A 277,500-nucleotide genomic window follows, 5' to 3' on the forward strand; every position below is an offset into this window, starting at 1 on the left:
GCTCAGGGCCCTTCTGCACACAGTCACGCCGAAGTCATGAGGCAAGGCGATGGAAGCCTAAGGCCTCAGACGATAAGTGACCTTCCTGAGGTCACACAGCAACTGGGGCCAAGATCCAATCTGATAAAGCTCTGTGACTCTGAGGTGGGGAACATGGCAAACAAGGGTTTGATCCTTGTTGTCACGCATACTGGTTATGGGAGTGAAGCCCCTAAACTCTAAGAGGATCAGAAATTCAAGATCAGCCTCAGAAGCAGAAGAGTGAGCTTGAGTCTAGCCTGGGCCACATGACACTCTGTTATAGTCTGTCTACTCTGACCTTAGTTCTTCCTATATTGTCTAATGTGAAGCCACTGGTGGCGTATTCATGCTCCCAGGGCCACTCCCAGTCTCACTGTCAGGTTCCCTATCTGATTTCAGTATGAGCAAATGAGAACTTCTTTTCCCCTTAATTCATTGGTTCTAGTGTTTCGAGAAAACTATTAACTGTTCGCTGATAGATGTTATCCCCGAGGAGAGGATCAACTAAACCATAGTCCTCTGTGACAACTCTGCTTAAACTTCTAGCATGTCACAACCCCAAGGTAGGGGGGACACTAGGATTCAAAGTCCCCCCCCTCAAAAGTCTTTAAAAGTTTGGTCATGGAGATGACTTAGTGATTAAAGCCCACAAAACAAGTATGGGACAGTAACTTGAATCCTCAGAATCAACACAAATGCTGGACACTATACCCACCCATAGTGTGAGCCTCAGCAGACGCAGACAAGGGCTCCTGGAACAAGCTGGTTAGGAAGACCAGCCATATCTTGCAGATCTGGGTTTGATTGAGAGAGTCTGTCTTGATGAATAAGGTGAAAGAGTTATATGACTCCTGACCTCAATCCCTGGTCTCCACAAACCTACACACCCATGCACGGCACACTCATACATGCCCGAGTACATGCAAACATGCACACGTGCATGTACACCACACACATATAAAGGAAGAGAAAGAAAAAGAGAACACAGTCTATAAAAGTATTGGGCTTTCCTTTGTTCTGCAAGTTGCTGTTGGATATCCCATCCTCCTAGCTTCTCCCTGGGTGAGTGGCCTGCATCACTGAAGGAGGCCTTACTTGTTTTTTTTTTTTTTGTTTTGTTTTGTTTTTGTTTTTGTTTTTTGTTTTTTTTTTCTTTTTCTTTTTTTCGGAGCTGGGGACCGAACCCAGGGCCTTGCGTTTGCTAGGCAAGCGCTCTACCACTGAGCTAAATCCCCAACCCCTGAGGCCTTACTTGTAATCAGTCTCAGTTCTTCTCTCTATAGAAGCAGAGAAGGAAAATTTTTATTATTTAAAACAAGAACCATATTTTGGGTTTGGAGAAATGGCTCTGCAGTTAAGAGCACATGCCAAGGGGTTGGGGATTTAGCTCAGTGGTAGAGCGCTTGCCTAGGAAGCGCAAGGCCCTGGGTTCGGTCCCCAGCTCCGAAAAAAAGAACAAAAAATAAAAAAAAAAAAAAAAAGAGCACATGCCACTCCTACAGAGGACCCAGGTTGGATTCCCAGCACCCAGACGGCATCTCACAACTGCCTGTAACTCCAGTTCCAGAGACTCTGAGGTCCTCTTCAGAGATGCACTGCACACATAGGGAAAAAGAGAACTCCAAAGAATTTAAGATGCAAGCAAAAGTGAATGTTATTCATGGTTAAAGAGCCAAGCTTGGTGGCAAATGTCTGTCATCCCAGCACTTGACACGTAGAGGAGTGTTTCCAGGCTAATCTGCATGATTCATGATACCCTGCCTTTAAAAAAAAAAAAAAGCCTAACTAGATTACTAGATTAAAATCAGTCTAGGCTAAACTAAATAGACTAATCTTAAGTAGATTTGAGACACAAGCCTAATTCTTATTCCTTTGGAAAGGACTACATTATTTTATTTGTCTTAATGCTTGTGAGAGTCTTTGCTGCAGTTGAGGAAGGAAAGAGTATGGGGCCAAACGAACGGCTAGGTCATGTTTCTAATGTCACTGATGTGGGTTCTTGGAGTAGACTTAACCCACAGAACTAGGACCCCAAAAACTCAACACCCACCAAAGTCACACAGAGCCAAGTGGCTTCCAAGAATTTCCCTTCTTACACCCAAGAAAAATAAAGAAACTTGGAAAAGGAGTAAATAGAATCAACACAGATTAATTAAGAGAAACAGTGGGCTGGAGGCTCAATAGTTAAGACTTCTGGTTAGTCTTCCAGAGGACCCTGGTTCAGTTCTCAGCATCCCATGGTAGCTCACAACTGTCTCTATAACCAAAGGGTTCCCACACTCTCTCTGGCTTCCTCGGCATAACACTCATGGTGTACAAACATATACGTGGGGAATCTACCCATACATATAAAATAAAAATAACTAAGTCTTTTAAAAATATTTTTATTATATTTATTTATTTTATGTGTATTAGTGTTTTGTCTGAGTGTAATTATGTGTACCAGATGTATATTCTTGGTACCCAAGGAGGTCTGAAGAGGGGTGAAGGAGGGTCAAATACCCTAAAACCAAAATTGTAGATGGTTATTAGCCATCATGTGGGTATCAGGAACTGAACTCAGGTCCTACCCAAGAGCAACAAGTGCTCTTAACCACTGAGCCATCCTTCCAATACCCAATACAGTAATTCATATTCTCTCTCTCTCTCTCTCTCTCTCTCTCTCTCTCTCTCTCTCTAAGATAAAAACGTGAAAAACAACCCCCTCCAGGGTAGGAACTCCTCCAAGAGAGAACTACATACAACACCTGTCCTGCTGGGTTGGTTTCCATGAGGTGTAAGGCAGGAACTGGACAGAGAGGGAGTTGGCCTCTCTGTAGCTAATGGTGATTTTTTTTTTTTTTTGAGTAAATCATGGGCTGAGCCAGTAAGGAATCCATATACTTATACACGTTCCTTCAGCCCAACCAGAGAGTTATTCATGCATTCAGTGGAAGGATCGGTCACGTGTGCTCCATGACATGCTCAGGATCCACCGATTGGTCCCCACCCTTACTGCCTAAGGGAAACTGGCTCTCGTCTCCTAGAGGTATCTTGTCATCCTTGTTTTCTACACGACTTCCTGCAAGTTTAATTGCTCATTCTTGACTTTTAGTTAAATAATGAATACTTGCGACCCTACTCATCTGCCCAGGAGCAAATCCTTTGGAGTAGCATAGCTCCTGCAGGCTTCCCTCAGGTCATGATCATGAAGCTCGAAAGTAATTGCCATCCTGAAGTGTTTTTAAAACATGTATTAAATGTGAACCCTTAGACGTGTAATGCTTAGTTTTACATGACTTTAGAATTCACAAAAAGATTTTTTTCATAGCATGTCCTCGAGGGGCTGGGAGACATCTTGGCAGTTAAGAGCACTTGCTGCTTTTTTGGAGAGCCAGACTTGGTGTGATGGCTGCTCCCAGTGGTCAACTTGACCGTATCCGGAATGACCTACGATCCAGAGATGGAGGGCACACCTGCGATCCAGACCTTGAGGCTGGAAGACACAATCTTTTGATCTGGATCTTGAGGCTGGAAGACTCAAGCCTTTAATCCAGATCTTGAGACACACCTTTAATCTGGGCCATACCTTCTGCTGGAGACCTAATGTAGGAAGAAGGCAGGGTTGGTTCTTTTCCTGCTTGCACTTACTTGCCAGTACATCTATTGGAGCCTACTTCTACTTCTTTAGGATTCCAGCTTATACATTATACAGAAGACCAAATGAAACACCCAGCCTTGTGGGACTGAGCAATTACTAGATTCTTGAATTTCCTACTCACAGCTGGCCATTGTTGGGTTAGTTGGACTGCAGCCTGAAAGTCATCACAATAAATTCCGTATGTCTTTGGAGTAGCGTATTCACACAAGTGGTGCCCATGAAACACCACACTCGCCCCCTGGCAAAGAGACACCTTTTTGGTGGTAGTGTTCTTATATCAGTGAGGGACAGACCCGATAGAAGTCCTTTGTTCATCCTAACTTGAAGCCTGGCTTAGTGGCTATCTTAGATAGGGTCTCATTTGCTGAGAAGAGACATCATGACCAAGGCAACTCTTATACGGGAAAACATTTAATTGGGGCTGGCTTACAATTTCAGAGGTTCAGCCTACTATCATCATGGCAGGAAGCATGGGAGTGTGCAGAGTGTGCAGGCAGACATGGTACTGGAGGAACCGAGAGCTCTACATCTTGGTCTAAAGACGACCAGAAGGGGATTCAATTTTGCAGGCAGCCAGGGGAGGGTATCATTCCACACTGGGCAGAGCACAAACACAGGAGCCTCAAAACCCACCTTTCGAGTAACGAACTTCCTCCACCAAGGCGACACCTTGTCCGATAAAGCCATATCTCCTAATAGTAACCACTTCCCATGGACCTGACCAGGCATATTCAAATCACCATGCCTAGGACTTTTCTGCCTAGGACTCATAAAAATCAAATCAAGTCAAATCTAGGAAGTACAGCATGGGAGGGGGAAGACAGACAGAGACCTGTGGACCACCATATCACCCACAGACTGTGGCACATGCAGGCCAGCCTGCTGCTGGGCCACACAGTGTGGTTGGAGGATGTTACTCTGGAGTCCACCAGTCATGTGGTTGTGAGCCACCTGGCCTAGGTGCCGGAACAAAATTTAGGTCCTCTGGAAGTACACTAGAGTCCCTTAACCTCTAAGCCACCACTAGGCCTAGGTTACTTTGCTGTTTTGTTTTGTTTTTCAATTTTAGATTTATTTTATTTATGTCTATGAGTGTTTTACCCTCATAAATGTCTGTGAACTGCCCGTGTACCTGGCACCTGTGGAAGTCTGAAGAGGAGCTCATTCTCCTGAAACTGGTGTTACAGAGTGTGTGAGCTGTCAGGCCATGCGAGTGCTGGAAATTGAACTCCGATCCTCTGCAAAACCAGCAAGTGCTCTTAGCAGCTGAGGCGCCATCTCTCCAGCCCCGAGTTATTTTTCTTATCCACAGAATTCTGTTTCCAAAGAAGAGACTTTCTTGGTGTATTGTGCAAGTCTGCAACTGGAGAACGGAACAATGGCAGGGATAAGGCAGTCAAAGCAATCCTTTCCTTTTTCTTTTTCTTTTTTTCCTTTAGACAGGAAGCCCAGGCCGACTTTGAACTCCTGATCCTCCTGCCTCCACCTCCTGAGATTACAGGTATATATACCTTTTTTATACACAGGATGAACTTAGATCAGAGATCATCAGTCATTTTTGAAAATCTTGTTTGTGATGTTTCTCAACACAGGGAACATGCCTGGTTCATATACAGGTGGCTGGGTAACTACGCTGAAACCCCTGGATGTCAGCTGCTGAGTGACAGAAATCAATCAGGAGCATGAAGAGGGGTCCATTTCTCTTTTCTTGTCCCCTTTAGTTCCTAACTAGTTATCGTGTTTTAGTGCAGTGTCAATTTAAGACTTCAGCTTTCAGTATGCCAAGCTTTCTGTCTTTCGTGTTCTCTTCTGTGGCAGTCTCATGGAGCAGGCTAGATTCAACTTTGCTGTATAGCTGAGACTGACAGGATGGTCATGGTGGCTATTCTTGGTTATCAACTTGATTACATCAACTCAAAGTAACTAAAAATAAAAAACGGAGGGCACACGGCGCGGGGGGGGGGGGGGGGGCGGGGCGGTGGATTTTCTGCCTAACTTGAAGTAGGAAGATTCACTTCTAATCTGGATTTTTTTTAATTTTTCATTTTATTTATTTCATGTGTGCATTCATTTTGCCGATATGTATGTCTGTCGTGAGAGTGTCAGATTCCTCTGGAGTTGGAGTTATTTAGATAGTTGTGAGCCGTGGCTGCTGGGAATTGAAACTACAGAGTCACCTCTCCCGCTCCTTTAATCTGGAACTTGGGGTAGGAAGACACACCTTCAGTTTAGGCCACACCTTTAGTTTAGGCCACACCTTCAGTTTAGGCCACACCTTCTGCTGGAAACCTGTATAAATAGGCCATGGAAGAAGGATGCTTTTGCTTTTTCCTCTCGGCTTGCCAGCAAGTGCATCCCTTCTCTGGCAGTACAGCCTACTTCTTTGGGATTCTAGCTTTGACTGAAGACCAACTGAGACATCCAGCTTCACCAACTGAACAAATACTGGGTTCTTGAACTTTCCATTCATAGCCAGACATCACTGGATTAGCTGAAGCATATCCTGTAAGTCATTCTAATAAGTCCCGTATATGTAAATCCCATACATAGATCCAAATATATCTATATGTATATGTGTATAGATAGAAAGAGAGAGAGGAGAGAGAGAGAGAGAGAGAGAGAGAGAGAGAGAGAGAGAGATATTCATTCTATAAGTTGTTTCTCTACAGAACCCTAATATAATGCCCTTTACCTGGGAATTACTTGTATTTGATACCATGTCCAATTTATTAGTTGCTGAGTAGAACCACACCCAGGGTTTCTTGCATACTAGACAAGCAATCTACCAATGGAATTACACAGAATTACACACATTGAGTGGGGCTTTCTAAAAATAAAAAAAAATGAACATCATTTTTATCTGATATAAATTATAAAACATAGATACTAAGAAAATTCAAGTCTAGGGCCATTGAGATGGCTCTGCATGTACTGGCATTTGTTGACCCTGACAATCAGGGTTTGATACCCACCTATGGTAGAAATGAGAACAAAGACCTACACATTGTTTGACTTCCACATCAGTGCTGCCTTTAATCTGAGCAGAGACAGAGGCAGGCAGATCTCTGTGAGTTCTAGGCCAGCGTGCTCTACAAACTGAGTTCCAGTATAGCCAGGGCGCACAAAGAAACCCTGTCCCCAAAAACAAAACAAAAAGTTCAAGGTCATCAGTAGCTCCACAAAAACAAGTTGACGGATAACCCGGGCTCCACGAGACTCTGTCTCAAAAACAAAGTCTGAAAAACTTGTAACAAAAAGTTTTTTTTGTGTTTCCAAAGGCCATACATGTAAACAAGTACTCTACCATTGACCCATATCCCCAGCCCCGCATCCCCCACCCTTTTTGGACAATATTCCAGTGAAAAGGTTGGATACTGTGTGATTCTCACTGTGTAACATTTTAGAAAATATGGCCAACCTATGAAACCAGTTAAAAGATCAGTAACTGCAGGGGTTTGAGGTTGGTAGGAGAGACTAAATCAGTAAGATCAGGGCTGCGGATGTAGCTCAGCATAAGAGTGCCAACTCGGCATGAAGAAGGCCCTAAATACAAAACAAAATCCTTTAAACAAAACAAAAACAAAGCCCATTTAACACAGAGTGAGCTATGATGTAAATTATGGACTTCAGCTAATAACAATACAGTGATACTAGCTCCTTAATTGTAGCAAATTACCACACTAAAGCAAAACGGTTAAAAAACAAATGTCTATGAAAAGAGGACATTTCTGTGGTAGCTTAATGCTTTCTACTCAGTGTGCCTGTAAATCCAGGAAACGAAGTCCCTGAGGGAGAATAAGAGCTTCAGCATCTCCTATTGACTGTGTGTTTCCCAGAGACACAAATTCCTCCTCTGATTAGATTCTGACACCCTCAGGGTGTGTCTCATGGATCAGCTGTTGGATTTGGTAAAGCAATTAACTATGGTGTGTAGAGAGAGGATTGAATCTGCCATCTAGCTGAGTGAATATCCGTTTTTCTGTTTTTTGTTGTAATTCTTAATACAGTCATAGACAATTACACCCTTGGATCTTACCAAAGATGAACCAGTTCATCCCTCTGCAACTCTACTGTACTCTTTCATTCAAAGATTTTTTTTTTTTTTGAGATAGGGTCTCACTATATAGCTCTGGTTGGCCTAAAAGGTATTATTCCAGGCTGGTTTGGAATTCACTGAGATCTGCCAGCCTATGCCTCTTAAGTTCATGGGTACCACCATGCCTGACATTCATTCAAGTTTTTAAGAAACTCACTCTAAAGTGGACCATATAGCAAGAAATTTTGAATTACCAAGAGAGGGAGAAACTTATCAATTATAAAAATTAATCTATAGGTGACTTATTTAAGCTGTGCTTCTGTCCCTGGGGTTATTCCTTATAGTTACCTAACATTGCCACAGTGTTTCTATAGATAACATCAAAATGTATCTACAGTGTCCAGATACTCTTTCAAGACTTAGGAATGTAGCAAAAATCTGGGTAAATTCCATGTTCTTAGGTGAGAGAATGGGAAAGACTAACCAACCGACAAAAACCCGGCAATACAATCGGGAAACAGGCAAGATTGTGATTTCAAGGCCAGACTTGGGCTACATAGTGAGACCTCAGAACAAACAAGTAAAAATAATTAGTAATAAAAAAAAAAAGCCCTAAAGTACAAACAGGTATATTCCTTTGCAGCTAAGAAGGCCAAAAGCAACGACTATCTTAATAAGATGGCTTTAGGAAGGCTTCTCTGACAAGATTTAAACCAAGTTCTGTCAGAATCTGGGGCGTTGGCATTCAGGAAATTCCTGAAAACTCTGCCACTTCTTGGGTGTATGATTTTGTTCTCAGTTACTGAACTTCTCTGAGCCTAGCCTGTGAAATTCAAAGAGCCCGGACATCGGACACTGTAAATGACAGTAATTGCACGGTTTTAGAGTAATTTTTATTATTTAGGAATTTATAAAGGCAATATGTCCCTCATGCCACAAGAAAAAAGAATGTCAACCCTCCTAAGGGATTTTGTAATTTAAAAGGGAATGAGGACCCTGCAATCGGGCAAGCATTCCCTTCTTTGAAAATTCGAAAAATGCACCCCCGTCGGTTCTAGGTTTCTATTCTATAAGTTGAAGACTTTTTTTTTTCTGTTGTTCATTTGACATTTATTCAACCCCTGTATTGAGGCACAAATATGCCAGGCTTGGTCTTAAATATGGAAATATATTCATGGTTTAATCCACAGCGATCCAACAAATCCTTTATTCTCTGACAGCGTCTTTGGGAGACCGGAGTTACTTCCGACCCAGACTGGGCTCCAGAATTTGCAAACATCAGCGGGCAGCTCTGTGCCAAACACAAGGTAAGAGTAGGACACATCTCTTAAGATGCTGCTGGTGGTGATGATGGTCCATTCTCACCAGCAGCTTTGGAGGAGCTCAGGGTATGCAGTCTGTTGGGAGGGGAATTGGTAAGCGCTGGTACAGCAGCCATCACAGTGATGAGACTTGTGCGTGGGTGGAATTAGCTGTTCACCCACTTTGGGACCGTGGCCGCTTGAGCGCCCCTTTTAGACCGGACTGGTGGGACGGTCCGCCTCCCCCTCTATCCCGACGCCCATAGTTTCTCCGGTTCACCGCGTAGCCTCAGGTTCCACGCAGGGAGTCACAAAGCGCCGGGTCACGTGGGCGGGCCAGTGCGCTTTGTGACGCAGACGGTCCCGCCCCCGGCCCGCCTATCGGCGCACGCCCAAGCCCCGCCTCGCCTGCGCGGCCCTTGCAGTCCCTGCTTAAGAGACCCCGGAGTGGGGGCGCTCGCCCGAAGCCAGGCCGCGTCCGCCATAGTCCCTGGCGCGGAGGTGTCGTCGGCGCAGGGTGCGGGCCGGAGAGCAGCCGGGGGGGCAGAACAAAAAAATAATAAAGAGGGAATCCAGCGAAGCCCTCGCCGCCGCCCGACCGTTTCCGGGCTTCCCGACGCGGTCGTGGGCTCAGAGGCGACAGGAGTGGGAGCAGCGCGAGGAGCAGCAAGAGGAAGAGTCGGGCAGCCTCGGTGGTGTCCCCGGGGCCAGCGAAGCCGCCAACCGGGGCCCGGGGTGGTGAGGAAGGGCCTCGCGGCCTAGCTGGGCCCCGCACCGGCTTTGTGTCAGGCGGCGGCGGGGGGGAGGCGGAGCCGAACCGGGCGGCCGCTGGAAGGCCTCTCCTCCGCCGACCGCGCGATCTCGGCCTAGGCCGCGGGCCGCTCGTGGCCTCCGGGGAGCAGGCGCCAGGGTGTGTGTGCGGTGGGGGCCTGGGCCTGGGGACGCCGACGCCGGTCGTCCGGAAGCCGGGAGGAGGCGAGAGGCCGCTCGTGGACTCCGGGCCTAGGCCCTCTCCCCGCAATCTTCTCCCGGGGCCTGGGTCACCCCCATCCACGGAGAGAGACTAGCCGGGAGGTGCGGCCGCTATGGACCCCTGACCCCGCGGGGTCATTCGGACTCTAACGTGTGGACTGACCGCTACTGACTGCACCGCCTGCCCCGGTCTCTTGCCGGCCCTTAGCATGAGCGAGTGGGACCCAGCCGGGTGACATTGTGCCGGTTGGCGGATCCTCGATTGCCCCTTTTCCCGTCCTGCTCCTCCCTCATGAAGCGATTCTGAGTACGGGGGGGTTCCGGATTATTGTTCTCACGAACCCCCGCTTGTGGTTGGGGGGTATTTAATCTGAGGCCTTAGGGTCCTTCGTTGTCTTTTGAGTGTTTTGTGTGTGTACATATTTTGCTCTTAAGTTTATAAATATACATATATTGAGAGTGTCCACGTCTCCTCGCTGAACCTTAGGAATCCTTTGCCACAATGTCCTGTGTGCACTATAAATTTTCCTCTAAACTCAACTACGACACCGTCACCTTTGATGGGCTCCATATCTCCCTCTGCGACTTAAAGAAGCAGATTATGGGGAGAGAAAAGCTGAAAGCTGCCGATAGCGATCTGCAGATCACCAACGCGCAGACGAAAGAAGGTAAGAGGCACATGGGCCGAAGCTATTTATTGGGTCGAGATGGGTATTGTACGTTGCTTGTTACAGGCATAACTTCCATTCTTACCCGTTGTCATACACAGCGTTTCATTGATAGCCAAAGATTGAAGTACCCGATCTTGGAGTTTAACTGGCCTTCTGAATGATGGGGTCGATCTTTATTAGCAGGCTGATTCTTCTCAAAATGTCGCCCCCTCCTCCTCTTTAACTGTGGGGATGGATTGAAAAGAGAAAGGGATTGTTTTCATCTAAGTCTGTTGGGTGTTTGCTTTGTAACTTTCCCTAACTTGTTTTCATCGGGAGAGGAGAGCCTGTGTAAGGTTTCCCACTTGTTAAGGCAGCAGTAGTTACCTGTTTTGGAGCTGATGACAATTTGCATGCCCCCTTTTACTAATTTATATGGGGTTGCTTGTGGAAAAGCCATTTTTAGTGTTGGAATTCGTTTTGTATTATAAAATGTTCTGAGATAAACACTCTGAGGTGTAATTCCAGAATTCGAGATATTTACTCAAAAGTTGAATTCTGTAACCCAGATTGGCCTCCAACCCCAACAACTCCCTGTTTGAGCTCCCCAAGTGTGTGGGGGAATGCGGGTGTTAGACCACACTTTAACTCGAACAATTCAGCAAAGTTTCAAAGTGCAAGGCCTTGGGTTCTTTCCCCAGCACTCTGTGTGTGTGTGTGTGTGTGTGTGTCTGTGTCTGAAAAAGAGTGCTACTGTATGTGAATATAAGTAAGCCGCTGATTATAATATTTGAGTTCTTCATTTTAAAAGTAATAATGGGGTCTCTTTCTGAGATAGTTTTTCTGTGTAGCTCTGTCCTGGAACTCAGATCCACCTGCCTCTGCCTCCCTAGTGCTGGGATTAAAGGTGTTCACCACCTTGAACTCAGAGATCCTCTTGCCTCTGTGGCTGAGTGCTGAAGTCAAAGGGGTGCACCACCACCCCTTAAAACATATTGGTGCTGGGACTTGAATGGTGGTGATGTCACAGTCACCTTCTTACTCTGAGCTTGGTTTGGTTTCTTTTTCTCAGACGATGCTCGATGAATGCTTTCTAGTAGATTAGACTTGTGACATTCATTGATAGTATGGGAAGAAATGGAGTTCTATCTGGAGTTTTGTTTATGACATGGTCTTACTTAGTGGCATGGACTTCTCTATTTAGATCAGGCTAGCCTCTGACTCACAGATCAGCTTTCCTCTGCCTCTTGAGTGCTGGTATCACAGACTGCTCCACCAAGCTAAATTTGATAGGTGTGGAGTTGTTTGTTTGTTTGTTGTGGTGTTTTGGGGTGTGGCCTCATCTTAATCTCAATGACCTGTAGTTTGTTAGGTCAACCAAATCTTGTCAGGTAGAAGACCAGTTTTTCATTTGTAGTATAGATATAGGTAAATGCTAATCCTAAAAGAGCATTGCCTGTTTCCTTTAAAGTAAATACATTTTAGATCATTGTCTTTTTTGGTAATATCTCTCTACTTAGGAAGAAAGGTTGCTTATGGTATAAGTAGCTAAGAAATAACTCTTTAAAAAGTCCACAAAGCAGCACATTGATGTATATAAAACACATGGCTTCTTTAAGAGTTTTTGGCTACATTGCTATTTAAATGCATCTTTATGAAAGGAAAGATAGTATAAATGATGTCAGGATATTGGGCACTGAATTATCATCTACACAGGTTTCATTTTTATTACAACTGAATCATTTGAAGCTAGGATTTTTCCATCTTGCTGCCAACCAACATTTAAAGGCAACTTTTAGACTGGAATAAGTTGTGACTGAAAAATTCTTGTCCACAAATTGACATTATGTGACTTTGCATTATTTTCCTAGTTCTGGACATATCCGAAACCTAAAGTACAGGGAAGTTCTTTGCCTCACAGCAAGTTTTCTTCTCTGTGCTGCCCTTAATTGAAGAAGGTTTTATGTTAGGTTAGTTAAGAAAAGAGTTGTGAGAGCTTTCTTTGTTATATGCACTCAGATTAGGGGAGGGCATTGGGAGGGATACAGAAACTTAAGGAACTGGAAAGATGGCTCAGTTCTTAGAGTATTTTTCTTGCATAAGACCCCACTTGTGTTCCCAGCACCCACATGGGAACTCAAAACTTACTGTCTGTTCCTGGGGCCCTGATGATGACTTCTGGCTTCACAGACACTAGGCATGCTTGTAGGCACAGAGATAGGCCCACTTTAAAAGGCAGTTGGTTTAGAGTCGTCTAGTGAATTAAGGCTTGCAAAATAAATGCTTGGGATACTTAGAATTTTTTAGATTGCCTAGATTCTAGGCCCTAGAAGAAAACATTAAACTGGACGATTTTAGTGAGTTTAAATTACTGATATACCATGTTTCTGTAAAACATTCTTTTAGCTATAGAAATCTGTCAGGTATCAAGGACCATGAACAATTGGTAAAACTAAAATGTTTGTGTCAGAGTTCTGTTTTGGACTTAATTCTGCTTGTTTCTACACTATTTTACAATGAATCCCAAATGGTCTTTGAATAAAACTTTTGGAGGCTAGGCTTACCACCAAAAGTACACTGACCCCTCCCTTCTTCTTCTTCTTCTTCTTTTTTTTTTTTTTTTTGGTTCTTTTTTTCGGAGCTGGGGACCGAACCCAGGGCCTTGCGCTTCCTAGGTAATCGCTCTACCACTGAACTAAATCCCCAGCCCCCTGACCCTCCCTTCTATCCAGGAACTTTCACGCTGAACTTGGTTGAGTTGGGAGCTAAGTATGAAGGGTTTTGTTTTTTTTTTGTTTTTTTTTTTAGTCCTACTCTGGCTATCTATCTATTCCTCAAATTCATCTTGTTTTTCATTCTATCCACTTCTCAACAAACGTACAGTGGTAAGCCTTTTTGTTTTTTCCTTCCTGGTGCAAAGTCAAGTGCTTTATCACTAAACTAAATTTCCAGCCCCTGATCCTTTTGAATCTAAAGGAACTGCTTGTTCAGGATTTATATGTCAGATACTCTTGGGCTTAGGAAACCATGTAAATGCAAGTGCTATAATAAGCCAGCTGGAACCTTATATTTGAGGGGTGTTGGGGCACCTGACCTTATCACTATAGTTCAGCACTGTGCTGATCAAATTAGTCATTTGTTCTAACTAGATCTTGCTGTATGTAATCTAGGTTAGCCTTGAACTCAATGGCAATCCTCCTGCTTCAGCCTCCTGGGTATTGGAATTGCAAGCATGTTATCACTCCATCTGACTAATAAGTTGTCTTTGAAAAGTTTTGTGAATACACTTGAGGGGTTGTTACATGTAAAGAAGCAGCCAAATATTTGACACTCTTTAGTTTGAGTTTATTATTTAGACTTAAAATACCCCAATTTTTTGCTTCCAATTTTTCTTACTCATCTTGCTTGGGATTTGGAAACTGTCCAAGATAATGATAGTCTTACCTGCCTACATCTAGAAAATTGCATCATTCTTGATTGGATGCCTGTGAAATATAGTCAACAGCTGAAAGAACTCTTGCTTGGTCAATTTGCTGTAGAACAAGGAATAACTAAATGCTTGATGGCCAAAAGTAGTAAAATTGATAAACATTAAAAGCCTGAAATATGTAAAATAATTGAAGGCAGGAAAAATGAGCCATTTTGTTTTAGGTTGTAGGATTAAGGGAGATTTTTGAATCTCTTAAATTGTTTGCTTGATAATTTTACTCTTTCCTTCCTTAACAAATCTTTTTACTATACTTAAAGTCCACTTAATTTCATTCTTACAGAACTATTGTAATTATAGAATAGACAAATGTTACTCATTCCTCTTGATTTACTCAAAAAGTAATATCCACTTGCCAAAGCTGTGAACATAGAAATTTATGCATAGTTCTTCTTTCTCCATTGCAATGTTCATACCGGGAGCAGCCTCCACAGCATTGTTACTAATGCTGGCTGTCACTGGACCATAAAGCAGCCTTCTTAGTCACTCACCCAGTTTCTGTTCAGTTTGTTTCCTATGCAAATGTAAATTGTCATCACTTGTCGGAAAATCCACCAGTGATTTCCTTGTTTTACATGGAAATAGTATAAGTCAGTATACAGCTTATACTTGTTTTATATCATTGCTTGATTTCCTTTAACATTGCAGTCTTCTTTGTGTCTTGTTTTTCCTCACATTGCTCTCCTGAGTAACTACTGTTCATCTCCTTTGCTTATGTGTGTGTCTGGCTGGCTTGTCATTCTTTCCATTTACAAACTTAAGTCCTTCAGAGGGACTTTGTTTAGAACAACATTCTATCCAAAGTGTTAGCCTCTGTCCATTCTTTAATTTTAAAAACAATAGGTTATAATTTCATGTTTAACCTGCCTTTTCTAGTAGTAAGCTACATGAGAACAGGGGTCATAATATTTAGCTCATGTTTAAGGACTTGGGAGGTACACTCATTTCAAGTAACCCCGTATTTTGCATGTTAAGCATTACTTGGTTAAATGAGCTGGGAAGTAGCTTAGTCTTAGGAAATTGAGTTTCATAAAGTCCATTCTAGAGCCAAGGATCTGACTAACCATATTGTATTGGTTAAAGGAACTCACTTAGGACTGGGATATTTCTTTTAACAGTAGTTCCTAGTTGCAAGAAACATGGATTTTGGTGTTCTTGTATTGTAAGCTCACTTCATAAAATTGATGTTTGGTTGACGTTTTCCCATTTCATAAAACTTATATCCCTGAATAGAAATTTGATTCTCTGTTTACAGAATATACTGATGATAATGCACTCATTCCTAAAAATTCATCTGTAATTGTCAGAAGAATTCCTATTGGAGGTGTTAAGTCTACAAGCAAGACATATGTTATGTGAGTATAAAAGCTCATGTAGTTATAAAAATGTCCTATTTTAAAGGTTTTGAAACATTTTACTAATGTTAAAATTTTGTCATGTTAATCATGAAAACTGCAACGGGAGTTCGATTGCTTCTTTTTCTTCTATGTTTCCTCCTGGCTAAGTCGACATAGTTCATAGTTAAGGGAGCTATTACTAAGAAACATTTTTGCTTCATAGGGAGTGTTTTCACCACAAAAATGATTGAGTTATAGAGGTCTGTTTTACATATTTTGACAGCATTACTGGTATTAAGTAATGCCAACATAAGCTTTTTATCAATAAGAGGTTTTGGCTCGAAGGCCATAGAGTATATAAGTATATTCATGAGTCAGGTTCATATTTGACTTCATTTATTGCCTCAAACTAGTGGGACTTTGAATAAATTATTCTCATCTCAGGATTTCTCTATAGTAGGGTTATGAATGCAACTGGCAACACTGCTCAGAACCTTTGTCCACCTCCTGTTGGCATTAAGTACAAAGTAACAGAATCACAATTGCTTATATAGCACATTTTTCTTAAATAATAAGCAATCTGAAGATTTTTTTTTTTTTTTGGTTCTTTTTTTCGGAGCTGGGGACCGAACCCAGGGCCTTGCGCTTCCTAGGCAAGCGCTCTACCGCTGAGCTAAATCCCCAACCCCAAGATGTTTTAAGATACAGAATATTGCAGAGTTTATATGAAAGTTCATACTATTTTCTGTAAATGATTTGAGCATCCTTTTATCTATGGTGGATGAGAGTAAGAATTCTACATCCAATTTTATATTTATGGGGATAAATAGGTAGGGATAGCTGTCCCTCAGTCTTGTCTATGAGGAATTAAGTAGTGCTTGGCATAGGATGAATACTTATTACTAAAATAAAGTTAGAGCAGTCTCGAGTATTTTAGAACTTGTATTTATTAAAGAGACAAAACTATATCCTTAACAATTCCTCTTTATTATTAATTCAGTAGTGAGGATTAAACCTAGTCCCTTGCTCGTATTGAGCATTCTACTATTGAACCACATCCATAGATCTCTTTCTCCTTCAGTTTTTCAAGACAGACCCATCCTCTTGCTAAGTCACTCAGGCTGGTGGTGGTAGATTTGAATCTATAGCTCTTATGACCTTGAATTTGATGCCCTGCTGCCTTAGCCCCATGAGTAGCTAAAATTACAGTTTTTCACTAGGCATGGTCATCTCAAAGTTTTATATTGACAGCAGAACTATAATACATAAATAAGGTAGAATTATTTTCTATGTCTTAGCTTGAAATTACACTTGCCATGTGGTTTTTTTTTTTAAAACATATAACAAGCAGGGTGTGGTGGCATATGTCTTTAATCCTAGCACTCAGGAAACAGAAGCAAGTGGATCTACATAGCAAGCTTGGTCTACGTAGCAAGTATCAGGACATCCAGGGCCATATAGCTATATAGAACGACTTTGTCTTTTAAAAAATGAAATAACTAAATAACAAACATTTCATCTCTGAAATTCTTTTGGTACTTAAAAACTCTAGAGAAGTTCATGCCATGAAGGTGCTTCAAATAAAATTGCTTAATTTTTATGTAGAATTTTTATTGATAATGTTTGCCTCATAAAATGCTCAGTTTCAGCAAATGATAGAAAGTTCAAGTTATTTTTGTCAGCAGTTCAAAGTTATGTGTGAGCTTAGGTGCTGTCATTTTTTCTCTACAGTAATCTTTAGGATGACCTCACTTCTGACTCTTCTTCTAGTTTATTTAGGCTAAAGAAACTTTGGGTTTGTTTATCTGCTCTTCTAGCAACAATTTGTCCAATTATACTTAAGCATGAAATGGATTTTAAAATATTTTCAGACTATGTTGTATTTTCCAGACACCTTAAATTTTGTTAAATACTTGCTTATTGTTTTGAAATGTTTATCTAGTTTTGAGACGCAGTCTGTGTATATAGCCGTGGCTGTCCTGGAACTTACAAAGATCCACCTGCCTCTGCCTCCTGAGTGTTGAAATTTAAGGTGTATGCCACCACTACCATCTTTAAAATATATTTTAAATTAAAATAATCATTATCCTATGTGGATTTGAAAGCTAGTTTTGAGCACTGCAGTCTATTAGAGATCCCATTTATAAACATATCAGCAATGCTTTGCTTAAGAAATTGGGTATGTAGAAATTTATATCTAGGTTTACAAAAAAAAGGAAAGACTACTTTTTAAATTCATTATAAGTAAAACACAAAGTTTATAAATACAGTACCTTTCCGAAGTGATATGTTATAACTGATAAGACTCTTAAAATTCCTCAATATGAATTTTTTAGAAAGTATGAATGTATCTTAAACAATTTGGAAGTAGTAAATAGTGATTAAAGTTGCTTATTTAGTATATCAGAAATTATGTTAAAGCTTTTTTAATTAAAAGAAAATTATTCCTAAAGATGTAAGTTTAGAGCTATATATTAATATTTATTAGTCATACATGGCAATGTACACATTCCAGCACTTGTGAGGAAGAGGCAAGAGGATCTGGCCTTACTGTATAGTGAGTTCAAGGCTGGCCTAGGCTAAAGGAGACTGCAAACCCACACATATGCATACACATACATACATATGTATATGAAATTCATAAATAGCTAATGTTAGTTTTTGTTTCTGTTTTATTTTTTAGAAGTCGAACTGAACCAGTGATGGGAACTACAAAAGCAGTATGTAAAAACACAATCACCCTTTTTCTACACAATTGCTTTTACCTTTATAGCGTTTCAGTGAAGTAACTCACTTAGAACACCCACTGACCATAGCGCCCACTGTAAACAAATTGTATTTTGATGACAGTTCAGTTGAATATGGATATATATGTGGTATAATTTGCAGTTACTCTGTAGAAATGGGTAATTTGTACCCTTTACTGTTTCATATTAAATATGACAGCACTCTCCCTATATGACACTGTTGTACAGTAATGTATGATCCTTTTTAGATGATGTAGGTTTAACACTGAAGAACATGACAACATGTTCTGCATCTGTCTGTCTATAGTTAGCATTTTGTATGTATGTACAGGCTGTTTTGTGCTTTTTGTTTCTTGCAATAAAAAATTGTTTTGGAGTGTATATTTTGCCATTTCCACGTTGTTTCACTTAGTTTACTAGGTTTTTTTCCTTGCCTAATTGATGGCTTTCAGAAATGGATTAGCACCATGCAGAACTTACATTATTTGATCCTTTCTTCAAGTGCAAACACATAGAAGAGAGCTTTTGAGAGACCTCTGATGCAGCTTTAGACTCAGTCTTGCTTTATTTATTTGGAGCCTTTGAGCACCGGTCCTTTGTGTACCCGTGTACTATACAGAACAGACTGAAATTGCGTCTCCACCACTCAGACTGCATAAACATGCCAGTGATTCTCATGGTTTATACAGTTCATACACAAACTAGTCTGTTCAAAGTAGAAAGTTTCCCTTTCTCAGAAGTTACTAAACTGCTTCACTAGTTACAGATTATTGAAAGCTGTATCTTATCAAAAGCAACCCTGTTAACTGGGGTAACATCTTTTTATAACTACAGGTTAACCCAAAGTGTGACACTATTTTGACTTGGAGCTTTTAAGTAAAAGCACCACTTCTAAATTGTGGGACAGGTGTAGAACACAGGGCTGTTTTAATTGGGGTCTATAAATTTAATGGTTCTCTATAAACATTTTGCTGCTCAGGCTTAATTAATACTTGTACACAAAACACAGTATTTGAAAACTTCATTTAGAAGTCAGGGGTATTGCTAGCTATTTCATTTTACTCTTTTTAAAATAATACTGACGTTTGTGTATGAGGCATTTCACTAACCTTGAATCATTGGATCTTAAACATGATAAGTAGAATATCTTGTTCTCTACAGTATATGGGCTATAGTTCCTGTCTAACTAAATACAGTGATTCAAAGATTAAAAAGTCAGTGTTTCGGGAGTTTTCCCCACTTTTGGATAAATGAGTTTTTTGGGGGGAGGGGGTTGTTTTTTTTATTCTTTGGGTTTTTTGTTTTTTAAAGCATAATGCTGTAAAAACTGTCCAAGTTTCTGTTTTGCTGGTGATTGGTTTAAAACTGATTTTTATGTATCCAAATGCTAGCACAAATTAGAAAACTGTCCCGGTGACTGTAGTAGCTAATGTAACACATTTGTATAAACTTCTTATATAGTATTTAAATTAATTCAGATGAAATTTTATTTCTTGAAAATAATTATTTCCTTTTTGTTTATTAGCATGTGTATAAACACAAGTCACATGTTCATAAATAAAGTTAACATTCTTTTAGCCTTGTGTGTTCCCTGGCATGTCTGTATTACATTTATAAAAAGTTTATGGTAAGCTTATTCAGATTTCTCTTCCTTTGAGTGCCTTAAACAGTTTTAATTTTAGATAGAATTAAGTGAGATGGAGACATAACATAATCTGTTGTCTCTCTTTTTTTGCTTGGTTGCTGCTTTGTTGACATTCAGGATCACGGAAACGTTCACTGACTAGTACTCATAACTTAGGAATAAGGATGGTTTAGGTATACATATTAACAAGCAAAATAGAGATCCTGGACAACATTTTAAAATTGTGATTAGGAAGAGTATGTTCATTTACTTGGGATTTTTTTTTTTATTTTGAGATTGGATCTTGTAGCTCAGGCTAGCCTCTGTATAGGAGGCTACCCCCCTGAGCGCTTGAGTTTTGCCTCACCTCCCGTGTACTGGGATTGTAGGCTTTACCATTATGCCCAACTTTGTTTTTTTTGTTCTTTTGTTTGTTTTTTTTTTGAAGACACCAAGGTCTTGCCGTTTAGCAACTCTAGCTGGTCTGGTACTTGGTATGCAGCCTAGGCCAGCCTTGAACTCATGGCAGTCCTCCTGCCTCAGCCTTGCAAGGGCTGATATAACAAGTGTGGATCACCATGTATCATGTTCATTTTTGGTATTTTAAGCCAAGTCTGATAAAGATGACTATCTATTCCCTAAACCTTAGCCATCCTTCCTTCCATGTTGCTCTGATACTCCGAAGCTAGATGTTCTTGCTAACTAAACATTGTGATTACATTGTTTGGGTTCTTTTAGTTTCATTCAGATATAATTGGCCTAAACAGATTTCCCAGAAACAAGGCCCTAATACAGAAGAGAGTTAATTTCAGTGAGCTCTGTAGTAATCATTATTTTTTTAAAATCTTATAAATATGGAAGGTTTAACAGAATTTTACTGAGAAGTCACTTTCTATTTATGTTTTAGGAAATAAAAATTCCTAAATTTTTCAGCCAAACTTTGTGAACATTTTTTACTTGTGTCTTAATGCCCTGCTACATTTGCTCTCTTAGACTATAAGGTCATTAGATAGTATAGAGATCATTTGGTGGGAACACCAAATAAGCAGTTTGTGTGGGAAACCACTTTGAACTCAAGAAGTTCATAATAAAAGAAAAGGAAGAAAGTAACAGGGTCAGAATTACGTTAGATTTGATTGCTCCAGCAACTGTTTACTCAGACCCTTGTCTGAGTAATTCCTGGTGATTTAAAATGTAGCCCTGTACAAAGAAACTTGAGTAGCTTAGACTTTCTTATGGATAAGGATATTTATATTTTTTTCCTAATTTCTGCTTCTTCAGATTAGTCCTTAAAAAATTTTTAGAGGCAGCAAGAAAGCTTTTGCTTGTGCATTTATAGTTATACATTAGAAATGTAAGCTTGGTACACAGTGAACCCTACAGTCCGTAAGTGTGGAACAAAGAACATCTGTTTAAATAAACATCCCAGTAATAATACTCATCAGACTGAACCCAGACATCTGTAAGATTTATTTTGAGGCAGAGTCTTGCCACGTAGGTCATGCTGACCTCAAGCCCACTCTGTAGCCCAGCTCTGGAACTTATGGTTCTCTTGCTTCAGCTTCATAGGCAGGTACCACCATGGCTAGCTAAGATGCATCTTAAATTTAGCTAATACAATTCCTGCATTTATTGAATTTGTTCTAGAGTGGATATTGGCAAAGGACTTCATAATGAATCTTGTTGCATTTCAGTTTTTGTGTTATAGAAGGCTATTTGAAAACATTTTCTTTGAGACAGATATCCTATTGAGTCTGTCCATTCCAAAGAATTCTCACCAGTAACATGAGAAGCTTATAACATTGAATAAGACACTAAATAAGTAGATTTAGGGATATTTTATCCAGAAGTTAAAAATTACTAAAAATGCCTTTGCAGATAAGCACCTTAAAAAAATCATTTAATGAGATCAAGTGAAGGAGCTTTAAAAATATTAACATCTTAAAATACATTTTAAAAGCCCTCTTGTGTCCTTAATATATTCTTGCCCAATTGACTTCTCCGAATACTAAAATCTATCATTGTGTATGACAGCTCTTTGATGTTTTCCCAGGTTACCTTTTTGGTTTCTTTTCTGTTTTTCCTTTTTCTTTCTTTGGGGGTCTGTGTTTGGGGGTGGAGTTCGCTTAGCAGTCTTTTGCCTTGATAAAGAAACCTGTGGTTTCTTGACAAGAGGAGCTATTGTTACTCTTGGATAGGGAGACAGACAGACTGAGCAGTTAATGTTGAAAACGGAAAACAGTAGGGATTGCCTGGGAGATGTTACCTTCATAGCAATGACCTGGGTCCTAAAGAGCTGCTTGTTTTTACAATTACAGAAAAAAATAAGATTATTTAAAAAAAATTCTCTTGCACTGTACATTGTTGTGAGCATTATCAAATTTTAGAGATCATAGAAAGACATGGGGTTCGTATCGTCCCCCAAGTTTTCACTGTTTTAAGTCCTCCATACATCGTACACAGCCTTTTAAACTAGGTATGAAGTGTAAACAAAAGATAAAATAGCTTGAGCATATTTTCAGGTTTCAAACAAAATTTAACAGTCTTAAGAGAAGTAAGAAAATGCCCAGTATTTGACATTAAGTGACTTTAGGGGCTAAATAATCACTTTCAGTTGTTTTCAGTGTGGAACTTGAATGTGTGTTTAATTTTTTGTGAACAGATTGATGACTCTTCTGCGTCTATTTCTCTGGCCCAGCTTACAAAGGTATATATATATTCTTGAAAATATAAGTCTTTATAACATTTTAAACATGTGAAACTTTTTTTAAAAGATGGGTGGGGGAGGATTATTTTGTGAATGCATTGTACATATTGTTACGGCCGTGCTGGCCTGAGAAGATAGAGGGGATAACTTGGTCAGCCCCTGGATAAGGTTCATCTTCAAGACTGAAGAAACACAAGAAGCTACACTTAACCATTTTCCCCCCCTTACACCATTTTGTTTAATTAGACACTGGAAACTAACATAATTCTGGAGGAATTCCCTGGTTTTGGCTGTGAATTATGTGGACTTCTTTTAAAATAGCCAAAACAGAAGATTTCCTTTACATGGACGATCGTGCTTAATTCTTGAAATTTTTAATTGATCCCACCAAGGTCAATATTTTAAATGTGGTACAGTTGTTTCTTTATGCTTTAGACTTGTAGTCTGTCTGCATTAGAACAATTTAAACAACCTAATTTGTTTGAACACAGACTACGTGAATTGTGTATACTTATGAAGCTGTTTGCAGGAATATGAGTGTGTATGTTTGGCAGAGGGTCACTTTGTTACCTCCTTCAATCACTGTATACACCATGTTGTTTGACAAGGTTGCTTGCACTTATGCTCCATACTGTGTATCTTCTGTGTGCTGAAAGCACGAGTGGTGGATCCTTTTTTCTTTTTTTTAAGACTATATTTTAGATTGTAGAATGTGTCTTTAGAAGAACAGGACAGGTAGAATTGAGGGCTCAAAAGGATTCCTAAAAATCTTTTTTCCCCCTACTATCAAGAAATGTAAAGTCCAATTTAATAGCCAACTTCAGAAAAGAAAATGGGACGTTATCTTTTAGTGATATCCCTGTCTTATCCTTGACTTAGTCATGGGTTCTTTTTTCTAGGATGTATCCTTAAAAGATGTCCTGATAACAAATTGCTACTTAAGCTCTAGTCCTAAGAAAACTAAACACCAAAATTAATGATCTTAAATAGTGTGGATGAGCCATCTTACCATTTCCTAGTGTAAAGTGGTTTAGCACAGAGGTCACCTCTTTGGCAGCTTATAGTAGATGCTATTTTATGTGTTGTAAGGGTTGAGTGTCGTTCTTTTCTACTATTGTTAATTGGCTGGGAGGAGTCGGGAAGGTTTGGAAGTTTGGGTTCTTTTTTTTTTTTAATCTATTTGTAAAATAATGTTTAGGTTCAAACAAATTAGTTGAACATCTGTAATCAGTTTTCTGTAAATGTTAATGTTGTTCCAAGTTCTGTTACTATTAAGCATTCTGTGTATTTAAAATTACAATAAAATGTTAAAACTGGTTGCTTGTTTTGTGGATGAATGTAAAGATAAACCCGAGTGAGTGAGTGGCTGGTATGAGCAGTAGATGCTTGAATATCCAGGTTACTAGAAAATCACTCCCTTAGACCCTGTTTATATCCAGACTTATATTTATTAAAAATAAAAGTTCATAAGGCTTATCCATAGTTTAAATTTTTGAATGCTTAATGCATACCTTTGAACTTAATGTACAATCAGACACCACTAACCAAAAAGCCTTGTAGTGTGTAGTAATGTTATTTACCTCACCCCTACCTTCCAAGTTCTAAATGTAAATTATAATCTCAGTGCTGTGATACTTGAAATCTTTTAAATATTTGACATGTGTTTTCTCTTTTGCCTTAATCTCACCTGGCCTTTAATGTAAGGTACAGACAAGGTCTAAGGTTTGAGTCCCCCAAGAAGGACTTGTGCAGCCTCCCTTGCTCCCCTGGACAACATAGAGTGATGTCAGAATGCCCAGTGCCTACTATTGAGCACAGCCCACTTAGATAGATGCTGCTCTGTGTAGAATGCGTGTGTTGTCTTTGCTGTGTGGTCTTAATGTGTTTCTAATGTGTGTGTCAAATAATTACCTGTTAAACAGACTGCCAATCTGGCTGAAGCCAATGCTTCTGAGGAAGACAAAATTAAAGCAATGATGTCGCAATCTGGCCATGAATACGACCCAATCAAGTAAGTTTATAAATATTTTTATGTTAGTAGGAACTTTGGGGTGTTTCTGCCCCCACAATCAGAAGCATTATTTTCCTAAGCGTCTGTGTACATACGAATTATTTTTCCTTTTCAGTTACATGAAGAAAACTCTAGTAGGCCCGCCACCTCCGTCTTATACCTGTTTTCGTTGTGGTAAACCTGGTCATTATATTAAGAATTGCCCAACAAACGGGGTAAGTTCCATGTAGAGACCGATGTGTTGTTATTCTTAGAGTCCTCTCTTAACTGTACTTACCATGGTCAAGCTCCCCTTTAGTCTGGTAGATGAGCACAACTTCTGGAGTCCAGGCTGCCAGGTCCAAGGCTGTCTTGTTGAATAGAGCATGTTCCTTGTCCCTGAGTCTCATTTTCTCTGAAATAGAGGCGATTAGTACTTAGCTCACATGGCAATTCTGAGAACTGAGTTCCTGTGTATGAGGCATACAAGTCAAAGTCAGTGAGAAGCACTGTGTGAGGTGTGCACAGACATTCCTAAAGATTGTTCTGTCTTCCTTTCCTCTTGCTTCCTCCATATAGGATAAGAACTTTGAATCTGGTCCTAGGATCAAAAAGAGCACTGGAATTCCTAGAAGTTTTATGATGGAAGTGAAAGATCCTAACATGAAAGGCGCAATGCTTACGAACACTGGAAAATACGCAATACCGACTATAGACGCGTAAGTATGCAGCTAGCTGTGACCTGTGGGGACCAGGCAGTCCCAGGGTATAGTGTTTCACACTTGGGCTAATAACTTGGCTACTTGGTTTCCTGGGAAGTTTCCATTCCAGAATTGTTCATCTCCACATGTTACATGTCTGTGTTAATTCTGAGAGGCTGCAGTCTGCTCCATTTATGCAAATTTCAAATGAATTTGGGGATTTTTGTCATTAGTGAGTGCCACTTCCCTTGTAGTCTTCTGATTTTTTTTTCTTTCTGTCATTTCTTTCTTCCTCATTCTCATACATGCTCCTACATTATCTTAACATAAGCTGTTTCCATTTCCTAAGTGAATAAAACATGTAATCACTGTGAGAAACAAACGTTTAGGAGTGAAAGTGCAGTGAGATACCAAGGCAGTGTAAGTGCCAGGCAGGGCTGAAATGCCAAGACTCTGGCTAGGTTTAGCTATACCACGTCATCTTCAGTTACGCTCTGACTTAGTTCACAAACTACTGGGTCAGCCAGCTCTGTACAATGCCTTAGTGTTCTTTCTTTTTCTTTTCTTTTTCTTTTCTTTTTGAAACAAGTCTTTGGAGTACAAGATAGTCTCAAATTGTGTTCCTCGACCTTCCTTCTATTGTTGGTGTTAACGTATATGTACCACCAGACCAGTCTTAGAGCCTATTTCTAATATGCCTTCAGACTGTATTTTTAAGCCAGTTTTTTTTCCTTCTTAGTAGGGTTGTGTGTGTGTGGTGTGTGTGGTGTGTGTGTGTCTGTGTATGTGTGTGTATGTGTGTGAGAGAGAGAGAGACAGAGAGAGCGTGCGCCCCTTTGTGGAGTTGGTTCTCTTGTAACTTTACAGGAAGTCTGGCAAACAGTTTACCTGCTGAGCCATTTTGTTAGGCTCCTTGTAAGGCAGTATGTAACAAAGGAATAAACAGGAAAGTCTGGCAGTTTGATTCAGTTGGTTTTTAGTGTTCTAAAGGGCTGCTCTTAGGAATGAGGTTGGCTGCCGTCTTTACTACCCTCTCCATACAGCTTGAACACACAGGTAGATTTTAAGTGTTCCTCTACGTTGTGATTCTAGATTCTAGGCTATGAACCTCCAGTTTTTATTTAGAAATTGTGATAAGATCCTGATTCTGCGTTGTTCAGCTAGCCTTGCAGAGGATCACAAAGTTGAGATCTTAGGACATCCTTTGAGTAACCCCACTTCAGAGGCTGGGTATCCATGTTCTAAGTGAGAGGTCAGCTCCTGGGCTTTGCACACGACTGTTGAGGTGTAGTGTGGTGAGCAGGCGGGGTTGTATGAACACATGGAGCATTTAGGGATGTATGTGTACTCTAATATTCAGATGCTTTCAAATAAGAATGATTGTTCCTCCACTCCAGCCCCACTCACAGGCTCTGCTCACTCCTGCTTTCATCAGCCACCATCCTGAGTTTTCTGTGGTTCATCTTATAGCAGTCTGTTGTTATGCTCTACCTGTCTAATTCAGAGACATGTCATTAACGCTATGGAACAATTTTAAATTGCAATTGATTTTTGCAGTCAATTTAAGAGCAGACTGCTTCATCTATATTATGTAAAAGTTCTTAAAGAATAGAAGTTTGTGTTGGAAAAGTTAGCATCACCTGTGAACCCTAACTAATAATAATTCATTGCTTTTGAGTTCTGGGGGAGAAAAGCCCATTTGTGTTAGACACACGGCCTATACTGGGGAGAGATGGGAGCCCAAATATTTTAAATGAAACATTCACTCTTTCCACTGACACCACTGATAAGCAACTCAGACTCTTCTTCTGTTTCTTTTTCTATCCTCTGTTTTCTTCCCCTCCCTCCTTTTTGTTTTTCCCTTTTTTCTTTTCTCTTGGGCAGTGGGAGACTCCTCTTTCACAAATTGGGAACAATGGGGCATAAGCAAATTGATACTTATTTGTGGAATCGTGGTGATGTCTATGGAGCAGCTGCAACACAAATAACACACCTAAGGTACCCTCCTCCATCCAGCCGAGACTGTTCATTTCAGCCCTGAGATGAGCACAGCATGTTCCTAAATGAGACAAAGGTTCCTTTCTAAGAATTCCTATGCTTTACAACTTGGAGTATGGAGAAGTGGGGGGCGGGGTTGTAGAAGCAGCAGAGGCAAGTCTCAGAGTAACTCTGTGTGTGTTCTTAGATATATTTAATTCCCACCACCAGAAAAATCATTTCTACAAAAACACTGGACCCAGAATGTGTAATGATGTGTTCTTTCATATTTGTGTAATGCATTATGATGATTAAATCATGTTTAATTGACTTAAGTAGACTAATCTTTTAAAGTAGTTACAAGTATATCATATAGTCAGGTTGAGGGCCTGGTCATAGATAATACATGGGACATAGTTTGGTGTCTGCATGGCTGTTACAGAATGCTAGAATGTGGGCGAAGGTGTTTTTGGTCTTTTTGTTTCTTTGTTTGGTTTTTTTAAAGAAACACTTGGTAAAGGAAAACTTGATTTAGGGTATTCTCTTAGTTCAAATTCTGTCTATGTCTGGCACATAGAAATACTGGTAACCTAACATGTATCCCTGGCCTTTACTTCCTAGAGTTAAGAATTCTAAGATCCTTTTAGTTTCTTTTAAGTATTCTTTACTTTTAATTACTTGTGATTCTGTTCTGTGTCTATAGTATAGCTATAACTGCCCTCTAGCATCGAAAGACATGTTGGTCTACACAGTCATTGTACTGAAATCATGTGTTGCTGTTATGATACAGTGTACTGAGCATAGAGCACGACTCCTTTTCCTTCTGACAGTCTTAAATGCCGGAACTCTTTTCCAGAGAGGCCTATGCAATTGGGAAGAAAGAGAAACCACCCTTCTTACCAGAGGAGCCATCGTCATCTTCAGAAGAAGATGATCCTATCCCAGATGAGCTCTTGTGCCTCATCTGCAAAGACATTATGACTGATGCCGTTGTCATTCCCTGCTGTGGAAACAGTTACTGTGATGAGTGTAAGAGATTGCAAATCCTTGTAAAGATGTGTATTTCATGTTTGGGTGGATGGATGGTTGATTGATTTTAATAACTGGTCTTTTTTACCTTTGTTAACTTACTTATTTTTTAGCTTAAGCTAGCTTAAGCCACCCTTAGTTTAATATATGCCCTGACTTTTAACAAGATCCTTACGTGTGTGTGTGTGAGAGAGAGAGAGAGACAGACAGGCGCGCGCGCGCGCGCGCACACACACACACACACACACACACACACACACACACACACACACACACAGGAGAGGTTGTTTTGCCTGCATGTATTTCTCTGTACTGTGTGTGTGTGTGGTGACTTAGAAGCCACAGAGCAGGATATGGGCGAGCTGTCGTGTAGGTTCTAGAAACTGAATCCCAGTCCTCTGTAAGAGTAGTAAACTAAAAACTAAAGAATTTGTCACTCCTTTTTAGACCTAGTTCTATTTTCTTTATATAATATTTTGATTTATAATGATTTAAAATTTTATCTAAATAAAAATGAGTATTTGATATAATACATTTTATACCTGTTTAAACATTTGTTTGAGGTCCATATATGGTGGCATTTTTTTTTTTTTTTTATTTAACTTGGAGGTAGAGTCAGAAGGAAATCTGTGAGTTCAAGGCCAGCCTGGGTTACACCGTGAGACCTTGTCTCAAAACTGTTTGGGGGGTTGGGGATTTAGCTCAGTGGTAGAGCACTTGCCTAGAAAGCGCAAGGCCCTGGGTTCGGTCCCCAGCTCCGGAAAAAAGAAAAAAGAAAAAAAAAACTGTTTGGGACTGGAGAGATGGCTCATCTATTAAGTGCTGGCCGATGTTTCAGCAGACCCAAGTTCAGTTCCAAGTACCACATAGTAGCTCACAATCATGTCGATAAAGTTACTTTTTTTGTTTGTTTGTTTTTGAGACAGTCTCATGGTTTAGGCCTGGGAGGTATCATTAATTCATTATGTCAACACCAAGTTGCTACTGTGCCAGTTCATGTTTAACATCTTATCATACATAGGTATAAGGACAGCACTCCTGGAGTCAGATGAGCATACATGTCCAACATGTCATCAAAATGATGTTTCTCCTGATGCTTTAATTGCCAACAAGTTTTTACGACAGGTAGCTTTTATACTGTTTTTTTTTTTTTACACAAAAAAATATCTTTAACATTTTTACCGATTGAACTCATTGAAATGAGTGATACGTTATTTATTCTGCATTTTTGTGTTTGATGTCTATAATAGGCTGTTAATAACTTCAAAAATGAAACTGGCTATACAAAAAGACTACGAAAACAGTTACCTCCACCCCCACCTCCAATATCAGCGCCAAGACCACTCATTCAGCGGAACCTGCAACCTCTGATGAGATCTCCCATATCAAGACAGCAGGATCCTCTGATGATTCCAGTGACATCTTCCTCAGCTCACTCAACTCCCTCTATATCTTCATTAACTTCAAATCCATCCTCCTTGGCTCCTTCCGTGCCTGGCAACCCATCTTCTGCCCCAGCTCCAGTGCCTGATATAACTGCAACAGTATCTATATCAGTCCACTCAGAAAAATCCGATGGGCCTTTTCGGTAAGTCTACTATATGTCTTATTATTGAAAACAAAAGGATTTTCCTTTGATAATAGTTATTATTTTTGAGGTACAGTCTCACTATGTAGACCCAATCTGGCCTCTAAATTCAGAGATTTACCTCCGCCTGCCTCCTTCCTGGTTGCTAAGTTAAAAGTCGTTTTTTTTTCTAATTTTATTATTTTTATATGTATGGGTGTTTTGTCTGCATTTATGTCTGCAGTCGCAAAGGCGGGTGTTGGAACCCTTAATTAGAACTGAGTTACAGATGATTGTGAGCTGTTATATGAGTGCTGGGAATAAAGCCTGGGTCCTAGGACAGCAAGTGATGCTCTTAACCTCTGATCTATCTCTCCAGCCCCTAAAGTATCACCTTCTTTAATGGACCCCTGTGCTTACTAAAATACAAAATTTTAGCCTAGCAGTGGCAGCATATGTGTTCAATCCCACGACTCAGGAAGAAAAGGCGGGAGGATTTCTGACTTCCAGAACAGCCAGGGCTTCACAGAAAAATCATATCTAGAAAGACCATAGGGAAGGGGGATGGGAAGAAAGAAAGAATAAGTTGTGGTGACCTCCTGAAAGCAACAGTGGATTTTGTGGTCCACTAACACATGCATTCTCTTAACAACTAGCCAGCTTTGGGGACTGGAAAGATGGCTCGGTAGTTAAGAGTATTGTCTGTTCTTCCAGAGGTTCTGAGTTCAATTTTCAGGCAACCACATGGTAGCTCACAACCATGTAGCCTGGGATCTGATGCCCTCTTCTGGCGTGCAGGTGTGCATGCAGATAGAGCAGTCATTTACATAAAAATCTAACAAAACACAGGTGTCAGGTTTTGTTTCATAGATACTGAAAGAAAATTTTAAAGGTGAAACCTTTACATATATAAAAATACCCACTGTTCGAGTTTAGCCTTTATTTAATCAGTAAAGGAAATAATACAAAGACTGCTCTTAGAGCAGTGATTGGTTCTTAACTTGTGGGTTGAAACTGACCTGAAACTGAAGGGAAGTTGACTGACCCTTCACAGGTTGCCTAAGACCACTGGAAAACACAGTTATTTGCATTATGATTCATAACAGAAGCAAAATTATACTTAGGAAGGATTAACAAATAATTTTATGTTTGGAGGTCACAACATGAGAAACTATATTAAAGAGTAGCAGTATTTTGAAGTTTTATATTTCTGCACTTATTTTTCTATCATATTATCGTATGTAGTATTTTTTTCAGGCAATTCCATCTTTTTTTAGTGTATATGCAGGAGTGTGGCAACCCCAGCTATGTGGGTAGAGATAGAGGACAACTATAGGGACTTGATTCTCTAGTGCCATCTTGTAGGGTTTTGAGGGTCAAGTTTCTGTTGTTAGGTCTCATGGAATGCCTCCTCCTAAAGCATCTCGCTGGCCCACCGCTTATGTTATGCACAGAGAGCTCTTTACCGGCCCAGGCCTTTGACTTTCCTCATATACAATCATTATCACTAACTCATATGCTGGGTATAGATATAATAGATAAGCAGTATTACTGATAGTTGTCATTTTACTCATCATCATCCACTATGGTGACGTTTTCTTATGTTACACTGTTTTCTAGGGATTCTGATAATAAACTATTACCAGCTGCCGCCCTTGCATCAGAACACTCAAAGGGAGCGTCCTCAATTGCTATTACTGCTCTTATGGAAGAAAAGGTAGACTGTACTGCCTTTATAATGGAGGGTTGTTTTTTTTTAACAATATACATTTTTTTTTTCATTTTTGCTTTGACTTTTTAAAACTTTAACTATTCTTGTTTTGTGTGTATGTGCTTATTCCTAAAGGGTTACCAGGTGCCAGTCCTTGGGACTCCATCTTTGTTGGGACAGTCATTATTGCATGGACAGTTAATACCCACAACTGGTGAGTAAAATTAATTTTGATTTGGATCTTTTTCCCTTTAGGAAATAAATAGCATTGAATTTCTTATTCATCATTTTTGTTTTGTTTATAAGGTCCAGTAAGAATAAATGCTGCTCGTCCAGGTGGTGGTCGACCAGGTTGGGAACAGTAAGTATATTCAAAATAACCTCAGATACTTGCCTTTGAACTAAAATGTGGCAACTTCATATCAGACAGGCTCTTGCTGAATGCTTTTTATTGTAAACCTCTTTAAATATGCCAAATTAGTACAGGGTTGTTTTTGTTTTTGTCTTTTAAGATTTATTTATTTTTATTTATATGAGTACACTGCAGCTGACTTCAGACGCACACCAGAAGAGGGAGGGCATCAGATTCCATTACAGATGGTTGTGACCCCCACTATGTGGTTGTTGGGATTTGAACTCAGGACCTCTGGAAGAGCAGTTAGTGCTCTTAACCACTGAGCCATCTCTCCAGTCCTAGTAGATAGTTTTTAGAACACAAATTCAGATTTATATGTTGAATTATTTTCTGAAAATAATGCTGTTTGAAAAGCTTGGTTGGAGACAAATTTATACAAGAGAAAATGTACACATAAGTCTGTGTATGGATGTGTGTTTGTATATATGGATGTGTGTATGGTGTGTGTTACTAGGAATTGAGTGCAGGGCTTCAGCACAGGGAATACCTAAGTTAGGAACATATTCTGCTCTGGAGCTTTGCTACCGCCCATCATTTTTGACTCCCCAGTGTATTGACTGACCTTCCCCTAGTAACATAGTTGGTTCTATATGGTGAAAGTATCTGATAGCCAGTTGAGCAAAGGCAAGCTGCATATAGAGAGCAGCAGCAGTCTTAGGTGCGTGCTGTGTAGCCTTTCCCAACAGAAGCCACCTTCAGAGTCACAGTGGCACTGTGTGCATAATGATCAATCTTATCCAGTCTTGATCTGATGCTGCATCTTGACTTCTCTTGACCAGATGGTGCTGTGTATTGTCTATGGAGCTCAATAAATTTTAACTTTAGATGTTTTGTGGTTTCAAAAGAAACAATTAAATAGACTTTTAATCACACTTTATGTGTTCACAACACCATTTTCTTATTTCTTCCAGTACTTTTATGCGGTCTAAAAATATTTCAGATTGCTATCTGAAAAATCTCAAAAGTCCACAATAAATGGGCTCATGAACTTTAAACCCATTTCAGAGGTCACATTGCAATTCTTTTCCAAAACAATGAAATAACAAATTTTTAAGCTCTTTTCTGCATTTAGTACATTTGGATCTTGATTGGACCTCAAATTAGTAAATTGATCCCATATTTAAATTTTCTAGATTCTTCACTTTTTTTTTTTTTTTTTTTTCTTTTTTTCCGGAGCTGGGGACCGAACCCAGGGCCTTGCGCTCGCTAGGCAAGCGCTCTACCGCTGAGCTAAATCCCCAACCCGATTCTTCACTTTTTTAAACAGTTGAACTCTTTCTGTCTTAATTTGAATGATCAAAATTCAATTTAGTAAATAAAAACATTGTAAGATTAATGTCTACCACATTAATCTCATTTTTTTCTGACTTGTTAATAGTTATTAAAATCTATAGGATGTGACTTTGCTGATGCTTTATGGCATTAAAAATTATTAGATTTGGTCTGGAGAGATGACTAATTAATTAAGAGCATTTCATCTCCAAGAGGACCTGGATTTGGTTCCCAGCACCCACAACTGTCTTTATCTCAGCTCTAGGGTATCTAATGCCCTCTCCGAAACTCTGCAGCTACCATTTGCATGGACCTGGTACACAGACATACATGTAGGCAGAATGCTCATACACATAAATTCAAGTATTTTTTAAATTAATATTCTGATTTATTTCTATGAATTACATAGACATTTCTATGAAGCTTACATACTAAATTTTGTTTTCTTTTGTTTGAAAAGATAAACCAAATTTCTTGTAGAGAAAATAGACTGATGAGAGGCTAGTAGAACATATCATTAGAAAGCATATGCCCCTCAGAAGAAAAGGGAATTCTCTGAGGAGCCTGAGGCTGCTGCAAGCTGCACAAAGAGCCGCACAAAGAAAAAGAAAAAGTCGCAGAAGGCACAGGAGGAGGATTAGAACGGACCTGCTTGGTGGGAGGGGCATACTTTATGGTGGCAGTTCCTCCTGCCTATAATAAACCCCAATAAAAACACAAAACCAGAAAGAAAAAAAAAAAAAAAGAAAGCATGTGAAGTTTAGAGACAGGTGCACCTGTGTGTGGATGTAGGGACAGACACAGTGGAGTTGGCATCGTTACTGGGTACAGGACTGTGAGTGTATAGGTTCCTCTTCAACTTCTATTTTCTCATTGTTTGCACTCAAAAAGTATTCTACTTGAGCATGTGAGATACCTACATAGAGCCTTGCTAAACACTAAAATTATATAATTAAGTTTAAGATTAGGAAACTTCAAAGGAAGTTAAAATGCACTGACTGGTTATAATGTACTGTAATAATGATACGTTACACCTAAGAAAAATAAATACTCAGTTCTGTTTTGTTTTAAACCTTTCACAGTTCCAACAAACTTGGGTACCTGGTTTCCCCACCACAGCAAATTAGAAGAGGAGAAAGAAGCTGTTACAGGTAAGAATGCTAAAACTCTTAGAAAAGAACCCCATAGCACTGGGAAATATACAAAGAAAACTCTGGAGTGGTGAGGAAGGAGTGGTTATTTGCTCTCCTCCTTTCTCTTAATAAGTCTTTCCTAGTGATCCTTCAGAAATTTGGGAACTGGGAGTTACAGTTCAGTGGTTAGTTTCTTGCCTGGCCTGTATAAGGCCCTAGGTGTAATCCCTACCAGATGCAGAATAAAGTCTCATTTGAAGGTTTGTTTACAAAAACTCTTTATTGAGAAGTTTAGAGCACAACTATAATCCCAGGGTTTGGGAGGCTGAGGCAAGAAGATTGTTGAGTTAGAAGCTAGTTTGCATGACATAAAAAGACCAGGAAGGAGGGATGGAAATAGAAAAACATAGAAAAGTTACATCTTGGTATGTACGCTCCTGTGTATATGAGAATACATGCTTATAGAGGCCCAAGAAGGATGTCAGGTACCCTGCTCTGTGACTTCCTGCCTTACTCTTGGGAAAAAGTAGCTCACTAAAACTGGAGCTAGACTGGGAAACAGCAAGCCCTAGGATTTGGCCTGTCTCTGCCCCCACAACACAGGGGTTAAACATAGGAATACATGGCCACACCTGGCTTTTTATGTGGGTGCTGAGGGTTTGGGCTCTGCTCCCTGTACTTGTGCAAGCACCCTTACCTACTCACTGAGCCATCTCCTCAGAGTCCCTGAGACTCTGTTCTTTGAATTCCTTCCACTGATTTCTTGGTTTGTATTGGCACATGGCAGGATACAGCTTATGAAAGTTAGCTCAGTTTCCAGATGGGAAAAAACATTGTGTTTCTTTGTCTCAATTTTTCCTCACCTTCTCTTTTCCATAAGAAGAGACCAGGAGATTTGTTTAGGGCTCTTACTCTGACAATGTTAACTTAAGAATCCTAGGTTTTATATGGTGATAGTTATTTAAATCAGGATGCAGAAATTTCCAAGCTTGATAAAGGCTATGACTGATCTTCTAGTGGGCCACTCAGAATTGCCAATCTCATGGCAAATTGCATTGAGCAAAGGGATGTATACTGAATCATGGATATAGTTCTGAGCAGACAAGTCTGAACACCTGCCTTACATACCACCTGCTCAATTTGTTTAGCAAAAGCATTCAAATTCTTTGAGACAATTCAGACACTTTAGCACTATTAACCTTTTTTGTTTAACCTTTTTTGGGGGAAAATGTTGATATCTTCAGTTTTGATTACAAATACTAGAATTAGTATGATTCTGTTTTGTTTAGTTTCACCCACTTCTTCCAAAAGGAAGTTACAGTGGGGTTTTTGTTTTTTTGTTAATGTAAACTTTGAGTCTAGAAAAGTATCTGGGGGAGAACTAGGTCATAGGTATATTAACCTGTCACTTCCTTCCAAATACGTTTGCTGTCAGTTGATAAAGACCTTTAAAAATTAGTACCTTGGGAGCTGGAGAGGTAGTTCAGTGGTTAAGAGCACTTGCACTCTTGCAGAGGGTCCAGGATTTTGAAATAAGGTTGTTGAGAGGTTTTTATATTTAGCCAAGTTCTTGGTATGTTACCCAAGCTGGTCTCAAAAGGCTTGGGACTGTAGACCTTTATCACCATACCTGTCCTGTAGGGTTAATGTGTGCAAATAACACCTTCATTGCATTTGTACTGAAGTAGTTGATTCTATTCCATTTTTGCACTTTGGAAAATAATTATAAACAGAAAAAGAAAACCTCATTTGTCAAAGACGAATTTAATGTAAAGGTTTAATACCTTGGAATTTATCTCTCCAGAAGTATAAACCGCGGGCGACACCACAGCGAACGATCACAGAGGACTCAAGGCCCATCACTACCAGCAACTCCAGTCTTTGTGCCTGTCCCACCACCTCCTTTGTATCCACCTCCTCCCCATACACTTCCTCTTCCTCCAGGTGTACCTCCCCCACAGTTTTCTCCTCAGTTTCCTCCTGGCCAGCCTCCACCAGCAGGATATAGTGTCCCTCCTCCAGGGTTCCCGCCAGCTCCTGCCAATATATCAACACCTTGGGTATCATCAGGAGTGCAGACTGCCCATTCAAATACCATCCCTACAACACAAGCACCTCCTTTGTCCAGGGAAGAATTCTATAGAGAGCAGCGACGACTAAAGGAAGAGTGAGTATTTTAGTTTGAAATTACCATACACTTTTTTCATTTTCTGATATAACATTAAATAGGTATTTTTGGAAACATTTTCCAGTGTTTCCAGTTAGTAAAGAAAATTCACCTAAAATTTAAACCAAAGCCATACAAGCAACTTCCTCAGGGATACCTAGTTATTCATAGTTTTAAAGTAGAAAACTAATGGCAATTTCATTCATTTCATTCATGATCTAATTACATTTGTCTTGTTAGTTTTCTTAAATGGTTTTTGTTAACTTTCACTCTTTAACTTTATTTTACTAGGGAAAAGAAAAAGTCCAAGCTAGATGAGTTTACAAATGATTTTGCTAAGGAATTGATGGAATACAAAAAGATTCAAAAGGAGCGTAGGCGCTCATTTTCCAGGTTAGTGTTTTGCAAGCCTTCACAACAGAATTACAAATGGGACTTTGAATATCCAGGGATTACCTATGGATATAAATAACATTGCACTTAGGAGATTTTTCTGATTCGGTCTAGTTTTACAGAATGGAGGAGATGTAGCTTATTCCCCAATATGTCCATTAAAATAATCTCAGTGTAAATTCTATTGTGTAGAACTAGCATTTATGGGGACTAAGTTGTCCTTGTCCCTTGAAGGTATTCATAATATGAGATAAATGGGAAATGTTTATGGAAGGAAAGACATAGGGGACTAGCCCGAGAGTATTCTGAGGGCCTTTGCCATAGGCTGCAGCTTCTTGCTGTAACATTAACCTGTGCGATAAAAAGTAGTGGTAGAATACACCTTGCTGGATTGTTAGAAAAGAAAAACCAGTTATGGAAGTTCCCTGGAAGCTTGTTTAAAGACTTTGTTTTTTAGACTTAACACTTAAAATGTGGTTCCTTTTAAAGCTAGACTGTTGGCTAGTGTAAGATAAAAAATAGATTCCTACCTAAATAATCAGACAGGAAGTGAAATTTAAATTTAATTGGCATTTGTTTGATGTTAATAGCTCATAAAACTCACGGTACATTAATGCACTCCACTCTGATGTCAAGCCTTGGCTTTTGTTTTGTACTAAGTGACTTGTGTACTTTATTCCATTCCAGTAGAGGTCACTGCACCTCTTTAATCATCTAAGATGAAACTTGATGCAAAGAAAGAGAAAGCCGTGAGAAAAGAATACTAGACTGTCTATTTTTACTTTATGTATATTTCTCAACCATCAACTGTGCTTTTGTTTTTAGGTCTAAATCTCCCTATAGTGGGTCATCGTATTCAAGAAGTTCATACACTTACTCAAAGTCAAGGTCTGGCTCAACACGTTCACGCTCTTACTCTCGGTCCTTCAGCCGCTCACACTCTCGCTCCTATTCACGGTCACCCCCATACCCCAGGAGAGGCAGAGGCAAGAGCCGCAATTACCGTTCACGGTCCAGATCTCATGGATACCATCGATCTAGGTCAAGGTCACCTCCCTATAGACGATACCACTCACGGTCGAGATCTCCTCAAGCATTTAGGGGACAGTCTCCCACTAAACGCAATGTACCTCAAGGAGAAACAGAGCGTGAGTATTTTAATAGATACAGAGAAGTTCCACCCCCTTATGATATCAAAGCCTATTATGGGCGGAGTGTCGACTTTAGAGACCCATTTGAGAAAGAACGCTACCGGGAATGGGAGAGGAAATACCGAGAGTGGTATGAGAAGTACTACAAAGGGTACGCAGTGGGAGCCCAGCCTAGACCCTCAGCCAACAGAGAGGACTTTTCTCCAGAGAGACTCTTACCTCTTAATATCAGAAATTCACCCTTTACAAGAGGGCGCAGAGAAGACTATGTTGCTGGACAAAGTCATAGAAATAGAAATCTAGGTGGCAACTATCCAGAAAAGATTTCGACAAGAGATAGTCACAATCCAAAAGATAATCCAAAGTCGAAAGAGAAGGAGAGTGAAAATGTTCCAGGAGACGGCAAAGGAAACAAGCATAAGAAACACAGGAAACGAAGAAAGGGGGAAGAGAGTGAGAGCTTCCTGAACCCAGAGCTACTGGAAACTTCTAGAAAATCCAGGGAATCCTCAGGGATCGATGAAACAAAGACAGATGCACTGTTTGTTCTCCCAAGCAGAGACGATGCTACACCTGTTAGGGATGAACCAATGGATGCAGAATCTATCACCTTCAAATCAGTATCTGAAAAAGACAAGAGAGAAAAGGATAAACCAAAAGTAAAAAGTGACAAGACCAAACGGAAAAGTGATGGGTCTGCTACAGCCAAGAAAGAAAATGTTTTAAAACCTTCTAAAGGACCCCAAGACAAGGTAGATGGAGACCGTGAAAAATCTCCTCGGTCTGAACCTCCTCTCAAAAAAGCCAAAGAGGAGGCTACAAAGGTCGACTCTGTAAAACCTTCCTCATCTCAGAAGGATGAGAAGGTCACTGGAACCCCTAGAAAAGCCCACTCCAAATCTGCAAAAGAACACCAGGAGGCAAAGCCAGTCAAAGAGGAGAAGGCAAAAAAGGACTGTTCCAAAGACATCAAGTCAGAAAAGCCAGCCAGTAAGGACGAGAAGGCCAAGAAGCCTGAGAAAAATAAACTACTTGAAAGCAAGGGAGAGAAACGAAAGAGAAAAACCGAAGAGAAGAGTGTAGATTTTGAGTCCTCTTCAATGAAAATCTCTAAAGTGGAAGGAACAGAAATAGTGAAACCATCACCAAAGCGGAAAATGGAAGGTGATGTTGAAAAGCTGGAAAGGACCCCAGAAAAGGACAAGAGTGCATCATCAACTACCCCAGCCAAAAAAATTAAACTCAATAGAGAAACTGGAAAAAAAATTGGAAATGCAGAAAATCCATCTACTACAAAAGAACCCTCTGAAAAACTGGAGTCAACATCTAACAAAATCAAACAGGAAAAAGTCAAGGGAAAGGCCAGACGGAAAGTAGCTGGGACAGAAGGCCCCAGCTCCACGCTTGTGGACTACACCAGGTATGGAGGCCGGGTGGGGGGGGGTGGCAGCAGAGAGTGTCCTTTATAAGAAATGATATCATTTGATCTGATCCATTTATGTTCTTAAGAGTCTGCATCGTGGGGATTAGACAGATGAGTCTGGTTGCAGCATTGTTTCAAGTTGGGACAGGTGAACCACATTGGTTTTTTTTATAGTTTGATTATGTGTGTCTTTCTTAGGGCAGAATAATTGAACTTTTTAAAGCTAAAATGACATCCTATTTTAAGCTAACTTTTAAAAAAATTTACTTACCAATGTTTTATTAGGAATAAATTTTTTATTAATTAAAAGTTTCATTTGTTTTAGTACAAGCTCAACTGGAGGCAGTCCTGTGAGGAAATCTGAAGAAAAGACAGATACAAAGAGAACAGTCATTAAAACTATGGAGGAATATAATAATGATAATACAGCGCCTGCAGAAGATGTTATAATTATGATTCAGGTTCCTCAGTCCAAATGGGATAAAGATGACTTTGAATCTGAAGAAGAAGATGATGTTAGAACCACACAGCCTATACAGAGTGTAGGGAAACCATCCAGTATTATAAAAAATGTCACTACTAAGCCATCAGCTACAGTTAAGTGCACTGAGAAAGAAAATGAGCAGTCTGAGAAAATTCAGAAGCTTACCAAGGAGGTCAGCCATGAGGTGATACAGCATGAGCTCAGGAGCTCAAAGGGCTCTGTGTCCAGTGAGAAGGGGAGAGCCAAGGACCGGGATCACTCAGCGTCAGAGAAGGACAACCCTGACAAGAGGAAGACCAGTATCCAGCCAGACAAGGAGAGCACTGTGGACCGCCTGAGTGAGCAAGGACATTTTAAGAATCTCTCTCAGTCTTCCAAAGAGACCAGGACTTCAGAGAAGCATGAGTCTGTTCGTGGCTCCTCAAATAAAGACTTCACTCCTGGTAGAGACAAGAAAACGGACTACGACAGCAGAGATTATTCCAGTTCCAAACGAAGAGACGAAAGAAGTGAATTAACAAGAAGAAAAGACTCTCCTCCTCGGAGTAAAGATTCTTTATCTGGACAGAAAAGTAAGCTGAGGGAGGAGAAAGATTTACCTAAAAAGGGGACAGAGTTAAAAAAAAGTAATTCTAGTCCCCCAAGAGACAAAAAGCCTCATGATCATAAAGCCTCCTATGAAACCAAACGCTCATGTGAAGAGACAAAGTCTGTAGATAAAAATGCTGGGAAGGAACGGGAGAAGCATGCTGCTGAAGCTTCTCGAAACGGGAAAGAGTCCAGTGGCAGCAAGTTGCCATCTATACCCAACCCGCCTGACCCTCCCATGGAAAAGGAGCTGGCTGCCGGGCAGATTGAGAAGAGCACCATCAAGCCAAAACCCCAGTTGAGTCATTCCTCAAGGCTTTCCTCTGATCTCACTAGAGAGACTGATGAGGCTGCTTTTGAACCCGACTATAACGAGAGCGATAGTGAGAGTAATGTGTCTGTGAAGGAGGAAGAAGCTGTTGCCAGTGTCTCCAAGGACTTGAAAGAGAAAGCAACAGAGAAAGCAACAGAGAGCTTGAATGTAGCAACAGCCAGCCAGCCAGGTGCAGACAGGAGCCAGAGCCAAAGTAGCCCCAGTGTTAGTCCAAGTAGAAGTCATAGCCCTTCCGGCAGCCAGACCCGGAGCCACAGCAGCAGTGCCAGCTCGGCAGAAAGCCAAGACAGCAAAAAGAAGAAAAAGAAGAAAGACAAGAAAAAGCACAAGAAGCATAAAAAGCACAAGAAGCACAAGAAGCATGCAGGCGTGGACGGTGATGTGGAGAAGAGCCAGAAACATAAACACAAGAAGAAGAAGGCGAAGAAAAACAAAGACAAGGAGAAGGAGAAAGATGACCAAAAAGTGAAATCTGTCACTGTGTGAAGGACGGATGTTTTAATTGACTTAATTACTAAGTCATCTGTATTAAATTCTGTTATAATGTAAAGAGATTCCAGCCTTGTAAATAATGAATGGAAGACCCTGTGCTGCACTTAAAGTATTTGCTGCTTGATTATTTCATTTTTACATCAGAGCTTTATAACGAACTTTTGTACAGAATTGTGAGTTGTGACCATGGAACATGAGAGGTTTTGCTAGGGCCTATTATTTTTAACCACCATTAATTAGTTGGGGTGGAGTTTACTGTGAAATTTTCACATTTGAATTTTTTTAATTGCCTGGCAAATGCTGATATCAGTTCAAAAATATCAGCAGAATGATTTGCTGAACTCATTACAGCCCCGTTATGTCACTTTTTGATTACAATAAAAGTTTTCAGTAAACTTTTCACTTGTTGAAAATGTATATTATTTAAAGATAGTAGTGTCTCATTTCTTCTCTTTCCAAGATCCTTTGAGCCTGTAAGTCAAGCTGACTAGACAAAATTCTCAACGTTGAAAATGTACTTCAGAGGGGGCTGGTGGAAGATCGTTGTTCTTAATAATTAGAAGCTAGGTTTCTAAAAGGAGGGCAGGGTGCTTAACTCTCAGTGATGAGGAATTGGGCTGTTCTAGCTGTATGGTTTTCTTGGAATTCTGGGTTGGTATTAAATTCCTTAATGAAACAGAATCCGCTTAAAATGTGTGGCTGTGTCCACTGTCTGTCCTGCTGACAAGCATGTACTGTGAGGCTGGAGGGGGGTCTTCACTACTACGTCTGTCTGGAGCTCAGTGAAGGCACTCAAGGATTTGGACAGGTTATGTGGTTTTAGAGAACCTGGCAAAGATAGGGCTGGTCCTATGGTTAAACTGCTAGTCTGCTGTCCGGTGCAGTAGCCGAGGGTTTTGGTGGTGGAATCAAAACGCAGGCACATCTAGCAGCAAGGTGCGTGGAGTGTCGTGTACATGGTACTTACATAATTGCTGGTTCTCTGGTGCTTGGGTCAAGACACTTGAATGTCGAGTTTTACCATTTAAAATTCTAAGTGATAACCCCTCCCCCCTTTTTTCTGTTTTAAAGTGTGTGTGTCCATGGAGGGAGAGGAGAGCATTGGAGCCCTCTAACCAGCTGGAGTCACAGGTAGTTGTGAGCTGCCTGATGTGGATGTTGGGAACCAAATTCAGGTCCTATGCAAGAGCAACAAGCGCTTGCCACCACTGAGCCAAAGTAACACTAGTGCTACAGATGTGGAAGTCATCCAGAGATGCTGCCTTTGAGCCAGATCAGCTTTGCTGGGGCAGCTCAGCTCTGCCCTGATGTCAAGCGCACACACCTATGCCAGGGCTAAGCTGTCCTGACCATTTATGCCCACGTGCAGCATACTCCCTCTTTAATTGGAGGTAGTCCAGCAAGATTATATTCTTACTTCCTACTGATGAGATCTACTACTCGATCCTGTTTCCCACACTGACTAAAGATTTGGTACACAGAACTGTCAAATCTGAACTGGTTACTCACATTATTGAGCTCATTCTTGAAGCTCACCCAGCCTTCACTTTAATTGCAGCTCCACTCCTGTAACAGGTTCCTGGCTACCGATCACCTCAAAGTGTTGTTCCTTTTGCAACGAAGAGCAGTTTCCCAGCTTTGTTGGTGTTTGAACTTAGTTTCTTTCATATGCTGAATGTTGTTCAACAGAAACATGCAAAGGCTAGAGACATGGCTCAATCTGAGTTAAGTGCTTCCATAAGCCTGAGGACTTGAGTTCAAATCTCTAAAACACAAGTAAGTCTAGATGCTGTGCGTGCATCCGTAACTCCAGTGTTCTACAGTGAGATGCTACAATGAGATGGCAGGTAGAGACCTGTATGCCACAAACAAAAGACACTGACTCAAGGGGGAAGGGCCAACCCCAGGGTTGCCCTTTAATGACGGCGCTGTGGTACATGTGTATCCACTCCCAGAAACATACATGATACAGATTTTTTTTAAATGTATGAATGTAGCATTTGGAGGTAACTTGAAATACTACTCAATAAATGGTCTTGGTTTTAATTAATATTTGTTAGGCACTGCCAGGTGCTCTGTACTTTCTATAACCATTAAAAATGCCCATGGCCCTTGATGGTACATGTGATCTTTTTTTTCCAACCTCAGTTATTAATGCTAGTGTCTGATTGGTCTAAACTTGTACCTTGCTGTGTAGAGTCAAGACAACAGGAAGTCACCCTGTTTTACTAACCCCCCCCCCCCAGAAGGCCACACTACATCTTATTATAAACTTGCCTTGCCTTTTTAAAAATACTGTGCATTTGTGCCTGGAGTTATGTATCTGAGTATAGTGCCCATGTGCAGGCCAGAAAAGGGTGTCAAATCCCCTAGGACTGGACTTAATAAGTGATTTTGTTATCTTGCCCCAACTGGGTGTTGGGAACCAAATTCAGTATACTCTTAACTGTTGAGTCATTAGGCTGTCTCTCCTGCCCTGTGGGATTGTTTTTTTTTTTTTTTTTCCCAGTCTTCTCCTGTAACCCCAGACTAATCTTGAGCTCTTGTTCTATGGGTCTGTTTGTTTTGTTGTTTTGTACTAAGGATTGAGCCTAGAGACCTTGTACATGCTAAGCAAATGTTCTGCCGGCAATCTATAGCCCCAGACATCAGACTGCCCTGGCCCCATTTGTGTGTGTGGGTACTCAAAATCTAGCCTTATGGAATCTAGACGCATTGTTCACTGTGGTCGCTACTTTGTGTAACAGTGTACCACAACCTCTTGCTCCTGCCCGCCAAACAGTAACTTGATAGGCAACAGTTGCCCAGCCTCCTCGGCCTCACAGTGGCTGAGCACTATTGTACTGTGCTCTTACCTGTAAAATCAATGTTCTGTGCTATTTCTAGCTTTTTGGTTTGAGACAGCGTCTCATACTCTAACTCAAAATGGCCAGTTACTCTATATGTAGCCCAGGCTGGCCTCAAACTACTCCAGCAGCTTCCCAAGTACTGGACCTGTAGGTGTGAGCTGACAAATCAGATCAACCTTTATAGCCTTATGGGAAGGGGTGGTGGGTAGAACCCACGTGGAAGAAAAAAACCAAGCAAGTTCTCTGACCTCAACATGTGTACCCTTTGCTCATGCATGTCCATAGACATACACGTAGAGAGAAGGTATACCAGAACTTGTAAAGAATGTTTAAAGAGCACTCACAAATTACAAATGCCAGGGTTTCATTCTTTCTATGAGCAAAACATGATGTGAATAGTAAGTACTTCATCTTTCTTCCTTGAACATTTAGTGGATATTTAGGAATCCTTTTTTTTCTTCTTCTTTTCTGTTTTGGCTATTTGTGAATAGTGTTACAATGGAGAAGTTTTGTTTTACAAATTGGTTTAATTCCTTTGGATGTATGCACCAAACGTGTTTACTGATCTGTGTCAATACATCTGACTAATTAGTTTTGAGATGGAGTTGCCTGCCATGTTGCCTGGCCTGGCCCTGCACTCTTTGGCTCAAGATCTCTACCCGCCTTCACATCTCCGCTCTGAGTAATAGTGAATAATTATAGGTGCACAGCGCTGTACCAGCTACTCAATCTTTGAAACCTTCATGGTTCCCATAATGGGCTGTGCGACCTTACTTCCTGCCAGCAGTGTACAGAGATGATGTTGCTCACACCCTCACCAGCAGCCAACCCACTGGCTTTAGTAAAGTATGAGGGTCTGAGTTGAGACCCACAAAAGCCAAGACAAATCAGACAAAGGAGCACATACCTACAACTCAAGCATTCTATGATGAGGTGGGAGAGAGCATCCCCAGCAGCTCCCAGACTTGTCTCCTGACATGCAGAGAGCTGAACAGCAAAGGACCCTGGCCTACCCAAGGTGGAAGGGGAAGATGGACCGTCAAGGTTGCCATCTGAGCTCCACGAGTACAGACAGTAAATTCCCAGAGCTGTTGTGTGAATGACGACACAGCATGCTAAATGCAGGAGACAGATTCAAGATGTCAGTTGTGCACAGTATAAGCAACTTATCAAAGCATATCATCTTTTTATTCAGATGCTGCCTCAGGTATCCTAGGGTTGCCTCTGTGTAGCCTGTGAGTGACCTTGGACCTCTGATTTCCCTAGCATATCTTCCCAAGTCTTCAGTTATGGACGTGTGCCACCTGGACTGGTCTATGAAGTGCCAGGGAGCACACTTGGGCTTCATGCTAAGCAAGCCCTCTGGCCTCCAGCACATCTGCTTCCCCAGTCCCCTCTGACATTTTTAGCATTGTTAAGGATTTTCTAAAAGAAACCATTGCTAATTTCCTTCTACACTAACTATAAAAAGCAATGGAGCTATACAGGTGCTTTGTGCTTGTCATCACAGAGTGTTAGTAGCAGTGTAAGGGGAATACCATAAATTCAAGGCCAGCCAGGACTACCAGGGTGAGACCCTGAGTCAGGCCTCTGGGGAGGCAGAGAGAGGCAGGTGGATCTCTGAGTTCAAGGCCAGCTTGGTTTATAGAGTGAGGTCCAGAACAGCCAAGACTGTATAGAAAAACCCTGTCTTAAAAACCCAAAATAATATAATAAAACAAAAACACTAATGGAAGGTAAACAATGATCTTATTGAATCCAACATGAATCTTGCTTTTTGCTTGAAATATGACTGGGGCTACAGTGACTGATTGGGGTTACAGGGACTGTGGCTACTGAGATTACAAGAACTGACTAGGGTACAGGGACTGCCTAGAGCATAGGAACTGACTGGGGTGCAGGGACTGCTGGGGCACAGGAACTGCCTGGGGTTACAGGGACTGACTAGGGTACAGGGACTGCCTGGGGTACAAGGACTGATGGATACAGGGACTCACTGGGGTACAGGGACTCACTGGGGTACAGGAAAGAAATTGGTCCACACATTTTAAACCTTGGCTGAGAGGCAGCTTTCATAGCATTGTGGTCTTGTACCAGAAGTGGCAGGCAAGTTATCAGAACTGAATAGAAGGCCAAAAAGGGGGCTAAATGTGAAGTTATCAACTATGAACTATAAAGCTATATTGTGTTGTGCATCAGCATAAGCAGATTTTTCTTTCAATGTACTTTGAAAAAAACATCAGCCATATATGGTGCTTCACACCTTTAATCCCAGCACTTGGGAGGCAGAGGCAAGCAGATCTCTGAATTAGAGGCTAGCCTGATCTACTAAAAAGCATATTCCGGGGTTGGGGATTTAGCTCAGTGGTAGAGCGCTTGCCTAGGAAGCGCAAGGCCCTGGGTTTGGTCCCCAGCTCCGAAAAAAAAGAACCAAAAAAAAAAAAAAAAAAAAAAAAAAAAGCATATCCCAGGATTGCCAGGGCTACACATAGAAACAAGGTCTCTGGAAAAAATTCACATCTTCAAATTTTAAATATTTCATATCCAAAATTTTATTACATGGCCTTGGTGTTCGTCAGTGTTTCCATTCTAGGATCATCTCATCTTTACTAGTTTAAATATGTTTTTCAAACCTGCTAGTCAACTGGAAACCTAAGTTCTCTATAACTATCTAGAGATTTTTTTTTTTTTAACTTCATTTCCTCTTGCCTTTTTCTGTCTCATGTGTCCCAGGCTGGCCGCAAACACACTATGTAGTCCAGGATAACCACAATCTCCGGATCTTTCTAACCCCACCTATCAAACACTAGGCTTACAGAAACAGCACCCTGATTATCGTCCTGTGAGTGTAACCTGGGTCTTCATGCGTGCTAGGCAAGCAGGCTGCAGAGACAGCTCATCCCTAATGCCTTTGATGCTTGCAGTGCAAGATCCAGTTCCTGTTAGTTTACTCCTTTTTTTTTTTTTTTTTTATTTTGCTGGTATTTTCCCTATAGGGAGATCCCAATCTTCACAGATGTCCCGGTCGTTCTCCCTTCTCAGAGAACATCTGAGCTTTTTCACATGCACCCTCGCCATCCCTGTATACCATAGCTCTTCATCTTTTAAACTGAAATTAGTCATTAAGATACTTTCCTTAACTGAGAGACAAGTTCCCTGAGATATATATGCCCTTAGAGGGCAGAAACAGCTACAGACAATGCTTTCAAACAGCAACAGTTCCTCTGTCTATAGTTTGTCAAAATCACAGCCTAAGTTACACAGAAGTACAAATAACCAGCTGGCTTGTTAATGTTAAGCGTCACTGACAGCAAAACCAAAATGCCAATAAAAGTTGCGTTATTGCCAGGTGGTGGTGGTGCACACATTTAGTCCCAGTGCTTGGAAAGTGGAGGCAGGTGGATCTCTGTGACTCTGAGGCTCTGGTTACTTGGAAAAACCCCATCCTGAAAAAAAAATCTTCATAAATCAGATTTACAAAGGCACAAAGCAACACTTTGAAGCACCTCTTTCCAAGTAAAACTTTAACACTGGCTTAAATCAAAATGGGCTTTAGAAATGTTTATGTGTAAACTCCCTGAAGCTGAGAGCCAGGGAGACAGCTCAGCACCATGCAGCTCACCTTGAAAGACAAATGACCTGAATTCAATCCCTGGAACCCACAGAAAAGCAGAGGAGAGTACAAATTCCAGGACTGTCATTGGACCTTCCCACATGTGCCTTGGGCAGCCCTACCCCTCCTCGTGTTATAAACACTGCAATCATAAAGACAATATAAAAACGCCAAAACTTGGTTGTTTGGTATAGTAACTTTCCTCATAAAATCTTAACTTTTCTTGGAATTAATAAATTCTCTCATTTTAGAAAATGGTTTGCAATAGATCCCAGAACTATGGCTTCCTCTCAGTACATTCAAATGAACCAAGGGTTCCATCCATTTCACAGTTTTCTTTCCAGTGGGTTATTCAATAGCCTTTCCCTTCCCATTGAGGAAAAAACAGGCCGCTCATGCAGGCTGGTCACAGAGCTACCATCCTGCCAGCTCTTGGGAAGTCACTTCTCATCAAATCATCATTCCACCCAATATTTTATAGGTATTTTTCTTTTAATTGAAAATAGATTTTTCATATAATGCTGATTACTCTTTCCCCTCCTTAGCTTCTCCCAAATCCCCCCATTTCCCCACCCAAATCCACACTCCTTCCTCATTCACATTAGATTACAAACAGGCATCTAAAGTAATACCTAATAGTAATAATATAAAACAGATGAAAACAGGACAAAACAAATAGTGTCATCCCTTATCATTTGGGTGACACATGTTCTAATAAATCCATGAATAGAGTTCACAGAATAGGGTAAAAAAATGTTTCACCCTGTAATGTCAGAGATCACTCATACTTGGAGAGAATTCTCTACAACTTCTGATATCAATAAGGAGTTCAAAGCCATTTTGATTAATCTAATTCTATACAATAATCTCTGTGGCACATCCCTTCATTTTAAGGAACACATGCGCACACACGCGCGCACACACGCGCGCACACACACACACACACACACACACAAATACGCACGCATACATGCTTGGGGTGAGGATAGAGGGGGAAACCAGAGGACGACTCCCACCATGTGGGGCTCAGGGATCAAACTCACATCATTAAGCTCGGCGGCTTTGTCCTGCCAGCCCTACTTTTGCTTCTGAGTTGTATAAAACATCTGATGTCTTGATGCCTCTGTGGGGAATTTGATCATCATCATGATGTTAGAGCTGAGCCAGTGGGGCATCATCACTAACTGGTCCATTTTGATGATGCTCTTGGGGAGTATCCGCTCTTTCTACAAGGGATGGAGAGCAAGGCCTTTAAGAAGTGTGTACATCCTTCTGTCCTGTGTAATAAGTCTAGTAATGTCTTCACTCCTCATGACATTTAACTCCCCAAACACTAGCTAGTGGTCATGGTTTGGGGTTTGTCTGTCTATCATCTGTCTGTCTGTCTGTCTGTCTGTCTGTCTGTCTATCTATCTATCTATCTATCATTTATCTATGTATCTATCTATCTTCTTTTTCTTTCTTTCACTTTGTGACACAAATTCTCTCTATGTAGCCCTGGCTGTCCTGGAACTCACTGCATAGACCGGGCTGGCCTCACATTCACACAGTTCTGCCTGCCTCTGCCTCCTGAGTGCTGAGTTAAGACACAGCCACCACACACCACTGGTCTTGCTCTGTTTTTAGCCTTGGAGCTTTTCTTTTGAATTTTGCTGTGGTTGTCTTGACATTGTTGTTTGGGGGTTTGCTATGAGAAACACGTTCCTGGGCTTGTGTCCTTGGCGCGTCCTTGGCACCCCACCTTTGGTGATCACTGACATCTGAGTGGCTTTGTAAAGCTCAAGAGGTGCCTTGCTGGCTTGTGTGTGAGCCTTTTCCATCTGGAAAGCCATGTCTTTGGGCTCTAAAAACCATGATTTGTGGATAATAATTCTCATTTGCTTCTGCATACTTTTGTTTTTGGGGTTCATTATTTGGGTTTTTATTTCCTCTACTGAACGCCTAGTATTCTTACCCTTTATTCTTAATTTTAAAATCTTTTAAAAAATTGTATTTATTTGTGTGTGGGGGCGGGGCTGTCACAATCCATGTGTGGAGATCAGAGGACAATGTACAGGAGTCACTTCTCTCCTTTCACCATGTATAGCACGTAGGTCCTACGGATCAAACTCGGGTCATCAGGTTTGGTGGCAGGCATCTTTACTTATTGAGCCCCCTCACATGCTAAGAAGTTTCATTTTCCAACTCTTTCATCAGCAACTTTTCTGCTGATGTAGTAATATAATATCTTAGTGTTCTATTGCTTGCATATCTGACCTCCTTTTCATAATACCCTGTTCTCTTTCGTGGTCGTAATAGGACATGTGAAGATGTGGTGTGTGTGGTGGCTTGGCCCATGGGAAGTGGCATTATTTGGAGGTGTGGCCTTATCAAATGAGGCATAACCTTGTTAGAGGAACAAGGTGTAGGTGGGATTTCAGGGTGCCTATGCTCAAGCTCCAACCAGTGTGAAACGAGATCCTCTTTCTGGCTGCCTGCAGAAAACGGAATCCTCTCCTGGCTTTCTTTGGATCAAGATGTAGACCTCTCAGTTCCTCCAGCACCATGTCCGCCTGTATGCTGCCATGCTTCCTGCTGTGATGATAATGGACAGCAGGCCTTGTATATGGTGATGCTCCTCTTTGGCATACTTTAGCCTGTCTTCCAGGTCATCAGTTGTCGTGTCTAGTTTGTCTACAACTCTGTCAGTCGATTCCATACTGCCTCTTGGACATTATTTTTTTTCTTCCTCATATTTGTTGCCTGTTTAAAGGACTTATTTACCTTATTTTATATGTACGTGCATTTTAATTTATATTTATATATGTGCACCAGGCTTGAGATGCCTGAAAAGCCAACAGAGGGTATCATTGGATTCCCTGGAACTGGGTGATCGTAAGCTGCCTGTGGGTGCCTAGAAATGACTGGATTCTCTGCAAGAACAGCCAGCGGCCTTGATGGCTGAGCCAGGTCTCCAGTCCCTTTGTCTTCTTTTAAAGACTTTTTTTCCTTCAGTTCTTCAGCAGTTCAGACATTTCAGGATGTGGTCCATCAGTCTGATGTGATCTGTCAGACACTGGTATCTGCCAGCTCAGTTCATTTCTCTGGGCATTAAAATCTCCCCTAGTAACACCAGCTTACATGCCACTTCTTCATGGGACCTCTCTGCTTAACTTCTTTCTAGATTCCCCTCACCATTCAGAGCCTGGCTGTCAATCCCCTTCACTCCTGGCTGTCAATCACCATCACTCCTGGCTGTCAATCACCTTCCCTGCTGGCTGGCTGTCAGTCACCTTCACTGCTGGCTGTCAGTCACCTTCACTGCTGGCTGGCTGTCAATCACCATCACTCCTGGCTGTCAATCACCTTCACTCCTGGCTGTCAATCACCTTCACTGCTGGCTGTCAGTCACCTTCACTGTTGGCTGTCAATCACCTTCACTGCTGGCTGGCTGTCAGTCACCTTCACTGCTGGCTGTCAGTCACCTTCACTCCTGGCTGTCAATCACCTTCACTGCTGGCTGGCTGTCAGTCACCTTCACTTCTCTCACTCTCATCACACTTTGTTCTGCATCCTTTGGCATCTGCAGGCAGGCGTCCCTGTGCCTCAGCCACAGCCCTCCTAAAGGATAAAGTGGCATCTCCTGGTTTTGATTTGCGTTTTCCTAAGGAATGAAGACCAAGACTGTATTTCCCATGCTTATTGCCTATTGGCATATTTGAGGGCAATGTCTATTTTAATGTTCTGCCATTTTTGCTTGGTTCCTCCAGGGGCGGGTGCTTGCTTGATTGATATTTTTGTTTTTGTTTCTGAGACAGGATTTCTTCTTATAGTCCAGGCTGGCTTGAATTCAACACGGAGCCTAGATTAGCTTTCAGTTTATGGCAATCCTTCTGCCTCATCCATTATGCTTATTTTGGGATTCATTTGTTTTATTTTTCAGTGAGGTCTCACTAGGTTGCCTCGGTTGGGCTCAACCACTTGGGCTCAAAGTCTCCCCCTGCTTCAGCCTATGAGTAGCTGAAATCACAGGCCCTTGACATTGCGCCAGCCTTCTATTTGACATGGAGCCACACCATACCGTCACCATCCTGTGACTGGTCTTCCCGCATGTTATCTTTCCACACACAGAGGTTTTGAATTTGGATGATGCCCAACATATTTATTTTCTCTTTGATCGGTTATACTTAGGGGACAGACATGTAATCCCAGTGACTGAGTCAAAAACCATGGAAGTCTACTCTGCACTTTCTGACAAAACTCCCAACCCTGAACCTGCACATTCAAGTCTATGATGCATTTTGGATTGATTTTTTTTTCCATATATGATATGAAGTGGAGGGGTCAAATTTAAAAGATTGTTCTTGGGGCTGGGGATTTAGCTCAGTGGTAGAGCGCTTACCTAGGAAGCGCAAGGCCCTGGGTTCGGTCCCCAGCTCCGAAAAAAAGGAACCAAAAAAAAAAAAAAGATTGTTCTTAGATTTATTTATTTTATTCTCATGAGTATTTTACCTATGTGTATGTTTGGGTGCCAGCAGGGTCAGAAGAGGTATCTGATCCCCTGGGACTGGAGTTACACAGAGTTGTGAACTGCCGTGTGGGTGCTGGGAACTGAACAAATGCTCTTAATTGCTAAGCCATCTCTCTCGCCCTGTTTAAATATTTTTGCATAGGAATATTCCATGTCCCTGAACCACCTCCTGAAGAACTAGTATTTGCTCTGCTGAAGCTTGTCGCCGTTCCCAAAATTGCCTGATGACTGGAGTAAAAAATTGTGTCTGGATTCTCAAATTTTTAATTAATTTTACATCCCTCCTCTCCTCCTAGTTCATCTCATCCCAGCCCCACCCACTCTTCCTCCATTTCTTTTGAAAAGAGGAGGCGTCCTGTGGTTATCAACCAGCCCTGGCATATCAAACTACAGTAGAACTAGGTGCGTCCTCTCCTCTTGAGCCTGGATGAGGCAGCTCAATAGGGGAAAGGCTCCCAAAGGCAGGCAACAGAGTCAGAGACAGCCCCTGCTCCTACTGTTAGGAGTCCCACATGAAGACCAAGCTACACCATAAATGAACCCTTGGAAATTTTTTCTCACACCTCTCTTGTTCTCAGGTAATTGCAGGGCAGTTCTATACCTGCTCTAGCCCATTTTAGCTCCCAAGTGACTAACACAGAGACCTGGTATTTTTATGAATGAGCTTCTGGTACTGTGTTGTGCAAGTTCTGAGCTATTCTAGAACCCTCTATTCTGCCTACTACCTATCCCATATCCATTACTTGACATCTGGGCTTGCCCTGGTTCACTGTGGTCCATGTCTGTCCTCATGGTTACACTCTCATCGAGACCTCATGGCGAATCTTCCTGGTCTATCCACGTGGTTTTTTCACACCTCCGTCTCCTCCTCCTCCTCCCCTTCCTCCTCTTCTTCATCTCCCCCCCCCCGCCTCCTTCTCTCTCTCTTTCTCACTCTTTGGGACTCTGTCACTGGGCTAGGATGTCCTCTCCTGCCCAGCCATAGGCTGATCAGCTCTTTATTAACCAATCAGAGATGGTGGAAAAACAATTTTTGCATAACAATGAGATCAGAGACCCTTGGCCATGCCAACATCTAGACTGTAGATAATGTCTGGGCATGGGAATCAGCATCCGAGTACACAGAGCATGACGACAACCCCCAGCACTACACAGCTGTAACAAAAGTGCAGAGAGCCTCGGTCTGTCCCATGCAGGCTCCCTGGCTGGTGGTTCAGTCTCTGTGAGCTCCTATGGCCCCGGATTAGCTGATTCTGTGGGGATTTTGTGGTGTCCTTGACACCTCTGTTTTCTACAATCCTTCCTATCCCCCTTCTGCAGGATTTCCTGAGCTCTGCCCGATGTTTGGCTGTGGGCTTCAGCATCTGTTTCCATCAGTTGCTGGGCAAAGCCTCGCTGATGAAAATGATGCTGGGTATTTGCCTGCAAGTACGGCAGAATATCATTAGCACTGTCAGGGGTGGGCTCCGTCTCATGACATGGGTCTCAAGCTGGACCAGTCATTGGTTGGCCACTTCCTCAATTTCTGCTCCATCTTTTACCTCTGCACATCTTGTAGACAGGACAAGTTGTAGGCTGAAGGTTTTATAGCTGGGTTGATGTCCCAATCCTTCAGTTAGAAGTCTTGTTGGTTACAGGAGATGGCCGGTTCAGGCTCAATTGTCCCCATTGCTAGAATTCTTAGCTAGGGCCACCCTTCTAGATTCCTGAGAGTTTCCATGGTCCGACGTTTCTAGCTCCTCCCAGAGATGCTCTTCCCCATTCCAGTTGTCTCTCCCTCTGTTCCCCTCCACACACCCCATTCCTCCCGTTCCCACCCCTCCCACCCCATCCAGTCCCCTCCTCCCATTCCCCACAGTGCCTATTCTATTTCCCCTTCTCAGTGAGATTCACGTGTCCCCCGCTAGAGTCCTCCTCGTTACTTGGCCTCTCTGGGTCTGTGGATAACATGACGTCCTTTACTTTACAGCTAATATCCACTTATAAGTGAGTACACACTATGTGTATCTTTCTGGGTCTGGGTTACCTCAGTCAAGATTATCTTTTCTAGTTCCATCCATTCGCCTGCAAATTCTCAGTTTTATTCCATTCACTCATATAGACAGAGAGGTAATATATGTACATACGCTCACATATTTACCTATATGCTAGTACCTCTGTATCTTTATGAGACGCTTTGGCATTAGGAAGTGTGAGCTCTCCAACCCTGCTCTTAAAGTTTGTTTTGTTTAAAGATATATCTATTTAGAAAATCTTTTTATTTGTATGGGTGTCATGCATGCCTGCAGTGCCCAAAGAGGCCAGAAGAGGGCATCAGATCATCTGGAACAGGAGTTACCAGAGTTTGTGAGTCGCCAGGTAGTGTAAAGAATCCAGTCTAGATTCTGTGCAAGAGTGGAAAGTGTCCTTCCTGCTGAGTCACCCCTCCAGCCAGCAGTCTAAAAGGATTTTAACGATTGTTTTGGTTATTCTCAGTTCTTTATGTTTCCATAAAATTTTAGGCTTATCTTGTCTGTCTTTGAAAAAACGATGGCTGAGATTTTGGTCAAATTGCACTGTCTGTACAGTGCTTCCGGTAGCATCACAGTTTTAGCATTCTGCGTTCCAACCCACAAGCAAGGCGTGTCTATACAGTTAAATCATCTTTGCCTCAGAAAGTTTTATAGTTTTATAGCATACATGTCCTTCGTTAATCCTAATAGCACTTTGTTAAGCCAATCTATTACTTTGATGCTACTATAAACTGAGGGGCTTTTGAAGCTTTATTTTTAGTTTTTTAAAAAAAATTATATTCTGTGTGGAAGCGCACATGCACATGAGCGTGTGTGCCATGGCAAATCAAAGGATCGTTTTCAAGAGTGAGTTCTGTGTCTTACTGTGTGAGATCCGTTACAGTCAGTCAGTCAGCCCTGTCAATTCTCACTGCCGTCTCTCCGCCAATGAGATTGAACAGTGTTGAAGTTCTACTTACGTCAGGTCAGATACACTACTCTGTAGGGCTGGAGAGCTGTCTCAGCAGTTTCGAAAGCTCCCAACACACACACACACACACACGCACACACGCACACACGCACACACGCACACACGCACACACGCACACACGCACACAGAGGCTCACACCCCTCTGTAACTCCAATACCAGGGGCTATGACAGCCTTTTCTGGCCACTGCAGACACAAAGCACACACACGGGGCACAGAGAGATACACATGCAGACAAAGTGCTCATGCACATAAAAATAAAAATTTAGAAAAAAATACATCTTTTTACTCCCATTTATTACGTATTTGTGTTATGAAAAGCTGTTAGAGTTGATCAAATGCTTCTCCTGCAGTTGTTGGCATGGTTGCACAGGTTTTATCCTTATTTTGTTCACAGAGTATTGTAATCATTTGTTTTCTTATGTTAAGCTAACTGTACGTGTTTCTGGGCAAAATCCCACTTGGGTATAATTCTTTTCTATGTATAACTGAATTCAGTTTGCTGGTGTTTTACACACTTTTTCTCCCCATCTATAGAGACATGAGTGTCTGGCTGCCTGGGTGCTGTTATCTGGTTTTGGTATCAGGCTCTCATAAACCGAGCTTGGGGGCATCGGGATGGTTCCTCTTGAGTTAATGCGTCTGCATAGTGCGATGTCCTGCCCTGAGCTCTCCGTGGGCAGGTGTAAATTAGCTGTGCAGTTACCATTTGTTTTAAGGCCCTACTGTGTCCACTGCACTGCCCTTTGTGTTGTTGGCCGTTGGGTCTGCCTGCGAACTCTCTGGTGAAGAGAAGAAGAATGGAGGTATTCTTCGTCTGTCTTTGCATTCGCACTGTGCCATTTTGAATCCTCTACCCTCCAAAATTGGCCTTATTGAAAGTTTTACCCTTATTTCCCACATTCTTTACTTTTCTATACATTTTAGAATTGACGTCTCAATATTATGACTGCAGTTAATTTGTATAACATAAGATTTCTATATAAATCATTTTTTGATTGCCTGTCACTGTGGTTTTATGAACATTTGCACCAGAGGCTGGAGAGATGATGGCTCGGCGGTTAAGAGAGCTTGGTGCTCTTCCAGAGGACCCGAGTTCAGTTCCCACTAGCCAGGGGTGGCAGTTCACAACCATCTGTAACTCCAGTTCTAGGACTCCCTCTTCTGGCCTCTTCGGGAACTGCATACACATGCCTTTCCCCCGCCCCCACCCTGCCTGCTCCCCAACACATACACACACACACACACACACACACACACACACACACACACACACACACACAGAGAGAGAGAGAGAGAGAGAGAGAGAGAGAGAGAGAGAGAGAGAGAGAGAGAAAATCTTGACATGACATTCACACTGACATACAAGCATAGACAACATCCACTTCAGAACTTCCTCATTCCAGGAAATTCTCTTCCCATGAAGAAGTCTGTTTCCCCTCTTCCAAGATCCTGGAAATCACCATTTAGTTCCAACATATAAGTAGAAGCTCTTAAAGTGTTTGTCTCCTTATATCTAACTTATTTCATTTGCAATAAAATCTTCAAGTTTCTTATATGTACATGCTCAGAATTACCTTTCTTTTGAAGATTACATAATATGTAATATATTAATTAATTGCTAATATACAAACTATTAATAAATATTTAATATTAATGATATTTAATCCCTTGTATGTTTATATACATTAGTTTACCCATTTATCTCTTCATTGACGTTGGGTTATTCCCACTTTTATTTATGTACTCAATTTTTTAATTGAAAAGAGGAAAAGAAGCTAGTTATGAAATCTGCCTGTAATCTCAGAACTAAGGGGGGCAGAGACTGGCAGATCTCTGTTTGATAGTGAGTTACGGACCAGCCAGGGATACACACACTGTCTCAAAAGGCAAAACAAAACAAAAAGAAGAGGAGGATGAATAGGGGGAGCAGGAGGAGGAGGAGCAGGGGGAGCAGGAGGAGCAGGAGGAGCAGGAGGAGCAGGAGGAGCAGGAGGAACAGGAACAGGAGGAGGAGGAGGAAAGGGTGGAGGAGCAGGAGGAGCAGGAGGAGCAGGAGGAACAGGAGGAGCAGGAACAGGAGGAGGAGGAAAGGGTGGAGGAGCAGGAGGAGCAGGAGGAGCAGGAACAGGAGGAGGAGGAGGAACAGGAGGAGGAGGAGGAAAGGGTGGAGGAGCAGGAGGAGCAGGAGGAGCAGGAGGAGGAGGCCAACAGCAGCAGCTGGGACTGTAACTGGCATTTCAGAGTTAATAGAGTGACGTAGGTGGGAATATGTATCTTAATAAACTATGCTTTCCATTCATGCTAATACCCTTGAATCTCAGCAGTGTTTACTCAGTTTCAGCATAAAAGGAACTGACAATTTTTTGTAGACTTATCCTCAAGTTTTCCAAGTAACAGTCTTAGTTACTGCCCTATTGCTGTGAAGTGACACATCATGACCAAGGCAGCTTGTAAAGCAATTAACTGAGGGCTTCCTTGCAGTTTTAGAGGGTGAGTAGACGACCATCATGGCAGCCAGCAGACCGGCACAGTGCTGGAGCAGTAGCTAAGTGCTCATATCTAATCTGCAGGGAGGAGGCAGAGGGAGAAGACTGACCTTGGAATGCTCTTTTGAAACCACAAAGTCCACCTTCACTGACACATCTCCTCCCACAAGGCCACACCTCCTAATCCTTCCTAAACAATCCACGAACTAGGAAACAAATAAGCAAATATATGAACTCTATGGAAGCCATTTTCACTCTAACCACCACATACAGTATTTCTTTTTTCTTTTTTTAATATCTGATTGCCTCTAGCGTGAGGAAATACAGGTCTTGGATCCTAAAATAGCACTAAACTCACCTTTCAACTCCAGTTTCTTTCACTTGGGACTGCCCATGTATTTCTAGAGGAAAGATAGAGATATAGAGAGAGTTAGAGTTAGAGATACATGCCTACACATATACAATATGGAGAGACAGATGATAGATAAGTTAGAAAGTAGGTAGGTAGATAGATAGATAGATAGATAGATAGATGATAGATAGATAGAATATAGATAGATGATAGATATAAGATAGATAGATAGAATATAGATAGATAGATGATAGATATAAGATAGATAGATAAATATAAGATAGATAGAATATAGAGAGATAGAATATAGATAGATAGGGGTTGGAGATTTAGCTCAGTGGTAGAGCACTTGCCTAGGAAGCGCAAGGCCCTGGGTTCGGTCCCCAGCTCTGAAAAAAAGAACCAAAAAAAAAAAAAGAATATAGATAGATAGATATGAAAGAATAAAGATTTTAAACTATCCCCCACTGACCCTGCTGTGGGGACAAGTGCACCTCACAGCAAAGAATAACATAACATATTTTGGGGATGTAGCCTGGCTATAGCCACCACAAACCATCTGGCCTCGATAAGGCCTGACTCAACAGTCCTGAGAAAAATGAGAATTAGGGTCAGCTTGCCCCAGAAGGAGAGTGGCTTAGAGTTGAACTGAGCCCAAGTTACAAACCAATGAAATTGCTTTGTGTGACTGTTGCCAACTACCTATGTAATTTTCCCTATAAATCCCTTCCCCTAATTGGGCTCGGGGTCAACTCCTTTGTCTCCTGTGTGAGATACGTGTCGTCCCCAGAGCTCTGGTTCCTCAAATACACCTCTTGTTTATTACATCAAGATCGGTTTCTCGTGAGTTCTTGGGGGTTGCATCGTCTCGAGATTTGAGTGGGGGTCTTCCCCACCACGGTGGTCTTTCAGATAGAATATAGATAGATAGATGATAGATATAAGATAGATATAAGATAGATAGGTAAATAGTATATAGATAGATAGATAGATAGTAGATAGATGATAGAAAGATAGATAGTAGATAGATGATAGAAAGATAAAGATAGATAGGTAAATAGTTTATAGATGATAGATAGATAGATAGATAAATAGATAGATAGATAGATAGATAGAATGATAGATAGATAGATGATAGATAGATAGATAGATAGATAGATAGATAGATAGATAGATAGTATGTTATTTATGATGGTTTTACTCCTCTTAGAAGCTGGATGCCCTTTGTCTTTGGTTTTCCTGCGCTTATGTGTCCGTTAGTCTGGTACTGAGTGTCCATGGTGAGACCGAGCCTCCTTGGTATGTTCTGATCTAGGACCAAAGCTTTCAGCCTTTTGCCATCGCATACAATTTAGCTATAGACTTGTTTGTTTTCTTTGTTTCTTTGTTTTTTGAGACAGGGTTTGTCTGTGTAGTCCTGGCTTTCCTGAAACTTGCTCTTTTAGACTAGGCTGGCCTTGATTTCAGCGATCCGCCTCCTTCTGTCTTCTGAGTGCTGGATTAAAGGCGTGCACCACCACTACCAGGCTAGCTGTAGACTTTTTTTTTTTTTTTGGTTCTTTTTTTCGGAGCTGGGGACCGAACCCAGGGCCTTGCGCTTCCTAGGTAAGTGCTCTACCACTGAGCTAAATCCCCAGCCCTGTAGACTTTTTAATAGATGCCCGTTATCAGGTGAGGAAGTCCCCTCGTTGCCCTACAGAGGTTGAGAGTTCAGTTCCCAGCACCCACAGGACAGCTCACAACCATCTGTAAGTCCAGCTCCAGGTATCCAATACTTCCTTTGGCCTCTTTGAGCACCACCACATGCATTCACAGTCACACCCATGGGGTAAACACACACACACACACACACACACACACACACACACACACACATTTAAAATAAATAAATCTTAAAGAAGTGAATGTTGGCTCTTGTCAAATCACCTCCACGCCGTGTACTGAGCTACCCACAGGGTTTTTCTTTCTTTCTGCATATTGTATGATAGTCTGAATGCAAAGACAGCCCTCTTTGCTGGCACAAATCCCACGTGGCCATTCAGTTTGCTAAATTTTTATTGGTTTTTTTCTCCCCACTAAGCTCATCAGTGACTTTGGTCTGTGTTTTGTTTCTGCATCATCTCTGCTGGTTTTCTAGTGGCAATGGTGTCTTCGTGCAGTGATCTGGGGAATCTTCCTCCAGCTCTCTGCAAGAGCCTCTTTAGAAGGAGAATTAGTTTTCCCTTAGGCATTTGCCAGAGTTCCTCAGTGAAGGCCTCTAGCTCTTGGGTTTTCTTGGTTGAAAAGCCTTTCACTGCAGTGTAAATTTCTGTACTACATATAAAGTATGTAGGCTGTCCATTCTTTTCCTTACATCTATTTTCCTGTACACTGTGGGTGTGAGTGTGAGTGTGTGCACCCTGGTGCACATGCAGCGGTCAGAGGATAACGTGTGGAAGTCACTTCTCTCATGCTATTATGTGAGGCCCGGGAATTGAACTCAGGTCCTTACACTTGACCACAAGCACCCTTACCTGTTAAGCTATCTCGCCAGCCCCCAGGTTAACTATCTTTGAGAGAGAAATACTGTTTGTCTTTAGAAGCTTGTCTACACATCTAAATGATATTAGTGTACAGGCATCCATGATACCGTGTTCTCTGATGATCAGTTCTATGCCATAATCTGGAGTCACGCATCTGCCCTTCCTGAAATCGCCCCCATCTCCCTCCTCACCCGGTTTAAAGGCTTACACTTTTGATTTGAGTATAGCAGCTTGTGTTTTCACTGATACTTCATCGAGCTTTCTATTCTATCTATCTCTGTATATCATTCCCAGACGAAAGCCTTTCCTTCTAGACTTCCTCTTGATCTCCCCACCCCTGCCCCCCTATTCCATATCCCCGGCCCCGCACAGCTCCTGAGATGCAGCCTGTTCCCATAAAGATATTTATACAACATAATTTTAGCGACTTAGTATAGCTTTCTTTAGTGTTCCTCCATGCTGACACTCGCATCATTGTTTAATCTTTCTACAGTTGTACACATATTTCACATTCTGCTGATCCGGTCATTAGATGTCAGACATTTGAAGTGTCCTGCCTTTCCCTCCTGGGACAAAGCTGCTGCGAGTACTCCTGGATACATTTGGCATAAACAGATTTGTCCATTGCATTTAGGTAAATACTTGTCTTCAGAATTACTGTGTGCTTAACTTTCTCTAATCCTTACAACCAACGCTTGGTATTGTCTAGGTTTTGTTTGGTTTTTGTTTTGTTTAGAGACAGGGTCTCATAGCCGTGGCTGGCCTAGACACAGGAACTCACAGAGATCTGCCTGCATTACCTCCCAGGTTGTAGGATTAAAGGTGTGTGTCACCATGGCCACCTTGCTTTTTTTTTTTTTATTATGACTGCTCTGTGAAAATGACCCATAAAGCCCCACCCCCACCCCTTGGTGACAAAGTCTAACAGCTCAGGATCCTCTGGGATACTCTTATGTAGCCCAGGCTGGTCTAGCTCACATTCCTCCTGCCTTTCCTTCCCAAATGCTGGGGTGACAGACCTGCAGCACCGTACCCGGCTGCTTTGGGTGCTGTTTGTCACAGTTTGTTGTTTTGTTTCTGGTACTGCTGTCTGTTTAGCCTTTTAAACCCTGTGTCTATGGTTTTCACGTGAAATCTGGAAGCTTTTCAGGCATAATTCATTACCATATTTTCTCCATCTCCTTCCTGCTTGGAGTGTCTCCAGTTGCAGCTGTACTGGGCTGGAGCCTCCGCGGAGCTCACAAATACTTTGCTCACTTCCCAGTCTTCCCTTCTCTGTGCGTCTTCTGTGGGGTGATTTCCTTTGCTCTTTTAGACTTCTTTTTACCGTTGCTTTACTTCTTTGTTGTTGGGGGTTTCTTTTTTCTTATTTTGTTTGTTTACTTTTTTCAAGACAGGGTCTAATTCTTGATCCAGGGTGGCCCAGCATTCTCTATGGAACCCAGGCCAAGAGCCTGGGGAGCACAGCAACTCCTCTGCCTAAGCCGTCAGCACACCGGGGCTACACCGGGGCTACTCCGGGGCTACACCGGGGCTACACCGGGGCTACACCAGGGCTACTCCGGGGCTACACTAGGGCTACACCAGGGCTACTCCGGAGCTACACCGGGGCTACTCCGGGGCTACTCCGAAGCTACACCTGGGCTACTCCGGGGCTACACCGGGGTTACTCTTTCTACTTCCTTGCCTGTATTTGAGATCGGATGGTGAGCGTCTTCAATTTTGTTTGGATGAATCCTTGGGTTTTGTTTGCTTGTTTGTTTGTTATTGTGAGGCAAAGTCTCATGCAGGCCAGGATGGCCTCAAACTCACTGGATATCAGAGGATAACCTTAAACGTCTAATACCCGCGCCTCCAATCCCAAACTGAGATCATAGATATGTGCCACTTCCACTAGTTTGTGCAATGCTGAAGGTGGAACCCAGGGCTTTGTATAATATAGGTAAACAGTGTATCAGCTGAGCCTCAGTCCTCCTCTCCTCTCCTCCTCCTCCCCTCTCCCTCCTCCCCCTCCTCCTCCCACTCCTCCTCCCACTCTTCCTTCAGATTTACTTATTTTGTACAATGGATACACGTGTTCTGCCTGCATATATGTGTTGACTATGTGTGTGCCGGGTGCCCTTGGAGTTCAGAGGAGAGCATCAGATCCTGGAACTGTGGATGGTTGTGAGCCACGACATGGGTGCTGGGAATCAAACCCAGCTCTTCTGCAGAAGCAGCCAGTGTCTTGTTTTGTTTTTTAAATAGATTTCCTCTCCCTTAACTCCTCCCAGATCCCTTGTACCTCCCAAATCCCACTCACCCAAATCCATACGCTTCGTTGTTCTCGCTCATTAAAAAACAAACAGGCAGCAAAAAAATTGATAAAGTAATTAGATCGTTTATAGCTGAGATGCCATTTACCTCCGCCCTCTGGTAGTGTTCAGAGCGTCTTCCGGTAGCATGAACATGAGTCAGGAGGGACGAAGGCTCTGGGTAGACAGCAGCTCGACTTCTTGTGTTCAGTGAGTTACATAGTTATTGTCTCTAGCAGTAGGGCCTCATCAGTTTGTGGAGAGAAACCAATAGGCTTGGTGGTAGCCTGTGCTGTTTGGGTGTTTCATGGAGCCCCTTTGGCCCACTATGTGATTAGATGCACCCCATTCCTGGGACTGGAACTTTCATTTGATGGCAAGAGATGTCGGTTGGAGCTTTCTCTCCCCCATTCTTGGTGATTCCATTTAGATTTCTTTCATATATGCATATATTTTAAGAAGCCTCTACTGGGTTAGGTTTCTACAGGACACCCCGAATGGCCCTTGCTTTTAACCTTCTCTCTCCATGTACCTCCCTTGCTCCCCTCTTCCTTCCCCCTCCGGTTTGGTTGTCCTGTTCCAGTTCCCCCACAGCCATCTCTGTCTATTCTACTTTCCCTTTCTAGGGGATACCCCTTGCCCACTCCCAGTCCTGTAAATGATCTCCGTGGTCATACGGACTGTAGCCTGCTCATTAAAGACTCAGCAGCCCTCATCTACATACAAGCAAATACATACCACATTGTAGTTTTCAGTCTGGGTTACCTCACTCAGGATGACTTTTTTCAAGCCCCACCCATTTACCTGAGAATCTCATGGTGTTACATTACGTAAATGTACCACACTCTCCTTATCCATTCACCCATGCACGGCTGTTCCCAGTCTCTGAGTGCGATGAACAGAGCAGCAATGAACATGTTTGAGCAAGTGTCTCTGTGGTAGGATGTAGAGTCCTTTGAGCAGATACCCAGGAGTGCAATAGCTGGATTTTGAGGTAGAGCTATTCCCAGCTTCCTGAGGAACCACCATGATAATTTACTTTGTGGCTGTACAAGTTTATACTCCCACCAGCAAGGGTCAAGTGTTCCCCTTACCCTACATCCTTGCCAGCATGGGCTGCCATTGTTTCGTTGATCTTGGCTGTTCTGACTGGTGTACTATGAAATCTTAAAGTAGCTTCTGTTTGCTTTTCATGAATGACTAAAGATGTTAAACATTTCTTTAAGTGTTTCTTGGCAAATTGTGTTTCATCTTTTCAGATTTCTATTTAGATTCGTACCCCATTTTTAAGTGTGTTATTTTGTTTTTTGATGTCTAAAGTTTTTGTTTTGTTTTGTTTTGTTTTGGTTGGTTGGTTGGTTAGATTTTGTTTTTGTTGCTGTTGTTGCTGTTGTTGTTGTTGTTGGTGGTGGTGGTGGTGGTGGTGGTGGTGGTGGTGGTGGTTTTAGTTCTTTCTATATCTTAGATATTAACCTTCTATGGGGTGTACAATTGGTGAAGATTATTCCCTATTCAAATATTTTTACATTTATTTATTTTATTGCATATGTATAATAATTTTGCCTCCAAGTATGTCCTTTGCAGCATGTCCATGACTGACACCCATGGTATTTCAGGAATCCCCTGGAACTGGAGTCACCTATGTTTATGAGCCACCATGTGGGTGCTGGGATCTGAACCTGGGTCATCTGGAAGAGTAGCCAGTGCCGCTAACCACTGAGCTATCTCTCTAGTCCCTATTCCTTACTTTTGTTGTGCCTGGGGTATAAAAGTAGTATGTGTTCAAGCGTCAAAACCACCTGGCTGCTAATTATCATGGGAAGTTTTGGGGTTTTTTTGACCCAGAGTTCAGGTAAACTGTTGATGTTTTCTGTGGTTATTAGTCAGGTTCTTCAGAGGGGAGCACGAGGAGCAGAGTCCTACAGTCAGGGAAGCTGAGAGGCCCCTCAGCCTGCTCCTTTAAGATAATGGTTCAGGTAGGCCAGCCATGGAGTTCAGTGTGAGTCTGAAGGAGTGAGGACCAGGTGGGCACTGTGCATCCTGGAGATGAGATGGAACTGCCTATGTGCAGGCAGTGTGCTGGTCAGTATTTTTTCTTTCTTTTTTTGGTTAACTTGTCACAAATCATCCAGAAAGAAGAAGGAACCTTAACCAAGAAGATGCCACCATCAGATCGCCCTGTGGGCAAGTCTGTGGGACACTTTCTTGTTTAAGATAGATATGGGAGGGTTCAGCTCAATGTCAAGAGTGCCACTCCTGGGCTGGAAGCAGGCTGTGCGAACCATGAAAACAATGGGCAGCATCCCTTCATGGTCTCTGCGTCAGTTCCTGCCTCCTGGCTCCTGTCTTGACTTCCTTCTTTGATGGACTCTGATCAGGATTTAGAAACCAAATAAGCGTTCTTTCTCCCCACGTTGCTTTTGGCCAGGGCCTTTATCACAGCCCTAGAGAGAGAAATTCCTCTTCTACTGTCTCTTCAAACCCTCACAGGACTGAAGGAAGTCCATCCATATCAGGAAGGGGAAGGCATACAGCTGAGTGGCTCAGGTAGCAAATTAAACTCTGTCAGCTGTGACGCTACATTTCCGCCACTCAGGAGGTCAAAGCAGAAACATCAAGAGTTCAAAGCCAGCCTGGGCTACATACTGAGAGACAATGGGGGTGGGGAGAGAGAAAAACGACAAATACTCCTACCTTGAGAAAATGTCTACATTGGATACCCCATGTCTGGGCAAGCTGAGAATACAGTACTGTATGAATCACTGTGCTGGGATTCATTCAGTTGGTAAAGTATTTACCATGCAAGTGGGATCTGAGTTCAAATCTCACTGTCAGTCACGGGAGCACAACCATAGTCCCAGAGCTAGGGAGGCAGACACAGGCAGGTCTCTAAGGCATGCTGGCCAGCTAACCTTGCCATCCATGAGCTACAGGTTCAATGAGAGATTCTGTCTCAAAAACTAATGGGGAGAGCAACTGAGGAAGACATCCCATGTTAACTGTGGGTCTCCATGTGCACCTGCCAGCAAACAGGCACACAGACAGATGTGTACACACATAGGCAAGAATATAAGTCAAGGGGCTGGGGATTTAGCTCAGTGGTAGAGCACTTACCTAGGAAGCGCAAGGCCCTGGGTTCGGTCCCCAGCTCCAAAAAAAAAAGAACCAAAAAAAAAAAAAAAGAATGTAAGTCAAGGGTCTCCAGTTGCTGTGGACGCCTACTGGCATAAGACTTGGCTTTCTTTTTCTGCTAATAAATTACAACTCCCATTCCCCCTAAGACAGTCATGTTCCCACCAAGAGCTGAGTCTCAAGATAGACACAGCTAACGGTCATGCTGAGCACCCCCAATTTCCTGCTGTCTCTTCTTCCTATTTTGAGAGCTCGTTTAAAAAGAATGTCGACTCTATTTACACAGGATTTCTCTATGATGGCTTGGTCCTCCATGTTGGAGAGGAGAGCTATACAAACTCAGGTGTGAAAGCGATACAGGTTTATAACCAGACTCAACCCCTACCAAAAGCAGCCTTTCTGGTCTGTGGGAAATATCCTATTATGTCCTTATGGAGCCTAGCAAGGGTAGGCAGCCACGCGTTTCTCCACAGATCCCTCTGCTGCTCCCCTTAGAGAGAATAGCCTAGACAAAAGCTTCTGGTTGGAAGCAGGCACCTCCTCGGAGGTGTTCAGTATTGTTGCCCATCTGGTCTTCCACACTCTCTCCTGAACTACCAAGTGGCAGTAGGTCACACTGAAGGTCACACTGCCCCCAAGGAGAGTAGCCCACCTGTTTGCCTGCTTGTTTCTGTGGGTAAGAATCAGAGGGTAATGTTAACACTGAGGGGGTCAAGGGAGGAGGGTGGAGTCTCCAGTTGACTTTGTAAATCGAAGCAGAGAAAAAAACCAAATCAAACAGATGACTGGAATGTGTGTTGTGGCGAGCAGAGGAAGTTTCCTCTGTTGAGTAGTTTGGGGGCGGAGATGGGGTCCGGGTAGAAGCTGAGTCTTGAGGCTGGGCCAGTAGAGTTTTCCTTCTGCATTTGTGTGGCTCCGGCATTGGGATCTACCACATCTGTCTGGGTTTCCGTCGCCTCTGAACAGACAAGATGTCTGTCAAGGACAGAGTTCCATACCATACCCTCTGTCCCACCCCGGGGCCGTGTGTGTGTGTGTGTGTGTGTGTGTGTGTGTGTGTGTGTGTGTAACCTGCAGCAGAATAGGCGCCCTGCGAAGGGGCTTGTAAGTAAAAGGGGACCTGAGTGTGCTAATAAATGAGCACAAAGAAAGCCAACTGGGCGGGAGATTTTTAAATACAATTTGTGTCTTGATTCGGGAATGGCTATGAGGAGAGAGCGACAGACAGAAGAATACGAAGGTCTCCACCCACAGAGGTCCCAGAACCAAGTATAAAGGAGACGTTGTAATCAGAGAGCCAGCCGGCTCCACCTGACTCAGACTGCGGCTGAGGGGTGGGACGAAGGACTAGAAGGTTCGACAGCTGCCCGCTCCCCTTCTGTAGGTTCCCCCCCATACCCCCTTCACCCCCCCCAACCCCACCCCTGCCGCTTCCACCTCCACAGTTAGTGACGCGGTTCGGAAGCTGTGGGTAGGGAAGGCAGCCATCAGGCTCCCCAGAACGAGGCAGGATGGTGTGAGCTCAAGCGCCCTGCATTTGCTGGGGGCAGCGGTGGCAACACTTGGTTATTCAAGGCTGGAATTCAAATGAGGCTGGCGTGGCTCCAAGTCTCACGGCTTAGGAGAGAGAGGCACATTAACAATTCATCAAGATCAGCCTTTCGTGGGCTCAGGCTCCCCCATCTGCATCCCTCCCTCTGTCACTGATTTGGGGCGCGGGGGGGGGGGCTCTTCAAGAAGCACTTCGTCTGTCAGTCTGTGAGCAGGGGTGGGGGCGGGGGGCCCTGAAGTTAGGCAGATTTTTCTCATCACATGATGGGGGACCTGTATCATGTGATGGCTCCGGTGATGTTGGAGGCGGCATGTGACTCCCAGGGCTACGTGGGCTCAAAAACAATTTAAATACAAAAACACACGCAGGTTCCCCTCCTTCCCTTTGCCTTTTGGTCTGGCTCTCTCTACCTTTGCGTTGGTGCCTGACCGAATGGAAAACCCTTCTTCGTTTTGCAGCCTGTGAGCTCCGGGTACCTGGAGACCAGGCCCTGTGCTGCCCCCACCCCGGGAGCCGTGCCCCCATCATTCTGCAGTCCTCTGACTATCAGCCTGGTAAGTTGCTGAACACTTTAACAATTATCTGGGAAGCCGTCTTCAACTGTCTCATTAACATGCACAGGACACCCTCCCAGGGTAGGGTGGAAGGGAGCTGGGGGGAGGAGGGAGCACCCGAGGCTCTGGGGAGCTAAGCTTTGGGCCCTGCCCTGCGAAGCTAGGTTCTGCTGGTGCTGGGTGGACCAAGCAACTGCGTGTCTCCTCCGGTCTCCAGTCTGTCTCCTGCCACTCTTAATCTTCCTCCTCTAAGCCTCTCCACCCTCCACCTCTCACCCTGTTCTTCTCTGCCCCCTTTTCACGAGCCCCCTTCCCCCTTCTCTCCTCTCTCCTCTCTCTTCTCTCTCTCTCTCTCTCTCTCTCTCTCTCTCTCTCTCTCTCTCTCTCTCTGTCTCTCTCTCCCCCCGCCCCCGCCGCTGATCTCATCTTTTTTAAAAAATTTTTTTCATTTGTTTGTTTTTGTTTTGGAGACCTAGATTGTATGTCATTTCTGCCCATGATCGAAGAGGCCAGGTCCTAAGGACTTGGCCACTGGCAATGTCCTAAGGTCCCTTGTCAGCTTTTTCTTTTCCAGATGATGTTGCCATTGGGTTTGTCTGAAGGTTGTCTGTTAACCCCCAGATGCCAACCCAGCTGGGCTCATCAGGTGACAGGAGGCAGGGTGACAGCCACCAGGAGGCAAATCTCTATGACTCCAAACATTTGACTTTGAGGGAGAGATCAAGGCTGCAAGTAGGGCCAAAATTCAGTGCCCAGGGGCAGTCTCAGGTGCCACACACAGGGTGGCTCACAGAGCTTGCTCTGAGTTTGAGGGCACACCGTTGCACATGGAGACAGAGTTGGCTGAGAAACTGGCCTTGGGGGAAGCTGGTGTGAATCCCATGAGAATCCCGTCATGCCAACCTTGGTAGGCACAGGGCAAGTGGGCGGCTGCAGACCTTCAGCAATCTGTTCAGCAAGAAACAATTACTCATCAGCTCAGGAAGAGAGTGTCACCTTGAGCACCCGAGGAAAACCGAGGCACAGAATGACCAGTTAGCTTTCTTGCTTACGGTCATACAACTAGTAAATGACCAGGTGGAATTTGGGCCCCAGCACTTTCTATCTCGGGCCTACACCATGGTAACGTGCTTCAAAACAACCAAAAACAAAAAATGACAGCAAAACCGAAACCATCCAGCCAACAGTTACCACGCAACAGGTACCATGCAGGTTTGGGGCTGAATTAGTGTGCAAGTAGAAACACCCTGCTCTTGCACAGATTAAGCAAGTCACTGCACAAGGCCAGCTATTGTTCCAAAGCAGGGTACTTGCTAAGAAATGAAACAACAAGGTACCAGGAAAACATAGAAGACCGATTGCAGGCGAGAAGTGGGGATGGATGGAATGTGGTCCGGGGAGGCCTCTGTGATGGTGTGACCCAAGTCAGAGTGAACAAGGTGAAGGTCAAGAAGAGCTCTAACCAGAGGGAGAGGCAGGGGCAAAGGCCTGGTCGGGCATCAAGTCAGTCCCTTGAGCCATGAGAGGCCTGTAGGCTGAGCAGGGTGCATGGATGTGCCAGCTGGGGTATTCCATATTGTAAAGGGCTCTGTCGTAGACTTGGCTTGGGGGTCTTAGGTCTCCTGTCAGGGTTTTGAGCAACCATGAAAGGTGAAAGTGGGGAACTGGATTCTCAGCACGAAGAAAAACCTCCATGAAACGAACCAGTGTGTGTTGGGTTGCAAGCCACCTCCAAAGTAGTAGCTTACAAATAGGATCGTTTGTAGCTCTTTGTTCTGGGTGTCAGCCACTGCAGCTGGGGTGACAGGGGGCAGCACTTGGCAGCCTTGGCTTGTCCAGATAGGTGGCCAGGAGGCTGGCTGGGAGTAGAGGTCGTGATCAGGGACTGGTGAATGGTGGGGGCATTGAAGTTGATCAGGCCTTCTCCCAGTACACCTCGTTTGCTGCAGAGACTGGTGGTCAAATGATGGACAAAACCAACTGCTGCATGCTTAGCCTGAAACAGGACATCACTGTCACTCCCTCCAAGGCCCAGCGGGTGGGAAGATGGTAAGAACTGGAGGATGGCAGATTGCTGGGATGGCGGAGAGCTTCGATAGGCTATCTTCTGCACATGGTGTGGCTGTTGTAGTTGTTTAAGCACAAAGCAGCTGTTGCTGGATAAGACGTATGCGCGCGCACACACACACACACACACACACACACACACACACACACCACAGTTTAACAAGAACCTTGAGTGATTCATAGATACGCTGAAGCTTGAGAACCGTGGGTCTGGGTTGTTGCTAGGAAAAACTGGTGCTATTCTGAGCAAGATAAGATAGAGAGTCCCAGCTCCCACACTCCTTTTTTTTTTTTTTTTTTATTCTCCTTTCAAAGCGGTTCTTGATTAAGCCAATGTTCCTTCCTTTGCTTGCCCCTGGCTTTTATTTTATATGTTATTACTCAAAATTGAAAACATGTAATATTAATATAGTAAAACCTACACAACCATTATTACCTGCAGTAATTTTCAGTTCAAAGGCAATCTTTTTTACCCCACATCATCCCTCCCATTCAAGACTATCTTGACTCAAATGTTCGGTATGGTATCGTTTTGCATGTAGAAGTTTTTGTTGTTGTTGTTGTTTTGGGAGGTTTTGCTTTTGTTTTTGTCTTGTAGTTTTGTTTTAAGACTGGGTCTTTCTATGTATCCCTGGCTGACCTGGAACTTACTATATAAACCAGGCTGGCCTCGAACTCACAGAACTCTACTTGCCTCTGTCTCTAAAGTGCTAGGATTAAAGTTATGGGATACCACGCTCAGCCCTACATATAAATTCATAACTACCTCTCTTTTAATCTTTTAAAAGATTTTTAAAGTGTTTTTCCGGTTCTGAGATTGAGCCTAGGCCTTTCACAATCTCGGCAATCAGTATACTGTGGAGCCATGTGGGACTATGCTTCCAGCTCCAAGGACTGCCCTGCCTCCTTTAAACATGGCGATTATAACATCACTGTGTCTCCCCAGATCAAGAGTAATTAAATCCCTATCCTGAGCTGCCCAGTTAGCGCATGCACAGTGGTGATTATCCTCTGTCATTTAATCTGTTATCGGTTTGAACATTTAAATAAGCCCCTAAGCAACTTGCTAGCATACCTCTTACCACCTTCTTTATTGGTTGATTCAGTCTTAATTTTTTCCCCTCAGAATCTTGTGTTAATAAAATTGCTTGACCCAGCTGGGCAGTGGTGGTGCCTGCCTTTAATTCCAGAGTTTGGGAAGCAGAAGCAGGTGGATCTCTGAGTTTGAGGCCAGACTGGTCTATAGAGCAAGTTCCAGGGCAGCCAGGGTTTCACAGAGAAACTCTGTCTTGAAAAAGAAAGAAAGAAAGAGAAAGGGAGGGAGGGAGGGAGGGAGGGAAAGAAAAAGAGCATTAAAAAAATCCCATGGCCCAATTTTGACTTGGCCAATCATAGTGCCACCTAATACAGTCATCTGTCCTTTATATTTTTTGTAAACTAGTAATGAGCTATAAAGGGAAATACTTTCAAAGAGCTATGTCAGGTGCTGGAGTGATGGCTCAGTGGTAAAGAACATGGCTGCTCTTCCAGAGGCCTCGGGTCTGATCCCCAGCACCCACGTGGTGTCTCTCTTGCTTCTGACCAGTTTTAGTGATCACATGCCCTTCCCTGGACTCCCCGAGTACTATGCACTTTTGCATATCCATACTTGTAGGCAAACATTCATACACATGAAGTAAAAAGAAGTAAGTCCTCTTTTTAGAAAGAAGACTGAGAACACCTTCACATGAGGTATAGCAGAGCACATCGTGCAGCCCGGAGCAGCAGGAGGCTGTGTTACAGCCAGTGCCCAAGGAGCTTTCCCACAGCACCACGTCATCCTCCCCAGCAGCTACTGTGTCTTGACTCTTGTAATAATATTTCTGCCTTCTCTCTAGTTATACCACCCACGCGTCCTCCTAAGGCATAGCTTATTTAACTCCTTCCAACCTTCTGCATGACTCCGACATAGGTGTACTGTCTCTCTGCTTTCTACGTGGTGAGGTTGGTCCATGTGGATGAGAGTATTGGTAGAATCCGTTCGTTCCCACCAGCGAGAGACTCTAGCTGACCATCTGCTCTTGACTGGCATTTGGAAGGTCTCCCCAGTTTCCTGCTTGTGTGGACAATGCTACCATGCACATTCTCATGCGCGTTTCCTGTTGTACCTGCATAAGAAGGCCTCCCAGGTTGTGTGTGTACAGGGAGAAACATCAGCCCCACTCTGCAAGCGAGACTCAAACTGCTCTCTCTGCCAGTAGCTGAGAGGTTTCCAGGTCTTACACTTTTTAATCTCGTTTTCTCCTGATCCCTTACACCAGCTGAGGCTTCTGATAAAATAATGGAAACAAAAACAATCACTCTTGTCTCCTGACTTCAAAGGCGAGGAGCTCAGTATTACGAAGTTAGATGACATGGCTGCCCAAGGGTTTGGTTGTTGGAAAGAGTCTTGTTTTCTTGTCAGATTAAGAAATTTCCTCTGTTGCTCTGAATTTTCTTTTTAATCATACTTTTTTTGAAAGTTTGTTAAGTGGCCTTTTCTTTGTCTTTTGAGATTCTAACATGATTTCTCCACTTTGCTCGTTTAGGGTAGTGAGTGGTGTTTAACTCTCAGACATTAGGCAGGAGTTCCTGAGGGGGTCTTAGCTTTACCACGATCACGCAGCGTCCTTTTCTGCAACCAGATTTATCCTAGCGGTATTACATTCCTAGCTTTGAATTGGTCTACAAGTATCTATTATCTTACTCTGTGTTCAGGAGAGGAATATTTCTGTAATTTCTCTCCTAACCATCTTACCAGATTTGGGTAAGAAGTTTGTGCCAAATTGAGAAAGTGAATTTGGAAATTCTCCTGTTGTCTTATAGCTTCCTCGAAGGACTTTGGATCAGGTTAGTAGACTTCTTCCCTGAATGTTAAATAGACTTTTCTAAGTCAAGGGGGCTAGCAAGATGGCTCCCTGGTTAAGAGAAATTGCTGCTCTTGGTTGCCAGTACCCACATGGTACAACTACAACTGCAGTTGTAGGTGATTGGCACCCTTTTCTGACCTCCGCAGGATGCTGTGCACGCAGCACACATATACTCGTGCGGGTTCTCATGCATACACATGAGGTTAAAATAATTAAATCTTAAAGAAAAGTGTGACTGAAGCATTAGGATTTAGAGTGTACATCACAGAAAAGTTACAAATGTGGTTTTGATGAGGTTTTGTTTTGTTTTTTTTTTTCTGGACATCTGCCAATCATGTTGTAATTATCAATTTTATTTTCACAAAGTTGTCATAATATTTTATGAATTTTCAGTATCCACAGGCTTTGATGTCGTTTATCTAATCTGCATTTCTCTTTCCCTAGCATTTATGCATGTTCCCTGTAAGTTGTTCAAAGTACCGACTTTTTATAAATGAAACTACAATGAATTGATTTCGTTATGCTTTATTTTTCAACAAGGCTCGTTTTTGTCTAACGAGCCTGCTCTTGTGCTGGCAAGATGGCTCTCTCGGTACAGGTGCAAGCATCAAGCCTACAACCTGAGTTGGATCCCTGGGACCCATACGGTAGAAGGAGAAAACTGATCCCTGCGAGCTGTCCTCTGCCCTCCACGTGTGTCCACGACATGCACACGCTCACGCCCATACTCACATATCAAACACACTGATAATAGTCAATAAAAATACGTAAAAAATAAAAATGAGGGGACTTGCTTCTGATCTTGCCCTCCTGTTGATTACATTTGCTTTCTAATTTTAGTAATTTCCTGATGCTAATGTTACCTTCTAGTTCTTTGAGGTTTTCTTTTTCCTTTGCTTGGTTTTTTTTGGTTGCATGCTGTTGTTTTTTGTTTGTTTGTTTGTTTGTTTGTTTGTTTGAGACAGAATCTCACTGTTGAGACCATGCTGGCTTTGCACCCACAGAGATCTGTGTGCCGCTGCCTCCTGACTGCTAGGATTAAAGATATACATCACCGTGCCTGGCTCGAGTACAATTCGCTATTTTCTTATAAAACTTTTTGATGTGAGTGCTTGGGTGTTTGATTCTTTTAGCTTTTTTTCTTCCTGGTACAGAACTGTAAATCCCTTTCTGAGTATGGATTTACTGGACCCTATTATTTGGCATGTAATATTTTTATTATCATTGCTTTAAAAAAATCTTACCATTTCCACCAGGAAAATGATTTGCAATCCTAAAACAGGAAGGGAGGCCGTTCTTCTCCTCTTGTTTTTTGCCATTGACTTGTTAGAGAACATACCCGTTCATTAATATTTGTTGAGAAATTCTTTATGACCCAGGACGTGAGAATTCTGGGTAAATTTTCCACGTATACTTTTTAAAACAATGTATTTTGGAAATTGGGGCATTCAAAGTATTTTTTTTCAAGTTGTTTTTCTTTTGTTATTTTGTGTGGATGGATGATTTGCTTGTTTATATGTCTGCGTACTGAATGCATGTAATGCCCAAGACAGCCAGAAGAGGGCATCAGGTGCCCTAGAACTGGAGTCACAGATGGTTAGAAAGTGTCAGGGAGTGCTGGGGATTGTATCTGGAAGAGCAGCCGCCTCTCCAGTCCCACGGTTCAAAGTTTACTTGAATGAATTATGTTGTACAAGTCTATAAGAATTTTTGTGTGCTTGTTTTCTCCAGATGGAAAGAAATTCGATGACATCTTTCTACAATCATAGAGATATTTACATATTATCTATTAATTATATATTATATAATTATTTCATATTTTATATTATATGATATATTATATTTAATTGTAGCGATAATAACATGTAATCTTTATAATTATAGGAACATGTTTTATATTATGTATTATTTCTATGATTGTAAAACTGTATCTTTTGGTCCTTAAGTTATCTTAACCCAATTTTATTCTAATTTTTATTTATTTTATTTTAATGTTGTGTTTTGCCTGCATGTAGGTCTGTTCACCATGTCTGTGAATCAATGGTTCTTTTTTGAAAATTTAAGTTAAGGAGGGGGGGAACCCACCCCCATGTGGGTGCCAGGGATTGAATGCAGGTCATCAAGATCAGTACAAATGCTTTTACCTACTGAGCCAACTCCCCACTGTTTCTTAAACCTCCTGCTGCCGTGGGGCCATAAGTCATCCTATTACAGTTATGAAGCCAGGTGTGATGCACACTTGTAATTCTAGTACTCAGGCTGCTGAGGCAAGATTGGAGTCAGCCTGGGCTACACAGTGAGACCCCATCATCATTAAGAACAGAAACAAAAAGTAAAATTGGCAGAAATATAGTTGTAGCTAATGTGAAAATGCTGTGCCATTTTTGTAGTGGATTTCAGCATTTACAGATTTGGGATCTGGGGTAAAGGGCTGAAGCAAATCCCTCACTGATAACAAGAAACCGTTACGCTAATATGTTAATATGATCTATATATGCAGTAATTCCTATGAGTCAGTGTATCGTAACAAACGGTCACTCGTTGCCATATAGGCTATGTGGCTCTGTCTTCCCTTTGTCATGACCTTACTTCTCTGGTCTTCAGACATGCTTACTGAGAAGACGAAGCTGTCTCAGGCTATGTCCCATGGTCAGTTCAGAGATGCACTGTATGTGTTTGACTTTCTCTGTGTTTGTGCTGTAGGCAGGGTTCTGACTGGGCTCAACTGTTAGAAATAATTTCAGAAAGCACAGGCTGAGCACTGTGCCAGCCACTAATCCAAATGCTTTACCTAGTTGTATATCCAGTTCTAACCAGGGCTGTTTGGTTTGTGTAAAGTGGGAAGCCATGCACATGATATGAAGGCCCAAAGCCAGTGCAGTGCTGGTACCTTCCATTATTCTCCATCTTATTTTTTGAAATAGGGTCTCTCATTGGACGAGGATCTTCTGGTTGGCCTAGACTTCTTGGTTAATAAGCCTTTAGGTCCCTCCTGTCTTCATTTACTAGTACTGGAGTCACAACCACGAACCCGACTCCTTTCGTAGGCCCTGAGGATCCCAACTCTATGCCTTCTCAGCAAGTATTTCACCCTCTGAGAAATCCTCCCAGCCCAAAGGTTTTGACATTGAGACATGACATTGTTCTCTACAAGAGTGTCGAACCTCGTTTTTAGCTATCCCAAGACATATGCAGTACATGGGTCACAGGTTAGACATCCCTCGATAGCCCTCGAGAGCAATTTTTGTGTTACTCATGGTGGATCACACTAGGAACTGCTTTCCCATCTCCAGCCCTAGTTATTTGTTGACTACATGCCCTTACCACAACCACCACCCCCCACTATTGTTATACATGGTAATTATCTCCATCTGATTGGGGGAGCAGTGAGGCTCCAGGTGGTTAAATGACTGAGTGAGAGAGACTGTTCTGTGCGTATTACATACAATGTCCAATGGATAGGAGATGCATCAGATACAATGTCCAATGAGAAAGAGATGCAAACATACTTATCAGGTTCCAAAGACGGTCCACCAACGTACAGAACAGAAATAATGGAACTGCTGTATATGTGTATAGTTCACACAGCCCCATTTATAAAGCCTTTTTTTTTAAAAAAAAACTGAAGATTTGTTTCTTTTTATTTGGGTGTAGGAGTGTTTTGTCTGCATGTAGTATGTGCACCATATGCATGCAGTGCCCCTAGGATCCTGATGAGGATGTCAGAGCTCTTGGAACTGGAGTTACAGTTGTGAGCCATCATGTATGTGCTGGGAACTCAAAGAGCGAACAGTGGATTTAACCACTAATTCATCTCCCCAGTCCCCCTCACTCCCAAAAGACTTCTTAATTATCATCAGAGCTAACAAAAGAGTCTTATCGCTGGGCAGCACACTTTTAATCCCAGCACTTGGGAGGCAGAGAGGCAGGCCGATCTCTGAGTTCAAAGCCTACCTGGCCTACAGAGTGAGTTCTAGGACAACCAGGGCTACATAGTGAAACACCATCTCAAAAACAAACAAACCAACAAACAAAAATAAATTAAAAAAGAAAAAGAAAAAAGCCTGTCTTGTCACCATGATAGGATTGTATTTTGTTGTGTGTCTTTATAAGCAATGCCCTATGTCTTGGAGTTAGGGAATTTAGAAACTTCCCCTTTGTTGTGGGTCTAACTCTCAGTATGTAAACCAAAGAGGATAAAACAGAATATATTCATTTTGTTTCATGAAGTTAACTAGAGACTATAATGGAGTTAATTCTGTTCCCCTACTGCCTGAGAAGAGCATTAGAAGGTAAGGAATTGCCTATTCATTGAGGCACACGTCAATAAGCAGAGGCAAGTAATGAGAGGCTGGGGAGCAGTCAGATAGTAGAGCAGACTCAGTTCTGCTTTACTTGGATTTTTAATAACTCAGCCGTCGCTCTAGACATCTTCCCGCTTTTGTATGGAGACAGGAAAGAAACGAAATCTGGGCTGATACTGCAGCCAAGGTAACAACCATGGATGTGCCTGGACAGACACAGCTCTCAAATGGGATGATAAAGGGCGTGTTGAAGTCCACAGGATGATGAAAAGAGAAACAGCTGAGAGAGAAAATGTCCCAGATATGGGGGACTGGGTAGCCACATGGAGTAGAAGGCCAGTTCTCTGGGCAGAGCAGGTCATGTGTTACTACATGGCCCTGCAGGGGAAATCTGTAAGAACAGAGAACATGGATGGAAGGAGGGAGGTACCCACAGAAGGAGGAATGCATGAGAACATGGGAGGAGGCCAGCTCAACTGCTTTAAGAGTTCACAAGGGGGTTGACCAGATGGCTCCACCCTATGTGTGCCTATCACCAAGAGTAAGGATTTAAGTTAGCCTGAGGGATCCATTTGGTGGAAGGAGAGAACAACTCTAGGAACTTGTCCTCTGACCTCTGCATGTGCTCATCTCTGCCTCCTGCCTCACTAGTGCCGAGTGTTCAGGCATGGGCCGCCATGGCATCTTCTTATGTGGGTTCTGGGGGCTGAACCGAGGTCTACTTGCTCTTGCATCACCGGCTTTACAAGCTGAGCCATCTCCTTAGCTCCAGATTTTATCTTTTAGGTCAGTGTTTTTAAAATGGAATCAACATGTCTGTAAAAAAGCCCCATAGATTTGCAGCTTCCATGGCAAAAGCAGAAGAAAAAGCCACCTGCTTAAGCATTTCCGAAGTCTTAAGTGGTCAAGACAATAAAGACTTACTACGTAGTGTCGTTAACTGGGCTCACGACCGGTCAGTCTTTCACAGGTTAGAGCTGGGATTCAGTTAGAAGAACACAGTCATTCTTAGCGTTGTCATTTGCATACCACTGTTTATTTGTGTAAAATTTGCTTTTTGTTACTACTATGTTGTGTTGTGGCTCTGATTAACAAAAATAGATTAATGACTAAAATGTGGTTCACTGGAGTGTAAAAACAATGATAAAAATAGTTCCAACCCTTGCTGCAGAAGCTTAATGAGAGAACAGGACTTCTAGATCATCTGTAGTGTGATGATTTCACCAGAGTGGCTGGCAGGGAAAGTGTGAATGAGAAAGGCGGCTGCGGAGATCTGGAAATTGGTTTTCACTGAACAAGAGATTGCCTGCGCCAGAACTTCCATTAGCGACTTTGTCAGGTTGCTGCGTGACTCAGCCAGAGATTTCACATCATTTCCAAAATGGAATCACCTGCACGACCAACCAGTGTTCTTCAGTGACATGCAGTTTAACCTGGGGTTGGCACTCAGTGTCCAGAGCTTCCCTGGTGTGATCACGGCCATGGGGTCTGTCCCTGTACCTAAAGGAAAGAGTGTTGAGTTTCTAGTTTAGTAATCACTCAAATTTAAAGCACCATTTAATTAGTTGAGTTTATTTTTTATTACATATTGATTTGTGTGTGTGTGTGTGTGCGCGCACACGTGTGTGCACGCGCACACGTGTGTGCACATGTATGCGCATGTGCATGCTGACATAGGCCACAATGCCCATGCAGAGGTCAGAGGACAACCTGAAGGAGTTTTCTCTCCTTTCTACCATGTGGGTCTCAGAGATTAACTTAGGTCTGTCTCAGAGGCAAGTGTCTTTGTCTGCTGAATCATCTCATGGTTCCCATTTTTATTTTTACTGAGGAGACAACAGTAGAAAGCCAGGGCATGGTGGGCACAGGGCATGGTGAGCATGGTGAGCATGGTGAGCGTGGTGAGCATAGTGAGCATGGTGAGCATGGTGAGCATGGTGAGCATGGTGAGCATAGTGAGCATGGTGAGCATGGTGAGCATGGTGAGCATGGTGAGCATGATGAGCATGGTGAGCATGGTGAGCATGGTGACAGAAGCCTTTAATTCTAGTACTCTGAGGCAGCAGCAGGCAAGTTTTTATGAGTTCCCGGCCAGTTAGGGCTGCATAGTAAGACCCTGTCTCAAAACAAAATACCCAGCAGTGCTGGGTAGGATTTGAGTAGGGGAGAGTTCAGTGGATAAGACATTTGCTGTAAAGTTTGAGGACACAGTTCACATCTCCAGACCCCTGCCCCCCATGAAGCCAGATGCAGTGAACAAGCATCTGCACTCCAAGTCCTCCTGTGGTGAGATGGGAGCAGGTTCCTCAGAAAATGCTGGCCGGTGAGCCTGCCTTACACAGCACTGAGCAAATAGCAAGAGACCACGCCTCTGACACCTGAAGTTGCCCTCTGCCATCCACATGTGCACCATGGCAAACACAGACCCACCTTCACACACTGTGCACACATAGACCCTATGCTCACAGGAAACCCCAGCAAAAGCAGATGCAAACCGTACGACTATCAAAAGTTGACAATGAACAAATCGCTGGGAGAATCTGTACACAGATATAAATGTCATCCCAGCACTCAGGAAGGGAAGGCCAGAGGTTGGGAGTTGCACATTAGCCTGGACTACATAGGAGAGCCCAGTCTTGAAGAACCAAAGTGAAAACAAACGAACAATGCATGGGGAGAAAAAGCAAGTGCAGAGGTGGGGTTATCTGCAGCAGACGCCCAACACACATGGTTGTCACACCACCAGCCAACATTGTGTCCTCTGTGAGAAGCCACTGGTAGAGAAAAATCACATTTCATGTAATGCATATGTGACAAAGATATAGAGTGGGGCCTGGTGGCACAGGTCTGCAATCCCAACTATTTGGAAGACTAAAGCAGAAAAGCTGCAAGTTCAAGGCCAGCTGGGCTGCAGAGTGAGCTCAAGGCAAGCTGGCAACATAGTAAGAGCCTGTCTCAAAATTAAAAGCACAAACAACAGTTGGGCATACAGCTCAGCAGAGCACTTTCCCAGCCCAGGGAGACTCAATCCTCAGTGCTAGGGGAAGAAAAAAGAAAGTTGATAGTTCTGAAGTATAGCAATCACTAGAAGCAAAGCCTGGAGGGCTTTTTGTTATTTTTCATTTAATCTATTATTTTTGTTTTGTTTTGTTTTTTGAGACATGACACAGATTAGAAATGCATTCTAGAGCCAGAGAGATGGCTTAGTGGTCAAGAGCGCTAGGGTCTCCCCCCAGATCTGTGTTTGATTTCCAGTACCCATATCACTGCCTCACAAGGATCTCGAATTTCAGTGCTGGCAAATTTGATACCCCCTTCTGGTCCCTTCTGGTACTGCATGCATATGGTGTAGCACACACACACACACACACACACACACACACACACACACACACACACACACAAAATAAATATTGGGCTGGAGAGGTGGCTCAGCCATTAAAGGCTATGCTCACAACCAAAACTATAAAAATAAATATTTACTGAAAGAAATAAACATATGGAGATGCTTCTGAAGGAGGACCTGTCCGTTTAGTTTAGGTATTGCTACAGTGTTGCAAAGCAATACAGCCCACTGAAGGAACAAGGATGTGCTTATTGGTATCTGTAGAGTGGCAAGGCCATCTTTTGCCTCTGAGTCAAACTCATTCAGGAGTCAGAGCTCCAAAGCAGGAGGACCAGATGCATGCTTTACAGTGCCCAGTGCACAAAGGGAAAATGGAGTCCCCTTACTAAAAAATTATTAACAAATTATTTCAAGGCCAAGCATGGCATCTTCATTCACACAAGACCCTCTGCAAATCCAAAAGTCACATGTGGGTCATGCCTGTAGCACATATGGTTTTAGCTGAGTTCACTTTGGGGCAGACCTGGCTAAGACAACAGAACAGTTCACCTCCAGTCCACATGTTAGCCCTGGGCCGGTTAGGCTGAAATATCATTTGTTAAAGCACAGGGAACAGGCGTGCAAGCAGTTTTCAAATCTCTGCATGGTGGGCTGGGGAGGGCAAGAGTGCTTACTCTGCAAGCATGAGTGCTTGAGTTTGAATCCCAGCATCCATGTTATAAAAGCCAGCCGTGGCCACCTGTGTCTATAACCTCAGATCTGAGAGGCAGAGTCAGATGGAGCCCCAGGACTTGCTGGCAAACCACTGTGTTCTAATGGCAGTCTGGCTCAGTGAGATTCTGCTTTAAGGCAACACCGCCCAGAACAATAGAACACATAGACCTTCCAACATCCTGCTTTGGCCTCCGAATGCAGACACGTGGGCATGTACACCCGCTGCACGTACCATATATATACGTACCATACACACACGTACCATACATATGCAACACACATCATCTCTGGATGCCTGAATTTGCTGGCATCTCGCTGGGCCTTGGCAGGCCGTGTGACCAGCAGCTCAGGGACGGGAAGGTGCTAAAAACAAACGGCACAAATGCAAGGATGTCCCTGATCCCTCTCAACCACTCAGAAACATGTCTGAGTGCCAAGCTGCCTCGTGCTTTGCTTGCTAGGGAGGGTTCCTGTTAACAGTCCGAGGCCTGATTTGAAGCAGGCATTGAAGGTGGTGAAGACAGTTAGCACTGCCTCCTCCCCAGAGGGTGCTCCTTCTCCAAGTGTTCCGTGAAGCACTGGGTAATGTGACTCACGCTTTTTCACACCAACGCGCATTAGCTGTCCAGCGGGGACAATGCTCATGGGAACAATCAAATGGAAAGAGGTTACAATTTCTGTATAGCATTAACAGTGCCAAAGAAACCACAGGCCTGGTCCTTGTCATTGTCAGAGATGGGAAGACATGTTATCTCTGATTTCAAGTGGTGTGTCAACACGCTGCGGTCAGCGGCTTGGAGAGACAGGCTGGCATAATAGGACATTCAGTACCGAGGATAAGACACCAGGAAATTGAACTTGATGCAGCTAGGAGGCTTTGGCAGCCGTGCGAACACTTTCCAAACACTCAGCTTCTTTGTTCTTTGGTAAAGAAAAGACACATTATTTAATGTATTAGGGGATGTATTTAAGAACAGTACAAAATACCAGGAAATGTGAAGGAGTTCTTTCCAGTGATGAACCCAAACAAAAATACACTAGAAACTTACTTGCTCCTAGCTACCTGCCTGGTTAGGTGTGAGTGAGGTGTGTCCTCAGCTGTTAATGAAAAGCAGTCTTCCATGGAACCCACCACTATTTCTTGGCTGGTATAGAACCAACTGTTGGGGCCATCAAACATTTGCTGCCTCATTTAAAAGCAAAGAGTTGTTAATACATTCTAATTTAATAGAACAAATGAGATCTGTCATTAGCCAAGACAAAGGCACAGAGAAAAAGACAAAGGTAGGTGTAAACAGATGTATACACACACACACACACACACACACACACACACACACACACACAGAGTAAAAAAGAATCTACTTTCTAATCCTGGCCAGTCCTCAAGTTCAGAGCCTTTCCCTACGCAAATTATATATTCCTTTCTTCAAAAATTAGCCATGGGGTGCTTAATTCTCCTGGTTTTAGAAGGCAGAAGGACAGTGTCTCACCCAGCCAGGACACATGGGGCTCTGTAATTGATTAGCTTAGCAGAAGCCCAGGGAGAAAGATCTCACTCCCACATTATTGTGCATCTCACCTTGGCTTTCTCAGAGACCTCCTTAGGAAGAAGATCCCAGATCATTCAGCACCATGCTTTGCCCTGTGGACTTTTGGGAATCTCTGACCCACTCACAATTCTCCTTCTTCTTTGGGGGCAGTGATGGACTTATATGCTAAAGTGTATATGGACATAAGTATTCTTTTATCTGTTATTTTGGTGAAATGTGAGCAGATTGTGAGGAGTAGACACCAAAATACAGGGCATGGAAGCTTGAGACTGTCATAGGAGTCTTTAAGACAGCAGACGCGAATGTTCATTCTTGACATTGAGCCTCTCTGGCTGCAGACAAATATTCTCACAGTTACTCATATTCTAACCAGTGCTCAACTTATTAAAATTATGAATCTAAAACCCCAGTCTCTTCTAGACCTTTTACATCATTCCCAGATTCCATTGTTACACTAATAAATTCGATCCGTCTCATCTAAAGCTAATGACCTTTTTATTTGTTCTCTCATGTAGCTGACTTGGCTTGTAAACTTGACTTAGCTTGTAAATTTCTCCTAAATATTAAAATCATTTACAAACTTGGTTAATAAGCATCTCCCCGACATTGGCATTTTAACTACAATTACAAATTTAAGACTTTTAAGTGTTTCAGATAGCTAAACTTACAATTCAACAGATACTGCTAAATGCTTAACACAATTTACAATCTTCAAGAGACTGTAATTACTAACTTGGAAGTTTCAAACACTCAGTTTTACTCTAAGTCAATCAAATTCTCCTAAAATATTTTTTTTAAGATTTATTTATTTATTTTATGTACAGCATTCTGCCTGCATATGTGACTGCAGGCCAGAAGAGGGCACCAGATCTCATTACAGGTGGTTGTGAGCCACCATGTGGTTGCTAGGAATTGAACTCATGACCTCTGGAAGAGCAGTCAGTGCTCTTAACCACTGAGTCATCTCTCCAGCCCCTCCTAAAATATTTTTAATAAAATCACAAATATTTATGTTTCATTTTCTTGAAACAGGATCTTGCTATGCAGCCCAGGTTGACCTTGGTAGGTATCCCAGGCTAGTCCTAAACTCATGACTTCCCCCTGTTATAGCCTTCCTTGGATTACAAGTGTATGCCACCATGCTGGACCACAAATCTCCTATCAGTCACTTTCTTATTCAACCATGCTCCCTTCACCTCCCTGGAACCAGTCAGCTAATAGCTGTGAGAGGGAACCTGCTCCCCTTGTGCCCACTGCATGTGGAGGTCAGAGAGTTGGTTCTCTCCCTCCATCTTCCATGTGGTTCTGGGTATCAAACTCAGATCCTGAGGTTTAGTGGCAGTGCATTGACCCACAAAGCCATCTCACTGGCCCAAAAGTATTATTTGTCTATTGTGGTAAGATGCATGTCACATAAATTACTTAACTGTTTTATGTTTCCAAAGCATTCTGGCCCCTTATCTTTTCCCCACTTCTATTTAACTGTCTAATTGTACATGTTAGAAACTGTCTTCATGAAGGTTTCTATTACTGGGATAAAACATCATGACCAAAAGTAACTTGGGGAGTGCCTTAGGGTTCCATTGCTATGAAGAGACCCAATGACCAAGTCAACTCATACAAAGGCAAACATTTTATCATCAAGGCAGGAGGCATGGCAGTGTTCAGGCAGGCATGATGATGCAGGAGCCAGTAGTTTTACATCTTTATCCAAAGCCAGGTGAATACTGGCATCCTCAGAGAACTAGGAAGAAGCTCTCTTCCTGAATGGGTGGAGCCTGAGCATAGGAAGAGACCTTAAAAGCCCACCCCCACACTTCCTCCAACAAGGTCACATCTTCTAACAGTACCACTCCCTGTGGGCCATGCATATGAATGGCCACCACAGGAAGAAAAGATTTATTTCAGCTTACAGTTTGTTAGTCCACCATCCAGAGAAACTGGGACAGGAATTCAAGGTAGGGACTAAAGAAGAGGCCATTGAGGAATTCTGCTTACTGGATTGCTCCTTATAGTTCGCTCAGTTTGCTTTCTTATAGCACCCAGTACTATCAGTCCAGGGGTAGCACTGCCCACAAAAATGGGCTGGGCCCTCTATATCAATTGTCAATCAAGAAAATGAACTACAGGCTTATCCACAGGCCAGTCTAGTGGGATATTTTTCTAAATTGAGATTACCTCTTCCAAAATGACTCTAGGTTATGTCAAGTTGACATAAAACTAGGTAGCATAGAACCAATTAGCAAACGATGTGGTGAAGTTTTTTGTTTATTTATTTGTTTTTATTTTTTGTTTTCGCTCCCTACTGTCTTAGCTACCTATATTTGGGCCATAGTATCGCTTTCCTTCTTCTTAAGTAGAATTGTCCATGAACCTCAATAGGCCAATTTCTTTACTTTAGCCTTGGGTTGTACCCTCTCCCTCCACTTATTAAAGTATGTTGCTCTGAATATCATCCCATTCTTCTCTCTTCATCAGCTGTTCCCTCTATAAGATGATTTCCATCAGCATCCAGAAGTTCTGTCTTTAAAAATACACACACCTTTAATCACAGCATGTGGGAACCAGAGGCAGGCAGATCTCTGAGTTCGAGACCAGCCTGGACTACAGAGTTCCAGGTCAGCCAGGGCTACACAGAGAAACCTTGTCTAAACAAACAAACAAACAAACAAACAAACAAGAAATACCAAAACAAGCCTAACCTGCTGTGGTGACACATGGCTGTAGTCTCACCACTTGAAAGGCTGAGGTGAGAGAACTAAGACTTTAAGTCCATCTTCCTCTATATAGCAAGTGTGAAGCCAGTCAATCTCAAGAGACAAATAAACAAAAAGTACAGCAAAGAAACAACAAAAACAAACCAAGCATCCTCTGGATTTCCTCCTCCCTCCTGCTGCTAGTCAGTGACAGAACACATTCCTCCAGAGAGCTGACCCCACTTGCTCCCTTCACCTCCTTCCTGCCTGTTCTCCCATTCTTTAACTCACTCTAATACTGTCCTAGGAAACTTACTTCCTCCCTCTGGTGGTTTGAATATGCTTGGCCCACAGGAATTGGTACTATTAGGAGGTGTGGCCTTCTTGAAGGAAGTGTGGGGGTGGGCTTTTAAGGTCTCCTCCTATGCTCAGGCTCCATCCATTTAGGAAGAGAACTTCCTCCTAGCTGCCTGAGGATGCCAGAGGATGTCTTCCTTCCCAGCCATATTCCTCCACATGAGACAAAGGGCACACTGTGCTAATATCTAAGAGCATCCTCAGATATCACTTAGGGTGGCTAGAACTCTGAATTTTCTGTCTAAATCAGCATTTCTCAACCTGAGGGCCACAACCCCCTAGAGGGTCAAATGACCTGTTCACAGGGGTTGCATTTTGGATATCCTGCATATCAGATGTTTATATCACCATTCATAACAGTGGCAAAATTACAGTTATGAAGTAGCAATGAAGTAATTTTATGGTTGGGGTCACTACAACATGAGGAACTATATTTAAAGAGTCACAGCATTAGGAAGGTTGAGAACCACTATTGTTCTAAATGGTTCCAAGTGTCTCAGGGCCCAGGGAACAATATTTCCCATACCTAATGGCTATGGTGTATATCCAGACCTAAAAGATGTCTGTTTGCTGAGCTGGTACTTGGAGAAGTGCATGTAGATGAATTTTACATGAAATGAGAGAAAGAAAGAAAAAAAGGAAGGGGCAGTCCAGTTGGGGACCAGCTTTTGCTGCTTTGATCCATCCTGATGAGGCCCTTAAGGAAATGAGGAAGTATAGTGTCTTGGTTAGGGTCTTATTGCTGTGAACAGACACTATGACCAATATAAATTTTGTAAAGGACAACATTTACTTGGGGCTGGCTTACAGGCTCAGAGGTTCAGTCCATTATCATCAAGGTGGGAACATGGCAGCATCCAGGCAGGCCTGGTGCAGGAGGAGCTGAGCTCTACATCTTCACCGGAAGGAAGCCAAGAACAGACAACATCCCCAGGTAGCTAGGAGGAGGGTCTCCAAGACCACCCCCACAGTGACACACTTCCTCCAACAAGGCCACACCTTCTAATAGTGCCACTCCCTGGGCTAAGCATATGCAAGCCATCACATACAGTTTTGAAGCTTGCCTCCTAAATATATATGATAAATATTTATTTGTCAGAGTAGGACAACAGCTATTTGCTTGCTTGGTAGCACTGATATTTAGACCTATAGAAGTCTATATACATGTGTCCTAGGACCCACTCCTGATGTCCACACCAATCCTATTTTCCCAGTTCCTAACTCCCAGCAAAGGTGGCCAAGTGCCTTCCCCAAGTTTGTCTAGGGGCTGAGTCTTAGATGCCATCCATCAGCATTTGACCCAATAAACCAGTCTTCCCAGGCCCCTCCCACTCTGGATTCGCCTCCTATTCTTCCCAGTCCTTCCGTTTCCACTCTTCTCTCCACTTACCATAAATATCAAACATCCTGGGGGCCATCTTCAGACTTCAATTTCTTTGTGTGGAAGGGTTCTGTCTGGTCATCTCAACCATAGGCTTGAGACACTACTAGGTTCCCATTGATCATCTCTACCTGCCTGGCTAATAAGCATCCCACAGCTCACAGATCCAGTGGAGAGTTCTTGATGTATCCCCAACAAACGTTTCCTTTTTCCATGCTTTCATTCCCATTGTCTTTTCCCACTCAAGAAATTTCACCATCTACCTAGGTGCTTTGCTCACACCTCAGCAAGTTCTGGATCCCCATCACCTTGCACACTGTTTTGTATGCCTGTGTCACTCTGATTAAACAGTGACTCAAAGAACAACCGAGAGGAGGAAAGGAAGGTTTGGCTCATGGTTTTAAGGGGTTCTAGCCAAGGTTCCTGCTCCCTATGTGCTTGGGCAGGACGTCATGGTAACAGGACTATATTGCACAGTAACATTTACCTCATGATGGACCAGAAACAGAGAGAGACCAAGACAGGAAAGAAGGAGAACAAAATGTATTTCCTCCACCCTCCAGTGATCTACTTTCCCCCACTAGTTTCTATCTCCTAAACTTTCCTAGAAATTTCTTTTTTTTTTTACATTTATTTATTTATTATGTATACATCATACAGCTTTCTGCCTGCATGTATGCACCTGCAGGCCAGAAGAGGGCACCAGACCTGATTATAGATGGTTGTGAGCCACCATGTGGTTGCTGGGAATTGAACTCAGGACCTCTGGAAGAGCAGACAGTGCTCTTAACCTCTGAGCCATCTCTCCAGCCCCCCCTTTTTTTGTTCTTTTTTTTGGAGCTGGGGACCGAACCCAGGGCCTTGCGCTTCCTAGGTAAGCGCTCTACCACTGAGCTAAATCCCCAGCCCCTAGAAATTTCTAAAGCAGGAAACTACACAACCTCAATACTGGAAAGGCTATAGTAGGAGGGTTAAAAGTTTGTAGTCTAGGCTGTACAGAGACCCTGTCTCAGAACCAAAGCCAGGCCTGTCTCCTAGCCACCCACTGATCTCCATACTGCTGTAATGTTCTAAGGTTGTCACCTGGCCTATTTGTGTCTCCTTCAGTCTGCTTCCACCCATCCTCCTCCTCCTCAAAGCAGCCCCACAGTCATTTAAAATCATAAATCAAATCACGTTAGCACTCTGCTTAAAAGTCTTCCATTGACTTCACGTTGAAAACGAAATATAAACCCTGAGTGTGGTCTACAAGCCCCTGCTGGAGATTCCAACAACAGTGGCTCCCTGACTAGTCTTTATTTTCAGCACAGGGGATTATATTTCATGCCTTCTGCATGCTAGATGGGTGTTCTGCTACTGAGCTACACATGGTCCTAGATGACCCTTCAATGATCCAAGCTTGCTCTGTCCTCAAAGTCCTCCTGATCTCTCTTTTTATCCCCTATGTCTGGACTGTGTTGCTCATCTGTGTTTTGTTCCTTCATGCATTTTAGATGTAGGTTTAAGTATCACCTCTTTAAAGAGGTCCTCAATCCAACCCCACCCAACTACTTTATGACGTGCTTGGAAATCATGTGTGTTTAGACATGCATGCATGCATGCGCGTGGAAGACAGAGGCTAATACTGGGTCTCTTCCTGTCTTGCTATCCATATTGTTCTTTGAGACATCTCTCAGTGATCCCAGGACTCATCAGTTCAGTTAGACTAAGCAGCAAACACTAGGCATCTGCCTTCCTCTTCTGCCACCAGCACCAGAGTTATAGGTGCCCACCACCTGGCCTTTACATGGGTGCTGGAGATTCGGCACTATACTGACTAAACCAGCTTCCCAGCCATCCCCGTCTCCCTCCCTCATAGCTCCTAAAAAAGAATTGTATTAAAGAGCTGGGCTTTTACTCAGTGGTAGAACACCCATTTACCACACAGAGGCCCTGTATTCCGTCCTAGCACAGCAACATTAAAAATAAAAGCTCATTCTATTCCGCATCTGTGTGCAATTTGCCCCATTAAAGCATAGACTTCAACTCCCCTAAGGCCTATGACCTCCCCAGCCATGAGCTTTGAGTATGTTTACAGGAACAGTCACAAACTCCCTTCTGTGGAGCAGACCTCAAAGCCAATGAGAAAGTGGTTAGTTACCCCGTTACCTTCGGGTCACGATTGTACTGGTGCACACACACTTCCTGGAAGGTTGGTGTTGTAGCATACAGGGTCTAGTGCTGGGCAAGGCTGTCTACGTGCTTTCTCCCTGAGGTGGGATGCAGAGCACCTTCCACCACAAGGAAAGCCAGCAGCGAGGAGGCTGCCCAGTTAGTTCCAGATTGATTTCTTTATGTCTTACAACCACAGTATATGATGGAGAAACATCATCTTTTAAAAAATGTATTCAATTTAATTTTATTTTTTACTTATTGACTTTACATCCCACTCACTGCCCCCTCCTGGTCACACCCTCACACAATCTTTTCCTCATACTCCCTCCCCTTCTCCTTTGAGCGGGTGGAGCCCCCCTGGGTATCCCTGCCACCCTGACACTTCAAGTCTCTTCGAGGCCAGGTGCTTCCTCTCCCATTGAGGCCAGACAAGGCAGCCCAGCTAGACAAACATATTCCACATACAGGAATAGCTCCCGTTCCAGTTGTCCAGGTGAAGCTGTATATCTGTTACATATGTGTGGGGAGGCCAAGGTCCAGGCCAAGTATGTTCTTTGGTTGGTGGTTCAGACTCTGAGAGCCTCAAGGGTTCAGGCTAGTTGACTCTGTTGGTCTTCCTGTGGAGTTCTTATCCCCTTTGCACTCCAGAATCCTTCCTCCTATTCTTCCATAAGAGTCCCCAAGCTCCATCCACTAGTTGGCTGTGGATGTCTCTATCTGTCTGAGTCAGCTACTGTGTGAAGCCTCTCTGAGAACAACTTGTTCCTGTTTGTAAACATAACAGAGTATCATTAATAGTGTTAGGGATTGGTGCTTGGGACCATGGGATGGGTCTCAAGTTGGGCTGGTCATTGTTTGGTCATTCCCTCAGTTTCTGTTCCATTCCCGGTGCCTGCGTTTCTTGTAGAGAGGATAAATTCTGGGTTGAAAATTCTATAGGCAGGTTAGTATCTCTATCGCTCCACTGGAGTTCCTGCTGGCTATAGAACATGGTTCTTCAGGTCCTATATTCCCAATGTAGTGAGTGACAGCTAAGGTCACTCCCATTGATTCTTGGGTTCCTCCCTTATTCCAGGTCTCTGAAAAGACATTATCTTAAAGGAATACAGTAGAGAGAGGTGACTTTTCCTGGCTTTCCCATATGTGCTTGTAGGCACACACATCCACATACCCACATGCGTACAACAACAACAACAACAACACACACACACACACACACACACACACACACACACACACACACCAAACATCGTTCTTTTTAAAAGAACAAAGGAAAAGGGATTAGTGTTCCTGAGAAGGAGAATGCAATTACAGTGGAAAGTTCCAAAGTAGAGAGGCAGAGAGAATCCAGAATAACAAGACCAGATGACCTACAGCTACACCACAGTCCACAAATCTCACCAATATCACTGAACAAAGGCAGAGACTGGATGGTTCCAACTATACAGAATGCAAACACTTACTGTTGGGAAGAGCAAGGATCTGCAAGAAGACCCAGCGAGTCTTTATTCAGGTGCTACTACTAATCAGTGTGTTTTCTTTGTGAACATTCATGAGACTATAGACACATAGCACGTGTGTTTTCTTTACCAATGTTACATGCCAATGAGGTTCTTAATTAAGAATCCATCTTACTCCTCAACACCTTATATAATGCCTGGCACATTGTAGGGTGTGTGTGTGTGTGTGTGTGTGTGTGTGTGTGTGTGTGTGTGTGTGTGTGTGTGTGGTGTATGAACAGGTGAATGATTAAACTAATTTGTCTCTGGTCTGGGGAGATGGCTCAGTGGTTAGGCACACTTGCTGCTTTTTGAAAGGACCTGAGCTTGACTCTCAGACCCACTTCAGATGGCTCACAACTGCTCATAGCTCCAGCTTTAAGGAATCCAATTCCTCTTTTGGCTTCTAGGACCACACATAGCACACACACCCAGACACACAGAAACAAAAAAAAGCAAATCTTTCTTTAAGATGTTAAAACAAATGAATTTCTGGAATCAGTCATCCCCACCCCCAATCTCTTCTTCCCTTGTGGTACAGGGAAGGGAACACAAGACCTTGCTTGTGTCAGGCAGGCACTCTGAGCTACATGGTGGCCCTTCTGTCCTTAAGACAAGGTCTTATGTAGCTGGCCTCACATTGGTGAGCTTCCTTCCTGAACCTCTGAAGTGCTGGGATGACAGGTGTGTGTGATACTAAGCCTGGCTGTGTCTCTGTAGTCTTTTTTTTTCCACATAGAAGTTTTAATGAGAGTAGAGTAGGAGAGGAGAAGTGGTCGGCCATGGGCACGTGGCGGTTGGGGGGTATGGGGGGCTAGAACAGAGAAGAACAAAGAGCAAGAGGGGGAAGAGAGGGTAAGAGGGAAGAGCGTAGTCTTTTTTTTAATGTGTTCTTTTATGTATTAAAAAATATGGAACGCTTCATGAATTTGCACGCCATCCTTGCACAGGGGCCATGCTACTCTTCTCTGTGTCGTTCCAATGTTAGTGTATGTGCTGCCGAAGCAAGCATGTCTCTGATGTTGTGTTGGATTTGGTCCCTTTTGATATGGTCATCTTGAAAAACCGAAGCATTGACCAGTTTTGGTGTTATTCCCATGTTTTAAAGAATCCTTGACCTTTCTGTTTGTATGAGGATAATAACTCACCCCACGGACATTCAGATGGCTTTAGGATTTAGCATCAAGGCATCAAGCAAAATAAGAACGAAAACTGGCTGCCAAATTTGGCAAATGCAAGATCTTGATGGTGTTACTGGAAGCCACATCATGGGGTCGGAAGCAGCAGATGCCAGACTGCAGTAGTCTGAAAGGAAAGGAGCTGTAAGGCTCTGCAAATGAACGGAATGCTGGCCCAGTGTGCCGCCCAGCAGAAACAGCTTTGCGTAGCCGGAAGGAGTTGCTGGCCTCTGTCTCCTGCTGCAATAAAATAAAGAGAATAACGACACATATTTCAATATTTCCACTTCAAATTTTATTTCTGTTTTAGTTTTTAGTATTTTTATTTCTTGGGCTGGGGTCTTGTATAGCCAAGACTGGCCTTGAACTCACTACATAGTCAAGGATGGACTTGAACTTCTGATCCTCTGCCTCCTCCCACGGTTACAAGTGTGGGCCACCACACCCAGTTTATTCAGTGCTAGAGACTGAACTGAGAACTTCATGTATGACCCATAAACACTCTACCAACTAGTGGATTCCTGGCCCTTTGTGTTCAGTGTCTGTGTGAGCCTTTATCGTATGAGACGAAAACGACAGGAATTTTCCTGCTTTTGGGGAATCAGCAGACCAGACTAGTTTTATTATATCCTTTAACCATTCCTGTGAGTACCTGTTATGCCAGCCTCTGCATTTCTGTGTTTATTGGTTTTGCTGTTGGTTGTTCTGAGGTTAATTAGCACAGTCTAGCCTAGAACATAATCTCCCTGCCTCAGCTTCTAAAGTGCAACAGTTTCAGCCACATGTCCCGCAAGAACACTGATCACTCTTGTGTTTGTTTTAAATTTTAAAACAAGGAGGTGGCAGCAGCACCACACGCCTTTGATCCCAGCACTTAGGAGGCAGAGGCAAGGGGATCTCTGAGTTCTCTGGTCCACCGAGAGGGTTCCAGGACAGCCAGAGCTATGCAGAGAAACCCTGCCTTGAAAAAAAAACAAAAACAAAACATAAGGAAGGACCAATTGTTTGTTTGTTTATTATAGAACAGAGTTTATTCAGAGCATGGGGAGGGGAGTCAAGAGGGTGGTAGAGGCAGAGAAAGAGAGAGAGGAGTAGAGAAGTAGAGGCCAGCCATGAGCACATGGAGAGAGGGGGGAAAGGGAGAGAGGACAGAGCAGGAGCAGGAAGGATCTTTTAATGTGACCATCTTGCCTGCATATTGTCTGTGCACCATGAAGCAGGGATTGGACTCTCTAGAGCTGGAGTTGCAGGTCACTGTGTGAGCCTAATTGTGGGTGCTGGGTATTATTAAATCTAAGTGCTCTAGGAGAGCAGCCAGTGCACTTCTTCTCTCTTACTTTTCTCTCATACAACACACTGTGAGTGCAACCTCCCCTTCCTACCTTTCTCCCAGTTCCCTCACCACAGACACACACACACACACACACAGACACACACACACTCACACACACACACTCACACACACATACACACATACACACACAGACATACACACACACTCACTCACACACACACAGAGACACACACACTCACACACACACATACACACATACAAACACACAGACATACACACACACTCACACACACACTCACACACTCACACACACAGAGACACACACAGACACACACAGACACACACACACTCACACACACAGACACACACAGACACACACAGACACACACACACAGACACACACAGACACACACACACACTCACACACACACAAACACACACCTGCCCTCTCCCCTAGATCTGCTCTTAACTGCTGAGTCACTTCTTCAGCACCTTAATTGATTTTTTAAAAAAGTGATATTCTTTCTTCAAGAAGATAAAAGCTAAAAGATATAAATTCTGACGCCTCGATTTATGGACTTTGCTAAGTGGCATTCCTCTTAGACAATAATGTAGAAAAGAGAACCAGGAAGGGTAACACAGGCAATGTCCCATCAGCCCCACGCTAGGCAGGACCTTAGAAATCACCCCGTTCTGCAGCTGTCAGCGATGTTCACAAAAAGAGCAGTTGCATAAGGTGACTCATGAAACCTATGATCCAGACGAGCCGGGCTCTGCAGTGGAGTCCCCAATGAGCCCAAATAAGCCATGAAATCACGGCACCGGGGATGTCAGACTGTCTCCTTTCCTGCATCATAGGTACAGATGTGCGTTTCTTCACTGCTCGCAAGCGCCATCACTCGTTTGCATTTTGGGGCTGTGCTGGATAGTGGATTTTTTTTTTGTTGTATTTTTCTTTTTGTTTGTTCATTTTGTTTTGTTTGAGACAAGGTCTTACTGCCTTGGCTGGCCTGGAATTCACTGTGTAGACCAAGCTGGCCTTGAACTCACAGAGATTCACCTGCTTCTGCCTCCACAGTGCTGGGGTTAGAGATATGTGTGGGTACGACCTGACCCGCTCCCTCAGACTTCTGCCACTGTGACTCTATGCCAATGGTCAAGGATTTCATACCAGCAAAGGGAAAGGAAACTATGACAGGGCCTTGTATAAAAATTGTGTTTGACATTAATAAGTTAGCACTCACCTGGCAGCTAAAATCTTAGACTGGGTAGCCTGACTCCAAAGACCTCTTATCCACTGCACCCAGCTGCCTGCTCTGGGATCCTCAAAACCAACTGTCATGTTCTGCAGACCAGCAACTTCCAAAGCTTCCAGGCTCTTTCCTCCCCAACTTGTCCTCCTCCCCCACCGCCCCCCAAAACCCTATACATTTAAGTTCTCAGTAAGTTTAACTCTGTAGTGGTTATACTTTAACTAACTCTATTGCAGTTAAAACACTGTTTGAGTTGATTTTTTTTTCTATTTGTGTTCCTTTACACTTAGCAAGAGCCCCAGACCAAAGGTGGGCTATATTTTAAGTATTAATGAAAGCATTTTCTTAGGGTTTTCATGGCTATAAAGAGACACCATGACCAAGGCAACTCTTATAAAGGACGGCATTTAATTGGGGCTGGCTTACAGGTTCAGAGGTTCAGTTTAGTATCATAATCAAGGCAGGAAGCACGGTGCTAGAAACAGAATAGTGCTTCCAGGCAGCTAGGAGGAGGGTCTCAAAGCCCACTCTGATAGTGACACACTTCCTCCAGCAAGGCCGCACCTCCCAATAGTGCCATCCTCTGGGCCAAGCATATTCAAACGGCCACAGCGGTCACATTCTTCCCTTTGCTATAATAGACTTTCTTGAGGGAAAGGGATACAGGCAGAGAGGTTGCACCAGGAATCGCTTGCGGTGCCTGCATTTCATGTGAAAACACACTTGGGCTGTGTCTGAGGTGGCTCATCTGTAATACCTTCATTTCTCAGGTGTGGACACTGAGGCCCAGAGAGGTGATGTGATTTGCCTAAAGTCATGCAACTAGTGGCAGAACCAGGCCTAGAAGCCAGGTGTCCTGGATCTCAAGATACCCCACTGCCTGAGGAATGGAACAGGTAATGTATCTCAAAGTGGGGGATATGGAGGAGTCCTTGCAGCCTGAGGTGTCTGATATGCACTGAGTCAACAGAGGAAGCAGCCACTCACGAACCTGACATGTTGAGTAGGGTTGATATCAAAGATTTGAAATTCAGGCCCTAAGACCCAAAGACAGAAACTAAGACCCATACCCCCATAGCCGACATCCCCTTCTGAAGGTGGTTTTCCTCTGGTCAGACACATGTCCATCTCCAAACAGTTTGGCCATGACATATCTGGTCATTCTGCTACTCTGGCTCTCATCAATGCAATGCACAGTGGATGCTTTGCAGTGGATGCATGGGGAGGTCAGAAGGGAAGGGAATAAATTGGGGGGTTCCTCTGGAGATCCAGGAGGAAACCAAAGACAAAAAGCTGGCTGGAGGGGTCTGTAGAGGTCCGCTGGTTAACAGCTGCTAACATTAGTCACTAGGAATGCTGTAAGGCAGACAGGAAGTAAAGCTCCACGACATGGGAAGGGAAGAAGGCTCTGGTTTCATATATTCCCACTTGTTTCTAGGGAGTTTCTTAAGCCAAGTATTAGCAAACAAAACCCACGTAGGTTATTATAAGTCAGATATAGCCTGAGTGTTAAGTGTAAGCCCTGATACCAGTCATTGATAATACGTATTCATATCTCTTAAGAGGCAGAAATACCTTTCTATCCACTCAGTGATCATTAGTTGAGAGCCCACCATGTGCAAGGCAGCTGGAATACATCAAGTGAAGTATACAAACATCTGGAGTTCAGTCAGAAGGAGGTTGCCAAATATCCCAGTCACTTGGAAAAGTTAAAGGGAGAGAAAGCTTAGGGGAAAATGATTCAGTTCAATACTATTGATTAAGGTAAAAGCTTCGAAAGAACTGTATTTGTAGATTGAGTTTGACTATGTCTGCTGGAGAATCTTCCAGGCTTAGTGGACAGCACGGAGGGCCTGCCTGAGCTGGCTCTCCTCATTAAGCAGACATCCTGGCATACACTGTGGCAAAGGCACCCTGGGGAAAGGCTGGCAGAACAGAATGTACAAAGGAACATCTTCAGCAGGTAGTCGGGCACCAAGGGATCGAGGCATTTTGTTACAGGTGTGTGGTTATACCCCGAGGGAGTCTAAGAGCATCTATCCACAGGGTGATTGTCAGGCAGGGTGTGAGCCGCAGGCACTGGGTAGTAATTGGTCACCAGGCTAGGGTCCTTGAATCACTTCCAACTCCTGGGAACAGAATGTTCTGTTCCATACAAAGTGTTAGAACAAGGGTTCAGGTAGAGGATAAAAGGGGAAAGTGACCTTGGACCTAGGGCAGAAGGCAGGGCTACAAGAGGCCAGTCATAAGCTTGAATTTGTATTCAAAGATATATATATATATATATATATATATATATATATATATATATATATATATATATATCCAGAAAGACTGAGCATACAAACTCTTACATCCCTCTTGAATAAGGACAAAATCTTTCCCATCCGCACTACTGCTTGACCTGGGTTACAGAGGAGGGAGGATGAGGGAGACCCCATCTCTATGCATCAGGCAGGAGGGGGAAAAGGAGGAGACAACACTTGTTGCTCCTTTTGTCTGTACAAATCCCCACTAGTCCTTTCACGGTTGCCATGGCAACAGTAGTCCTGAGAGTCCTTTTCATTAATTAACCCAGGTCCTCACTCCCAGTGCAGGCATACAGCCCTATTCTGTGCCTGTATCTCTGTCTGCCCACCTTGGGTATCCCTGCTACCCACCGTCATTCTCAATTGTAGCTTCCCTGACCCAGGAATCCATCCTCCACAACCCTGTCTTTCCCTTTTCCACATGCTCTGCCTTCCAGTCTCTACCACTGTGTTCCCTGTGGGGGTTTTCCTATCTCACTGGGCTTTGGGGCTTGGCAGGTCTTCTTAGTCGCACATCTCCACTATCCATCCCCATCAGTGGCTGCACTGTTCAGTTAGACTCTGGATAGCACTGTCTCTGCTCTCCTTCCTGCAGAGTCCAAGTCCCCGGAGTCAGTATCCAGTGGCTCTGCTCCATGGCCAGATGCTTGTGAATCTAGACAGATCCTTCAGTTTGGGGACAGAAGTCAGGTGCCTTACAATGTGCTCTCGTTAGACCTACTCTCGGGAGATGATTCTCCCAGGAGAAGAGGCGTTCAAAACAAGGGAAGCGATTCTAGTTATACATAGTGGAATAAAATATAAAACATAAGCCATTTTATGTCTGTTGTATGTCTGTTTGTACATATGTATGCATGTCTGTCTGTATGCATGTATGTATTTAACAGTGATAGGGATCAAACCCAGGGCCTCCAGCATGCTAGATAAATGCTGTGCCACCGGGTCACAGCCCAGCACATAGAATTTTCAAGTGTTTTGGTAGCTGTGTCTTCATTTAAAAATAGAAACACATGAAACTAATTCAACATCGCACCGAATCCAGAGCTTGTGAAACACCATGGCAACATGTGACCAATAGAAGCATTATTCAACTGCGTGTTCTTTTTAAGTCTTTGAAGCCCAGGGTTTTTGCTGCTGTTGCTGTTTTGTTTTGTTTTTATTTATTATCATTTATTTTTAGCTCTTAAAGCCCAGTTCAATTCTGATGCTCAACTTCCACTGGACAAGTCATGTATTATCTAACGTAGGTGCGCTCTGCTCCCGCTGTAGATGTGGATTTATCTACATTTACATCCGCAGTCAGAAATCACATACCCACGTTGTTCTAGATGTATGCTCACATCTTCCCAGTGGTAATTTAAATATCCAGTGAGCTTTTACTTCCTTTTTACTTCCCTCTTCTCCTCCCAGTTCCTCCCTCTCCACCTCCATTTTTCCCTCCAACCCCCCCCCCCCATCCACTCATCCTCCGTTTTTAGCCCTGGCATATCAAGCTGCAGTAGGACTAGGCACCTCCTCTCCTATTAAGGGTAGACAAGACAGCCCAGTAGGAGGAAAGGGTCCCAAAGGCAGGCAGCAGAGTCAGAGGCAGCCTCTGCTCCCACTGTTAAGAGTCCCCCCCCCCAAAAGCCCAGAACTTTAACCCTCTCCTATGCATTTCCTCCATAGTGATCTTTTTTTTTTCTTTTTTCTTTTTTCATTTTTTCGGAGCTGGGGACCGAACCCAGGGCCTTGCGCTTCCTAGGCAAGCGCTCTACCACTGAGCTAAATCCCCAACCCCACTCCATAGTGATCTTTGTCACAATTGTTTGACGTTGAAGCAGAAGCTTGTCCATTTCAGTGACAAGTCCAAACCGTCTCAAGCCACTGTCTCTGAATTGTGAGTGTGGGGTGCAAAGGAGGTTACATACATTGAAGACTAACTCCAAGCGTGTAACTACCAGCAATACATTCTTCAAATTGTTCTTGTAGCTTTTGCAGGAAATTAGCACAGTGTTGGCGATTGCCACTGAAAATGTTTCGTATACAGCTTCATTTTTTAAAAAAGATTTATTTATTAATCTGTTTATTTTATGTACATGGGTATTTTGTCCTCATGCTTGTCTGTGCCCCACTTGTGTGCAGTGCCTGTGAAGGAGAGAAGAGGGTGTAGGATCCCCAGGCCTGTTCCAGAAAACTGTGAGCTGCCTTGTGGGTTCCGGTAGTCTGGGTGGTCAGGAAGAGTAACCAGTGCTCTTAGCCACTGAGCCATTTCTCCGGCCCTGGGTTTATGTTTGAAAGTGCACAAAATCGTAGTTACTGGTTTGCATCATGAAAATTTAGATTTTGATATAAATTCCAATCCTTTCCTAGATAGGGCAAAATCATCTTTTTCTTTCCCTGTGAACTTCAGATTTAGCTTTGTATGTACTGTGATGATGGAATGATGGAAACACAAAACGGAAATCACGGTTATTTTCTGTCTTTGGCTAAAGAGTTCCTGGCAAAGCATGCCGTTTTGTTTCAAGAAAATCTTTAACTGGGACCGACAGTCCTGTGAGTCTTTGTGAAATCGCGCACAGTTTAGGCAACAAACGTTGGCACGGTCCCAGCCTCCCCATGTTCACAGCCTTGTATCTTTTCACAGGTTCCATACACTGGTGGTGATTCATAGCGCTCTACACACACACTGAACAGTTTTAGCAACTGTGTCCATGACACTTTCTAGTCTGCTCCCAAAAGCCACGGGGATATTTTGAGTCTATATCGTACCGTGGAACGAAGCAATAGAGGGAAACATCAGTTTTCCTCCTGTTTGGAGATCCCAATGAGTCTGCATTTCTGGAGCACCATCTGGCACGGCAGGAACAAAATTCTCATAGCTAACCGAACACTCTTCAATGCCAAATGTAAAAGATTACAGCAATCCCTTCCACGATTGTGAGTTGGCAATGCTTCCTGATAAATTTGGAAGGCATTTAGAGTGACAATATCCAACTTTAACTGGGCGGTGTCTTGGTTTCTTTTCTGTTGCTGTGATTTTTAAAAGGAAACAAAACAAAACAAAAAGAAACAAAAGTCAGGTGAAAAAAAAAGGCATTTAAGGGAGAAAGGATTAATTTCAGCTTACGGTTCACAGTCGTCGGGGTGGCAGTCCTGGCGATGGGAACTTGAAGCAGCTGTTCAAGGTTTGCCCACAGTCAGAAGAGTGTGACAGAAGTCATACTAGTGATCAAAGCATAGGGTCATTCTTTTGTGAGCAATGAATCCCTTGCCAAGGGAATAGCCCCACCCATGGTTAAAATGGGTTTCCCACATCAGTAATAAAGGTGATACCCCTCACCCCCTGAGGTGACCAGAGTCCCATCTCCCAGGTGATTCTACATTCTGTTGAGCTGTTGCTAATTAATACTAATAGCCATTAGCAGCATCTTAATGACACGGTTCGCTTAAAATGTACTGAGTTTTCACCTTTTAAATCAGTTTATCATTGATACATTCTTTTATTCTACAGAAAACTATCTGTTGGGCTTTTAAACATTGTTCACGTTCCCCTGTGGAGATGGCCACAGAGGCTGGACTGATTTTCATCCCCACAAGCAAAATCTAAGGGTCCCTTCTCCTCATTTCCAGCACTTGAGATTTAAAAAAAAATGAAAGGAAGCTAAAATTACAGTTTCATACTCACAGCAGCCACATTTGAAGTGCTGAGGGGCAATGTGGAGCTGCCCTCTGGCCAGCTCTGGTCCCCTGAGACAACAGTGCAGAGACAGATCCTCTGCTCAGTGTCCTTCCCTAAAGGGCTGCTGTCTGAGTAGGTGCTCAGAGAGGTTGGTGGGAAGGATATTCTGCAATGTCCTTGACAGCAGCCACTGACCAGAGCAATTCATATAGCTCTCACCTCACCTGACCATGTCCGAGCAATCGAACAACAATAAAGTCTGCTGTGTTATCTATTCTGAGGAACTTTAAGCCAGATTTAAAAATAGACACACAGCTAGATCGAAGATCTATTACTAGGAGGGTGGAGGGAAATCAAGTCGTACCATGTAACAACTTTTTTAATATTATACTTTTAAGATGAACGCCAGGGGGCTTGGTGGTTTAGAGCACCAGCTACTCTTCCAGAATACCTGGGTTCCATTCCCAGCACTCACAAGATGGTTTACAGCCATAACTCTGGTTCAAGGGGAACTGACCCCCTCTTCTGGCCTTCTTGGGCACTGCATACAGAATGTGCACAGACATACATTGTAAACAAAACACATATAAAATAACAATAAGCCTTCTAAAAAGCAAATGATAGGGCTGGAGAAATGGCTCGGCGGTTAAGAGCACTGACTGTTCTTCCAGAGGTCCTGAGTTCAATTCCCAGCAACCACATGGTGGCTCACAACCATCTGTAATGAGATCCAATGCCCTCTTCTGGTGTGTCTGAAGTCAGCAACAGTGTATTCACATACATGAAATAAGCAAATTAATCTAAAAAAAAAAAGCGAGGGACAAATCATTAATAGGTAGTAAACACATAGATAAACAGGAAGCAGCCAGGGCACCTGGATGCTATGCATGTGAGATCAGAAGTTCAGTCTTCAGCACCCACTTAAAAAGCAGGGTGTGGCTGTGAATGACTGTAGTGTTAGCAGGCAGGATTTGCTGGCCAGGCTGCCACACAGAATTGATGAGCTCTGGGTTCAGTGAAGGATCCTGTCTAAAAAAATTAAGTGGTGTACAGTTGAGCAAGGAAGACATCTGACGTCAATATTCTCCTTAGTTAATTAGTTAGTCAGCTAGTTTTTGACTACTTGACACAGCTAGAGTTATCTGAGAAGAGGGAGAACATTTCTACCAGACTGGCCCATAGGTAACTCAGTAGAGCATCTTCTTGATTAATGATCGATGCGAGAAGGCCCCTGGGGTAGCCCTGAGTGATATAAGGGAGCAGGCTGAGCAAGCTATGAGAACCAAGCCAGTGTGAAGGGTTCTTTCACAGTCTCTGCTTGAGGTTCTGCCTCTAGGTTACTGCCTGAGTTTGGTTTCCCTCAAATGAGGTACTGCCAGGGGGATATACAAGCTGAATAAACCCTTTCCTTTTCAAGTTGCTTTTGGTCATGATCTTTATCCCAGCAATGAAAAACAAACTAGGGGAGTCAACCTCTGGCCTCTGTGCTTGACTGATGCATGGTGTGTACAGTGACCCAAACACTTGACGCATACATGCACACACGCACACACACACACACACACACACACACACACGCATGCATGCATGCACACGTGCACACACACATGCATAAACGCCCAGGTGCACAGATGCACTCAAAGGAGTGGCTACCTCTGTACTTCTGTGGAGGGAGATAGACAACCCAGATCAACCTGGGTTTGATATAAAGTTAAGCCTTCAAGTATTACTCACATAATTAAAATTAACTTAGAAGAAGAAAGAACTTAAGGAAGGGGGAGTCATGACAGAAGCAGAGAGTTGAACAAAGAACCCAATTAAATAGAATTAATTGCAGCACGCATTATACGGTGGCTAAATAAGTTATCACATGGCACAATATTTAATGCAAATGTCAAAAGTAATTCTTCAAGGAGAAGATATACAAATTACATGGTGGCATCTCTATAAACTGAAAATAGGAAATGCCAGGCAGTGATCAAAACTAATTTATGAAACTTTTTGCTTCCAGTGCTTGCCTGGCTACAGGCCAGGGAACATATCCCAAGCTACTGTTGTTTCAGAAGCTCCCAGCCACAGGACCATTGGCATCCAGTCCTCCTGCTCAATATTTCCCAGCCTGCACAGTGGTTGTTCCTACAGGCTTCTTACAGGCTCAGGCCCTCTATTCCTTTTCCTCCTTCAGCCTTCTCTTGTCTCATTACTTAAGTGTATGTGTGGATAAGTGGTAATTGAGTCATAATACCCAAACAGCATAGCCTTTCTCTAGGGTGGGTATAGAGGAGGGAAAACGGCTAATAAAGCCTATAGGACACGCACGGATGAGTTTCATTCTTTAGTTCAAACCCAGAATTACCCTAACCCCTCCTGACACTGAATAAATAAATTAGTCGAGAACAATAATTAAATTAGAAGAGGCCAGAAAATCATCATGGACCCCATTGAAAAGCACCCTGAACTCAGAGCTTCTCGAAAGTGTTTTTGAGTTGAAAACACATCTTCTTCAGCTAGCCTTGTGGGCACTAAGCCCAAGGTGTGTGTCTGAGAATAAGGCACAAACAGACAGGTTATTAAAAATAGAACATTGTCAGCACAAGGACAGTATGTTCATGCTGCAAATGACAGGCAGAGGCAATGTTGACCTCGGGAAGGACGAAATGCGAGGCCACCCTGTGGAACAGCACAGACATAGCCTGGCAGACTAGATCCTCTCAAAGCTATCTGTGTTGTGTTTCCCAACCTGCCTAGTGCACAGCGAACCAGAGGTGCACAGAGAAGAGACAAAGGATGCTTAAAATAACCAGAATCCAAAGTAAGAGAAACAGAGCAGTAACCTTAGCTCTGGGGGAAGAGGGTGCGTATACAGAGCATTCTGCACAGAGTATTGTTTCACTGTGGAGAACACACACACACACACACACACACACACACACACACACACACACACACACACACGGCCAGTACAGTAACATTCACAGATGTCTACTAGTGAAAAAGCATAGCATTGAGGGATTGAGGGGAGAAAGAAGAAATAGATATTGGGCTGACAAAATGGCACCGTGAGTAAAGGTGCTTGCTGCCAAGCCTGACAACCTGAGTTCAGTCCCTGGAACCCACAAGAGGGAAGGAGAGAACTAATTCCCATGAGCTGTTCTCTGACCTCCACACATGCACCATGGTATATAAGCCTACACGCAGACACACAGGAATACGGGAATAAATAAATAAAAACATCTTGAGAATAGATGTTGTCCCAGGAGAGTGCAATTCTGTTTTTAAACTTCTTTACCATAACCAACACCCGTGTGTGCTGCAGGAGCAGTCCTGTGAGTTGCTTCCCTTTACATACCGGACACTGAGCTTTTAAAAGACTGTAAAATGTTCTCCTCACTCTGGAACGTGATAAGACACCTGATACACAACAGAGACCAGACCAATCAAATGGGATGTTTGGCAAAGATGATTCAAAAGGTGCTTTTTTAAATTTGCTTCATTTGATTGTAATTAAAGGTAGAGCATGAAGGGTAGGGAGATGGCTTAGTCAATGAAACAGTTCCACGACCTGAGTTTGATCCCCAGATCTCACATTCAGAAAACCTGCACATGAGCTAGAGCGATGGCTCATCTGTTAAGAGCACTGGTGGCTCTTGCAGAGGACCTGTATTCTGTTCCCTGCATCCACATGGTGACTCGCAGCCATCTGTAACTCCAGTATCAGGTAATCAGAAACCCTCTGGCCATGTCTTCCATGGGTATCAGACATATACTACATTGGCCCGCATGCAGACACTCATACATCATATAAAAACCTAAATAAAATAGAAAGAAAGAGAGAGAGAGAGAGAGAGAGAGAGAGAGAGAGAGAGACCAAGTTTCCTCTACTGGTCTCCACATGCAGGTACATGAACACCTACATGGGGAACCATAAACATGGGCATGCATACACAGAAACTTGAAGACATGTGTCTTACACTTTTCCTTGCTTTGAATCAGTTCTTGGATCCAGGAGCATGTACACAGTCATACACTGACTGAGTCCATTATACTAGATTAGCCAGAGGGAGCCACTCCAATGCCAACTGCAGCTTGAGACATCAAAGAGGCAAGCACCATTTTCCATGACAACCTTCTGGCAGGACTGGCATGCCCCTCCACAGCAAAATGCTTGTCTGACATCACAGGCGGTTTGATCCCTTGCACCTTAAAGCAAGTGAACAAGTGAGTCCCCTGACAAACTTGACCAGTGCACCAAGCGTTTATTATTTTTGACTTTGGCACCACTGAAACCATCCTCTGTCTGAAGCTAAGAGTTCTTGCCATTCTTAGACTTAGACAAAAAGAAAGAAAAGACAGGAATGTGTAAAGGTGCAGGCATAGTTTAATTTTCTGTTAAGTAGCATCTAACGTGTTTTCAGAGTAGTTAGAAAGTTTTAGAACTCTAGTTAGGACAAGTGAGGGAGCGCAGCAGATGAAGTCACTTATTTCAAAGGCAGACGATCAGTTTCAACCCTAGAATTCACATGGTAGGAGAGAGCCAACTCCTGCAGTCTTCTGAACTCCACCTACATGCCGTGGCACACACACCTATAGACACATATACCATATATACAACAATAAGAACTAAAAGCAAGTGTTTCACAACCTAAACCTCTTTAGATAAAAGCCCATGTTTTATATTCTAAAAATCCCTGGGTCCCACAGCCTGTACCTGAGAGTGCTCTGTTAGAGGCCACCGAGTTCATTGCCTTTCAAACTTCAAGTAAAGCTGAGGAAAAGAACAAAGTAATGTCCCACAGAAATGTTAACAATGTTGAAAAATCTAAAACCAAGCAAGAGATCAGCTATTCTTAGCTAGAGAGGACAAAATACAATGTCAAGATTTAAATAATGGAATTAACAAGTCCCAAGTGATAAGAACACACAAAGAGTGCACATCAAGAGTGCACATGCTCCTCAAACATACAGAATACACATAAACATGGAAATGTGTGAGGACAAAAAAGCCAAGTGGCCCCCGAGGCAGAAGAAGTTATAGAGTGAGGTGCTTGATAGCGGCAAACAACAAATTATATCAAGTTAAGTTTTGATCTGTGTACACGTGCGCATTTGCGTGTGCTCATGTGTGTGTGTATGCATAGTACCATGTGCCACAGAGGGGCACTGTGGAGGTCAAAAGACAGCTCTCTGGAGTCAGTTCTCTCCTGCCACCTTGTGGGATTAGAGATGAAATTTAGGTCTTCAGGCCTGTGTGCGGGCACCTTAACCTCCAAGCCATCTCACTGACCTGTAAGTTTTTATTTATTTATTTATTTTAAAGAAACCAAAATACAGACTGGAGAGATGGCTCAGTGGTTAAGAGCACTGATTGCTCTTCCAAAGGTCCTGAGTTCAAATCCCAACAACCACATGGTGGCCCACAACCATCTGGGACCCGATGTCCTCTTCTGGTGTATCTGACAGCTACAGTGTACCCATATAGATAAAATAAACAAATCTTTAAAACAATAAATCAAAATACTTACAAGTCTTGGGGGGAAAAATCATCCAAGGCCAGGCACAGTGATGCCAGCCTCTAATTGCAGCTCTCAGAGGACGAAGCATGAGGATCTTAGGTTCAAGGTCAATCTGAGTCCACAGGAAAATCCTTAGGACACTGAGAATTATGGGGGCGGGGTAGAGAGGAGAATGGTCCATTCCTTGAGGAAACAAGATCTGCAGTTTCTATAGAAAATGAAAAATAAAGCATGGACCTTTCAAAACTGAAAAGATGTAGAGAGCTCTGTAACCAGGGGTAAAATCATAATTACATATTTTTATCATGAGAGAATGAAGATCGTTCTGACAGTGGGGTAAGGGCGTTTCTGTGGGTAGAGTTCTTACCACACACGCACGAGCATTGAAATTAGAGTCCCCAGTACTAACACAAACACCTAAATGCAGAGTGAGCATGACTTTCTGCCTATCATCAGGAGACGGACTTCTCGGCCAGAAAGCTCTGGGGTCAAGTGAGAGATTCTATCTCAAATAAAGGTGGGGAGTTTGAAGAAAAGGACCTCAGTACCAACTCATGGCCTCCACGTGTATGTAACGTAACCCATCACACCCGCACATATTCTAGCCCGCAGGTAAGCATGCATGGGTACCCCACACAAAAGCACAAGAGAAAAGGAAAAATGTATGAGAAAGAGCCAAGGGGCTGTAAGTGTCAGGGAAACAGAAAAGCTCATGATAAAAACGGACATCACCAAATTAAGTGATTCAGAGGGCAAAAAACATTAAATTCAACCATTTAATCTGAGCCTTTGATAAAGTCAATAGAGTAAAACTCCAGAAAGACTTTATCAAGGGAAATAGAATCAATAAAATGATAACGTGTTGAAGTAAAAAAGGGGTTTAGGCAGAAACATAGGTGGATAGTGAGGGAATGTTTTGTCATTTCTCGACTAATTAAATTTTTAAGATTTTCTTTCTTTCAAGCCAAAATAGGGAGCTCAATGGAGATGGCTCAGTCAGCGTAGTACTCGCTAAGTAAGCATGGGACAAGAGTTTGGATCCTCAGAATCTACCTGCAATCCCTTCAAAGGGGAACTCTGAGGCAAGCCAACTAGCCAGAGTAACTGAAGGGTGAGTTCTGGGTTCAGTGAGAGACTCTGCTTCAACATACAACATGGATGTCGACTGAGAAAGATACCAAGGGTCAACCTTGGGCCGGCACACATATGCACACATATGCCCATGCACCCACCCATATACATTTGAGCACACATGCATACTACATACATAAAAAGACAAAATATACAGTTGAAGATGTTTATTAACATACTTCCTAATTTGGAGTATTACCTACATTCCTAGACCATGCTAGATCCCCTTGATAGTGCCATGTTTATTCCGTGTCATTTCTAGTGATCACAGAGCATGGATTTTTTATAGTGTTGTGGAGTTTTGTTTATTTATTATTTATTTTAGTTTTTACATGGCTTTCTCAGAAAATGAATGTCTTTTGCTTCTCTGTGCTCTGATGTAGTTGATAAGAATATTCAATGACTTGTTTCAGGCTTTTTGGAAGAACTCAAAAAAATCAAGAAATCATGTAGGGCTGGTGGATTTTAGGCAGAGCACTTATCTAGCACATGCAAGGCCTTATCATCATCATCATCATCATCATCAATGTAATATTTATAAAAATATATCAGTAGTAATAGTTGTAGTGTGGAAGTAAAATTTAAGGACAACTCCTTTTTGAGCCCCCTCATGCCTACAGCAAGTTATTTCCTTGCTTCTCAATAAATGCTACTCACTTATTCTTCAAATAGAAAATGGCCCAGTGGTTAATAGCACTTGCAGAGGACCCTGTACTCACATGGTGGCTCACAACCGTCTGCAACTCCAGTTCCAAGGAACTTAATGCCCCTTTCTGGACTTTAAGGGAAATGCATGCATGTGTGCAGGCAAAACACTCAAGCACACATTTTTTAAAAAAAAAAATCAAATAAAAATCAAAATGTGTTTATTCTGGTAATATTTGTGTTTTTTTCTAGAAATATATATTAATTAATTGTGGAAAGTTTCATAAAACATTGTCTTCCTATTTTGTATTCCTAGTGATATGTTTTTGAGCTGCCTCTTTTTTCTGTTTATTCAACTCAAGATTTAGCTTTTTTCAGATTTGTTTTTATTTCTACTAATGTGGACATATGTATTTAAGTGGACTCAAACATGGGCCTTCCATAAGAACAGTAAGTGTTCTTGACCCCTGACCCCTGAGTCTCCAGGTCCTCTTCTCTTTAATTTCTTTACTTCTTCCTTTCTTGAATCACACCTAGAAAGTGAATTACCATTTCTGCTTCGGGGATCTTGTTAAGAGTTTCTTTGCAGACTGTTAATATCCTTCATTGCTATAAAGAATTCTTCAGGACTATAAAAGATGAGTTCACCATTTGATGTTATAGCACTTGGCATAAAACTGCAAAGTTGACCTTTAAAAATATCTCCATTCAGAATGGATACAACCCACAATGGGAACGCATCTCAGTCCATTGAGGACTTGGCCAACCCGTGTGCAGCTGGAAGCCCTGGACCCAGCCTCAGTACCACATAAGCTGACTGTGGTGTACACACCTGTCATCTCAGTGCTTGACAGGTGGAGGCGAGGGGTTGGAGGGGGATCAAGATCAGCCAGGCAACAGTGTTTGTGGTGATGGTGGTGATCCCAACATGTGGGAAGCAGAGGCAGGAGGATCTCTGTGAGTTCAAGGCCAGCCAACCCTGTCTTGGAAAAAAAGTAAAAGTCATCCTTGGCTATTCAAGATCACCTTTGACTATATAACCCATTTGAAGATAGCCTGGACTGTACAAGACCCTGCCACAAAGTAATTAAGACGGACAGACAGACAGACAGGCAGGCAGGCAGGCAGGCAGGCAGACAGACAGGCAGGCAGACTTTGGGTCCTCCAAACCTTTCTTTCTAAGTTCCTTACTGACTCCAGGCTGACAGTTGGTCTTTAGCATCTGTTGGACGGTGTCTTCTGGCTTTCAGCTTCACTGGAGTTTGGTCCTCTTTGCCTTGGTCGCCTTCATTAGTCTTGGATCCAAGTTTGTCTGACAGAGATCAGGAACCTAGCAGCTCCCAGTTACCTTTGTTTTGCTAAATCCTTCTTCAGATATTTAATCCCAGTCTCACCAGAAAACTTTGGCATGTTCTTTTGTTTCCAAGCAAGAGCTGACATTTTTCTTTAATAATTATTGCATTTTTATTTGTTTATTTCAGGGGTGTGTGTGTGTGTGTGTGTGTGTGTGTGTGTGTGTGTGTGTGTGTGTGTGTATGGGTGTTTTGGCCACATGTAGTCTGTGCGCCATGCGTGTGCGTGTGCCTGGTACCCATGGAGGCCAAAGGATGTCAGGTTGCCTGGAACTGGAGTTATAGATGATTGTCAGTTATCATGGGGGTGCTGAGCATCAAACTCAGGTCCTCTGCAAAAACAGAAAACACTCTTAATCACTGAGCCATCCCTCTAGTCCTGACCACTGGATTTTGTTGTTATTGATGATAGTTGTTTATTTAAAATTTTTATTTGTGTGTGTGTGTGCACACGCACACACGCACGCGTGAGTATGCACGCACATATGTGCAAGTGATGTAGGAGATAAACAGATCTCTTAAAGCTGGAGCTACAGGCAGATGCGAGGCCCCTGGTTCTTACTGGAAACTGAGCTCAGGTCCTCTGCGAAACTTAGAAAGTTCTTTACTCCTGCCCTACCCTTCTAGCCCCACAGCTCAGGTTTTTACTTTTTTGAGCCAATCTAATTTTTTTCTCTTTAAATTGATTCTTTTGGGGTTTTAAATTCCAAGTTCACTGATGAAGATTTCAAATATGATTTGTCACAATTTGGTCATCATGTACTCTTTAACAAGTCCTATAATCTGACACAGGCACTGTTTGCTCTTCTGTACTGTTTATTTATGTATGTAATTTTAATGTTCACCTTAAGATGGCTTTTATCCTTAGAAAATTTAAATTGGTTTCCAGAATCATCAATTTCTGAACATATTTATTGACAGAAGTAGAAGAAAAATGTCTGTGCTTGCTGGTGTGCTGTATTTCATTTATCTTTACCTCAGAGACAGGTGGAAAAGCAGCAAGGAGGAAGAGTTGGAGAGGCCCTGGGCTCTGCTTCTGCAGTTGAGTTAACCCATACTCCTGGTAGGCTTGGCCCTGGGTGTTCCCTTCCCTTATGTATTGGGTGACTCCTCCCTCCATCTGCTTATTAGGTATGGGGAGGAAGTAGCTAGTCTGGTGTCTCTGCTTGACAGACATGCCATATCTGGTTAATTTCCCGTGGGTTCTCTTCTGTCTGCTCTCTTTTGTGGAAGAGAATGGTAATAGTAAGCACCCTCTCAACTAAACCATGCCAGACCTAGGTGCCTTTTGGCTCTCTCTTGGGCCTAGATATGAGCAAGGGTCTCCCCACCCTCTGGTTCCTCTCCTCACTTGCTTCTCTCCAAGTTTCAGGATGCTGTTAGTATTTCCAGAGTGGTCACCCTTTGCCTTCTGTATTAGTTTTTTTCCCTATCACCGTGACAACGTACCTGAAACTCCTGAAGGGAGGGGGAGTCATTTGGGCTCACAGTTTGAGGGGAAACAGTTCATCATGGAAGCAAAGGCTCAATGGCTACAGTAGCTCATAGATGAGAAGGCTGCTATCATTCAGTCAGCAGTAAGGAGGCAGCCATCCTGGAGCCTGAACAGGACTAGAATCCAGGGGCCCTGCCCTCCAGTGACCTGCCTCCTCTGGCTAGGTCCCTTCATGTCTCTACCACCGCCTCAGCTTCCTCAATATCTGGGAACTAAATTTCTCTTTAATGGAGAAATTCATGTGTAGAAATTTTTCTTAAGATAATGATAGCATAAGAACCTAATGACTCTCTGCAGGAATTATGGTCAGTGCTTGGTTTATAGGACAAGGGCAAGTGATCTGAGTAGCCAAGAAATGAGAACTGCTGGAGAAAGTTATACAGTGCCTGCCAGTAGTATGAGCATTGGTTAAGAAACCCTCCCCTTCCCTGGGTCCTGCTAAGACTGAACCCCCAGTGAACGTGATTGTTGGGGGGAGGGCGGCAATGGGGAGAGGATGGGGAGGGGAATGCCCATAAAGAAGAGGAGGCGGAGGGATTAGGGGGATGTTGGCCGGTAAACCCGGAAAGGAAATAACACTCGAAATGTAAATAAATACTCAAGTTAAAAAAAAAAAACCCTTCCCCTTATTTGCATAAAGCGGAACATAGGTATGTGGCCCTCACACAAGCATGTTCCCATAGCAGAGTTCTGCAAAAATGCAAACTCTGCTGGAGCAAATCATCATCACGAGCACTGTGTTGTGTCTCAAACAGCACTGAATTCGCATGAAAGAAATTTGCCAATGATCCACGTGAACGAGAGTGTGAGTGGGCAAATGACCCCAGTATGGCCAGAACCATTTGGCCAGAGACAAGTAGAAGAACAGTTTTATTCAGTACATTGGAGAAAGCGAGAAGACATGGGAGGGAGAGAGAGGCTCCATCAAGCTTGATGGTTAGCTATGAGAACTCTCGGGGTTCAGAAAAGCCACTGCCATCAGAGTGACAGCTTATGACAATGAAGGATGCATTGTTAAAGTGAGCATGGGACAGAGATGCACCAGGCATAGGCAACTGCACTTCATTCCCCAGTGTCGATGACGAGTGGCCCTGAAAACCTAACGTGGCCAGGACACCTAAGCCAAGCCTCAGCACCTATGGCTCTACTCAGGATCGGCTATCCAGTCTCTAGCCTCTGGATCAGGGGCAAACCTGATATAGTATGGCCCAAGGGTCCCCTCATAAACCAGAGAACATGAACTACTAGACACAGCCTTCCCTCCCCCTCAGCTGACTAAGATGTTTATCAGACAAGGTCGTCCAAGGGCTAAGGGGGTTACCTCCTAGACACAGACCAAGGAGAAGTGCTTCCTTTAGCTGTTGAGGGATTTAGCCATTTCAGGCTGGCCGAGTTCCCTCTTTCTTAAAGGAGACGTAAATGGAAGCAGGGAGCTGTTGTCAGAAGACATGTGGGCATAGTGCCTGACCAACAACCCTCCCATAAGAATAGGCTGTGAGAATTCCCGAAAAGGATTTATTCGCCAGGGTCTTATGGAGACCTATGAGCAGGCAGAGTCTTGCATCAGAGAAAAAGTGATTGGCTAGGGTAAGGGTGGTAAACAGAAGTCCCAAGAAGCCAAGGGACGAAGGCACATACCAGATGGACTCGTGCTATGCTTAGATTGTACTGTTACTGGACAAGACTTGGAAGTGGAGAGGGCACTCTAATGGGGATGAGAAGCCAGCATAATATATGTGTCTCTGTATGAATATCTATGTGCACATGTGTATATGTACATGTCTTAGGGTTAAATTGTTGTGAAGAGTCACCAAGGAAAACATTTCCTTGGAGATGGCTTACAGTTTCAGAGGTATACTCCGTTCTCATCATGGTGGGAAGCATGGCAGAGTGTAGACACATTTGGTTCTGGAGGAGCCTAGGGTTCTACATTTTCGTCTGCAGGCAGCAGAAGGGGACTGAGTTCCACACTGGGAGGAACGTGAGCCTATTTATAAGACCTCAGAGCCTGCCTATTCATCTATCTGGATGTATGCGCCATGTATGCATGTATAGAAACACCAGAAGTAACCTTCAGGTACGGCTCCTCGGGCTGTATCCACTTCATCTTCTGAGGCTGCAGTGTCTCTCATCGGGGACCTGGGGCTTGCTGATTAGGCTAAGCAGGCTGACCAATGAGCTCCAGGAATCTACCTGTCTCCACCACACGTGTCAGTGCTGGGACTGTAAACATTCAACACCGTGCTTATTTTTAACATACGCACTCTGCCATCTCCCTAGCACCGCCCCCCCAGCATATGTTTTAAAATATTATTACATTCAATTCACTTTGGGTGGGAAGCTGTGACTGTGGTTGCTCTGAAGACACAGAAAATCCCCCCAAAATCGGAATCTTGGTGTTTCTGAGAAATGCAGTGTTAAAAGAACAGTATGGAGGGAGAGGGTACATCTGAAATGAGCCCCAACCCTAGCATCGACTCACTGACATACCTTGATCTCTCGATTCATTTTTACTAAACCAAAGCCAGTCCAAAACTTAATGGCTTAAAACTGCACTACTTCTAATCACTTGTGAGTCTGTAGGCCAGCAAGGCGGTTTCTCTGGGCTGGGCTGAACTTCTTCATGTATGTATGGTCAACTGTAGGCTGGAGACAGCAACTCTGCTGATTTGGACTCTGTTGGTGCCCTGGCCTTAGCTGGACTCAGAGTTCGCTCTAACAGGCATTTCCTCCTAAAAAGCTAGCCTGGGCAGTGGTCAGATTCCCAAAGAGTAGATGAAAGTGTGTGTGGTCTCTTGCAGCCCAGGCTTGCAACCAGCCCACCATCTCCCCTCTTTATTCCCAGTCCATGTACACAACAAGGCTAGTAAGAGAGAAAACAGATTCCCCTTTCAGTGAGAGGAGCTGCTGTCACTTTGCAGAATGACAGCCATGTAACCAGAAAGATGGGATGGAGAACTCCGGTCACTCTGCCACCCACATAGGAGCAAGCTCCTGGGACCTCTGCAGTCCTCAATGGCTTTGTCTATAGACAAGAGACAAGGAACTGTGACGATTCAATGGTTCTGCTTCTAACATGAAGGCTGTGCTTCGATGGGTTTGTCTTAGTTATGGTTTTACTGCTGTGAAGAGGCACCATGACCAAGACAACTCTTATAAAGGAAAACATTTAATTGGGGCTGGCTTACAGTTTAGTCCACTGAACTCGGGGGTTTAGTCCATTATTGTCATGGTGGGAAACATGGTGGCCTGAAGGCAGGAATGATGCTGGAAAAGCAGCTGAGAGTTCTACCTCTGGATCATCAGGCAGCAGGAAGAGACAGTGACACATTGGCCGGGCTTGAGCTTCTAAGACCTCAAAGCCCACCCCTTAGTGATACACTTCCTCCAACAAGGCTGGGCCTCCCAATAGCAACATTCCCCAGGAGCCTATGGGAGCCATTTTTTTATTCAAACCATCAGAGTGCTCCATCTACTTGTTCATGTATTTCTTCTTTTGCTTTTAAATGAGCATTTTACTCTTAGAAACAGACTCTTTATCAATACCACCACCACCATCTTGAGTACTGCACTCTCCTTATCTGCATCAACAAGTTCTGGGTGGTAAAGGAGGATTTTTTTCCCTGCACCTGTTCTTTTAGTCTTTGTCCTCATACTCAGCATCAATCTGTGTGCTTCCGAGATTGACTTGGGGAAGGAAATTGCATTTGCTCTGTTCAGTTAATAAGGCCTCTGTGACTCATCTTCCTCCCCGGGTTCTCTGACTCCACAGTGGGTGGAATGGCCTGAGGGGAGCCTTATGAAGTCTTCACTGCCTCTGTGCCTTTCCCTTGGAACACCCCCTCATCCGTCTCCATGACTACAGTCGGATGCACTAAGGTGCAGTGGGCTCTGGGTCCCACTTCTCACTCCCTTCCCCCCAAGGAGAGGTCATTCTTTGCTCTTCAGGCCAGTGGCAACTTTGGGTAGAGACACCCCTGGAGACTAGACAGCAAGCACTAAGTGCCTTGGTAAGCTGTAATCCCTCTCCACACATTTTAGTCCTGATTAGTGGAGAAGTTTACAGTTTGTTTTTCACACCTTCTCTACTACTTGCCAGCTTCCATTTATAGCAGTCTCCAAAATTTCTCTATGAGGAGAGTATCAGCCAGACATCAATGATCCCGAAGTTTTTCGTTGTTTTTGTTTCCGTGTTTTCTCTCAGGGCCCTGCTACTAGCTTTCCATTTTTCATGGTACTAAATGTTTTCTTCAGAACCATTCTGGAAAAAACATTCAGAGCAGAAAACCCAGTTGTACAGTGCTTGAGTAGGATGCACAAAGCCCTGGGTCCAGTCCCCAGCACCAAATTCATCAGGTGAGGTGGCCTGTGTCTGTAATCCCAGCACTTAGGAAGTGGAGACAGGAGGATCCAAAGTCCATGCTTGGCTACATATTGAGTTCAAGGCCAGCGTGGCCTGCCTAAGACCCTGTCTCAGAAATAATAGTAGACGGCTGGGCTTGGTGCCTCCTGCCTGTAAACCAGCCCTTGGGAGGTTGAAGCAGGAGGACCATGAGTTTAAGGCTAGCCTGGACTGCATAGAAAGAACCTGTCTCTGAGTAAATAACCAGTAAATAGTTAACCTCCTTCCCATTAGATTCCCCAGCAGTTTGAAGTCGGCCACAGGAGACATCATCCGTGTGAGTTTCATATCCATTTCTCCCGTCTGGTACCCCAGCTTCTCGATGAAGTGCTGTTAGGTTCAGACACTCTGCTGTCCTCTGTGGGGAAGGACTAGTTACCAGTGACTCATAGTCATGCTCTGCCAGAGAGTGTCATTCTCCGCAGTGGCAGCAAAGGAGGCGGCACTGGAGTGCTAGTTGTAGTTGTGGGATCACAGTAGCAGCCCCAGCTACAGGAGCAGCTAACGGGAAGAGCTGAGGCAAGAGGACTGAGCCCCTAATGGAGGACCAGTATAAGGTTTCACAGCACCCTCATCCCTGAGCGCATTCAACTCTCACCTGAGGCAGCTAACGTTCTCTAGTGTCCACATTTTACAGATGAGTACGTTGAGGTTTAATGAGGGAGCAACGGGAAAGCCAGCATTGCCCAGGTGGAAGCCTTCAGAGCTAGGATACTTAGCGTTCACCTCAACTGCCAGGTCCACAGTATCCCAGACTACCCCTCCCACAGGGGTCTCCTGAGTGTGGAGACAGGAGTGCTGCTTCAGCAGTCTGTGTGTACCCGAAGGGGATTCTGAGGCAGCTTGAATATTTAAATGATGTTTCAGCCATGTACAAATCTGCTTCTCTGCCATCTTATCTGCATTCCCATCTATCTGCATTCCCCAGAAATTTAATAAAACAGCAGAGAACAACCCCGTCTCCGCTTCATCTCCAAACACCAGCCCCCAGCCCCACCAGTGCCATCTGAAGTCCTGTACACTGAAGAAACAAGATTCAGATGGAAAAGTGCTGGCCCAAGGTTGAGCAGGGTTCTCTAATAAAGACACTGCGCATCACACATCAGCTGCTGCTGTTGCCATGGTGACGGCCACAATTTCTCCCAGACAGCTTGGGTCTGCAGGGAGGGTGGACCCTGGGGGAATAAGTGTATTTCTCCAACCTGTCAGACCCTGTCACCTTTCCTGTTTCCCTCACCTCTCCCACTCCCACCAGCCCCCACACTTCCTTCCATGGGCTGACAGGGGCCCATGGCACCCCCAGGCCATCATAATTAGCATCTGGCTGGGAGCCCAGAGTTCTGGCAGTACATTCCTCACTTTCCTCGCCAGCCAATCTCCTTTCCCCAGCATCCCTTCAACAGCACTGCAGCAGCTGTGTGCAGACAGCCCCAGCACCAAGGTCACCGCAGCACCAGCAATGACGAAGCATCCTCTTCCTCCCTGGGTGGGCATGGCATCAGCTGATGCTTCGATGTTGTCTGAGCCGTTTGGAAGTTATAACCTTATGGTTCTGGAAAAGGAAGCTATCCTTAGGAGGACGAGGAAGGCTAAACTCTTAGTTCTTGGAGGGGTTAAGAGAGTTATTCATCTGGCTGAGAGTCGCTAATTAAGTTCGCGGGGGAAGGGGCAAGATCGCGTGTAAGATATCCGAGAAGGTCGAGGAAGTAATCAAAAAGTCCGCGCGTCACTATGCCTTGGAGTTTAAGGGACTAAATAAAGATGGCGGTGGCAATCACAGCCAAAGAGAGCTGGTTGTTATGGTGACAACAGCGACGTTTACGGAAGCTGTGTTCCGGGAACTGTACCGAGCACTTTCCAAGCGTTATGGTGTGGAGTCCTCACACTGACTGCGCATGTAGAAACTTCACGGAGCTACTCTGTTCATTTTCCAGAAAGGAAACAAGGCCGGAAAAAGTTAGCTCTCCCTCCCTAGCAAGGAATCAGATAAGCCCTCGAAACTACACGCTCTACAAGAAGATTCCCCTAGAGTCTTCCAAATCTAGTGTTATTTACTAATGGGCACACAAAATGCAGGAAGAAAAAAATGTTAAGCGATATAAACTTGGTTTACGTTACCAGACTGGCGCCTTAGTAGAAGGACTGAAACAGCCATAAAAGAAACGAGGGATACTTGGTGAAGTTAGAGGAAGAGCTCCATAGTGAGATAGCATCAGGAAGTCATCCGGACCTCTCTTTGAGTGTGATTCTGGCATTGCACTTATGTAGGAGAATATTATTCCTAGGTGATACAGGTCAGAATATCTAGGAAAGATACACTGAGGCTTTAAATTACTTGCATATATGATGGTTTATTGCAGACAAATACAGGCACATATGTCTTGTATAGCCAGTAGAGCAAAATATTGACAATGGATGAATCTAGGAAGGTTGAAATGATGGATCGTGGTGGAGGGCTGGTGGAGGTGGGACCATGAATCCCAGAATAACTAGCCTGTGTCCCGGATTGTTAGCATTCTAAGCTCCACCCCCACAGTTACCTGGCAACAACCAGGTACGCCTGACACTATGAAAGGGGCTGCTTGCCCCCTCCTCACCCTCTTGCTTTTGCTTCTGCTTCCTCTTGTTCTCTCTTGCTCCTTTGTCCCTTCTCTCCCCATTCCCCTCCCCTTCTCTCCATGTGCTCATGACCGCCTTCTACTCTACTCCTCTGCTCCTCTCTTTCTCTGCCCTACTACCCTCTTAACTGCCCTCCCCATGCCCTGAACAAACTCTATACTATATCGTCGAGTGGCTGGTCCCTCGGGGGAAGGGATGCCCCAGCATGGACCTACTGAGGCACCCCCTTCGCCCAGACCTCCATAGAACATAATCCCGCCTCTCCTTATCTTTCTGTAACACAACATTGGTGCTGAAACCCGGGGCATATCCTCTCTTTATCTTTTTATAAACACATCACAGATAATAGTATATTTCAATATCAAAAGTTTGGATGTGGAGCCAGTCAGACGGCTCAGTGTTGCTCAGCCTGCTGACTTCTGTCTGTTCCTCAAACAAAAAAAGAGAAAACTAACTCTACGGCACTGTCACACACACATTTACACACGCACGCACACAAATAATACAAATAAATATGAAAAGGCTGGATACCCCTGAATGGTGAGTTCATCAGCAGGTAATCAATACTCTATCATCGTATAGGCTGTTGCAGCATTTTTCTCTCAGCTCTCTGCATGCTCTTAAAAAGAGAGTGAGGAAGAGAAGCTAGAAAAAAACAGGTTTAGTGGCATGCCACGCTCAAGGTCGCGCAGCTGGTGTTTCAGAATGAACTCACACCTCAGTCATCTGGCTTCAAAGCTCTTCCCAGAGAGAGGTCTGCACTCACCCAGGGGTGCCTGTTCTGTGCTGAGAGGAGCCTCTGGTGGTAGCAGTAGCCAAAGGGGAGGTGGGGGAGGAGCAGGCAGCAAATTCGTGTTAAGCTCCCGAAGCCCTGATATCAGGGCTTTTATAAATACCCATAGAAGACCACTTCAAGTCTGATGTCTGTAAATGTCTACTTTTTATTTCCAACTTAGGATTCAAACCGCCATTCGTGGGGCTGAGCACAGTGTTGCCTGGCTACGGAGCACATGCTTAAAGAGCCTAAGGCCCTGGGTCTAATTGCTTGGCACTGAAGAATAAAATAAATGAACAAATCCATAAATGTAGTATTAAATGATAATAGTAACCTCAGAGCTCCTTAGAAAGGGTCTTGGAGGGCTGGAAAGATGGCTGAGTAGTTAGGAGCATTAGCTGCTCTTCTAGAGGACCCGAGTTCAATTCCCAGCAACGGAGGCTCACAGTCATCAGTGATTGGATCTAAGACCCTCTCCTTGTGTGTCAGCAAAAGCATGTTCATATACATAGAATAAATAAATATTTAAAAGGGGGGCTTGGAGAGTGACAGAGCATGGATTTCAGGTGGAAGTGAAACCCTCCCCCAACTACTGCAACAGAATCACACAGAAACGCAGATAAAGTCCTCAGAGTGTTGATTGCTACGGATGGTGAGACTTCATAAACCAACTCTTGCAAGCGTTATTTATTCTCTTAAAATACCCACCCCACCCTGCATGTGCATAAGACTTAAGTCTGTACAAGCATGTGAAAAACAGTTTCCTCATACAGAGTCACAAGAACGGTAATGGAAGGGAAGCTAACACGACCCAGTATCCTCCCCGACACTACTGACTCCATGCAGTTTTCTGAGTCTCCAAGAGGAAAAAGGGAGCGAAGAAACAGCAAGTCTGCAGGCAGACACACATGGACATACACGGACACACTCAGACACACGCACAATATATATACTAGAATGGACAGAAGTGTACAGAGAGATGGTTCTGCATCCAAGAAACTTCACTTTTCAGCAGAGATCATCACAGAAAGCCACAGATGTTCAAGATGCAGAGAGCAATTGAGTGAGCGGTGGCAACCCCAAAGGACACATCTACAGTACACTCTCTTCACCTAAGGCCCAGGGAACCTCTCAGAAGAGGAGACAGAAAGATAGTAAGAGTCAAAGACCGTGAAGTCTGTCGTGGGATTGTGTCTATTAGAAATGATGGGGAAGCTACGCTCACTCGTGACACCACATCATTGTGGCTGCCTAAGCAAGGCCGGAGCATTGAAAACAATAATAGACGAGCTAAAGTGGAAGAGGAAGCCCCGCGAGGCCCAGGAGCTAATGGCTGAGAGGGGAATTCGTCCTCCTCAGGGACACATCCCCTAATTGGTTATACAATATCATGTGGTCAGCCCTGAAACCATATACACAGAAGCAACATTTAACAGATTCAACAGGTTGCATTCATGTATTCGTGCATGTGTAGCAATAATAAAAAGAGGACATGAGCTTGGGAAAGCAAGGCGGGAAGGGAGAGATCGGAGGGAGGACAGAGAAGGGGTCCGTGCTATAATTATGTTTTAACTAAAAGTTTAAAATCACCAAGGAAACAAGGTGGATTCAGCCTCTGCTTTTCACACACGCAGAGGAGGGTGAGGAGGAGGGAGAGGAGGAGGGAGAGGGGGAGGAGGAGGGAGAGGGGGAGGAGGAGGGAGAGGAGGAGGGTCCTATGGGCTTCTGACCATTAGCTCTGGGAACTCCTACTATCTGTTGTTTGTGCTCCACTGTTTCACCGTCCACTGGACATTCTGCTCCTTCCGGTCCCAGAGCCCAGGAGGACAGGCCACCCTCAGCGTTTCTCGCCGGATCACCTGGCCTAATGGAACAACGCATTAGGAGCAAATCAAAGAGGAAAGGCTGCCAGCCTTTCAGACGTAGCCGCTTCCCGGAAGCACATTTCATTTAGATAATGCCTCCCATCCTGGGCATGTGTCCACAGGATGTAAACACTCCACAGTGCTCCACACTCGCTCTCTCTATCCTCGGCTTCGGATGGTTCTACTTTCATCTTCTCACTCCCCTCTCTACAGCTCCTCTCAGCAGGCAGTGACTTCCTTTCTGTACGGGTGGAGACACACCCCGGCTCCTGAGGGTTTTTGTTAATTTACTCAGTCATTATTCTCTCTGCCAGGTCTCTTCACAGAATCCATGACACCCTTCCAGACTCTGCATCCTCCTTGGTCTCTTTCCTCCTTCCCAACTCTTATAGATTCCTAGCTTCTGAGTTCTGCAAGCCTTCTTCTCTTTTCTGCATTCACCGGGATAGCTTTAAAAATTTCACTGACTTCTTACTGTGAGGTGACATCAGTTCCAAGGTCCTCCATTACTGTCCACTCAGCTCCTGACTATCACCTGGTACTCCATTGATTCTTTAAATTGTTATTTCCTTCCTGAGAATGGAACCCAGTACCTTGCACATACATGCAAGCACTGTACCAGTGAGCCACAATTCCAGACCTTTAAACAAACGGTTTATTCATGTTTTGTTTGTTTGCTTATTGAGACAAGGTCTTACTACATAGCCTGGATGGCTTAGAACTCACTATGTAGACCTGGCTGGACTTGAACTCAACAGAGATCTGCCTGTCTCTGCCTTCTGAGTGCTAGGATTAAAGGTATATGATACTATGCCCAGCCCTAGGTCTTGCTTTGTTGTTTCTTAGGGGTTTTTTTTCTTCTTGTTTGTGGGGTTTGTTTGTTTCTTGTTTTTTGTTTGTTTGGTTGGTTGGTTCTTTTTAAAGTTAGGTTCTCACTAAGCTGTCCAGGCTGGTCTTAAACTCTCTCTGCAGGTCAGGGAGGTCTTTACACTTCTGATTCTTTTCCCACTGCCTCCTAAGTAGCTAGGATGGTGGGCCTGAGCCCATGTAGAGTCCTTAAATTCAACATAGGCTTATTAGCTTTCACTAGGTCCATTCTCCTTCCAACTTCCTTCCTGACAAGAAAAACACCAGAATCCACCAGCTGCCCAACCTTGAGCTTGGGAGTTTGACCTTCAAGTGTTCCTTTACCCTAACTCACTAAAGTCCAGTCAGTCACAGACTCTGAGGAGTCTTCCTGTAAATCACCTGTGAACTATGAGGCCTCTGCTTTGCTTTTGTGCTTTTAGCTCTTTCGTGGCCTCGGCTCCTCTCTGCTATACGGCTGAGACTTTTCTGTTCTGTTTACAGTTTTATTGCTAATGTATAAACGTGATGCCAGGGTGGCCAGCAGGTACTCCACACATATTTGTTGAATTAATAAGTACCTCATCTATCAGCTCCTGGGTTGGACTGACGGCACCTCTTCCACTGTCCCCTTCACACTCACTATTCAGACCCACTTTCTGCACTTCGTGCTTAACTTTGGTCCTTGACTATTTTCTTTTTCCTGAAACAGGGTCTCTCTAAATAGCCTGACTGGCCTGGAAGTCACTTTGTATACTGGAGTGGCCTCCAACTCAGAGATCCACCTGCTTCAGACTCTTGAATGCTGGAATTAAAGGTGTGCTCCAAGGGTACACCATCGCCCTGGGCATGTCTCATGTAGTAATTACTTTGTTATTCATGCTCTTTATAAAGTCTCTGCCCCTTGAATGTAGGAGAGAGTGAGCCACCTCCTCTCATTAACAGAATTGGCCCAAATGATGAGATTCCGTGTCCCCATTTGGTGATAACACTCTGCTTTCATCCTGGCTCTCTTTGAGGCAACCCCTCTTGTTCCTCTGTAACCTATGGAGAGACCCATGTGTCAAGGAACAGAGGAAGAACCTGCAACTGGCAACCTGAAAGGAGGTCTGCCAAAGATTGGGAGTTAGGCTGGAGGAAAATCTCCCTGATCCAAGCTAGGATGTGAGACCACAGGCCTGAGCCACACCTGGCTGCAACCTGGGGAGAAGGTGGAATGACACACATTTTATGTCTTAAGCTATTGAATTCTGGATAATTTGTTATATAGCAATGGATCACTGTATAGCAATTGTGTGTAGTATGACATAATATACAGTTTACTGCTGTAAAAGCTGAGCTTTCTGATACTCCCTGGCAAACTGTGGCAGATGCACACAACGAAATACTGGAAGACACTTAGGAGTCACCACTTCTATGAAAGGGTCTTCAGGACAATGGAGTTTGTTTTGGTTTGTGTGCTAGGGATCAGATCCAGAGCTCTGCACACATCGTACACCCTAAGCTCATGCTGTGCCATTGCCCTTGTGTAGCTTACTGAAGCTAGGTTTTGATCCCCAGAGCCTGGGAAGATAAATGGATTTTTAAACTTCCTGTTCTGGAATCTGCAACTTTCTTCTATTAATGAGATAGGACATCTTCTATTGGTACAAATACGTAAATATTTAATGTGTCCTCCCACCCCCAACTTCCTTGTCTCAGAACAGAATCTCACTAAGAAGTCCAGACTAGCCTGGAAGTCCTTGTAGCCAAGGATGACCTCAAACTTAGGATTCTCCCGCCCAGCCCCGGAAGTGTGGGATTTTAGGCTTGCACACTGTTACCTTTTTGGCTATCAGTAGTCCAGCTGTTTTCAGTAATCCAGCTGTTAGATGGAAGTACGGCTCTATCTTTGGAGCTTAGAAAGCTTGCAACACTCAAGTCGTGGGACAAGAGAGATGGCTCAGTGGATAAAGGTGCATGTCACCAACCCTAAGGATTTAAGTTCTGTCCTTAGGACCCACAAGGTAGAAGGAGAGAACAGACTTCTAAAAGTCCTCCAACCTCTACACCCCTGCCATGACATGTACATAGACATAAATAGGCATACACACAGACACACACACACACACACACACACACACACACACACACACACACACACTGAGATGTTGCTTACCAGTAGAGCGTTTGTCTAGTCGGGGTTAGGACTCTTTTGAATGCCAACCCCGTCCCACTCAGCCCTTAAAATGATTCAATTAAATTTTGGTTAGATTTATTCACTTTATTTTATGGGTGTATAACTCTTTTGCTTGTATGTATACATATGTACTATATGAATACTTGGTCAAAAGAGGGTGTTGAATTCCCTGGTCCTGGAGTAACAGATGGTTGTGCACCTTGGGTTCTGAACTGGGAACTGATCTTGGGTACTCTTCAAAAACAACAAGTGCCCTTACACACTGATTCATCTCTCCAGGTCCATGGTTGAATTACTTTAACTAGCCAACCACTGTTAGATACATACTGTCATCCCAGCACCCACCAATAGGGTTATTATCCTTGAGATGAATCCCTAAAGATTAAGTTACTGGGTCAAAGGGACCCAGCTTTTGAAATACATTGCCAAATCCCTGTGTGTTTAACCTGTGCTCTACTGTGCTTTACCCATCAACATGTGAAAGGACCTCTGTCCATCTCTAGGGAATAGGACAGTGACATGTTTTGATGACACATTCACCTATAGATGCTGTGGAAAGGAACTGGGGTGCTCTAGTTTGAGGGAGCTGGGCAGAACCCATGGAGTCTCCCAGATGGGCTTGGCTAATGAATTTCGGTGGGAAGTGTTTCAGTGAGACTCCGGCAGGACAGAGGAGGCAGGCTTTAATTTGGTCACATAAGGAGCACTACATGGAAGGAAATTTTCCACAGAGAGGATAAAGTGAAAGAAACTCAAGAGGATCCGAGGCTAAGAACAGTGGGCTCTTATAGCCAGGTGGAGCTGGAGAAGCCGAGAGGAGCAGGAGCCTCTCTAACAGACTGAGGTGCAGACTATGGTACGGAAGGCCATGTACGTAGCAGAGGCATCTTAGAGCTTGGAGAATGTCACGGTTACTGTCTATTGCTGTGAAGAGACACCATGACCAAGGCAACCCTTATAAAAGAAAGCATTTAACTGGGGCTTGCTCACAGTTTCAGAGAGTTTAGTCCTTTGTGTCAGGGAGCATGATGACACACAGGCTGTCATAGTGCTTAAGATGTAGCTGGGAGTTCTACATCTGGATCCACAAGCAGGAGGAAGAGAGAACTGCTGGGACTGGCTGAGGATTTTGAAACCCCAAAGTCTACCCCAGTGACACACTTCCTCCAACAAGGCCACACCTCCTAATCCCTTTCAAGTAGTGCCACTCCCTGATGATCAAGTATTTAAATATATGAGCCTCTTCTGGAAGTTTGGTTGCCCTTGAGTATCTCTCTACAGTTCTTACATAAGAATTTATATAAGCTAGGGGCCCGAGAGGGGAAGGCATTAGGGAATCTGGTCAGTCTCAGGGACTTCCTGAAGCTATTTTGAGTCGTTTACTCCCGATCTTCAGAGCTTCCTTGCAGGATGGAGAGCTCCATAGCCTCGTAGAGCAGTAGTTCTCAACCTGTGGGTCTTGACTCCTTTGGAGGTCAAATATCCCTTTCACAGGGGTTTCACAGGTCGCATTTCAGATAGCCTGCCTATCAGATATTTACATTATGATCTGTAACAGTAGCAAAGTTATGTCTTGCTTCCATACGTGATTACAGTTATGAGATAGCAATGAAAATAATTTCACGGTTGGGGATCCACCACAACATGCAGAACTGTATTAAAGGGCCGTAGTGTCAGGAAGGTTTTGAGAACCACCTCCTTACAGCATCCTGTTGTTTCGCCGCCTTCTAACAACATCCCGAGAGCTTCCCCCTTAGATGGAAGGTTTTAATCATAGAGGAAACTGCTGCACAGCAGAGGTCAAGGAGTCTGTGTGTCCAGCTCAAACACTATCAAGTGGTGGAATTTCCTGGCCCCACCCACCTGCAGCCTTTATGCCAAGTGAGGTAGCAGCTCAGGTAAAGTTCAGTGTGAGAGTCACTTGTTCTCCACCTCTCTGCTGAAACCTCTTGGGCCATTATCCACAACCACCAGGAAATGGAACCAGCTTAGGTGTCTGTCATCAGATACGTGGATAAAGAAAATGCGGTGTATTTGCACAGTGGAGCTTTATTCAGCCATAAAGAAGAGAGAAAAACATGCATTTGCGGGACAATGAGTGGGACTGGAGCTCATTAGGTGAAATAAACTCGACAGTGAAAGAAGAACCACATCTCTAGTGTGTGGGTCTTGGATTTGAAATCATATATGTCTGTTTGGCTTTGCAGGAAGACATCTTTAGGGAAGTTGGTCCTGGAGAGAGTAGTGGGATACACCGTGCTGGTTTGGTTGTGTCAGCTTGACACAACCTAGAGGCATCTAGGGAGAGCGACCTTTTATTGAGAACATGCTCCCATCAGAGTGGGCTGTAGGCAAACCTGTGGTACATTTTCTTGATTAATGATGGATGGGGGGATGACCCCAGCTCACCCCAGGCAGCACCTGCCAGCCCTGGGCAGGTGGTCCTGAGTTGCATAAGAAAGCAGGCTCAGCAAACCCTGGGGGACAAGCCAGGAAGCAGCATCCCTCCATGGCCTCTGCTTCAGCTCCTGCCTCCAGGTTCCTGCGCTGGACTGTGATCGGGATGTGTAAAGCAAGTAAACCCTTTTCCTCTCCAGGTGCCTTTTGGTAGGAGTGTTCCACCATAGCAATAGGAAGCAAACTAAAACATGCGAGTACTAGGAAAGCATGCAATAGGGTTTAACTGAGACAGTTCTCCAGAGAAGAAAGACAGTGGTGGCTGGCAGTGACGGAGCACAGGAGAGGGAGGTGGGGGTGGGGAACAGATGAGGACAAAGAACTACGTGTATGGATGGAGATGCCACAAGGAGACCCACTGCTTTATATATCAACCTAAAAATAATAAATTTAAAAAGGCAGACACCCCCGGTGGGCACCTTTCGGCATTCAGCCTGAAAGGCCTTGCCCTGGTCCATGGCAGGCATCCTGGCAGAGCGCAGGATTCTTCAGTGCTCAGTCTGAGTCTGATATGGGAACAAACCCCACTTCTTCAATTAAAAATTTTTAAAGGGGGTTGGGGATTTAGCTCAGTGGGAGAGCGCTTGCCTAGCAAGCACAAGACCCTGGGTTCAGTCCCCATCTCCAAAAAAAAAAAAAGAAAAGAAAAAAAATTTTTAAAGGTTTATTTATTTATATATTTATTTTATGTTTGTGAGTACACTGTTGCTCTCTTCAGACACACCAGAAGAGGGCATCAGAACCGTTACAAATGGTTGTGAGCCACCTTGTGGTTGCTGGGAATTGAACTCAGAACCTCGGGAAGAGCAGTCAGTGTTCTTAACCACTGAGCCATCTCTCCAGCCCTCAGTTAGAAATTAATCTCCCTTGTTCCCTTTGTTTCCTCAGCTCCTCTGGCTTCTCTTCACTTCTTTCAAGGAGTCAACCTGTTCCCACTTGGGACTAAAAAGAAAGATCCCTTCCTTCTGTCCTGGAAGCTTTGTGCCCTGGTATCATCTTTCTCTCTTTCTTGCTATTCTTTCCATGCTCAATACAGTACCTACTATACAGTAGGTGCTCAATAACTGCACATTGAATTTAACCCCATAATAATCATTCAAGGTAGTGACTCATCAAACAATAGCGGTCACACTATACAATAAATCTGTAGTCCTAACACTGCAAAGTATCCTTAATTCTGGTGCCACTCCCAACTTTCAGATGACCTTGGGAGAGCCTCCCAGTCTCTGGGTGTCTGTTTCCTGGCTAGGAAAAGTATCAAAGTAATGATTGCCATGACAACTGAATGAGTTCAATAAATCTAAAGCAGGTAGAACTTGGCATACAACAGACACAACATAAATGTTTAGTCATTGTCAGAGTCTAGTTGCCAGTTCTGAGAGTCTGAGGAGGCTTGAAGGTGAAGTACAAAATGGCTTCCTCCTCTTTCCCCAGGCTTATGTTCCCCCAGGGACACTGCTTAGGTCAAGTAACCCATTCACTCAGCCCTTGATGTTAAGAGTACTTGGAGGAGAGGCCACTAGAAGTTTCTAGAGAAAACCGGGGCCTCACTGGCTAGGAGATGAGGCCACCGTGGCTTGGTGGGGGTTAAGTCCAAGCGCAGTGTGTTTATTTTCCCCTCTGTCTGGAAAGGCCTCTCTGGTCTCCATGGCAACATGATTTCCTGTCCTGGTTTTCCCTTGGAGGAGTTACCTGCTAAATCCAGAGGCTGAATACAGGGTAGAGGCCAACATGGGGGCTGCTCTCTTCAACCACCTCCCCCACAAGAGCTGAGTGGCTAGCCTGGCCAGGGGCCATGTCACAAGAGCCTTTGTTTACGAGTGCAGACATCCAACTTCGGGTGACGTCATGGAATCCAGTCTGGAATCCTTGCTACGCCCCATTTTCTTTCTTTCTTCCTTTTGGAGGGCTTTGTTACTGAGGCTGAAGACAGATTCAGGCACAATCTCCGAGGCCATATCCTGGGTCTGGAAACTTCCCTAGCAATCCTTCCTCCAGTTATCGGTTATTTAGTTCATTCAGCAAACATTTGCATAGTGGATTAAACGCCAAAACTATTCTGGGGCCAGAGAAACAGAGCCGAATAGCCTGGTCTTTTTCTCTTAAGCAGCTTGTAGCGTTAGTGAACGGAGAGACATGGGTAAATGACTAGACACTGCAGAATGGCTGAGGCCTTGACACAGGCCCCTGCAGAGGTGGTGTGGGACTGTAGTGAACAGCAAAGTCACTTAGATCTACCCACATTCTGATTTAGCTCCTAGACTCAGTAACCTTAAACAAATTCTGCCCTGAGCCTCGGTCTTCTCATCTATAAAATGGGGACAACAATGGGATTCTTATGGGAGGGGTGACATACACCACTGTGACTAAGAGTCTTCGTTTTGCCATGAGTAGGCTCAGTTCTTAGTTTTCCATGGACCACCTCTGTGTTGTTGTTGTTGTTATAATTTAACTTTTTATATTTTACAGTCCAGTCATTATCCCCCTCCCAGTTCACCTTCCGACTATTCCTCATTCCATTCCTCCTCACCGTCTCCAAGAGGATGTCCCCACACCAACACCCTAGTTGTGTGCCTTGTAGCAAGCTACTTATCTTGTCTGCCAGAGATTGCCTTCTTACCTTGGCATCCTGGGTGGTGGTGGAGTAAGCCTTTAATTCAAGCACTCAGGAGGCAGAGGCAGGTGGATCTCTAAGTTTGAGGACAGCCTGGTCTACAGAGTGAGTTCCAGGACAGCCAGGACTACACAAAGAAATCCTGTCCCTAAACAAACAAACAAACAAACAAACAAACAAAAGATAAGTAAACTTCGCCTCCTGTCCTACTGTGGTGCTTTCAACTGTGCCGTGGGCTTCCACTGCCTCAGGACCTCCTGCTAGTGTGGAGAAGGGATTTCCTAAAGAACTAGAGGATGGTGAGTAGCAGACCCTCAGCAAAGATTGGAGCATCTGTGTGATTAACTTTTTTCATTTATATTTTAATGTGTGTGTGTGTGTGTGTGTGTTGGGGAGGTATGCTCACACATGCATGTATGTGTGGAGGCCAATAAACAACCTTGGGTGTCATTTTCAGGAACTCGATCTACCTCCTTCGAGAGTCTTCTTAGTCTGGAGCTCACCAATTAGGTCAGGCTGGAATCTGCCTGTCTCCACCTCCCCAGCCTAAGATTACAGCCGTGGGTCACGCCAGCCAGCATTTTTTATATGGCTTCTGGGAATCAAACTCAGTTCCTCATGCTTGCATAGCAAACACATTACCACGTGAGCCACCCTTCCGGTCCCCTTGGTTACCTTGTCATTATTTGGGGGTTTTTTGGTTAGTGCTGCTGAGGAGGGGCTTGCGTTGAGCTTCAGTTTGATAGAGATCTGGCTTGAGTCCCGTGCGTGCCATCTCTCTCTCACTGAGATGTACGCCAGCCCTAATTATCTGTTTAGTGCCTGTACTACCTTGCTTGATGTAAGAGGTCACCTGTGCCTCAATTTACCATCTTACCTCTACCTCCAAGAATATGGTTGGCATTATTAGAATAAATGAAAGATGGAGTCAACGCGTGCCTGTTGGCCCATGCCATGTGGTGGCTCTTGCCTGTTATCTCAACATTTCAGAGGCTGAGGCAGGAGGATTACTGAGAGTTTGATGCTGGCTTATATAGGTGATGAGTCCCAGTCCAGCCTATGCTACAGTGTGAGATCCTGTCACAAAAACAAAACCAAGATGTGGCAGTCAAACTCGTTCTTTTACCGTTTGACTGTGACCTTTTTAGTAAGTTCAGGAAAGACTCTCTAGGTTATTACCTCATGCTCCAGTTACAGTACACTAAGAAGCCACGCTGTCATCGACTATCCAGCTTTCTTGAGTAGATCTTTTCTCTCTCCTATCTGATAGAACCTTTGTCATACGTTCATTTACATATACTTGAAATAACAATGCTGTTCCAAATAACAATTTGAGGAAGAAAGTGTGAGGGGCATGCTGCTGTTTCTTCAATACCTTTTCTACCTCCTTTTCACCATTGGTCCTCAGCAACAGGGAAGCAGGGACTTTGGAACCTGACACAAACCCAATAATAGTTCATTGTCTGTGTCAGTAACCAATTAAGAAATCCGGACCATAGCCATGCACCTCTTTAATCCCAGCACTTGAGCGGCAGAGGCAGGCAGATCTCTGAGTCAGCTTGGTTTACAAAGTGAGTTCCAGAACCTTCAGGGCTGCATAGAGAAACCATGTCTGGAAAAAAACAAAAGAAAGACAGAGACAAAAAACAGAAAGGAAGGAAAGGGATGGAAGGGAGACAGAGGAGAGGAGAGGAGAGGAGAGGAGAGGAGAGGAGAGGAGAGGAGAGGAGAGGAGAGGAGAGGAGAGGAGAAAGAGAGAGCCAGACCTTGGACAACCATACTTCAACAGAGTATTCAATTCTTGAGACAAAGGTGGGTTAAGGGTATTGTGATAGTGATTGGACTAACCCTTCAACTAGTTACCTAAAAGGTGCACCTGTGGAGATGTCTGTGAGGGGCCAGCTGAGCTGGGAGGACCTGCCCTTTCGTGGCACCATCCCACTCACGTTCATTCAGGTCCAGACTGAATGGAAATGAGAGGAGAAGTTGAACACCAGCATCCTCCACCTCCTGCTTCCCACTCTGAATGCAATGTGACCCATGGCCTCAAGCACCCGTCTCCATGACTTCACCAACACCATGTACTCTGTCCTGGAATTGTGAGTTGCTTTACAACTCCCAAGTCACAAATACAGATGTGCAATGAATAAACTCAGCCCAACAAGGTCCAGAGGGAAGCCAGACAAGGTCTTATGATAAGCCTTGAAGAGAGCCTTAAGGTTTGCTGGCCTTGAGGAGTAGGTATGTAGCTCGGTGGTAGACATTTGCCTAGCATTCCATCCTCAGTATGGAGAGGAGAAACTTTAGTCCCATGTTCTTGGACACTGTTCATAAGAGTATGAGGTCAGCATTCTACTACAGCTGCTTTCTGTCTGTGAACTTCAGAAAGTTGTCTATGGAGAGCTGAGCCACCGGACAAATGAGACGCATTACCAACTGATGCAGATCAGGATTCCCATTGGCACCTAATCCAGGTGGAAGTATGTTTTCTGGCCTTTAAAGTGCCCGGGAACATCCTAAGCGGTGTAAACATGTAACATGGGAGTAGAGCCTGAATAGGGAATAGGCAGGCATCTGAGTGAGTTTTAAGAGATGGCAAATGTTCTTTCTAAGTGACAGCATGGGACACAGTACTTCGAAAAGCTCTCAGGTGGAAAGGCTTCAGGATGAAAGGCAGGACCACACTGTGGGTGGATGTGTGCTGTAGATGTCGTCAGGGCAGATGATGGGAAGGCCATCCAAAGCTGGAAGACAAAATGTGCACATTGCTCTGACCAGCAAGGTGGTGTGCATCTAAGGCAGAAGAATCACTTGAGCGAGGAGTTCAAGACTAACTTGACCACCAAAGCAACACCTCTTCTTAATAATAGGTAAGGTAGGGGCTGGCTCTGTGAGTAAAGTATTTGCTGCATATGTGTGAGGGCTTGAGTCCAGATCCTCAGAACCCACAAAAAGCCAGACATGCTAGCAAACATCTATACCAGCACTTCTGTAAGATAGGAGGTGGAGACAGGAGCATGTCTGGGATGAGAAATGTGTGGGGCAGCACACTGGTCTTTGTACAGTGCTGGAGATCAAGCCCAGGCCTTTGTTCATGCTATGCAAGCATTCTACCAGCTAAGCTATGTCAGCAACCTCCTTGCTTTGTTTTGACCATACAAAGCTCCAAGCCCAATGCATTTCACTTAGGTGAGTGATATCTTTCCAACATGAGAAAAGAGAGAAAGGGTTTAGGAGGGTGAAGAGGGTTAAGACTTCCTGCAAGACCCAGCTTGTCTTATTGCTATTCTTTCTGGGTAGCATCCACTTCCTGGCCCACCTTAGCTCCCAGCTTGTTTGTTTGTTTATTCCGAAGTTAAAGTTTCTAAGGAAGGATTACGTGAAGTTTGTTGGAGACCTAGTGTTTTAGTTTGGTTTCCTACTGCTATGATAAAACTGACCAAAAAAAAAAAAATGACTTGAGGAGAAAAACAGTCCATCATGAAGGGTAGTCAGGACAAGTGCCCCGCGCTACGTCTCGCCAGCAGGAACGACGCGGCACACACAGGATCCTACTGCAGAAAAGCTTTAATGCGTCTTGAGAGGGAGAGCATAAGCTTACAATGCGGAGACGCCAAGTGAGGAATAACCGTCCCTTATATAGGAAACTATCCTCACCTAGGACGTGTCACTCTCTGACTGGTCGCTGCCAATTATGCCAGATGACGTACCAAAGCGTACGTGTCCCTTTGAGTAGGGAAGTTACCAGGCGCCTGCGTATTGCCCTTTTTACTAGGTGCGTTCTGCCGGATGCCGGTGCCATCTTGTAATGGAGTATGTGAGGACAGCTCCTCACAGACAAGGACCCCAAGGCAGGAACTGAAGCAGAAACCATGGAAGAACAATGCTCACTGGCTTGCTCTACATAGCGTTCTCAAACTGTTTTCCTATATATCCGTGGACCACCTGCCAGGCATGGCACTGCCGACAGCAGGCCGAACTTTCTATATCACTCATCGATTAAGAAAGTAACCATACAGATTTGCCTAGTGGCCAATCTAAGGCTCTCTCTTTCCAGATGACTCCATCATTATCAAGTTGACAAAACAAAACAAAAACACCCTAGTGAATGGACTAGAATAGACCTATAACAGACTTAGGAAAAAGAAAATTTGAGCTACTTTAAGCTATTAGTCAACCAGATTGAAGAATATGAACTTTTCCTATGCAAAAGAAACCATGTAGCTGTGGAAACCCGTGGTCGAGTCCCAATAGTCACAAAGTAAGGGAGGCTGAGGAATGCCATGCAGTGGAGGAGCGCATGCCTGAGGACCAGCTTCCACCCCCTCACTGCCTTCCCAACTCCCTCAGGGGTAAAGCAGACAGGCACACTCTTTCTTTTTTAAATTATATGATAGCTTGTTTTTAAAATGCTAAATAAAATAAATTTTTAAGTGTTTTAGAGTTGGTACACATGTGTATACATATACACACAAATAAACAAAATGTGATAATGAAAATAAAAACTTATTTTAATTGTGTATGTAACATATATACACACACATATATGTATATATGTATTCTCATTTAAAAGCTTAAAACTTAAGATATAACAGGCTAAAGTGTTTTGGATTTTTGTTTGGTTTGTCTGTTTGTTTGTTTGAGGCAGAATCTCTCTTTATAGCCCTTGATATATAGACCAGGCTGGCATTAAATTTATAGAAATCTGCCTGTGCTTGCCTCCCATGTACTGGGATTAAAAGTAAATGTCACCGTACTCAGGCTAAAGTCTCTTTTAATTACCACCACCATCCCTGGCCTTCTCTTCTTGGCCCAGGTCAGTGAATTTTGTGTGCATCCTTTCATATATTTTCCTACACATTTCCTTTTTCTTTAGGATCCATGTTGTACCATAGTCTATGTACCCGATGCACCTTTAAAAAAAAAACACCCCATAAATGTTATGTAATACTACTGAAGTTAAAAGCTCTTTGTTTAAGAAGCAGTCAGCCCTAGATACTTGACACCATACTAGGGACTGGTTTGAGGGAGAACCCTGGGGAAAAACTAATATTTACCATAGTTATATGGCAGACACTGCATTAAACTATCCGTCAGAAATCTTAATTTGGTCTCAGATTTGAGCCAAATCTTTACTTACCCTGTGGCGAACGCGCAGCATTGCCAACTGCAACTTGCACAAAGTAATGATTGTCTGAAAAGATAATCACAGGCAGCCACCACCTGGCACCATCATTTCTTGAGATGATGTCAATTCTGAGTTCCTGGTGGATGTGTTTCTTCCTGCATCCTGGAAGTAAAGCCACACTCCGCATGTTCTCACCAGAAGAGGTTTTGTTGGCAGGGCAGTGAGTGGAAATGAGTGAACAGCCAAATACAGTGTCACCCACCTGCAACCCCAGCACCTGGGAGGCAGAGGCAAAGGCAGGAGGTTCACCACAAGTTCAAGTCCAGCCTGGGCAACAAACAAGTTCCAGGTTAACCAGGGCTGCTCACTAAGACCGTTTCCTCCCTTCCTCCCTCCCTCCCTCCTCCTCTCTCTCCTTCCCTCCCTCTCCCCCTCCCCCTCTCCATCCCCCTCCCCCTCTCCCTCTCCATCCCCCTCCCCCTCTCCCTCTCCGTCTCTCTCTTTCTTTCTTAAATGGAATCTCCCATGTTACCCAGCCAGGCCTGAAACTCAGAGATCTGCCTGTCTCAGTCTCTGATGACTGAACTGAAGGCTCCTTTGGTCATGTCCTAAACCTGAGCCAATCACTGGTTGTTAGGGAGAAAGAGTGCACTGGCTGGCTCAGGCTCCGTCATAGGCTCCGCCCCTTGACCTTTGAATCAAGCAGTTCTTTTCCAAGTTTTTAGCAGTGCCAACCAAAAGGAAAACAGAGTGCCTTCCCCTGGCAGCTGATGGCTGGGGAGGGAAGAACTGTACTAGGCTCCTGAACCAGGGTTTGAGATGCTTCCTTCAAAAGAATTTGTGACGAAGGTGTTTATTTAGTTTAAAGATGAGGAGCCACAAATGAGGGTTCATTCTGGGACCAGCACTCAAAAAATCTGCTCCCACCCCAGTGTCCCAGTGTGTAAGCCTGAACGTTAGAGGCCCCCGGGGAGATGCTGTAATAGTGACCCCGTCATCTTGAGGGTGACAGGTGGTATGTGTGTGATTCTAGAAATGAGCACGAACTGCACCTAACTTCAGTTACTTGCCTGGTGTCCGTTTCTCTCATTCTTTGTCATTGTGTTTGAGGCAAACTGAGCCATGTTAAACATTCTCTTGTCCTTTGGGTACTAGAATGTGAACAGGCTTTGTTTCAAACATCTGGGCATAGTGTGTACTGTTGTATTAACTGGTTGCACTCAGAACCCGTTCTTGCCTTTACCCATCTCTTCCTTTTGCCCTAGTCATGAGCTTGAGGGCTGAAGCGTAAGCACTCATTCCAAGGCGGTGAGAGTCGCTGAGTCCTCAGTCCTGATCATTTAAAATGTTGAAACAGTGGAAGAGAACTACTTATGCCTGGGCAACTTTAAGTATCGCTTTAGAAAATGTTTTAGAATTTATTATTCTATACGTGGGTTCACATAGGATATTTGTGTGTGCACACGAGTGTGTGCATGCCACTGTACGTGGGTAGATGTCAGAGGACAGGTTTGGGGAGTCGGTTCTCTCCTTCTAACATTTTTCCATGGCTATAGCTCAAGTAACCAGAGCTCCCTGGGAGCCATCTTGCCAGCCCCACATTTCTTCTTCCTAATCTCCTTTGGCCCCTTTATTGGTAAACTTGTTTCTCTCTTTGTCTTTTTACACAGATTGGTGAGAAAGAGAAATTCTCATTGTTTAGGGTCTCATAAGGTGAAGTGTGGTCCATGGACCCACAGTAGCAGCACCTGGACCTTGCCTGAACTGCAGCTTTGGGCCTGTCCCAGATCTTACACAGAACCCGTACGCTCCTCCATGTCCTTGCAGTTCATCTAGGTGAGAAGGGAAGGAGGTTCAGAGGGTGGCTCAGCAGGAAACAGAGCTTGCTGTCAGGCAATAAGTTTGGATCCCAGGATCCATGTTAAAAACTCCTGGTGTAACCTGTCATCTCACACACATCTGCATGTGTGTGTGAGGGTCCCCTGGAGGCAGGCTGAACCAGCCACAGTAGCCAAATTAGAAATTCTCAGGTTCACTGAGAGACCTTGACTCAAAAACAGAGTTAGACAACCAAGGCTATAAGGAGAAATCCTGTCTCCAAAACAAAACAAAACAACAACAACAACAATAATAAAGCATGGATATCCATAGTCTTAGTGGTTGTAAACGGTGGCTGGAGGCCATTTAACTGATATAACGTCTGGACTCCCCCAGATTGGCTTGAGTAACATTTGTGGCACCATCAGCCACAGTGGTTTGAAATGTGCCCAGTCTTATGTATTTGAACATTTGTGCCATCCTGGTGGTGCTTTCTGGAGAGGCCATGGAAATTCTGGAGGCTAGCCCACTTCTGGCCTGAGCTTCCTCTCTGCCACCACAGTGTGACTAGCTCCAAGCTTCCCTCCACACCACAGCAGCTTCTGTAATCACCTTGCTTTCCCCGACATCATGGGCTGGTATCCCTGAAATGGGAGTCAAAATAACCCCTCCCTCCTTTGAGCTGCTTGTGTCCCATATTTTGTTGCAGCAGTGGAAACAGTAACGAGTGTAACTGGGTTAGCTCACCATAGCCAGCTGGAGAGGAGAAGGAACCAGTGGGGCAGCCAGGAAGAACAGTGTGCGGAGGTTCCTATGCAGTATTTACTATGTTCCAGGTGCCGTTAGGAGCACTGTGCCAGCCGCCTATTTATCTCCATGGCAACCGTATGACTCATTCCATAGATGAATAAGCCAACGCACAGAAAGGGCAAGTTTCAGAGCTGAGAAGCCGCAGAACCAAGACTAGAAGCCATGCAGTCTCTGCAGTCTGCTCTATCTTCCTTGAGCTCACCTCAGTCTTTGGGGGCCAGTTTAAGAGAAACTATGGGCCAGTCAAGAATTCACATTTCTGTTCCACCTAGGAGTCAGCGAGGCTTGGGGGTCGAGGGTTAAACATCCCTCGCTTTAAAACCTCATCCCATCAACACGTGTTTATTGAGTACATGGTGGAAATGTGCTGTGAACTGGGGTATACGTGAGCAAGAGCTTTCTTCTGCCTTCACAGACAAGGTGTGGAGGTGGGGGTGGGGGAGGCAGCGCGCAGTGGGCAGGTAAAGAGTCTATATGTGCCGAATGTGTCCTAGGAGGAAGTATGTGCAGTAGAGAAAATCCACGGGCACAGACTAATGCTTCCGAGAAGAAGAAAGATTCTAGAAAAGACCAGAAGGGTAGCCAGGAGCATCCATTTTCCTCAGTGTGCCTCTGTGCTAGGAGCTTGAGAGGGAGGGCTAACACATACAGATGTTTGGAGATGGACTGGAGAGTCCTGAAGAGTATTCCTCCCACCTCTCCCCTCTCTCTCCTCCCTCCCCCTCTCTCCTTTCCTTTCCTTCCTTCCTTTCTTTTTTTTTTTTTTTTTTTCAAGACAGGGTTTATCTGTGTGTAGCCTTGACTGTCTTGGAACTCACTCTGTAGACCAAGAGGACCTCTAACTCACAGAGATCCACCTGCTTCTGCCTCCCAAGTGCTGGGATTAAAGGCCTGTGCTACCCCTGCCAGGCTGGGATCTATTTCTTATAGCAGTCCCCAGGGGTGGGTTTTAGGATCTTGCATTTTGCAGATGAGGAAACTGGAAGCTCAGAGAGGTTTAGCAACCAGCCAGACGCTAGTGTGCCCCAGGAAGATCAGCAGCTGAAGCATGTTCTAAGTCCAGCTCTGAGGCAAAGGCTGTGCTTGTTGTTCATTTCACATGCCATCCTGCCCCTTGCTGCCAGGCACCCTGTGCTCTCTGTGCCTAGATACTTGGCCCGGCAACAATGCCAGTGTTGGGTGGCAGCCACGGCCCTGAGAGTTTCTTTGCGTTCCCCTTTCTCTTGATGTTCTGAGCTCCAGTTGGCCTGGACCTTCACAGTCAGGGGACTGTGGCTGTGCTCAGTAAATAGGTCCAGGATGAGTGGCTGCTCCCTTTGCCTAGCTGGCTGGCTTAAACCAATAAGAATCCAGAGCCCATCCCAAATCCCTGACCCTATTTTTCTCTCTGTTGTTCCGCTATCATGGTAAACTTCTCAGCATAACTAGTGGGTCCCCTACCACCCCTGGGCTAACATATTTTCCTGGTGTTTTTTGTTTTGTTTTGTTGATCTTTCGCTGTCCTAGTGCGAGGAAATCGTGAGATGTGCTGCAGGCACCGAGGGTAGAGAGCTAAGGAATGCATATGGTATAGAACCAGGGAGGTGGATTTGCAGCGGCCCTCACTAGAGAAGAACATTCAGTTCTGGGAGAAAGGATGCCAAAAGGCAGTCAGTCTAGAGGAGAGTGTCCAGACAGTGAAAGGCTCAAGGCCAGAGTGAGTAACTCCAAAAGCATTTGGGGCTGTCTGGCCTGCCTCAGATGACTCAGGAGAAGATAGCCCAGGGACAGCTCTTGTTCGCTGGCCCCTGTACAATCTATTTCCTTGCTTGCAGCTGAGGCTCTGTCTCAGCCCTGCCCGACTCTCCTAACTTTCCTCTTTCAGACCCAGGGCCCTGCTATCTCCTCTCTCATTTGCCACTTTCTTTCTTATTGAAACAAATAAGAAGAAACAAATTGCTGTGTATGAAGTAATGGGTTTCCGAACAGCTCCTTCTGTTTACCTGTCCATCTCTCTGGGTTTACTATAGAAGATGGCCTGTCTCCTACCTGCCCAACCCCCTCCCCCTCTGCTAGTTCTTTCCGCTCCCGAGAAGCCCAAATCTTGAGCTGATGAGGGTTAGTGGGGAGTCAGAGTGCTGGCTGCTAGTCCTGATGACCAGAGTTCAAGCCTAAGGAACCTGTAGGGTAAAAAGAGAGAACCCGTCTCTCAAAAATGTCCTCTGATTTCTGCACATGCACCCTGACACGTGTGTGCCCACATGCATGCATACAAAGTAAAAAGAATCTGTAAAAATCATGTGAGAAGCTTCAATCTTTCCCCGTCCTTCAGTAAACAGACCCACTCCCACCCCTCTGCTCAACCAGTTTCCTATGGTCTGGTAATGACAGCATGTGCATGTGGTTTTGTTTTGAGACAGGTCTCACATGTAGCTCAGGCTGGCCTGAAACTTGAAATCCTGCTTTAGGTTCTTGGATGCAGAGACTACCAGCATGACCATAATGCCTGCCTCCATTCAAGCAAACTTCCTGCCTTCTTTCCTACATGGCTCTGTTAAACACTTCTGGTCACAGCAGAGTAGTCCAACGTTCCACTAAACGATGGCACAATGTTTGATTGCCATGTCCGGCAGTAGCTTTATTGAACTATAACACAATCCACAGACCCTAAAAATCTACACACTCAAAAGGGTGCGATGCCACAGGCTTGGGGATATTCACAGAATCATAAACAGAATTTGAGAACATTGTCGAGACTATCACTCCGTAATCTTCCAATCTCTTGCCCCAGTCTTAGGTGGCTGTTCATTTGTTTCCTGTTGTTCTGGATTTCTCTGTTCAGGACGGTCCATGTAAATGAAATCAAACAATAACATGGGCTCCTTCCCGTCCAGCTTCTTTCACTTAGCAAAGTACCCCAAAGTTTCATCCTGTCGATGGCATGCCCCAGCTGCCTACTCGTTTTTACTACAACCTTACTGAGCAGGATGTGCAGCTCCTACATTCATCTCTGCATTCCTCAGTTGATAGACGTTTGAATTATCTGTACTTCTGACTGCTAGAAAGTAATGTGCAATACACGTTTATGTGTAAGTGTTGGAGTGTGCATTTTTCTGTCCCTTAGGGGAACACCTAGTGTTGGTAGGTCCAACGAGAGTCTGGCTTTTTGCACCCTTGCCATTCCCGTGGGTAGGGCAGAAGGATTCCACTTTACCTACATTCTTGTCATCACTTGCTATTAACCGTCTTCTTGATGACAGCCTTCCTAGTGGTGTAAAATGAAATCCCATCGTTGCTTTGGTCTGTGCTCACACGATGACTCTTATGCTTCTTGTCTTTGCCCGCTGTTACTTTTACACCTCCCATCCTAGCTCGAGATCCTGAGCATCTTTGGATGTTCATTAGCCTATTGACATCGTCCTTGCTTGTGTGATGCTTAGGAGCTATGAGCCTGTCTGTTATGTGATACGAGCTCCTCATTTACTTTCTGTCTGTAGCCCCTTGCTAGAAATATGGTGTGCGGATACTCTTCTCATAATAAAGTGCTTTCACTTGGTCAATGTTTCCTTCGGCCCATCCACTGTCTGCTTTCTTTGGATGCTGTCCCTTTTCCCTTTTCATTGTTGTCGCTTGTGCTTTTTAGTGTCCTCGCTAAGGAATTACTGCGAAGCCCGGCATCATAAAGATTTATGAGCCTAAGACTGTAAAAATCTATGTTTTCTTCTGGGCGTTTTGTAGTTATTAGTGTTCATCTCTGATCCAGCTTGAATTAATGTGTATACATAATGTATGGGAGGAACAACAACAAAAGGAAACAAAAATCATAGTTTGTCACGGGGACTGCCTTCATTCCTTTGCATTTGGATAGTATTTGCTCCAATGTTCCTTGTTTAAAAAAACAAAACAAAACAAAACAAAAAACCCCCCCACTCCTTTCCAGCTTCAAGGTGGTGACTCATGCCTTTAATTCCAGCACTGGGGAGGCAGAGGCAAACAGATCTCTGAGGCCAGGCTGGACTACATAGCTGGACGACATTCCAGGACAGCCATAGCTACACCAAAAAACCCTGCCTTAGAAGACAAAAAAAAAAGCCAAACAACAACAAAAACCCTCCTTCCTCTGAGTTATTTTGACTTTCTTATTGAATTAAATTGACTGTAAGTGTGAGATTGATCTTGGAACGGTCACCTCCATTCCTTTGACCTGTGTGGCCATTTTTAATAGCATTCTCAAACTGCTAAATTAATGTGCCCTCTTGGCAACCAGCAGTACAAGTCCTCCAACTTTATTACTGTGTGTATGAAAAAGAGAGAGGGAGAAAGAAGGAGAGAGGGAGGCAGAGGGGGAAGAGGGGAAAGAAGGGAAGGAGAGGGGGGAGAGGGGAAGGGAGGGAGAGGAGGGAGAGGGAGGGGGAGGAGGGAGAGGGGAAGAGAGAGAGAGAGAGAGAGAGAGAGAGAGAGAGAGAGAGAGAGAGAGAGAAAGGGTGGGGAGGGCACACCCTGGGGATAGGACTCTTGGCCCTGTCACACTAATCAAGTTCTCTACCATGGAGCTATACCCCCGACCACTAACTTTCTTTTTTACAAGATTATTTTGTCAATTCTGGCTCCATTGAATTTCTTCATCAATTTCAGATCAACTTGTTAATTTTTACAAAGAATCCCACTGTGATTCCGATACAGATGGAACCGAATTAAAAAAATTGTGGAGTTTTACCATCTGAACAACATACACGCATGTACATATTCATGTATACCCACACACACATGAACATGAACATGTATTCATACATGCATACACAGAAAAATTCAAGAGAGAGAGTGAAGGACAAGGATCCCACAATCTCTTTCGAGGACACACCCCAGTGACCAGCAGACCTCCCAGGAAGCCCCACTTTTTAAAGTTTCTAATATCTAGGACTGGAAAGATGGCTCAGCTATAAAGAGTGTGCCCTGCTCCTGTAGGAGGTAGAGTCTGGGCTCCCACATCCATGATGGTTCCTAACCACCTGAAACTCCAGCTCTAAGGGATCTGATGAACTCCTCTGCCCTCCGTGAACACTTAAGAATCCCATGCACACACCCACACACAGCACATACAGACATAAAAATAAGGTATGTGTATCCATGTTTTTAGAGAAAGTTTCCACGGCTCAGTGGTACCAACCTGGAGAGTGATCCTTCAGGGGACGCTGAAGATCTAAACCACAGGACTGACTAAGACGAGACACAAGCGACAGCACTGGGAACAGGAAGAAGACCTGAAGGGAGGCCTCCCCTGTGGTCTCGAGTTGGGGGAAAACTTTAGAAATGAGATCCCCAAACTCACACTAAAAAGAAGCAAGAATGGATGCTTAAATTTAACATAGCTACAGAGTATTAAAGTATCTTAGGCCAAGGCAAATAACTCAGTGGTTAGCAACGTTGCATGTTTGGAGCGCAGTGCTACAGTACTTGCCTAACAGCTAGGGTTCAATCCCCAGCATAGTCATTTAAAAAGTTGAATTTCATTTAAGGTTACTTATAAAATAAAAGCGCTTTACAGTCCATAACATAGACAAAGAGAGAACTGCTTTAATACACTAAGATCTTTCATAATTATAGAGAATAGACAGGAACTCTTCCTAAAGAAATCTAGATTATTCACACACACACACACACACACACACACACACACACACACACGCACACACTATAAGTTGAGGGGTAAGGAAATGGCTCACTAGGTAAAGAGCTTACTCATGTTAGGCAAATGGTCTATCACTGGGCTACATCTTTACATCTCCAACCTTTAAAAAAAAAAAAAAACCTTCCCTAAGTTACTCACGCTGACCTTGAACATTCTTGGTTCCTCACAGCCATCTCACAAGTAATTAAGACTTCAGGTCCACTTCACCAGACCTGGCTTCGGTCTCCTTCAGCTAGCAACAGTTCCTTTATTTTCCTCTTGCTACTTAAAATCTTGGCACCCTAAAAGCCACCAGCTCGATCTTGGAAAGCTTAATGTGTGTGGGTTCTTCATGACCATGTTCAGATTGTACATCTTGGGCAGAAGGACATGGAGTGATGCTACGTTTTTTCTCCTTGCATCCTCCCAGGGATGCTACACTCATGCGTGCTGGCCTCAGTGATGCTAACTTTGATCAGTTCATTGAGATGAAATCCCCCTCCCGCCTTTAGTTTATAAGCAATTTGTGGGAGGTATTTTAAAATTATGTAAACACCCTGTTTCTCATCAGAGTCTTTTGAAACAGCTTTATTGATTCACATATTTAAAACGCGCAATTTGATGAGTTTTGACATCTGCCTACAGCTGTGAAACCATCGCTACAATCAAGATAGCAAACATATCTGTCGTCTCCCAACATTTCCCCTGTTCTTGTCATCCTTCCCTCTCGTCTTTCCCCTGACTCTTCCTGTCTTCAGGCATCCATTGACAGCTTTTCTATCACTAAGAAATAGCTTATATTTTCTGGAACTTTATACGTTGAATCATCCGGTCTCTGTCATCTTCCTCAGGCCCTGCCACGTTCCCTTTCTATCAGTATGATAAACCCTGAAATTCCTCCATGCTGTGCCTGTCAACAGCCCACCTCTTTGCCGATGCCTACCGTCCTTTGATATGTAGAAATCACATTTTCTGTACCTTGATTGGATTTAGTTGGATGATTCATTCATTTTTTTTCTACTTTGTAAAAGGCAAAAATTTATTTCTCGTAGTTCTGGATCTTGGCAAGTTTAACATCAAAGTGATTGAATGTCTGGCGAGAGTTGCTATATCCTGGAACCAGGAAGCCATTGGAGCATTTTTCATCCTCATTCATTCAGTAAAAAAAAAAACAAAAAAACAAAAAACAAACAAACCAAAAAAAAAAAAAAAAAACCCCAACAGAACAATTCCAGGTTACCATCGATTTGCTGGGAAGTCTCCATGACAGGAACATGGCTATGGTTTTCTCAAACTGGAGGGGTGGGGTGGGGTGGGGGTGGGAAATGGGGGGATTACACTGTATCTTCAAATATTTCATCTGTTCCTTTGTCCCTGAATCTCCTCCCAACCACACATGTGACGTTCTTCTGCACCCAGTGCACCGGGGATCTTCTCTACTGTATATTTTAAATTTCTTGTTACACTTACCTATTTACATATGCATTGTGAGTGAGACTGTGTGCTCCATCCCTACCCGCCATGTGCCATAGTACATATGTGGAAGTCTAAGGACAACTTTCAACTGACAGTCCTTGCCTTCTACTCTGAGGTCCCAGAGACCAAACCTGAGGTGTCAGGCTCTGTCTAATTATTAATAAAAATGTTTTTATTAATCTATTTATTTGCTTGGGGGGACGATGACACATGTCTCAGTACTCCTGTGGAGGTCAGAGGATAATCACCTGTGGCTGGGAGGTTGAGCTCAGGTCATCAGGTTTAGTGACAAGTGCGTTTATCTGCTGGGCCATCTTGCTGGTTCTATGTTATGATTTTTCCCTGGGCCAATGAGTATATTCTTCCCTGATTACCCACAGTCTCTGTGAAGCCATATTATTCTTTGTTCTACACCTGAGTGGTTTTTAATCCCCGGTCTCAAGTAGTGTCATGACACACATGTGTTACTTGGTTTTCAACAGGACCCTTACAGGCTCGGTGAGGTGTCTGTCTAACTCTCTCTTATCTGATACTCTAGTCCAGCAGTTCTCAACCTGTGGGTCATGACCTTGAGAGGAGTCAAACAACCCTTCCACAGGGTCCCTAAGACCCTTGAGGAACACAGAGGTTTACATTATGATTCATAACAGTAGCAATATTACCAATATGAAGTAGCAACGAAGATGATTTTTATGGTCGGGGTCACCACAACATGAGGAACTGTGTTATACTGTCGAGACATTAGGAAGGTTGAGAGCCACTGCTCTAACCTGGACTCTGGACTCAGAGGCCATTCTGGTTTGTTTGTTTTTTAACTTGCTTTGGGAGAGAAGGGAAATATTATAGTTAATCCATCTTGGTTGGAATCATCAGACTTTCAATGAATGAATAGATTTTATGAATATATTTATCTATATGTAGACACATAATTCCCATTATGTTGCTATAAGCCCTTACAAGGATAGTGCATTTTAATGTTTAAATTACCTCCAACCTTGGTCAGAAGGCATAAGCATCATTAATATAAAATACTTAACGTGGGCATTTCTGGGCTGAAACCTGTAGACTGGGAACAGAGGAGGGTGGCCCGGATGACAAGACAAGGGGTGTTATTGGAGAAAGAAGGGAGAAATAACTGATTCCTTTGGCTGTAACTAGGACCTAGTCAAAAGAGGGGGTACCTATTTGATCCTCACTAAAGCCGCGAAGATGCCTGGTGGGTCTGGTGGCAAGCTAGGGCGCTATTGAAAGAATTCTGTTGCATTTGTAACAGAAATCAGTAGTTGAAGAGACCAAGACTGAGGGAAGTCTAGAGGAATCCTGTTCCTTCCAGAGGTCCTGATGGTGACAGACAGTTGCCTGGCAGAAGGATGATGTTCCTTAGCACACATTCAGGAAATGCCAGAGGAGGTGTGTGTGTGTGTGTGTGTGTGTGTGTGTGTGTGTGTGTGTGTGTGTGTGACATTTGTTATTCTTTAGTCTACAGACACCTTCTGTTCAGTGTTTAGGCCTCTTGAGCACTAGCTGGGGATTGGCGATATAGCCAACACAAGGGGGAATGAACGCTCTCCTGTCTGAGACTGGACATGTCAGTGGTGGCTGGATAAAGTAAATTGACTTGTGAAAACTTGTGAGACTCCAATCCTGAATGCTCCAGGAGTCCTTTGCTCTCGCTCCAGTAACAGGGAACTAGAATGATGGCAAATGACTATCCGGACTCGATTCATCTGTATCCTGATGAGAATCAGAGAATCTCAGGGAAGGTTTGCAAAGGAGGCGGGATTTGAACTCCACTCTGAAATAGAATTCATTAGGTAGGCACAATGGGGAGGAAAGGTTTTCCATTTACACGGAACAGCACGTTCAAGTCACAGAGCTACTGCAAGACACAAGGGATTGGCTGTAGTTCAATGTCCCAGGATAATAGAATAGGGATTCTGAGATACGGGGCAGGGTAGACTGCCATAGGCCTTTGATATTGTGTGAGGCGTTTCAGATGGCGTTCTATAGACTGCAACTACTCAAGAATTGTTAGCCTTCGAGTCATTCAAGAGCATTTAGTGGCAGTGGGAGCTCATTAGATTTACTCGCTAGAAAAACCACTTTGGCAGTGACGTGTATATTTAGAAGGAGTAGCTAGGCAGAGACGGGAAGGTATTTTGTTCATTAACAAGCATCACCAGGCATTCTGCTACATGTGGAGATGGAGGAATATGGCAGGCAGGTGCCTTGCTCTCTCAACTTTTCAAAGATTCAGGAGATGCAGAGAATAAATAGACGGCAGTGATGTTTCATTACAAATGTGGTGAATGCTATGGGAAGTCCAGAATAGCTCAGAGTATGTGATTGGAAGCATCAAAGTCAGTAAAGGGACGTGAAGAGATAAAGAGAAGCTTGGTCTCCTGATCAGGAAGTCAGGAACCCTTTAGAGAATGAAGACTGAGCGCCTGAGGCAAGGTGAGCCAGGGAGGAGAAATAAAGTCAGGATCACAGCTACCATCAGGATGGAGAGAAGGAAGGAGGGAGGGAGGGAGGGAGGGAGGGAGGGAGGGAGGGAGGGAGGGTTGATAAAGATATTACACTTGGAGTCCAGAGCCCTCAATGCCTTTGTATTATTTTAAGATGGACAGTAAGATGATGATGATGATGATGATGATGATGATGATGATGGTGATGATGATGGTGGTGGTGGTGGTGGTGATGGTGATGATGATGATGGTGGTGATGATGGTGATGGTGGTGGTGGTGGTGATGATGGTGATGATGATGATGACGATGATGGTGATGATGATGGTGGTGGTGATGATGATGATGGTGATGGTGGTGATGATGGTGATGATGATGATGGTGATGATGATGGTGATGGTGGTGGTAGTGATGGTGGTGTTTTTATTTAAAGTAAGAGCATCCAGGCTGCTGTATGGAAATTGTCCCAACACACTACCATGTGAGCATGCACACTGCTAGAAGGAGAGAAATCATGACCCTTCACCCACTTGGGAATGCAAGTGGGCACAGATTATTTTAGTAACATTCCCTTGTTTTTCATATCATTAAATACGCTTGTATTCTGGGATGCAGCAATTCTGTTCTGGAGGTATGCTGGTCCGCTTCCTTCTTGCCATAACAAACTTCTGAGGTAATCTACTTAGAATGAGAAAAAGGTTGTTTTGTTTTTGTTTTTCTCCAGTTCCCCATTTTTGGACAGTTTGGCTCATGATCAGGTGACCCCATTGCTTATAAGCTTGGGGTTCAGAGTACACCACTCTAGAAGTGCAAGGTAGCCAAGGAAAAGGAGCATAGGTTTCCAGTCCTTGTCAAGGGCACACCCTCAAAGACTTGAGATGATCTCACTAGGCCCTACTACCTAAAGACTCCATCACCTCCCAGTAATACCATGCAGGGGGAAAAAAGGATGTTTATAACCCAAACTATAGCACTAGGTATTTTCCCAAGAGAACGAAAACATGTACATATTGTTTTCCTGGGGAGGTGTGGATGAACTCATTCTAAATGGAGCATCTACCCCAGACCAAATTGATAGTGTCACTGAAGGCCAACTAACAACCAAGGCATTTACTTACAGCAACATGGGTGAGGAGTTATGGGAATGAGGGTAATTCAAAGGCAGCCTCATCTCTAGAAAGCTCACCACAGCCCGGACCACTCAGGAAAGCTGTGCCCGCCCGGAAGCTCACATAATGACCACATGCAGCCCCTTTGGCTAGAAAGCCTGTTCTCCTCAGCAACTCTTGCTGGCAACCTTGGAGAGGAACATTGTGAATCAGACGCTTCAGCTTTCCCCAAACTTGTAAGTGCTTCCTCCCATCTCCAGAAGGTAATGTTTCAGGTCAAGGAAATTGCCCCATAATTGTCCACTGAACAGTAATAATAGCCCCTTTCCCAACTAAAAACAATAACTGATCAATGGGAAGTTGGGCAAACAAATTGTGGTATATCTATTCAATGAAATATTAGCTATAAAAGAAACATATTTTGTGCATGCTACATGAAATGAATCTTAGACGTCAGACAGAAAAAGAGTATATACTGTGTGAATCCATTTGTATGAGCTTCTGTAATGAGTGTACTGATTCATGGTGATATAAAACTAGGCTTTTTTGGTGCCCAGCGAACATATGGGAGAGGACTGTAGAAAGAGACTGAGAAGAGGCACAAGGGAGTTTTCCTGAGAACTCTTTTATATTGATTGTGGTTGTGGCTACTACATGAGTATATCTGTCATAATGCATGAAGCTTTCACTATAGATGGGGGCGGGGGTGGTGGTCATGTTTTGTGTAAAGTATGGCACCATAAGGAAAAAGAGGAAAAAGAGGAGCTGGGGGAAGGGACCCTAGGACTTTCTAAGTATGTTGGGGAGTATCAGTGAGAGAAGAAAGGAAGAAAAACCTAAGAAGACATTTCCAAAATAAAATGCCTTGCATCACATTGAGAGACGGGAGGAAAAGTTAAAACTATTCCTCAGTTCTCCAGTTGGAATAGCTTAGGGACTGGTCCTGTTACTACTGACCTGCCATTTGTCTCCATGACAACATACTTTTTCTGCCAACCCCGTCCAATATTGATGATTTCATCAATGTAGTATCGGACTTCCTTGAGGTGTACTCCTCGGCTCTTTTAGGATAGCATAGAAATGTTCATTAATGAAACATCCAGCTGGGATCCAGGTCTTCAGCTTTAATCAGCTGCACACAGAAATCATTTAGGACCACATTGCACTTGTGCTGGATGTCTACAGACTTTTAGTCATTATTTCCTTAGTAATACAGTTTGGTAACACTTTGTAGACATTTATCTCAGCACTCAGGAAGCAGAGGCAGGAGAGGATCTTGGTGAGTTGGAGGTCAGCCTTGTCTTCACAGAGAGTTCACAGATGTAGTGAGACCCTTTCTAAAAACAAAAGCAAAACCCAAGCTATTTGAGTGTGACAGCTATTTCTGGTTGTCAACTTGACGGCCTGTGGAATGAACTGCAGTCCAGCAATGGAGGGCACACCTGTGATCCAGACCTTGAGGCTGGAAGACACAGGCTTCTGACCCGGATCGTAACATGGAGATCTTGAAGCATAGTGGCCATGAAAATCTTAAGCTCAGGCAAGGTAGTACAGACTTAAATTTCAGGAGACTGAGGCAAGCAGATCTCTGGGTTCAAGATCAGCCTGGGACAAAGCAAGTTCCAGATCCAGGTGTAGTGGTATGCCCCTTTAATCTGGGCCACACCTTCTGCTGGAGGCCTGCGTAAGGATAATTGAAGGTGGAAGGCTCTCTCTTCACCTGCTTGCATTTAATTGCCAGCAGATCTGTTGAAGCCTACCTCCTCGGGATTCCAGCTTACACAGAAGACCAGCTGGAACAACTAGCCTCGTGGACTGAGCAGCCTACTAGACTCATAGTCTACTAGACTTTTGGATTTCCCATTCACAGCTGCCCATCATTGGGTTAGTCAGACTACAGACTTTAAGCCATTACAATAAATCCCATTAATATATAGAACCATTGCATAAATTCTGTGACTCTAGAGAACCCTGACTAATACAACGAGTGAATTTATTTTCTGTTTGCTCAGAGCTTGACTTAGAATCGTTCTCTATTCTAGAACAATAGTCTGGGCAAAAACTAACTATTGTTAGTTAGTTAGTTAACAATAGTTAGTTTTTGCGGTATAATTGACTTGACTCTGGTATGCCAGACTCTGTGTGGAACATAGACTCCTATATGCAGTCTTCTGAGCATTTATATTCTGAACGGCATTGTTACTATCTCCTTTATAGTATGTGTGTGTGTGTGTGTGTGTGTGTGTGTGCTTGTGTGTGTGTGTGTGTGTATGTATGTGTGTGTACATATATATTTGAAATGATTATATTTGGTAGATTAATTATATATAGTGGATTATATTATCAGTAATCACCATTTTGGGATGGCAAGGGGTTGTATAAATATACAAATGCACGCGCGTGAGCGCACGCACACACACACACACACACTCTTAATCACTTATTACATGATTTTGGGGAAAATTAATCACACCTTTTGGCACAGGGGCTGGGTAATACCCTACCTCAGTGGGAGGTACAAAGACAACAATTAGTGTCTAATTAATATTTGTATAAAGTACTTAGAACAGTTTAGAATAGTATACAATAAGTACTAAAGAAATTTTAATTAAATGAAGTAAATACACTCTTTCCAGGAAAGTGTCTACAAGTACATGTGTCCAAGTTCTTTCTATTTATTAATGTGGAGACATTCTAAAGTTTAAAAATAAAAGTTGGGGATATAGCTCAGGGGCATAGTGCTACTTAGCATCTATTTTTACTATATTCAGCATTGCAAAAATTATGTGTGTGAGTGTTTTTCCAGTGTATATGTTTGTGTACCACACACTCGCCTGGTGTCTAAGCAGGCCAGAAGGCATTGACTATCCTGGGACTGGAGTTATAGAGTAAACCACCATGTGGGTGTAGGGAACTGAACTCAGGTTCTCTGGAAGAGCAGCCAGTGTTTTTATAACTATAGAGCTCTTCGTTCCAGCCCCAATTGTGCTTTTTGATAAAGAGGAAAAATCCTTACCTTCCAAAATTATAATTTGTGAATTAGTCTAGTCACTTAACCTTCTTGGTAAGGCAAGGGAGAGAGAATGGAGAAGATGGGTGTTGAGGTAATCACAGGAACTGACAGAAACAAAGGCGACGGGAAGGTCCTATCTTAGCTTGTCTTCTATTGTGATGAACACTATATTGACGAGCAGCTTGGGGAGGAGAGTTTATCAGCTTATGGTTTATAGTCCGCCATACAGGGAAATCAGAGCAGGAATTCCAGGAAGAACCTAGAGGCAGAAACTAAAGCAGAGACATAGAGGAGTATGCTATTTACTGGCTTGCTCACCATGACTTGTAGCATGCTTTCTCATACAACCTGGGATAGCCTGCCCAGGGTTGGTACTACCCCCAATGAGCTGGGGCCTTCCACATCAATTACTAATCAAGAAAATGCCTATAATGTTATCTATAGGCAATTCTATGGGGGCATTTTCTCTATTGGAGTTCCTTTTCCCAGATGACTCCAGTTTGTATCAATTTAACAAAGAACCTAACTGGGATTTGGCCTATTTAAAATTGAAGGGCTCTTCTCTCTCTCTCTCTCTTTCTCTCTCTGCCTTTCTGTGTGTGTATATGTAGAGATAGATAGATAGATAGATAGATAGATAGATAGATAGATAGATTGATATTGTAGAGCACTAGCACCCAGGAGACAGAAGCAGGCAGATTTCTGTGTTTGAGTCCAGTCTGGCCTACATAGAGAGTTCTAGGCTAGCCAAGACTATAGAGTAGACCCCATCTCAAAAACAAAAACAAAAACATTAAAATGTAAAAATTACTAGCATTTATTTAGTATTCTTCATTTTACAACTTGTAATTTTTTTCCAAAAAATGTTTATAGGTTCATAAAATTAAGAACATTAAAAGAAGAAAAATGCGAAACAGAAGTTAACACGTTGGTTAATTCCTTTCTGGGCATTCATCCATTCATTAACTTATTTACCACAACACACCTCTCAGAGCAGAGCCAGACAATCACAGAGCTTGTTTCATAGGAGAGACTGGAGCAGGTTTAAACCAGTTAAAGGACTTAGAATAGAAAAGAGCAAAAGGAAGTAGTCTGCCGAGTGAGTTTGAGAAAGTAAAGGGGAGTAGATTTTAGGTAGAGAAGAAATTTTTTGCAGATTATATGCAGATTTATGCAGATATTATATTTATGCATTGAATATTTACACACCCATGTGCATTATAATAACTATGTCTTAATGTATTATATTGCTGCATCAACCTTTAGGTATGTATCTTACTGTTTTCTTTCAGGTATGTGTCTACACTGTAATTTTAGAAAGTAGTTGTAATAATTGTATTTTCACATATTATATTGCTGTATCTTATCTCCATGTGGATTTACATATTTTATCTACAGAGATGTATCTTACAGTGTCCACAAATATAAGCATGTTTGGGTGTTCACATGTTTTTCTGAGAACTAGTATGGCATCTGCATTTTCATCCTTTTATTGTAACCAACACCCCAGGCACCGCAAGTAGTTGCGTTGAATGCCACCTCATAACGTTGGACTTGGTAGCTGGTTGCAGTTAGTTTTTCAATCTTTTTAGTGCTTCGAGTTAATATCTCGATTGTGAAGTTCTTAAAAGTGATACCCCAAACGGTTATTTCTTGAGCAGAAATTCGTGCAAGTGGAATTGCTGAGTCAAGGGTGTGTAAAATTTTGAGGCACAAAATCGTTTCGAAGCCTCTGGTATTCATTCTTCACCTGAGAAGAGGCACAAATAGAGAGGTTAAATAATCTGGCTGAAGGTCAAAAGTAATTAGATGTGGGTGAATTTAAAAAACGGCGCGGGCTAGTCTGGCCGCGGCAGGGGTGGAATTTGCGGTTTGCTGGATTTTTTTTTTTTTTTTTTTTTTTAAGGAGTGTTTCTGTAAGGGAGGGGCCGGGCAGAGGGGAAGGAAACTTGTGTCGCAGTAAAGGAGGAGGAGGGGATGGTCGGAGTCAAGCCCGAGATAGCTTCGGCGAGAAAGGCTGCGCCCCGCTCTTGCCAGGCCCCAAAGCCGCTCGTGGGGAATCTCGGAGTTCCCCGGCAGCTCCGGCAAGGTCCCGGCCGCGTCAGACAGTTGCCAAGTGCCTGCCTTGTCCAGTAGGCCTAGTTGCTAGGGCCTCCATCTTGGGGGCCCCCGGGGCCACGGCGCCCCCGGAAGGGGTTGCGAGTGGGGCATTCACTTCCGGTCTGGGGCCTGCGGCGGCAGCGGTGGCGGCGGCGGCGGCGGCAGCGGGACGGTGTAGAAAATGGCGCTGGTGCAGCGGCTCGGGCCTGTCCCCGCGGCGCTGCGGAGGGCTTGAGGCTCGCGAGCCTCGTTCCCCGCGCCCCACGCGCTAGTGCACTTTACACACATGAGGTGAGAGGACCGGAGGGGAGGCTCACTCGGGGCCAGGAGCCAGCCTACAGCGCTGCCGCAGGACCCTTCGGGCTGATGGGCGGCGGCGCGGGGCAGTCCCCGAGGGCGCGGGCCTGGGCGGGAGTCACGGGCGGTCCGGGAAGCTTCGGTACCGCGCGGGTTACAGCTCTGGGCTCCGCCGCCCTGGGCTCGGCGGCCCGCAGCGCTGCAGCCCGCAGCCCCGCCCCTCCCCCACCGCGCGGGCGCTCTGCCGCAGCAGCTCCGTTTTCACGCGCATCCCCTCCCCCCGTTTTTTTTTTTTGTTTGTTTTTGTTTGCTATTTCAGAGAGTTGGAAGCTAAAGCTACCAAAGACGTAGAGAGAAATCTTAGCAGGTAAGATGGGCGAGCCTTCAGTCTCCCGCCCCTTTATAATCGCGTGTTTCCACTCTGCTTCGCTCTTCCTGGGTTTACGGACCCCCCCACCTCCACTCCCACCCCATCCCCATCCCCACCCCCCAACCCCGTGTCATTTGCTTTCGCACTCAGGGAACAGACATTCCGGAGAAACGGCCTCAGGGAATATTGCATGGGGGGGGGCATTGCAGGGAGACGCGTAATTACGAGTGTGTTCGTTCTTAAAAAGAAAAGCAAAAGGCAGTTCTTGTAAACTTAGTTAAAGCATTCTCACCCTTTTAGAATTTAATTAGGGGACTTGTGCATTAATTACTATTGTAAATGGTTGCAGGCATTGTGTGACTCATGATTGAGGCGGCCCTTATGGCGGGCTGTCAAACTGTTTTGGCTTCCCCGTTATTACTTTGTAGCTAAATTGTTGCCTTTATAAAAAGATACTATGTGTTCGCATTTTTTTCTTCCCTGTCTCTGCACATTGTAGTCAGGCGGATTCTGTTGCTTTGGAAACAGTTTTGTCCTTGAACTTCATGAAGTATAAACTGCGTTTTGTTTTCCTTTGAAACTACATTTTAGTCTATGTTCAGTGTGTGCTCTTTTTATCAGCTGGGAAAGTAATTAACAATTGTTCCCAGTAAGTGATTATCACTTCTGTTGGGCCTGAGTGCTTTTGCACTGGTAACTTAAGCATCAAATACTACCTCAAAAGAGAAGTGGGTTTTTTGTTTGGTTGATTTTTTGTTGTTGTTGTTGTTGTTTGTTTGTCCTCTACTCCCAAATAATGTGTTTCTGGAAGACGTTTAGTTTTATTGAGCCGTAATTACTTCAATATCATTGAATTGTACTGTACTTGTTTTCAGATCCACATTTAAAACAGACTTTTCCTTTCCTATTTGCTTTTTTCTGTTGCATCATATTTGGACACTCAGAAACTTTGAGATTAATACATAAAACTTCATTTGTTTTAGGTCTTAATGTGGCTTACATTTGCTTATTGGAAGTTCTAAGTTTATGTTGGGGTTATTAGCACACTTGTAATTGTACAAGTATTTTTCACCATGTAGAATTGTTTCAAATTTCTGGCTTTTGATTTTATAAATGTTAATCTGTTGGGGTGACTGTTCAAGAATCTGTTCTCTTGGCAAAGAAACAGTATTAGCTTACTCAGTAAGGGGTTTTCTGAAACTAAATAATTTTGGAATCATTTAAAGGGACTTTAAGAGCTGATATCAGTGGCTAAATGTCAGCTGGATGTTTAAACAAGTTATGTTGTGAAAAGCAGGAAAGAAAGAATAAGATACATAACTGAACAAAGTAGATTGCATTATTGAGATGTAATTTTAGTAATAGTGTAGGTTTTAGATATTTTTCTTGTTTCAGTTTTTTTTTTTGGGGGGGGGGACTAGGCCGCTGCACAGGTCTTGTTTCTGTGAGGGTACCTAGAATTTAGGTAAACATTGTAACACAAGCATGATTTTCCACTTCATTATGATTGGGCAGAATTCTTCTCTTGGCCTTGTTTGAATTCCAGCTCTGCCACTTAAAATGACCTTGACTCTTGGCAGGTCACTTAGCCTCTGTCTAATCTATGAAATAAGAGGCTGGGGCCATCTTAATTACAAAGGTCTGTTAGACCCCCTTGGGTTACATAAAAAGAGATCAAATGCTGTCAGTGTCCACAGAAGGCGTGTACAATCAGGTGGAGAAGCTATGATATGTACTTAAATAACGGTGATACAAGGTAGGTGATGTAAGGGTCAAAAGGCTATGACATTCTATTCTCCTGCTTGAGGCACTTCATAAGATCATTAGATATGAAAAAGAAAAATGTTTATATTTTAAGGCAGAGCATCCAGTGAGATGGGACCAGTTCTTTTTGTTTAAGGTTAAGGTGCTTTGAGTAGGGAGAAAGTTGATTAGATTAGATTAAATGGGTGCATGCTTCATTCTTCCCCAGTCAGAAAGTATCACTCTTTACCCATTACTACCCTCCCGCTCCTCAGGAAGTCATGGCTGGTAGTATTCACCCTGGTAAACTCTGAGCATTTTCTGGGAACCAGTAAGGGAAGAATGTTGGTAAACTTAACAACGTTTTTTCATCTGCCTGGTGTACCCATCTAAAGACTTTGTATACCTCCTTAGCCTTGAGTGTCTGGGGGAATTAGGTGTTCTAAATTCTTCTGCTTTGCATATAAGAGGTTTGAGGTATATACAGAGGTTAAAGGAACTACGGGAGGTCCTACCACTAGTAATTTCAGGAGCCATCAGCCTTCATGCTGTGGTTAAACTCTTTACGGAAGGTAAGGTGCTGCACTTTGAAAAACTGCAGAACTTCTTTTAGAAAACAGAACCTACAACTGCATACACTATGTTTATCTTGGAGTTTCTCACCATGGTCATATTTTGGACCAGCTAATTAATTGAGGACTGTCCTTTGCAGTGCAGAATGTCCAGTATCACCAGGAGTATTTCCTACTCATTGTTTGTAATGATCAGAATGTTTGCAGATTCTGATAGGTTCATGGGGGATAATGGAAGGTAGGGATGGGGGACATCATTATTGGAGATCTTGGTTTGGGGTTTGAACATGAAAAGTCCTAAATATGTAAATGATTAATTCATACTAGCATCTTTTGTAGCATGGAAGCCCAGCAAACCCTAGTATGTGTGTCTCTAGCTTAGAAGCTCTGTTTTGTGTGGGCCAGAGTAGGTTTGGCATTCTTCTTTCCTGTGGTAAGTGGCAAGTCCTTACCAAGACAGTGCCAGGTGTCAAGCAAAATGGCACTAGGGATAAATTTAGCTAGCTTTTATTAATTGCTGGCCTTTAGAATTGTCTCACTCTGTCAGTACCATGAACATTCAAAAGAGGGAGCTGTAATGTATAGATGAGGATGACTACCACCATTGGAGTGGAACTAAGGGAGAAAAGACTCAAAACCTAGTAAGCATACAGGAGTGGTGTGTAGTAGAAATAACAAGCAGTTAATCAGACTGTCTTAAGACATGTGGTGTGGAGCCTTTTACTGTAAGGCTGAAAACTTATACATAGTTTTTAGGTGGTCTAAGGAGCCACTGTCTACCTTCTGGTAGAAATCAATGTGATAGGAAACTCTTTAAGGCTGGAAATTATGGCCAGGTGTAATTATTGACAGTAGTTCTCTAGCTGAGAGCTGGTGAGGATTTGCATGAAAGTGGTGGTAGAGGAAAGTTAAGTATGAGTGGATCCTGGGATTTTAAAGTAGGTTAGTTGTGAGAGGAGTTCACATAGCTAGGATTCTCCATTTAGGATAAAGGAGAGATTGACCCAGCCCCAGAGTACAATAGAAGTTTGTATGAGGAGAAACAATATTAGTTAAAATTACCAGTTTAGAGGGGAAACAGAAACCTTCCATTAACTAGTGCAATTTAGTTGATAAAAAACAATTTTTAAAAAATAAAATTTTGTGTGTGTGAGTGTTTTGCCTGCATGGATATCTGTGCACACATCAGTACCTAGTACTAAAAAGGCAGAAGAGGGCATTAGATCCTTTGGAAGTGGTGTTATAGGTTGTTTAAACTGACATGTGGGTACTGGAATTTGAACTAGGATCCTCCAGAAAAGCAGCCAATGCTCTTAACTGCAGACCCATCCCTCTAGTCTCCAACTGTTGTTATTTTTGAAAGTATTTTTGGAGGCTAAAATTACAGAATTATTGGATATTCAGAGCTGGACCTTAATGTAGATATCAGCTGGCATCATTTTTTTCAAATGAGAAAATTCTGATTGAGAGACAGTCTTCAAATGAGAACTGGGATTCCAACAGGCCGCCTTTAATTGTAGTGTTTTCACTACCCATTAGATAAGATATAGCATGTTTCTGCCTTCTTTTTTTTTTTTTTTTTTTTCCGGAGCTGGGGACTGAACCCAGGGCCTTGCGCTTGCTAGGCAATCGCTCTACCACTGAGCTAAATCTGCAACCCCATGTTTCTGCTTTCTTTCCAAAAACAACAGTGATGTCAGTTATTTCATGTGCATTCTATTGATTCCTATAATTTAGGTGTATTGTGTAAGTAGAAGTTGACATAATTTGTGATACTGATCCCAGCCCCCAAACCAACCGTTAAATGCCATTGTATTAAAGATGCTGTAAACCATATAGCATCTAATGTGGCAAACTTGGGTTTGAATCATGAATATCTAGAACAGAGGTAATGTCACAGGAAACCCAGGACAACAGGAGTGGCCGGGGTGCACATCTCTAGATGAGGTTGTCTGTTCTTGCCATCATCCTCATTTTATTAGGCTTTTCTTTATGTTGCTTCCTCTGATGTGGCTTGTAGGCCAGGCTGCTTTCTAGCTTAATTCAGAGATTACATGGCAAGTTAGTTGCTAGAATGAATGAATACAGACTATAAACTTAATTTAAAACTGAGAATACTCTGAAAATTTTGTATATAAACATCATAAAAATAGTTTATAATGTGTTGAATTTTGGCATATCAAATATATCTGAAAGTATAATTTGAAAGACAAAGTCTTTTATAGTTTCATTTTATGACAACCTCAGAAATATTGCCCATACAAAAATGGGGTATGTTACATATATTCCATTCAGTCTGAATAATCTCACTCCAAGACAAGTCCCCTTCTATTTTTCATTTAAGGGCTGGAGAGATGAGTAGGCAGTTAAGAGCTCTTGTTGCTTTTGCAGAGGACCCACGTTCCATTCAAGTGCAATTCTTAGCACCCACATTGGCTGGCTCCCAACCAGTTGTAACTCCAGTTGTGGGGGATTTGATATCCTCTTCTAGACTCCATGGGTACTTGCACTCACACATGCACATACAAACAGAATTGAAAATAAAGTTACAAAAATCTAATCTTGAGCAAAGCATCAAAGCTAACGTAATACTGCATCTCAAGATTATTTTATTTACCATGTTTGTTTTTGCCATGTTTGTTTTGTCATTTATACCCAAACCCCAAATACCAAAGTGTGTTCATACAGTAAAGAGCCTCTGTGCACAACAGTCAATGACAAAACATGGAGTATTTAGCTTCACCCTAAAGTTTGGTCCATATTTACTTATTTTCAATTGTCCTGGTGGGTTTTCTTTTCACCATTCCTTGATCCAAGGTTGCATTAACTGTCTTGTTTCTGAAGCTTCCTCCCTGCCTCATTCATAATAGTGTAATTTTTTGACAAGTTGTTTTACAGACTTCAATTTGCGTTTGTTTGGTTGCTTCTGAATGACTAGATTGAGGTTAAATCTTTGTGGCTAAGGTGTCCCACCAGTAGTGATATGTGTGTTCTGAGCAAATCCCCCCAGGTGTTTTCCTTGACCTGGACTCCAGAGAAGGTCAATTCTCTGAAGAATTATTCAGCACAAGTGATGATGCTGGCCTAGTTAGTGTTCCTTTCATCTTAGGAAATGCTGCATAGTTTAAAATGAAACTCCAAAGTGTTAAATTTACAAAAATTGCAAGTGATTGCTACCTTTTAAAGAGTTATTTGGAAGATAGCTTCCTTTTTGGTGGACATAAAAGTTGTTTTTAACTTTGGTGATGCTCAAATAAACTTGGTAAGAAAATGAAACATTAGTTATGTTTGTAATTTGTATTCTGGTTTTGTTTGTTTTGCTTTTGAGACATTCTAACCAGGAAGCTCAGCTTGATTTGGGATTCTCCTGCCTTAAACTTCCCAGTTCAGAGATTATGGATCTGTGCCACTATGCCTGGTATTTAAGCTAGTTTGGCATTGTTGTCCTAGACAAGTCAATTATGCTGAGTGTACAAGGGACCACAGGTGAAAAGAAGTACTTTGAAACATTGATTATGTGTTTGAACAAAACAAAGCAAAAAGTAAACAAAAAATCCAGAACCTAACAAGATATGGTATTTATCAGTCTTTCAAAGATTTGGTGTGCATTAGAGTGTCTGTCAGAAGAGTTAAACTGAGATTGAAGAGAGTAAAATGTAACTGAGGCAGGCTTTCTTTTAGTCTTAAAAGGAGGTCCAAGAACATAACTATAGTTATGTCTTACTTTAAGCATCTTTTACATCCCCGTTGTTGAGTTGGCTAGGCAGCAGAAATCCTAGCATTTCCTTTCTTGTAACCAGGGAGAAGCATTTTGCATTTCAGCAGTAAGGCAGTAGTGTTAGGTCACAATGACTCAGCTTCCCATTTTAAAGGAATGTTCAAAACAGATTGAGACCTAGTTGAAGAATTTTATACTTTGAACCTTAAAAGATATTTTCTGCAAACAGCAATTGATTGGATTTTGTATAACAACAACCAAGACTGAGCCAGCTCACTTGTTTTGCTGTTCTTCCTAGTGAATCATAGTCTGATAGCATTTACTGGGTAGTGTGCTGCAGTGATCCTGGATATGTTTTCTATTGATGACATCTTTCGCCCCTTCTTTCTCCTGTGTCTTTATCCCCCAAGAAACACATCTGTGAGCTAGTGGAAGGAAAGCTGGTACTGCCTGGTGCCTAAATATACACCAGTCTTAAAAGCATTCTAGCATTGCTTTACCTGTTGTTAACTGCTGCAAAGGCAAGAGAAACGCATTCTCACTGAATCCTCAAGTAGGTGTGAGACATGTACATGAGACTTAGTGGGAATGTGGCAGGTTGCTTGTTTATGTGGCTCTTTTGGGTCCCATCTCCAGTGTGGTACACCTGTAACTCAGCTTTTCTGAGGTAGAGGCAATGGAAACCCAAATTCAGGGTTATCTTTAGCTACATAGCAGGTTCAAGGCCACCTGCTTGATGGGACCTGGTCACAAACAAAGTATAAAAATGGAAAGGGACATAGGGATATTCTTTGCATTCCTGTAGGTTAGCATTTCAGAAACTTGTAGTTCCTCAGTGACTATGAAACCAGAGCTTAAATTCCTGTTGAGTACTATTTGATCTATCCTCAAATTCCTCAGAAGGTCCTCCCCCATCACAAAGACCCTACTGATTGCCCTTGAACTCTGAGTTTGCAGCCTGAGTGCTAAGACTGTGGGCACAGATTCAGCTTTTTAGTGATGTCTCTACTAAGATTAAATTTCCATGCATGTATGAAGTGTGTGGCCTGTACATTCACCACTTCTGTGATTTCAGAGGAGTTTACACTTATACTCCCTGCTCCAAACACTAAATATTTAGCAGTCACTCCTCATTTAGCCTGCCTTCCAGCTCCTGCCATTCATGGGCGGATTTTCTGTTCTGGGCATTTCATAAATATGGAATCCTACAATAGAATTCTTTAGTGTTTGTGTCTATCTTAGTGTATTTCCAAGCGTTACTTGTATTGATTCATTGTCAGTACTTCATTTCTTTTAGTAGGTGAAAGATACCATCCCACTTTGCACATTTGCCATCTTGTATTTGCATAAATATGTGTTTGTTTGTTTTTTGGTCTGAATTGCCAGGAATTGAACCCAGGGCTTCAAATGCCAAGCGTGTACTGCACTACTAAGCCATACCCTCAGCACTGTGCTACTTTTATTTATCTCTGAATCATTTAGTAGGCATTTTCGTTGTTTTCACTGAAGGATTGCATTGTGCTGCCATTCACATTTGTGTACTAGTATTTATATGGATGTGTTTTATTACTTCTGTTAAATATCTCCCTAGTAATGAAATTGCCGGTTCTCTACAGTAGCTGCACCTTTTTGAGGAGCTGCCAAGCTGTGTACAATGCAGTCACACCATTCTCCACTTCACCAGCAGATGGTCTTCTTCACACACACTCTTGCTGACACTTGTCCTTTTTAATTGGGAGGTAGGCAATCTTTGTGGACGAAGACATCATTGTGGTTTTGATTTGCATTTCTCTAATGGCTAATGAGCTGAACATCTTTTCTTGGCCTTTATTGGCTGTTTGATTAGAAAGAAGTCTATTTATAGTCTTTTGTCTGTTTTTAAATTCCAGCTTTGATTTTTGTTTGTGTTTCTTTTTGAGACAGGATCTCACTGGTACTCTGGCTGGTGTAAAACTTGCTCTGTAGACCAGGCTGGCCTAGAACAAACTGAGATTCACCTGCTCTGCCTCCTAAGTGCTGTGTTTAAAGGTCTTCACCCCCATGCCTGACTTGTTTTTTAATTTTTAAATGGATTGGTTTTTGTTCTTTTGAAACAAGGTTTCATGTAGTGCAGGCTAACCTCAAACTTGATATGTAGCTGAGGATTGACTTTAAACTTCTCGATCCCCTTGCTTCTTTTCTCCACATGCTTGGTGTACATGTACATCACCACATCATTTTGGGGGATTTTATTTTGTATTGTTAAGAGTTCATAATGTAGGGGTTGGGGATTTAGCTCAGTGGTAGCCCTGGGTTCGGTCCCCAGCTCCAAAAAAAAAAAAAGAGTTCATAATGTAGATTAGAAATATGGGGGGCTGGGGATTTAGCTCAGTGGTAGAGCGCTTACCTAGGAAGCGCAAGGCCCTGGGTTCGGTCCCCAGCTCCGAAAAAAAGAACCAAAAAAAAAAAAAAAAAAAAAAAGAAATATGTCCTTTATTTTATGTATGATTTACAAGTATTTTCTTCTATTCTCTATGTTCCTTTTACCTTCTTGTTGATCCCTTGAAGCACAGATGATAGTTCTGTTGCTGATGCTTCTGATATTAATTCCAACGTTGGAAAAATTCCCTTTTTTTGTCTCCTAACGTTGCAAAAATTCGTTTGTTTTCTAATAGTTTTATGGATTTTACATTTTGATCTTTCGTCACATTTTGAGTTATTTTCTGTATATGATGTGAGGGCATCAATTTTTCAGTTGTTTGGCCCCATTTGTTGAAAAGATGGTTTCTCTGGTATCCTTGAAAGTCAGTTGCTCATTATGCAGGGTATTACCTCGGGAATCTGTGTCATTTGGTCTGTTGACCATCCTGTCTTCATTGCTGTAGCTTTGTAGTTAGGCTTGAAACCAGTACTGGGGTCTCCCCCAGTTCTTATTTTCTGGGTTGTGTTGGCCCCCTGGTGTTTCTATGTGGATTTAAGCATCAGTTTGTCTGTTTTAATGAAAAAGTTGAGCTTTGGATAAGAATAGTTTGTAGATCAGCTTAGATAATATCTTAATGACATTATTTTTATATCTTTATTCATAAATATAGACTTTCTAGTTATTTAGACCTTTAATTTTTTCAAAGATGTACTGTGTTTTAAGTGCACAATTTGTACTTTTTAAAAATTCACTCTTGAATATTTTGTGGTTTTGATGTTATTAGAAATGGAATCGTCTACGACGTCATTTAGTTGGTACTAGGGATAGAAACCAGGAGCTAAGCACACTAAGCATGTACTCCATTCCAGCTATACCCACAGTCCCTGCTCTCAGTGAATACAGATAGATTTACATCTTCCTTTCTGATCTTGCTTGCTGTGGTTGCCCTGTTGACTGAGCTCTCCTTCCGTTTCACTTAAGACATTTTTATTGTTGTTATTTGTTTGTGTGTGTGTGTGTGTGTGTGTGTGTGTGTGTGTGTCTGTCTGTCTGTCTGTCTGTCTGTCTGTATGTATGTATGTATGTATGTCTGCCAGTGAAGCTGGGAAAGATATTGGATCCCTTGGAACTGGAGTTTAGAGGTGGTTGTCAGCTGCCTCCAAACATGAGTCCTCTAAAAGAACCACTATGCCATATCTCTAACCCCTGTTTTTGTTTGTCTGTTTCATATAGTATTGAAAAAGAATGTCAAGATTGGTTATTTTTTTTTTTTAAAGATTTATTCATTTATTATATATAAGTACACTGTAGCTGTTTTCAGATACACCAGAAGAGGGCATGGGATCTCTTTACAGATGGTTGTGAGCCACCATGTGGTTGCTGGGAATTGAACTCAGGACCTCTGGAAGAGTAGTCGGGTGCTCTTAACCGCTGAGCCACCTCTCCAGCCCAAGATTGGTTATGTTAATTATTTGTTACCACTGTGGACTTTTCTGTAACTTTCCTATGTCCATATAATGAAGTTTTCTTCTACATCCAGTTTGCTTTTCTTTCTCTCTCTTTTTAATATTATTTATTTAATATATATGAATATACTGTAGCTGTCTTCAGACATATCAGAAGAGGGCATCAATCTCATTACAGATGGTCATGAGCCACCATGTGGTTGCTGGGAATTGAACTCAGGTCCTCCGGAAGAGTAGTCAACTCTTAACCACTGAGTCGTCTCTCCAGATCTGATTGCTTTTCTTGGTGATCGTGTTTTGAATTTTTGTGACTGCTGCTCTTGTATACTGATGCCATCAGTAACTGTCTTCATTCTTTTAACATCATATTACACCGAGTTTTGTATGTTAAACCAACCTTGCATTCTTGAGATGAATCCTTTGATATGTTGAACTTTTTTGTCTGTCTTTTCTTTCTTTTTCTAAGGCAGGGTTTGTCTGTGTAGTCCTGGTTGTTCTGGAACTTGCTCTGCAGACCAGGCTGGCTTCCAAGAGACCGGAGTGCTGGGAATTAAAGGTGTGTGCTACCACACCCAGTGTGTTTGTATTTCTAATGGCTATAAATTTATATTTTTCCTGTAGTAGTGTTTGTTATGTGCTTTGGGCATGTGGTATTTGACTTGGCATCTGGGGGTGTTAGCTTGTTGCTCTGAGGTGTATCAGAGGCTGTATTTGGCTTTGAGAGTTATTTGTTGTATCCAGTAACATTTTCTCTCTATTTCTACTCGGCCTTCTTTCTATCCTACCTGTCATTCAGTGTCTTGCAGTGAGTTTCCTGTAGCTAATGATTAGTGTACACTTACTCTGTGCCTTCAGTTAGCACTTTATCTGTTTTACCTAATTTAATCTTCACAACTTTTTCAGGATGTACAGTTGGACTTTGTTAGTTACAGGATAGAGGCTTATGAGATGTTAAATATGTTTGTAAGGCCACACAGGCTGTTGCTGGATCGAAGTTTAAGTTCTCCATTTCTTGACATGGGCCCCCAAACTCTACACTACAAGCTGTGCTTAGGAAGGGCTCCTTTGATCTGGTCTTTGAAGAAATAGTGTGTGGGTGGGAAAAGTGAAAGGAGTTTAGTTACAGAGTCTTAGTAAGGGAAGGAAGTGGGGTTTGTTGTTTAATTAAGACCCTCTGTGCCAGGGAGTACAGTTCAAGGAGAACTGGTTTTTTTTCCCTGCACCAGTAATTAGTTCTTTCTGGAACAGTGAGATTAACATCTAAAATAATTAGACCATGTATATTGTTTAATTGGAGGTCAAGGGTGAGGTCTGTATTGGTTGGAAAGAAATGTGAAGGAAGTAGTAATTGAGCTAAGCTGCAGAAAGGGGGATGGGCTTAGAGATTTAGGTAGGCAGCTCAGAGTCTGAGTGAGCTTGAGGACAGACAGCCTTGTACCTGGCAAGCATGGAAGAGTGTCTTTTCACAGTGATGGGAGTGATAGTACTGCTGTATCTCAGGGTTGTAGGTCCAAAGTAGGTATTTCCAACACTGTAGACTACTGTACAGCACTGCTTTCCTGATGGTGGGATGTCTGTTTTGACTAACTTCCTCAGTCTGAATTTTCATTATTTACCCCCCTTTTATTAATATGTGTTGTTGCAACTTGCCAACAAGATGCCAGTCTACCCCTAAAATCTTGTATGTCTGTATTCTAAATTCAAAGGCATTTTCTTAGTAATTATGATGCCATTCTCATAATTGGGGAAACAACATTGACATTCATGATTACTAATGCAAAAATTTTACTAAAATTTTCTGTGTTGACTCAGCACTGTTTGTCACAGAAAGGCAAGAAGAGCAGTTACTGTTTGGTCGAAGTCAATGAAAGGTCACAAGTTGTATTTGGTTTAGCTGCCTGTACTCTGGAACTGGTTGCCAGTCTTTGTATTGCAGCTTTCTGATGTGTAAAGAGTGAAGGCTGTTTTGTAGGTTGCCTCTCTGTTTCTCTCTTTAGATCTGGAGCTGTGTTTGGTGCAGGAGCAGCCTAGGACTGAGGTGCTTTGTGGTGAAGTGCATGAGGTCACTTTGTCTCATTGTTGTAGATGTTAACCAAGTGATCTTTATCCTTCTCCCTCAGTGGCTTCCCCATTCTGTTTTTCTTTCTTTCTGCTCCCCTTACAGCTTAAATATAGACCCTTCTCCTTTTATGTCATTTTACATTAAAGTCCTCTGTACTAGTGGATCTGTTGTGATTGAAAATACCGTTACATTCCCTTGTTCATAATTATTTTCACTGCTTTATTCATTTTTCCCCATATTAGTTTTCTTTGTTTCAAAACGAAATTACAAATTTCATTCTATTCTGTTCATTTTACTGCAGGAGTTATTAGAAAAACTGACTCCAACCGACTCATTCCCTTAGTAAGTTTTGCTGTAATTGGGTTTCTGTTCTGCTGCCTACTGATAACTAGTTAGGTTACCAGTGACTTAGTGTGTAGTACTGACTAGCTTATTGATTAACATAGAAATCAAGACTGAGGAAAACAGTAAAGCCAATAGGAAGTGCAATGGGTGGAATATGTGAAGGAGTGCAGGTGATCTTCTGACAAACAGATGCCTTGTGGATTTTATAAGCAGCTTGAACATGCAGTTGATTGTGTATGAGGGTGACCTGCCATTTGATAGGCTACTTGGGCCATCAAAAAAGTTGCATCCTCTTTCCTTTCTTTTCCTTTCCTTTCCTTAAGTAACTAGAACCATCCGCCCTTGTCTCGTTTGTTTTCCTGACAGCTAAGCCACATGGCTTGGGATTTAAAGTCTGGTTAGCATCCATATCTTTCTTCATGCTGTCAGCTGTCCCACCGTGTTGGCTGTCTTAGCTTCTTTTTGCTTTTCCTTCACATTGTGATTTGGACATTACACATTCAGTGGGATCACTTACTTCTCACTGTACAATTGATGTGCTTCCCATGTTTACCCAACACTTTTGTACACTTCCATTCTCTATCCCTCCTGTTAATCTGTCAGGCTAACCAATCTTTATGATGCCTGGGGTCCATGTTACTCTGGGCTCTCTTGTCTGTAGAAATCCTGCCTCTTCAGGTTTCATAGTTCACTAGGAGGACTACAGAACTCAATTTGTAGCTGTGTGGAATTTTTGTGATTTTGTGCAGTGATTTCTGTACAGGGGTCTTAGTAGAGTTCATTTCTTTCAGTTAAATAATTAAAAGGGAGGAAAACATCTCAAGATGACAAGTAAAGGTGTGGGGAAATTCTCAAACATGGTAGACAGACGTAGCTGATAACTGCCTTTATCAGGGGCAAGGAAATACACGTGGATGGATGGATGGATGGATGGATGGATGGATGGACGGACGGACGGACAGACAGACAGATAGGAGGGAGGCAGGGAAGAGAGAGAGAACACGCAAATACATAAAAGACTCTACAAAGCAAAGAGAACTTTGGAAGCTGAAGCCCAGCCTTTCTTTGAGGGCTGAGGATTTTCTAAAAGTGTTGAACTGTCTTCTTCTTCTAGGGTTGGTCAGTTTGAAGAACAGAATGGCTTTTGAACCCCACCCCCACCCCCAGCTATAACGTAAACATCCTGATTGGTCTTGAACTTATTGAGGCAGTCCATCAATGGGGGCGGGGCACCAGTGGAGGGAGAAAAAACCCACAAGGCTTTTTTAAAAAACTGCCAGGCTTTTGTTTCAGGCTAGGAGGGTAAGGAAGAAACTAGCCATCTTGGAAGTTCATCATCTTCGTTACCTATCTGTCTGTCATCCTATGTATATCAGGGAGTATGTCTAACTCCATGTCCCTGAGAATGAAAGGAAATTGAAGGAACAATCAATAAAGAAAAAAGGCGCATAGGGTAAATAGCAGAAGAAACTGGGTGTCAGCTTTCAGAATCACACCCCCTGCAGCCACAGAAGACATGTAGAATTTTCCCTGCATTGAAGGGAAATGTGCTTAAGAGATTTGCCAGAAGCAGGGCTTGTTAGAGATTTGTTATCCTTGGGCTGGGGAGATGGCTCAGCAGTTGAGAGCACTTGTTCTTGTGGAGGACTTAAGTTTGATTCCTGGCACCTATATGGTGGCTCACAATCACACATAACTGAAGCTCCAGAGGATCTGAAGGCCTCTTTGACTTTGTGGGCATTGGACACACACATGTTGTGCAGACATGAAAGCAAAACATTCATACACATAAAATAAATATGAAAAAAGAAAATTATTATCCAGGTTTTCTGTTGGAGTCTGGTCCTGTATCATCGTTTGAGAAAAAGTATTAAGTAAGTTGGATTGTGATGCTTGTTCAGTTGAGGAGCTGGGACCTACTCTCACCAGCTAGGAAGTGACACAGGCCGAGGATCGTCCTGTAGTGGACACCTGTTGTGCTGATTTCGTTAACTTTCAGCACACCGTGCAAGCCTACTGTCATCCCCATGTCTGGCATGCCTCTGCTGTAGTTTAATATTTTCATGTAGATTGTCCTGCTGCTACTATTTTTGAGTATCTACCTATGTATCATTCCCTTTCCAAAGGCTTAGTATTAATGGATCACCCGAGAGTGACATTTGCACATTCATGGTGAATAGATGCTTGCAAATCTTCACCCTTAGTCTCTGTTCCTAAAGTCATCCCCTTAGGAAGGGGTATTAGAAAAACTGACCCTCAACCTTAGAAAGTACGAGTAGGAAGCGCCTCCAGCTCTGAAGTGTGCACTGCTGGCTGGAGCAGGGCCCTGGGCCTCTAGTGTTCTGGGTTCCATTCATATCACTCTGATCTTCTGCCCATCCCGTTACCTTTAGCTAGTGGTATGGAGCATGGAGTTTTTACTTTTTTTACCGTGGAAAGCTTGAAGGTGAAAATTGAACATGGTCTGCAGTTACCCATTGTCCATTTTCAAAAGTTGGCCACCATTTTGTCAGTTTTATTCGTGTCAGTTTTCCTTTTGTGTGTGTGGTGCTAGATCTAGTATTGGAAAATTTGTTGTACTAAATGTATGCTTTCTAGAAATAACACCTCAAATTAGAAATATTGTTAGTATTCTCTCTCTCTTAAAGATAAGGTCTTATATGTAGCTCAGGCTAACCTCAGACTGATGTTGTAGCTGAGGATGGCTTTGCACTCCTCGTCCTTCTGCTCTTACTTTTTAATGCTAGGATAACAGGTGTTGGCTACCATACTAGTACATGCGTAATATACTTCTTAAAAAGTTTCTCTAAATACTGTCTAGCTGTAAGGTTTCACTGATGTTTCCATTTCAAGTTCAGGAGCTTATTTTCATGTGTCTTCCTCTATGCTTAAAATAATACAAATGGGGATTGGGGATTTAGCTCAGTGGTAGAGCGCAAGGCCCTGGGTTCAGTCCCCAGCTCGGGGTGGGGGGGTACAAATGTAAATGCTGACTCATAACTTAAATAAATGTTTTACTGTTCTTGTTGGGTTTTGTGGGGGAGGGGGACTAGGCTGTAGTGGCACAAGCCTTTAATCCGAGCACTAGGAGGCAGAAAAGCAGATGGATCTCTGAGTTTGAGGCCAGTCTGATCTACAGGACTGGCTGGGGATAGTACTATTTGTGAATGTACAGCTTGTGTTTTTCCTTTACTGTGTTAGGGACATTCCTTCAGTGAGTAAACAGATCAGTTCCTTTTCATTATTTGTTGTATGCAGCAGTCATTCTTTATTGATGGGTCTTCCAGTGTTTGCATTCAGTTCCCTTGAGAGACTTGCAGTGACTTTTCATATACATATGCCTTATGGTCTAGTGCTTTACTGCTGTAGGACACATCCTCAAGGATGGTGTGGCAGGTTAGAATAAATATTCATAACTTGCTGTATTGCTGTCATGCTTTCCAAAAGATTTTATGCTTTTGTGAGGGTGTGTGTGTGTGTGTGTGTGTGTGTGTTTATTTACTGTGTGTGCATGGGTATGTCACAGTATACACAGAAATCAGTACACATATCTTTCCTTTCACCATGTAAATCCTGGGGATCAAACTCAAGCTGTCAGTCAGGTTTGGTGGTAAGCACCTTTATCTGAGGAGCCATCTCACTAGCCTGTCTTGGTATTTTAAAAAACTATCCAACTGTTCAAGTTTACACTTTACAGTATTTTGGTTGTTTGAATATCCTTGGCCCAGGGAGTAACACTATTAGGAAGTATGGCTTTGTTGGAGGAAGTGTGTTACTATGGAGGTGGGCTTTGAAACCCTCCTTGCCACGTGGGACATGTAGTCTTCTCCTGTTTGCCTTCAGAACAAGTAGTAGAACTCTCTGGTCTTCAATCGCCATGCCTGCCTGCACACTGCCATGCTTTCTGCCAGAATGATAATGGACTCAACCTCAAGCCAGCCCCAATTAGACATTGTCCTTTGGTCATGGTATCTCTTTACAGCAATGGAAACCCTAAGACAACTATTTATTAGCTATGGTCTAGTTTTTCTCTTATGATCCCATAAACATTCACAGGAGAAAAACATGAAATAAATAATTTATTTCCCTCCTTTCTCTTTTTCTCTCTTTCCTTTCTTCCCCCTACCCCCCTTTTTCTTTTTCTTTCTTTTCTTCTTTCCAAGGTTTCTCTATGTAGCCCTGGCTGTTGGAACTCACTCTATAGATCAGACTGGCCTCAAACTCACAGAGATCCACCTGCTTTTTCTACCTCCTTTTCTACTGGGATTAAGGGCTTCTGCCACTACCACCTGACCAAAAAAAAGTGACATTCATTCATTCATTCATTGTCTGCTTGGAGTGGCAGTAGGATAAGTAGAAAGGTGCCTTAGCACAAGGGTTTCCACAGGGTTAGAGAACCACCTGCAGGAGTCAGTTCTCTCCCTTCACTCTGTGGTTTCTGAGGATGGACTTCATGTTGTCAAGGTTGGTGGCAGTTAACTTATGCACTGACTCATTTTGCTGTTCCCTGAAGGTTTATTTAAGATCCCCATTGCTGCTCAGCAGCATACACATAAAATAAATATTTAAAAAAATCATATGGAGAATTCAGTTTATATACAACAACATTTACATTTCGAGTATAGGTAATAGACATAACAAATGTGTACAACTATGGAACTCCAGAGCATTTCTTTTTCCTACAAAATTCCCTCTGGGCACTTAACGGCTTTAAGTGGTACAGGCTATAAGTAAAAATACTAAGTTCTCACTGGAGAGCCCCAGAAAGGAGCCCAGTTCCTATTGAGTAACTTATAGATTTATAGAACTATAGCTTTGAAATATCTTGCCATGAAGGGAGCAATAGCTAAAATTTTGGTACATGTAAAAACCTAGAAAAAGATGGATGGATGGATGAACCTAGAAAAAAGATAGATGAGTGGATGAATAGATTGAGTGAGTAAGTCTGTGTGGTTGACGGTAATGACAGTGTTGAAGAACGACTTTCTCTGTCCTTTGAGTGTTAGCCCCTGTTACATTTTGAGATATATAGCATGTGTCTTAAGTACTAAGGATACTCGTTACTTTACAATCTAGCACTGAAATAAAGTTTTAGACACTTTAGAGAAAGGAGAAAAATCAGAAAAGAACAAACCTGTAGTTGACAGGAAACTGAAGAACAAATGCTAATGAGATGGATATCTGGACATAAGTAGGGTAGACCGTATTTTTGGATGCTGCTGAGGACCATTGTATTAAATCATCACTCCCTATCTCAGCCTTGGGAAATACTGGGAAGTAAACAGAGGAGCTTTCTATGTGGCAAAGGCTAGTGTCAAACTTGTCATCTTTTTGCCTGTGCATGCTGGATTTGCCACACCTGGCTGTATTCCAGTTCTAACATGGTGACTCGGAGGCTGAAGAAAGTCAAGGAATGAGAGCTTTTGCTTTTGCGTTTTTCCTGTCTTAAGAGGGGCATGCCTTTATTGCCTGTGTGCATACCATTCACTCTGCTACACTTGGACACTGTGGTCACCTTGGCCTTGGACTGACGGAATGGTCCTTACACAGAACAAATTTGGCAGGAATTTGCTATTTCAATTGTGCATAATGTCCCTCATTTGTATTTTTTTAGTCTACTTAATTACTACTTTCTTAATCCTTCATTTTTTTCCTTCAGAAGAGCCATGTTTGAGTTCTCTGCAGTACACTATAGCCTCTTCCTGTTTCCTACATACTTGCCTATCTTTCTGGTTTTATCTTGTTAATCCTCACTGCCCTTCAGCCTTAACAAATAGTTATGCTCTTGGTTGACCCTCCCTTTGTGGCTGTCTGTTTGTAGTGTGTCCTCCAGAAAGCTTATTTAGGGCATAGTTACGTGTTATTTTTATGCATGATGGTTTTCTTTAATATGTAGAACAGTTACTTACTGGTGTCATGAAACTCAGACTCTAGGCTGACTAATGTGGGTACCTAGAGTTTCCTCCATATGTTCGTAGAGTTCTTTTCTCATAGACTGCCTGAATGACAGGATTAATCCAGAGCACCATGGGAATGGACAGGCCTCACTTGAGTGGATCAAGAACCAGTAGCTTCGATAAGGAGAGTTGTGCACTCAGGGAAGAGACCTGTAAGCCTCCTTTGGAAGTTTTAGTTTCCTTAGAGAACATTGTTTTGGTTTGAATTTGGTTTTTGTTTTTTAGAGCAAATGCTTCCTGTAACCATGTAGGCAGGAGGAGCTCAGGGATTAGAGTGGATCTGGCTTTTCTATTCCTTATGCATCCTCCCCCCTTTTTTCTGTTCTGCTTGAGGGATGGCATGTAAATTTACCTAAGACTTGTATATTTATTACCAGATATGACTCCTTTTGTTGTAGTTCACTAATTAGTTTTGAATAGCTGTTGCTTTCTCCCTGAGTTTGAGGAGGTAGAGGGAGAAAGAGGAAATAGCTTGCATAATCTTGACAAGAGGTTCTTTCTGTTGGCAACTTTGAGATTCCAAAAATTTAAATAAACATGACATACATTATAGCTTATACCATTCCAAAGAAAGAATAGTTTGCGATTATTATAATTCTGAAATAAATATTACCTATTCATGAGTAATTTGTACTCAAAAAAATATCTGTGGCCAGGCATGTAACTCAGTGATGAATTTCTTGCCTAAAGTGCAGAGCTCTGGGTTTGATGCCTCATCATAAACTGTGTGCACATATGGGTGGGGGTGGGGCACAGAAGTATTGCAGTACATTAGCATTAGGTGCTATCTGATAATTTGGGACCCTTAGCAAAGTAACTACAGCTTACCCAGTATTTACATCCCAGAATTGGAAGGAATCTGCAGCTTTTCAGTGTAAAACTATCAGTTTTTCATTTGCCTTACTTGGTGTGACATTAGCTGAAAGCTCTTGTACTGGCGAAGGGAAGCTCTGTTAATTAAAAGTAAGTCATACTCCATGATAGATAGCTGTGTGGCCAGGCTGCAGGTTGCGTTGAATAAAGACAGATTTGCTCTTTCTTATAAGTGAAAATGAATCTGTATGCAGCTTTATTTTTATTTCTAAATCCATTTTGGGAAAGTTAATTGCAACTGTGTGGTTCAGGGATTTAGTGCAAGAAGAAGAACAGTTGATGGAAGAAAAGAAAAGGAAAAAAGACGACAAGAAAAAGAAGGAAGCTGCTCAAAAGAAGGTAGTATGACTCTGTTGCGCAGTTTGAACATAGAATAAAAGGAAATTACTTCTGACTTTATTAAAGCATCTGATTAAGTTTGTTAAATTCATTGAAGATTCATTTTAATATTTAATGTCTTTGAATGTGCATATATGTCTGCTGAATATGTAATTCAATGCATAATCTTGCCCATACTGAGTTTTTCAAAGGTAAGTACGTTTCATGGGTTTACCTTTCAATTAGTGATTCCTGTGTATTTCATTATAATTTTATAAGTGGGGAGAACACAGAAGCTTAGTGGCTATGAAGATACAGAGGGTTTTGATGCCTTACTTTTTCATACAACCTTAGAATGATGTGACCATCAATTTTATTTAGCCTTCTTGGGCATCAGTTTCTTTACGTTTTATAGAACAAATGTTAAGTTAAATGAGGTGCTAAAAATAGATGTGCAAAGTAGGAAATAAACTATATTTAAGCAAATCATATTTAAACAGGTTTTAACATAATAAAGAATAAAAGTCCCTTTTAATTTAATGCCTGTGCTGAGTTTCTGAATTTTAAATGAAGCAGGTCCTAAGGTGTTTATTGGAAAAGAACTCGGTGTGCAATACAGGATAAGAGGCTGGAGCCAAAGCGAGTATGAGAAGGCCACACACAGCATGTCTGCCACTCAGTCTTCTCTGCCAGATTCCCAAAGACCTTAAAATGTTCTAAAAGCCCAGTGCACTACTGTGTTTATTTTAGTGAAAAAGTACTGCTGTGCGTTTAAATACGTACCTTAGGTAAGGCCTTGCGCCAGGACCTTATCATCCAGCCCCGACACAGAAGGCATAAGGCATGGAGCATGTCTTTATGGGAAGCTGCTGAAACCCAGAGGAAGACCATACCTTAGCCTGAGTTGGAGCAGAGGGATAGGACATTTTCTCAGAATAGAAATGAGACAGGTGATTAAGGAACAGAGCAGTACCCCAGGCACGCAGAACCAGGAATTTATAGCCTGTATGTATTAAAATGTGGAGATTTTGTAGGGGAGGGTGTTATGGAAGGAGTATCAAGCTATAGTTCTGAAGCAGTTAGTGATGAATAAAGTCTCTTCTTGAGACTTTGAGTGTGTTTTTCCCTCAGGAAAATGTTGGATTAGATTGGAAGAGATTGAAGTACTGATTTAAGGAACTGGTGACATAAACCATAGAATTGCTTAGTAGCTGTGAAGATAGAACACCCTAGCTTGACTTTTAGATTCCATTGAGTGATTAAATATATTTGGGAACCATTACTCTGCTTAGAGAGTACAGGAAAAGAAGTGATAAGTTAATTAGTTCTGGGTGTGCTAAACCTCGTGCACCATTGGGAGAAGTAATAGATAGAGTACAGAGCCCTTTTGGAGAACTGAGTGTGAGGAGAGATTGTAGGTGATGCTAGTCATCTGTCAGCCCAGTCTGGTCGCCCACAGGGGAAGCAAGGTATGCATTTTAGGTGTTTGGGTAGGGCTCTAGTATAAAGTTTGGTGCTGGCTGATGCCTTGAGGCCCTACCAGAGAATTTTTGATGTTGGATGGTCTTTACAGTTTGGTCCATCTTTATTTGGTATTAGTGAAAGAGTTGTGTCCTCAAGTCCAAAGGTTGGAAAAAACTTACTGTACTCTTGGGTCCTGGTGCCATTTGCCCATAAAAGAACTCTTGAGGTAAACTAGAGATTGGTGAGGAAGCTAGTTAGTGTGTTTAATGTAGAATCTGGTTTGGCTAACATCTGAGGCCTTGTTGGTCCTAAGGAGTTCAAGATTTTAGCTGGTAAGTTATAGTACAGCATGTTTGGAAAAGAGGCTAAGGTAATATTTAAGAATATGTGTTTGGAATTTGAGGAGATTCTGCAAAAGGAAGATGCTTAGTAGAATAATTTTAATTCAGCATGTAGACATTAATGGTTCAGTTGTGAAAGTTTACCTTTACCTTCCCTCACAATCAACTTTTTAAGTCACCAAGTCACTAAAGCTACCCTTATGTATGCATATGTTCACATGGCGCTCATGAGTGGTGTTTGCTTGTTACTTGTCATCGTCAGATCTGCAGGGACAGCTTTTCATTCTTTCCCACTTCCCTAACTCAGGTAGTGGCTCCAGCCTTTCTCTCATCATATCCCACAAGAACCACCCACCAGATGCTGAGAAAAAAACTGCCTACTTTTACCAGATCTTCCACGTAGCTAGGGTATTGCTATGCATCCTGTTGATCTACTGAACAGTCTAAAGGAAGTTAAAAAACCTTCAGAATTGTTAAATTTCTTTGTCTAGACTGCCACTGTAAATACAGCTTTTCCAAATTGCAGAGTACCAGCTTATAACTAAATTTGAATGCAGCCTGTTGGCAAAATAAGGACAGCTGGTATTTCCATACTCTACAACCAAACAGCTCCTTACAAAAAGAAAACTCCCAGATTGGCCCATATGAAAGACCGTGAGTCACAAACGGTTAAGACAAGGTTTGCTGAGCTTTCTTTTGTTTTCTGTAGGAGCCAGCAAGTATATCCCAGTATAGGAGACAAACATGAGTCAGGTGGGCAGGACCCTTTACGTGAGTGTTTAACATAAATTCATCACAACTCACCCCAGTGCGTATGAACCTTGCACTTTCACTTTTGAAGAAGACGTTAGGAGGTATCTGTTCTAATCTGTTTGTATTCAGTATAAAGTGACTTCAGTGGCTGATGCTGGTTTCATCATGGCAACAGATGCAGAAGTAAAGTTGAAATGTCATTCTTTCTCTCATTAGGTGTCTAGTCACAGCTGTACATCAGCACTCTGTTTTCCATGCAGTGTTATCTCACACTTCTGCTTTACTTTTACCATATGCAGGGGAACTTTTAAATTGAGAAATCATATATAAGGAACATTTTATAATGTGATATAAAGTGTAGGTTCTCATGCTATGAATATAGAAAACATGTAGACTAAACTCGCTAACAGCACATGTGCTTTTGAAATCTAACTTTATGCCATGAGCTATTTTCTACTTCAAATAAAAAACTAAATAACACAGTTTCTTTAAGTGCTAGGTATTAAACACAGAGCGCTGGGCATGCTAATAAGCTGGCTCTACCCTGACCAGACTCCTGTGCCTCGTGCTCTGGATAGCTTATTAGGCATCATCAAAACTCACTGCAGTATTTTAACAATAACAGGTCTTCTTATTTTGCTAGTTAAGTATATATTCAAGTATTTAATAATTTTCTAAGAAATTCTATGTAAAAATTAGGTACTTTAAAAAATACCATTTTTCACCTTAGTAGATGATCATAATACTCAGTGAGTTAATAACTTAATTTTAAACATCTTTCTGTTCTAAAAACCTATTCTAATAAGCTGGCCATGTATGTGCAATACTTTTTATATGGTGAAGAATCTCCTGGTTCTTAGACCTAAAATATAGTGTGATGGACACAAAGACATGTAGCTTCAACCTTAAAGAGGGGTGAGGGGAGATTAGCATGAATTTCCCCCCAGGTTCCAGTTTTATAATATAGTCCCTAGAAAGTATGTGGTAGTGAAGTGTTGGGACAGCAGTGATACAAACTGGAATTTTCTGATAAGATAGATTTCAACAATCATGCTATTTTAAGTGTTGCTGTTACTGTTTGAATTGAAGAAATTTTATGGATGTAAATTACTAGAGCCTAGGAGAAGGTTGGGCTGTAGAAATGTCTGACTTCTTCCCTCCCTTAGATCAGAGTCTCATCAGAGCATTAGTGATAACATGAGGAGGTGCTTACTGAGGGCAGTGAAAGGGTCTTCTTACAGCTCTGGCCTCCCACACACCTCACTCTTCCCTTAGTACTCACCAGACCAGGTTCTAGTCTAGCTACTATTTGCTAACTCATAGGAGAGGCTTTTGAGTGTTATCTCAGTTTTAACAAGTGAGTTAAACTAAATTAATTCTTTATTCCTTTGTGTCTTAGTTACTTTTCTATGTGAAGAGACATAGGCAAAGGCAACTTATAGAAGGGTTTATTGGAGCTCACAGTTCCAGATGACCACCATGGTGGGAGGCATTGTAACATAGTCAGGCACGGCACTGGCAATAGCTGAGAGCTTACATTTTGATCAAGCATGAGGCACAGAGAGCTAACTGGGAATGGTGTGGGCTTTTGAAACCCCCGATGATATACTTCCTCCAAGTTCCTAATTCTTCCCAGTCAACCAACTGGGGACCAAGTATTTGAACATTAGAGCCTGTAGGAGTCATTCAAACCACCATAGTTTATAATATCTGAAAGACGTTGTTGATTATCAGAAAGAGAAAGAACTGAGGATGAGTGTCAGCTCATTTCCACATGTGAGAGTTATAGCTGAGAGCAGTAGGAATACATGACCTGAGGACCGCTCCCCACTCTTCTATATCTTCTTCTGAGCCTCAGGACAATGCTGAGAGGACTATATGTGACCACATTTGCAGATGAGGAAGGAAGTTACCTAATTTAGAAAAGTTAGCTAATGTGACAAAGGTTACACATTGTCACAAATAAACCTGGGGTTCAGAACTTGAGCTCTAAAAATTTGCTTTGACACTTAGAGAGGTAGGTAGGACAGGTACTGCAGAACTGTTATGAATGAAACACCCTTTGTCCTGTCTGCTATTATCTGATGTTTCCATTTGTAGAATTGTTTTAAAGATTGTTTCAAAGTGAAAAAGTGTTAAATATTAAAATATTTAAAATACCAACTGTTTACTTCTATGCTCGATTTGCTAGAACTCTATAATTGTCTTGTGTAGGATGCCTTACTTTTAATAGTATATATTTTCCTCATACCCCAATTTGTCATGCTTTAGTATTTAATCCTTACAAATAGCAGGATAGTTTCATCTCAATTAGTTCAAGACCAGCCAGTCTACATCGTGAGATCCTGATTCAAAAACAACAAAAGAAAACACTAAGGACAATTTTTTAACATTTATGTAATTCAGTACAGCTCAAATATTACTCTTTTTTAAAAAAATATTTTATGTATGTGAATACACTGTCACTCTCTTCAGACACACCAGAAGAGGGCATCACATCCCTTTACAGACAATTGTGAGCCACCATGTGGTTGTTAGGAATTGAACTTAGGATCTTAACTGCTGAGCTATCTCTCTAGCCCCAAATATTGCTGTTTTAAATATAAAATAAAATATAGAGTCCATATAAAATATTGTTAATGAAGTAATTTTTATTCTTTGAAAAATACTCAATATTAGGAATCTGGTATATATCATGCAGATCTCTATTTAAACTGGCCTCATTTGGGTGGTCAGTAATAATACGTATGACTATTGGCTACAATTTGGGTCAGTCGAGGCAGTCACTATTAAAATAATAGGCCCACTTGGAAATTCTCATAATTATTTAATTATGCAGCATTCTTGGACCAGCCTACAGAAACCTGCTTTTCAGAAGTAAAATTCTGTCACTTCCATTTCCTCCTCATCAATTGTAATGAGTGCAGGATTTCTATCAGATTAATCCCTATACCCTGTTAGTCAGTGTTCTCAGAGTTAATACCTTGTTAATACCTGTGGCCATTCTCTGTTGGTGACGGAATACTGGGTGAGGCTGGCCATTGTTCTAGAACAGTTGATTTCAAACCCTTTTAGGGGTCAAATGACCCTTTCACTGGGTTGGCTGTGGCCATCAGAAAACACAGACTTACATAACAATCCATAACTAGCAAAATTAGAGTCATGAAATAGCAATAAAAATAAATTTATAGTTGGGGATTACCACAACGTAAGGGTCATAATATTAGGGAGGGTGAAAACCACTGTTCTAAAATATCATACAACTGCTTTCCCACACCCAACAGTCTTAATGCCTAGAAAAGTATCACTGTATACTTTTGGTTTTAGTAATGTCATAATTTCTGTGTCCTGCAGTTTATCTCTCTTTGAAAAAGATCTATAGAGTGTTTGGGTGGGCTCACAAAGTAATTCATATGCTGAGTTTGGCTTCATGAAATTTCTTAACATATGTAACAAGGCACTTCTAACACTTCACAGAATTTTAAGTTCTATGAATTATTTTTTTCTATAATCTGATTTTCAAAATTACTGCCAGGTGTTGTTGTTGAATGCCTTTAATGCCAGCACTTGGGGAGGCATGGGCAGGCTGATCTCTTGAGTTCAAGGCCAGCCTGGTCTACAGAGCTAGTTCCAGGAAACCAGGGCTGCACACAGACACCATGTCTTGAAAAAACCAAAATAAAACAAAATTACTTTTCCCTAAAACAAATAACTATTGTCTAGCTAGTTGGCAGGTCTTTTAGCATTACCTTTCCATCACTGTTTCTCTTTTAATTTTGATCATAAAATACAAGATGGGCCTCCATTATTTTGTATATCTCTAATGCTCTAAAACTGGACAAAGCAGCATAGTGAAAGCTGAACGTTTGATGTGGCTTCAAAAGTAGAATAGTTGTAAGTTTTTATTATATAGTTATAATGATATAGCTTAGAATGGAATTTTTGATAACTTAATAATTTTATTTGACTACGCAAAATGAATTACCATGCCCTGAAAAAAGCTTTGTCTTAATTTAGAAATAATTCTTACTCGGTTATTATTCCGCCTTTCCCAGTCAGCCTGAATGTTCTTGAATCTTTTACATTCAGGTCTCCATACTGTGATTCTCATGAGAAGGTGATTTTTGCTTGGGGTCCTTTCGCTGTTTATTTGCTCTTTTTGGTTTTTTTTTTTTTTTTTAATAGTTCTTGTGGAGGCCCTTGCAGTTTGAGCTGCTCGCCTAAGTCAGCCCCACTGTCCTCCAGCTTCCTCCTCAGGTCTGCTGTCAGAGAGCTAGTAAACATAGGAACAGCCTTGGGAAGTAGGTCTGTCAGCTCAGCTTGCTGCCCGTACTCATTTTTGTTTTGTGTCGGAAACAAGTTAGTTTGAAGTTTTACCACATAGCAGGTACTAAAAAGTTGACTATGTTAACTAAAACATCACCTTGATCTCCAGAAGTTAAATTTATTACAAATTTTGCCAAAGTGATTATATGTAACTTTTTCATATAGAAAGTATAATTCTTTGATCATTTAAAGCCATTCAAATATGTAAAATTTGTTAGAAAACTATTTGTGCAAAGGAGATAATTATAAAATCATTTAAAACTTAAGCGAGAAACATGTTATATTCCTTCCCATTTAGAAAATTATAAGCCACCATAAAATGTTTTTTATGCTTTATGTCTGAAGAATCAGTACAGGAATTTTTATTAGTAAATATCGAGAACAATGGGGCACATCTGTGGGAAAAGAATGCTTGATGTCTTTTCCTGTATAGTTCATCTAAATGATAATTTCTTTAATAAAAATGTATATCTTATATAATAGTGATATGAACATTTTATCATAACAATTCATTTCTTTCAGTTTCATATTTACATTGTTTTTTGTTTGTTTGTTTTCATTTTAGGCCACTGAACAAAAAATCAAAGGTACGTTGTTTAAAGCTATTTCTTCTTTTTTTTTTCTTTAAAATCAAGTTGTTTATGTGCATTTTTATTCACCTTCAGGATGGGAGAGTGATGTGTTAAGGAAACTGGGGTGGGAACAGGCTGTTTCAGTGAAGTCACATTGATGTCTTCCTTTGAGCTTTTTGTGGTGTATATCACCACAGGGAGAAGATACTGCCCTAAGGCTGTCTTTTGACTAGACCACTTTCTAATGCTGTCCAATGTGAGTCTTGGCACATGCCTTCACTTCAGTCTTCCATTTTAAACTCCTACACAGGGGTGGTGTCGGTTAGTTTCTGCCTGCTTCACTCCTTGTTCTCTGTCCTTTAGAAAGGCATCGTAGTGACTCATGTTTCTGTATTACCATTTAAATAATACATTGCTAACTCTGTGGTCATTGAGTCAGGTTACCTAAGCACCCTGGACGGAGTCAAGAGTCCTTCACCTTCTGCCTGACTACTTGGTAGTGAAAGTTGTATAGCTCAGAGGCTGAGTTTACTCAGCTCCAGCATTCCAAGTTGGGGTTTTAGCTGTATCAGAAGTATGTTCTCTGTGTCTCATTAGTATGTGTATTCACAGTACAACCTATGGTTATGAGATTCATACCAGTTAAGGCAACATCTGTCAGATGCTCTTGTATAAGAGTATATAAGAAGAGTTAATCTGTATTTCACTGAAGAAAGGTTTTACATGAACCTAAGGAAAAACTGAGAGATAGGAATTTGAGGGTGTAAATGGATTTATTTACATTTTGACCAGATCCGGAGAGGAATTCTCAGTCTCTCTCTACGTTATGCATACCAGTTTTATAATTTATTGGAAAAATTCAGCAGACAACAAGAATTATGCATATATAGATTTAGCTGTGAGTACAGGTTACAAACCACTTGGGAAAGAGAGTCATCTGCTCAGCTTCAGGGTTCCAATAAGTAGCCTGTCCTTATCCAACCTGGTATTTTCTGGAGAAATTATAATCCCTGGTTTGGGGAGGTAACTCAGATCCGAATTAACCACAAGAACCCATGGAAAAGTATGGAGCATGGCAGCTTGCTATCACATCCCAGTACTGGGGAGATGGATGGGCACAGACGGATACCTGGAGCTTGATAACCAGCCAGTCATGCCAAATTTGTGAGCTCCAGGCCAGTGAAGGAGATGGATGGCATTCCTGAAGATGCCACACAAAGTGACTTTTTCTGGGACAGACAATACACACGCGTACGCGCGCACACAAAGAGATGGGCTCACTGGCTGCATGCTTAAAGAAAAGAAGCTAATTCATAAGACTCCTATTATGTAATAGAAACTGGAGGCACACTTTAACAGAATACAATGCGATACAATGTAGTTTGACTAAGTAATTAAGTTGTCCTTCAGCATAGAGGAGTGCTATTTCACCTAACAGAGATGAAGCCTTAAGTAGAGTCTAGTAGAGAGAGTTGAGGCTGAAGAAACAGGTGGGAATCAGGTCCAAGGGGCCTCTATGTCTTTATGTAAATGTTATATGTTCATATCTGAGCATACTAGGAGGTTGGATTTTTATAGGCAGCTAGGAACCACTAATGAAGGCTTCTGCAGAGGAGACTGGCATGGATTATTTGTCTTGAGGCAGGGTTGCCTCTGTATCCCAGACTAGGCTGGAGCTAGAAGCTATATCTGGCTTTCTCTCATGTTTTATAGCTGTTAGCCTCTGTTCATTGAAAACTGGCTGAAACATGGGTGAAGATTTTAAAAGTGCTAAGACAGATACAGTTGTTGCTCTTGGTTTTGTTTTTCTTTTCTGCTCTTCCAGGGTCCTTTCAATCTGACCTCTTGTGCTCCAGCCAACCCACAATTTTATACTTGTACACTACTTATTTTTCCTGGTCTTTCCTTTTGGGGGGGGGGCAGGTTCCTGAGTATGGCTGTCTCATGGAGCCTTTCAGCCTTACTTCCAGTAGATTGCTCTAGATGTTCTTGATCTCTACCCTTTCCAGTTTTTCAGAATTTTATTGCATCTGTAATTTTGGACACTTGATTATGTCCTGTCTTAGATCATTGATTGACCTACAAATATTTCCTCTAAAGTGTGATCTTTGAGTACCTACTGTTTAATATCTTTTCTAGATGTCAGTCATCATTTTACTTGCTTGCTTACACTGCCTCTTGGTTTTTTGATCTTCCACAGTCTGAGAATATTCAACTGACTATAGGAAGTCACTTGAGATACAGTGCGCTGTTTCCTTCTGTTTCACTTCATCCTTCATTTAATGGCAGCTCCCTTCACAGTTGTCTCCAATTATTTTATTTATAAACGTGTATTTCATTTTTATGCTGTGTATGTGTCTGTTATGTTTATGGTTTGAGGTTTATAGTAGGTAGACATTACAAATCAGAGCATTGGACGGCCAGGTTTGGCCTGTGTTGAGTTATTTTGATGCACAAAGTGGAGTGAACACACAAGGTTGTGTGAAGTGACGCATCCACCACCCTAGATGGTTTATCTTGTTTTGTTTTGTTTTGCTTTGGTTTTTGGTAGCAACAGAACCTGAATCCAGCTTCCATTCTGTTTTAGTGGGCAATCCAGTATTGATGAGAGTCCTAAGGTATATAGTAAGTCTTGAGAACTTCCCTGAGTAACTGCAACTTTGTACCCTTTAATCCATTCCCGCTTATCTCTGTTCCAAGTGATAACTAGTCAGTACTGAGGAATTTGGGGTTTCGTTTGTTTTGTAAGCATTGGGGAGTGTGCTGAGGGCCTTACATATGCTAAGCAAGTACTTTATTACTGGCTAGAGCTAAAATCTATATCATTACTACTACTACTACTACTACTACTACTACTACTACTACTACTACTACTATTTAAAAATTCTACATTTAAGTGCGATTATGCAGTATTTCGGCTTATTTCATTTAGCATAGGTTTATCTCATCAAGACACCCTTTTTTGATGCTGAGGAACATTCGGAGTAGTCTATTTGTCTGTCTGTCTCTCTCTGTTCGTATCTGTATCTGAGTGTGTGTCTCCACAATGTCTCCGTCATCCATGTGTGTGCTCATTCATAGGTCTATGCCATAGTTTCTTTATATCTACTGGGTCATTCAGGTTTTGACACATCTTTGCTATTGTGAATAATTCTGTGATAGACTTGGAGTCTGCATCATCCTACAAGGTACTTGAAAGTGTCACATTCTTCTCTTTGGGGTATGTACCTGAGGAGGTGCTGCTAGGTCTTGTGAAACAGTTTTCATTTCTGCAGCATTGTTAGCTCTTCAATTTCTCAATGATCAAACCTCCTATTGAACAAAGTTCAAGAACTTAAGTGGTTCATAGAGCTTCAGAGTAGAAAACCAAGATGTCAGAAAGCCATGGCTTCAAGCATGTAGTGTGGTATAGATGGTTGAGATTGTTGGGCATACTTACGAGGCTGCTCACAACTGATATGTCACCTCAGAGAATCCGGTTCCTATGTTCTGCGGTGTATGTCCGTAGCTCATTCTGTCTCACTGATTAGTCACCAGGAGAGTTAGGGTGGTGTTGAGGCTAGTCTGGCTTATTCAGTGTGCCACCATGGATCTGCATTGGGAGCTGTTTGGAGGCCAGTGTGTGCTGATGTTTGAAACTGAACAGAGATGATTGCTGATTAAGAACCTCTTAATAGGGGCTGGAGAGATAGCTCAATGGTTAAGAGTTCAATTCCCAGCAACTATTTGGTAGCGCACAACCGCCTGTAATGGGATCTGATGCCCTCTTCTGGTGTGTCTGAAGACAGTGTACTCACACATAAAATAAATAATTCTTTAAAAAAAAAAAAAAAGAACCTGGGGTTGGGGATTTAGCTCAGTGGTAGAACACTTGCCTAGCAAGCGCAAGGCCCTGGGTTCGGTCCCCAGCTCCGGAAAAAAGAATTTAAAAAAAAAAAAAAAAGAACCTCTTAATGCCAGATTCATTTCTTCCTGTGAGAGCTGTCTTTGAGTTGTGTGACAAATAAGATTTATAGTGTTCTGCTAACAAGATGGGAAAATAGTAGCCTACTTTCATGGAAAAAAGTTAAAACAATTTTGTTTGGTTAATAGGGTCACCATTTTTCCTTTTCTATTATTAAAGAGGGAAGAGGATTTGTATGCATAAGATTAGATTAATGTACACAGTAAATTCACAGAAAGTGCTGAGGACCCCGTTTTGTTTAGGAACACAGCCTGCAGTAAGTTGTTTAAATTGATGAAATGCAAGACTATGCCTGTCAGTGTGTGTAGTGATTCTGGAAAGGACCAAGGAGATGGGAGGTACTAGAAAAGCAATTTAGCAGTGAGTGTAATCAATAATTATGTTCAAAAATTAAGGAGAAGAGCAGATAGTTTCAGGGTGTGTATGGGAGAATCTCAGAGTTACGTGTCTTGAGCTGAGAGTCTACAAAAGCAGTAATCAGGGCTTTGGTTTGAAGATGAACAATACAGGAACCTTCTCTTTTATGCTTTAGAAAAGAATTAGATGAATTAGTGAGAGTATCAGATAACATCACTTACAAGTCCTCCCGAAAGATAGTACACACTAAAACATTTCCCCTGCATTTAATGCTGTACACTCTTTTAGTCCTTTAATTCTCACCAGTGGTTGTGGGTTGGAAGTTCTGGGGCTTGCAGGCAGAATGTTGGTAGGTATTGTGTGCTCAAGTATGTGGTTTTCAGTGAGAGCACTTTGAGCTAAAATGTACAGCTATACCTGTTCCTGTCAGAAGTGAACATAGAGCTTGGTTTATTTTCTTTCTTTTTTTTTCATCAAAGTTAACTCATTGAGTCCACATTCCTGTCTTATTCTAACAGGCATAGATACTTCTGAAAGTGTTTAATCCATTATTAATCATTTCCCTACTGTTAGAGAGGCTTTTACTCTTAATTTTAAATTTATACTGTGAAGGACATTTGTTTTGAGATTACACTGATTTTACCTTTTAGATCTGCTGTTTACTAGATACTCCGTGTGAGCAGCTTTCTTTTTTTTTTTTTTTTTTTTTTTTTTTTTCGGAGCTGGGGACCGAACCCAGGGCCTTGCGCTTCCTAGGTAAGCGCTCTACCACTGAGCTAAATCCCCAGCCCCGTGTGAGCAGCTTTCTTCTGTATCTCTGTCACTTTATCTGTAAAATGGTAATACTTCAAGGGTATAGAATTATGACGAAAAGATAACACACATGTTATCTGGCATCCAGGTGAAATGGGACGCTTACATTTACATTTCTACCACTCTGGTTTTGCAATATCCTGGCCACTTTTTGTGCTTGAAATAACATGCTAGGAGTTTCTACAGAGCTTCAGCGTCTTCTCAGCCAGGTAGTGATTTGCTTTTTCCTTCCATTAAAATAGAGCCCACTGTAGTAAAGGGGAAATAGCAGTACATTGTGTCTGCTATAAGATGTGACTTGTATCATCTTTGAAACTTGGGTGGGGGTGTGTGAGGGTGGATTGGAGAGGTGGTTAGGATAAGAATGCTGACTGCTCTTACAGAGGTCTGGAATTCATTTTTCAGTACCCACACTACCTGAAAAATCCAGCTCCAGGTGATCTGTTGTCCTCTATTGCCCTTTGGGGCCATGCATCACACACACAAACACAAAGTAAAAGAGTAAACATTTTAAGATTAGTAGGTTAAAATTGGACTTTTCTCACTTTTATTAATATTTATTGAACTCGTTATTGATGATTTGCCCATTCTTGTTTGCTTGGTCAGGTTTGAATTTTTGTTAGTAATTCAAACGAGCTAGCTGTGTATGCTTATTATTGTCAGATTGGTATTTGTTGTAATTCCTACACTATAGAGATTTATAGTCTGAGAAGTCTTGACACTCTATACGAAGAACCAAGCCATGTTGGAAGTCGTTCCACAGGCAGGGATTAAGAGCACCAGGCCCCATGGGCACACACACCCAGAAAAGGGAAATATGTGCTCAGAAGGAAACCCTGAGAATCAGATAGCTTATGTAACATTAGCTTGGACTTCTAGTTCAATGTAAGCTAAGTGCTTATGGTCAATGTTTTCTTAAATTAGGCTTCATTGAATAATTGTATCTTAAGATTTTTTTCATTTCTGTTAATTTTATACATATGAATATAATAAAATGCGATTATATCAGCTAACCCCCATTTCCCTCTAACTCCCCCTATGTTGACCCAACATACATCTGAACATCATGTCTTCTTTTTTTGATAGCCAAGTCTGGTTCTTCCCCCAGCAAATGTCCAGTGCCAGTAGCTCCTCAGTTAGGGCAGGGGCTCTGTCGTCTAGTCCATAGATGATAGATAGATGGCTTGATTTTTGTGCAGGTCGTGTACGTGTGACAGTTGCTGTGAGTTCATGGTTATGATAGCCATGCCGTGTCCAGAGAGGACAGGATTTCACAGCATCACTCCCCACCTTAAAGTTATTACCACTGTCAACTTTTTCAATGCTACTTTTTTCTTTCTTCATTTTGTATATGTTTGATACTGTGATGTTCAGCTTATGAAACATTTTAGCTTTGCATAACTTTTCTTTTATTAATATAAAATGCCTTTCATTCTGAACATCCATAAGATGTATTTTTTTCTTTTTTTTTTTTCTTCTTTTTTTCTTTTTTTCGGAGCTGGGGACCAAAGCCAGGGCCTTGCGGTTGCTAGGCAAGCGCTCTACCACTGAGCTAAATCCCCAACCCCCATAAGATGTATTTCAAATCACAACCTTTCCTTATTGTGTGAGATGCATAAAGGAATATACATTGTTGTTACCCTCTTGGGAGCATTATGTTATGCTTAGCCCAACTTATTACTAAAAGAAAAGAATGTCCTGGAGAGGTGGCTCCATGGCTAAGAGCACTTTCACAGAGGAACCAGAACCTGGTTTAGTTTGTTAGCACCCACAAAGCAACTCACAACCATTTGTAACTCTAGTTCCAGGGAGTCTAACTCATGCACTCACACATGCATGCTAGCAAACACTTAAACATAGAAAACAGAATAATAATATTTTTTAAAGGATAAAAATGATGGGGCCAGTGAGATGGCGTGTGGCCAAACCTGACGAGTTAAGGTTGTTGGTCCTCAAGATCCAGTCACCTGGGTCTGATTGGTGCTCCCACATACAAATACACTGTCTTAGTCAGAGTTGCTATTGCTGTAATGAAACACTGTGACCAAAGACAACCTGAGAAGGAAAGGGTTTATTTTGCTCACAGTTAATATCATCAAAAGCAGTAAAGCTAGGAACTTAAGCGGGCCAGGAACCTGGAGGTAGGGGCTGATGCAGAGGTGCCACGAAGGAGGGCTGCTTCCTGGCTTCATCCCCATGGCTTACCCAGCTTAATTTCTTAGCAAAATCCAGGATATCCGAATCAGGAATGGCCCCTCCCACAGTGGGCTGGGCCCTCTCCCATCAACTACAGCCCAATTTCATGGAGGTATCTTCTCAATTAAGGCTCTCTCTGCTTTGACTCTAGCTTGTTTCAAGTTGACATAAAAATTAGTCAACATACACAGTAAATAAATATAGTAATAATAAAGAATGAAAGAGAATGTTTACTGTTAAAAAATGAAGTCACGCTGGAATAAAAACCAGGATTTTATATAGAAAATATTAATGTGAGAGATAACGCAGGAAATGTATATAGAAGGAAGATTGGTTTTGCTTGTTGAGTGACAGGTAGCCTGGAGCTGACCATGTAGGAGGAAACTGGGTCGAATGCTCTAAAAACACAGTGACCAAAACCTCAGTAGCAGCATGTTAGAGCAGAAGCACCTGGTAGATCGCTCGCCTGTTAAAACAGCGTCCATTTGTTGTGCTTACGTTGTGTTGGGTGATGCTTTAGAAAGAGAAGTGAATGAGCGCTTGCTCAGCCCATCTCAGGCAGCTTCACTACTGGACTAGCGCTCTTAGCACTACCACAGTTTTCTCATGTATTCTGTCCTGTACCAGCGTTCTGTTTTGTTCTGAGGTAGACTATTGGACTATTGTAGGTATAGTAGTGTACCAGTCATCGCAGAGCAGCCAGTACTTAAACAGGCTTATATTCTGTGCTCTGTAGTAACTAACTCCTTTGATACTAGGACGTCTTAATGGAGGAGATAGCAGGATTGGCTCGAGCTGAAGTCAATTCTCAGACACCATGCCAGTTGGTGTTTCAGAGATGAGGTTTATTCTTGGTGCTTTAAGGTACTTTCATCAGGTTGGACAATCATATTCACCGGTCACTTTTCCAGTTACACGTACACTAGACAAGTAGTTTCTTAGGCTTGTCTAAGGTGATGTCCAGGTAATTCCTTTTTCTTGGCAGGCACACAGGTTCTATCCTGTCACCTGCTTTTGTTTGCTATTCTATTCTAAGCTAGTCCTTTGCTCAGAGATTATATTTACCAGTGGAAAACTGTTAGCACTGCCCTTTTATATGAAAACGAAGGGTTTTCCACCTGTATCTTCTAAAAACTTAAAATAGGGATTAAGCCCAACGTTGTTGCATCCATTAATAAGCCCTGCACTTTAGGATGATGAGGCAGGAGGATTACACATTTGAGACACCCGAGTTATCTAATGGATTATTGGAGCAACCCAGGCTACACAGTGAAATCAAGCAACGGACTCATCTGGAGCTCTGGATTAGATTCCCAACACCCTGGTGGCGGCTCACAGCCCTCTGTAATGCTAGCCCCAGGGGATCCAATGCCTCTGGGTTTCACTGGCACTGTACACATGCAGTGTACAGAAAGAGTGTACACTTGGAGGCAGAACACCCATGTAAATGCTTAATTTTTTAAAAATTAAGTATATAAAAATAGGGTGGAACAAGAACAGTTAGTAGAGAATTGAAGGTTCCTTTAGGATAGTGCTTCTCAACCCTCCTAATGTTCTGACCCTTAATACAGTTCCTCATGCTGTGGTGATCCCCAAACATGAAATTATTTTGTTGGTACTTCATAGCTGTAATTTTGCTACTGTTATGAATCGTAATGTCCATATCCGATAGACAGCCCACAGTTGAGAACCCCTGCTTTAGGCCATCAGTCAATTGCCCCATTTGTTCTTTCGTTGTATATTTTAAGTAATATATATTTGATCTCTGGCCAAGTGTAATGTGGTGAAGGGATGACCGTGAGCAGCATCCTGGTCAAGAAGGGCCACCATCGTGGACACGAGTAGTTTGTTTGGGAAGTTTGACTCCAGGTAGTGGTATCTCTTCAGAAACTTGCTCCTCTGAATGAAGGTGTTCTGAAGCCTAACGCTTCTGTTCAGGTTGTTTTCTTTTGAGTTTGAAAGTAAAGTATACTTCACTAGCTAATTTTTTTTCTCAACTCTTTTCTTTTGTTGGAATTAGTGCCAGAACAGATAAAGCCTAGTGTAAGCCAGCCTCAGCCTGCCAACTCCGATAACGGCACTTCCACAGCTACCAGCACTAATAATAATGCCAAGCGAGCTACAGCCAGCAATCAGCAGCCGCCGCCGCCGCAGCAGCAGCCGCAGCAGCAGCAGCAGCAGCAGCAGCAACAACAAGAGCAGCAGCAGCAGCAGCAGCAGCAGCAGCAGCAGCAGCAGCAGCCACAAGCCTTGCCTCGGTATCCTCGTGAAGTACCTCCACGATTTCGCCACCAGGAACACAAACAGCTTCTAAAGAGGGGTCAGCATTTTCCAGTCATAGCAGCAAACTTGGGATCTGCTGTTAAGGTGTTAAACAGCCAATCAGAAAGCAGTGCTGTAACAAATCAACAGCCACAAAATAACGGAGAGGTGCAGAACAGCAAAAGCCAGTCAGGTGAGTAAAGACGTTTCTTATAGAACTCATTAGCAGTGTAGGAATGTCATAGTCTATAGTTTTTGGTGATATGTTTCATGGAACAAGAGTTGGGCTTTGATTTTAGAATAGGGATCTTGAGTGGAGAATACCTTACTGTCAGATACAAAGTAAATATGGTGATTGCTTTTGTCTTCTGTCAGGTCCCATATTTTAAGAAGTTTGTAGTTAAAACCGAGCCCTCCCCACTCTTTGTATTATTCTTTTACACATATTTCTCCTCAGCTACCCTTCACAAAGGTAGCTATCATCTTTATCCCTGACCATCCCTGGTGACTAGTCACTTGCTGCCTGAATGCTCTTCTAAGTACACCAATACCAAGCTCTGCTCTTTATCTTAAGATATAGTATGACACTTCACGGCTAGTAGATAGCATATTTCAGATTTGAGTCCTTGAGTGTGACTCCAGCCCTGGTGCTCTCTGGCAGTACATGGAGGTGATAGGAAAGGGACCGGAAGTCACTTCTAAGCTAAGTCTCTATAGCAACACATTATTAGATGGACATAGATGTACTTCCTGTGCTCCTGAATCACTTAACTACCTGTGTAAGATTGACCAAGAAACTAATTCATGAGACCTTTCTTTTGGTTTGTAATTTTTTAAGAGTCTCACCTTGGAACTCTAGGTGGCCTTGAACTCTAAGAAATTCTTCTGCCTCTCAAGTGTTGGGATTAAAAGGTGTGTGCCTCCATCCCTATCAGGAATCTTCTTTCTTAATTTATAATACAGACACCAGGGTCCAACCTTATAAGGGTGCTTTGAAATCTAAATTGTATGAGACATGAAAACAGTCAGCTCAGTGTCTGATGTTTAAATGGTGAATAAATTTTCCTATTCCTACATGTTAGTTAGGTTTTCTATCACGGCAATGAAATACCAAAAAAGCAAGTGGGGGGAGGGATTGTTTTTTGTTGTTGTTTGGGAAGCAGTTGGGGTTTGGGGCTTTTTTGTGTTGGGTTTTTTTTGTTTGTTTGTTTTGTTTTTGTTTTTGTTTTTGATGCTGCTTGCTGCCTTGCTCTTTATGGCTTGCTCAGCCTGCTTTCTTATAGAATCCAGGACCATTTTCCCAGGGATGGCACCACCCGCAGTAGACTGTGCTATATCCTATCAATCACTAATTAAGAAAATACCCTTTGGGTTGGGGATTTGGCTCAGTGGTAGAGCGCTTGCTTGCCTAGCAGGCGCAAGGCCCTGGGTTTGGTCCCCAGCTCCGAAAAAAAGAAAAGAAAGAAAAAAAAGAAAGAAAGAAAATACCCTTTAACTGGATCTCATGGAGGTTCTCAGTTGAGGTTCCCTCCTTTCAGATAACTTAGCTTGTGTCAAGTTGAAATGAGACTAGCCAGCACACACTAAGATTTATATAAAGACCTACACTTTTTAGAATGAGTTTAGCATTGTACATAGGCCAGGATATAGGTAATTAAGTTGAATTTCATTTGGGAAGCCAGGTTGGAAGACAGTATGTTGCTTAGTAGCTTGAGCAGTCTGTTAATAAAGTCTTAGGAGAGTATTACTTATCCATCAAATACCCATGATGAGTCAGATCTGATGGTATATCCTAAACAGACAGTGACATGACACACTATATTTATGTCTCTTCCATTTGGGAAAGGAAGGAACAAAGCTATTTTTAAAATGGAAACAACAGTAGTGTTATAAAAGTCGTGTATCTCAAAAATAAGTATGGGACTGGAGAGATGGTTCACTCAATAAAATGCCTACTGTTCAAGCATGAGGGCCAAGTTCAGATATACGGCACCCATATTTTTTTAAAAAGGTCAAAGAGTGATGCATATTTATAGTCTTAGCACTGGGAAGATAAGGTCAGAGAGGATCCTGGAGACTTGTTGACAAGCCAGTCTCAGCAAAAAACAAGAAGGAAGAGACCCAGCATCAGCCTCTGTCCTTCACACACATGAGTGTATGTGTGGGTCAGAGGAATCAAATTTTATAGATGTGCATTCTGATGAAAAGGTCTCATAGGCAAAAGCTCCAAAGAAAGTGAGGAGGAAGATCCTCCTGTCTCTTCCTAGAAGAGCTTAGTAGGCAGGGTGCCACTTTTATTTGGAGACATTAAATCCCAAAGCCATGGGGGAATGCAGGCTATGAAACTGAAACACTCTGGGGAACAAGATTGGTCTTTCTAGGGTTTTTTAAAACCTTTCAAAAATGTGTACACTTGTGATCTTGCATGAGTACGTATGTACCATGTGTGAAAGCCTGATGGCCTGAGTTCAGTCTCTCTCTCTCTCTCTCTCTCTCTCTCTCTCACACACACACACACACACACACACACACACACACACACACACACACTATGCACAGAAAGTGCACACAGTAGGAATAGTAAACACAGAGTTTCCAACTGCTGCTTTGCACTTGACTCTAAAGCCAGGACAGCTCCTACTCAAGTAGTGAGAGCTGGGAGACTCTAGTGGAGGTGCTAATACTCAGCCCTGACAGAACACTGTTATGGCCAAAATGCTCTCCTCTCTTCTTTATCCACTCGACAGTCATGCAGTACAGTTAAAAGACTAGGATGGTGAATGTCCTTCTTTCCAACCCAAGGACTAAAGATTCTTAGTTGATTCACTGTGGTTTTTTTATTCCTATCACACATGCATGTACATGTGTGCACACGTTCATTATGGTTAAGCCATTTGAAAATGTGGTGAACCTCATGGCACTTCATGTTTAATGCCCTGAGGCTAAGGGTAGTTTAAGATTTATTTATTATGTACACAGTGTTCTGCCTGCGTTTGTATCAGTCAGTCTGGCCTCTAGCTTACTTGTAGCTGAATGTGACCTTGGTCCTCCTTCTCCATGTCCTTCCTCAGCCAGGAATCATAGATTTATATTACCACACCAGTTTCTGCAGTGCCAGGCACTGAATCTAGGTTTTTGTGTATGCCAGGCAAGCATGCACTCCACCGGCTAAGCTATGTAACTAACCATATGGTTTTTAATGTTGGTTATTTTGTGTCCTTGCTGTTTTTCTTATAATTTATCAGGCAGTCCTTTCAGCACAGGATTAAGAGGTTTACTGATATGTATTCCTGTCTTTTTTATGTTGCAATGGGAGTACTTTGTGTTATTCATAGTTAAACTATTATTTTCAACGTGAGTAGTTTTGTTGTAGATGTAGGTGCCCAGTGTTTATTTCTTATCCCTGCCTTACGTTATTGTCAACATATGCATGCAGAGACACACGCAGTAATCCAAGGTGAGTGATAGTGATGAAAACTGGGCTGCCTAGATGTGGAGGGAAGGGATGGTGCTTTTGCTTTATTGTACACAGGCAAGAATAAAGGCCCAGGCTTAGGTCTTAGAAAACAACATGTCTAGATGTCTTGCGCTCTTTGAAAAGACCAAGTGTCTTCCCAATATGGCTCAAAACTGCCTGTGGCCCCAACGACAGAGAATCTAGTGCCCTTTTCTGGCTTTCAGGAACACATATACAGGCATACATGTCATGGGACAGTCACACAAATATATAGATATATGTGTAAATAAAAATAATTTTAAAAAAATAGGAAAAATACCGAGTTATGGAAAATTAATTAAAGAAGTTTTATTGCTTCACCCCACGTTTTCTAGAATGAGGTATGTGAGTGGTTGACATTGTGTTTACAGTAGTAAAGCAGACATGTTGCTCTAGCTGTGATTTGTCCTTCATGTGGGTGATGAGATGAGTGAGAACGTGTTTGGCAGATGGAGTAGAAGTCTGATGCTCATGGGTGCACATTCATTAATGATAGTAGTGCCCTTTATTGGTGCCTTACATGGATCAGATACAGCTCCTTTAGTCATTAATTCTGTAGCAGTCACGTGAGAGCAGACCCTGCTATCTAGTGAAGGAAACTAAGGCAGACAGAGAGAAGTCTTGCCTTTGGTCTCAGAGTCTGTGTAAGTGGTATAAAATGTCTCTTGGTTTGTTGTTTGTTTTGTTTTGAGACAGGCTCTCTCTGCATAGCCTTGTCTGTTCTGGAACTCAGCCTATAGACCAGGCTGGTCTAGAACCCACAGACATCTGCCTGCTTCTGCCTCCCAAGTATTGGGATTAAAGGCATGCTCCATAATGCCTGACCTTTCGTGGAATTCTTACCTGCTGACAGCAGTTACTAAATGCTTTTCTTAGGTAGTTGATGGTTAGTTGAACAACTAAGTTTATTTAAAGGTTATCCCCATCCTCCTTTTGCTGAATATGATAGCACATGGCTGTAATCATAATCTCAACATTCCTGTGACTAATGCTGAAAGATTGTTCACAAATTCAAGACCAGCCTGGGCTACACAGAGGGACGCCATCTCAGAAATCAAAAGGCCAGGGATAAAGCGCAGTGTTAAAATACTTGCCAGGCATGTAAAGGGTTCAGTCGCTAGCACCTCTGACCCCCAGATGAAAATAACATGACCTCATCACACAGGTTCTTGTCTTCCAGCATCTATGAAGGACCCAAGCTTGAGGCCTGTTGTTGCTAGTGTGTCAGTCCTTTTTTTCTTTTCTTCCCCCCCCCCTTTTTTTTAAAGCTACTTTGTTGTATGGAGGACTGTGATTACCTTGTGTATCTTGTGTGTTCTGTTGCTGTGATGAAACACTGACCAGAATGTAGCTTTGGAAGGAAAGGGTTTAATTTTTGATTGACTTACAGTTCCACATCACTGTTTATCATCAATGGAAATCAGTGTGGGAACTCAAATAGGGCAGGAAACCTGGAAGCAGGAGCTTATGCAGAGTCCACGGAGGGGTGTTGCTTACCCAGTCTTCTTTCTTACAGAACCCAGGACCACTTGCCCAGGGATGGCACCACCCACAGTGGGCCTGGGACTCCCCCATCAATCATTAATCCAGAAAATACCCACAGGCTGATTGGTTTTTGGTTTTCTTTGGTCTTTGGTTTGATTTTAGTTTTGCTTTTTTGAAACAGGGTCTCTCTGTGTAGTACTTGCTATCCTGGAACTTGTTCTATAAGCCAAACTGACCTCAAACTCAGAGATCTGTTTGTGCTTCCCCATGTACCACCAGGTGTAGCTTGGAGACAGTTTCTTAATTGAGGTTCCCTCCTCTTATGATTTTTTAGCTTGTTTGATGTTAACTTAAAACTGTCCAGCACATCTTGCCTCTCTCACTCAGTTTCTGCAAGTTTAACTTTTGTCCCTTGGTTTCTTACATACAAAGTGAGAGCAATACTTGTACTCTACAATTGTTCTAGGCACTTGGTGCAGGGGTTTGCAGACCTGCTCCTGTATATCAGTGAGTGCTGGCCATGGGTTGATACTGCCCCTTTGGGTTGCAGTATAGAATAGTTCTTCCAGGAAGACTGACTTTTTGGTTCTTTAATCATATGGATTCTACATGAGCAATAGAGAAGACAAATATCATTGACTACTTTTGGGGGGAAATGGATGTACAGGGTTCTATCAATTAGTTCTTGCCTGCCTCTGAGTCACAGATCTGCCTCCTGAAGGCTTAGATTAACGGTATAGCCATCACCAGGTACCCACACTGTGATGCAGTAACTGTACAGGGAACAGTAGTTGGTGCACTTGGCAGCACTTACTTAAATTATGTTCACTGGGTATTATTACAGGTTGCTCTCTAGTTGCTCTTCTTGCCCTTCTTACCGCTCTTCATTATTCATTTCTTAGCATTTGTACTTTGAGAGAAAGTGGTACAAGCAGCATCATTTTTCTGTACTAGCAAATCACACTAATAGTGTGACTTTGATTTATTTCTAGACCTTCATCCTGGGAACTATAGTGTAAGCTACCCTTCAAGATAGCCTAAGTGTAGATGTTTTATGAAGTTAATGTCACAGATAAATTTCTATCCACTAGACCCTTAAATGAGATAAACTGAGAAACTAACAAAAATACTTAATGATGTTGTCTATGGGAAAGAATAGAAATAAATAAAGACAGATGGTAGTTAGATGGCAGTCTAATAAGACTTGGTCATATGATTGGTCCCTATGGCCTTCCGTATCAGCTGCTGTAATTTGGTGATTTTTCAACATACCAATTTTTCCCTGTTGTCTCTTACTAAGCATGGCTATGAAAGTAAATTATAAAATTGTTTAAAATTAATGTTCTTCCTTGTGTATAAGCATGGTATTTAAATGTATACACTAATAAAATAGAGATACAGTGCAAAGGCTTTGGGATTCTTACAGAATTGTTCTAACCCAAAGGAGTCGTATGAAAAGCTGTTCTGGGAAACGGAATCATTTTGGTCTGCTTACACTTACCTACTTTTCTGCATCCCAGTCCGTTTTCTCTCACATCAAGTCCTAAGCCTGGATTGTCCTAATTCATCATTACCACCCATTCTTCCTCCCTCTAGAATTCTTGTATTTGTTGGATGTTATCTGTTCATATATTTACATGTATCCCTGTGGGACTTTCTGTTCCATGCTATACTGTAGGGTATTGAGCAAAGCAGCAGAATTCTGTCTGTGAAATTACTGAACATAGAGAATTGGTGGCTGAAAGATAATTAGTGCCTCAAAGCCGTTCTGCGCGGAGCATCTTGCTAATGTTGAGGAACTACATGTATTTGTATGGATCGCCATTTTTATCAACCTACGTGATATCATTTTGGAAATTTGTTAACACTTACAAATAGATATACTTCTCCTTTATTTTAGATATAAATCATAATACTTCAGGATCCCATTATGAAAATTGCCAGCGGGGACCTGTGTCTTCTACAAGTGACTGTAGCACAAGCTGTAAGAATGCTGTAAACGACTTGTTGGAAAAAGAAGCATGGCCCTCAGCCCCTGGCAGTGATCCTGAGTTGGCTTCAGAATGTATAGATGCTGATTCTGCCTCCAATTCTGAGTCAGAGAGAAACATCACTGTCATGGCTTCAGGGAACACAGGTGGTGAGAAAGATGGCCTTCGGAACAGCACTGGACTCGGTCCCCAAAGCAAATTTGTGGTTGGTAGCAGCAGCAATAATGTGGGTCATGGAAGTAGTACTGGGCCATGGGGCTTTCCCCATGGAGCCATAATAAGCACATGTCAGGTCTCTGTGGATGCTCCTGAAAGCAAACCAGAAAGTAGTAACAGTAGAATGAATGCTTGGGGCACTGTAAGTTCTTCATCAAATGGAGGGTTAAATCCAAGCACTTTGAATTCAGCTAGCAACCATGGTGCCTGGCCAGTATTAGAAAACAACGGACTTGCCCTAAAAGGGCCTGTAGGGAGTGGGAATTCTGGCATCAATATTCAGTGTAGTACCATAGGCCAGATGCCTAACAATCAGAGTATCAACTCTAAAGTCAGTGGCTCTTCTACCCATGGTACCTGGGGTAGCCTTCAGGAAACTTGTGAGCCTGAAGTAAGTGGTTCACAGAAGGTTTCATTCAGTGGTCAACCTCAGAATATCACCACTGAAACGACTGGACCAAATAACACTACTAACTTTATGACCTCTAGTTTACCAAACTCCGGTTCAGTACAAAATAATGAACTGCCTACTAGTAATCCAGGGGCCTGGCGTGTGAGCACAATGAATCATCCTCAGATACAGGCTCCGTCAGTTCTGAATGGCACTTCCCTTTCTCACCTTAGTAATGGAGAGTCAAAAACTGGAGGCTCCTACGGTACTACATGGGGTGCCTATGGTTCTAATTACTCTGGCGACAAATGTGCAGGCCCTAATGGCCAAGCCAATGGTGACACTGTGAATGCAACTCTAATGCAGCCTGGCATAAATGGGCCTATGGGCACTAACTTTCAAGTTAGTACAAATAAAGGGGGAGGTGTATGGGAGCCTGGGACAGTGAATTCCCAGAGTTCACCATGGGGAAGTGGAAATGGTGCAAATTCTGGAGGAAGTCGAAGAGGATGGGGAAGTCCTGCACAGAACACTGGCACTAGTCTGTCCAGTGTTGAGTGGAACAAACTGCCTAGCAACCAGCATTCCAATGACAGTGCAAATGGCAATGGTAGTAAGAAACTTACAAATGGATGGAAATCTACTGAGGAAGATGATCAGGGTTCTGGCACATCTCAGACGAATGAGCAAAACAGTGTGTGGGCCAAAGCAGGAGGCACAGTGGAGAGTGATGGTAGTGCAGAGAGCACTGGACGCCTTGAAGAAAAAGTAACCGGGGAAAGCCAGAGTAGAGATAGAAGAAAAATTGATCAGCACACATTACTCCAAAGCATTGTAAACAGAACTGACTTAGATCCACGTGTCCTATCCAATTCTGGGTGGGGACAGACTCCTATTAAGCAGAATACTGCCTGGGATACAGAGACATCACCAAGAGGGGAAAGAAAGACTGACAATGGGACAGAGGCCTGGGGAAGCTCTGCAACACAGACTTTTAACTCAGGGGCATGTACAGATAAGACTAGCCCTAATAGTAATGATACCTCATCTGTATCAGGGTGGGGTGATCCCAAACCTACTCTGAGGTGGGGAGATTCCAAAGGCTCAAACTGCCAGGGGGGGTGGGAAGATGATTCTGCTGCTACAGGAATGATCAAGAGCAATCAGTGGGGGCATTGCAAAGAAGACAAGTCTGCATGGAATGATTCGCAAAAGAACAAACAAGGCTGGGGCGATGGACAAAAGTCAAGCCAAGGTTGGTCCGTTTCTGCCAGTGATAACTGGGGAGAATCTTCCAGGAGTAACCATTGGGGTGAGGCTAATAAGAAATCCAGCTCAGGAGGCAGTGACAGCGACAGGTCCATTTCTGGTTGGAACGAACTTGGTAAAACTAGTTCTTTTACTTGGGGAAATAATATAAATCCAAATAACTCATCAGGATGGGATGAATCTTCTAAACCTAACTCTTCCCAGGGATGGGGAGACCCTCCAAAGTGTAATCAGTCCCTAGGTTGGGGAGATTCATCAAAACCAGTTAGTTCTCCAGATTGGAACAAGCAACAAGACATTGTTGGATCGTGGGGAATCCCACCAGCCACCAGCAAGCCTCCTGGTACAGGCTGGCTTGGGGGACCTATTCCTGCTCCAGCAAAGGAGGAAGAACCCACAGGCTGGGAGGAACCATCCCCAGAGTCTATACGACGAAAAATGGAGATCGATGATGGAACTTCAGCTTGGGGAGATCCAAGCAAATACAACTACAAAAATGTGAACATGTGGAATAAAAACATCCCAGAAGGCAGCAGCCGCTCAGACCAGCAAGCACAGATGCACCGGTTGTTGCCGGCTGCAAGTGCCATCTCAAGCAAGGAGACCAGCAGTGGCTCTGGTAAGCGTTCCTATGTGGAGTGCAGTGGTATTGTGGAAGCAAGCTTTGTGTTGACATGCAGTCATAAGATTTGTGTATCACAGTTCTTGAGCGTGCACATCAAGGCCTTTCAGCTGTGACCTAGAGGTGAAGTCTACCAGGCAACAGCTCTGTCTTGGGAGTGTTGCCCTATTCTGTTAGGAATGTAGTAGAAGGGACTGAGTGGCAGAGTTACGTACTTATTTAGGTATTCTTAACCAAGCCTTAATAATGTGGTTTCACTATTGAAGTACAATAAAGCCAAGTGCCTGAGTACAGTACTCTGGATATTTGATATTATGTTTGACCTTAGTGGGTTTCCTAAATGAGGCATGAAGTCAGCATCTACTCAGATAACTGGATACAGTGTGTGCATCTGAAGCATTGCACTGCTTTCTAGTATGCTCGACCTTTCCTCTCCTGTACTGAGCAAAGTCTTTTCTCTGTAAATTGATAGGGCAACATTTTGTAAATGTGACAGGCCCACAATGCCTTTGTTAATGGGGAGGTTTTTTGTTTTTGTTTTTTTTTTTTTGGTTCTTTTTTTCGGAGCTGGGGACCGAACCCAGGGCCTTGCGCTTCCTAGGCAAGCGCTCTACCACTGAGCTAAATCCCCAACCCCGTTAATGGGAGTTTTATTGAGTAACGCTGCATTGGTTAGAGAGCTGGTAATGTTTTCAGGAATTCTTCTTTTAGTGCCTAATTTTGTGGGGTTTTTGTTTTGTTTTGAAATACAAGCCTATTCTATTGATTTATGTTTAACTCTTAGGGAAAGTGTAGACCTCTTTTCCCGTGTGTATAAGGTAGGCTGGCTGTTTACTTGATGGTAGTCATAGTCAGTTGTTGTCCACTACAGTGCTATGGGAAGAGTGTCCTTTCAGTAAAATGTAATTAGTGTAACTTTACACTGCACCTGCCTCAGGTCTCAAGCTTTGGTTCAGAAGAACCTGACGTTTTTAGGAAGATGATTTGCTATATTAAATTATTCAAAAGAGTCTCCTCTTACACCAGATGGCAGTTTTGAAAGAAAAGGTTAAAACGTTATACAGTTATATTAATGCAGAATAATTTGTGTTCTTCACAAAATATGCCTCTTGCTTGTCACAGCATCATTTTTCAGTTGTGTGATGTGAAATTCTTCATCTCGCTTCCCAAGTCCTCTTCCTTGTGTCCTTTATTTAAGGTGTTTCCTAATGTCTATGCTGATGACTTTTTTTCCCATGCTTTCTAAAGGCTGGGGTGAGCCTTGGGCAGAGCCTTCTACTCCAGCCACGACTGTGGATAATGGTACTTCAGCCTGGGGCAAGCCCATAGACAGTGGTCCCAGCTGGGGAGAACCCATTACTGCAGCATCCAGTGCATCCACGTGGGGCTCCAACTCTGTTGGTCCACAATCATTAAGCAAATCTGGTAAGTCATCTGTGATTGTTAGCAGCCATTTTGTAGTGCTGATGATAAACTCATGAACTACATTTAAAAAATGGGCTAGTGCTTCTAAATTGTCACTACTGATGTATTTCTCAAAAGTAACTAAGAATAATTTACATATCCTCCACTAAATCTAAATTCTTTTGTTTGATTATTTAAAACTGAATGTAGCAGCTTTTATGCCATTCAGCTTGAGAGACTAGATAATATAATGTGAGACACGTGTCCAAACCATCAAATCTTAGAAGGGAAGGACCCTGAAATGTACATGAATATTGTTCCTCTACCATGTTGGGCTCAGGACACATTATGGGAGCCCCAAGGCCTGTGTGTGTAGAGATAGATGTTTGTTCTACTGTGGCTTCAGTACCCTTTGAACAGCCTTGTAGAGAATAATAGTATAGACAATTGTCTTTTCCACCTCATTCACCCTCTGTTCTTTGTATCATTTTAAAAAACCAAGTAGGTATGCATAAGAAACCACTATTGCTCATGATTAGAAATCCTAAGATTTATGAAGACATGGAAAGTTTCATTGGATGTTTAAATAAGTTCTTTCCAGTGTCTTTGAATATAGTCAAAAAGCACCTTTTCTGTTACATGCATTTGAGAAGTAAAGATGTGTATGGTTTAGCTCCTATGTCTCTGTACTTTGAAACATGCCTGACTCTTGGAGAATTTTTTTCATAAATTCTGTTCGCCTTTGTATCATAAATCTACAAATCAGGACCCAAATCTATGCAAGATGGCTGGTGTGGTGAGGACACGCCATTGCCTGGAAGTCGCCCCACTGGCTGGGAAGAGGAGGAGGATGTAGAGATTGGGATGTGGAACAGTAGCTCATCTCAAGAGCTTAACTCATCCTTAAACTGGCCACCATATACCAAGAAAATGTCATCCAAGGTAAACATTTCAAGAGCTTTGCTCTTGCAACTTCAAATCTCCAAGGTAGTTTACCCACAGAAAATTAATCTATCTGCCCGTTTATGGCAGTCAGTACAGTCCAGGCAGCCCCCAATTTAGGTATAGCCTCTTGAATGGGCAGCTACCTAGAAAAACAGACCATGGGAACTTCCTTTCTCCCCACTGCTACAGCTCAGGATTTCTCTACTCCTCAGCTCCACCAGTACTGCCTGGGGCAACAAGCCCCACGTGGTGCCAGCAGTGGTGAGGATGAAGAGAAGGGCAAATCCATGTTGACTTTCCATTTCACTGCCAGTCCATCTCCATCATCCATTAACCTCCTCACCCAGAGTCACCATTCTGTTTATTCACTAACCATCATTGTCCCTTTCTCATCCCCAAGGTCCTGTGATGAAAATCCCTAGGAAGGGTTTCCATACCCGGCTTTACATGAGAAATGGGTTGCACTTGTTAAAAACATAGTCTGCTATACCCTAAGGTCTTCTCAAGTTTTGGAAATTGCAGCAGCTCAACGAATATGTCTGATGTTGAGCCAGGTTCAGGAACCACTGGGTCCTGGGAAGTAGTAATATTTGGGCCTGGGGGCTGGAGGTAGATTCTCCTGGGGACATCTTTCTTTTAAAATAGGTGCCCAGTCTCACAAGCAACTTCAAACTGTCCTCATCACCCTATTTGAGAATGATTACCTTTTGAGGCCCTTGAAAAGTCATATATTTGGTGGGTACTTGGCCTAACTCAAAGCCAAGGTTGGTCCGTTTTAATCCTGGGATTCAAAGTCTAGGACCTGCCATTTTCATTTTATAATTTCTTCCATTTGGCTGGATTTGCCTATTGATGCCTGGCCATGTAGCTTATGACATGCTTGTACATGTTTTACATGAATCATTTGATCCTCATAACCTTCTGAGATACGCTACTGAGGAGGAAGTTGAGACTGGAGAAGGTGGTGACTGGCCCAAAGTTGCATAAGTAGTAAGTGATACAGCAAGGACTCAGCTTAGATCTTGCGATTCAACACCTTGTTCTTCCCACTGGACCATGCTGTTTTGTGACTTTGTCTTTCCTTACAGGGTCTGAGTGGCAAAAAAAGGAGAAGGGAAAGGGTGTGTAGCCTTTTTACTCTTTCTCCTTTGTTTCTACTAGTAAAAATCTTTAGAGAGCAACTGCAAACTCTTATTTAGCTTCTGCTGTGTGCCAGGTACTGTGCTTGGTGCTGGGGTTCAATACACTGAAGAGCAGCCCCTTCAGGGCGTCTATTCTCTGGTGGGGCATCAGGCAAGCACACATGTGCTGGGATGTAGAAGATGCCTGGGGTGGCCTGATAGAACTGAAAGATTTCTAAAAATGACAGAGAAAGCTGGCTCTGTAATTAGAGGAAAGATAAATAGGAACTTTATTATTGGCGAAGTAAGGAGCCAGTGAAATTGATAAGAAGGCAATTTACCATGGCTTAAAGAAAAAAACTTTTTATTCAAAGAATGCTGACTAATGTTGGTGTGAAATACCAGTTGCAGTAGAGAAAAACCAGAGGTAGGGATCTCAAGAGGCTGCTACATCATCCCAGGTGGAAAGGAAGAACAGTTAGAAATACATTTAAGAATAGAAGGGGCAGGGACTGACAGCTGTTCAGACCATGGGAGGAAGTGGAAAGGGGAAACAGGGAAAAGAGGCGCCTTCAGCATCTTTGGAGAAGGTTAGGTGCTTGCTTTAGAGACGATCTGCCTTTGTGGGGAGTTAAGCTGTGCTCTTTCACAGTCAGAAGGAACAGGTAACAGCATTGGGAAAGGACATTAATACACTGAGATGGTCCTGTGGTCATCATGTCAGTGTGAGGCCTAGGTCTCTGTGGCTCCCAGCCTCTCTCTGTGACTGCTGCCAGTTCTCAGTTGTAATATCTGTACTGCTCAACCTACCACAGCAGCCCAACTGCTGCTCAGGATATCATGTTCTTAACAACAAAAGGAAAGCATTAAAGACACTATTGTGTGGAAACATTTTAGTAAAGTGTTCCTTCATGATTAAATTATGGATTAAATTAGTTTGTTAGGACTAAGCTGAGAATCTAATTTTTACTTTGGTATGAGAGTTCCAAAACCCCAAATGATGATACATGTCAAGGAGCACAGTCCATCTATGAGGCGGGAATGTCCCACGGTCCTCCATTGCTTTTGTCTTTTCCTTCTGACTGCCTGCCTTTAGAGATCTCTCTGTACATTACAGCTATACCAGAGGCCTGGAGCAAAGGAAGTTGAAAATCAAATGAGTTTATTTATTTAATTGTTAACACCTCTGATAAGAGTTGATTGAAGGAGAAAATATTGGCTAAAAATGAGAGTTGGGAATTGTCTTAAAGTTTTACTAGTCCATCATGATGTCTAGATAATTAGAGATGGCCATGGCATCTTCTCTACTCTTTTATTTACAAAGGGAATGATGAAAGGCGGAAACAAACAAGAGGACGCGTGGATAAACCCATTCGTTAAGCAGTTTTCAAATATCAGTTTTTCAGTAAGTATATTTTCTTAGCAGCCAATAATTCCCTTTTTAGTAGTGACTCATAATATATCCTAGTTTTGTTTTATTTTATTAAAAACTATTTCTTGGGCTGAAGAGATGGCTCAGTGGTTAAGAGCATTAACTGCTCTTCCAGAGCTCCTGAGTTCAATTCCCAGCAACCACATGGTGGCTCACAACCATCCGTAATGAGATCTGATGCCCTCTTCTGGTGTGTCTGAATAGTGTATGACAGTGTACTTACATAAAACAAATAATACATCTTAAAAAATTTTCTCATCTTTAAGTCTTTAAAATATGAATCAATTAGAGTAAAATTAGCCAATAAGACTTAATTCTTAAATTTTATAAATTTTGAGCAACATCTTAAGACTACATTAAAATATAATATATTTTAAAAACTAGGACTAGAGAGTCAGTTTCATGGTTGAGAAGACTCGCTCCTCTTCAAAGGAGCAGGGTCTGTCCCCAGTACTTGTGGAGGGGATTCACGTCCGCGTTTACTCTAGCTCCAGGGTGTTTGAAGTTCCGTTCTGGCCTCTGCATGAACTTCCACATCTGTGCTAAACATACAGAAATAGACATTTAAAAAGAGAAACTTCGGGGTTGGGGATTTAGCTCAGTGGTAGAGCGCTTGCTAGGCCCTGGGTTCGGTCCCCAGCTCCGAAAAAAAAGGAAAAGAAAAAAAAAGAGAGAAACTTCATCGGCTGCTTGCATTTTAGGTGAAGAAATAAGGAAAGTTCTTCACTCTTTGTTTTTACTTGGTAAAGTCTGCTAACACATCGCTTTTTCCATCTTCAGAGAGACTCACCAGAAGAAAATGTACAGAGCAATAAGATGGATCTTTCTGGAGGTGAGAGAAAAGTCAATCATTCTGATCTGTATTTATCACTGATAAGCAGTCCTACTTGTGCTATGGTCTATTTGAAAGAGCCCTCACTCGGTGCAAGAGAGCAGCCCTGCTTCTAACTTTAGACTCATTGGTGCTGCGCTGTGTGAGCATGACTGAGTGAAGTGAGTGTGACTTCCCTTTAAGGGACACATCACTGTGCACATCTCAGGAGGTGCTAGTATCAGTCTTTTGTCTCAAAGCCCCATCAAGAGGGGTTTATTGAGGTGCAGAATGTAGTCATCTGGATCAGAGGACTGCATAATAAAGACTTTCCTAAATGACAGAGACATCTCAAACCATTGTCAGAAATGCCAAGTAGTCCTTGACTAGGGCCAGAGTGGTGAAGGAGGGCAGGGCTGGAATAGGTGGTGCAGCCTGGCCAAAGTGACAGTGCTCGATAACTAGGTGGCAGCTGATCATTCTGAAATAAGGGATTAAGGTAGGTGTGTGTTTTCTTTTCTTTTTCTTTTTTTTATAAATGTGTTTTCAATAAATACTTCCTGTTTCTGGTTTTTTTTTTGTTTGTTTGTTTTTAATACCCTCCCTACTGGTGCTTTCTACACACTCACGTGTATGTACTCATGTGCACACAGCAGAGAATAGGCCAGATTTAACAGGTGGGAAACCCAGAGAGACTTGTTGCAATAGCTATTTGATATTTTCAAAGCTCCAAACTGAAACAGAAAATGGAAAGTAGGATCAAGTTCAAGAGAAGTTGGTTAGTTATTCGTACTATAAACAGTTAGTGATGGAAGGCATAGGAGACTGTCTAATGAAGTATGAGTCAGCTTTGCCTACGTAGCTTATTAGACGGCAGTACAATCAGGAGAGATAGTACAACAGGATGGAAGAGAAAAGATGATCATAAATGAGAAATTATTGACTAACAAGGAATTGGAGTATCAATGGATTGCCTATTTTAAAAAAAAGCAGAGAGATTGAGATGGTAACCAGAAAGGACAGCTATACTGTGTATTGCTATCCTGGCCTAGAACCAGGTAGGTGTGCTGTGGCTGCTGATGAGGTGAGCCCTGCTACAGAAGAAAGCATACCAGAACTGGGAGTCCCGGGCCTTTCTTACGGCGTCTCTCCTGCACTCTACCCACACAACTTTGTTGCCAACTAGCAAAGAGCCAGCCTAAAATGTCGATTGTGAGGGGTGGATACTGAGATGCAATAAGTAAGGTAATAATTGGTACTGTGTTCCCTAACCCTTGGCTCCTCACCTTCATAGGCCTTCTACTGCACACAGGTGAAATTGAGCACAGTGGTGAAATGACTCCAGTCTGACACAGCAGCTTGCTTTCTTATGAGGAAGAGAGAATGCAGAGTCCCCATTGTGTCACTGAGGAAATGACCCTTAGTTCAGCCAGTTTCTTGCCTAAAGACTAAATTAGAGTTAACTTTTGAATAGAGCAAAGCGGGAAAGACAAAGAAAATGATTGGCCTGTACAAATGAACACAAATTTAACATCCTGTCAAAATGAGATACACACTGTAGGTGGTTTCAGGTAGGACCAGAAGTATTTCAAATGCTGAAATTTTAAACTTAATAGTATTTGCACAAAGCACCAGTTGAACATCTAGAATCCAAAAACCTATACTTTGGTCAACATCCACACAGAAATTCTTTAACACTCAAGGCAGACAGATACCATGAACTCTTTCCTTGTCTTGATATGATTACAGCACTGGTCGCAATGACCAGCCACTTACATGTCTCTTCATTCTCAATTCACTTTTTTGGACTGCTCTACGTAAACATATCAAGATCTATTACCTGTTGTATTTTGCCACTCAACACAGAAGATGTCCTAGAGTAGTGGGGGGAGAGGAGCACGGCTTAAGGAGGGCTAGCACACTTGCTCACGCCTCACTGGTGGGCGGGACTCTACTCAGCTCCTCACATATCTCTTTGGGAAAGAATTGAGAAGGGTGTGGTTTGAGATATTGATGATCTGGGGAAGGTTTTTCAGGTGCCAGAGGGTAGACTATTGAAATATGTGATGTAGCTTAAGAAATTAATGTCATTTTAAAAGTTGTTTCTGTTTAAAGAAACTTTTCCTTCTGTTGGTATTTTGATGGTGATAGACATCTCACATCATTTGCAATGAATAAATGGGTTAGATTTTAGGATTGAAAAAATGTGGAGAATTAAGGTGAGTGTTACCCTTACGATGCAGAACTTATGTAATGAAAATGTAGTTTTTGCATATTCTTGTTAAAGCAGAAATTGTTTGATTTTGGAAAGGGAACATTCTTTTTTTTTTAATGGAATAAGTTGGATCTCTTCCCACTGGTGATAGTGTTTTGCATTTATTAGGAATGTTACAGGACAAGCGGATGGAGATTGATAAGCATAGCCTGAATATTGGTGACTACAATCGAGCGGTCGGGAAAGGCCCTGGGTCTCGGCCTCAGATTTCCAAAGAGTCTTCCATGGAGCGCAATCCTTACTTTGATAAGGTACAATCTTTCCTTCTTTCTTTCTTTCTTTCTTTCTTTCTTTCTTTCTTTCTTTCTTTCTTTCTTCCTTCCTTCCTTTCTTTCTTCCTTTCTTTCTTTCTTTCTTTCTTTCTTTATTTATTTTTTATTCTGAGAATAATCAACCATACCCTTAGTAGTATAATATTTAGTGAAAATATATATACTATAAAAAGTATACTCAAGTGACTTTCTTATTAATGGAGTTTTAGTTTATTGTTTCGTTTATATCTCAGTTTAGCAAAGACCTTTTGTTTATATTTTCTTCTTAATCCCATGAAATACATGTTTGGCTCTTTTTGTGTGCTCTAGAATTAACACTAATCTGATCTCTTCTGTTTTCTACTTGTTTCCTGTTGGTGCTGGAATGTCATGTGACCTCTGCTCTGTTCCTGCAATGATTTCTCCCTTCTACTTGTTTGCTTGGCTGGTGTTACACATCTTTCTGTCTGTCCAATCAGGATGGCATTGTAGCAGATGAATCCCAAAACATGCAGTTTATGTCCAGTCAAAGCATGAAGCTTCCCCCTTCAAATAATGCACTACCTAACCAGGCCCTTGGCTCCATAGCAGGGCTGGGTACGCAAAACTTGAATTCTGTTAGACAGGTAAGTCTAGATGTGCATTACAGGCTTTCTCTTGAATGATCTGTCTTAGTAGTAATGTCTCTCTTGTATGTAGTTGCTGTGTTTAAGCAGTAGTATCATATAGTAATGAGTGTCTTTCCCTAAAGAATCACTTTGTCATTTTGTTGTTTATTTTCTAGAATGGCAATCCCAGTATGTTTGGTGTTGGAAACACAGCAGCACAACCCCGGGGCATGCAGCAGCCTCCAGCACAACCTCTCAGTTCATCTCAGCCTAATCTTCGTGCTCAAGTGCCTCCTCCATTACTCTCCCCTCAGGTGAACAAGCTTCTGGTCCACTCCTCCACTTTCCTGGGAAGAACCTTGAATGAGTTTATGTTTGGGGGCTGGAGTGATAGCTCAGCATTAAGAGACGTCTCATCCTTGTGGCCACTCCCAACTGTCTATCTCTACTCCTGGGGACTCTGATGCCCTCCCCTGGCCTCTTTGGTCATCAGGAGTGCATGTGATTTGCTGACATACATGGAAACAAAACGTCCATTCACATAAAAATAAGTTAAACTTAAAACTTTATGTTTGAGATGACCACTGGACATCATAATAATTTTTCACATTTTGGGGGTTCTGCAAGTGCTAATTAGCTGTTTTTTCAGAAGTGTGAATGAAGGATAAAGAAAATTAATGGTTATTTTAAACTATACCATTTTCATTGTAAAACATTGCTGGGAGAGCAACAGCAAAGTCAAATAGGTTAGGAGTTATCCTTGCCATTTTTAGTTGCCATGAGAAAGAGTGTGTGTGAGAACGCATACTGGATGACAGTAACGACTTATGGAACAACCATTATTTTAACTGCCCTGTTGATAATTAAGTTGCACCATACATTTAGCTAGTCTGGGAATTACAGCAACATTATTAACTTACCGTTATGATCCTAAGGTTCCAGTTTCATTGCTGAAGTATGCACCAAACAACGGTGGCCTGAATCCGCTCTTTGGCCCTCAACAGGTAGCCATGCTGAACCAGCTATCCCAACTAAACCAGCTTTCTCAGATCTCCCAGTTACAGGTAAGTACTTACTGCCTGCTTGGTATGCAGTGGGAATTCTGTATTAGACACTGCAGTACACAGAGGCGCACAATTAGAGCCTGCACAGAGCTGGCAGCATGTCAGAAAAGATGAACCATGAACCTACATGAATTATAAGACATTTTCAGGGCAGATACAGGGATGGAAGAATGAGAAAACAATCCTGTAAAGTGTGAGCTGGGGTGAAGGGGTGCTTTATTGGTATACTTTAACATATGCAAAGCCCTTGACTTTATTCACAGTACTGCAAGAGTGTTGGTGTTTTGTTTTGTTTTTTCATTTCTGGAACCTAGAAGCGATATTCCATGGGAGGAGGTTACTAACTGAGGTGGGGCTTGGGTATGTAGCATAGTTCTACCAGGTCCACTGACCATAGTCATCGTCAAACGTTCTAATTGGTAACAGCTGAACAGTGACAATCCTTTTCTGTCTTCTTTCAGCGATTGTTAGCGCAGCAGCAGAGGGCACAGAGTCAGAGAAGCGTGCCTTCTGCTAACCGACAGCAGCAAGACCAGCAGGTAGATCAACCCTCTCCACTTGTCATTGAAGAAATTTTATTAAAATAAAACTAAGCATGCTATTTAGTCTGCTCTTTGCCCAGAAGTCATAGTAGCTATAGAACTTTAATTGGTGACCTTTCTCCTGAGAAGGAGGTGAGTTCAGAAGTGAAGAGTGTGTCCCTAGAAAGACTCCCACAATTTCCCCGCATTGTTTTGTTTGAAGGGTCGACCTCTTAGTGTACAGCAGCAGATGATGCAACAGTCTCGTCAGCTTGATCCAAGCCTGCTGGTGAAGCAGCAGACTCCGCCTTCTCAGCAGCCGCTCCATCAGCCAGCCATGAAGTCCTTCCTTGACAATGTCATGCCCCACACTACACCCGAGCTACAGAAAGGGCCATCGCCAGTAAACGCTTTCAGCAGCTTCCCTATAGGTGAGTTCCTGCTTGGCCACCATGCACATGTGCCTTCACTGCCTTTGCAGCTTTGTCCTTGAGCACAGCACCAGGCTTAGACGCCCCTCATTGGAGAGTAGCACACTTTCCTCTGGATTAAGTCATCTTCATGTGTCAGAATGTTCTACCTATTGGAAGGAACAGACTAAAGGACACACTCATTTTCAGACTCAGACTGTAGGATGCGCAGGGGCAGGAAGACGCATGATAGTGTTGTGAGGAAGAGAGGTGGTATGCAGGCACTGCTCTGTGGAAAATACTAGAAATAGTCCCGTTATGTTGTCACTTGTCTTAGGAGAACAGGTATGAAGAGAAATTGTCTTTCATTTTTTCCATTGTATAACCAGGCTTTTCATTCATTGAGGAAATTTAAGGCTTGTGTGTTTTCTCTTCCCCAGGTTCCTGATTATGTTTTGATTCTTGGTTAACCGTACCTCTTTTGTCTTTTATCCCTCCCCCACCTGAACAACAGTTTCGTATAAATGAGTTGTTACTCATGAGTAGTTTGTTATTACCGCCATTTCCATTGAAGACCATTAGTTCTCCTAGCATATTATGGGCTGTAGACAGTGCTTAGAGTATGTGCTTCTGCTGGTGATTCTCTGTTTGGGAGGTTCTTTGGGTATTACATAATAGACTCTCAGCTAGGACTAAGTCCTTGGGATGGTTAGCAGAAGCAGTTTCCATGTCAGTTAAGCTGTGCTAAACACTGCAGAAGCCGCTGATGATGAAGGGGAGTTGCTTCTCTTGGCAGCCTGTCCCTTCTGCTTCATTCACACAGACATCACTCTAGCTTGTAAGCAAAATTTGACCCACTATCTTAATTTCACAAAAAAGGTTTTATTGGGACAGGGCTATGTTTGTTTGTTTTAACATTATCTGTGGGTGCTTTTGCATAGTGACATAGGGAAGCCTGTATAGCCCATACATTCTCCAGGTTCCTTTTGAACCTTTATGCAAAATATTTGTAAATTGTTGATCTAATCTGTAGGTCTAAAAGCACAAATTTGATTGCTTTCTGCAAAAATGGAACTTGGAATGACTTCAGAGAATTCATACTGCAGGTCTAATACCAGAATTGGAAACCACTGAATGCTGGAGTCTTTCTCTCAGATGTTACTGTAGGAGCTGAGAGCTGTACTTTTACATAGCATCCTTTGGCTAGCGAGCTATCTGGAAATCCATCAGTTTGCAATCAAGGAATGGTGATTGAGAGTGATCATAATATTATTATACGTGGCATTCTGGGGAGATGGCTAAACTCAGTGCATTGACAAACTCTGCATGGTCCCCTTGAAACTTTTTTTCTACTATTTGGGGAAGCTTTTAAATGATCAAGCTTGTGTGGGGGAGTAGTCTTCTATGTGTGACAGCTCTCACTATCCCTTGTGGTTTGAAAATAGAGTACTGTGGAGCACTAGAGTAGCTACAAGCCAGGCACCTGTGACCTCACTGCACATTTGCAGGGTTGAAAACATTAAGAAGACGACGTTTGGTAGTAGAAGGAAATATGCTGGTTTATAAGATTTAAATTGTGTTTTCAAGGCTTGAACTCAAACTTGAATGTAAATATGGATATGAACAGTATTAAAGAGCCACAGTCACGACTAAGGAAGTGGACAACAGTGGACAGCATGTCTGTGAACACGTCTTTGGATCAAAACTCCAGCAAACATGGTATCAATTATAGTCTTAGACTTGTCTTGAAACAAATGTGGAGTGGGTGTGGAGGATGACTGCTTAATGGGAGTGTCTGCCACTAAGCCGGACAACCAGAGTTGAGTGTTTAAGACCCATTTGATAAGAAGACAGAGCCACCTCCTCAGCTTCTCCTCTGACCTTCACATACACTCTACACACACTGTAATTTCAAAACCAAGAGGTGAAGAGTTGGCTCAAGAGTTAAGAGCACTTACTGCTTTTCCAGAAACTTCCAAGTAGAAAACAAATTGATTTTAATTATGCTCTATTATAGAGACGTAGGCTGTATTAATTTTTTTAAACATCCCATTTTCTCTCTTTAAATAATGTATTTATTCTTTGAAGGTATAAATTGTCATATAACATGTATGTGTGTTTGTGGGTGTTTTTGTAAAACCACCTGCGACAACTGTGGAGGCCAGTTTATGCTGTCTTCTGGCCCCGTGACCTGTCCTTGAGTGTTACTCCCTCCCCACCCAGTCAGTGCCAATAGCTCTTCATCTGGGAGTGAGACTTTGTGTCCCTGCTGTATGCACCTACCATAAATTCCCTTCTTGATGGTCATTTAGGAGGTATCCAAGTGATTTTATTGTCCTTATCTTCTATTTTTTAACATTCTCTGAATTTAACTTGGTTTGTTCGGTTATATAGCATTAAATTATACAGCAATTTTCTGTTTGATTTTATTATGTAGCCCAGGGTGGTTTTGAACTCAAAATCTTCCTACCTTGGCTTCCCAGGTGCTGGGATTTCAGGTATATACTAACGCATCTGGCATCTCACACACATGTCATAGGGTTAATATTCATCTTTTCAGCAGCTAATTTAATTTCTTAAAATTACCTATTTATCTTCAAAAGTGGATGGGATTTCCTGTGCCTTCTTAAGATGATTCTAGACTCCTAGAATGCACAGATGAATAAGTACTTGTGGACATATAGTTGAACTTGTATACTATAGATGTTTCTGCACACACTTGCCCTAGAGAAACTCTTTTGCTAGCAGAGGTAAATGTGGACACCCATGGTACAGTATAATAAGTACTCTTAAGATGTAGCACATAGCGTTTTGTTAGAAGTCTGAGACAGTTCCATAGGAATGCCTGGGTGTACTGAGTCTCGAGAGGCTGTCTGATGATACTCAACCCTAAAGTCTTAAACTTAACCAACTACTAAGTTATAGGAAGACCAACTAAAAGAGAACAGCTTGATGTCTGCATCTGAGCTGGAAAGGAGGCAGAAGACAGAGTAGCAGATATGGAGTAAAACTTTTAGGCCATAATGAGATGGGGCTGGAGTGACAGGGCACATGGTTAATCCAGCTTTCCACTTGATAAAGGACCTCAATTTACTTTCCAGCACCAGTGTTAGGCAACTCACAGCTGACTTTAACTCCAGCCGAGGAAATCAGGCACTCTCTCTCTGCCTTCCATGAACACACACACACACACACACACACACACACACACACACACACACACACAAGTAGAGGTAGAGAGCTGGCACTTGGGCAAAGGGTCTGTCTTCATCAGAATGAAGTCATAAGCAGAGAGGCACAGAGAAAAGGAGCAACAGGAATCCTGGAGTGACTGATTCTTTCCACCTACTTTTCATGTGATGTGTCAAAATCCTTGCTTACTGTCTGTCAGAAAGCAGAGTGCTCCTTTTTTCTTGCATCTTCGTATAATGTACTGGACAGTTTGGCATCCATCATCACATTTCATCATCATGTTGTTCTTTGTAGGTGCTATTTCAAGTGGTTTTAGGCTGGAAGAGTCTCCATTTGTTCCCTATGACTTTATGAATAGCAGTACTTCACCAGCCAGTCCTCCAGGTTCAATAGGAGATGGCTGGCCACGTGCCAAATCGCCTAACGGCTCTAGCAGTGTTAACTGGCCACCAGGTAAGATGCTTACAACCTCTCCATGTCTAGTCTTAGCCACGGCTTAACCTGGTTCTGTGGTAAGAATTGCTGATGTGATGCAGTGAAGAGGCAGGCTTGGACTTGCGTCATGGACTACATGCTCCACTTTTCTGCTCTAAGCAGTGATGGTGGATGAATCCACTAGCTGCTGGGAGGAGTCTCTTGAGAACCTCTAGTTGGTGGTCCTTCTCTGACTGTCAAAGGACTTATTTGACACTGGGGATCACCAAAGGTGCATCTCTGGCCTGCTTGAGGTGCTGCAGTGCTGTAAGGCTAGAAACTCAGAAATTACTCCAGTTGTATGAATAAGCAAGTTAAGATTAGGGGTGTGAGATACTGTAATACCAGCCTGCCCTTTTAGGGTGTTGTCACACAGAATTTAGAAATGAATGTTTGGATATTTAATTTGAATTTTAAAGCTGTATACTAATTTTGAACTTTTATTTGCAGAATTTCGCCCTGGTGAACCATGGAAAGGTTATCCAAACATTGACCCTGAAACTGACCCTTACGTCACTCCTGGCAGTGTCATAAACAGTCTTTCAATTAATACTGTGCGGGAAGTTGACCACCTCAGGGACAGGAACAGTGGTACGTAGGGCGTGAGTTGGTATCAGGATGTTGTGCAGGAACATGGGATAATAACAGGTCAGGGTGGCTCGGGAACCTTTAGGCAGGATTCCTTCCCTTACACCCACAGGAGTTGTGACACAAAAACGCACTAACTGACTACTTTTAAGATGATTTGCATTTGTGCCTTGAGTAAGTGAACACCAAGGAAATGGCAAACATTTACTTTCCAATAACACTGTCAGTTGTAGCTACCGTCAGTTCTGTAGTTCACTTATCCTTGAAATGTTGATGTGCTTTCCTCAGGACAAACAGTCTGCCTGGGATCTCAAAGCTTCTAACCGTGAAACTGAGATGTATTTTCTTAAGGGTTGTCAAGTGCAGTAACCCTGTGGTACCTTGGGGCTGTTTTTCAGCGTAGGCGTATATGAATATTCTGTCTGTTGTTTTCTCCTAGAAGAAAGATTAGTGAAAAGAGTTACTGAAATATGAAAACTTTTTGTGTAAAACATATTCTTTCTATGTCCTTGAGTAATTTACAAAGAATGTAAAAGCTAACAGTCTTTACTAATACAGAGTTTATTAAGGTAGCAAGGGTTTGTCATATCCAGTGCTAAGTCAAGAATCCTGTCATTCTGAAAGAACAGAATCTGCCATATGATTGTGTAGAGGTCATGAAAGCCAATTCAGCAGAAGATGGTGAACACAGCAGAAGCGAGGCACGGGGAGTTAAGAATCAGTTGCTTATAGAAACTGTGTCTTTGTGGGAAGAATATTCTGAAAGTCAAAAGATTAGATTTTATATGTAAAAAAAAGCTACAACTAAAAGTTGTGAGTGGAAGGGTCAGTGTATCTAAATGGAGTGTAGAGTGAACTGTAGGGACCGACCTGGGCCCAGGCAATGTCCAGCTGTAGGCAAAACTAAAGGATGAGAATATGTTAATCTTGGGTACTGCCTGTGACAGACTGCCTTGATAACCTGTCTTGCCTGTACAAAGTCATTGCAGTTCAGAGTTAAGAGATAGGAACAGCAAGAACAGCCTCTTCAGTGCCCGGTGCTGGAAGGAGAGCCTGGCTCATCTAGCCACTGCACACACTCAGGGATCAAGAAGAAAATGCCTGTTCTAAGTCAGGGCAGAAACAATCAGCAGGAAGGAAGCTGCTGCCTTGAGCCCCATCTTTAATTCAAATCCTTTCAACTCCTATCTTGGGGCATGCTGTGATCCTGCAACTTCCAGGCACCGTTCTCTGCTCTGCTAACTGGACTCTTCTTCTGCAGGGTCATCCTCATCCTTGAACACCACGCTGCCTTCAACTAGTGCCTGGTCATCCATTCGTGCCTCCAACTACAATGTTCCCCTCAGCAGTACAGCACAAAGCACTTCAGGTGGGCCCTCTCAGAAACTGCCTACCTGTGGCTTTTCCTCTGCTGTCTTCTCAGGTTGTTGGGGAGTGTTTGTGGTCCTATCGAAGTGTGGCAAACATCATTTCTCCCCTCTGAAAAACAGTCTACATCTGCCATCTGATCCACCTCAGCCCTGTGATAAAGCACTGTTTAATCCAAAACCTTCTGAAAGCCATTTGTATTACTTATTTTCAATCCTTACAGACTGGTAGTTGTATAAAATATGGGAAGTGGGGATTGGGAGGTACTGTAGGAATGAGTGCGTCCTGGAGAGTTAGACCTCTGCAGTAAGCTAGATGGCCATAGCACCGGGTTTTCCGTGTGCATCTACTACAGCTCAGGCAAACTGCTGTGGCCAGGCTTCCTGTAGCCACACTTGGTGGAGCCTTGGTCTAATGGCCATGTTGTGCTTTATAATAACTCAAGTCTGAATGATCAAGAGTTGCTGAAAAGCTTCCCACTACTTTCTCTCCCCCTGTCTTTTAGCACTGTGTTTAACATAGTTGTCTCTCCCAGTAAGCATTTGCTGTATGACCTTGCTAACTTGGAGTAACTGCTATAGCCTTTCTCCTATGAGTAAATGATGAGCTTAAAATGTATTTGTGGCCTGTGTCTCTCTCAGGGGACCAGTTGGCTAGGAGTCCACATAGTCTTATAGTCTGTGTTGTAATCTTAGAGAGCGATTCTCTGCTTGCACAGTCTCAAGGCAGTAACAGACGAAAGCCCAGGTCCTGAGGGAGGATTGCCAGTTTTTCTCCTGTAGGCCTTTAACTGGATCTAGGGTTTTTGATAGTTTTTTGTTTATTTGACTCACTTTTCATGGTATAGTGAATATTATTGTGAATTTTCTCTTTCTAACATTATCCCACCTTTTTCAATTTTTCTTGTTTTCTTTTCCCCTCTTCTCCTCTGAGTAGCCAGAAATAGTGATTCCAAATTGACGTGGTCTCCTGGTTCAGTTACAAACACCTCTCTGGCTCATGAGCTGTGGAAAGTCCCTTTACCACCTAAAAACATCACTGCTCCGTCCCGCCCACCTCCGGGGCTGACTGGTCAGAAGCCACCCTTGTCTACGTGGGATAATTCTCCCCTTCGTGTAGGTGGAGGATGGGGAAATTCTGACGCCAGATATACCCCAGGTAGGACACAATAGCTACGGTGCTTGATTATGGGCTGTTTGTTGAATATTGGTTAGTACCGGCTCTCCAATTTAACATGGACCAACACTGTCAACTACGGGTCACACTCTCTAAAGGCAGAGTGAGCTTGAACAGAATTCCTAGTTCATCCCTACCTTTTACAATTTTCTTATCTTTGGGGGTCTTGACTATTAAGAATGTTTAGCCAAACCTGTGTCGTGGTGCTTGCCTGAAATCCTAGCAGAGGGGGGAGTGAGGGTAAGAACAGTAAGTATGAGGACATGGTGTCATCTGTCCATGAGACCCTGGAGATCCTGTCTAAATAGATAAGAATGCATACCCAAAGCAATGCTAGTGATGGGTGATCTCTCCTCAAAAACTCCTTGGGAATGCTTTTGTTTGTTTGTTTGTTATTTGTCTGTTTCTTTTTGTTCTTTTGTTGTTTGCTTGTTTTGTTTTGTTTTGGTTTTGGAGAAAAGGTTTCTCTGTGTAGCTCTAGTAGGTCCTAGAACTTACTCTGTAGACCTAGGCTGGCAGGAAACTTACTGAGCTCTACCTGCCTCTGCCTCCCAAGTGCTGGGGTTAAAGGTGTGCACTTCCTCAGCCCCAAGGGAATGCATCTTAAAAGGTCTGTTGGTTTCCTCTCTCATGGCTGGCTTGCAGACCAAGACTGTTACATAGAACATTAAGCTGGGTAGACTCTGTAGAAATTGGGCTCTTTTGGGTAGTAGCTTGGCCTGTCCCAAGAATGACCATGAAGCTAACTATTTAAGCAGATATTTGAGAGTGGAAGTGGATGCTATTGAGGTCAAGCAGACATAGGCCTACAGTGGCATACTGTGAAATACCTGTAAGGAGTCATGGGGCAGGTAGTTCTTAATTGTATTTAAATGTTACTTTCTAAAAGGAAAGGGATTGCCTTGGGGGGGTCATACAGGAAAGCCTCAATGGGGAGCTCACTTGGTAACCCAGACAAAATAAAAAAATGTCTGGGTGATACCAAAGAGTTCAGTGTCTTTAAAGGTTCTTTCTTAGAGACTCATTCAGAGAAGCTGACTTGAGGCCTGCCCTTAGGGGCGCTATTTGGAAGCAGTTTGCCCTAAACCACGGAACAGAGGCACCGGAAGGTAGAGGTCAGCACCTGGTCCAAGCTGGAGCAAACCTGTGTCACAGGTCTTTGGGTTAAGTAGGCAAAAGAGAAAGAAGCCCAAATTCTTGCTGACTGAAATTAAGTGTGTTTGTCTTTAACAGTCGTTCAGGCAGAGCTATAGGATGCTGACTGCTTTTTCTTTGTTCAGGCTCCAGCTGGGGTGAGAGCAGCTCAGGGAGAATAACCAATTGGCTTGTTCTGAAGAACCTCACACCTCAGGTAAGGAGGGACCCCACACAGTGGGCCAGGAGTGCTTAGTGTTCCGAACAGGCCTGCCATTGGTCACCAAGGCTAAGCAGAGGATAGCATTCAGCTGCGTCCAATTCCATCCAGTGGATCTCATGCAGTGGCTCTCGTGTTGTGGCTCTCATGCAGTAGTAATCACGCTGTTATATTTAGGGCAGCACAACACCTCTGTCTTACCAATCCCGAGTGGTGCTGGGCTTTGCAGGCGTGTCTTTGTGGGATTATATCGCCCCTCCAGAAACTGTGGCCTACTCTTTCCTATCTGAGCACTTTCTTAGCCCCTGGGCTACTCCCACTCCTAGGGAGCAGCATCTTGAGGTTCTGTCGGGGTGTGGGGGAATATGGAGCCTCTCCTGGGGTGATAACTCATCGCTAGCTCTTGGCCCACTGCACATAAGGACGGGGCAAGGGGCACTGAGCCTGGCATGAGAAGGAGGTACCTTCCAGTGGCTCTTAGAGTGGAGCCCTAACGGTGTCCTGCTCTGTCTAGATTGACGGCTCCACTCTGCGCACCCTGTGCATGCAGCATGGCCCACTGATTACATTCCATCTGAACCTCCCACATGGAAATGCTCTGGTCCGTTACAGTTCAAAGGAAGAGGTAGTGAAGGCACAAAAGTCTCTGCACATGTAAGTCGGCCCCGACCCCTGTAGACCTGCCTAGTGTGGCCCTGGAGAGACGTAGGTGGAGGGATCACTTGAGCCCAGGAGTTGAAGGCTACTTCAGGAAGGATAGCAAGACCTTAGATCCTGGAGCAGCCCTTGCATTGCCCGTGGGAGGCACTCTGGTCTGGATACCCCATGGCCCCTGCTGGGACACGCTCTCTGGGCACGGAGCAGGCAGGGCTCCTTCTGCACCTCCTTGGTTTTCTCTCAGAGCAGGTCCCACCGCTAGTTGAACTTGTGAAGCTATGCAGCTCGAAGACCTCATGTTGTGCCCTCTCCTTTAGGTGTGTGCTGGGGAACACTACTATTCTCGCTGAGTTTGCCAGTGAAGAGGAGATCAGTCGCTTCTTTGCACAAAGTCAGTCTCTGACCCCTTCTCCTGGCTGGCAGTCTCTCGGGTCCAGCCAGAGCCGGCTGGGCTCCCTCGACTGTTCCCACTCATTCTCCAGCCGGACTGATCTCAATCACTGGAATGGTGCTGGGCTGTCGGGAACTAACTGTGGAGACCTTCACGGCACTTCCCTCTGGGGGACCCCACATTATTCCACAAGCCTGTGGGGTCCCCCAAGCAGCAGTGACCCCCGGGGAATTAGCAGCCCATCCCCCATTAATGCTTTTCTTTCTGTTGACCACCTGGGTGGGGGTGGAGAGTCCATGTAATCGCATAGGTATAGACGTAAACTGTGACCTCAAGAAGAGAAGGAAAGGAGCACTAAGTTGGGCTCGCCGCCTGCAGCCAGGGCCACCTGTGGGAACAGCTTTTTTCTGCACATTTTCCACTTTGTTTTCCCCAAAACATATCAGTTTGAATACTTGAATCATGCAGGCCAATATTATAATGTGAAAGGGTATCTATCTATTTACACTCCCAAATAGCGCCATACAGCTAACCGTGTGGAATGAGCTCACTAGTGTATTCATCATGTGTAGCCTTCAGATTCCTTCTTTCCTTCATTTCCATCCCCCATCCCCACCTTTTATTTTTATTTTTTTTTTGTTTTTTTGTTTTTTTGTTTTTTTTTTTTTTTGCAAAACCGTTTTGGGCTGATGTATGAGCTTTTACCTTTGCACTGAGTGACGTTCTCTCCGTCTGAGCGGCAGCGTGGGGGACAGCTGCTCCAGTGTAAATGTTTACTCAAGGATGTTCCTAAAGGCGTGCGCTCTCTACTACGCCTCGTGTTGCCTACCTTAGTGTGGTGTCGTGGAGTTCAAGATCAAGTTGAGATACTGACGTAGGGTTCTTAATGAAAGTATTGCACCAGTTTTTTCATGTTGTAAAACTAAAGAATTTCGCTCTACAGTTTGAGAAACTGTGGCCACCGCTGTGACCCGCAGCCCGCCTGCTGCCCAGGTTGGGCCCTGCACTTTGAACAGGCTTTCCATGTTGTTTTGAAGGTTCCCACGGTGAACCTTCTTGTTTACAGATTTTTTGTTTGTTTTTTGAGAAAAAAAATGTTTACTCTTCCATCATTTAAAAAAAAAAAATTAAAAGACAAAAAAAAAAAAAAAGCGGAGGGTGGTTAAAGACGCTTCTATCTCTGGGAAAAGAGCAGCATTGGCCATGTTCTTCTGTTTTCTATCCCCGTCCTGAATCAAAGAGCATGGTTCTCAGGAAACCAGTCCCCGGTCAAACAATCTTGTAGTTTCTTATAGGAAAGAAGAAACCCAACTCTTAGCACTGATACTACGTATTGCTCTGTTCAAGATTTTCTCTGCCAAAAAAAAAGAAAAAAAGAAAAAAAAAAAAAGAAAAGAAAAACCGCGCTTCGAGCTGGAGTTGCCGCCTGCTTTCAGATGCTGTCCTTTAGTAGTGGGTGATGATGGTTTGCTAATCGCTAGGTGACTTTTGTAACCCCATCAGTGGCTCTCATGTCTCTGCTCTCTTGTGACTGTGTTCATGTTTAACTGTTGTACCTTAAAGCCGAGATCAGTAACTATGCATACTGTAACCAAGACATTGGGCTTACAGAGTTGTTTGTTGTATAAAAATTTTAAATGTTGTTGCAAACTAACGAGTTACACCATTTTAAAATTTCTTTCCTCCCCAGCCCCTGTTGTTCTGCCCACAAATGGTATTATAATGCTTGCTTAGTCAGAGAGACTAAACAAGGGTAAAGTTTTAACAGTACAGAGTATGCCGTCATTTCATTGCCTTGATTCTAACGTTTGTGTCCTAAGACGCAAAAGAGGTCAGTGGCTTTTAACTGTTTACAAATAGGATGTGATTGTAAGTGTACACTTTGGTTGTGTTTGAATTATGAAATCTTCAGATAATAAACCATGACTTTTTGGCTGCTCAACATTAATTGTCTCTTTTTTGTGAATTTATTCGTAGGCTCTTTTATAATGAAAGTTACAAAGTTGCTGCATGTGAGAGGTCTTCTCATAGAGCAGCAGATTAAAAATCTAAGCAAATATTTGAACGTTTTACCTGAACTTCTCCACAATCACCCTGAGATAATGTGAGAACAGTGGAAACTGTAGCTTGCTCCCTCCTCCCCTGAGCATCTTTGGGAGCTTGTTGCTCAAAGCTCTTCTCTGGCTTCACCTTCCCCACCATCTGTGCCCATCTCAAGCCTCAGCGGGACCATTCGGAACACGAAGCTTACTGACTTGACAGCATCCTAGCGTTAACCTCTCATACCTCACACAGTGGGGATGCCACCACCTGGACTGGCCTCTCTTCCCCGTGCCCTCCGCCCCTCCTCGCTGCAGGAGCTCTGGGCGCAGAACCTGTATGACTTCAGTCACGCTCCACTTGCCAGGTGTAAGCTAATGTTGGACACCGTAACCTAAACAAATGTTTAACGCGTTCGGTGTGTGTTGACGTCCATACTGGTTTTTCCAAAAACCAAAGGTAGCTTTGAAAAACCATGTGTGGAGATGTTTGGAACATTAAGCTGAGTGACCGTTAGGGGCTTTGAGTAGTATATAACTGACTTCATGACTTCGTTAATTGTATTGTTAAAAGTGTTTGGGAGTTTTTTGCGCTTGTTATGTGGAAATAAAGTGTTTGATTTAAAAAATATATTTTAAGTGGTTTTGATACTTGCCTTATTCTTAATAACTGCTTCTTATCACCGTTGGGTCTCCAAATCCCTCCCAGTTATCAGTACCTCATTCTTAGCCGTCCCTTCCCACAGGCCAGTGTCTGACAGACCTCCACCTGCTGACTGACTGACCCAGGCCCAGTGCAGTGTGCTCCCACTTCCACTTCAGCCGTAAGCTGCCCTGCAGTTGCTCTTCCCTCCATGGCAGACCTTCCTGAACTTGTCCTCAGACACGACCCGCTCACCTCTGCTTGCTGCAGGGCCAAAGGCTCGCTGGTGCTCTCTCCAGTTAGAGGAAGAAGAGTGCCTCACACCCCTCCATCTGGGACCTGCGGAGTCCTAGCTCCACAGGCAGTTTTTTAAGACTTAACTCATTCTATGTAAGTGAGTACACTGACACTCTTCAGACACAGGAGAGGACATCGGATCCCATTACGGATGGCTGTGAGCCACCATGTGGTTGTTGGGAATTGAACTCAGGACCTCTGGAAGAGCAGTCGGTGCTCTTAACCGCTGAGCCATCTCCCCAGCCTCTAGCTTTTATTTTCTTAATGTCTGTGTGTGGTGCGCACACCCGTGCCAGAGGAAGACATTGGGTGTGTTCACTGCTCTCCACCTTCTGCTTACAACACACTGTTTCTTGGACAACCTCTGCCAGGACCCACAGGCCTCACTTAAAGAAGCTCACCATAGTATCTAGTGAGTGGTACAGCCTTTAATCCCAGTGCTCGGGAGGCAGAGGCAGGTGGATCTCTGAGTTCGAGGTCACCTTGGTCTACAAAGCAAGTACTTGGACAGTCAAAAAGTCAAACCCTTTCAAAAAGACCAGGGGCTTGGGGAGTGGGCAAGGGCAGGTGTGGTAGAAAATACTTGCCAGGCTGCAGGGAGTGAGTTAGAGCTAACTGTAGGACTGACAACCTTGAGCTTGCAGCCCTGCCCAAGCCCAGGATGTCTTACTCTGGCCAGGGGAGCCAGTCCACAGGCAGGAAAGCCATGTAAAGTGACACTTAGGTCAGTAAAGGAGAACTTTACTTGGAACCTTATGACCTCTGGACCAATGTGTGTGCAGTGTGTGGGCCTCCGTTTATTGGAGGGGGGTTAAGTTTATTTTGTGTGTATGGGTGTTTTGTCTGTATTTGTGTACCATGCCTGTGGAGGCTAGGGGAGTGTTGGGTCCCCTGGAACTGGAGTTACATTTGACTATGAACCTCCACGTGGGTGTTGGGGATTGAACCCAGGTCCTCTGTATGAACAGTGCTCCTAGCTGTTGAGTCATGGCTCCAGTCCCAGTCACCTAGGTTTTAAAGAGTTTGATTGTTTTAGAAACAAAACTAAACACAAAAAGAAAAACCCTAACTTCCTTGCTAAGGAAAGCTGGCATCATTCCCTTATACAGAAAAATCCCAGGAGAGAGAGAGAGAGAGAGAGAGAGAGAGAGAGAGAGAGAGAGAGAGAGAGGTCCCCCCTAAGGGTTGGGCTCTGAGCGGATACCTGAATAGCACTGTAGCAGTCACACATGGACATCTGAGAGCGAGGTGGACTTGGAGGGGCTCCGGAATGCTCAGGTGGGAGCCAGGGAACAGCAAAGAAGCTGGTGGAGCAGGACAGGCTAGGGCTCTTAGGAAGGAGCCATGCTTTTCAGTCCTGCCTGCCTAGGAGGATGGCCTGCGCCCTGACCTCATTTCATAGGGCCCAAGGTTTCAGCGCCTTAATACTTCTACAGCAAGTGTGGAGCCATCCCCTGGGTTCTTTTTGTCTGGTCTTTCCTGTAAGGTGTGGCCCCAGGCCCAGCCTTATTTCCCACATTACTGACCCTGGTGGAAATAGAATGCTTGGTGTCCTGACTACTTTAGTCAACAATGCAGTGTACACCAACTGACATGTACACACACACATACCTGTAACCTGGCTCTGGCTGCAGGTTGGAGTTTCTAGATGCAACTTCTAGTTGTGATGTTGTGCAGTGATAGCTGTGACCATCAAGGAAAACTTGGGAATCCATGTTTCTCTTTATTTCTTACGGCTGAATATAGATCTACAGATATAAAGACAGTTTTGGTTAAAAAATGTAAACTGGGGGATAAGGAGATGTCCTGGGGGCCAAACTGCTTGCTGTATCAGCATGAAGACCGGAGTTCAGTTCCCTAGTACTCACTCAAGAAGTGAGTCTGGCACTATGCTCCAGTAATCCCAGCACTGAGTGGCACAAATGGGATCCTGGGTATCTGTCTAGTCAGCCAGTCTAGACTGTCTTTTAGAGGACCCAAGTCCAATTAGAGAGCTCAAGCTCAGTGAGTCTCAAGAAGTAAGGTGAGGGTGCTGGCAAAATGGCTCGTGGGGTGGGGAACTTGCTTCAAAAACTGATGGCCTGAGTCCTTCAGTCTTTGGAGGTCACATAAAGGAGTAAGGAGGTAACCAGGGCCACAAAGTAGTCCCCTAATCTGGACTCGAGTACCCTACCCCCACCACAACCCCCCCACACACACATACACACACACATAGGTAGGTAGTGACAGAGATACCAACAATTGCCCTGGCTTTACAGATCCCCCTACTCATATGTACACTCATACACATACTCATGTGCACACACTCATACACACTAATGCACAAGTCGTGCACACACATATACCACACAAATGCACGCACGTCACACACATGCACATGCTCATATGCACACTTTCACTCACACACGAATGTACACACTCATACACCACCCCAGCAGGGGTGCAATTGAGTGGTAGATCATTTGCCTAGCATGCTCAAAGCATGAGGAGGAAATACAATTTTTTTCCTTTGAAATGTGTGTGTGTTCTGCGGGAATGTGTGCATATGCTCCACATGTAAGCAGTGCCCAAGGAAGCCGGAAGAGAGTCAAGTCTCATAGAACTAGAGTTACAGGTTACCGGTAGTGAGCTGCCATGTGGGTGCTAAGAACCCGGGTCCACTGGGAGAGCAGCCAGTGCTCTCAACCACTGGTCTGTCTCTTCAACCCCAAATAAATATTCTTAAATTGAGTCTTGACTTTGAGGTAAACCAAATTTTAGAAATCTCCTAAAGAGGGCTGAAGTAATGTCTCATCAGTTAAGAGCGCTGACTCCTCTTTCAGGGGACCCAAGTTCAATGCCCTCATGGAGCAGCTCTTACTATCTGTAACTACAGTCCCGGGGTACCTACTATCCCAACTAGAGTCCCACGCCCTCTTCTGGCCTCCGAGAGCACCAGGCAAGCACAGACAGCTCATAAATGTGTGCAGCCAGTCACAGCCATAAAGAACAATAAATCTTTAAAAGTAGATCAAAGCTCTTAGGTGAAACTGTGAATGTCCAGGGGCGAGGGAGCGGACCAGGGCAGAGCTCTTACACTTGCCTGTTACTGCTTGGAAGCACCTCTCCTCCCTGGTTAAGGAGGTTTTGGAATTGGAGCTACCTAGGGTGAAAGTCCCAGCAGACCACTTGCATAGCCCAGCACTGGCCCTTGCATAGCAACCAGCCCACCTGTCTTCCTATCGAGAGTTTCTGGCAGGGCCATGTCAGCATCCTACCACGTCCACCCCGCAAAACCCTCTCTGCCTCAGCATCTCTCTGTTTCTTCATAACATTCAGCTCCTTGTGTTTTCTTAAACAATTTTCCTACAGTCAGTTGCCAGAGCTCACAACATGGCTTCAGACAGAATCTTGCTCACTGGCTTACAGAGCCACCACCACAGTCAAAATGAAATCTGGCCTTCATTCCTCCGTTCAGTCTGATCCTTGCTGTGATTTCAGCCCTTCAGTGACTTTCTTCAGCAACTGGTGAGAGCCAGTCTCCTCACCCCAGCTCAGGAGCCAGGACTGCAAGGTGGTCTCCTGGCATCTGAGTAGCCTCCCTCCTACCTCAGAGCACGAACTCTTGCCTATACCACTTTAATCCCAGATGTGCGGCTGATTGCCTCCTGACCCCACAGCAGGTGCTACTTTAGGAAACCCTTTCTAAGGGCAGTGCCCCCTCTCAACTAGGGCAAATTTGTCCTCATCAATACTGCGACAATGTGGCCACACCTGTAGACCCTGTTAATGGAGAGAGCCATGAACTCCATTCCCTACCAACAAAGAAAATGTGAATGCTGTTAATTTAACATGCATCCTGCACCCGGCACCCGGCACCCAGCACCCAGCACCCAGCACCCAGCACCCAGCATCCGGCACCCAGCAGCCTACGAGCCCAGTATTGACAGCAACACCAGTCCAGCACTCACCAGCTGTCTGCACCCTCGGGGCCTTGTTGTCTCAGATAAATCCAGTGCACCCCTGCCAAGGCCAGTAAGCCGTCTATAGGCTCCAAATGTAACATAGGCAATGAGAATGTTCAATGGGACTTCCAGCTGTCAAGCCTTCGAGAAATGCCCAGATCTTACTGTGGCCTGGGAGTCTTGTGTGATCCTCTTCTATAGCAGACCTCTGAATGCCTGTCCCTTTTCGAGCACTTCAGGGCTTCTAGCCCTTTCTTCTCAACTTGGCTTCAGGTTTCCTGGTGCCTGGCAACTTTCCTGGCCCCAACACAGCTACCTGTGTGAGAGACTGGGAGGAGCTACAGCCAGCAAGCTCTACTCACAAGGTAACCTACACATTCCAAAGAGGACCCCACAGCCAGGAGAGAGGAGACAGGAGATAGAAGGGATATGGCCCAACCCCCTTTTTTTACTTTTGAGACAGGCACTTACTGTGTAGCCCAGGCTAACTTCAAGCACAGGATCCTCTGGCTTCAGCTTCTTGGGTGCTGCTGAGGTTACAGGAATGCATCACTGCTCTAGGTAGAGACTCTGCTTAATGCACTGGGTATAAAGCGATGAGCATTTGCTGGGGCGGCCTGGCTCTGTCCTCCCATTCATTACAATTCACATGCTAGAAACTTGATCTCACTCGCATAATGGTACTTGGAGGCTTTCCCGTCCGTGGCCTAATGGGTTAAGTTAATGGGTATGGAATGTGGCTGTGTCATAAATGTAAGCTCTCTCCAGAAAGCTTGCTCTAGCTCCGAGCTAAGACATAGCAAGAAGACCCTTGCTAGATGCCAAATACAAGCCAACACCATGTTCTTGGAATTCCCAGCCTCCAGAACTGTGAGCTAAATAACCCTCTATTTTTTATAAGTTATGCAGCTTCAGATATTTTGTGACAGCAACAGCAAGTAGACTGAGGCAGCAGGCAAGCAGGGAAAGGGTGGGCTAGAAGAGCTGGGAGGCTGAGGGATGACAACACACAAAGGCAGGAAGCCTTGCTTCTGTGAAGTTCTGTGGGGCGGAGTTGTATAAGGAAGTTAGGTTGGAAGTCAGTGAACTGTGAGAAGGAGGTGGGGAATGAGGCAGGGCCAGGAGCTGCACCAATGCGCATGTGTACCCTTAAAGAAGCAGCCAGACCATTCAGAATACACCCCAAGAGGAGTAGAAGGCCTCAGATGGGAAAAGCCAAAAGGGAGTTCTGAAAGGCAGACGTCACAGGAAGGAGGTGGAAGCAAGACACTTCCTGTCAGGGAAGAAGAATTTCGATATCAATAAGATAGAATCTTCCAAGGCTAATTTTGTGTGTCAGGTTGGTTGAACTATGGTATCGCAAATATATGATTACTATTATTCTGGATGTTTCTATGAGGCTATGCCTGGCTCTGATGAACATTTAAAACTGAAGATTGTGCTCCATAATGTGGGTGGAGTCACAGGAAATCAGTCGGAGGTTCGACAGAAGAAAGGAGTGACCTCCCTCACCCTGGGGACTTCTGGAGTAGTTAGCCAGAGAAGGAATGCTATCAGCTTTTTCAGAATCTGCAGACAACCCCATAGTCCACCGGCAAATTTTACACTTGCCGACTTCTATAAGCACAGCAGCTGCTCCACAAAATCAAACACTGAGGCACCCGCTCCGCACCTCTCCCTCTCCCCCCCCACCACAGAGAGAAAGAGAGAGATTAACAAAAAAAATCAAACAATATAAGCTTACAAAAAAATAGGAGGAGGAGGACGAGGAGAAGGGGAAGGGAAAGAAGAAGAAGGAGAAGGAGAAGGAGAAGGAGAAGGAGAAGGAGAAGGAAAGAGAAGAAGAAGAAACAACCCAGTCTGGCAGTGGTGGTTCAGGCCTTTAACCCCAGTACTTGGGAGGCAGAGGCAGGTAGGTTCTGTTGAGTTTGAGGTCAGCCTGGTCTACAGAGTGAGCTCCAGGACATTCAGGGCTACACAGAGAAACCCTGTCTCAAAAACAAGCAAGCAAGCAGACAAAGCCTGGCTCCTTACTCTAAAAGCATTTACTTATTAGAAAGAGCCTAACTATTTCAATGACAGAGTTCCCATGCAGTAATCCATTCACCAGTCAGAGGCGCCTGGCTGTGCTCGGTGGTGCCGGTTCCTGTTAGATTGTCAGCAGTGTGAAAACAAAGCAGTGAGTGTGCTCAGAGTCCAGGGGCTCCGCGGACAAGCTCAAACCTGACTCATCACTGTGTTTGCTAGATCTCCCCCATTTCCTCTGCAGACTGCCCTTCCTTACTCTACGCAACCATCAGTTGGCTGGGTCTTGGGCTGGAGTAGAACCCTCCATGAGGTCATGAGCATGCAGTGCTCTACACTGAACAGACAACGGTGTCACGGTGTATCCTGGGCTGGTTTGATTTCCTGCCTCTGCCTCCTGAGTGCTGTCAGGAATGGCTCACTCCACCTGTCTGTTCTGCATGTTTCTATAGCTGTAGTTGTCCAATATGTAGGTTGCCGGTTCTGCCTGTATGGTTTTGAAGCTCTTCCAGGTTGTAACGTGGATCAGAACCTCCTTCTTTTTCATGTCCTAATAACACTCCTCCGACAGTCTAGAATGCGCTGTAGCCATCCTGTCCTCTGTACTGGCGTTGCAGGGTCTTCTCCTCTGGGACTGTCAAGGACAGAGCTTCTGTGTTTTGTGTGAAGTTTCTAAGAGAAGTGTGGGTATATCCTTCCTCCCACATCCCAGTACCCACAATTGCAATGGAGGCACAGCATTGTGATGTATGTGACATTGTGATGGGCACCTCATTGACACTCCAAGTCTCTGCTTCCTCAGATGTAGATACGTCATGAGACAACTTGTCTACCATTCTAAATCTTTGAGCACCAAAGACTTTTTTGGTGAATTTGTGTTAAACCCATGCAGTATAAAATTGATGGGGTGGAGTCTATGTAAAGGTTTTATTGTCATTTATTTAGGTGCTGAGGATGGTGCACAGGGCCTGGAACATGCCGTTCTCTAGCACTGAACCATGCCACTATTGCTGAACCATGGCTCAACCTTTGTGGTGGTTTGAATATGCTTGGCCCAGGGACTGGTACTATTAGGAGGTGTGGCCTTGTTGGAGGAAGTGTGTTACTGTGGAGGTGGGCAATGAGATCCTCCTCCTAACCACATGGGAGTCAGCTCTTCCTGCACATGCCTGTCTAAACGCTGCCGCGCTCCTGCATTGATGATAATGGACTGAACCTCTGAACCTGCAAGCCAGCCCCAGTTAAATGTTGTCCTTATAAGAGTTGCTTTGGTCATGGTGTCTGTTCACAGCAGTAAAACCCTAACTAAGGCAATCTTATTCACAGGCTTTATTTTTCTTATAAAAAGTTCTGTCTAGGGAGGAGGAGATGGCAAAGTGAGGACCAGAGCTTGCAGTGAAAGCATGAGGATCTGAGTTCGTACCCCTAGCTTTGAATAAACAAAGTCAGGCATGGCCATGTGCAACTGTTAACATCAGCGCTACAGGGCATGGAGACAGGCGCCTCATTGAATTCAGTGGCCACCAGCCTGACTGCAAACATCAAATTCCAGATTCAGTGAGAAACCCTCAGGACTGGAGAGATGGCCCAGCGGTTAAGAGCACTGCCCTGGTTGCTCTTCTAGAGGATCCAGGTTCGATTCCCAGTACCCAGATGGCAGCTCACACCTGTCTGTAACTCCAGTACCAGGGGATCCGACACTCTCACATAGACACGCATGCAGGCAAAACATCAATACATATAAAATTAAAAAAATAAATTATAAAAAAGAAGAAATAGAGATCCTACCCTGTGGGGGAAGACACCTAATATGGCCCAACATGCATGCCTGCATATGTTAGACACACAACATAAAAGTTCTTTAATCATTAAATGAAATAGAAAAGTCTGTTCTCTGGTTGAAACATCTTAGGTGGAAACATGACTGTATTTACTTCATTGCCCCAGGTGCCACCAGTGTTCCTATAGAGCAGGAAGAACAATGCCCTATGCTACTCGAGCCAGGCTAATTTTGCCTGCTATGTAGTATTCCAGTAGCTGAATTAGGTTTTGCAAGTGTTTGTTGGCCAAGAGGCCAAGTGTGGAAGCAGGATCCCCCCCCCCCCGCCCAGTCTCTAATGCATCTCCCTAGAACAAGCCCTTGGTGTGTAGATAGGATACAGATGCTGGTAACTCAAGGTTACCAGACAAAGCTGCCTGGAGATGCTCTGTGCCTTCTGTGTTCAGCACCCACCACAGAACTTCATAGGATTTCTGCTTAGGAAATAGCAGTGTCAGCATATCCCAAGAATAGAATTTTGAGCCCTGGGAAGTTAAATGTCACCCATCAGAAGGCCCAAGTCAAGAGTCAGTGGCCTTGACAAGAGTGATCTTCAAGTCCCTGATAAGTAACCTGGGTTAACTGTTATTGTCATAGCTAACATGAGAGATGCTAGCTACACAGAGTTGGCAGAAGGCCAAGACTATGTCACACAGTGCACATAAGCACATGAACACACACATGCATATATACACATATTCACATACACACACAAACTGGCAGGAGACTAAGACTATGTTACACAGTGTACATGGGCAGGTGAATACACACACACACACACACACACACACACACACACACACACACACTGTTTCCCCATTTTGATTCAGAGGGCTTCAAGCTTACAGGGCAAACATTCAATCAACTGGGTGTATCCCTAGCCTCAAATTAGTGATTTTCAAAGTTAACTAAGAGCACCTGAAGCCAGGGAGTTTGTTCAAATTTCTCTTCCGTTTCATCTAAAAGTATAAAATCCTGAGTTTTCTACATCCAGTCCAGAGACTTGGGATCAAAGGCAAGGCAAGGTGGAGAGTGCAGGATATTGATGAGGCTCATCCACTGTCTGAAGCTTGCAGTTGGTAAAGTTTGAAGATGTGCTGTTCTGAGGGGATTTCTGCTAGGCATGGTGTGGTGGTGTGTTAATGAGAATGTCCCCACAGGCTCATATATTTGAATACTGGGTCCCCAGTTGGTAGAACTCTGGGAGGAGTAGGTGGTGTGGCCTTTTTGGAGGAGACGTGTCGCTGGGGCAGGCTTTGAGGTTTCCAAAGCCCGCAGTATTTTGTTAGCTCTCTGCTTTGTCCTTCGGATCAATGTTAGTTCCCAGCTACTGCTCCAGTGCTTGTCTGCCTGCTGCCATGCTCCCCGCCATGCTGGTCATGAGCTATAATCCTCAGGAACTGAGAGCCCAGATAAACTCTTTTATAAGTTGCCTTGGTCATGGTGTCTTATCACAGCAATAGGAAAGTAACTTAGACACATAGCAGGTCTGGTGGGGTTTACGATAGACTAGCCCAGACCACCAAGCCACCCAGAAGCTGCACAAACCAAGGCCTGGGGAAATCTAAAATGCCTGTTCCGAAGCTACCTGGCTGGTGAGGTGGGAAGCAACAGAGCTGGAACTTTGTGGCTTCATAACAGCCAAGAAAGCCTTTTGTGCGACTCGTTCCCCACTAGGCAGATGGACAGTGCCGCAACCACTTGGGGACAGCTTCGCTATTTCTGAGGCAAACACGTACTGACCACAGGTTCCAGCTGCTTCCCTCCCCAGTCATTGCCTAGAGAAAGGATGTGTCAGCATAAGAATGTCCACTATTTTCCATGGCACTTGGACCACAGAGAAGCCAGTTCAAACGTCCGCTAGCAGAGGAGCTGATGTGAGTGACATACTGTTGTGTGTCCGACTGCTGATCCAAGGAACAGAAACAAGTGCCAAAATCAGTACCAAGTGAAGCAAGCAAGTGCCAAAGTATAGAGCACGTGATGGACCGCAGACACATCTCTAGAGACTCCAGACATAACCTGGGGTTGTCTGTGGGCGAGGCTGGGGGAGGGTGACAGCACTTGGGACACCAGAAGGGACAATGGCTGCTATTTTGTGGTGATGGTGTTGTAGGTACATGAATCCTCCAGACTTGTATTTTCAGTGTGTGTGGTTGTCAGCTCCCATAACACCATTTGTTTGTTATTTCATTTGGCCCTTTAATTAATTAGCCTATTTAGTTTACTCATCTTTATTTGTTTTATGCTTATATTTATTAATTGATTGGTTGATGGTGTCTGTGTGAGCTGGGACAGCTTGAGGAAATCCTTTCCTACATAGGTGTGAAGGATCAAACTCAGGTCAGCAGGCTTGGCAGGAGCCTTCACTGAGACATCTTGCTGCTCTTGTTTTTTATTTTTATTGCTTTACCTTTAAAAAAAAGTATTAACTGCTTGATGTGTGTGTATGCTTGTGTTCATGAATGTGGGTGGCTCGTGGTGTGAGGCTGCTCGGGTACCCGCCTTGTATGTAAGTGGAGAAGGCAGCCACAGGGGGGCGCCCAGAGACAGTCTTCTGAAAAAAACAAAAAACAAAAAACAAAAAAAAAAACAAAAAAACAAACTGGCAACCTCAATTAGGAGCGGGCTCAGCTGAGTTTCCCACATAATTCTACTTAAAATTTAAAATCCCAAACTTATAGCACCCAGATACATCACTGACCATTCTCTTATAAATCTCCTCCCTGGCGGGCACAGCAGCCTCACGTCTCTGATCTTGCTGACAGACGTTAGCCTAGGGAAGTAAAGCATCTCCTCACTGCTGATGTGACCACCCATCATGAGCATCTGGACGGATCTCTTCCCAAACCTTAAATGTCCATGGACTCATCTAGGGTGGCCATTCTCAACCTGTGGGTCACAACCCCTTTGTCGGGGTGGGAGTGGGGGTGTCAAACAACCCTTTCCAGGGGTCGTTTGAGACCATTGGAAAACAGGTTTATCCAAAAACATGGTTTATAGCAGACAGTAGCAAAATTATGGTTATGAAGTAGCAACAAAAATAATTTTATGGTTGGGGGTCACCACAGCATGAGGAACTGTATGAAAGGGTTGCAGCATTGGGGAGGTTGAGAACCACGGCACTAGGGGATTTCATTCAAATATAGAGCTTGACTTGTGTGGGTGCTGCTACTGTAGGCCAGAGGACCACGAGCTTAGGTTAGCACTGAAGTCTTCAACCACAGAGAACTGTACTGCTGCACTCTGTCTCTGATTGCCACTGTAAGTGGTCCAGGGATGCCTTACTCCCTCTCCTTGGAAATATGAGGCTCCTCCATCCTCAAGGGTTCACTTCATCTACTGGGACCAAAGTAGTATACTGTCACTCTCCTGTCACAACCAGGGGAGAGGGAGTCACCGTGGTGCTGTACAGCCTTGATTCCCCAGGCTCCACACCAAGGGTGAGTGCTTTCCACTGGGCAGAGCTTGCACAGTGAAGCTATGACTTATGTGACTGCACTGTTACCAGCTCTGTTACTGGAGGAGAGGGCACTGCCCTAAGAAGGAGGCCAACAGTACTTGCTCCAAGAAGGGACCAGTCAAATAAATCATAGTGCACCCAGAAACTGAAATGCTCGGCCACCAGATGATTAAGTATGTCTATGAAGATGATACTAGGTGTCATTTTTTTAATTTGGGGGAGGGGGAAATAGCATTCATGAGCCATACATTCATTCCAAAGACAGTGCTGAGTCTTAGAAAGCACCCTGGGGTGCTGCTAGGTGCAATTTGGTCTCAGGGCAGGGTTGTGTAATTAGAAAAGGATCAAGGTAGATTACGAAGGGCAAACCGCATTCCCTGCCTCAGATTGGATTCAAGATATCTGACGTTAGGGTTCGCATGGAGACACACAGGGATCAAGTCAAAGTCACGCCAGACCTTGCTTTTTCCAGTAAATCCTTATTATCCAAGACAGCAACCAGAGGCAGTGGGTCTGTTGACTTGTCTGTCCCGCACATCTTCCCATTTCCAGACACTCCAAACCAGTTTCCTCCCAGAACAAGTGGATGTGCAGAAAACTCATCCTGTCCCTCCACAGTGATTGGTGCATAGTTGAGCATGTGACCAAACGGGAACCAAAGATAGTCTGGCCAAGGAAGTAAGGCTTGTCAAATATGTTAAGGAATCTTTGCTTCCTCTTGACCTTGAACTCTTGAGGATGTCTGATGAGTTTTTCAAGATCCTAATGAGAAAATATTCGCTAGAGAGTAGAGACAAGACGAAGCCCTGAGAATCAACACTGAGTAGGTCAGACCCTGAGCTTTGGGTTTGGATCATGTGAGCCAACCTTTTTGCTTCCAATCAGTTTGAACTGAGGAGCTTGCTCTCCTGTGCTAATAACAAGGACACCTAGGACCCTGATGCGATTGCCCATTGTCTGTGGGCAAAACAATGTTTCGCTTGTTTCTTCTAAAACCTTTTCTTTTGAAAGAGCAAGCTGCTAGACCCAGAGACTGTTTTCTCTTAGAAACGTATTAACGTTTTATATTGCTCAAAAGCAGAATTGTACACTTTTGTGTACAATTGATGAGATGGAGGGAGCCTGGGAGAAAGTAACCTCCTTGGCCCTGTGAGTTCCCCCTGCAGACAGCAGGAGGTCCTTTGAGACACATTCCAGCAAGGGAGTGGTTATCACATAGCAAAGGACTCCAGTAATGATTCAGGGGGAAGGGCACCTCTATGAAGGGGTCCTAGCAGTGTTAGCTGAGGACTGGTGACCCTGCTGCTTAGCATTGTCAGGAAGCAATCGTTTGTTAGAACTTGGGGAAGCAGCGGCCACAGAGGACTAAAGCCCGAGGACACAGAACCTGGGGAGGTAATAAGGAAGCCAGGCTAATCCTGCCTTCTGCTGTCAGCAAGGGGAGAGCCCCTGAGAGCACAGGCTTCTCCCTGCTTGTTATGGGATGAAGGCTGTTATAATGGTGAGCACTGTAGCCCTGGGATGATAATGGACACTTCTCATCAGGAAGCTAAAGCCAGGAGGACGATACATTCAAAGCCAGCTTAGGCAACATTTTAAGTTCTAGCCGGGCAGCTTAATGAGACTGTGTCTCAAATCAAACGCACAAAACCAGCAGTAGAGGGTCATGGTATAACTTATGACATATGAGCATTTGCAGCTACCTGCTTCTTCCAGCCAAGGGGAGAGAAGGCACAGACTGTGTGTGACTATGGTGTCAATGGGCACCACAAAGGCAAGTGATGCTTCCCCAAGCATGATCAAGGGTCCCATATCTGCCTTCTCAACTGTAACGCAGCCTCCTAAGGGATGTGCTGATAGGCCTGGATCTAGGTGTTTTGAACTGTCAGTGAATGGACCTGAGAAGTCCAGGTGAGGAACCTAGTTATGAGCCAGCAACACCGGTAATCCTGGAAACGGTCATGAAAGTCACTTAACAAGCAGAAGCATCTTTGTTTCTCTCAGAGCAAGGCTCTGCAATTGGCTTGCATTCTCTGGAGCCCTCAGCTTTCTTGCAGATGTACATCAAGTTTGAGGAGGTGAAACAACTTATTCAGGTCACACAGCTGAATCACAGGGGCCAGATGCAAAGTGGATGGACAGTAACATCCCAGGATACTGTGTCCATCCATCCTAGGCCAAGGATGGAGTCACCCTGTCCTTCTAGAGCAAGAGGGCAGAACCTTCATTTAAAAATGTGCCCTGTACTCTCACCATAGGCCATTCCTTCTGTGAGCTTTGGGCAGATATGTTAGGGCCAAGTCCCATGCTGTAGTAAAATGAGGCTCTTCCTGTGTAGATGTGAAGTGGTTTGTGTGTTGAAGGCCTGGTCCCCAGCTCTAGGTCTAGCCACTAAAGGAGGATGACATTTCTAGGCTCTGACTTAATTGATGGGTTTAAGCATCTGTCTTAGCCAGGGTTTCTATCCCTGCACAAAACATCATGACCAAGCAGCAAGTTGGGAGGAAAGGGTTTATTCAGCTTACACTTCCACATTGCTGTTCATCACCAAAGGAAGTCAAGAGTGGAACTCAAGCAGGTCAGGAAGCAGGAGCTGATGCAGAGGCCATGGAGGGATGTTACTTAGAGCTTGCTTTCCCTGGCCTGCTCAGCTTGATTTCTTATAGAACTCAAGACTGCCAGCCTAGGGATGGCACCACCCACAATGGGCCCTCCCACCCTTGATCACTAACTGAGAAAATGCCTTACAGCTGGAGCTCATAGAGGCATTTCCTTAAGGGAGACTCCTTTCTCTGTAATAACTCCAGCTTGTTTCAGTTGACACACAGAACTAGTCAGTATAGCAGCCATGCATTCACAGCAGCTGGTTTTACTATCCCCAAGGTTTAATTGCACACTGACCACAGACCCCAGGGACATAGGCCTTGCAGGTCAACCCCCATGCCATTTATCAAAAACACCCTGAGCCCCAGACTTGTGATGGCGCAAGTTTTGGCCTGCTGATACCTTAGTTTGTTTTCTGTTGCTGTAACTGAATCTGAGGGCCTGGGTGATGTATAAAGCATAAAGCTCTTCCTCCTCATGGTTCCAGAGGCTGCGATTCCAAGGTGGAAGGACTACATCTAGTAAAGACCTTCTGGATGAAACTCTTAAGATTCTTGTTTTTAGATGTTTTTTATGTATGTCGCTGTCTTCAGACACACCAGAAGAGGGCATCAGATCCCATTACAGATGGTTGTGAGCCACCATGTGGTTGCTGGGAATTGAACTCAGGACCTCTGGAAGAGCAACCAGTGCTCTTAACCACTGAGCCATCTCCCCAGCCCCCAGGAACTCAAGGTTCTTAAGGAAGCCCAGAGTACCTCATGGTGGGAGTGGCACACACTCAAAAGGCAAAGCCATCTTGTGGTTGGCCCAAAGTCGTGGGCAGAGCCGTAAGACCTCTTTCGTACTCTCTACGATCCTCCCACTGGTCCAGCCCAGCATCTCTGTGCAGCTTTGGGAGTTAGAGGTTGGGAAGAAGGAATTCTCTGTCGAACCCTTAACTCATCCATTCAACCCTTCAACACAACACACAACAGTTGCCTGTGACAGCCCAGCCTCAGGTCCACCGCTCATAGGTTATTGAATGGGAGTGTCCTTATGTTAGGTCAGTTTCCCCATGCATTGTCACACACAGTTTCCCCCACCACTTCCTTAGTTGTAACTTTTGTTTCTAGATCATTCCCATGAAAACAAAACTTATGGAGGAAGGGAGCAATAGAGGGGGAGGGGTGCTTTTATAATTCATGCACTCAAGATCCAGAAATGACACCCTCCATCCGAATCACTTTTCCCCAGGTCTCACCTCCAAATGCCATTAACCTCTGACCCTGAGGATAAAGTTTCCCACAGAATCAGGTACAAAGCGCAGCACTTGCCTTCCACGGATGCTGTTCCACTCCGATCAACGTCCAGCACGGTCACATTCCACTTCAGACCGCAGCTGCTGCCAACATTGAGCTTTAACCTCAACCCCCGAGGTTGAAGGACTTAGAGATTAAGTTAAAGAGGTCGTGCGCTCTGACAGTCTCCTATGCAACTCCCTTTCTTGTTTATTGAGATACAGACACCTGCATTACAGTGTCTTGCATTACAGCGCGCGCAAGCATGTGAAGCCCTGAGGTCCGTGTCAGATGTTCTCCTAGATTCCTTTCCACCACCTTACTTTGAGACAGGGTCTCTCACCAAACCTGAAGCTTGCCAATTTGTCTCTGTCCCACCCTCCAGCACTGGGATTATAGGCAGAGACTGCTTTTATATGGGTGCTGGGGATTCAACTTGGGTTCTTTCTGGTACTCACAGGGCAAGCATTCACTGACTGAGCCCTGCCACCTTTTCACACACACCCTGTGGCTCTGGGCTTAGGCAGGATGTGTTTCAGAGAGTTCACAAGACAGGCGCAGATAAGGGCTAGCTGCAAGGGCGCCATGCTTCTCAGACCTCTCTGCTGGGGGCATACCTCACTTTGAAAGACTCCAGAAAGTTTTTTAGTCAAATGTTCTGGTTCTGAGCTACCCTTACATGCAGTAACTTAGGCAGACTATTTCCAGAGTTATTAGACACTTAGGAGACCATTTTAAATGCTTATAGATCCTAAGATAACAACACCCCTTTATTTAAATCAGTTCCACTTCCCTATTTTTTTAAAGATTTATTTATTTATTATGCATACATGTTCTGCCTGAATATGTGCTCATACCCCAGAAGAGGGCAAATGCTCTCATTACAGATGGTTGTGAGCCACCATGTGGTTGCTAGGTATTGAACTCAGGACCCTCTGGAAGAGCAGTCAGTGCTCTTAACCACTGAGCCATCTCTCCAGCCCCCCACTTCCCTATTCAAATCAGTTCACTGTCCTTAGTGTTTGCAGTCCTTCTTGTTTCTTTCTTTTCTGTCATTATGGGCCCCAGGCTGGCTTTGAACAGCTGGCCTCAGCATCCCCTAGAGTTCAATTATAGAAGTGTACAACAGAGGACTACCCATTCTTTAAGTCATGGCTTCATAGCAGACTGCTGGATTCTCATGACTGCCCCTGCCTGTCTGCCCCTGGAGAACTTCACAGAACACTTCTGAGCCAAAGAGAAGACAAGGTAAATGACCCCTGGGCTGGGACGAATGTTATAGGCATCTGTTTGATGAACTGTCTTGATACAGTACCTACTTGATAACGGTACCACTTCAGATGAGAAAATCAGTGCTTAGACACTTCAGATATTTGCTCTGAACCTTTGTACTCACCTGCAGTTGCTTTAGGTGAAGGCAGCCTTAGTCTGTGAGGACCTTGGAACCCCAACCTCCAGAACCATGAACACAGTCAATCAACCTTTATGCTTTAAATGTTTTCCAGGCTCTGAGAATCAGCTGTAGCAGCAACAACAGCAACAAACACATGGAGATACCAGGGATCTAAAAATTCCAGCAGCATAAGTCTGGGTTAAAAGATCAGAGGGGAAGAGTGTGGTGTCCCCTCTAGGAAGCTACTTAAAGAGAAAGAATGAGGCTTGGAATTCTCGATGCTACTGGCAGCTTATGGCCAATCAGGGAGAGCTTGAGAGCCTCGGCTCAACTGTCTGCAGGCTCGATCTTCCTGTGTTCCATTTTTTAACTATTATCATGCTTACAGACACCTGCTATGCTGCTATGTTTGAAAGGTATTGAGGTTTGATCTCACAGGTGAATTCTCACATTACCAGCTTTTGTTGTGCAAACCTTGTCCTTAATTTAAAACTATTGGTTAAATAAAAATGGCCACAGCCAATTACTGGAGGGATTAGAGGTAGGAGGGTTTTGAGTTACCTGGTTGGGGCTGGCTGGAAGGAAAGGGGAGGAAGAAGACTGAGGAGGAGAGAGAAGGAAGCCTCCGTGAGGGGAGCACATGGCCAGGAGAAACAACAAGTATTTGTGGCATACGCCTGGGGAGTTAGCTAGGTCAGCAGTTAGAAAAGTACATTAGGGGTGACCTCCCCCCTCCCCCACTAATTGTCAGAACCAAATAAGCCAGACTCAGAAAGACAAATAGCACATGTTTTCTCTCATGCACAGAATTAGAGTTAAAAAAAATATAGGGGTTGGGGATTTAGCTCAGTGGTAGAGCGCTTGCCTAGGAAGCGCAAGGCCCTGGGTTTGGTCCCCAGCTCCGAAAAAAAAGAACCAAAAAAAAAATATATATAGACCTATGGATATGAGGGGACCATCAGGGAAGGACACATCCTGAAGAGAAGGTGGGAGATAGAGGTAAAGGTATGCACACACACACACACACACACACACACACACTCACACACTCACACACACACTCGTACACACTCACACATGCTCACACACACTCACACACACTCTCACACACACTCACACACACTCACACACACTCACACTCTCACACACACACTCACACACACTCACACACACTCTCACACACACTCACACACTCACTCTCACACACACTCACACTCTCACACACACTCACACACACTCACACACTCACTCTCACACACACTCACACTCTCACACACTCACACACACTCACACACACTCACACACACTCTCACACACACACTCTCACAAACACACACACACACTCCATCACTGCCCACCCCACTCACACCCCTTCTCAGGTGCTTAGAGAATATGACCATCACGAGCTCTGTAGAACTCAAAAGGTTCCTATGTTGTGATGCCATTGGGGCTGGGTCATGGCTGTCCCTCCGTCAGGGGTGCCTGTTCTGCAGTTGGTGGCAATTCCACTTGTCCTGTTTTGCGAGATACACAGGCTTCCTCTGAAAACTCCTGGAACCTGCTCCAGGTCCCCCCAAGATGGTGTCCAAAGAAATTAGGACTGGATTGGGGCTGCAATGTGTCATCCACAACAACCTACTTCTGTCACTGATGCTGAGTCCTCCAGCCACAGACCACATGGTCCTGACCCCCAGTATCATCGTCATCATCTTCATCTTCATCCTCGTTATCATCGTCATCCTCATGATCTGCTGCTGGCTCTCCAGCAGGCTCTGACCTTGGGACCAGTGCAGAGTCTGTGGTTAGCTCTTTCATTATTCTAGAAAGGTGGGGAACTCCGAGCAGAGTCTCAAGCTATTTGGGGGTTGCTGGTACAAACGTACCTGACAAAGCAAATTAGTCTGTGGTGACAAGGCAGGTACAGAAAGCAGCAGTAGCATGAGGCGCCAAGGCAGGGAGGGATGGAAGTGCTCAGCTCACTGTGTGTGTGTGTGTGTGTGTGTGTGTGTGTGTGTGTGTGCGCGCGCGCGTGCGCGCGCGAGTGCTCGAGAGCGAGCACACACGTGAATACTCACTCATTTACATATGCAGAGCCCAGGGGTTGAAGTCAGGAGTCTTCCTTTGTCATTTACTACATGATGATGATGGTGGTGGTGGTGATGAAGATTTATTTATGTATGTATGTATTTACACTGTTGCTATCTTCAGTGAGCCACCATGGGGTTGCTGGGATTTGAGTTCAGGACCTCTGGAAGAGCAGTCAGTGCTCTTAATTGCTGAGCCATCTCTCCAGCCCATGTTTTTATTTTCAAGATAGAATCTTACTGTTAGCCCTGGATATGCTGGAAGACATATGTAGACCAGGCTGGTTTCAAATTCACAGAGCTCTGCCTGCCTCTGCCTCTGCCTCTGCCTCTGCCTCTGCCTCTGCCTCTGCCTCTGCCTCTGCCTCTGCCTCTGCCTCTGCCTCTGCCTCTGCCTCTGCCTCTGCCTCTGCCTCTGCCTCTGCCTCTGCCTCTGCCTCTGCCTCTGCCTCTGCCTCTGCCTCTGCCTCTGCCTCTGCCTCTGCCTCTGCCTCTGCCTCTCTGCCTCTAGAGTGCTGGGATTAAGGCTTGTGCCTCTACCCCCTCTGCTAGCTTACTTTTTGAGACAGTCACAGAAACTGAAGTGTATTGATTGGTAGATGGGCTGGTCATGAGCCATGGCATCTCCTGGCCCCACCCACCTAGTGCTAGGGTTACAGACGTACACACAATGCCCAGTTCTTTGTAAGGGTGCTGGGGATCCAAATTCAGGTGCTTGGGCTAGCACAGTCCTGCGCTTCTGTTTTCGTTTTAACCCATTCCATGGGATGCTGCTACCCACATTCAGGATAGGTTCTCCCGGTGAAACATCTCTGGAAACCTCCTGACAGACAGTGACTTCAGCATAGCAGCCTGCAAATGCTAGAATTAATTAAATTCCAGCAGCCCTGAGCAGCTGGAAGCCTCATAGCTCTTCTCCTGCCGGTGTGCTATGTGAGCTCTGTCCATGGCTTGGTTTCCTGAGTCTGGATGCTGTGTGTCTGCCTGCCTTGGTCTGAGAGACGAAGCACAGTTGCTGCTGCTGTCACTGTTGGGGCTGGAAAAGTCCTGGGCATGTCCCTTTTATCTCCTGCACCCCCCTCTCTCCCTGCTCCTCCAGCTGTCCTAAGGCTGCCTGCTCCCAGAGTGGAGGGGAGGCGGGAGAGCGAGTGAGCGAGGCAGCCCAGGACCCAAGCTCCAGTCTCCCCTGCCTCTCCAAGCCATGGGCCCCCTGCCAGGTAAGGGCACTGGCCAAGGCCCAATGAGGGCAGGGCAGGCCCCTTTCCTCACGGGGCCTGCTCAGAGTTCAAGGGTTCTGAGAGATCATCCAGGCTTCCTTTAAACTGCTGCTGCAGCTGAGGCTGGAGTTTGGAGTTTGACCTGTGTGGAACCTTTCTCAGCAGCAGGCAAGGAGGCAGGGCCTCTACTGTCCTCTGCTGCAAAGAACAGGAAATCCCAGGGGGTCTCCCTTCTCACAGCCACTGCCTTCTGCCTCTGAAGTCCCTGAGAACCTAGGGCGGTACAGCCTGCAATCCTGAAGAAGGTAAGATCCCTCCTCCCTGAGACACCCACTGTCTGAACTGGGACGCTCCTCGGGTCTGAGGATTGGACAGCCGCTCTGGTCGAGCTCCCATCTGTGAACTTCGTGAAGTCAGAGAAGTTTCACTTGCTCTTGGCCTACGAAGTGCAGTTTGGGTGGGGGGAGGGTGTCAGCAGCTGACAGCATAGGCAGGGGTCTCAGCTCTTCTGTTCAGGATCATTTAGGGACAGAAACCTCAGGTTCTTTATCTGTCAGATGAGAATGTGGAGGTGAGCCTGGCTCAGTCCTCAGGTGTGGCAGAGAAGACTCTGTAGAGTAAGGAGGAGGACAGCTGCACCAGTCATAGGAATCTGAACGGCTACTGTTAATTAGTAAGGCAAAGCCAGGTCCTACATGCGCAGACCACCTACAGGGCCTGGATCCCTTCCAACTGCACAGCGAGGGTGGGTAAACAGACATCCCCTAAGGCCACTGAACAACGTGCTCAAGGTGACACAGAGAACAGGGCAAAGCTGAGATCCAGCCCCCATGGCCGTGAGCTGGTCAGCTCTGGAGAATGGTGGATAGACGATTCTGGAACTCTGCACTTGACAACTGCTGCCCTTGTCGGGATATTTGTTTGTAAGATTAGTGTTTATGGAGTGTCTGCTTTGGGGGCACAAGGTAAGGTAAGGCAGATGTTATCTCTGCCTTCCTGGTGCTCATAGTGCTGTGAGATGAGGAACTACAGGAGAGTTCTACGAACCATGTGCCAGGCTTCATTAAACTGTGAGCAAAATGACATTTGATATGAAAGGAACCTGACTTAGGCTGAGGTCAGGAAAAGGGCAGGTGGGATCTATGTCTGTTGATGTTTAAAGAATGAGTAGGGCTTTGTGAAACTGTGGGTAAAAGCATATCAGTCAGGGACTGGAAGCCAAGCACCCTGAGCTCATAGCAAGCTTTCAAAGAATTGACAGAACAAGCAAGCGATTTGATTTGGGTTCAGAGTCTTCTTTGGCTTCCAAAGCAGGGAGAAATCAAAAGGAATCTAAGGAAGCAGCAGGCAGGAAGAGAGAGAGAGAGTAGCTCCTGGCTCTGGGCTGGACAGGAGTTAGGATGATGGTTATTCAAGGTATGTTTTGGAAGTAGAGGAAAATAGAACTGCAGGTGAATAGATTCGGAGAACTAAGAAGGATATCGTCAATTGTTTGATGGATGCTTGTCTGCTCTACATCTTTGGCTCTTAGAAATAGTGCTTGGCATACCAAGACCCTCAGATATCACTTGTGGGATGTCTGGAAGGATATATAGATGGAACATAGATAGATGAATGGGTAAATAGATGGATGGATGGATGGATGAATGAATGGATGGGTGGATGGATGGATGGTCAGATGGATTCTTGGGTAGGTAGACATGTGGAAGGATGGATGGGTAGACAGATGGATATATGGATGTACAGATGGATGGATGGATGGATGGATGGATAAGTGGAGGGACAGATGGATTTTTGGGTGGATAGACACATGGAAAGATGGATGAATAAACTAGTAGATAACTGGGTGCATGGGAGGATGTGACTTAAGGATGCTTTGGGCTTCAGATGTAAGCAGTTAGTGACATGGTCAGAGTGTCAGAGGCACCAGCCTTCTGCTGAAGAGCTTGATCTCTGGCCTGTATTTGCTAATTTTGGATATCTGTGGGCATCTGTAAGAGAAGCCATGTTGGCATTTGAATGAACATGTCTGGGTTAAATAGATGATCTTGTGACTTCTGTTCTCTGGTATTTCGGGACAGGGCCATGCCCAAATGGGGTAGGTGGATGGAGAAGACTCATCTAAGCCCCCCAGTACGCCCATCTCTTACCCCCTGTAGCCCATTAGGGAAAACTGCCTTCTCTGCCACGCTTAGAAATTCTTCCCTCACCACCAGAACAGTGGTTTCTTTTTCTCCTAATGTGCTAGGATGAGTCTGTCCATAAGCCTTTTTCTTTAAGATTTATTTATTTTATGTATATGAGTATACTGTCTTCATGCACACCAGAAAAGGGCGTCAGATCCCATTACAGATGGTCGTAAGCTGGGAATTGAACTCAGGTCCTCCGGAAGAGCAGCCAGTGCTCTTAATCACTGAGCCACCTCTCCGGCCTCCATCAGCTCTTTTCTATTCTAAGCATCAAGAGGCCAGAACTCACAGAGGCCGGTGGGCTCCTTCTTCCGGTAGCCCTAGGCCCTCTCAGGTTTCCTGGCCTTGCAGTGGACCCTCTCCCCCTAAACAGGCTGGTCCACCCCCAACCTCCTTAGACAAGGCCAGTCACAGGGCCAGCTTGCGGCTATGAAATGTCAGGTTCCTGCTGAGGCACAGGAAGGAGCCTCGCTAGAGGCTTGGTGTCACTTCTGGGCGTCTCCTGCCAAAGTTTCCTATCTCGTGGTGGGTAGAAGTCAAAGAGTCAAACCTGGGCCGGGGCCTAGTTCAGTCATTTACCAGTGGTGCTTTACCTGTTAAGTGGAGGTTCCTAGAGGCCTGGCCTTGTAATGCTGAGTTGCAAATGAGATTCGCTTGCAAGCATCCAGGCTCCCTGGCCACAAAGTGCACACTCCTTTCTTTCTTCCCCACTGCTTGCATTTGAAGGGTGTGAACACAGCAAGCATCCTCTTCCAAACCATGTGAAGCAGCTCACTTGTTCACTGTGGTGGACACCTGACTGCCATTCCCATGTTATAGATGAGAAACAGCCTGGGCGGAGTTATTGCTCCAGCTAGGGGCAACAGTGAGACCTGAGCTCAGGTCCTGAAGTCTGCACAGTTGGTTTCCCAGGGGGCCTTTTGCCCATAGTTCAAATTTATAATTAGGTGGTAGTTGCCATTTTCTGCTGGTGCAAGGGAACCACTTCCTGCCTCCCCGCATGTGTTTGTTTTTTTGTTCTTTTGGTTTTTTTTTTTTTTCCTTCCTGGGAAACCTGCCAGCATCTTGGCAGAAGCATCAAATTTGACACTTTGTGCTGGGAGTGTCTCTAATGTACACAGGAAGGCATTAAGCTGCGAGCAATGGGATGTGAGTAACACTTTTTCCCCACCCCTTGTGAAAAGTTTGGAACACACAGAAGTTGTAAAGAATGTGATTCTCATCAGCGGACACACACAGGAGCCAGACTGAGACCAAAAAACCAGAAACAAAACAAAAACAAAACCCTGGAGCTAATATGGTTGGCCGCAGGTGGCTCTGACTTAGCTTGCTTTCCGGGTTTGGTTTCGCTTGCCCTTGCACTGTGGTGTGGAAAATTTTCGCATCTCCCTTAGCACAATCATTCTGTAAAAGGCCAGAAGGGAAGGGTGAGAGCTGTCCCTGCTTGACTGAGCTTCCTTTTGTGCTCTGGCCACTAGGCAACCTCAAGGGCAGCCTGTTCTGCTTGCAAAGAAAGCCTTTGTCAGGACTGGCTGCCCTCACCCCACCCCTCCGGAAAGGAGCTGGCAGGGGCTTTGAGAAGGGGATCGCAGGGCCCACCCATCACTTGGCCCTCTGAGGCAGGCTGGGTTCAAATAATCATGGTGCTCTGCTCAGAAGGCACTGAATGCAGCTCATTTCACTTGGTGGTTCTGGGCAAGGGCCTGGGGTGAAAACCACAGGGATGGAAGCAAGGTTGCCTCCCTAACTGTGGCAAGCGTGGTATACAGCTAATGCCTAATAGAACTTTGCTCTGCTGAGCCCCCAAAGTCAGATAGAGCTCACTGTGTAGAACCTGGCACCCAGGTGATAAGTAATGAATGTAGCTTTGGACTTCTGGGGACTAATACGGACCCTGGCACACAGTTGGTACCTACTAAATGTCTTACTAAGGGGCTGGAGAGATGGTTCAGTGGTTAAGACCCCTGGCTGCTCTTCTGGAGGCCTTGGGTTCAGTTTCTGGTACCACACAGTGCCTCATACCATCCTATAACCGGTGCCAGAGGATCCAGAGCTCTCTCCTGAGAGCACATGTGCATGTGCATCTATCCAGGCATATGCATGTAAAGTAAAATAAAACATTTTAAATGTCCTACTGCACGTCCAGGGCATAACATAGAATGTGCCGCATAGATGGTGCCAAACAAATACTTTACTGGGTCCTAAGTCCCAGCACAAATATGCCCGCAGGTACATCTGTGGGACAAATCAGTCAGGGAAGAAAGAGAGAGGAGAGGGAGGCAGAGGGAAGGGAAGAAAACAAAACAGACAGCTGCCTGGACACAGTGGCCTTCTGTCCTGCGTTCCAATAGCACCTGTGGCCTTGAATGGCACACCCAGGGCCTGCCCTGGTGCCTTGTTTCTTACCCACAGGCCAAAGGTATGACCAGGAGGGTGAAACGAGAGGGTGCCATTGGAGAGTACACAACATACTTTGCACTCAAGCTACTTGTCACTAAGCTCACAGTTGTACAGTGTGCTGTGGGTCACGACAGGTGCAGGGAGGCAGCCCTGGGTCCCCAGCATCTGCGGTTCGGCTCCTGTCCCCAACGTGAAGATGCAGCCTCCCAGCTCCAATGTCTCTGAATCACTTAGAAGCTGTGCCAGCCTCCCCCCTGCAGTGATGAAAGACTTGCTTATGTGTGGGCCCCTCAGTGCCTGGCAGGCAGTGGGCAGAAAGGGGTGGGGAGCAGGGGACACTGATGGCCCTGAGGGTTCAAACTAGGAGGCTGCTGTCCTTCCTCCTCCCCTCTTGCTTCTTTTCCTCTCCTGAGATTTCCTAGATCCACCCACCACTTTTCTCAGGTACAGCAACGATCCCTATCTGAATTGCATTCTGAGCTTCCCCAAAGTTCCCTGTTTCTGGAGCAGTGGGTCTGCCAAGCTGGGTCCCAGGCTGTCCCATCGCCTATGTGATTTCAGACAGGATGCTGCTACACCTCTAGGACCCACAACTTTCTCACCTCTCAAGGCAGTGAGAACATTTCCTACCCAGTGGGGCTTTGATCCTTAAGACAGCCCCCAAGCCCCATGGAGCTACCTTCTCCCCAAGCCTCCAGAGTCTTTCAGAGTTGGAATCTCCCACCCCCATCCCCATCCTAGAGCCTGTCTCTGGTCACATAACACCACAGCTCAGGTATCATCATCCCAGTCCACAGAAGCAAGGGGCCATAAACTCCAGACCTGCCTGGGCCTCAAGAGAGGGTGGAGCTGGATGGGAGCTTGCTTGCTTCTTCCTCATGTTTCATAGACTGTGAAACACAATGCCTGTCCTTCAATGCCTTCCTTCCTTTCCTTGTTTCCCTCTTTGCTATAAGAGCTTGTATTGGCACTTGCCCTTGTTTTCTCTTCCTTGGAGAGTCTCCTGCCCCAGATCTGCAAAGCTGGGAGTGCTGTTGCGTCAGGACTAAGAGCAAGGTCCTGCCTGGGGAAAGACAGTCAGGGCTGCACTTGCCGTGAGAGGGGCCTTGTAGGCCTCGGAGCATCCGTGGCTTCTCAACAAAGAGCCTACAATTAAGGGGCTATTTTAGCTCTCACCACTTGGGAGATGCTTCTGGCCTGTAGGGGCTCAAACGAGAGATGCTGCTCTGCGTCCTGTAATGCCCATGAAATCCAAAATAACTGCCCGGTCACACAAGATTCCTTGTGATTACCTTACACAAAAACAGTTTGAAAATGGGTCAAAGACTGGAGAGATGGCTCAGAGGTTAAGAGCACTGGCTCCTCTTCCAGTGGACTGAGTTTACAACCATCTGTAATGGGAGCTAATATCCTCTTCTGGTGTGTCTGAAGACAGCTATAATTTACTCATATACATTAGATAAATAAATCTTTAAAAAAAGAAAGAGAGAAAGAAGGAAAGAAAATGGGTCAAAGACCTGAATATAAAGCATAAAACTCTAGGTAGGATCTGACCAGGCCTTTTTAAAAGTCCTCCCTCAGTGTAGGGTGTACAGCAGGAGTCAATGTGTGGGACTGTGTATAATTGAGACACTTCTGCAAAGCAAAGAAAACCACCAGAGAGAAGAGACAACCTCAAGCATAGTGAAAATTACAGGGGATTACTACATAGAATATATAAAGAGCTACAAAAGTTAAATACCAAATGCCACAATCATCCAACCAGTGAACAGGCAAAATGAAAGGCCAGCTATGACACCATAGGGTAAACTGAGTCAGGCTGCAGGTGTGGCATCCACGATTAGGGTCCATGCTGATAGCAGCTTACGGGAGTCACAGAAAAAGAGTGGTTGAAGCAAAAGCAGGCTCCAGTGTTTTGTTTTTTTCCTCTTAATCCTGTGTATACATACCCCTTAGACAAAGCTTTTCCATTTAGGAAGAAAAATACTTCATAGTCACAAGTTAGACATTTTCTAAAAACAATCACCACAAAAACATTCTTTGAAAACAGATTAAAATCATTACACAAAAGGAAATTACAACAGGATTCTTATGTATTCCTTTTTTGAAACTTTTATCTAACTAAACAAATCTCATCTTTCCACAAGCTCATTGTAACTCCAAAGCAGTAATTCTCTCTCCATAGATTAATAAAGTTTAAGTAGGCCAAGTCTATAGAACAAGTTTCTCCCCATGCTTGGCTAAGGACAATCTGTCTTTACTAAGGAACTGGTCATTTGTCTTACGTCTTATTTTTGAAGTCTCGATTGGCTAGACTGTTCTCTATTTTTATACAGAACTGTTTATGCCGAATTTACAACCTTCTTATTTCCTGGTATACACCAATATCCCTAGATCACAAGATCAAGGAACTTGGGCCCAACCTAGAGTGAGTGCTTTCTTTATTTTCTTGCTACTACAATTACATGCTTGTAACGCATGAACGATCACTGTTCTCCTTGCTCTAACTCAAACGTCTCTCACCGTTCTATGAGAAAGGGACACATTCTATTCTTGATTCTGACTTTAAACTTTATGTCAACTACCATAACTCCCCAAAACTCCTTAAGTCAAACTAGGAATTCCAGAAAATCATGAATTCATCCAAACGGCGTTATCTCAAGAGCTTTCTCATCTTCGTGTTGATTTTCAGGAAAGTTGCCCAACAGAGTGGGCTGTTACCCAGGAGGTAATCACACCAGGCTGTAGGAAGTGAGGGTCTCCCGGTGTCCACTCACACCAAGCCAGATGAACAAGGAGTGTGGCAATGACAAACCTGAGATGCACATCAGTAGCAGGAAGCAATCCTGGGACAAAGTCTCTGGGGCCATGCCTTTTCTGAGTGCACCCACTGGGGTCCAGCAAGATGGTGGGCCATCTTCAGGGAGCTCACTTGCTCATCAACAGCTCTTTCTGTAGCGTGTCTATCAGAATAGAGATAGACATGACCAATAGATACTTGAGTAAATGATCAACAACCTGCAACTAGAAGGAAATTAAGATCAAAACTCATTTACGATTCCATCTCACTCATTATCTCACCATTGAGTAAAGCAAGTGTCCACAGACGCTGGCGGCGACACGGCAAAGAGGAACTCTGATGTTTGGAGAGCAAGCTGGTGTGGCCACTATGGGCATCAGCTAGCTGCTCCTTCAGAACCGAAAAGCAGAGCTACTGTGTGCTGTTCTGCTGGCCTGTGCAGGAAGGCTCAAAGTCAACATTCCACAGACGCACCAGCATGCCCTGTTTACTGCTGCACGCTCACAACAGCCACAGTAGGGAGTCTACCTTGATGCCCATCAACAGATGAAGACATAACGAAAATGGAATTTGAGGACTGGAGAGATGACTCCACAGATACGAGGATGCACTGCTGTTCCACAGGATCCAGGTTTGGTTCCCAACACCCACAGGGCGCAGCTCACAAGGCCTACAACCCCAGCTCCAAGGTTTGACCCCTGGATTAACCCCGTACTCGTGCGCACATACCACAGACAAAATTGCATAAATTAAATAAAAATAAATGATAAAAAGAAGGGAATTTTACTCAGTCACAAGGAAAGAAAGGATAACATCGGCAGGTTGGTGGATGGAGCTGGAGATCATCATGTTAAGCAAAAAAGCTGATACGGAAAGGCGGTCATTGCATGTCTTCCCGCATATACAGAGCCCAGACTTTATAAATGTAAATGGGACATGAGTGTAGAAGTAGAACTGTAAGAGGGAGGAGGGGGCAAGGATAAGGGGGGGAGTGTCCAGCAACAGTGGTCTCGCCTGCCCCCGTGGTTTCCCCACCAGCTGCTGCCAAACCGCTCACACTTCCCAGGCCACCCACCCCCTGTGGCTAGCCTGCAGAAAGCCAGCTAACACTAGCTCAGATCCCCTTAACCCCACAAAATGATAACACCAGAGACTTGTAATATACCAGCCAGATTTATAATGGTAAATCTCCAACCCCAAAATGTCCACACAAAGAACACAAAATTCAATCGACAGAAATGCAGGCTGCACGCCTAAGTGGGGCAAATGTCCTACACTGCTTATGGCCCATCTATGAAGTCCCTGGTTACCCGAGGCTTCTCCAGAGCGTGTGGGTCCACCCCATCTTCTTCTGGTTCCATCTTCTGTCTGTGTGTCCCATCTCATCTCCCTCTCTGTCTCTCCATCTCTCTTTCCCCTCTCTATACTTTTAGAATAGACAAAGTAGGAAGAGTTGGAGAATTAGAAACTATGAAAAGTTAAAAAGTGGTGAAATGGGACACATGGACTCCCCTGAGGAGACTACCAGGAGTCTAAGGGGGCTTGCATGGGCAGGGGACCTGGGCCTGCTCGTGAACTCATGCAAAATAAGGGAAAATGGAAAAATCTCAGATATACCAATGGAGTGATGCATTTTGTCTGACCTCACCTGAGTACAGGCACCCCTTTTGAGGGAGCAGAAAAAACAGGCAGCAATCCACAAACAATTTGGAAATAAATTTTATAAGTGACAAGAAAGCTGAAGGGGGGGTTGAGGGAAAGAAGAAAGCCAGTAGGAGGGAGGAGGATGGCCGGGTGACATGGGTAAGGGCCACAGTGTATATAAGTGAGAGCAAGGCAGTGAAGGCTGTTCCTGGTTAGGAGTGCTTGGCGAACTATCGCAAGGGCTGGAGTCTGAATCCCAGCACCCATGTGACAAGCCAGGCATTCTACAAAGGCCTGTAACTCCACACATGCACAGACACATGTATCTGCACACACACGATTGTGTGTGCGATACATACACACAATAAGTCAGACAACTAAAACATCAATAAGCAGGCTGGGCATGCCTAGAGTCTTGGTAGTTGAGAGCTAGATGCAGGAGGATCAGAGTAGGTTTAGGGTCAGCCTGGGCTACATAATAATTCAGGCTACACTATATAGCAGGATCCTCTCTCAAAGCAAAAGTGAAACAAACAAACCACTCAAAGAATCAATAGCATTGAGGAAGAGAGCTAGCTCTAAGGACCAAGAGTACACACACACACACACACACACACACACTTCCTCATCACCTCCCACCCCTGCTCAGGTGGGGTGCTTAGACCAAAAAGTCAATAGCACAGAGAAAGAAAAGCCAGCTCTAAGGACCAAGTGTGTCCTGTCCAGGTGACCAGGCCGCTTTCTGGAAGCTGCTTGTTTCTTCTACCCTGGGAGGACTCAGAAAAAGTGTTGTTTAATGAGGACCAGCTTTCACCAGATAGCAGCAAACTGTTGTCACCTTGATCTGCGGCTTCTCTAGAACTGTGGCCCACAGATTCATGCTATTGATAAATCATTCCAGGGGCTGGAGAGGTGACAGTGTCATTAAGATCATTTGCTACTCTTCCAAGGGCCTGGTTTAATTTACACCACTCATGCCATTGCCTATAATTCCAGTGCCAAAGGATCTGACATCTTCTGGCTCTGCCGACCCCTGCATGTCCACAATGCACATATATACACACTCAGGCACATACATGTACACAGAAGACAAACCTTTAAGATTTATGCAGGCCAAGGTTTGTTACAGCTGCAGTAACAGACCAACCAGCCTTTGCGGCCACCTTGTACTTCACCCAGGAGGAGCCATGGCCCTCACACTCACCCTCCTGCCCATCTCTGTTTGCTACTGGAGCCCATCTCTCCGTCCTCAACTGCTCATGCTGCCTTCCTTGTTGTAATTATCAGCATTTTACTGCAGTGCTGGGAATGGAACCTAGGCCTGGCACACTAGGCCAGAGCTCCACCTCCAGGCTGCATCCACAGGCCCTCCACTGCTTTATTAGAAATTCTTTAATGGCATTATTTAACCTGGAGCCAAGGTGTGAATTGGGGATATTGATCTTTCAGGACATGAGAGATCTTTATCATGACAATTTATACCACCGGACACCTAACATGTAGAGACCAGATGCAACACGTGTTGTGGCGGACAGAACGACCTCATAGCTAAGGCTTTCAGACATCCCAGACAGTCATGGGGCAAAAAGCCATGCTTGTAAGTATAAGTCTAGAACCTTCTTATGGAAGACACTAGTGTACTTGTTTTGCTTTTGTTTTTTGAGACAGGGTCTCTCTACATAGCCTTGGCTTTCCTGAAACTAACTATAAAGACCAGGTTGACCTTGCACTCACAGAGTTCCTCCTGTTTCTGTCTCCCTGTCTCTGGAATTAAAGATGTGCACCACTAATTACATCTAGTTGTGTACTTGTTTTTAATATTCACGGTATCATCTAAAATATTTTTCTTAGGACTCTTTTGTAAATGGGAAGCATGGTATATATCATATGATATGATCTTGTCATCTCAGCCCTTGGGAGGCAGTGACCGTAGGATCTTTGGGGTTTTCCAGCCAGTCAGACTAGCCTAATTGGTGAGTCACAGGTTCCACTGAGACACTATCAGTTTATAAATTTAAATATTTGCCTTCCTTCCTTCCTTACTTCCTTCCTTCCTTCCTTCCTTCCTTCCTTCCTTCCTTCCTTCCTTCCTTCCTGTGCGGGTCAACTTTTCATTCATTTGTCCCAAGCTGGAGTCATCTGGGAGAAGGGAACCTCAATTGGGTAAATGTTGCCATAAAGCTGGCTTCTAGACAAGACAAGAGCACTTTCTTAACTGACGACTGATGAAGGAGGACCCAGTTCACTGTGAGTGGTGCCTGGGGCAAACGGTTCTGGGTTCTATAAGAAAGCAAGCAGAGAAGACAGGAGGAGCAAGCCAGTAAGCAGCATCCCTCCATAGCATCTGCTTGAGCTTCTGACTTGGCGCCCCTCAGTGGACATGACCCAGGCTATGTAAGCCAAACAAACCCTCTCTTTTCCAGGTTGCCTTTGGCGGAGGTGCTTATTAGAGCAGTGGAAGGTAAGCTAGGGCTTCGTCTCGTTTTGTTTCGTTTTACAGTATGGGGGACTGTCTCAGCAGATGGTCATGGGGGTAGACAACGTGCCTCGCACAGCCTGTCTTCTGAATTCCTTCATGTAAAATAAGGGGCTCCTTGCCTCAGCCACTTAAAGAAGTAGTAAATATATAGTAAAGGAACAGGTGGTGGTGACCGTATTTGTGCAATGATGAAGTTCAAGGCTCTGCACTCAGTGTCAAACAGGCAGCTAGCCTTGGTGGCGCGCACCTGTGATCTCTGTTCTCAGGGGGCTCAGCTACAAGGTTGCAAGGTAAAGATTAGCTGCATTATGTAGTGAAAGCCCCTAGCAGGCTTGTAACCACAGATTTGTACTGTGTCATATCTGTAGCTTTACACAGCTTGCTCTGCCGGAATCCTTTTGACTTTCTCTTTGTTTCTCTGCCTGTCTCTGTTTCCCTCCCTTTCTCTCTCTGCCGCCTTCTTCCCTCCCTCCCTCCCTCCCTCCATCCCTCCCTTCCTCCCTCCCTCCCTCCCTCCCTCTCTCACTCCTTCCTTCCTTGTATGAATACAAGTACATGTGTGCTGCAAATATGTGTGCATGTATATGCACATGCATGTGGACACCGGAATTCATTTGGATCAAATTCAGGAGTCTTTCCTTAGGAACTGTCTACCTTGGTTTTTTGTTTGTTTGTTTGTTTGTTTGTTTGTTTGAGATAGTGTCTCAGTGGAACCTGTAGCTCACCAATTAGGCTAGTCTGACTGGCCGGCAAACCCAAAGATCCTACGGTCTCTGCCTCCCAAGGGCTGAGATGACAAGATCATATCACAATGCCCAAACTTTTCACAATGTTGTGTTTTTCCCTGGGGACAGGGATCAAGCTCACGCAGAGAACATTTTACACTGATCACTCCCCAGCTCCCAGAGCAGGAATTCTTAAAAGATCTGATTTGTCTGAGTGTCTGCATTTATGCCCCAGCCTGGAGGGGGTTCAGCGGAGACCTGGGAGGGGGTGAAAGAATGGGGAACAGGAGGCGCAAAGAAAGAGAGCAGATCAATTTTCTGATCAAGCTCTCAAATTTTCTGGGCAGTAGCTTAGAAAGCCCAAGCAAGCCGGAAGACCATGCAGGGCCCAAGGCCAATTTACTACTGTCACCACCCTCCCATTGTTCCTGTAACCCTGAACTGAAATTGCAGGTGTGCTGATAAGAACAGACAACTGGCTAGGTTTCTCTGAGGGTGTAAGTGGGCTTGATATTTCTAAAACATTCCTGAGACAGAGGGTGGGAGAGCCGGCTTGACTGTCCGCACAGAGTATGTCCCTGGGTGGATCTGTCCCTGTATTGGGCTGCACAGTGTAGATGGTGGTGCTGACTAGTCCCGGCCCCACGGCTGATAGGGGATCATGTAAACTATTTCCCATACCCCACTCAGAACCACCTAAGGATTTCTGTTGGATTCTCATTGTTGCTGCACCAAATCCCAGATTTAGTGGCTAAAACCGCACAGGCTTATTTATCATCTTGAGGTCTGGAGTTCAAAGCGCCAGGTGGTTCTTACTGAGCTCAAATCCAGGTACCAAGAGATGGCTGAGGAACTAGCCCAATGTGAAAGTACCTGGTGTGCAAGCACGAAAATCAGAGTTCAGATTCCCAGTGAACAGCTGTGTGGTGCCTGCTTGTAACGTCAGCTCTGAGAAGGACAGAGAAGGCAAATCCCTGGGCTCTCTGGGAAGCCAGTCTAGGCACTGGGTGAGCTCCAGGCTCAATGAGAGACCTTACCTCAAAACACAAGGTAGAGATAGCCAAGAAAAAGATTCCTGATGTTGACCTCTGCAGACTCCTACTGGCCCGTGCAGTGTCACATACGCAGGCACACCCACAGTTTACACACTGATGGCTATTCCAGGTTATCAACCTGACTAAATCTAGAAAGGGAGGGCACACCTGTGATCCAGAACTTGAGGCTGGAAGAAGACACAGGCCTTTGATCTGGATCTTGAGGCATAGTGGCCATGAAAATCTTAGGCCCAGGCAAGGTGGAACATACCTTTAATCCCAGGAGACAGAGACAAGCAGATCTCTGAGTTTAAGGCCAGCCTGGGAGAGACCCAGTTTCAAAATAAGAAAAATTTAGGTCCAGGCATGGTGGTACAAACCTTTAATCTGGGCCACACCTGCTGGAAGCCTACATAAGGACAATGGAAGAAGGAAGGGTTCATTCTTCTTTGCCTGCTTGCACCTACTAACCAGCAAGCACATCTGTTGGAACCTACTTCTTCAAGATTCCATCTCATACAGAAGACCAGCTGAAACACACAGACTGCAGACTGTAAGTCATTCCAATAAATCCCCTTAATATATAGAGACGTTTCATAAGTTCTGTGACTCTAGAGAACCCTGACTAATACAGAAGTTGGCACTTGGAGTGGTTCTAGAGGAACAGAACTATAAGGATGAATCTTTTAAGTATCTGGAGTAGGCTTTATAATTTGGCAGCACCTTCTCTCTCTTTTTCCATTTATTTATTTGTTTATTCATGGTACATCCCAGTTGCTGCCCACCCTACTGAGTTCTCCCTTCTCCTCTGTTATATATGTGTCAGGGGGCTTGGTCCAGCCCGTGCATGCTCTTTGGTTTGTGGCTCAGTTTCTGAGAGTCCCCAAGGATCCAGGTTAGTTGGCTCTGTTGGTCTTCCTGTGGAGTTCCTATCCTCTTCGGGGCCCTCAATTCTTCTCCAAACTCTTCCATAAGAGTTCCCAAGCTCCTTCTAGTGTTTGACTGTGGGTCTCTGCATCTGTTTCAGTCATCTTCTGGGTGGATCCTCTCAGAGGACAGTTATGATAGGCTCCTATGTGCAAACATAACAGAGTATCATTAATACTGCCAGAGATTGGTGTTTGCCCATGGGATGGGTCTCAAGTTGGACCAGTTATTGGTTGGCCATTCTCTCGGTCTCTGTTCCACCTCTGTCCCTGCATTTCTTGTAGACAGCACACATTTTGTGTCAAAAGTTTTGTCTGTGGGTTGTCCTTATCCCTCCACTGGGGGGTCCTGCCTTTGCCAGCACCTTCTAATTCACCAGCATCTTCAGCTAGTGAAACCTCTCCAGTCACCCTCTCCTAGGAGCTTAGAGAATATTGGAAGCCAATGGTGGAAACTATATTTCAAACTTAAAGAAGTAAAGGCCTTTGATTATGTTTATTTATCAATTCTGAATGGCAATGGCTTAAATGACCTGGTATATGAAACTTTCTGCAGTTTGGGGGAAAATAAGGAAAATGATTTCACTGGTTGGTTGTTCTTAGCATTTCTGTATAAATTGATAAAAGAATGAACTGCATAAAAAAAACTGACCAGCTCCACATGCAAATAAACAATCTAAATGTGCCCGTGAGGAGAATCTTCTCTCCAGCAGCCATAGAGCTTAAGTTGCAGAAAATCAAACTGAAGACCTCATGAGAAGTGTCTTAGCCAGGGTTTCTATTCCTGCACAAAATATCATGACCAAGACGCAAGCTGTGGAGGAAATGGTTTATTACACTTCCACATTGCTGTTCATCACCAAAGGAAGTCAGGACTGGAACTTACACAGGGTAGGAACCTGGAGGCAGGAGCTGAGGCAGGCCATGAAGTGCTGCTTATTGGATTGCTTTCCCTGGCTTGTTCAGCTTGCTTTCTTATAGAATCCAAGGCATGCCCAGGGATGGCATCGCCCATAATGGGTCCTCCCACCCTTGATCACTAATTGAGAAAATGCCTTACAGCTGGATCTCATGGGCATTTCCTCAAGGGAGGCTCCTTTCTCTGTGATAACTCCAGCTTGTGCCAAGTTGACACACAAAACCAGCCGGTTCAGCAAGTTTGGTTGAATTACAGTTGAAAATTCAAGTCTCAGCCTCAGAGGGCGTCAGCAGCTAAAGTAAGGGCGTTAATTGGCAAAGAATGGGATCCTGTAACTTGGGATAGGGATGTGTGGGAGGACCCTGTTGAAGCTGAGAACTTTGAGTCCTCAGAGTCTCAAAGGTTTACCTCACCTGATGAAGTAGTTCCCTCAGTTCCATCTCTTGAAATTTTGGCCATTTCGCCTGAAGAAATTAATACTTCATTGCCTGATAAACCAGCAGTGATTTTTCTTTGAAGAAAGTGCCAGGAAAGACAATACTGATATTCCCCAAGACCCACCAATAGTTGCCTCTAGACCTCTAACCAGACTCAAGGCAAAGCAGGCTCCTTGAAAGGAGGGAAAACTGTAGTCTATGAGGAAGTGTGCTACATTACTTAGGAGCTTCAGTGTCTTAGTTAGGGTTTCCTTTGCTGTGAAGAGACACCATGACCAAGGCAACTCTTATAAAGGACAACATTTCATTGGGGCTGGTTCACAGGTTCAGAGGGTTAGTTCATTATTGTCAACTGAGAAGCATGGCAGCGTCCTAGCAGTCAGGCAGGCTTGGTGCGGGAGGAGCTGAGAGTTCTACACCTTTTTCTTTCTTTCTTTTTTTTTCCAGGGGAGTGGGGGTGTTCACTTCATGGAGTGTGGCAGAAGAGGGCATCAGATCCCATTACAGATGGTTGTGAGTCACCATGCAGTTTCTGGGAATTGAACTCAGGACCTCTGGAAGAGCAATCAATGCTTTTAACTTATGAGCCACCTCTCCAGCCTTCTACATCTTGATCTGAAGGGATCCCTGACAGGACAGTCTTCTAGGCAGTAGGAGGAGGGTCTCAAAGCCCACCCCCACAGTGATACCTCCTCCAACAAGGCCACGCCTCCTAATAATGCTACTCCTGGGTCAAGCATATTCAAGTCATCACAATGAGTTTAATAATTCACTCAAGCAGAAGTCTGGGGAACATGTGCGGGAATGGACTTCAGGGTGTAGAATAATGGTGGAAGGCTGAGTTTATTGGTATAAATCCTCTGAGTGGAGATTCTAGGTTTAATATGGAAGCTTCCCATTTAAAAGAGTTGTCCGAAGTTTGTTTGGATGGTTGGCTGAAGTCTTTATCAGAGGACGGCCTACTGAAGAGGAGTTGGAGATGCCTGATATTCCTTGGCTTAGTGTGGATGAAGGGATTTTAAGGCTTAGGGAAATTGCAATGCTAGAGTGGGTACACTATGTATAACCTAATCTTCCATCAGATTGGAAGGCCTAGAATACATGGCCTTCACAAATCCTATAAGATACAAACTGGTGACAAGGACACCAGCACATTTGAAGAGTTTTGTTGTCACCCTTTTCCTTGTGCCAGACCTTAGGGTTGGAGACGCTGCTGCTCAGTGGATGAATTAAATGCAATGGGTTTAACTGGGCCCTGAGGTAGCAGGGACTGGGTGCCAGCACTGAGCGCGTTGTAGTTATTATAATGGCCAGCATAGGCAAAACAACATTCATAGTCACCTAACTCATGATGGTCAGCACAGGTGAGGTCAATTTTATAATGGCATGACTTGTTCAGACCTTTGGTACTGGTTAACTACTCATGGTGTTTTCAGGCATGAAACAGATAAGAAGCCTATAGCATGTCTGATCTGTATAAGCAGAAAAATTCTCAAATGAAGGGAAGTCTACATTGAATCATAGCAAAAGGCAATCTCGGCCAGTGAATCAATTTCCAGACTTGAGCCAGTTTGCAGACCCAGAATCCCTTGAATGAAGGGATGGCCAGGTTCCCCTGAGGAAGGATCCTGCTAAAACATTTAAAAGTTTTACTGTTAGCCTTTCAACTGTTCTTCCCCAGAGGGACCTACTGTCTTTTACAAGGGTAACTGTACACTGGGGAAAGGAAATAACCAGACTTTCTGGGGTCTCTTGGATACTGGTTCTGAATTGATGCTGATTCCAGGCGATCCCAAGAAACACTGTGGCCCTCCAGTTAAAGTAGGGGCTTATGGAGGCCAGGTGATTAATGGAGTTTTGGCTGATGTCTAATGACTTACAGTAGGTCCAGTAGGTCCCTGAACACATCCTCTGGTCATTCCCCCAGTTCCAGAATGTATAATTAGGATAGATATATGTAGAAATTGGCAGAGATCTTACATTGGTTCTCTGACCTGTGGGGTGAGGCTATTATGGTTGGAAAGGCTAAATGGAAGCCTTCAGAGTTGCCTCTGCCAAAGAAAATAGTGAATCAGAACAGTGTGGTATTCCTGGAGGAGTTGCAGAAACTAATGTCACCATCAAGGACTTAAAAGATACAGGGTTGGAGATTCCCACCTCATCTCTCTTTAGCTCTCCTATCTGGTCAGTGCAGCAAACAGATGGATTGTGGAGAATGACCATTGACTACTGAAAACTAAGTCAGGTAGTAACTCTGACTGCAGCTGCTGTACCAGATGTAGTTTCCTTACTTGAGCAAATCAGCACATCTCCTGGTACCTGGTACACAGCTATTGATCTAGCAGATGCCATTTTCTTACTGCCTGTCCACAGGGACAACCAGAAACAGTTTGCTTTCAGCTGGCAAGGCCAGCAGTATACCTTTATAGTTTTGCCTCAAGGATTATACTAACTCTCCTGCCCTGTGTCACAGCTTAGTTAGAGGGGATCTTGATCGTCTGTCTTCTCTGCCAAATTCACACTGGTGTACTGTGTAGACAAGATTACACTGGTTGGACAAAATGAGCAGAAGGAAGCAACCGCTTTGGACTCGTTGGCAAATAACACTGTACCCAGATCAGAGGATGGGATGCTGGTTATTGTTTTCTTTGGGATGTGGAATATGATTTGTGTCAAGTTGACAAGGGGTGGACTGGGATGGTTATTCCCAGCTGCGAACTTGACTATTTGGAATGAACTACATACCCTCTGCTGGAGGCCAGTGTAAGGACAATGGAAGGAGGGGCTCGTGCTTCACCTGCTTTCAATTGTTTTGCCAGCACACCCACTGGACGCCTACTTCATCAGGATTCCAGCTGATGCAGAAGATCAGCCGAAACATCCAGCCTGTAGGACTGACCAGCTACTAGACTCTTGGACTTCCCATCACAGCTGCCCATTTTGGGATTAGTCGGACTGCAGACCGTGAGTCATTCCAACAAATTCCCTTAATATACAGAGACATCCCATAAGTTCTGTGTCTCTAGAGAACCCTAATACACACACCTTCTACCATACACATAGGCACCTACACATGCCTTGAGTACCCTCTACCACACATACACACACACACACACACACACACACACACACACACACACACACACACACAAACACACACACACAGGCCTCAGCAGAGCTGAGTTCTTTCTGGAGGCCCTGGGTCAGATTCTTCACATTTGCTTTGTGAGCTTCTAGAAGTCACTTGCATCCCTTGGCTCAGGGCCCATCATCCCATGCTCAAAGCCAGCGATGCTGAGCTGAGCCTTCTTACCCTATCACTTCTCTGGCCCTTCTGATTCTGTGCCACTTGTGATTGCATTAGAAGCTCCCAGCTGTGCCGGGATCATCCTATTTTAAGGTCAACTGGCTAGCATACAATCATACAACCATACAATCACAGGTTCTGGAAATTAGACATTATCCAGCCAGGTCTCTCATAAATTGCCTATGTTAAAGCAGTCTTCGGAGAAGTGGTTTCTTTTTCTTTTTTTTTTTTTTTTGGTTCTTTTTTTCGGAGCTGGGGACCAAACCCAGGGCCTTGCACTTCCTAGGTAAGTGCTCTACCACTGAGCTAAATCCCCAGCCCTGGAGAAGTGGTTTCTAATAGTAGTTCTAAGCATGGATTCTAGAGCAAGGTCATTCAGCTTCGAGCCCAACCCTTCCACTTGAATTGTGTTTCCTGGACAAGCTGCTTAACAATTCTGTCTTAACTCCTAGGAAATAAGGATGATAACAAAGAGTCCACTCTGCAGTGTAGAAAAACACTTTAGAGGGAGTCCGGGCAGACAGTGGATGCTGTGTGCATATTAAATATAAACAATTTATGGAAGGATGCAGCATTAGAACAAGACTGCCTCCTCTTATTTCACTCTGGCCATGTGCTTACTAAGCAGAAGCAGAAGAGTGTGCTGACTAGTTTTTTTTATTATTGTTATTTTTCATCCATTCAACACAAACATGACATATGGGAAGACAGAGTTTCAGTTGAGAAACTGCCTTCATCCGACTGACCTGGGAGCAAGTCTGTGGCCCATTCTCCTGATTTAATGATTGATGTGGAAGGGTGGAGCTCACCATGGTCAGTGCCACCCTAAGCAGGTGATCCTGGATAGTATAAGAGAGCAGGCTGAGTAAGCCGTGGGGAACAAGCTAGTAAGTAACATTTCTCTGTGGCCTTTGCATCAGCTCCTGTCTCCAGGTTCCTGCATGATTTCCTGTCCTGACTTCCCTCAGTGATGTGCTGTGATATGGAAGTGCGAGCCAAATGAACCTTTTCCTCCTCAAGTTGCATTTGGTCCTGGTGTTTATTACAGCAATAGAAAGCAAACTGAGATAGCTGGGAAGAGAGAATCTCACTTGGAGATCACCTCCATCAGGCTAGCCTGTGGTCATGTCTGTGAAATATGTTCTTAACTGCTGATTAGAGTGGTTCGGTCCAGTCTACTGTGGGCCGTGCCATCTCTGGAAGGTAGGCCTGGACTGTATAAGAAAGGCAGCTCCATGTGAGCCTAGGAGAGAGCCATGGTCTCTCCTTCAGCTTCTGCACCGAGCATGGTTCAGAGATGGACCACAACATATATGAGGAGATAAACCGTTTCCTCTCCAAGTTACGTTTGGTCTCGGTGTTTGTCACAGCAACAGAAACTAGACCAGGACAAAAAACATGCTGGAACTTTCTTTTTAATTTTCTCTTTCTGACAGGGTCTCACTATGTAGTCCAGGCTGACCTCACATTCAGCAATCCTCCAAAGTGTTGGGATTGCTAACATGCCTGGTGTTGTCTGTACTCTTTGAATTGTTTGTTCTTACCTTTTGCTGAGTGAATAGTTGAATTGTTAAAACAAAAACAAATCCAAACAAGCAAATCAGCTGCAGTGGTGTGAGTTTCTATGAATTTTCTGAGTAGATGGAAGAGTGGATAGTCAGAGGGATGGATCTGACTTCCCAAAGCCCTGTCTCCACTAGATCTCCATCTAGGTATCTCTCTGTCTATGCCTCTGTCTCTCTCTGTCTCTGTGTCTCTGTCTGTATGTCTGTCTGTCCATCTCTCCCTCTCTCCCTCTCTCCCTCCATCCCTCCCTCCCTCTCCCCACCCCCATGTGGCTTGGGGGGCAGCCACAGGTCAAATGAAGAAAAGAATCTAATGTTGCTTTGCTTTCCCCAGGACTGAGAAGTCATTCAGCACCATGGAGAGTACCACCTCCAGCCCTCAGCCTCCACCATCTGATGCCCTGGAGGCCTTTCCCCAGAAGAGCATGGAGCCTGCGGACATTGTTGTCTTGGTTCTGTACTTCCTCTTTGTCCTGGCTGTTGGATTATGGGTAAGCCAGGAGATGAGGCGAGAGATGGGGCAAGGTGAAAATATCTGGCCAAAACCCCAGAGTAAAAGCCTATTGGTTGGGAAAACACGATACCAAGAAGGGAAGAAGTAAACTATAGCAATTAGGACTTAAAACATGTGCAGGCAGGTGATCTCTGTGAGTTCAAGGCATTCTGGTTTATATAGCAAGTTCCAGGACAGCCGTGGATACACAGTGAGATGATATATATTATATATATATCACATATATGCATGTATGTATGCATGTAATATAGTTACAGTCACATGGTTCAAAACTTATAGTAGCTTAATAAATATCATGTCAAGTTTTACTATGACCATTTCCTTCAATGTGACCACAATTATTAACTCATGAGCTTTGGACATACTATTTATTAATATATTCTTCCAGGTTTAAAGGCAAATCAAAACAAATTATATGTACTTTGGAGACAAAGTCTTGCCACATAGTCCAGTCTGCCTTCAAACTGTGGGCCTCTTGTCTTAGCCTCTGGAATGCTGGAATTACAGGTGTGCAATATCATGCCCAGACAGCAAACATTCTGTGTGTGTGTGTGTGTGTGTGTGTGTCTGAGAGACAGAGACAGAGAGACAGAGACAGAGAGACAGAGAAACAGAGAATGAGAAGGAGACAGAGAAATGGAGCAAATGTATGTATGCATGTGTGCATGCATGTGAGAGAAATACAGAGATATAGAAAGCATTGTGTTTGTGAGAGAGACAGACAGAGCAAATGTTAGTGTGTGTATGGGGGGGTATAGTGTGTGTGTGTGTGTGAAAGAGAGAGAGAGAGAAAGCAAGAGAGAGAGAAAAGATTAATGTGTGTGTACATGTGTGTGTTCAGTGTGTGTGTATATGTATGTGTAATGTGTATATGTGTGTTTGTGTGTGCACATATGTGTAGTGTGTGTACATATGTATATTGTGTGTAGTGTGTACATGTGTGTAGTACATGTGTGTGTGTATATAGTTTATATACATGTGTGTACATATGTGGGTAGTATATGTGTTTGTGTATGTGTATGCATGTATAGTGTGTGTATATATGTGTGTATGTGTACATGTGTGTATACATGTGTGTTTGTGCGTATATAGTTTGTATACATGTGTGTACATATGTAGGTAGTGTATGTTTGTGTATGTGTATGCATGTATAGTGTGTGTACATATGTGTGTAGTGTGTATGTGTGTACAGTATGTGTACATGTGTGTGTAGTATATGTGTGTTTGTGAGTGTACATGTGTGTAGTGTATGTGTGTGTGTACATGTGTATACATGTGTATGTGTGGTGTATTGTGTTTGTGTGTGGTGTGTGCATGTGTGTGGTGTGTGTATGTGTGGTGTATTGTGTTTGTGTGTGGTGTGTGCATGTGTGTGGTGTGTGTATGTGTGTGTACATGTGTGTGTATGTGTACATGTGTGTGCACATGTGTGTGTGCTCTGTCCTCTTTTTGCTAACCTTGCTGTTTCCGCCCAGCTCTGTCTCCTGGACATCTTTGCATCAGCGCATAGAACCATCTTCATTGTCTTAAAAGTTGCAGGGTGTTCCTGCAGATGCTTCCAGTGTGACTTATGCAGTGACCTGTGCTGAGGGCTTTTGTTCTCCTGTTTCTTACCACAGCACTGTAATGGTGCAACTGTTCACCCTGTTGTTCTGGAGTGATGCTATGCAGGATACTTTTGCTACAGAAGACTTGTCAGGCTACCAGACAGCACACATTTGTAATATGGCAGCTGCTATCAGATGTCCTCTTTGAGCTAGTTTTAGTCTGCACCTCAACAGTGATATATGCCAGCCTGCTTACCACCCTCAGTAGCAATGTATTGCTTGCATTTTGCCAACCTGATGAGGGAAAAGGATATCTCAGGGCATTGTTAGCACTTGCTTATAATGAATGAGGCTGGATATCCTTCCATAGGGTATGTTTAAGAACCACTTCTGGGGTCTGGCAAGATGGCTCTGTGGGTAATGACACTTGCGACCAAATCTATGAACCTGAGTTTGATCCCTAGAACTGACCTGGTGAAGGGAGAGAACTGAATCCCGCAAACTGATCCCATTACAGATGGTTGTGGTTGCTGGGAATTGAACTCAGGACCTCTGGAAGAGCAGTCGGTGCTCTTAAGCACTGAGCCATCTCTCCAGCCCCCGAGGTCCTATTTATATTCCCAGTGCAATACAAACTGGACATAGTGATGTACAGTTGTAATCCCAACACCTAAAGGGTGTAAGCAGGAAGATCAGGAGTTCAGGTCACCTTCAGCTACACAGAGACTTCGATACCAAGCCTAGGCTACATGAGACCCTGGAGAGGGGGGTGGTATGAGAATGAGCCACTTATGTTCCTTCCAAACCTCATGTTGGATTTTAGTCTCTGTGCGATGGCATTAAGAGGCAGCACCTTCAGGAAGTAATTGTCAGAAGGGTGGAGCATTATAAGAGAGATAAAGATATTGGCCAGTCTTTTTGGTGCCCTTCTTCTCTCTTATCACGTGAGGGAGGACACAGAGGAGACTGCATCTAGAGGGACAGGCCCTCCAGAGGTTGGACCTGCTGGCACCTTGACCTATGACCCTCAGAACTGTGAGAGAGATATTTTCATTTTTACAGACCCCTGTCTCTGGGTACTATGTTACAGCATCGTGGAGATACTGGAACTTCAGGCTCAGCCTTCCACAGCTGTGCTACAAACAGCAACCCGGTAGGGGTGGACGGAGGTGCACTGTTCGCTGTGCACGGTACACGCCTTTAATCACAGCACTCGGGAGGCAGAGGCAGGCAGATCTCTGAGTTATACTAGCCTGATCTACATAGCGAGTTCCAGGCCAGTCCATGCTATGTTGTGAACCCATCTCAAAATGTAAAGTAAAAAAGTATTAAATGTATTTTAAGAAACAATTTAGTGACGGATGTGGTGATTCATGCGTTTAATCCCAGCACTTGGGAGGCAGAGGGAGGAGGAATCTTTGAGAGTTCAAGTCCAGCTTGGTTTACAAAGAGAGTTTCAGGACAGCTAGAGAAACCCTACCTTGAAAAAATTGAGAAAGAAAGAAAGAAAGAAAGAAAGAAAGAAAGAAAGATAAGAAAAGGAAAGAAAAGAAAAAGAAAGGAAGGAAGGAGCTGGTGCCTATGGAGAACCTCACAGAAACAGTGTATAGAACATTGAAAACAATGAACAATGAAATTTGCAGATGCCACTGGCAAGCCGCAGGTGTGCAGCTCAGAGCCTAGACGACATGCAGGGCATCCCAAACATGTGAATCGGGCACTGGCAGGACTATCTAAAGATAGTCACGTCAAAATTTCAGTCAGATAAAATGAATCTCCGTCCAAATGTGCGCTTGCAGTTCACAGCCTCTGCTCTCTTCAGATGGCCGATCGTGGCATTCTCCTCACCCAGCCCTCTTCTTCTTTGCAGTCCACGGTGAGGACCAAACGAGACACAGTGAAAGGCTACTTCCTGGCTGGAGGTGACATGGTGTGGTGGCCAGTAAGTGGTCTCTGGTTTAATTAATCTCTTCTGTGGTAGATGCTTGCTTAGTGTGTACAAGGCTCTGGTTCCCATTCAAGCACTGCAAAACTGTATGTTTTAGGTCATTTCTCAAAGACTCTTCAACTCAACTAGAAAAAACTTGATCCAACTTAAATTTATTTATACAGAAAGAATCTGTCATCCCATCTACAGGACAGCTGCAGAGATTCAATTTACCAACATTGCTATGACAGGAGAACCTAGCTTTTCAAACGTTCTCTCCCTTCTGTTGATCTAGCATCTACCTGCCATCTGTCTAGCAATCAGTGCACATACACCCTCTGTCACTTGTCTATCCATCCATCAATCCATCCATCATCTGTTACCTGCCTGTCACTTATCTGCTTTAGCCTCTCTCCTTCTCTAAGGTCCCTACAGACAAATGCCTTCAGCTCCACAAGAACATCACTCCAGACTCTTCATCCACCTCCAGGTCCAGGCCAGCATGTAAAGATGTAAAGAGCATCTGCCTCCCTCCCTGGCAGTTTCCCTGGTAACTGCTGTATCCCTGATTGCATCTCAAGCTCATCACTGTAGCAGTTGCTATGGCTAGGGTAGACTGCTGCTCTGCCTGGGCTTGAGCCTGGATGTCGCACTCAACACCTGACCTAAGGAGTTCACGCTGAGCTGTATGTCGGAATGAAAATGGATGCTGTTCATGGGACCACGCGGACTGGATGTTGAAGGCACAGATAGCAAGCACAACAGTCCAATTAGCTATTCTTTTTTTAAGTGGATCTTCAGACACTGTCAAACACACACACACACACACACACACACACACACACACACACACGCATGCACATACACAGGCACACACACTTTGCTGAGCTGGGAGCAGAACTGGTTTGCATCACGAGGTATTTACCTGTAATCAACCACGGACACTGCAGACACTTTCTCAAGTGCACTCAGACACAAATCAGACACATAGGATGAAATGAGCTCACTTTATCCCCCCACCTGTCTTTGTCCTTTTTAAGAGCTTGGAGTCGGGACATTTCTCCAGGCCCAGCTTCATGAGCTCTCTCATTCATCTCCCCACAGGTGGGTGCATCCTTGTTTGCCAGCAATGTTGGAAGTGGACACTTCATTGGCCTAGCAGGGTCTGGTGCTGCTGTGGGCATTTCTGTTGCTGCCTATGAGCTTAATGTGAGTTTTGCCACGATACAGACATCTCCTCTTTGTTCTGCAGTAGAAACCAGGGGAGGCATAAGAATACTTACTTGGTACTTTAAAAGTGAATGGCATTTTTAGTTAAGCAGACAGGAGGCTTCGAGGTATCTGCTTGGTGGGGACCTATAGGGCCACAACCCCAAAAATCAAGAGGATGAGGGCTCAGGATGCTTGCTTGCCTATGTAGGAAGTGGCAGGAAGCAGCTGACAGAAGGCATAGCTGTGTATTTTAAGCATCAGTTGACCATCACCGAAATGTCATGTCCCTGGAGACACAGATGCATTCTTCACATTCCTTTCCATTGGAAGCATCTCACAGAGGAGCTTTTCCTAGGGGTGCGTGTATTGTTCATAATCACAAGTATTTGTAGGTGCTTACCCTGTGCCAGCCACAGACTTATATGTCACATACACTCTCACACAGTAAGGGTCCCCTACAGGCTAGAACCAGGTGGCCTCAGCAGTCACACTCAAGCTGTGTGACTGTGGTCAAGTTGCTTGACTTTTCTGAACCTCCTGTGTACATTAGGGGGTGGTGTGGAGATTAATTGAACTCCTGATTGTGAAGGCTGCAGAGGAGTGCCTGGCATGGACTAAATGCTCATTCAGTACTACTGGACTGATTCTGAAGCAATCTAGTGAGATCCTCTTACGGCTAATTCTTAAGGGAGGAAGATGGCGCTTCCTGTGCTAACTCCCCCAGAAGCCCTGTTAGTATAGCCCCCCACTACAGGGGAACATAAGGGGGTGCAGAACCGACCAAAGAAGACAATAGTATTAGGAGACAGAAATAGATGTCGCCAAGTCTTTTCTTCCTGTTTCCTCTCTCCTTTATCCTCTTTTGTTTGCTTATTTGGAGTTTTTGTTTTGTTTTATTGAGGGTCTCACTATGCTGCTCAAACTGGTCTTAAATTCTGTAGCTAAAATGAGCTTCCCATCTCACCTCTAAAAAGCTGAGAATTCAAGAACTCTTCCCTTTGCCATTAGTCGCTTGACATTTTAAAAACAGAAGTTTAGGGGTTGGGGATTTAGCTCAGTGGTAGAGCGCTTGCCTAGCAAGCACAAGGCCCTGGGTTCGATCCTCAGCTCCAGAAAAAACAAAAAAACAAAAACCAAAAAACAAACAAACAAACAAAAAACCCCAGAAGTTTACAGGTCAGGGAAAACGAAGCACTCAGCAAGGAAGGGACGAAATCAGTGTGGAGTGCAGGCTAGACTGGCTCAGGGTGCAGGGAAATGGCTCCATCACGTGGGCGGGGCAGCTCTGACTGTGGTTTTTGGACAGGGCTTGTTTTCTGTGCTGATGCTGGCCTGGATCTTCCTTCCTATCTACATCGCTGGCCAGGTGAGTGTGAAGTGGGGCGGGCAATATGGCATGGGAACAAGCTTGGGAAGGCCAGCACACATCCCACTATGATATCCACCAGACAGTCACTAAGTCAGCCACTGGGAACAGATGCTGCACAAGTGAGAAAAAAGAAAAAGGAGACCCCCATCCCATGCAGTTCTGATTGGCACCCAAGGTCCACTGTACACATGGGGTACTCAGAGACTGGTCAAAAAGATCTTTTCAATGTTAGAATCCAAAGGTAAACCTTACCATGCCCTATATGTATAAGCCACAACATGTTGCTTTTAGCTTTTCAGCACGTATGCATCCATGTGCATGTGCGTGACACGGTGGTTGAGCTATTTCTGACTGAGATGACATGTCAACAAAGAATTGCACAGACGAGATATCTGCTTAGGGTTTTGTCCGTGTCTCCTAGGGATGGAATCCATCACTGCTACCGCCGAACCACATCCGACTCAGACTTGGTAGAAAGCAGCTGGCAAAGGCTTTTTGATGCCATTGTCAGCTGCCTGCCCCTCAGGTTCCTCAGGCCTTCACTTGTGTCAGGTCACACGGCCTCATAGCCACCCACTGAGCAATGACTGAATTTAACTTTGTAATGTGAAAATTTTAAAATAGATAAAGTAGGAGGAGTTGGGGGATTAGAAATTATGAAAAGTTAAAAAGTAGTCAAGTGGGACACATGGACTCCCCTGTGGAGACTACCAGGAGTCTAAACTAAAGGGGGCTTGGATGGGCAGGGGACCTGGGCCTGCTCGTGAACTCATGCAAAATAAGGGAAAATGGAAAATATCTCAGTTATACCAACAGAATGATGTGTCTGTGTGTGTGTGTATGTGTGTGTGTGTGTGTGTGTGTGTGTGTGTGTGTGTATGTGTGCACATGCATGCAAGCTTGTGTGTGTGCATAAGTTCATGTGTACCACAGACTGTGTTTAGGTCAAAGGACACTTTCAGGACCTGGTTCTCTCCTGCCATGTGGCTGGAAGGGTTGGCCTTGGGTTGTCTGATTTGGCCTGTAAGGACCTGCTAAGCAGTAGGTTTTAACTAACCAGACAGGGAAGGAGAAAGGGTGACCAGATTCAGGTTGTTTCTCAGAGCCGAGGGGTGATAGGCAGATGTTCTCAGATGATGGATCCCTTTTTTTTTTCTGGCAAGCAGACAGCAATGTCACATGCTCAGAGGTTGACTATGGGGAGTGGGATGAGGTTGAGAGAGCTGAGGTAACTCAAGCTGATATAACTGTTTGCAGTAGATAAACTATCAGTAGGGTACCTTCAAAGGCAGAGGGGACATCCACGTAAAGCCAGGAAAAGGGACACTTTGAATAGGGCTGTACACTCTTACTGTCTTGTAACAAGATGATGCAGGCCAATGGTACTCTGCCAACCCAGACACACAGGCCCTGGGCTCCATGCCCAGCACCACAAAAGCAGGAAAATTAAATAAAATTCCTGGGATTTTTAAAAAAGACACCCTTTGGCTGGTGTCGAGGAGAGAGTGAACCCACACTGGTAAGTGCCATGGTAGTGAGAACGTAAACCATAAAGGACATAAAGGCAGGTGTGGCAGCACACCATAAACACACAGTCAAGCCGTAAAGCACAAATGTGTTGTGTTGTAAGATGAACACCCATATCCGGATGCAAACCTCTTCTAGATGCTTCTTCCCCTTCAGTCATGGCCGCTCACTTCCTGGCTTCCCTTTGCAGTGGAGTTTAATGCAGTTGACTTGACTCCTTAAAGCCGTGTATGAGAGGAATCGGGATGTGTGCAGCTGACTCTCCTTAGCCATGTAGTGAGCTGAGATGAGAAGCTGTTGAGGTCTAGGGTTGTGGGGTCACTCTAGATCTTGTCACTACCATTCTGTGACTTTTGGGCTTTTAGTTTGTCCTATTGGGCTGTGGGGGACCATGATGCTAATGACACTTTCTTACAGGGTATAAATTTTGGAATTTGCAAATTCAGTTCTGGAAACAAGCTGTTGGGGGAACCTGTTCTGCGCGTGCGTGGGTGCATGTGTGCGTGATACCAGGCATGGAGCCTTGTACAGGCCAGGGACGTATTCTACCACTAAAGATTCACCTAACCATTCACTTAATTACTGAAGTTTTGCATAAACAGATTTCACTTTTACCATAGTCCCATTTATCATCTTTCCTTTCAATGTCTCATTTAAAAATGTCTTTTCCTACTTAGATGTGACAGTTCATGCCTGTTATATTACCGTTCTGGAGGCTGACACAGAAGGATTGCCATGAATCCGAGGCAATCCTAGGCTACATGAGTTCCAGCCCAGTCTAGCCTTCTCCAATCATAACAAAAACAAAAATCCTTACCTACCCCAAGGTCATAAAGATATTTTTTCTGTATTCTGTCTTCTAAACCTTCTCCATTTGCTGTTAACCACCGAGAATTTGTTATTTATTACTTGTGTGTGCACATATGTATGTGCACATGCATGTGTGGGTGAACATGCATATTTAGGCACATGCATATCCAGTCCAGAGTTCAGCCTTGGGTCTTGATTCTCAGGAGTCAAACCTTATTTTTTAAGAGACAAACTCTCACTGAACTCTGAGGCTTAGCAATTCAGCTAGGCTCACTGGCTAGGATCCTTGTCTCTGCTTTCTCTGCATTTTCTTATTTTATTTATTTAATGTATGAATGCACTGCTGCATATACATCTGCAGGCCAGAAGAGGACATCAGATCCCCTTATAGATGGTTGTGAGCCACCATGTGGTTGCTGGGATTTGAACTCAGGACCTCTGGAAGAGCAGTCAGTGCTCTTAACCACTGAGCCATCTCTCCAGCCCTGGCACTGGGATTTCTAAGTGTGTTCACATCTAGGTTTTTACATGGGGTGTGGGGATCAAAGTATGACCCTCTTTTAGCATAGCAAGCATAGACTGGATGCCTCCCCAGCCCTTAGATGTTATTGCATATTTACCATGTTAGAGGACATCAAATACTTCCCATCCTCAGAGACTAACTTTGCGTATGAACATGGAGATTGAGCCATAGGCTTCAGGTGCCCACCAAGCAGCCACATGCTCTTCTGCCATTTCCTCTGTACATTCCTCTAGTGACAGTCGTGCATTAAGCTTCATGCAGGGTCATAACCAGGTGCATTGATTTCACAGGAGTAGTGAGGGGTTGCCATGGACATGGATGAGGGGCAGACTGGATTTCATCTGGAGAGAGTTTCTGAGGTTCTCTCTAAAGACTCCACCATCAAGACAGAGTGTATGTATAACCCAATGCAGAGCCACTGTCGGCCAGGGCCCTAAGACCTGGAGTGGTAATCTCTAAGGGTGGCTGTCTTTTGTTCCATTCATCTTGTTTTAGTTAGCTCTTGGGACAGTCTCAGTATGTGGTGACCTTGAATTTGTGATCTCCCTGTCAGGATTATGGATGTGGGCCACCACATCTGGCTGCTGAATTTACTTCTGCCCATCCAGCCAGCACCAACAAGAGGGGTGGTCCCTACTTGGTCCCCTGGTTCCTTATCACTGAATCCAGCTGTGGTTTGAGTCTATACCTGAAGATAGTATTGTGGTCTAGATCCTCTGACTCACTGGGCTATTTCCTGAGTGGCCTGGACTTTAGAATAAGGGTAGCTTTGAGATACAAGCTTATTGTATAGTGTGCTAACGATGCATTCTCCTTCGTTCCCTCCTTCCTGTAGGTAGAAGCTGCAGTTATCCTAGATTGACCCCAGGGTTAACTGATAGTCTACACCAGCAGCCAATGAGAGGAGTTTAGCTCAGGAACCAAGGCCAGATGCAGCTGTCTGTCATTCACAGATTAGATAGTGGTCGCCCGAGTGTCTTCTCTGGCACATTTATCTGAACGAACCGGAGCACCCATTGTGCTCTCAGATTAGGTCTTAGGTCCCACAGCGTACAAGGCTTGCTTCAACCTCTCTGTACAGTATTCCTGACAGAGTCAGAGCTCAGTATAAAACACTTCTGGAAACTTCCTGCTGAGCATCTTTGCAGTAAATAAAAGGACTCCAGCAGGACATCCACGAGAGTCAGCCTTTTGAGAAGAGGTGGACGACAAAGCTTTATTAATCCTACCAACGTATCTATTGCTATATTTATTTTTGGCAATATTTTAACATGAAAAATTCAAATGTGTGTCAACATTTAACTCATCTTGGAACACACCTACTGTCTAGAACATTCTGTCAGATTCTACTATGAATGTATCAGTTTAACTCTTTTGAGACAGGTTTTCACCAGGTAGCCCAGGCTGGCTTTAAACTCATAATCCTCCTGCCTCAGTCTCCTAAATGCTGGGATCACTGCCAAGACTTGTTGTTCCCAAACAGGTCTGGCTCCTCAGCTCACATTGGTTATTTATCTAAACTGTGACACAGTCCTTAAAATTAACGGGAGTGGGGGGGCTTATTTTCACATTTCCAGAGATTTCTGTTAGCTGGGCTTCCTTGTTTTAGACTCATGGCAAGGTAGAAACACGGAGGAGGGGGAAGCGTGGTGGGAAAGGCCATTCACTTCATGGCACCCAGGAAGCAGAGAGTCAGGAAAGGGCTGGTGACAGAATCTATCCCTCAAGGCAGGCCTGCCACAACCTACTTTCTCAATCCAGGCCCCTATCTAGTGCCCTAGTTTCCTAGGGAGCTTCCTAACTTCCTCTACCTTGTGATAATGTCAGCAAGTTATGAATCTATCAACAGATGAATCCATTATTAGGTCAGAGCCCCCGGGATCCAATCACTTCTCTCACTAGATCCATCACCTGGGGACCAAGCCCTCCCCATGTAAGTTTTTGGAAGATGCCGTGAGTCCAAACCATAGCATGGCCTCTCCAAATGTAAGCATGTACTCTGTGAATATCATCATCACCCATCCTTCCTCATCAGTCACCTGGAAACTTGTGGAAGAATGTCTGCTAACCCCAGGTCCCAGAGTAACCGAGAGGGACATTCCATAGCCTTTAGAAACTACAACCCAAATCATGGTTTTCAGTGTCACAACCACCCAGTCCCTGGAGCATCCCACATAGTTGTGACTGCCTCAGCCTCAGCCTCCCATCCCCAATGTCTGGGAGCTGTCAGAACTCAGTGCCTCTTGGACGAAGATGTTCTGTTCCCAGAATTCCTTGCTTCTCATTGAAGGATGGGCAGACAGGGATTCCTGTATTGATTCCAGTGTTGGTTGTGGAGTCAACCACACTGATCCATGGAACAAAACTTTTCTTTCCATTGTCATTCAGGGGTTTTATTTTTCCTTCTCTTCTCTTCTCTTCTCTTCTCTTCTCTTCTCTTTTCTTTTCTTTTCTTTTGCAACAGAGTCTTACTGAATAACCTTAAACTCACAATCCTCCAGCCTCAGCCTCCTGAATGCTGTGATTGTGAGCATAAACCACCTTGCTTGGTGGATTTTTTCCCCCTTGATTTTTGCAGTGAGCCTTATTTTGTCTTTTAATGGCATGCAATCACTCCGCCTGTTTATGTGGTATGGTCTGGGGCATGCTCGTCTTATCATGGGGCAGAGGGCAAAGTCTCCTGTGCAGCTTGGATGCCCTTAGCACTTCAGCAATGTTATCTCTTGCTCCTCTCTTTAATTTTTTAAAAAAATTATTCTTTGACAATTTCATACATGTATACACCGTGTTATGATCATATACCACATTTCCCCACCCTGGGTCGCCTCGGTGTGTCCCTTACAGCTGCTATCATCATCTCTTCCTCCCCTCCCTCCTCCTCCTGCCCTCCCCTGCTGCCTGTCAGTGCTGCCCATCTGCTCATGGATGCCTTCTCTCCGGCCCACGAGCGGCTCTCCGTAACAGGAAGTTGCTAAAGGAGAACAGATGATACCTGCTATGTTGCTCGATCTCTCCTTTGCTCATTTTTCTGGGTTTCCTTAAATTTGGGACTGATTTCCCACTTATAGTAGTAATTTAAATTTCATTTTCAAGGGTTGAAGTGTAGTTCAGGAATAGAACACTTACCTAAGATACAAGAAGCCCAGAATTCAATTTCTAGCACTGTTTTTTTTTTTTTTAAAAAATTCTCCGAGCATAGCGGTGCTTCTAGTACTTGGGAGGCATAGGCAGGCTGAGTTGGAAGGTCTACAAAGTGAGTTCCAGGGCAGCCAGGGTTACATAGAGAGACCCTATCTTGAAGTCTCCCCCTCAAAAAAAAATCAAAAATATGAAGTTTTTAGTATCAGGTTAAATAAAAAGGTAAGTTCGCATAAATAGAAAAAAATAAGTTAAAGAAATCCAGCCTACAGCTAAAGTAGGATGGAAAACACCCGCCTCATGTCTGGGGTGGTGAAGTGGCTCAGCTGGGAAAGGGGCTTGCTGCCAAGCCTGGCAACCTGAGTTCGATCCTCAAGCCCTCATGATGGAAGGAGAGATTCAAGCTGTCCTCTGACTTCCACATTTGTGCTGTGGCATGCAATCTTTATATAACACACACACACACACACACACACACACACACACACACCTGAAACACAAAATAGGTGCAGAACCCTCTCTAGACCCAAATGCCTCCACAGTCTGCCCCTTCCCAAGTCCTCTTCCTCCTTATGTTTCCCATGAAGAAGCCCCAAAAGATGTACTCTGTGCTTCTGAGTTCAGTGGGGATGGGAGAGGTGGCAGGGCCGGTGTCCAGGCTGAGAAGGCAAATGCCCAAGGTCATCTGGTGGCTACAAGCTGTCTCAACCCCCAGGTAACCACGATGCCAGAATACCTAAGGCGACGCTTCGGGGGCAGCAGGATCCCCATCACCCTGGCTGTGCTCTACTTGTTCATCTACATCTTCACCAAGATCTCGGTAAGGCGGACACGGGGCCTCCCCATGCTGCTCCTGCAGGGTGAGAAGCTAACTGCAGTGCACTGCAGGAGTTTCCTCAGCATCACTTCTCTCTGGGGCAGGTTTGATGTTAGACGGAAGCAGAGAGAGGAGGAGGCAGAAGAATCATGCATAAAGGACAGGCAGAGGCAAGGAATCCCTCCCTTGAGCCACACATCTCAGCATGAATGGAGATCCAAGAACCACCCCCACTTCCCTACTCTGTGACCTTCCTCCAGATACAGAGAGAGAGTGGTCAGGTCTTAATCAGACGTGCTGAGGACTGCCTGGGCATGCCTCACGCTGACCTTTGGATGGGCTGGTCTCCAGGAAGGTGGCAAACACCAGATATATTGTAACCTCTAGGCATGGACTGCTCAGAAGGATCAGTCCAAGATGTCACCCTGGGGGTGGCGATGTTCTTGTCCCCCAGGACAAGGATGGATGTCTGTCCTGCACGGGCAAAAGAAATCCCATCTAGTACAAACAGCAGCAACTGACTATCCCCGCTGCAGACTCAAGGCTCTCTTTTTAGAATGCTTTCTTATAGTCTGGCACAGGGGGACTGTCATGTTAGGAGCAATTCACTAGTTGGAACGAGAAGCATTGCCTGTCCAGACGGCTAGGCCAACACAAGCCCACCTGGAAGATGCATGAAGTCATGATATGTTAAGGGATGCAACCTGAAGCCCTAGAGATACAGAGTCAATAAAGACTATGAGGTTAACAACTGGCGAGCACTGAAGGGCCTGGTGTACAACTTGCCTAGTGTGGATGATGTGAGAGCCGCACAGGTGGACAAGACCACCTTGGCTGGAACATGCAGGTCACAGTGTGGAGGAGAGTGGGTGGGAAGACAGTAGAAGTAGGGGAGGCCATGAGGTTGTGGCCAGGATACAGCAAGGGTCTCTCAAACTTAACTGCCCACAGGCTTCATTTTGAGCCCCCTCCCTCCAGCTTAGGATGAGATGCATGAGGGAACAATGTGTGTAGCTTTTCTGTATTTGTGAGTTTGGGAGAGAGCCTGGTCATGGGGAGTTGCTGTGAATGCCCATCACAACCCATTCCTTCCTCTTCAATCACTCATCCACTCCCTGGCCCATGTATCCACCCACTCCCCCATCCATCCACCCATCCGTCTATCTGTTCATCTGTCTGTCTGTCCATCCGTCTGTCCATCCATCCATTCATTTGTCCACCCTCCCATCTGTCTGTCCATTCTTCCGTCCATCCATCCACCCACTCCCTAGTCTATCTACCCATCCACTCACTCTTTAACTTCCCATCCTGCAGGTGGACATGTATGCAGGGGCCATCTTCATTCAGCAGTCCTTGCACCTGGATCTGTACCTGGCCATAGTTGGGCTGCTGGCAGTCACAGCTCTGTACACTGTTGCAGGTATCATGGGCCATGGCTGATACTTACTTAGTTGGCGGGAGGGCCAAGGGCCCCCACTTTATCCTGACGCACCAGTGTGCTAAAGCCATTTACTCACTAAACCTCACTCTCACTCCACTGTCCTGAACAATCACACTTTAAAAATCGTTATCCAAGGGAAAGATGATTATTCAATCAGAAAAGGGATTATTTAAAGGCACCACAAATAAGCCAGGTAAGACAGATGGGATCATGCCCATCATCCCAACACCCGGGAGGCTGAGGCAGGAGGCCAGACTGGCTATGTAGCAAGACCCTGTTTCAATAAACACAAATCTTCCCACAGTCTCGCAATCTTTTCCTACTCATGTGTCCAGAAGGACTAGTAGAGAGACGACTAAGTGCCAAGCATGTGAATCCACATGTATGATACAGAGCTGGGCAATGTGAAGCTGGTTTGGGAGCCTAAGTTTAGACGGCTTCATCCATTT

General features: G+C 43.8%; 3 protein-coding genes, 2 long non-coding RNA genes and 1 other non-coding gene across 23 annotated transcripts in view; 3 read left to right on the plus strand and 3 right to left on the minus strand.

Annotated features, from left to right (window-relative positions):
* The first annotated feature begins 9,461 nt into the window (after positions 1-9,461).
* Positions 9,462-41,751, plus strand: Rbbp6 (RB binding protein 6, ubiquitin ligase). Of its 4 annotated transcripts, NM_001427187.1 has the most exons (19): positions 9,462-10,638; positions 15,363-15,462; positions 18,128-18,164; positions 22,478-22,522; positions 24,445-24,533; positions 24,649-24,748; positions 25,092-25,231; positions 27,098-27,211; positions 28,047-28,219; positions 29,241-29,344; positions 29,470-29,807; positions 31,407-31,503; positions 31,633-31,711; positions 31,804-31,858; positions 34,267-34,335; positions 36,122-36,484; positions 36,776-36,877; positions 37,703-39,448; positions 39,777-41,751. In NM_001427187.1, exons 1-19 carry the CDS (start codon positions 10,473-10,475, stop codon positions 41,341-41,343), a joined length of 5,484 nt encoding a protein of 1,827 aa, NP_001414116.1. In that variant the 5' UTR covers positions 9,462-10,472; the 3' UTR covers positions 41,344-41,751. The 4 variants fall into 4 exon arrangements, with proteins under 4 accessions (NP_001414116.1, XP_017445712.1, XP_219296.3 ...); XM_017590223.3 differs by lacking the exon at positions 36,776-36,877 and having other exon boundaries at positions 10,058-10,638; XM_219296.8 differs by lacking the exon at positions 27,098-27,211 and having other exon boundaries at positions 10,058-10,638.
* A 25,604-nt stretch (positions 41,752-67,355) lies between these two features.
* Positions 67,356-221,663, plus strand: Tnrc6a (trinucleotide repeat containing adaptor 6A). 13 transcript variants are annotated; one of them, XM_008759747.4, is made up of 26 exons: positions 67,356-67,471; positions 68,102-68,197; positions 95,652-95,777; positions 172,367-172,454; positions 179,883-179,904; positions 189,240-189,674; positions 196,363-198,948; positions 200,200-200,376; positions 201,122-201,297; positions 202,389-202,421; positions 203,746-203,826; positions 204,634-204,685; positions 207,048-207,190; positions 207,670-207,816; positions 207,975-208,112; positions 208,734-208,862; positions 209,324-209,401; positions 209,607-209,814; positions 211,381-211,512; positions 213,280-213,438; positions 213,910-214,050; positions 215,309-215,416; positions 216,352-216,573; positions 217,872-217,942; positions 218,460-218,599; positions 218,920-221,663. In XM_008759747.4, exons 3-26 carry the CDS (start codon positions 95,698-95,700, stop codon positions 219,293-219,295), a joined length of 5,922 nt encoding a protein of 1,973 aa, XP_008757969.1. In that variant the 5' UTR covers positions 67,356-67,471; positions 68,102-68,197; positions 95,652-95,697; the 3' UTR covers positions 219,296-221,663.
* Rnu6-799 (RNA, U6 small nuclear 799) lies at positions 92,062-92,168 on the minus strand. Its single transcript, XR_005499955.1, has one exon. It is a non-coding gene; the product is annotated as a U6 spliceosomal RNA (small nuclear RNA).
* LOC120099930 (uncharacterized) lies at positions 100,744-136,571 on the minus strand. 2 transcript variants are annotated; one of them, XR_010060839.1, is made up of 3 exons: positions 136,438-136,571; positions 133,885-134,149; positions 100,744-132,602 (listed from the first exon to the last, which is right to left on the minus strand). It is a non-coding gene; the product is annotated as an uncharacterized LOC120099930 (long non-coding RNA). The 2 variants fall into 2 exon arrangements; XR_005499451.2 differs by having other exon boundaries at positions 100,744-131,488; positions 136,438-136,542.
* A 2,012-nt stretch (positions 221,664-223,675) lies between the features above and the next one.
* On the minus strand, positions 223,676-226,184 carry LOC134483807 (uncharacterized). Its single transcript, XR_010060848.1, has 2 exons — positions 225,923-226,184; positions 223,676-223,720 (listed from the first exon to the last, which is right to left on the minus strand). It is a non-coding gene; the product is annotated as an uncharacterized LOC134483807 (long non-coding RNA).
* A 15,323-nt stretch (positions 226,185-241,507) lies between these two features.
* Slc5a11 (solute carrier family 5 member 11) overlaps positions 241,508-277,500 on the plus strand; it is a 59,683-nt gene continuing 23,690 nt past the window's right edge. Inside the window, exons 1-8 of one of the 2 annotated variants that reach the window (XM_006230186.5) lie at positions 241,508-242,106; positions 260,174-260,318; positions 262,561-262,717; positions 266,158-266,229; positions 267,319-267,423; positions 268,733-268,792; positions 275,509-275,613; positions 276,925-277,030. In XM_006230186.5, coding sequence (XP_006230248.1) covers positions 262,583-262,717; positions 266,158-266,229; positions 267,319-267,423; positions 268,733-268,792; positions 275,509-275,613; positions 276,925-277,030 — 583 coding nt within the window. In that variant the 5' untranslated portion in view covers positions 241,508-242,106; positions 260,174-260,318; positions 262,561-262,582. Of the gene's footprint in view, positions 242,107-260,173; positions 260,319-262,560; positions 262,718-266,157; positions 266,230-267,318; positions 267,424-268,732; positions 268,793-275,508; positions 275,614-276,924; positions 277,031-277,500 lie in introns of those variants that run through there. The other variant, NM_001100482.2, reaches the window with a different exon arrangement.

Source organism: Rattus norvegicus, chromosome 1 (assembly GCF_036323735.1).
Source record: "Rattus norvegicus strain BN/NHsdMcwi chromosome 1, GRCr8, whole genome shotgun sequence".
Taxonomy (NCBI): Eukaryota; Metazoa; Chordata; class Mammalia; order Rodentia; family Muridae; genus Rattus; species Rattus norvegicus.

Excerpts from the sequence above, each read along its gene's own strand:
- Rbbp6 (NM_001427187.1), top strand. The coding sequence starts at position 10,473 with ATGTCCTGTGTGCACTATAAATTTTCCTCTAAACTCAACTACGACACC. Across the intron at positions 24,534-24,648 it reads CATGAATACGACCCAATCAA|TTACATGAAGAAAACTCTAG; the intron begins GTAAGTTTATAA and ends TTTCCTTTTCAG. Across the intron at positions 27,212-28,046 it reads ACACAAATAACACACCTAAG|AGAGGCCTATGCAATTGGGA; the intron begins GTACCCTCCTCC and ends ACTCTTTTCCAG.
- Tnrc6a (XM_008759747.4), top strand. The coding sequence starts at position 95,698 with ATGCAACTAGTGGCAGAACCAGGCCTAGAAGCCAGGTGTCCTGGATCT. Across the intron at positions 211,513-213,279 it reads TCAAAACTCCAGCAAACATG|GTGCTATTTCAAGTGGTTTT; the intron begins GTATCAATTATA and ends TGTTCTTTGTAG. Across the intron at positions 213,439-213,909 it reads CAGTGTTAACTGGCCACCAG|AATTTCGCCCTGGTGAACCA; the intron begins GTAAGATGCTTA and ends TTTTATTTGCAG.